The 252231-nt window shown below is 44.0% G+C and overlaps 2 protein-coding genes across 2 annotated transcripts; both read right to left on the bottom strand.

Annotated features, from left to right (window-relative positions):
* Window positions 1-10819: 10819 nt before the first annotated feature.
* LOC122930310 (coagulation factor V-like) lies at window positions 10820-31891 on the bottom strand. Its single transcript, XM_044283580.1, has 5 exons — window positions 31733-31891; window positions 23082-23226; window positions 22802-22953; window positions 12030-12212; window positions 10820-11334 (listed from the first exon to the last, which is right to left on the bottom strand). The coding sequence occupies exons 1-5, from the start codon at window positions 31871-31873 to the stop codon at window positions 11191-11193; spliced, it is 765 nt and encodes a 254-aa protein (XP_044139515.1). The 5' UTR covers window positions 31874-31891; the 3' UTR covers window positions 10820-11190.
* Window positions 31892-34860: 2969 nt separating this feature from the next.
* Window positions 34861-205766, bottom strand: F5 (coagulation factor V). The gene is made up of 26 exons (XM_044283579.1): window positions 205457-205766; window positions 181370-181452; window positions 175053-175175; window positions 173285-173497; window positions 171167-171325; window positions 164332-164553; window positions 162344-162509; window positions 161576-161714; window positions 150159-150255; window positions 148118-148329; window positions 146448-146592; window positions 143322-143531; window positions 133420-134551; window positions 127540-128280; window positions 125302-125476; window positions 102092-102328; window positions 85505-85724; window positions 82770-82949; window positions 77849-77965; window positions 70824-70895; window positions 66091-66185; window positions 61000-61155; window positions 47122-47266; window positions 46842-46993; window positions 36070-36252; window positions 34861-35375 (listed from the first exon to the last, which is right to left on the bottom strand). The coding sequence occupies exons 1-26, from the start codon at window positions 205591-205593 to the stop codon at window positions 35232-35234; spliced, it is 5655 nt and encodes a 1884-aa protein (XP_044139514.1). The 5' UTR covers window positions 205594-205766; the 3' UTR covers window positions 34861-35231.
* Window positions 205767-252231: the final 46465 nt, after the last annotated feature.

Below are 252231 nucleotides of genomic sequence, written 5' to 3' on the forward strand. Positions count from 1 at the left end.
TTGACTACTAACATTTAAAATTCTCAGCTGTCTGTGAGCTTATTATTTTTCTGGTCATTGGTATTACACTGTTGTGTCACATGGGGCTAACTAAGAGGCGCACATTATTTCCTGCCTCATGGGCTCCCCTGCTCTATACAGTTGCTGCCGTTATATACTAGCACTGTTATCTCACAGTGCACTGGAGTTGGAGGATCCCTCTTGTTGAACCTCCCTGTTCTATGCTATCTCTGTCGTAACACTTCTCACAGGCACACACTGTCTAAAAGTCACACTAACAAACTCTGCCCCCCGACATGTTTCACCAAACACTTGGTGTCCTCAGGGGTATCGGGCAGTATGCCGGTGAGAGGGCAAGACCCCGGCTTTTAAAACCTCCCTCTGATGACGTCATCACTCTGTTGACTACTGTGTGTCTATTTTGTTGCTGTGCTAACTTTATAGCCTATCAGAGGTGGTTTCATATTATGTTGGGCGTATAGTCACTCCCCTTCTATTGCTTGTCCAATGGATGGTACTGCTCTTATGACGCATGCGCCAAAACTTAGACACAGATTCCTCTGCATCTTGCTACTGCGCATGTCTATGGACTTATATGTTACGCCGGTCTTGTTTTTCCATTGGGCATGCATTCAGACTTAAAGGGAACCTGTCACCGGGATTTGGGGTATAGAGCTGAGGACATGGGTTGCTAGATGGCCGCTAGCACATCCGCAATACCCAGTCCCCATAGCTCTGTGTGCTTTTATTGTGGAAAAAAACTGATTTGATACATATGTAAATTAACCTGAGATGAGTCAGAGCTTGAAAAAAGATTTGATAAATGTACAAATTAACATAAAAGAGTCATATCTTACTTGTGTGACCAGAGAAGAGTCATATTTTCAAGCTCTGACTCATCTCAGGTTAATTTGCATATGTATCAAATCTGTTTTTTTCCACAATAAAAGCACACAGAGCTATGGGGACTGGGTATGGCGGATGTGCTAGCGGCCATCTAGCAACCCATGTCCTCAGCTTTATACCCAAAATCCAGGTGACAGGTTTCCTTTAATAGATTTTCATGTAGGTTATTCATTGCGCATGCGCTCGAACTTCAACACATACTTTGTTGTCCATTTTCTTTTCTTTTTATTTTTTTTAATAAATATTTTATTTTCTTCAATAATAATTACACAAAAGCTATTAAACAGCTCTAAAAAAGCGGAAATAAGCCAAAAACACAGAAAAGTAAACAAAACTTATAGACATATGCCATAAATAATACTATAATTTCCACATTATCATAGACGATAGCGTTAATCCAATACTGTAGACACAAGCGTAGTACCTTTAAACCCCTCTTACCCTTTGCTGCTGTCGCTGATAGCCCGGACCCCGTACCCCCCCCCCCTCCGTACCCGTCCATCTACTCCACCCCTCAAGCTAAGCTAGTCGATACACCTCACTTCTGCAGAGCAGCATAATAACGCGTACCTCACCTGCTTCGCCTCTCAACCTCCTCATACAGCTTTATTTGGGACATGATCCGTCTCCACTCCTCAATTACTGGGGAAATGGGGGAACCCCATCTCTTGACTATCAGAACCTTTGCTATCAAACAGTCCTTCAACCAGGCTAATCGATGATCAGAAGGATTAGGATTGTCAGGTATATAATAGCCCAAAATTACAGAAATTCTGGTGCGCAACCTTGGGGAAAATCCCCCTGCAATGCTATAAATACCTGCTCCCAAAAGCGCTTTATCACACTGCATTCCCATAAAAGATGGATATAGCCAACATTGGGTCTGCCGCACTTTCAACAGGGAAAATCACGTCCTCGGTTATTAACAAACTTAGCCTGCATTTGCGGTGTATAGTATAGCCTATGTAAAATCTTAAACTGGATCAATCTATAGCTGGCTGCCAATACTACCTTTTTTATATTTTAAAAAATCTGTGGCCAGGGAAGAGGGGAGGTTTTTAGTTCCTGTTCCCATTTAAATGTGCTTTTAAGGGGAAACACCGTGGACAGTGAATCTCGCATTTTCAAGTAAATCTGTGCCATTTTAATCTTTTTCCCTGCGTGAAAAAAACTATAATCAAAGAATGATTGTTGTTCAGTAACCATATATGTTTTACTTAGTGTAGCGTCATAGGCATGTTTTAAACGTGCATACATAAATTGATCTAAAAAAGTGTTTGTAAAATTAAAGTCTCCTAAAACTTTTAAACGATCTGCAACAAACAGATGGGCCACTCTAGTGATGTCCCTAGAACTCCAATAAGTGTAATCAGTTATTTTCAAAAATTCCCCTAAATTCCGATTCTCCCACAGCGGGGTAAAATAAAAGACGTGACGCACCTGCAAAATCGTTTTTAATGTGTCCCAAACCCTCTGTAGCGTTCTCGCAATTAAACATCTAGTATCCAAAGTGAGAAAATATTATCAAGTGACCTACCTGATACCCTATTTAAATACTGCCCTAGTGCATTCTCGCCAGCATTACAGCATCTTTGTATCTGCGCAGAAAAAAAATAACCTTGAAAGAAAGGGAGTGATAATCCCCCATCTGACTCAGCCAGCCACAGATACCTCTGCTTTATGCCGACCCTCTTCCTCCCCCAAATTAGATCATTTATTAAAACTTCCAATCTATAAAAAAAAAGAATCTTCTATCCAGATGGGGGAATCACAGATCGGATACAGAACCAACGGTAATATGATCATTTTTATTAATGCCAGACGATCAGTTTGCGATATTACAAATTTTTGCTAGGCTCTAATTTTCCTCTTTACTTTATCTATTACCGGGGAAAGATTTAACTCATAAAATCTACCTATGGGAACACCTATCCTTATCCTCAGATAATGGATTATTGTCCATTTTCTAATGCGCATGTCTTCATACTTAAATATTGACTCGATCTGTCAATCCACTGCGCATGCATTTGATCTTTGTAAATTACACAGTGGAATTATTTGGCGCATGTGCAATATCTTTACCTACAACTGTGCCTCTGCATCTTGCCACTGCGCATGTCCATAGACTTATATATAACGCCGATCTTGTTTTTCCATTGGGCATGCGTTCAGACTTTCAGTAGATTTTCATGTAGTTTCTCCACTGCGCATGCGCTCAAGCTTCAACACATATTTTATCGTCCACTTTCTACTGCGCATGTCTTCATATTTATATATTGACTCAATCTGTCAGTCCACTGCGCATGCGTTTGGTCTTAGTAGATTACGCGCGTGCTGGAGCTTTATCACGCATTTTATTGTCCACTTTCTAATGCGCATGTCACTATACTTATATATTGGCTCACTCTGTCAAGCTATTGTGCATGCATTTGATCTTTGTAAATTACTGAGTGAATTACATTTCCGCATGCGTCACAGCTTTCCTGCAAATCCTCAGCCCGTTAACATTGAGCAGGTTATCGGACTTATAAAGTACTACCACTCTTTTTACGCCTGCACTTGGACTTAGACAGATTTACTAGGAGTCTTTCAATGTGCATGTCTTTGGACTTATTCTTTGTGCCTAAGACAGAGTTTTCCCTATCTATTTGCACTGCGCATGTTGTTGGACTTACATATTTGACCTTCCCAAAATGTTGTTCGCGCCTATGTTAGAACACTTAGCACCTCACTACTTATTGTGTCGGCATGCGAACTTTGATGTAATTTTATTAGTCCATCTGTACTGCGCATGTCATTGGACTTAGTTTCTTACTGAGCTCATACTCAGTCTTGATGGGTTTACAGGTAAGTTACCCTTGCACTTGCGCCGGTATTATATAGGTTTCGTCTTTAACACTATTGGACTTCGCATATAATTGAGCTTATCTAGTAGCTAACTTTATAATTTTTGCGCATGCGTCCACTCTCGGTGGGTCTCAAGATGGAATTATTTTTGCATGCTAAATGCTGTTATCCCATCTTGTTATTCAGCTATCATTATATTAAGTACATAGAATACTTTATTCCTATATATGTTTCTTTTGTTTAGTAATGTTTATTATTATCTTTTTCTAGGATTCTCTTGGAGGAATGATGCATACGTGAACCCCTCATTCAATCCATGTGGTGCCAAATTCTTAAACTGTAAATCCATCTAGTTTCTCCCTGTTGCAATCTTCTATCCAGGTTGCCCATCCTGGGACCCAGCTTCAGTTTTTGTATACCCCACACTTTTAGGGTCTGAGTATTACCATTGTGTTTTGTTTGTACATGTCTGGGGAGAGGAGTGTCAGAGTCAGTATTAATGGTACTAAAATGTTTTGATATACGTCTTCTGAGTTCCTGTATAGTTTTTCCTATATACAGTTTCTGACATCCACATTGTGGATTTGCAGTTAATGTACTCTTTTATTAGGTATTTTTTGTTATCCACTGAATTTGTAAATTCTTTCTTTGGTGTCATTCTTTCACAGAAGAGGCAATCATCAACATGGATATGATCCTTTTGTACTTAACCATGTGTGTATATCTTGTTTTTCAATGCGTATAAAGTGGCTGCGTACCAATTTTATTTTATATTTTGACCCCTTCTATAAATGATGGCAGGATTAGGTGAAATTATTTCTTTTAACTCTTCAGCTGCCAATAATATATGCCAATGTCGTCTGAGTATATTAATGACCCTCTCATGTTGGCCATCAAAGTTCCCTATGCATCGTACTATTTTATTATTATTATTTTTTTCTTCCGGTTGTTTGTTATTTGAGAGTAAAGTGGTCCTGTTACTGTTTTTAACTCTATTGTATGCTTTATGTAAGACTTTTTTGGGTAGCCCCTGGCCAGAAACCTGCTATACAGTAGTTTACATTCATCCTCAAAGCCTTCATTTGTCGAGCAGTTCCGCTTAGCTCGAAGATATTGTCCTATTGGGATGCCTTTCTTTAGTGTAGTAGGATGGTGGCTCTCCCAATGGAGTAAACTATTTGTTGAGGTGGGTTTCCTATATATTGTTGTTTTTACACTCCCATCAGTTTCCAGGATAATTGTCAGGTCAAGAAAATTCAATCTATTCTTGTCTATCTCAGCTGTAAATTTGAGGCCTAGTACATTATTGTTGAGTTTCTCAACAAACTCAAAAAAGTGTTTTTCAGTGCTTTTCCATAAAATTTGAATATCGTTGATAAATCGACCCCAATATAAAACGTGTTTGGTGAAATTATAGTGCTCTTCTGTAAATATTGTTCTTTCTTCCCACCACCCCAAAAATAAATTTGCAAAACTCTGTGCACAAATCGTCCCCATTGCTGTCCCGGTGGTCTGTAAATAATATTTTCCATCAAAAATAAAATAGTTGTGTGTTAATAAAAATTTAAGAATTGACAAAACAAAATTATTGTGCTCATAGTACTGTGTTCCCTTAGTGTTTAAATAATATTCTATTGCTACTAGGCCTAAATCATGCCTGATGCTAGTGTAGAGTGCCTCTAAATCAAGACTGGCGATCATAGTGGTCCTGTTGACTTGAATTTCCTGGAGTTTGGTCAGTGTTTCTTTGGTGTCTTTAAGATAAGACGAGAGGCTGGGGACAAGTGGAGAGATTATCTGGTCAACATAGCTGCTAATCCCTTCGCTTAGGCTTTGATTGCCTGATACTATAGGCCTTCCCGGTATAGGGTCACGTTTTTTATGCACTTTGGGAATAGCATAAAATGTTGCTATAGTAGGCTTGGGATTATATAGGACCCTAAATTCCTCTTTAGTTATTAGATTTTTTTATTTTGCTGTTTCTAAGATGTTTTTCAATTCAATTTTGAATCGTTCTGTTGGATTTTCCTTAAGTAGTTGGTATGTTTTTGTGTCTCTCAGTAATGTCATTACCATTTCCAGATAGTAACCTTTGTCAAGAAGAACAACATTACCACCCTTATCTGAGGGCTTGATTTCTAGATTTCTTTCTTTTATAAGGTGGTCCAAGGCTACTTTCTCCTGTCTAGTTACCATAAGTTCTTTCCCAAGGATGCTTTTCTGGTTTTGATTTTCTGGAGGTCCCTTGTAACAAGATCTACAAATGACTGTATTTTCGCGTATTTGGTAAATGGTGGAGTAAACGTTCCCTCTGTAGCTCTTTCAGGATCTGTATTTCTGTTTTTTCTTTTGCAGTCTGTTTATGTGGATCCCTCTCTAAATTTAGATGTTCCTTATGTAGAGCCAGTTTCCTTGCAAATAAATTGATGTCTTTAACCCAACTGAAACAGTCATGGTATGGTACTGGTGTAAAGGATAAGACCTTATATAATAGGGTTTTATGTTCTGATGTTAAAATCAGACTAGTTAGATTAATAATCTGCATTCCCTTATTTTGTTGTTGATCAGCAGCTACAGTTGCAAGAAAAAGTATGTGAACCCTTTGGAATAATATGGATTTCTGTACAAATTGGTCATAAAATGTAATCTGATCTTCATCTAAGACACAACAATAGACAAACACAGTCTGCTTAAACTAATAACACACCAAGAAATAAATGTTACCATGTTTTTATTGAATACACCATGTAAACATTCACAGTGTAGGTGGAAAAAGTATGTGAACCCCTAGACTAATGACATTTCCAAGAGCTAATTTGAGTGAGGTGTCAGCCAACTGGAGTCCAATCAATGAGATGAGATTGTAGGTGTTGGTTACAGCTGCCCTGCCCTAAAAAAACACACACACACACACCAGTTCTGGGTTTGCTTTTTTACAACAAGCATTGCCTGAAGGTGAAGAAGAATCCTAGAGTGTCAGATAAAGACTTACATAAGTCTCTGGCATATGCTAACATCCCTGTTAGCGAAACTACGATACGTAAAACACTAAACAAGAATGGATTTCACGGGAGGATACCACAGAAGCCACTGCTGTCCAAAAAAAAATTGCTGCACGTTTACAGTTTGCACAAGAGCACCTGGATGTTCCACAGCAGTACTGGCAAAATATTCTGTGGACAGAAGAAACCAATGTTGAGTTGTTTAGAAGAAACACACAACACTATCTGTGGAGAAAAAGAGGCACAGCACACCAATATCAAAACCTCGTCCCAACTGTGAAGTATGGTGGTGGGGGCATCATGGTTTGGGGCTGCTTTGCTGCATCAGGGCCTGGACGGATTGCTATCATCGAAAGAAAAATTAATTCCCAAGTTTATCAAGACATTTTGCAGGAGAACTTAAGGCCATCTGTCCACCAGCTGAAGCTCAACAGAAGATGGGTGTTGCAACAGGCTAACGACCCAAAGCATAGAAGTAAATCAACAACAGAATGGCTTAAACAGAAGAAAATACGCCTTCTGGAGTGGCCCAGTCAGAGTCCTGACCTCAACCCGATTGAGATGCTGTGGCATGATCTCAAGAAAGCGGTAAAGAGGAATGGTCAAGAATTACTCCTGACCGTTGTGCACGTCTGATCTGAAACTACAGGAAACGTTTGGTTAAAGTTATTGCTGCCAAAGGAGGTTCAGCCAGTTATTAAATCCAAGGGTTCACATACTTTTTCCACCTGCACTGTAAATGTTTACATGGTGTGTTCAATAAAAACATGGTAACATTTAATTCTTTGTATGGTATTAGTTTAAGCAAACTGATTGTCTATTGTTGTGACTTAGATGAAGATCAGATCACATTTTATGACCAATTTGTGCAGAAATCCATATAATTCCATAGGGTTCACATACTTTTTCTTGCAACTGTATGTCCCCTGTCAGTATCCCCATTTGTCCCTGTCCATCAGCTGTATCCCAGGTACTAAAAAATTTGGCATAATTGTTTGAGTTGTAGTTCCAGTTTGTCCCCCGCTTGAAGTTTGAGGTGGCTGTGGCAGGAGGGCAGCAATTGTGATGATAGCGGCCCATCTCCTCCACATTGCGTCCCACCTTGATTTGTAAATGTGGTGTTCGGACATTTTGAATTTACGTTCGGATTGTATCTATTATTCCTCTGTGTGGGATTATATCTATTCTTTCCCCTGCGTCTATTCCCTGGTTTGGAGTTACTCCCCTCCGACTCTGACACTGGCAATCTTCTTAGGGCTCTTTCACACGAGCGGATGCCGTGCGGGTGATCTGCTGCGTGAAAGAGTGCCAAGCGCCGCTCTGGACAGCGGAGACACGGAGCATTAACATGATTGATAATGCTCTTTGCCTCTCTGTGATCTTTTTACTATAAAATCACAGTGAGATAAAGTTGTCACTGTGATTTTGTAGTAAAAAGGTCACAAAGAGGCAAAGAGCATTATCAATCATGTTAATGCTCCGTGTCTCTGCTGTCCGGAACAGGGCTTGGCTCTCTTTCACACAGCGAATTCCACGCATGGCATCTGCTCGTGTGAAAGAGCCCTTATAGCCTCGGCCATCTTTATTTAGAGCAACCATTCTTTTTTCAGATCCTCAGTGAGTTCTTTGCCATGAGGTGCCATGTTAAACTTCCAGTGACCAGTATGAGAGAGTGTGAGAGCAATAACACCAAATTTAACACACCTGCTTCCCATTCACACCTGAGACCTTGTAACACTAATGAGTCACATGACACCGCGGAGGGAAAATGGCTAATTGGGCACAATTTGGCCATTTTCACTTAGGGGTGTACTCACTTTTGTTGCCAGCAGTTTAGACATTAATGGCTGTGTGTTTAGTTATTTTGAAGTCACACCAAACTTACTCTGTTATACAAGCTGCACACTGATTACTTTGCATTTTATCAAAGTATCATATCTTCAGTTTTGTCCCATGAAAATATATAATAAAATATTATTATAATATAATATTATTTACAAAAATGTGAGGGGTGTATTCACTTTTGTTAGATACTGTATATTGTCCCCAGTATTTATAATACCTCTGTAATGCCTCCATTATTTACAATGCCCCTGTAGTGCCCCCATTATTTATAATGCCTCTGTACCGCCTTCATTATTTATAATGCCCTTGTAGTGCCCCCATTATGTATAATGCCCCTGTAGTTCCCCAGTAATACCCCTAGTATTTATAATGACCCCAGCTGTTATAATTCAGCCAGTATTTATAATGCCACTGTAGTGCACCTCTAATTATACTGTCACCAGTAGTACCCCTAGTATTTATGCCTCCAGTAGTTATAATGCTCCCAGTATTTATACTGCCCCATGTAGTGCCCCAAGTATTTATAATGCCCCTGTACTGCCTTCATTATTTATAATGCCCCTGTACTGCCTTCATTATTTATAATGCCCCTGTAGTTCCCCAGTAATACCCTAGTATTTATAATGACCCCAGCTGTTATAATTCACCCAGTATTTATAATGCCGGTGTAGTGCCCCTATAATTATACTGTCACCAGTAGTACCCCTAGTATTTATGCCTCCAGTAGTTATAATGCTGCCAGTATTTATAATGCCCCATGTAGTGCCCCAAGTATTTATAATGCCCCCTCTAGTGCTCCCAGTATTTATAATGACCCCCTGTACACCTGTAGTGCCCCCAGTATTTATAATGCCCCATGTAGTAACACCAGTATTTATAATGACCCTCTTTACTGCCCCCAATAATTATCATGCCCCAGTAGTACTGACAGAAAAAAATATCAAAATACCTGACTCTCGCTCTATGCCTGTGACCTGAGTTGGCTGATTCCTGACGCGGGTGGTTGTGATGATGTTACCCCATGAAGACTGCTGTTCAACTGCTTCATAGGCTTCCGTTCTAGTGGCCTTAGAGTGAACTCTTCAGAAACCTTCTAAGCTCCCCCTAGCAATGGCTGCAGGGAGCCAGAATTTAATCTTTTAGGTCCATGGCGGGGATTTGGAGCTCTGTATCAGCGAGAAGGCTATAAAGATGTGGAATTAAGGTAATATAGGGCTACACGGCAACATGTGTCATGCAACAAAAAAGGCACAACTACACTCCGACGCGTGACATTTTTTGACGTGTTGTACCAATGTTGCACAACATTTTTTATGATTTTCAATGTTGTCGCATTGTGACATGCATCGACTGCAACACGACAGTCGCGCAATAATCCAACTTGGATGGATTTTTTGTGACTGTCATCCTGTAGTCGTAGCAAGTTACATCTCACAGTGTGACACTATCATTATAAAAAGTTATGCGACTTTTGTGTGAAAAGAAGTATTGTCACCATAAAGCCCTAGTCTTAAAAGTGAAGAGAGCCGACTTCTGGTACCCCCACCAATCAGCTGTTTGAATGGGATGCAGATCTCCAGAACAGCATAACACCATACATTCAGTAGTAGCCATGAGTGGTACTGCAGTGGGAGCATCATTGCAGTGCCACTCACGACACAAGCATCTGTAAGACACACAACAAAGTGCAATTTACACATATGACTGACTTGGGCTACATGGCGGCTCTGGTCGCGAGACATGTCAGTGGGGTCATATGACATAATACAAACGCAACATCACCGTTACTGAAAATCCAAACCTGATAGTCCACAATGTAAGTCACTTGCGACTGCGTCCTGTTTGCCAGTTTTTATAGCCAAATCGCATCTTGCGGGATAGCACGTCACAGATAAACCATGTACATTTTTGATGACACAACTTGAGGTTTGTGTAGCGGTAGCCTAAATTGCGGTTTACCATTGTGCAAAATTCACACGTAAAGATCACAATGTGGTTTCTGCTGTGGTTGTTCAGTTTGGAATAAATGACGCTAAATTGCGAGCATACACCCACTGGGGCTCCAAACAGGGCTTCCTTCTTGACTCGGTTGTGGCTTTAATCCATATATAACTGCTGTGTTCCAAACAGAAACCTTGGTTTGCTTATGGGCTGCTGGTAGTCAAGTCTTTTTGACATAGGAGCCCCTGAGAATATAATAAAATGAAACCACAGACATATATATTAACACGTTTTTTTTTATTGGAGAACACTTTTGCGGATAAAAAAATGCTCATGATATAAACTCACAGAAAACCCATGTGAAGGACATTTTTCTGCTGGAGGATACGATGTTTGGTAGATGTAGAGAAATAGGTACACGAATAATAAGCATTCTCAGAAAGAAGCAATGATGTAATAATAACAACACAAAAGATATAAATAATAAACTCAATAATCAAAAAGAAGAAATTGTATGAACGTTCAGAGCCTTCGATTCACTGAAAAGTATGACAAATGCGTAGCTGGTTTTTAGAAATACTGAAAACTACCACCCTTGTAACTATGTAACTGATGGTACCATAAAAATCAGTGCAAAGAGTGCAATGATTTATGTATCACAGCCATACACTTCCAGCCTCATCATAATGCTTTGGTTCCAACTTTTGGGAATAATCCTCAGAAATCGTGAAAATATTGGCGGATTGAATTCATTCTTAGCATATCCAAAGCTGTTGCTATTTCCTTTGAATATCTGAAATAGTAAAAGTAAAGGACATTTTAATTTTCACTTATTCCAATTTAGCGCCCAGAACTAAATTGCAAGTGTCATAGTAAATCTGTTTTCACTTTTTTATCGGGTATTGAGTGCAGAATGATAAGAGAAAACTTTATTTATTTTTTAATTGTAGCTCAAGACTACAACATAATAAAATATGAAAAAAAGGGTCTGAAGACTTTCCAAATGCATTGTATGTGTGGAAAGATTTATGAATGATTTATAAAGCAGTAAGACATGATTAAAGGAGCTATCCAAGAGCTAGACAGACCTCCCAGAGTGGCCTACCCGCGGTGGAGATCGTGCTTATCTGGTCCGTAGATGGGGGAACACGTGGCCGCTGCAGCCAATCACAGGCCTCAGAGGTGACTTGCTCCCCTTCCATTACGACCACTGGTGACATGATGCAAGGGGAGCAACCCAGTGGCGGGTACCAGGTAAGAATGATCTCCACCACAAGTTGGCCCCCTCTGGGAGGTCTAACTTTGAAGCATTTGTCTGATTATGAGCACGATTTTACAGTTTACAGGTGTGTGTTCCTGCTACTGTGATTAGTACCGACGATGTGTAGGGGCACAACTTACAACCGGAATGGTATAGTCCATACACAATGTAACTGTGTAATTATACTGTTTAAAAAAAAAAAAACAGAAATAGTCCTCTGTAGTTACCTTTTCCATTGATGTGGAACTATCCATGTAAGACTTCCAGTTCCTTCCATTGTCACTGTATTGGACAATGTAGGACATCACATACATCTCAACTGTAAGGGATTTGGCACCTTGTGTCATCAGTCCAGTGATTTTCTTGGTCACAAGGAAATCTACTTGCAGCCACTGCTGATTGTTGTTTGACTACATAAGAAATACAAATTAGCATGAATTAGTATACAACCGGTACAGAAAGAGAGAGGATCCTGCCTCGAGAGCTTGCACTCTATGTTGCTGAATATAGTGTTAAGCTGCCATGCAGACATCCATAGACAGGAAATCCTCAGTTCAATCATCTCGGAAATTCATTAAAAAATACTATTTTGATGTGCCTTTGCTAGATTCTGATTGCGGACTTAAAGGGGTTGTCCGGGTTCAGAGGACATACCTCCATTTTCAGCCAGGCAGTCCCCCTGACTTGAGCATCGGAGCAGTTTTTTGGCACTGTTTTTATTTTATTTTTATTAAGGTGTTCATGTGAGGGGTTAGGTATTTTTATAGAGCTAGTTGTTACGAACGCGGCGTTACCTAATATGTATACTTTTTTTAAATTTATTTCACAATAATAGCATTTTTGAAATAAAAAATGATGGTTTAATGTCTCCATGTTCTGAGAGCTATAGTTTTTTATTTTTTGAGCGATTTTCTTATGTAGGGGCTCATTTTTTGCGGGATGAGGTGACGGTTTTATTGGTACCATTTTGTGGGACATACGTGTTTTTGATCATTTGGTGTTGCACTTTTTGTGATGTATGTCTATTTTATAGATTTGTTATTCTATTTTTAACATTTTTTTTTAAATTACCCAAAATTTTTTTTTACATATAAAACCTTTTTTTATTTATTATTTTTCTATTTTACACTTTGCGTCCCCCGTAAGGTCATACAAGACCTCTGGGGGACATTTAACTTCACTTTTTTTTTTTCACTAGTAGCCCCAGTTACAGTGGAAATACACCCCCCAGAGAGGCTTTACAGCATAATACAGCACTGTACAGCCTCAGTGCAGGGCTGATCGAGGTCAGTAGAAGACCCGACAGCTCCTGCACTCTCTTGGCCCCGGTGGTCACATGACTACCGGGCCGGGACAGGAAGGCCATAGCGCTTCCTGATCTGTATACACAGTGCTTACTGAGCGCTGTGTATACATAGATCTAGAAGTCAGGGACACCTGGGAACTGTCCCTGCCTTCTCCCTCACTGACAGCGGGCCCCCCGCTCGGAAGCTGCACGATTAGCGTGCAGCTGCCATCTCTGAATGAACATTTTAGAACATCCAATTAGAGATATAAAACCGCCCATAGGACGTTTATATCCTATGGGCGGTCCTGAAGTGGTTAAGAACAGTAGGCGCTCCAAGCCTGTAAGTTTGGTGCTACATATTAAGGAGAAGGCGGTTGCTGGGCAAGTGATTGTGTAGCACCTCTCATGTGGTCTCATGATCTTCTGCATTTTTTGTCATTGCTTATGTTGGGATAAATACATTGTATTTTAATAAGTCGGGAGGCTAATAAGCAGCAGCAAGAAACAAACCAGCTGCTGTTACAACATGTGATGGCTTTACCGGCGGCAGGAGCATCCCAGAGCGTCGACGATGCCCGGAAAGCTGTCGGTGCGGCGATCCCCAAGATGACCCCCTCGGATGACGTCGAAACCTATCTTGCAGTGTTCGAAAAAGATGGCCATGAGGGAGATCAATGGACTGAGGTCGTCACTTCGTTTCTGGCATCTGGACCCCAGCAGGTGTATTTCGACTTACCTGACGATCAAACGGCCGATTACCCGACAGTAAAGGATGAGATTCTGGCAAGACTGGGGGTGAATGTGTTGGTCCAGTGCATCAGTAGGAGTTTAACATGGCTAAACCCGCGAGACCTCAGTATTATGATCTACACCTGTTGCAAAAATAGCTGCAGCCTGACGTGCTGAGTTCCACTGCTATGCTGAACAGTCTGTTGGTTGATGTATTCTGGAGGGCTTTGCCATACACTCTCCAGCACTGGAGCGGCCAGGTATCTGGTAATGCCCTTGAGATGGTGGACCTGGTGGAACGCTATGAGGCTACCATGAATCTACAGGGGGGTTCTTTTGGAAGGGGGGCAGTCAAACACCGGAAATCTCCATCCCAGCCCCGGCGACTTGTGCCAACAAAACCTGCCCAGGATGTACCCCCTACAGACCCAGCTCCGATAGTCTGCTGGCCACATAAAAGAATGACTGTCCCCGTCGGGCTGAGCCCATGGACACTAACTATGGCTACCGCCACTCATTATATGGCAGGAAGCTGTGTGCCTCCGGTACCCCAGAGACTATAGACAAAAACCACTTGTGCCATGTGGAAGTAGGAAACAACGGTGGTGTTGCTGGACTCAGGGAGTCTGGTGTCCCTGGTAAGGGGTACACTGGTACGGCCCACTGAGTATACTGGCTGAAAAGTCAGGGTAATGTGTATTCATGGAGACTTAAAAGACTACCCCACTGCTATGGTGTCTCTGTCCACGGTTGCCGGCAGGTGGACCCACAAGGTGGCCATCGCCACCTATCTACACTATGAACTTATAATAGGGAGAGACTTCCCAGCACTGTGGCCTGCTACGAGAATTACCGATACCCATGAGACAGGGGTAACCCTAGCAGAGTGGCCCTGTTTAGGGGGAGACCAGAACCCTGGGAACCCGAGACCAAAGAGCCAGCAGTAGGGGTGACTGCTACTTCGGTGGAAGAGGGGGAGACAACCCCGCTAAGCGTGATGGTGGGAGACGTGGAGGACTTGCCGCCGGGTCCTGAATTGGCAGACCTCAATGTCTCCGGGGATAATTTTGGTACTACCCAACGTTGGGACCCAACCCTATCCCGAGCCTGGGGAAATGTGTTAATAGTAGATGGTGAACCACAACAACCTGGGGCAGTGTTTCCCCGTTTTGTGGTTCATCAGGATATGTTGTATTGGGTAAACCAACTATAGCCTATTGAACAGTTGGTGGTCCCCAAGGCATATCGCAAACTCGTGTTAGATCTAGCCCACCAACACGTTCTCGGGGTCACCTGGGGCTGCAGAAAACTCAGGATCGTATTCTACAGTGGTTTTACTGCATATTCAGAAAGGTGGAAGAGCTTTGTAAATCTTACCCGAGCTGTCAGATAACTAGCCCCCAGCCACATTTATGTAGTCCCCTCCCGATTATTGAGGTACCGTTTGACCGAATAGCTATGGATCTCAAAGGCCCAGTACCGAAGAGGGCATCAACACATCTTAGTCATTCTAGACTACGCCACTCGGTATCCGGAGGCGGTGCCACTGCGACATACCTCGGCCAAATTCATGAAGTTAATGGAAATGTTTTCCCGAGTAGGACTACCTAAAGAGGATCTGACCGACCAGGGGACCCATTTTATGTCCTAGGTGATGAGGGAACTGTAAGTTGGTGCACATAAAACAAGTACGGACGTCCGTTTACCATCCGCAAACGGACGGTCTGGTAGAAAGGTTTAACCAAACATTAAAAAATATGTTGAAAAGGGTAGTGTCTAAAGATGGGAAGGACTGGGACCTCCTTCTGCCCTATCTCATGTTCGCAGTGCGAGAGGTACCCCAGGCCTCTACTGGGTTCTCGCCCTTCGAAACTGCTATATGGCAGACACCCATGCGGTCTCTTGGACGTGGCCAAAGAGGCGTGGGAACAACAACCTACTCCACATAAAAGTATCATTGAATACGTTACCCATATGCAAGATCGGATAGAGACGGTGTTGCCTCTTGTTAGGGAGCATATAGAGGCAGCTCAGCTAGCCCAGAGTTGGGTCAGGTCGAGATCTTTAACCCGGCTGATCGGGTTTTGGGTCTGGTGCCGACCGTGGACAGTAAATTCCTGGATAGGTGGCAGGGGCCCTATGAGGTACTCGAGAATATTGAAGATATAAACTACCAGGTACACCAGCCAGGGCGGCGAAAGCTGAAGCAGGTTTACCATGTGAATTTACTTAAACCATGGAAAGATAGGGAAACCTGTACTCAGACAGGTTTTCTAGGAGAAGAGGTTCTGGCCCCTCTGTCTGATGCAAGTTCGACGAGTATCCCATGTCGAGAAGTTAGGACAAGCGCGATACTTTTCTGTTTTGGACCTCACAAGGGTACTGGCAGGCCAAAGAGAAAACTGCCTTCGTCACACCTGAGGGGCTGTATCACTAACTATAAGGTCTTATCCTTTGGTCTGCATGGTGACCCCGCCACTTATGGACATTGTGCTTTGTCCACATCGTTGGTAAGCTTCAGCTTACCTGGACGATATTGTCATCCACAGTACTGACTGGGAAAGTCACCTACCCAAAGTGCAGGCTGTAGTGGACTCCCTTCGAAAGGCTGGACTAATCGCTTAGGCTACTTTCACACTTGCGTTCAGAGCGGATCCGCCAAGACGGATCCGCTCATATAATGCAGACGATGGGATCCGTTCAGAACAGATCCGTCTGCATTATATTGTAGAAAAAATTCTAAGTGTGAAAGTAGCTTCAGACGGATCCGTCCAGACTTTACATTGAAAGTCAATGGGGGACGGATCCGTTTGAAAATTGAGCCATATAGTGTCAAATTCAAACGGATCCGTCCCCATTGACTTACATTGTAAGTCTGGACAGATCCGTTTGCCTCCGCACGGCCAGGCGGACACCCGAACGCTGCAAGCAGCGTTCAGGTGTCCGCCTGCTGAGCGGAGCGGAGGCCAAACGCTGCCAGACTGATGCATTCTGAGCGGATCCGCATCCACTCAGAATGCATTAGGGCATAACGGATGTGTTCGGGGCCGCTTGTGAGAGCCTTTAAACGGAACTCACAAGCGGAGCCCCGAACGCAAGTGTGAAAGTAGCCTAACCCGGAAAAAATGTGCGATATGGTTAGAGGAGACAAAATACCTGGGGTATGTCATTGGGCGCGGAGTCATCAAACCCCTAGTAAACAAAAGAGGCGATAAGAAATCGCCCCCGACCTGTCCCCACTAGGTAAGTAAAGTTATTTCTGGGAATAGTGGGCTATTACATGAGGTTTGTTCCCCACTCTGCTATGGTGACCACGCCATTGACAGGACTCTTAAAGGGACACAAGTCAGTGACCGTTCGCTGGGATAATCGGGCGGAAGAGGCTTTCTCCGCTTTGAAGTCTGCCCTGTGTGGGTCGCCGGTTTTGGTGACGCCCGACTTCAAAAGAAAGTTTATAGTACAGACCGATGCCTCCAAAGTAGGCCTCGGTGCTGTACTGTCTCAGGAAGTCAACGGGGAGGAGCATACCATTGTCTTCCTCAGCCGTAAGAACACCCCAGCCGAGACCAGGTATAGTATAGTGGAGAGAGAGTGCCTGGCCATCAAGTGGGCACTCGAGTCTCTCCGCTATTATTTGTTGGGAAGAAAGTTCTGCCTGGTGACTGACCACTCCCCTCTCAAATGGATTAGCCAGGCCAAGGAAAGAAATGCCCGGGTAACCCGATGGTTTCTGTCCTTACAAAACTTTACGTTTTTGGTGGAACACAGGGCAGGCCGGTTACAGGGAAACGCGGATGCCCTGTCCCGGGTACACTGTCTGGCGTGTGTTTACCCGTTCATACCTGTTTCCGCCAAATACTGATTGAGGGGTGCCATATACCTTCTTCCACTCAGCCTTCCGCTTCTGCACCCTCCTCATGCTCTGTATCTGCAACCTCCTTACTCTCTACTGTGTGCCCCCCCAAAGACACCACCACAACCACTCGAGGAGGTCTGGGAATTCCCATCCATTCCCAGACCTTACTGATGCACAGCCATTCTTGGCATCAGATGAGGAAGAGGAGGTAGCAACGGCCGCCACCCAGCGATCTGACGACAGTACCCAGATCAGCCCAAGGAGGGTGATCCCCGCTATTGCTGCCTACTTCGAGATCTCTAATGTCAGTGGTGGTGAAGGTGACGATGATGACATGCTGATGGACGTCACGTGGGTGCCCACAAGAGAGGAAGAGCAGGGAAGTTCAGAGGGAGAGACGGAGCAGCAGATAGGGAGGAGAAGCAGGCAGAACTCGCAATGCACAGGCAAAAAGCAGACTGCAAATGTATCTTGAGTGAGCCATCCACCATGCACGGTCACATCTTGCGCTCCCAGAATGCCGGCACATGGCTCCGCAGTGTGGGCGTTTTTTAACGTGTCAGCTGCTGATAATAGTGTTACCATCTGCAGCCTGTGCTGTCAACGCATAAGTCGCAGTAAGCCCAACACTCACCTAGGGACGGACCACCTTAAGAAGGCACCTGGCCTTCCATCACCGAGCCCAGTGGGAGCAACGCCGTCAGAACCCACAAAGCCACACTCCCGGCGCTCCACGTCCTACCTCTTCTCCTTCTCCTCTCTCCTCTCATTTGTCCTCCACTCCACCTTCCACCATGCCATCGTCGCGTTCATCTGGCACAAGGCTGGCTTCTGTTGCCCAAATATTTGAGCGTAAAAAAATGATGACGCTCAAACGGCTGACCGCTGGCTTGTCGGAACTGCTAGCCTGCCAACTACTGCCATATAAATTGGTGGACTCGGAGGCCATTTGTGGCCATTGGCACACCGCAATGGAAGGTCCCTGGAAGGAAAAATTTCTCCCAGAAGGGCATCCCTGAACTATATGGCCACGTTCAGCGGCAAGTTAATATATCATGCATCACAGCATGTAACCCATGGCACCCATGTGGATTTGGTGTTACAGCCACGGATTGCATGCAGGCCTGCCTCTTCTTCTCCTCCTCCTACTCCATCCTCTGTCTCCTCCTCAGCTGACTCCTCCTTTTCCACTGCTACCGCCTCTTCCACTGCACCCCCCAAGCTCCCCAGAACCTATTCAACGTGCCAGGTGAGACGTTGCCCAGCTGTGCTGCGGCTGTTGTGCCCGGAAGTCAAGAGCCACACCGGTCCTGAACTCCTTTCAGCTCTGCGGTCACAGGTCGATCAGTGGCTAACTCCACTCAATTTGACAGTTGGTAAAGTGGTGTGTGACAACGGTGCCAATCTGCTGAGCACGATGAAACAGGGCAAAATGATACACGTGCCGTGCATAGCACATGTCCTGAACTTAGTCGTGCAGCGATTCGTTGATAAATACCCCGGGGTCCAGGACATCTTGCGGCAGGCCAGGAAAATCTCTGGCCATTTTAGAAGATCTTACACGGCCATGGCTCGCCTTGCTGACATTTAGCGGTGACACCACTTGCCCGTCAGACGTCTGATTTGTGACAGCCCGACGTGCTGGAACTCCACCTTGTATATGCTTGATAGATATGAACTCTGCGGCAGGACAGGTTCTGGGGAGCTTGTTTTATTTTCACCGCGCCAGTGGCTGCTCGTGTGCGACGCATGCAGACTTCTGCGGCCATTTGATGAGATCACCAAACTGGTCAGTTGCATCAGTGACATCGTACTTTACGCCTTCTTTCTGGAGCGTGCATTGCGTTGTGTCATTGATCAAGCCGTCGAGGAGCAGGGGCTGGAAGATGAGGAAATCACAATGCTAAATGAATTCCCAGGGGGGCTACTCCATCTGAGACAAGTCAGCAGGAGTCTGAAGAGGAGTCAGAGGAGGATGGTGGTTCGGGGGAGTGGAAGGAGGAGCAAGGTTTTAAACTTTTCGGGGATCCCTGGTGTTGTCCGTGGCTGGGGGGAGAAGACCAAGAACGACATTCTCCAAGGCGATGAGCAGGAGCCAGGGTGCTCCACCACTTCCGATTTAGTGCAAATGGGGGCCTTCATGCCCCAGTGTTTGAAGAGGGACACCCGTATAAAAAGCATAAAGGTCAAGGACCTGTACTGGGTGGCAACATACTTAGACTCCTGGTACAAACACAAAATGGCGGACATGTTACCAGAGCATCACAGATGGCTGTCAGAATGCAGCATTTCCAGGCCTTGCTGCGAGAGATTCTGCATTCTGCTGTTGCAGGCACTGGCAGAGGAATTTCCACCCACAGCGAAACAGGTGCGCTTACCAGTCCTACCACGCCTGCAAAAAGAGGGCGGTTTGAAGATGTGTTGGTCACTTCGGATATGAAATCAATCTTACAACCAACCCATCGACAGACGCCCTCCATATCCAGCCTCAGGGAACGCCTAGACCGACAGGTGTCCGACGACATTGGGTTTAACGGCAGATGTGGAAGCTCTGAGAAGCGAGGAACCACTTGACTACTGGGTGTGCAGGCTTGACCTGTGGCCAGAGCTGGCACAATTTGCCATGGAACTCTTGGCTTGCCCCTCATCGAGTGTCCTGTCCGAAAGGACGTTCAGCGTAGCAGGGGGAATCGTGACCGATAAGCGCACTCGCCTAGCTCACGACAGTGGGGACTGGATCTCAGAGGAATTCAACACCTGTGATGACCACTTGTGATTGAATTTCTTAATGCCAGCCCACACATATCCGCCACCACCCAGAACAAAGAATGGTCCTTGCCTTATGTATATACAGAGGCATAAAAGGCCTTTTATGTCGGGTGAATGCCTAATTTTTTAGGCCTGTACTAGCCGACAGTTACATTTTTATCCTGTGACCGCCTAATGTACCTCCAGCCACAGAATCCAAAGTTCTTTGCTGTCAGGTGAATGCCTATTGCCTAATTTTTGGGGCCTATACTGGCCGACATTTATATTTTTATCCTGTTACCGCCTAATGTACCTCCAGCCACAGAATCCAAAGTTCTTTGCTGTCAAGTGAATGCCTATTGCCTAATTTTTGGGGCCTATACTGGCCAACAGTTACATCTTTATCCTGTGACCGCCTAATGTACCTCCAGCCACAGAATCCAAAGTTCTTGGCTGTTAGGTGAATGCCTATTAGCTAATTTTTGGGGCCTATACTGGCCAACAGTTACATTTTTATCCTGTGACCGCCTAATGTACCTCCAGCCACAGAATCCAAAGTTCTTTGCTGTCACAGGGTCATGGTATGGTGGTGTTATCCGGTCACTGTACAAAGGTATTATCCGTTCAATGTATGGCGGTGCTATCCAATAACTGGATGGCCATAACTCTATCCCTTTCCCTGCCCACACCATCCTTTTTTAAGCCAGGCATTAGCGGGAAAAAAATGCAGATTGCAGTGCTAAGGACCTTTGCGCCACAATCTGTGTCAGAAATACGCCTAACATAGATTTAATAAATGACCACCTAATTATATTATTATTTGGGGGGTAGAGCTAATATCTTTAAAGGGAACCTGTCACCAGGATTTTGTGCATAGAGCTGGGGACATGGGCTGCTAGATGGCCGCTAGCACATCTGCAGTACCCAGTCCCCATAGCTATGACCTGATATGAGTCCTGTATCCGGAGATGAGTCAAGCGGAAAGGAGCCCAGAACCGCCGCGCGTCCTCCGAATCTCCTCCTTGCTGGCTGACGTCACAGAGCTGGAGCGCCGAAATCTCGCGATGCGCGAGCTAGCTCATGCGTAGTTTCGTTCCCTGTGCTGATGCCAGTACAGGAAATGAACATGATGCCGACACTGCGCATGCGCTAGCTCGCGCATCGCGAGATTTCGGCGCTCCAGCTCTGTGACGTCAGCCAGCAAGGAGGAGATTCGGAGGACGCGGGGCGGTGCTGGGCTCCTTTCCGCTTGACTCATCTCCGGATACAGGACTCATATCCGGTCATTTGCATATGGATCAAAACTGTTTTTTAACACAATAAAAGCGCAGAGAGCTATTGGGACTGGGTATTGCAGATGTGCTAGTGGCCATCTAGCAGCCCATGTCCCCAGCTCTATGCAAAAAATCCTCGTGACAGGTTCCCTTTAAATTATATAGATTCTAGTGTATTGTTCTGTGCCCTGTATTTCCCAGTAGAAAAATGATCCTTGGGAACCACAGTCCTAATCCCTGACCACCAGGACCAGGTAGCGCTCTGTCAGTACATGGTGCCCTCCCCTCTCTGCTCCGCTGTGTACTGGTGCTTATTCTGACACTAGGGCTGGGTTCACATCCTATTTTTGCCATCCATTTAATGCATACCAAAAATGTATGCGTTAACAGATGCCTCAGACTGATGCCGTACAGTGGCGTCTGTTCACCATACAGTTCCATGGTAGAAAAAAAAATTATGTTAGCATATGCATTTTTTTACTGGACTCAGTAAAAAAAAAATTGTGCTGAACATTTGTATACATCAAACCGATAGGAAATAAAATTCTTCTAGGCTGCAGCAGGGCACATTTTTGAGAGTTTGCCTTTAAGAAGCATAAAAATAGCCCCTGATTAAAATACATATTTTTGGGGGGAATGTTTGCCAATGATCCCCCTCTGGTATGTCACTGTCCATGTTGTGGAACTATTTGTGCACCCATAGTTTGTATTTGGTGGCTGCAAATATGATCTGAAGGTTTTTCAAATTCGCCTGCCATTAAAGTGAATAGGGCCCGTCGCGAACAAAACATTTGATCGCGAAAGCGCGTTCGCAAAACAATCCCGGCCGATGTTCGTCCATCACTACTCTAGACCACCAGAAATATTATTTGAAAAACTTCTAGCCCACCAGGAATACTGTTTATAAATCCTTTGGACCACCAGGAATATTAATTATAAAACCTCTAGGCCACAAGGAATATTATTTATAACTCCTCTGGGCCACCAGGATTATTATTTATAAAACACATATAGCACCAGGAATATAATTTATGAAACCACAGGACTTCACCCATGTTATTTAATAACCCATTAGACTCACAGGACAATTATGTACTTCCATACCTTTGCTTGCCAAGCATTAATACTTCCAGCCTTGTTAAGACGTGCCAATGACGCTAACCATGAACCTGAGTACCAGGAAGACTTGTGTGAAGAAGCTGTTATTTGTGCATCTTTGATGTTATTGTTCTCCATACCAAGTGGTGCAGAACAACCTACAAAGAATACATTTTAGGGAAATGTAGTTAGTAAAGTAGGGTGAAAGTAAAATTTTGTAATTTTCTTCTGTCTCTAATGCCTGAGTTGTCCAAAGAACAAGCATTTCATTTACATTAATTGCTACCTTGTATTTCACACCCAAGTAACTCCATGCGAAGAGCAGGCTGATTGGTGAACCTTGTAGCAATTAACCTGATGTATCGTGCTGCAATTGGTGGGTTAAACTGGTTTTCTTTTGTACTAGATGAGTCAGAATTGCCTTCAAAGATCTGCAAGAGTAATAAAGTGTGTTAGTATTTTGTTATATAATAGTAGGAATACTACTAACGGATTTCATCTTATATATTTAGCTGCAGTAAATTGCCCTATAATGTGTGTATATATACACTGTATTTTCAACTTCATGAAACGCACCTTTTTCCCCTCAAAAGTAGGGGGAAAATGGCAGTGCATCTTATAAAGCGAATAGTGAAATCTTACATGGATAACACTTCGCAGACCGTGCTGTGCTGCATAGGCATAGCGGCCTACGATGTACCAGTTACAGTAAAGCTCTATCTCAGGGGGTGGGAGTAGGGGCTGGAGGCCGGTTGCACTGGCGGCGGGGCCCGATGCAGTCACTATAGTCCATTACATCAGTCATAGCTGTCTTCACATGTAAAGTATATACAGTTCATCTCCTTGTAGTGGTGCTGCTTTGTTAAACGAATCACCTGTGGTAGTACACACTATCAAAGCAGCGGGCAGGCCGGCAGTTACTGAGTGAGTGAGTGACGTGACGCTGCCAGCCTGCCTGCCTGCTGCTTTGACACACAGGGACATGAGGGGACACATTAATGACTGTAATACAGGAGAAAATCATTGGACACTAATGACTGTAACACATTGGGAAATGAGGGGAAACTAACACCAACATAAAGTGCCATATGTGTGTCATCCACAGATCCCTCCATAACAGTGTGTCATCCACAGATCCCTCCATAACAGTGTGTCATCCACAGATCCCTCCATAACAGTGTGTCATCCACAGATCCGTGAAAGAAGAATTGAGTTGTCCTGTGAGGGTGAGAACGGTGCGGGCGCACCTCTCCCCAAGGTACTGCTGTCAAGCGTAAGAGAAAAATCAAAGGGGCAGTAACAATTAAAACGTGATATTTATTGGTATGACTAAAACAAGTAAAGTCCCCTTACAAGACAGACAAACAGACACGGTCGGGTACTGTGTACAGGTGTGCCACTAAAGCAGTGACTCACTGTACCCAGGGTCCCTAGGGCGAGCCCTTTATAAGGCTGTGTGGACCCCAAGGGTCACGAGGTGCCACAAAAAGTGCTAATAGACCCCGGCAAGGGTGTCCTGGATCCCGCTTGGAGAGCAGGAGCAAGCCCAGTCGGGATAGAAAATAAGGATGGATCTTACCGGTACCAGGGCAAGCCGTGCTTGATGACGAACGGGCAATGCAGACGACCAAGGTAAGTTCTTATTCTAGCACATGGATAGGGTGTTCCGATCCGAGGGAAGGGTACTTCGTAGGTAAGGAAATGCCTTATGAAGAAGGGGGCCGCAAGGGGAACATCTGTCCCTGTAGCGCCCTACTTGACCTACTTGTGACCCTGTTGCCCTAACACAGGATCCGTGCCCCGCAAGGGGTGGTCCCGTCCGGAACCTTACCCTGCACTAAGGTCCCTAAGAGACCCTGTCAGGGTGATGGGGAGGGGAACACCTAATCTGGTTAGACTAAAGGTGGTGGTAACACCGTGGGCAAAATGAGATTGTGCTCATATGTCCCTGGATGTAATAAAAGGTACGCTCATATGTCCCTACGCGTTTCGTCAAAAATGGAACATACATAGAAAGAATACTAGTACTAACAACCTCTTGAGTCATCAGGGGACGGGGGTTGGTACTAGTGGCTGTTGTCTAAGTCACCAGGTGTCAGTGTTGTAATACTGGACGCCCGTGGCTTAGGACAGACTAAAGAAGGTCATTAAGTGTACTTAGTCTATTTAGAAGAGACCTCACAGCCACATAAGAAACTAAGCTTATGCTAGGCTATTAGGAGGGAGGTACTGGCTACCTCTAACCACTTAATGGTGAATAACGTGGTTGATTCTGTAGCTAGAGTGCGTATGGCAAATCCAGGTACATCTGAAACACACAAGATAAAAAGCGTACAAATGCCCTATGAGCTACTATGACAAGATTGATCTATTTAGTAGACAGCAACATACATAAGTACAATGACCCCCAAAAACAATATGTGGATAAGTAGTCTCCAAACATAGAGGTGGGGATTCGGGCAATAGAAGATGCTTGTACTTACAGTCAGGCCTTGGTGCATATGGCATCCAACTGGCTAGGCCGGCGTCATTCCGTTTTGTTGAGGCCGGATGTATGGCGTCTGGCAGCGCTGCTATACGCGCCGCTACTGTTTTTAAATGGTAAGGGGACGCTGCGCATGCGTGCGCCACTCTCCGATGGGTGGCGCAGGCTGATGACGCAGGCGCAGTCAAATGACCTGGCGGTCCCAATCTGATGACGCGGCCCACGTACTGGGTCACATGTATACGCGTCATCAGTCCGGAGTGCCGCGGCCGTCCCTCCGCTATGTGCGCCCATCTCCCAGTCCGTCCATCACCAGGCAGGTAAGCGCTGCCGAGTGGGCGGAGCTGGCTGACGCTGGAAGGGCGGAGATCGCGGCATCTCCGGAGAGCTGAGTGGGTGGAGCTGAGTGTATCCTTTGAACTCAGCTGCTACAAGCCACTCGCAAGTAGTGGGTCCATGGAGGGTCATAGTGACAGGTCCTCCATTCTGGACAACATAGTGGATATTTAACGGCAGGGCAGACCACAATGGCTAACGATAGGTAGCCTTATCTTTATTGGTATTACAGAAGCAAGCTACTAAGCAGCAATATGTAAAATAATTGCTGCATACTCTATCAAGATTAAATGTCAGTTGTAGCAGTATAGTTATGAGCCCCTCCAGGGTCCAATCCCCAAGAAACAGGGGGGGGGGGACCCAGATGAGTAGGAGTTGCCTGGAAGGAGGTATATACATAGGGTGGGGGCATATACATATTGTCCTTTCACAGGAAGCAACCGAACTGCAATTGTTCGTTTAAGCCTAGTGGATAAGTAGTTTTTAATTTAAAAATCCACCAACACTCACATTGAAGTATACGTTTGTCCCAATCGCCTCCACGTTGGGGTTTCTGGACATGTTCGATGCCCAGGAAGGACACCGCAGATGCACGGCCCCCATGATGGTTCTGGATGTGCCTTGCCACTGGAGTGTCCCTATCATTCCGTATGTCCCCGAGGTGCTCCCCCATCCTTTTGCGCAGTTCCCTGCGGGTCTTACCAACATATCGCTTGCCGCACTCACAGGTGATAAGATAGATAACACCTGTGGTGCGACAATTGATAAAATCACGTATGTGATAGGCACGACCAACTGGGTCCAACGCGAAGGATTTACTCTGAGTGAGCTGGCCGCAGAAACTGCAGTGTCCGCATCTAAAGCAGCCCTCAACCGGGTTGTCCAGCCACGTTCTAGGTTTCTCAGGTGGACAATAGTGGCTGTTCACCAATTTGTCTCTCAAGTTTGTGCCCCTCCTAAAGGTCACTGAGGGTTGAGGGCTTAGAACCGTGGTCAAGTCTGGGTCCATCAAGAGGGTCCCCCAGTTGCGGCCTATGATCTCTCTAACACCTGTGGTGCGACAATTGATAAAATCACGTATGTGATAGGCACGACCAACTGGGTCCAACGCGAAGGATTTACTCTGAGTGAGCTGGCCGCAGAAACTGCAGTGTCCGCATCTAAAGCAGCCCTTAACCGGGTTGTCCAGCCACGTTCTAGGTTTCTCAGGTGGACAATAGTGGCTGTTCACCAATTTGTCTCTCAAGTTTGTGCCCCTCCTAAAGGTCACTGAGGGTTGAGGGCTTAGAACCGTGGTCAAGTCTGGGTCCATCAAGAGGGTCCCCCAGTTGCGGCCTATGATCTCTCTTACGTTGGTAGATGCCGCATCAAAAGTCCCTATGACCCGTATTAGTCTCCTAGGGTCGCTGACCAGGTTCTTAATGGGGTGTAAAAGAGAGGTGCGTGTTTCAGCGCACGCTCTCTGGTAGGCCCTCTTGAGTGTCCTCTCTGGATACCCGCGTTCACGAAAACGCCTCCTCAGGTCATCGGCCTGGCGCTTAAACTCCCTGGTATCGGAGCAATTGCGTCTGAGTCTTAGGTATTGTCCGACCGGTATGCCCCGTTTAAGTGGGGTCGGGTGGCAACTATCCCACCTGAGAAGGGAATTTGTGGACGTTGTTTTGCGGTAGATGGTTGTTTGTACTCTACCGCCGCCACCCCTAGAGATGGAGATGTCAAGGAACGGAAGGTGATCCTTCACTATAACGGAAGTAAACCTAAGGTTTATGTTATTGACGTTCAGATCCTCAACGAATGCTGTGAACGCGTCCTCTGGCCCGCTCCACAGAACAAAAATATCGTCTATGTAGTGGGACCAGAGGACCACATGTTCCAAATACCTTCTAGGTGTGTCGCCAAAAACCAATGTCTCCTCCCACCAGCCCAGGAGCAGGTTCGCGTAGGAGGGCGCACACGAACTGCCCATGGCGGTGCCCCTGAGCTGATGGAAGATACGACTATCGAAGAGAAAAAAAATTCTATGAAGGATATAGTGTAGAAGTTGTAAAACCAGGTTATTATGTGCAATGTACTGTAGTCCCCTGGCTCTTAGGAAATGGGCCACTGCATCCAGTCCCCTGTCATGCGGTATGGACGAATACAGGGCCTCAACGTCAATAGACGCCAAGAGCCAATGCGGTTCCATCTCTATATTCTCAAGTTTGGTTAAGAGATCCCCGGTATCTTTCACATACGAGGGCAGCGATTGTACAAAAGGACTTAGAATCTGATCTATGTAGATACCTACATTTTGTGAAAGATTCCCTACTCCTGATACAATCGGACGTCCCTTAATAGGTGTTGTCTCTTTGTGAACCTTTGGCAGGCAATAAAAGGTCGCCATTACTGGGTGGGGGGGATAGAGAAATGCGAACTCATCCACACTGATGAGCTTGTCCGACTTAGCTTGAGTGAGGATGTCTAGTAGTTCTTTTTGGAATCTACAGGTGGGGTTGGTGGGCAGAACTTCATATCCCTGGGTGTCTTGGAGAATAGTAAGGCACATATCTTTGTAATCTGAGGTGTTCATAACAACTACATTGCCCCCTTTGTCTGAGGGTTTGATCACTATTTGTCTTTCTTTCTCTAGTGTCTGTAGTGCACCCCTCTCTCCCTTACTACAATTGAACCTCATGGAGGTAGAGTCCATGGTAGAGAGTTCTGTTAGGGTATGCTTGAGGAAGACGTCAATACACGAGATTTCCCCAGTGGGCGGCATTTTAGAGCTCTTATTTCTCAGGTCAGTAAAGGGACCTTTGCCTTCAGGGTTGCTTGGCATGCTATCCAGATTATACAAAAAACGAACATCGCCAAGGATCTCCACCGGTATCCCAAGCTCGCGACTTTCTTTTTTGTCCCTTAGTTGGAAGTGTTTATGCCACCTAAGTTTACGTGCGAACAGGTGGAGATCCTTGGTCCAGCGAAATAGGTCAAATCTGGTGGTCGGTACAAACGATAGGCCCCGTCTCAAGATCTTGACCTCAGTTGGAGTCAGAGGTCGAGATGACAGATTAATCACAAGCCTATCGTCAGTCAACACTGTTGTGTTGCCGGGGGTTGGTTGATGCGATTCCGCAGATGGTAATGCATCCCTTGATCTAAAAAAGTAGATGATGAGGAGGATGGTTGTGAGGTAGGGGAATACATTGCGGTTGATTGCTATAATGGTTTGTATTATAGCGACCTCCCCGACGCCTTCCTTTATACCCTCCCCGGCCCCGGCCCCTAGTTTTGGGTTGTCTCTCTCTTTCGTTATCCGAGATGTCGGTCTCGGTAGAGGATTGATCTGTTTTTTGGGGGTTATCGGGGTTTGTCAGAAAAAGGTATGCTTTGTTTTCTTTAAAGTCCTGTGAATCTCTGGAGAACTGTCTATGTTTGCGTTCTTTGAGGTGATACTGATAACGCTCGATGGTATTCTGCAGTTGTGTTTCCTTATTACTGAACTCGGGGTCTTGATGGAATCTCTTTGTAATGTCGATCTACTCGTTCAAGAACAATCCTTTCCTCATCTAAGAGTATCTGCATGAACCTAAGGGAACTATTGTCGCCTCCTTTTCCCACTTTCTCAGTAGGTCGGGATTTCTAATGCGATTGGCAGGAGTCAGGGATATGCGAAGACCACGTGGTACTATGCCCTGTTTTATGTATTGGTCTAGGCCCTGTACTTCCCACCAGGAGCTAATGTGCTCCTTATATATGCGTGTGAGTTCGGTGAAAGCTCCGTTTAAGGTGGGGGTGTACTTTTTTTGCGTGAAGGCTTGCTCTGAAAAGACTGTTTTGGCCTCGTTAAGCCAAAAGTCCCTATCTAAGCCTGTGGTTAGGAAACCTGCCATATCCACAAGGCACAAGAATAGTGAAAGAAGAATTGAGTTGTCCTGTGAGGGTGAGAACTGTGCGGGCGCACCTCTCCCCAAGGTACTGCTGTCAAGCGTAAGAGAAAAATCAAAGGGGCAGTAACAATTAAAACGTGATATTTATGAAGTACCCTTCCCTCGGATCGGAACACCCTATCCATGTGCTAGAATAAGAACTTACCTTGGTCGTCTGCATTGCCCGTTCGTCATCAAGCTCGGCTTGCCCTGGTACCGGTAAGATCCATCCTTATTTTCTATCCCGACTGGACACCCTCGCCGGGGTCTATTAGCACTTTTTGTGGCACCTCGTGACCCTTGGGGTCCACACAGCCTTATAAAGGGCTCGCCCTAGAGACCCTGGGTACAGTGAGTCACTGCTTTAGTGGCACACCTGTACACAGTACCCGACCGTGTCTGTTTGTCTGTCTTGTAAGGGGACTTTACTTGTTTTAGTCATACCAATAAATATCACGTTTTAATTGTTACTGCCCCTTTGATTTTTCTCATCCACAGATCCCCCATAACAGTGTGTCATCCACAGATCCCGCATAACAGTGTCATCCACAGATCCCCCATAACAGTGTCATCCACAGACCTCCTATAACTGTCATCCACAAATCCCTCCCAAAACAGTGCATCATCTATAGATCCGTACCCATAAGTGTCATCCACAGATCCCCCATAACAGTATCATCTACAGATCCCCCATAACAGTGTGTCATCCACATATCCCCCCATAACAGTGTGCCATCCACATATCCCCCCATAACAGTGCGTCATTCACAGATCCCCCATAACAGTGTCATCTACAGACCCCATTAGTTCAAAACCCACCAAAAGCAAAAACCATTTTTTTCTTATTATTTTCCTCCTCAAAAACCTAGGTGCGTCTCATCATCAGGTGCGTCCTATAAAGTGAAAAATCTTTGCCTGAATGAGCATTTATACAACTTACCAACTGATTTTAAACGAAGACAGTTCCCACTTCATGCCTTCACCTTACTAGAGGGGGCGGGGCCGGAGGGGGCGGGGCCGGGGCGGGGGGGGGGGTTGGGTACGTACCTGTTGTGGAGAGTGGAGGGACTAGGGAGGGTCCTGCCGGCCGCACTGGCGCCAGTCAGATTCGGCGCTATGCGGCTGGCGGCTAATAATAGGCTAATCTGACTGCCCGAATTTCGAAACCAATCTGGCTGGCGCAGCTCTCAGACTGAGGCAGTGTGTTACTAGCTGCAGGACTGCCCTTCCACTGCATGATGGAGCCCGAGGAATCCTTCATAAAAGTGAGTGCAGTGCATATGTGATCTGTAGTATGTGTCTGTATGTAATAACATGCGTACTGGGCAGCCCTTCTCATCTGCCCCATCATAACAGATCATAACATCGGAGGTGATCAGAGAGGTGCAGGCTGCCCAATCAACAAGGTTGGCTCCCCCTGTCAGGTCCTGTTCCTTCTGTGCATGCTGCAAGCTGAGGCATAGAGGGAGAAAAGTCTCCTCAGTGAAGTGAGGAGCAGGAAGTTCTGCTTTAGGTATTGTGTGTCCTCAGGGGGAAGAATAAAGCTGTGGCCAATGATTCTAAAGGAAATGGAGTCGCAAGAAATTCAGGATGGAATTCTGGGTTTGGAGAGTTATGACGATGTTCCAGAAGAAGATGACTTAACTGTATTTGAATAAATGTAGATTGTTGTACCATACTTAATAAAAATAAGACATCCCCTGAAAATAAGCCATAGCGTGTCTTCTTGAGGAAAAATAAATATAAGACAGTTTCTTATTTTCAGGGAAACACGGCACTATACAAATACTTAATATTAGGCCAGTCATATGGCCATTGAAAGTATAAGATCTATGCAGAGTAGGGGCATCCTTTGACTGAGCCAGCACCTCAGTATTTCCACAGGGTCTTATAAACACCTATAGTCAAAAAACTATCCTTGAGTCACTGTATTCTGGCAGGGTTAAACAATTCATGCCATTACTAGCTAATTCATGCCTGACTTTCAGAGCTCTAAACAAAGCAAGGTGATAAAACCATAATGGCAACCATATTGGTATTTTCCCAGAAATCTAAGAAATGATTCAAAAGATTCTCTTCTTTTTGAGAAATGTGGACAAGTAACATGAACATTTCAGGTGGGAATCTGGTGACAAAGTTAAAATATAATGTATTAGGTCATAACTTTTGGATAAAAAGTACCGCAATGAAATAATTCAAAACCTTTACCTTATGTATTGCCGTGCTGTTCCCTTTGAAAACATTCCACTTTCTCCTATCTTTACTGTATGCAATAAAAAACTCCTTGATGTAATACTGTGTAAAATATTTACTTGCTCCTTGCGTTTGTATTCCAGAGATTAAGAACATTTTTTGCAGATCAACCTAGAATATAACAAGGGCATACATTTATTTTTACATTATATTTAGAGACGAACGAATCAAATCCCACGAAGTGGAGTTCGATCTGAATTTCAGGATAAATTTGATTCGCCTCAAAGCCAAATTTCCTCGTGCTTCGTGTCAGCGAATCAATTTAACCTGAAATAGTGTAAAAATCAAAAAAAGTTCAAACTTACCTCCTCAATTTGCTCGCAACGGGCCGCCAGCCTCCATCTTGATTCAACATCTCGGCCGAAATCCTGTGCGTGGTGACGTATGATGTCACCACGCCGGCCTGTGTGATGACGTAATCTCGCGCCACGCAAGATTTCGCTCCAGATCTTCAAGCAAGATGGCAGCAGCGGCCGGCCCATCGCGAGCAAATGGAGGCGGTAAGTTTATTAAAATAAATGTTTGTATTTTACATTCAGATGCTGCAAACATGTATAATGGCGGCATCTGAGGGGCAAAATGACAGGGGTGGCGCTATCGCAGCTCCCTGTCATTTCACCCGCTACTTACAAAGAAATGCGCTTTGTGACGAAGTAATTGATCACGCAGCAAAATTTTGGGTAAAATTCGGCAAATCAGCCAAATCGAACTTTTCAATTATTCGCTCATCTCTAATAATATTATATATACTTAAAGTAAGAAATATGGCAATGGAACTGGTATCTTGAAATAGAAAGACTTTGTAAATCTAAGAGCTCATGCACACGACCGTATGTATTTTGCGGTCCACAAAAACGGATCTGCAAAAAACATGGATGACGTCAGTGTGCATTATGTATTTTGGGAACGGAACAGCTGGACCCTAATAGAACAGTACTATCCTTGTCCGTAAAGCGGACAATAATAGTATATGTTAGATTTTTTTGCGGAACGGAAATACGGACATACGGAAACAGAATGCACACGGAGTAACTTCCACTTTTTTGCGGACCCATTGAAAAGAATGTTTCCGCATACGGTCCGCAAAAAAAACGGAACGGACACGGAAAGAAAATACGTTTGTGTGCATGAGCCCTAAATCAGTTAAAGAGGTTGTCTGGTTGTTTAAAATTGATGGTCCATAGGTTTGGATAAACCATCAATTATAAAGAACTGGATATTTCCTGTAATAAAGATTAAAGGGCTTTTCCTGGTTTTACACATAGAAGGCTTTAAGGAGTATTCCCATCCTAGACATTTATGGCATCTATGGCGGACTGGCCATAGACCTTACAGGGAAATTCTGGCACATGGATGACCTTAATGTGCACCTCTTAATCATTGTGACGCAATTTACATCAGCGCAGGACAAATTAAGACTTTTTATTTTTTCTTCACTATTTTAAAGGGAGTCTGTCACCTACAGATGTAGCCGAGCTAAAGTTGTTTATGATAACCAACATAACACTGTGCCATGTGTTATCTCGTGATAAAAGCCAGTGTAAAACATTGAAAAGTTAGTTATCTTTTTCTTGCCATTCTTTACTTATTGCGTTAACCATCAAGTTTAGCTCTGCTGCATCTGTACTTTACACATGTTGAACTGTCATCATTGCCCTGTAGGTGATAGGAACAGTTAACAGACCTTACCTTTCTTTCTGTTTTCTGTGTATGGCTCCTTGTAGATTAGCGTTCCTCCCACAGCGAGTCCGCATCGCAGCACCCGGCCTGACCTCCCTACATTCCAGAACTGTAAGGGTTACATAGCATCATAAATCAATATAATGCTATGTGACCCCCGGCAGCGATGGGAGGTCAGGCCAGGTGCTGCATTGCAGACTCGCTGCGGGAGGAGCGCTCGTCTGCAAGGGGCCTATCTGATAAAAAAAAGGTTGTATCTGAATTTTTTTTATATATTCGAATGACTTGCAAGTGCCCGGGGGCATTCCCCATTGATGCAGGTGCCCAAGTCCTCCGGAGAATGCCATTGATCTCTCCTCCCATGTTTCACTGTATGACAGCCCAGTGCCACTGACTCTGCTCCTTGAAATCCCACTCCAGCTCGCTTCACTGCCGGGGTCGGGCATGTGCAGTCAGTTCACTGATGCAGCTGCCCACAGTGGGCAGTGTATGGCGCATGCCTGGACCTGGCAGTGAAGTGAGCAGAGTCAATGAGGTAAGGACACTGGGCTTTCTTATAGTGAGACATGGTAGGAGAGATCAACAGCAGTCTTCAGAGGCCATAGGTGCTTCCATTAATGGCGAACGCCCCCATCCACACTTGTTTTCTTCAACATCAGATACACAGAAAACAGAAAGAAAGATACGATCTGTTAACTGTTTATATCACCTTAAGGGCAATGATGACTGTGATTCAGCTGTTTGAATGGGATGCAGAGCTCCAGAACAGCATAACACCATACATTCAGTAGTAGCCATGAGTGGTACTGCAGTGGGAGCATCATTGCAGTGCCACTCACGACACAAGCATCTGTAAGACACACAACAAAGTGCAATTTACACATATGACTGACTTGGGCTACATGGCGGCTCTGGTCGCGAGACATGTCAGTGGGGTCATATGACATAATACAAACGCAACATCACCGTTACTGAAAATCCAAACCTGATAGTCCACAATGTAAGTCACTTGCGACTGCGTCCTGTTTGCCAGTTTTTATAGCCAAATCGCATCTTGCGGGATAGCACGTCACAGATAAACCATGTACATTTTTGATGACACAACTTGAGGTTTGTGTAGCGGTAGCCTAAATTGCGGTTTACCATTGTGCAAAATTCACACGTAAAGATCACAATGTGGTTTCTGCTGTGGTTGTTCAGTTTGGAATAAATGACGCTAAATTGCGAGCATACACCCACTGGGGCTCCAAACAGGGCTTCCTTCTTGACTCGGTTGTGGCTTTAATCCATATATAACTGCTGTGTTCCAAACAGAAACCTTGGTTTGCTTATGGGCTGCTGGTAGTCAAGTCTTTTTGACATAGGAGCCCCTGAGAATATAATAAAATGAAACCACAGACATATATATTAACACGTTTTTTTTTATTGGAGAACACTTTTGCGGATAAAAAAATGCTCATGATATAAACTCACAGAAAACCCATGTGAAGGACATTTTTCTGCTGGAGGATACGATGTTTGGTAGATGTAGAGAAATAGGTACACGAATAATAAGCATTCTCAGAAAGAAGCAATGATGTAATAATAACAACACAAAAGATATAAATAATAAACTCAATAATCAAAAAGAAGAAATTGTATGAACGTTCAGAGCCTTCGATTCACTGAAAAGTATGACAAATGCGTAGCTGGTTTTTAGAAATACTGAAAACTACCACCCTTGTAACTATGTAACTGATGGTACCATAAAAATCAGTGCAAAGAGTGCAATGATTTATGTATCACAGCCATACACTTCCAGCCTCATCATAATGCTTTGGTTCCAACTTTTGGGAATAATCCTCAGAAATCGTGAAAATATTGGCGGATTGAATTCATTCTTAGCATATCCAAAGCTGTTGCTATTTCCTTTGAATATCTGAAATAGTAAAAGTAAAGGACATTTTAATTTTCACTTATTCCAATTTAGCGCCCAGAACTAAATTGCAAGTGTCATAGTAAATCTGTTTTCACTTTTTTATCGGGTATTGAGTGCAGAATGATAAGAGAAAACTTTATTTATTTTTTAATTGTAGCTCAAGACTACAACATAATAAAATATGAAAAAAAGGGTCTGAAGACTTTCCAAATGCATTGTATGTGTGGAAAGATTTATGAATGATTTATAAAGCAGTAAGACATGATTAAAGGAGCTATCCAAGAGCTAGACAGACCTCCCAGAGTGGCCTACCCGCGGTGGAGATCGTGCTTATCTGGTCCGTAGATGGGGGAACACGTGGCCGCTGCAGCCAATCACAGGCCTCAGAGGTGACTTGCTCCCCTTCCATTACGACCACTGGTGACATGATGCAAGGGGAGCAACCCAGTGGCGGGTACCAGGTAAGAATGATCTCCACCACAAGTTGGCCCCCTCTGGGAGGTCTAACTTTGAAGCATTTGTCTGATTATGAGCACGATTTTACAGTTTACAGGTGTGTGTTCCTGCTACTGTGATTAGTACCGACGATGTGTAGGGGCACAACTTACAACCGGAATGGTATAGTCCATACACAATGTAACTGTGTAATTATACTGTTTAAAAAAAAAAAACAGAAATAGTCCTCTGTAGTTACCTTTTCCATTGATGTGGAACTATCCATGTAAGACTTCCAGTTCCTTCCATTGTCACTGTATTGGACAATGTAGGACATCACATACATCTCAACTGTAAGGGATTTGGCACCTTGTGTCATCAGTCCAGTGATTTTCTTGGTCACAAGGAAATCTACTTGCAGCCACTGCTGATTGTTGTTTGACTACATAAGAAATACAAATTAGCATGAATTAGTATACAACCGGTACAGAAAGAGAGAGGATCCTGCCTCGAGAGCTTGCACTCTATGTTGCTGAATATAGTGTTAAGCTGCCATGCAGACATCCATAGACAGGAAATCCTCAGTTCAATCATCTCGGAAATTCATTAAAAAATACTATTTTGATGTGCCTTTGCTAGATTCTGATTGCGGACTTAAAGGGGTTGTCCGGGTTCAGAGGACATACCTCCATTTTCAGCCAGGCAGTCCCCCTGACTTGAGCATCGGAGCAGTTTTTTGGCACTGTTTTTATTTTATTTTTATTAAGGTGTTCATGTGAGGGGTTAGGTATTTTTATAGAGCTAGTTGTTACGAACGCGGCGTTACCTAATATGTATACTTTTTTTAAATTTATTTCACAATAATAGCATTTTTGAAATAAAAAATGATGGTTTAATGTCTCCATGTTCTGAGAGCTATAGTTTTTTATTTTTTGAGCGATTTTCTTATGTAGGGGCTCATTTTTTGCGGGATGAGGTGACGGTTTTATTGGTACCATTTTGTGGGACATACGTGTTTTTGATCATTTGGTGTTGCACTTTTTGTGATGTATGTCTATTTTATAGATTTGTTATTCTATTTTTAACATTTTTTTTTAAATTACCCAAAAATTTTTTTTACATATAAAACCTTTTTTTATTTATTATTTTTCTATTTTACACTTTGCGTCCCCCGTAAGGTCATACAAGACCTCTGGGGGACATTTAACTTCACTTTTTTTTTTTCACTAGTAGCCCCAGTTACAGTGGAAATACACCCCCCAGAGAGGCTTTACAGCATAATACAGCACTGTACAGCCTCAGTGCAGGGCTGATCGAGGTCAGTAGAAGACCCGACAGCTCCTGCACTCTCTTGGCCCCGGTGGTCACATGACTACCGGGCCGGGACAGGAAGGCCATAGCGCTTCCTGATCTGTATACACAGTGCTTACTGAGCGCTGTGTATACATAGATCTAGAAGTCAGGGACACCTGGGAACTGTCCCTGCCTTCTCCCTCACTGACAGCGGGCCCCCCGCTCGGAAGCTGCACGATTAGCGTGCAGCTGCCATCTCTGAATGAACATTTTAGAACATCCAATTAGAGATATAAAACCGCCCATAGGACGTTTATATCCTATGGGCGGTCCTGAAGTGGTTAAGAACAGTAGGCGCTCCAAGCCTGTAAGTTTGGTGCTACATATTAAGGAGAAGGCGGTTGCTGGGCAAGTGATTGTGTAGCACCTCTCATGTGGTCTCATGATCTTCTGCATTTTTTGTCATTGCTTATGTTGGGATAAATACATTGTATTTTAATAAGTCGGGAGGCTAATAAGCAGCAGCAAGAAACAAACCAGCTGCTGTTACAACATGTGATGGCTTTACCGGCGGCAGGAGCATCCCAGAGCGTCGACGATGCCCGGAAAGCTGTCGGTGCGGCGATCCCCAAGATGACCCCCTCGGATGACGTCGAAACCTATCTTGCAGTGTTCGAAAAAGATGGCCATGAGGGAGATCAATGGACTGAGGTCGTCACTTCGTTTCTGGCATCTGGACCCCAGCAGGTGTATTTCGACTTACCTGACGATCAAACGGCCGATTACCCGACAGTAAAGGATGAGATTCTGGCAAGACTGGGGGTGAATGTGTTGGTCCAGTGCATCAGTAGGAGTTTAACATGGCTAAACCCGCGAGACCTCAGTATTATGATCTACACCTGTTGCAAAAATAGCTGCAGCCTGACGTGCTGAGTTCCACTGCTATGCTGAACAGTCTGTTGGTTGATGTATTCTGGAGGGCTTTGCCATACACTCTCCAGCACTGGAGCGGCCAGGTATCTGGTAATGCCCTTGAGATGGTGGACCTGGTGGAACGCTATGAGGCTACCATGAATCTACAGGGGGGTTCTTTTGGAAGGGGGGCAGTCAAACACCGGAAATCTCCATCCCAGCCCCGGCGACTTGTGCCAACAAAACCTGCCCAGGATGTACCCCCTACAGACCCAGCTCCGATAGTCTGCTGGCCACATAAAAGAATGACTGTCCCCGTCGGGCTGAGCCCATGGACACTAACTATGGCTACCGCCACTCATTATATGGCAGGAAGCTGTGTGCCTCCGGTACCCCAGAGACTATAGACAAAAACCACTTGTGCCAGGTGGAAGTAGGAAACAACGGTGGTGTTGCTGGACTCAGGGAGTCTGGTGTCCCTGGTAAGGGGTACACTGGTACGGCCCACTGAGTATACTGGCTGAAAAGTCAGGGTAATGTGTATTCATGGAGACTTAAAAGACTACCCCACTGCTATGGTGTCTCTGTCCACGGTTGCCGGCAGGTGGACCCACAAGGTGGCCATCGCCACCTATCTACACTATGAACTTATAATAGGGAGAGACTTCCCAGCACTGTGGCCTGCTACGAGAATTACCGATACCCATGAGACAGGGGTAACCCTAGCAGAGTGGCCCTGTTTAGGGGGAGACCAGAACCCTGGGAACCCGAGACCAAAGAGCCAGCAGTAGGGGTGACTGCTACTTCGGTGGAAGAGGGGGAGACAACCCCGCTAAGCGTGATGGTGGGAGACGTGGAGGACTTGCCGCCGGGTCCTGAATTGGCAGACCTCAATGTCTCCGGGGATAATTTTGGTACTACCCAACGTTGGGACCCAACCCTATCCCGAGCCTGGGGAAATGTGTTAATAGTAGATGGTGAACCACAACAACCTGGGGCAGTGTTTCCCCGTTTTGTGGTTCATCAGGATATGTTGTATTGGGTAAACCAACTATAGCCTATTGAACAGTTGGTGGTCCCCAAGGCATATCGCAAACTCGTGTTAGATCTAGCCCACCAACACGTTCTCGGGGTCACCTGGGGCTGCAGAAAACTCAGGATCGTATTCTACAGTGGTTTTACTGCATATTCAGAAAGGTGGAAGAGCTTTGTAAATCTTACCCGAGCTGTCAGATAACTAGCCCCCAGCCACATTTATGTAGTCCCCTCCCGATTATTGAGGTACCGTTTGACCGAATAGCTATGGATCTCAAAGGCCCAGTACCGAAGAGGGCATCAACACATCTTAGTCATTCTAGACTACGCCACTCGGTATCCGGAGGCGGTGCCACTGCGACATACCTCGGCCAAATTCATGAAGTTAATGGAAATGTTTTCCCGAGTAGGACTACCTAAAGAGGATCTGACCGACCAGGGGACCCATTTTATGTCCTAGGTGATGAGGGAACTGTAAGTTGGTGCACATAAAACAAGTACGGACGTCCGTTTACCATCCGCAAACGGACGGTCTGGTAGAAAGGTTTAACCAAACATTAAAAAATATGTTGAAAAGGGTAGTGTCTAAAGATGGGAAGGACTGGGACCTCCTTCTGCCCTATCTCATGTTCGCAGTGCGAGAGGTACCCCAGGCCTCTACTGGGTTCTCGCCCTTCGAAACTGCTATATGGCAGACACCCATGCGGTCTCTTGGACGTGGCCAAAGAGGCGTGGGAACAACAACCTACTCCACATAAAAGTATCATTGAATACGTTACCCATATGCAAGATCGGATAGAGACGGTGTTGCCTCTTGTTAGGGAGCATATAGAGGCAGCTCAGCTAGCCCAGAGTTGGGTCAGGTCGAGATCTTTAACCCGGCTGATCGGGTTTTGGGTCTGGTGCCGACCGTGGACAGTAAATTCCTGGATAGGTGGCAGGGGCCCTATGAGGTACTCGAGAATATTGAAGATATAAACTACCAGGTACACCAGCCAGGGCGGCGAAAGCTGAAGCAGGTTTACCATGTGAATTTACTTAAACCATGGAAAGATAGGGAAACCTGTACTCAGACAGGTTTTCTAGGAGAAGAGGTTCTGGCCCCTCTGTCTGATGCAAGTTCGACGAGTATCCCATGTCGAGAAGTTAGGACAAGCGCGATACTTTTCTGTTTTGGACCTCACAAGGGTACTGGCAGGCCAAAGAGAAAACTGCCTTCGTCACACCTGAGGGGCTGTATCACTAACTATAAGGTCTTATCCTTTGGTCTGCATGGTGACCCCGCCACTTATGGACATTGTGCTTTGTCCACATCGTTGGTAAGCTTCAGCTTACCTGGACGATATTGTCATCCACAGTACTGACTGGGAAAGTCACCTACCCAAAGTGCAGGCTGTAGTGGACTCCCTTCGAAAGGCTGGACTAATCGCTTAGGCTACTTTCACACTTGCGTTCAGAGCGGATCCGCCAAGACGGATCCGCTCATATAATGCAGACGATGGGATCCGTTCAGAACAGATCCGTCTGCATTATATTGTAGAAAAAATTCTAAGTGTGAAAGTAGCTTCAGACGGATCCGTCCAGACTTTACATTGAAAGTCAATGGGGGACGGATCCGTTTGAAAATTGAGCCATATAGTGTCAAATTCAAACGGATCCGTCCCCATTGACTTACATTGTAAGTCTGGACAGATCCGTTTGCCTCCGCACGGCCAGGCGGACACCCGAACGCTGCAAGCAGCGTTCAGGTGTCCGCCTGCTGAGCGGAGCGGAGGCCAAACGCTGCCAGACTGATGCATTCTGAGCGGATCCGCATCCACTCAGAATGCATTAGGGCATAACGGATGTGTTCGGGGCCGCTTGTGAGAGCCTTTAAACGGAACTCACAAGCGGAGCCCCGAACGCAAGTGTGAAAGTAGCCTAACCCGGAAAAAATGTGCGATATGGTTAGAGGAGACAAAATACCTGGGGTATGTCATTGGGCGCGGAGTCATCAAACCCCTAGTAAACAAAAGAGGCGATAAGAAATCGCCCCCGACCTGTCCCCACTAGGTAAGTAAAGTTATTTCTGGGAATAGTGGGCTATTACATGAGGTTTGTTCCCCACTCTGCTATGGTGACCACGCCATTGACAGGACTCTTAAAGGGACACAAGTCAGTGACCGTTCGCTGGGATAATCGGGCGGAAGAGGCTTTCTCCGCTTTGAAGTCTGCCCTGTGTGGGTCGCCGGTTTTGGTGACGCCCGACTTCAAAAGAAAGTTTATAGTACAGACCGATGCCTCCAAAGTAGGCCTCGGTGCTGTACTGTCTCAGGAAGTCAACGGGGAGGAGCATACCATTGTCTTCCTCAGCCGTAAGAACACCCCAGCCGAGACCAGGTATAGTATAGTGGAGAGAGAGTGCCTGGCCATCAAGTGGGCACTCGAGTCTCTCCGCTATTATTTGTTGGGAAGAAAGTTCTGCCTGGTGACTGACCACTCCCCTCTCAAATGGATTAGCCAGGCCAAGGAAAGAAATGCCCGGGTAACCCGATGGTTTCTGTCCTTACAAAACTTTACGTTTTTGGTGGAACACAGGGCAGGCCGGTTACAGGGAAACGCGGATGCCCTGTCCCGGGTACACTGTCTGGCGTGTGTTTACCCGTTCATACCTGTTTCCGCCAAATACTGATTGAGGGGTGCCATATACCTTCTTCCACTCAGCCTTCCGCTTCTGCACCCTCCTCATGCTCTGTATCTGCAACCTCCTTACTCTCTACTGTGTGCCCCCCCAAAGACACCACCACAACCACTCGAGGAGGTCTGGGAATTCCCATCCATTCCCAGACCTTACTGATGCACAGCCATTCTTGGCATCAGATGAGGAAGAGGAGGTAGCAACGGCCGCCACCCAGCGATCTGACGACAGTACCCAGATCAGCCCAAGGAGGGTGATCCCCGCTATTGCTGCCTACTTCGAGATCTCTAATGTCAGTGGTGGTGAAGGTGACGATGATGACATGCTGATGGACGTCACGTGGGTGCCCACAAGAGAGGAAGAGCAGGGAAGTTCAGAGGGAGAGACGGAGCAGCAGATAGGGAGGAGAAGCAGGCAGAACTCGCAATGCACAGGCAAAAAGCAGACTGCAAATGTATCTTGAGTGAGCCATCCACCATGCACGGTCACATCTTGCGCTCCCAGAATGCCGGCACATGGCTCCGCAGTGTGGGCGTTTTTTAACGTGTCAGCTGCTGATAATAGTGTTACCATCTGCAGCCTGTGCTGTCAACGCATAAGTCGCAGTAAGCCCAACACTCACCTAGGGACGGACCACCTTAAGAAGGCACCTGGCCTTCCATCACCGAGCCCAGTGGGAGCAACGCCGTCAGAACCCACAAAGCCACACTCCCGGCGCTCCACGTCCTACCTCTTCTCCTTCTCCTCTCTCCTCTCATTTGTCCTCCACTCCACCTTCCACCATGCCATCGTCGCGTTCATCTGGCACAAGGCTGGCTTCTGTTGCCCAAATATTTGAGCGTAAAAAAATGATGACGCTCAAACGGCTGACCGCTGGCTTGTCGGAACTGCTAGCCTGCCAACTACTGCCATATAAATTGGTGGACTCGGAGGCCATTTGTGGCCATTGGCACACCGCAATGGAAGGTCCCTGGAAGGAAAAATTTCTCCCAGAAGGGCATCCCTGAACTATATGGCCACGTTCAGCGGCAAGTTAATATATCATGCATCACAGCATGTAACCCATGGCACCCATGTGGATTTGGTGTTACAGCCACGGATTGCATGCAGGCCTGCCTCTTCTTCTCCTCCTCCTACTCCATCCTCTGTCTCCTCCTCAGCTGACTCCTCCTTTTCCACTGCTACCGCCTCTTCCACTGCACCCCCCAAGCTCCCCAGAACCTATTCAACGTGCCAGGTGAGACGTTGCCCAGCTGTGCTGCGGCTGTTGTGCCCGGAAGTCAAGAGCCACACCGGTCCTGAACTCCTTTCAGCTCTGCGGTCACAGGTCGATCAGTGGCTAACTCCACTCAATTTGACAGTTGGTAAAGTGGTGTGTGACAACGGTGCCAATCTGCTGAGCACGATGAAACAGGGCAAAATGATACACGTGCCGTGCATAGCACATGTCCTGAACTTAGTCGTGCAGCGATTCGTTGATAAATACCCCGGGGTCCAGGACATCTTGCGGCAGGCCAGGAAAATCTCTGGCCATTTTAGAAGATCTTACACGGCCATGGCTCGCCTTGCTGACATTTAGCGGTGACACCACTTGCCCGTCAGACGTCTGATTTGTGACAGCCCGACGTGCTGGAACTCCACCTTGTATATGCTTGATAGATATGAACTCTGCGGCAGGACAGGTTCTGGGGAGCTTGTTTTATTTTCACCGCGCCAGTGGCTGCTCGTGTGCGACGCATGCAGACTTCTGCGGCCATTTGATGAGATCACCAAACTGGTCAGTTGCATCAGTGACATCGTACTTTACGCCTTCTTTCTGGAGCGTGCATTGCGTTGTGTCATTGATCAAGCCGTCGAGGAGCAGGGGCTGGAAGATGAGGAAATCACAATGCTAAATGAATTCCCAGGGGGGCTACTCCATCTGAGACAAGTCAGCAGGAGTCTGAAGAGGAGTCAGAGGAGGATGGTGGTTCGGGGGAGTGGAAGGAGGAGCAAGGTTTTAAACTTTTCGGGGATCCCTGGTGTTGTCCGTGGCTGGGGGGAGAAGACCAAGAACGACATTCTCCAAGGCGATGAGCAGGAGCCAGGGTGCTCCACCACTTCCGATTTAGTGCAAATGGGGGCCTTCATGCCCCAGTGTTTGAAGAGGGACACCCGTATAAAAAGCATAAAGGTCAAGGACCTGTACTGGGTGGCAACATACTTAGACTCCTGGTACAAACACAAAATGGCGGACATGTTACCAGAGCATCACAGATGGCTGTCAGAATGCAGCATTTCCAGGCCTTGCTGCGAGAGATTCTGCATTCTGCTGTTGCAGGCACTGGCAGAGGAATTTCCACCCACAGCGAAACAGGTGCGCTTACCAGTCCTACCACGCCTGCAAAAAGAGGGCGGTTTGAAGATGTGTTGGTCACTTCGGATATGAAATCAATCTTACAACCAACCCATCGACAGACGCCCTCCATATCCAGCCTCAGGGAACGCCTAGACCGACAGGTGTCCGACGACATTGGGTTTAACGGCAGATGTGGAAGCTCTGAGAAGCGAGGAACCACTTGACTACTGGGTGTGCAGGCTTGACCTGTGGCCAGAGCTGGCACAATTTGCCATGGAACTCTTGGCTTGCCCCTCATCGAGTGTCCTGTCCGAAAGGACGTTCAGCGTAGCAGGGGGAATCGTGACCGATAAGCGCACTCGCCTAGCTCACGACAGTGGGGACTGGATCTCAGAGGAATTCAACACCTGTGATGACCACTTGTGATTGAATTTCTTAATGCCAGCCCACACATATCCGCCACCACCCAGAACAAAGAATGGTCCTTGCCTTATGTATATACAGAGGCATAAAAGGCCTTTTATGTCGGGTGAATGCCTAATTTTTTAGGCCTGTACTAGCCGACAGTTACATTTTTATCCTGTGACCGCCTAATGTACCTCCAGCCACAGAATCCAAAGTTCTTTGCTGTCAGGTGAATGCCTATTGCCTAATTTTTGGGGCCTATACTGGCCGACATTTATATTTTTATCCTGTTACCGCCTAATGTACCTCCAGCCACAGAATCCAAAGTTCTTTGCTGTCAAGTGAATGCCTATTGCCTAATTTTTGGGGCCTATACTGGCCAACAGTTACATCTTTATCCTGTGACCGCCTAATGTACCTCCAGCCACAGAATCCAAAGTTCTTGGCTGTTAGGTGAATGCCTATTAGCTAATTTTTGGGGCCTATACTGGCCAACAGTTACATTTTTATCCTGTGACCGCCTAATGTACCTCCAGCCACAGAATCCAAAGTTCTTTGCTGTCACAGGGTCATGGTATGGTGGTGTTATCCGGTCACTGTACAAAGGTATTATCCGTTCAATGTATGGCGGTGCTATCCAATAACTGGATGGCCATAACTCTATCCCTTTCCCTGCCCACACCATCCTTTTTTAAGCCAGGCATTAGCGGGAAAAAAATGCAGATTGCAGTGCTAAGGACCTTTGCGCCACAATCTGTGTCAGAAATACGCCTAACATAGATTTAATAAATGACCACCTAATTATATTATTATTTGGGGGGTAGAGCTAATATCTTTAAAGGGAACCTGTCACCAGGATTTTGTGCATAGAGCTGGGGACATGGGCTGCTAGATGGCCGCTAGCACATCTGCAGTACCCAGTCCCCATAGCTATGACCTGATATGAGTCCTGTATCCGGAGATGAGTCAAGCGGAAAGGAGCCCAGAACCGCCGCGCGTCCTCCGAATCTCCTCCTTGCTGGCTGACGTCACAGAGCTGGAGCGCCGAAATCTCGCGATGCGCGAGCTAGCTCATGCGTAGTTTCGTTCCCTGTGCTGATGCCAGTACAGGAAATGAACATGATGCCGACACTGCGCATGCGCTAGCTCGCGCATCGCGAGATTTCGGCGCTCCAGCTCTGTGACGTCAGCCAGCAAGGAGGAGATTCGGAGGACGCGGGGCGGTGCTGGGCTCCTTTCCGCTTGACTCATCTCCGGATACAGGACTCATATCCGGTCATTTGCATATGGATCAAAACTGTTTTTTAACACAATAAAAGCGCAGAGAGCTATTGGGACTGGGTATTGCAGATGTGCTAGTGGCCATCTAGCAGCCCATGTCCCCAGCTCTATGCAAAAAATCCTCGTGACAGGTTCCCTTTAAATTATATAGATTCTAGTGTATTGTTCTGTGCCCTGTATTTCCCAGTAGAAAAATGATCCTTGGGAACCACAGTCCTAATCCCTGACCACCAGGACCAGGTAGCGCTCTGTCAGTACATGGTGCCCTCCCCTCTCTGCTCCGCTGTGTACTGGTGCTTATTCTGACACTAGGGCTGGGTTCACATCCTATTTTTGCCATCCATTTAATGCATACCAAAAATGTATGCGTTAACAGATGCCTCAGACTGATGCCGTACAGTGGCGTCTGTTCACCATACAGTTCCATGGTAGAAAAAAAAATTATGTTAGCATATGCATTTTTTTACTGGACTCAGTAAAAAAAAAATTGTGCTGAACATTTGTATACATCAAACCGATAGGAAATAAAATTCTTCTAGGCTGCAGCAGGGCACATTTTTGAGAGTTTGCCTTTAAGAAGCATAAAAATAGCCCCTGATTAAAATACATATTTTTGGGGGGAATGTTTGCCAATGATCCCCCTCTGGTATGTCACTGTCCATGTTGTGGAACTATTTGTGCACCCATAGTTTGTATTTGGTGGCTGCAAATATGATCTGAAGGTTTTTCAAATTCGCCTGCCATTAAAGTGAATAGGGCCCGTCGCGAACAAAACATTTGATCGCGAAAGCGCGTTCGCAAAACAATCCCGGCCGATGTTCGTCCATCACTACTCTAGACCACCAGAAATATTATTTGAAAAACTTCTAGCCCACCAGGAATACTGTTTATAAATCCTTTGGACCACCAGGAATATTAATTATAAAACCTCTAGGCCACAAGGAATATTATTTATAACTCCTCTGGGCCACCAGGATTATTATTTATAAAACACATATAGCACCAGGAATATAATTTATGAAACCACAGGACTTCACCCATGTTATTTAATAACCCATTAGACTCACAGGACAATTATGTACTTCCATACCTTTGCTTGCCAAGCATTAATACTTCCAGCCTTGTTAAGACGTGCCAATGACGCTAACCATGAACCTGAGTACCAGGAAGACTTGTGTGAAGAAGCTGTTATTTGTGCATCTTTGATGTTATTGTTCTCCATACCAAGTGGTGCAGAACAACCTACAAAGAATACATTTTAGGGAAATGTAGTTAGTAAAGTAGGGTGAAAGTAAAATTTTGTAATTTTCTTCTGTCTCTAATGCCTGAGTTGTCCAAAGAACAAGCATTTCATTTACATTAATTGCTACCTTGTATTTCACACCCAAGTAACTCCATGCGAAGAGCAGGCTGATTGGTGAACCTTGTAGCAATTAACCTGATGTATCGTGCTGCAATTGGTGGGTTAAACTGGTTTTCTTTTGTACTAGATGAGTCAGAATTGCCTTCAAAGATCTGCAAGAGTAATAAAGTGTGTTAGTATTTTGTTATATAATAGTAGGAATACTACTAACGGATTTCATCTTATATATTTAGCTGCAGTAAATTGCCCTATAATGTGTGTATATATACACTGTATTTTCAACTTCATGAAACGCACCTTTTTCCCCTCAAAAGTAGGGGGAAAATGGCAGTGCATCTTATAAAGCGAATAGTGAAATCTTACATGGATAACACTTCGCAGACCGTGCTGTGCTGCATAGGCATAGCGGCCTACGATGTACCAGTTACAGTAAAGCTCTATCTCAGGGGGTGGGAGTAGGGGCTGGAGGCCGGTTGCACTGGCGGCGGGGCCCGATGCAGTCACTATAGTCCATTACATCAGTCATAGCTGTCTTCACATGTAAAGTATATACAGTTCATCTCCTTGTAGTGGTGCTGCTTTGTTAAACGAATCACCTGTGGTAGTACACACTATCAAAGCAGCGGGCAGGCCGGCAGTTACTGAGTGAGTGAGTGACGTGACGCTGCCAGCCTGCCTGCCTGCTGCTTTGACACACAGGGACATGAGGGGACACATTAATGACTGTAATACAGGAGAAAATCATTGGACACTAATGACTGTAACACATTGGGAAATGAGGGGAAACTAACACCAACATAAAGTGCCATATGTGTGTCATCCACAGATCCCTCCATAACAGTGTGTCATCCACAGATCCCTCCATAACAGTGTGTCATCCACAGATCCCTCCATAACAGTGTGTCATCCACAGATCCGTGAAAGAAGAATTGAGTTGTCCTGTGAGGGTGAGAACGGTGCGGGCGCACCTCTCCCCAAGGTACTGCTGTCAAGCGTAAGAGAAAAATCAAAGGGGCAGTAACAATTAAAACGTGATATTTATTGGTATGACTAAAACAAGTAAAGTCCCCTTACAAGACAGACAAACAGACACGGTCGGGTACTGTGTACAGGTGTGCCACTAAAGCAGTGACTCACTGTACCCAGGGTCCCTAGGGCGAGCCCTTTATAAGGCTGTGTGGACCCCAAGGGTCACGAGGTGCCACAAAAAGTGCTAATAGACCCCGGCAAGGGTGTCCTGGATCCCGCTTGGAGAGCAGGAGCAAGCCCAGTCGGGATAGAAAATAAGGATGGATCTTACCGGTACCAGGGCAAGCCGTGCTTGATGACGAACGGGCAATGCAGACGACCAAGGTAAGTTCTTATTCTAGCACATGGATAGGGTGTTCCGATCCGAGGGAAGGGTACTTCGTAGGTAAGGAAATGCCTTATGAAGAAGGGGGCCGCAAGGGGAACATCTGTCCCTGTAGCGCCCTACTTGACCTACTTGTGACCCTGTTGCCCTAACACAGGATCCGTGCCCCGCAAGGGGTGGTCCCGTCCGGAACCTTACCCTGCACTAAGGTCCCTAAGAGACCCTGTCAGGGTGATGGGGAGGGGAACACCTAATCTGGTTAGACTAAAGGTGGTGGTAACACCGTGGGCAAAATGAGATTGTGCTCATATGTCCCTGGATGTAATAAAAGGTACGCTCATATGTCCCTACGCGTTTCGTCAAAAATGGAACATACATAGAAAGAATACTAGTACTAACAACCTCTTGAGTCATCAGGGGACGGGGGTTGGTACTAGTGGCTGTTGTCTAAGTCACCAGGTGTCAGTGTTGTAATACTGGACGCCCGTGGCTTAGGACAGACTAAAGAAGGTCATTAAGTGTACTTAGTCTATTTAGAAGAGACCTCACAGCCACATAAGAAACTAAGCTTATGCTAGGCTATTAGGAGGGAGGTACTGGCTACCTCTAACCACTTAATGGTGAATAACGTGGTTGATTCTGTAGCTAGAGTGCGTATGGCAAATCCAGGTACATCTGAAACACACAAGATAAAAAGCGTACAAATGCCCTATGAGCTACTATGACAAGATTGATCTATTTAGTAGACAGCAACATACATAAGTACAATGACCCCCAAAAACAATATGTGGATAAGTAGTCTCCAAACATAGAGGTGGGGATTCGGGCAATAGAAGATGCTTGTACTTACAGTCAGGCCTTGGTGCATATGGCATCCAACTGGCTAGGCCGGCGTCATTCCGTTTTGTTGAGGCCGGATGTATGGCGTCTGGCAGCGCTGCTATACGCGCCGCTACTGTTTTTAAATGGTAAGGGGACGCTGCGCATGCGTGCGCCACTCTCCGATGGGTGGCGCAGGCTGATGACGCAGGCGCAGTCAAATGACCTGGCGGTCCCAATCTGATGACGCGGCCCACGTACTGGGTCACATGTATACGCGTCATCAGTCCGGAGTGCCGCGGCCGTCCCTCCGCTATGTGCGCCCATCTCCCAGTCCGTCCATCACCAGGCAGGTAAGCGCTGCCGAGTGGGCGGAGCTGGCTGACGCTGGAAGGGCGGAGATCGCGGCATCTCCGGAGAGCTGAGTGGGTGGAGCTGAGTGTATCCTTTGAACTCAGCTGCTACAAGCCACTCGCAAGTAGTGGGTCCATGGAGGGTCATAGTGACAGGTCCTCCATTCTGGACAACATAGTGGATATTTAACGGCAGGGCAGACCACAATGGCTAACGATAGGTAGCCTTATCTTTATTGGTATTACAGAAGCAAGCTACTAAGCAGCAATATGTAAAATAATTGCTGCATACTCTATCAAGATTAAATGTCAGTTGTAGCAGTATAGTTATGAGCCCCTCCAGGGTCCAATCCCCAAGAAACAGGGGGGGGGGGACCCAGATGAGTAGGAGTTGCCTGGAAGGAGGTATATACATAGGGTGGGGGCATATACATATTGTCCTTTCACAGGAAGCAACCGAACTGCAATTGTTCGTTTAAGCCTAGTGGATAAGTAGTTTTTAATTTAAAAATCCACCAACACTCACATTGAAGTATACGTTTGTCCCAATCGCCTCCACGTTGAGGTTTCTGGACATGTTCGATGCCCAGGAAGGACACCGCAGATGCACGGCCCCCATGATGGTTCTGGATGTGCCTTGCCACTGGAGTGTCCCTATCATTCCGTATGTCCCCGAGGTGCTCCCCCATCCTTTTGCGCAGTTCCCTGCGGGTCTTACCAACATATCGCTTGCCGCACTCACAGGTGATAAGATAGATAACACCTGTGGTGCGACAATTGATAAAATCACGTATGTGATAGGCACGACCAACTGGGTCCAACGCGAAGGATTTACTCTGAGTGAGCTGGCCGCAGAAACTGCAGTGTCCGCATCTAAAGCAGCCCTTAACCGGGTTGTCCAGCCACGTTCTAGGTTTCTCAGGTGGACAATAGTGGCTGTTCACCAATTTGTCTCTCAAGTTTGTGCCCCTCCTAAAGGTCACTGAGGGTTGAGGGCTTAGAACCGTGGTCAAGTCTGGGTCCATCAAGAGGGTCCCCCAGTTGCGGCCTATGATCTCTCTTACGTTGGTAGATGCCGCATCAAAAGTCCCTATGACCCGTATTAGTCTCCTAGGGTCGCTGACCAGGTTCTTAATGGGGTGTAAAAGAGAGGTGCGTGTTTCAGCGCACGCTCTCTGGTAGGCCCTCTTGAGTGTCCTCTCTGGATACCCGCGTTCACGAAAACGCCTCCTCAGGTCATCGGCCTGGCGTTTAAACTCCCTGGTATCGGAGCAATTGCGTCTGAGTCTTAGGTATTGTCCGACCGGTATGCCCCGTTTAAGTGGGGTCGGGTGGCAACTATCCCACCTGAGAAGGGAATTTGTGGACGTTGTTTTGCGGTAGATGGTTGTTTGTACTCTACCGCCGCCACCCCTAGAGATGGAGATGTCAAGGAACGGAAGGTGATCCTTCACTATAACGGAAGTAAACCTAAGGTTTATGTTATTGACGTTCAGATCCTCAACGAATGCTGTGAACGCGTCCTCTGGCCCGCTCCACAGAACAAAAATATCGTCTATGTAGTGGGACCAGAGGACCACATGTTCCAAATACCTTCTAGGTGTGTCGCCAAAAACCAATGTCTCCTCCCACCAGCCCAGGAGCAGGTTCGCGTAGGAGGGCGCACACGAACTGCCCATGGCGGTGCCCCTGAGCTGATGGAAGATACGACTATCGAAGAGAAAAAAAATTCTATGAAGGATATAGTGTAGAAGTTGTAAAACCAGGTTATTATGTGCAATGTACTGTAGTCCCCTGGCTCTTAGGAAATGGGCCACTGCATCCAGTCCCCTGTCATGCGGTATGGACGAATACAGGGCCTCAACGTCAATAGACGCCAAGAGCCAATGCGGTTCCATCTCTATATTCTCAAGTTTGGTTAAGAGATCCCCGGTATCTTTCACATACGAGGGCAGCGATTGTACAAAAGGACTTAGAATCTGATCTATGTAGATACCTACATTTTGTGAAAGATTCCCTACTCCTGATACAATCGGACGTCCCTTAATAGGTGTTGTCTCTTTGTGAACCTTTGGCAGGCAATAAAAGGTCGCCATTACTGGGTGGGGGGGATAGAGAAATGCGAACTCATCCACACTGATGAGCTTGTCCGACTTAGCTTGAGTGAGGATGTCTAGTAGTTCTTTTTGGAATCTACAGGTGGGGTTGGTGGGCAGAACTTCATATCCCTGGGTGTCTTGGAGAATAGTAAGGCACATATCTTTGTAATCTGAGGTGTTCATAACAACTACATTGCCCCCTTTGTCTGAGGGTTTGATCACTATTTGTCTGTCTTTCTCTAGTGTCTGTAGTGCACCCCTCTCTCCCTTACTACAATTGAACCTCATGGAGGTAGAGTCCATGTTAGAGAGTTCTGTTAGGGTATGCTTGAGGAAGACGTCAATACACGAGATTTCCCCAGTGGGCGGCATTTTAGAGCTCTTATTTCTCAGGTCAGTAAAGGGACCTTTGCCTTCAGGGTTGCTTGGCATGCTATCCAGATTATACAAAAAACGAACATCGCCAAGGATCTCCACCGGTATCCCAAGCTCGCGACTTTCTTTTTTGTCCCTTAGTTGGAAGTGTTTATGCCACCTAAGTTTACGTGCGAACAGGTGGAGATCCTTGGTCCAGCGAAATAGGTCAAATCTGGTGGTCGGTACAAACGATAGGCCCCGTCTCAAGATCTTGACCTCAGTTGGAGTCAGAGGTCGAGATGACAGATTAATCACAAGCCTATCGTCAGTCAACACTGTTGTGTTGCCGGGGGTTGGTTGATGCGATTCCGCAGATGGTAATGCATCCCTTGATCTAAAAAAGTAGATGATGAGGAGGATGGTTGTGAGGTAGGGGAATATATTGCGGTTGATTGCTATAATGGTTTGTATTATAGCGACCTCCCCGACGCCTTCCTTTATACCCTCCCCGGCCCCGGCCCCTAGTTTTGGGTTGTCTCTCTCTTTCGTTATCCGAGATGTCGGTCTCGGTAGAGGATTGATCTGTTTTTTGGGGGTTATCGGGGTTTGTCAGAAAAAGGTATGCTTTGTTTTCTTTAAAGTCCTGTGAATCTCTGGAGAACTGTCTATGTTTGCGTTCTTTGAGGTGATACTGATAACGCTCGATGGTATTCTGCAGTTGTGTTTCCTTATTACTGAACTCGGGGTCTTGATGGAATCTCTTTGTAATGTCGATCTGATCCCCCAGGTTTTTTTCTACTCGTTCAAGAACAATCCTTTCCTCATCTAAGAGTATCTGCATGAACCTAAGGGAACTATTGTCGCCTCCTTTTCCCCCTTTCTCAGTAGGTCGGGATTTCTAATGCGATTGGCAGGAGTCAGGGATATGCGAAGACCACGTGGTACTATGCCCTGTTTTATGTATTGGTCTAGGCCCTGTACTTCCCACCAGGAGCTAATGTGCTCCTTATATATGCGTGTGAGTTCGGTGAAAGCTCCGTTTAAGGTGGGGGTGTACTTTTTTTGCGTGAAGGCTTGCTCTGAAAAGACTGTTTTGGCCTCGTTAAGCCAAAAGTCCCTATCTAAGCCTGTGGTTAGGAAACCTGCCATATCCACAAGGCACAAGAATAGTGAAAGAAGAATTGAGTTGTCCTGTGAGGGTGAGAACTGTGCGGGCGCACCTCTCCCCAAGGTACTGCTGTCAAGCGTAAGAGAAAAATCAAAGGGGCAGTAACAATTAAAACGTGATATTTATTGGTATGACTAAAACAAGTAAAGTCCCCTTACAAGACAGACAAACAGACACGGTCGGGTACTGTGTACAGGTGTGCCACTAAAGCAGTGACTCACTGTACCCAGGGTCCCTAGGGCGAGCCCTTTATAAGGCTGTGTGGACCCCAAGGGTCACGAGGTGCCACAAAAAGTGCTAATAGACCCCGGCAAGGGTGTCCTGGATCCCGCTTGGAGAGCAGGAGCAAGCCCAGTCGGGATAGAAAATAAGGATGGATCTTACCGGTACCAGGGCAAGCCGTGCTTGATGACGAACGGGCAATGCAGACGACCAAGGTAAGTTCTTATTCTAGCACATGGATAGGGTGTTCCGATCCGAGGGAAGGGTACTTCGTAGGTAAGGAAATGCCTTATGAAGAAGGGGGCCGCAAGGGGAACATCTGTCCCTGTAGCGCCCTACTTGACCTACTTGTGACCCTGTTGCCCTAACACAGGATCCGTGCCCCGCAAGGGGTGGTCCCGTCCGGAACCTTACCCTGCACTAAGGTCCCTAAGAGACCCTGTCAGGGTGATGGGGAGGGGAACACCTAATCTGGTTAGACTAAAGGTGGTGGTAACACCGTGGGCAAAATGAGATTGTGCTCATATGTCCCTGGATGTAATAAAAGGTACGCTCATATGTCCCTACGCGTTTCGTCAAAAATGGAACATACATAGAAAGAATACTAGTACTAACAACCTCTTGAGTCATCAGGGGACGGGGGTTGGTACTAGTGGCTGTTGTCTAAGTCACCAGGTGTCAGTGTTGTAATACTGGACGCCCGTGGCTTAGGACAGACTAAAGAAGGTCATTAAGTGTACTTAGTCTATTTAGAAGAGACCTCACAGCCACATAAGAAACTAAGCTTATGCTAGGCTATTAGGAGGGAGGTACTGGCTACCTCTAACCACTTAATGGTGAATAACGTGGTTGATTCTGTAGCTAGAGTGCGTATGGCAAATCCAGGTACATCTGAAACACACAAGATAAAAAGTGTACAAATGCCCTATGAGCTACTATGACAAGATTGATCTATTTAGTAGACAGCAACATACATAAGTACAATGACCCCCAAAAACAATATGTGGATAAGTAGTCTCCAAACATAGAGGTGGGGATTCGGGCAATAGAAGATGCTTGTACTTACAGTCAGGCCTTGGTGCATATGGCATCCAACTGGCTAGGCCGGCGTCATTCCGTTTTGTTGAGGCCGGATGTATGGCGTCTGGCAGCGCTGCTATACGCGCCGCTACTGTTTTTAAATGGTAAGGGGACGCTGCGCATGCGTGCGCCACTCTCCGATGGGTGGCGCAGGCTGATGACGCAGGCGCAGTCAAATGACCTGGCGGTCCCAATCTGATGACGCGGCCCACGTACTGGGTCACATGTATACGCGTCATCAGTCCGGAGTGCCGCGGCCGTCCCTCCGCTATGTGCGCCCATCTCCCAGTCCGTCCATCACCAGGCAGGTAAGCGCTGCCGAGTGGGCGGAGCTGGCTGACGCTGGAAGGGCGGAGATCGCGGCATCTCCGGAGAGCTGAGTGGGTGGAGCTGAGTGTATCATTTGAACTCAGCTGCTACAAGCCACTCGCAAGTAGTGGGTCCATGGAGGGTCATAGTGACAGGTCCTCCATTCTGGACAACATAGTGGATATTTAACGGCAGGGCAGACCACAATGGCTAACGATAGGTAGCCTTATCTTTATTGGTATTACAGAAGCAAGCTACTAAGCAGCAATATGTAAAATAATTGCTGCATACTCTATCAAGATTAAATGTCAGTTGTAGCAGTATAGTTATGAGCCCCTCCAGGGTCCAATCCCCAAGAAACAGGGGGGGGGGGCCCAGATGAGTAGGAGTTGCCTGGAAGGAGGTATATACATAGGGTGGGGGCATATACATATTGTCCTTTCACAGGAAGCAACCGAACTGCAATTGTTCGTTTAAGCCTAGTGGATAAGTAGTTTTTAATTTAAAAATCCACCAACACTCACATTGAAGTATACGTTTGTCCCAATCGCCTCCACGTTGGGGTTTCTGGACATGTTCGATGCCCAGGAAGGACACCGCAGATGCACGGCCCCCATGATGGTTCTGGATGTGCCTTGCCACTGGAGTGTCCCTATCATTCCGTATGTCCCCGAGGTGCTCCCCCATCCTTTTGCGCAGTTCCCTGCGGGTCTTACCAACATATCGCTTGCCGCACTCACAGGTGATAAGATAGATAACACCTGTGGTGCGACAATTGATAAAATCACGTATGTGATAGGCACGACCAACTGGGTCCAACGCGAAGGATTTACTCTGAGTGAGCTGGCCGCAGAAACTGCAGTGTCCGCATCTAAAGCAGCCCTCAACCGGGTTGTCCAGCCACGTTCTAGGTTTCTCAGGTGGACAATAGTGGCTGTTCACCAATTTGTCTCTCAAGTTTGTGCCCCTCCTAAAGGTCACTGAGGGTTGAGGGCTTAGAACCGTGGTCAAGTCTGGGTCCATCAAGAGGGTCCCCCAGTTGCGGCCTATGATCTCTCTAACACCTGTGGTGCGACAATTGATAAAATCACGTATGTGATAGGCACGACCAACTGGGTCCAACGCGAAGGATTTACTCTGAGTGAGCTGGCCGCAGAAACTGCAGTGTCCGCATCTAAAGCAGCCCTTAACCGGGTTGTCCAGCCACGTTCTAGGTTTCTCAGGTGGACAATAGTGGCTGTTCACCAATTTGTCTCTCAAGTTTGTGCCCCTCCTAAAGGTCACTGAGGGTTGAGGGCTTAGAACCGTGGTCAAGTCTGGGTCCATCAAGAGGGTCCCCCAGTTGCGGCCTATGATCTCTCTTACGTTGGTAGATGCCGCATCAAAAGTCCCTATGACCCGTATTAGTCTCCTAGGGTCGCTGACCAGGTTCTTAATGGGGTGTAAAAGAGAGGTGCGTGTTTCAGCGCACGCTCTCTGGTAGGCCCTCTTGAGTGTCCTCTCTGGATACCCGCGTTCACGAAAACGCCTCCTCAGGTCATCGGCCTGGCGCTTAAACTCCCTGGTATCGGAGCAATTGCGTCTGAGTCTTAGGTATTGTCCGACCGGTATGCCCCGTTTAAGTGGGGTCGGGTGGCAACTATCCCACCTGAGAAGGGAATTTGTGGACGTTGTTTTGCGGTAGATGGTTGTTTGTACTCTACCGCCGCCACCCCTAGAGATGGAGATGTCAAGGAACGGAAGGTGATCCTTCACTATAACGGAAGTAAACCTAAGGTTTATGTTATTGACGTTCAGATCCTCAACGAATGCTGTGAACGCGTCCTCTGGCCCGCTCCACAGAACAAAAATATCGTCTATGTAGTGGGACCAGAGGACCACATGTTCCAAATACCTTCTAGGTGTGTCGCCAAAAACCAATGTCTCCTCCCACCAGCCCAGGAGCAGGTTCGCGTAGGAGGGCGCACACGAACTGCCCATGGCGGTGCCCCTGAGCTGATGGAAGATACGACTATCGAAGAGAAAAAAAATTCTATGAAGGATATAGTGTAGAAGTTGTAAAACCAGGTTATTATGTGCAATGTACTGTAGTCCCCTGGCTCTTAGGAAATGGGCCACTGCATCCAGTCCCCTGTCATGCGGTATGGACGAATACAGGGCCTCAACGTCAATAGACGCCAAGAGCCAATGCGGTTCCATCTCTATATTCTCAAGTTTGGTTAAGAGATCCCCGGTATCTTTCACATACGAGGGCAGCGATTGTACAAAAGGACTTAGAATCTGATCTATGTAGATACCTACATTTTGTGAAAGATTCCCTACTCCTGATACAATCGGACGTCCCTTAATAGGTGTTGTCTCTTTGTGAACCTTTGGCAGGCAATAAAAGGTCGCCATTACTGGGTGGGGGGGATAGAGAAATGCGAACTCATCCACACTGATGAGCTTGTCCGACTTAGCTTGAGTGAGGATGTCTAGTAGTTCTTTTTGGAATCTACAGGTGGGGTTGGTGGGCAGAACTTCATATCCCTGGGTGTCTTGGAGAATAGTAAGGCACATATCTTTGTAATCTGAGGTGTTCATAACAACTACATTGCCCCCTTTGTCTGAGGGTTTGATCACTATTTGTCTTTCTTTCTCTAGTGTCTGTAGTGCACCCCTCTCTCCCTTACTACAATTGAACCTCATGGAGGTAGAGTCCATGGTAGAGAGTTCTGTTAGGGTATGCTTGAGGAAGACGTCAATACACGAGATTTCCCCAGTGGGCGGCATTTTAGAGCTCTTATTTCTCAGGTCAGTAAAGGGACCTTTGCCTTCAGGGTTGCTTGGCATGCTATCCAGATTATACAAAAAACGAACATCGCCAAGGATCTCCACCGGTATCCCAAGCTCGCGACTTTCTTTTTTGTCCCTTAGTTGGAAGTGTTTATGCCACCTAAGTTTACGTGCGAACAGGTGGAGATCCTTGGTCCAGCGAAATAGGTCAAATCTGGTGGTCGGTACAAACGATAGGCCCCGTCTCAAGATCTTGACCTCAGTTGGAGTCAGAGGTCGAGATGACAGATTAATCACAAGCCTATCGTCAGTCAACACTGTTGTGTTGCCGGGGGTTGGTTGATGCGATTCCGCAGATGGTAATGCATCCCTTGATCTAAAAAAGTAGATGATGAGGAGGATGGTTGTGAGGTAGGGGAATACATTGCGGTTGATTGCTATAATGGTTTGTATTATAGCGACCTCCCCGACGCCTTCCTTTATACCCTCCCCGGCCCCGGCCCCTAGTTTTGGGTTGTCTCTCTCTTTCGTTATCCGAGATGTCGGTCTCGGTAGAGGATTGATCTGTTTTTTGGGGGTTATCGGGGTTTGTCAGAAAAAGGTATGCTTTGTTTTCTTTAAAGTCCTGTGAATCTCTGGAGAACTGTCTATGTTTGCGTTCTTTGAGGTGATACTGATAACGCTCGATGGTATTCTGCAGTTGTGTTTCCTTATTACTGAACTCGGGGTCTTGATGGAATCTCTTTGTAATGTCGATCTGATCCCCCAGGTTTTTTTCTACTCGTTCAAGAACAATCCTTTCCTCATCTAAGAGTATCTGCATGAACCTAAGGGAACTATTGTCGCCTCCTTTTCCCACTTTCTCAGTAGGTCGGGATTTCTAATGCGATTGGCAGGAGTCAGGGATATGCGAAGACCACGTGGTACTATGCCCTGTTTTATGTATTGGTCTAGGCCCTGTACTTCCCACCAGGAGCTAATGTGCTCCTTATATATGCGTGTGAGTTCGGTGAAAGCTCCGTTTAAGGTGGGGGTGTACTTTTTTTGCGTGAAGGCTTGCTCTGAAAAGACTGTTTTGGCCTCGTTAAGCCAAAAGTCCCTATCTAAGCCTGTGGTTAGGAAACCTGCCATATCCACAAGGCACAAGAATAGTGAAAGAAGAATTGAGTTGTCCTGTGAGGGTGAGAACTGTGCGGGCGCACCTCTCCCCAAGGTACTGCTGTCAAGCGTAAGAGAAAAATCAAAGGGGCAGTAACAATTAAAACGTGATATTTATGAAGTACCCTTCCCTCGGATCGGAACACCCTATCCATGTGCTAGAATAAGAACTTACCTTGGTCGTCTGCATTGCCCGTTCGTCATCAAGCTCGGCTTGCCCTGGTACCGGTAAGATCCATCCTTATTTTCTATCCCGACTGGACACCCTCGCCGGGGTCTATTAGCACTTTTTGTGGCACCTCGTGACCCTTGGGGTCCACACAGCCTGGGTACAGTGAGTCACTGCTTTAGTGGCACACCTGTACACAGTACCCGACCGTGTCTGTTTGTCTGTCTTGTAAGGGGACTTTACTTGTTTTAGTCATACCAATAAATATCACGTTTTAATTGTTACTGCCCCTTTGATTTTTCTCATCCACAGATCCCCCATAACAGTGTGTCATCCACAGATCCCGCATAACAGTGTCATCCACAGATCCCCCATAACAGTGTCATCCACAGACCTCCTATAACTGTCATCCACAAATCCCTCCCAAAACAGTGCATCATCTATAGATCCGTACCCATAAGTGTCATCCACAGATCCCCCATAACAGTATCATCTACAGATCCCCCATAACAGTGTGTCATCCACATATCCCCCCATAACAGTGTGCCATCCACATATCCCCCCATAACAGTGCGTCATTCACAGATCCCCCATAACAGTGTCATCTACAGACCCCATTAGTTCAAAACCCACCAAAAGCAAAAACCATTTTTTTCTTATTATTTTCCTCCTCAAAAACCTAGGTGCGTCTCATCATCAGGTGCGTCCTATAAAGTGAAAAATCTTTGCCTGAATGAGCATTTATACAACTTACCAACTGATTTTAAACGAAGACAGTTCCCACTTCATGCCTTCACCTTACTAGAGGGGGCGGGGCCGGAGGGGGCGGGGCCGGGGCGGGGGGGGGGGTTGGGTACGTACCTGTTGTGGAGAGTGGAGGGACTAGGGAGGGTCCTGCCGGCCGCACTGGCGCCAGTCAGATTCGGCGCTATGCGGCTGGCGGCTAATAATAGGCTAATCTGACTGCCCGAATTTCGAAACCAATCTGGCTGGCGCAGCTCTCAGACTGAGGCAGTGTGTTACTAGCTGCAGGACTGCCCTTCCACTGCATGATGGAGCCCGAGGAATCCTTCATAAAAGTGAGTGCAGTGCATATGTGATCTGTAGTATGTGTCTGTATGTAATAACATGCGTACTGGGCAGCCCTTCTCATCTGCCCCATCATAACAGATCATAACATCGGAGGTGATCAGAGAGGTGCAGGCTGCCCAATCAACAAGGTTGGCTCCCCCTGTCAGGTCCTGTTCCTTCTGTGCATGCTGCAAGCTGAGGCATAGAGGGAGAAAAGTCTCCTCAGTGAAGTGAGGAGCAGGAAGTTCTGCTTTAGGTATTGTGTGTCCTCAGGGGGAAGAATAAAGCTGTGGCCAATGATTCTAAAGGAAATGGAGTCGCAAGAAATTCAGGATGGAATTCTGGGTTTGGAGAGTTATGACGATGTTCCAGAAGAAGATGACTTAACTGTATTTGAATAAATGTAGATTGTTGTACCATACTTAATAAAAATAAGACATCCCCTGAAAATAAGCCATAGCGTGTCTTCTTGAGGAAAAATAAATATAAGACAGTTTCTTATTTTCAGGGAAACACGGCACTATACAAATACTTAATATTAGGCCAGTCATATGGCCATTGAAAGTATAAGATCTATGCAGAGTAGGGGCATCCTTTGACTGAGCCAGCACCTCAGTATTTCCACAGGGTCTTATAAACACCTATAGTCAAAAAACTATCCTTGAGTCACTGTATTCTGGCAGGGTTAAACAATTCATGCCATTACTAGCTAATTCATGCCTGACTTTCAGAGCTCTAAACAAAGCAAGGTGATAAAACCATAATGGCAACCATATTGGTATTTTCCCAGAAATCTAAGAAATGATTCAAAAGATTCTCTTCTTTTTGAGAAATGTGGACAAGTAACATGAACATTTCAGGTGGGAATCTGGTGACAAAGTTAAAATATAATGTATTAGGTCATAACTTTTGGATAAAAAGTACCGCAATGAAATAATTCAAAACCTTTACCTTATGTATTGCCGTGCTGTTCCCTTTGAAAACATTCCACTTTCTCCTATCTTTACTGTATGCAATAAAAAACTCCTTGATGTAATACTGTGTAAAATATTTACTTGCTCCTTGCGTTTGTATTCCAGAGATTAAGAACATTTTTTGCAGATCAACCTAGAATATAACAAGGGCATACATTTATTTTTACATTATATTTAGAGACGAACGAATCAAATCCCACGAAGTGGAGTTCGATCTGAATTTCAGGATAAATTTGATTCGCCTCAAAGCCAAATTTCCTCGTGCTTCGTGTCAGCGAATCAATTTAACCTGAAATAGTGTAAAAATCAAAAAAAGTTCAAACTTACCTCCTCAATTTGCTCGCAACGGGCCGCCAGCCTCCATCTTGATTCAACATCTCGGCCGAAATCCTGTGCGTGGTGACGTATGATGTCACCACGCCGGCCTGTGTGATGACGTAATCTCGCGCCACGCAAGATTTCGCTCCAGATCTTCAAGCAAGATGGCAGCAGCGGCCGGCCCATCGCGAGCAAATGGAGGCGGTAAGTTTATTAAAATAAATGTTTGTATTTTACATTCAGATGCTGCAAACATGTATAATGGCGGCATCTGAGGGGCAAAATGACAGGGGTGGCGCTATCGCAGCTCCCTGTCATTTCACCCGCTACTTACAAAGAAATGCGCTTTGTGACGAAGTAATTGATCACGCAGCAAAATTTTGGGTAAAATTCGGCAAATCAGCCAAATCGAACTTTTCAATTATTCGCTCATCTCTAATAATATTATATATACTTAAAGTAAGAAATATGGCAATGGAACTGGTATCTTGAAATAGAAAGACTTTGTAAATCTAAGAGCTCATGCACACGACCGTATGTATTTTGCGGTCCACAAAAACGGATCTGCAAAAAACATGGATGACGTCAGTGTGCATTATGTATTTTGGGAACGGAACAGCTGGACCCTAATAGAACAGTACTATCCTTGTCCGTAAAGCGGACAATAATAGTATATGTTAGATTTTTTTGCGGAACGGAAATACGGACATACGGAAACAGAATGCACACGGAGTAACTTCCACTTTTTTGCGGACCCATTGAAAAGAATGTTTCCGCATACGGTCCGCAAAAAAAACGGAACGGACACGGAAAGAAAATACGTTTGTGTGCATGAGCCCTAAATCAGTTAAAGAGGTTGTCTGGTTGTTTAAAATTGATGGTCCATAGGTTTGGATAAACCATCAATTATAAAGAACTGGATATTTCCTGTAATAAAGATTAAAGGGCTTTTCCTGGTTTTACACATAGAAGGCTTTAAGGAGTATTCCCATCCTAGACATTTATGGCATCTATGGCGGACTGGCCATAGACCTTACAGGGAAATTCTGGCACATGGATGACCTTAATGTGCACCTCTTAATCATTGTGACGCAATTTACATCAGCGCAGGACAAATTAAGACTTTTTATTTTTTCTTCACTATTTTAAAGGGAGTCTGTCACCTACAGATGTAGCCGAGCTAAAGTTGTTTATGATAACCAACATAACACTGTGCCATGTGTTATCTCGTGATAAAAGCCAGTGTAAAACATTGAAAAGTTAGTTATCTTTTTCTTGCCATTCTTTACTTATTGCGTTAACCATCAAGTTTAGCTCTGCTGCATCTGTACTTTACACATGTTGAACTGTCATCATTGCCCTGTAGGTGATAGGAACAGTTAACAGACCTTACCTTTCTTTCTGTTTTCTGTGTATGGCTCCTTGTAGATTAGCGTTCCTCCCACAGCGAGTCCGCATCGCAGCACCCGGCCTGACCTCCCTACATTCCAGAACTGTAAGGGTTACATAGCATCATAAATCAATATAATGCTATGTGACCCCCGGCAGCGATGGGAGGTCAGGCCAGGTGCTGCATTGCAGACTCGCTGCGGGAGGAGCGCTCGTCTGCAAGGGGCCTATCTGATAAAAAAAAGGTTGTATCTGAATTTTTTTTATATATTCGAATGACTTGCAAGTGCCCGGGGGCATTCCCCATTGATGCAGGTGCCCAAGTCCTCCGGAGAATGCCATTGATCTCTCCTCCCATGTTTCACTGTATGACAGCCCAGTGCCACTGACTGTGCTCCTTGAAATCCCACTCCAGCTCGCTTCACTGCCGGGGTCGGGCATGTGCAGTCAGTTCACTGATGCAGCTGCCCACAGTGGGCAGTGTATGGCGCATGCCTGGACCTGGCAGTGAAGTGAGCAGAGTCAATGAGGTAAGGACACTGGGCTTTCTTATAGTGAGACATGGTAGGAGAGATCAACAGCAGTCTTCAGAGGCCATAGGTGCTTCCATTAATGGCGAACGCCCCCATCCACACTTGTTTTCTTCAACATCAGATACACAGAAAACAGAAAGAAAGATACGATCTGTTAACTGTTTATATCACCTTAAGGGCAATGATGACTGTGATAATACAGTCCTAATCAAAAGTTTAAGACCACTCGAAAAATGGTAAAAAATCATATTTAGTATGGCTGGATCTTAACAAGGTTCCAAGTAGAGCTTCAACATGCAACAAGAAGAAATGGGAGTGAGACAAAACATTTTTTGAGCATTCAATTAATTGAAAATAACGATTAAACTGAAACAGGCTGTTTTTCAGCTGATCAAAAGTTTAGGACCACACCTCCCCAAAAAAACTAAACCCCCCCCCCCAAAACAGAAATCCAACTTCCAAATATGAACTCAGTAATGAGTAGCTCCGCCGTTATTGTTGATCACTTAAAAAATTTGTTTCGGCATGCTTGATGCAAGCGTTTCCATGAGGTGAGTGGGAACATTTCTCCAAGTGGTGAAGACGGCCGCACGAAGGCCATCTACTGTCTGGAACTGTTGTCCATTTTTGTAAACTTCCCTTGCCATCCATCCCCAAAGGTTATCAATTGGATTTAGATCAGGGGAAGACGCAGGATGGGCCAAAAGAGTGATGTTATTCTCCTGGAAGAAGTCCCTTGTCCTGCGGGCATTGTGTACTGTAGCGTTGTCCTGTTGAAAAACCCAGTCGTTACCACACAGACGAGGGCCCTCAGTCATGAGGAATGCTCTCTGCAACATCTAGACATAGCCAGCGGCCATTTGACGCCCCTGCACTTCCTGAAGCTCCATTGTTCCACTGAAGGAAAAAGCACCCCAGACCATTATGGTGCCCCCTCCACTGTGGCGCGTAGAAAACATCTCAGGTGGGATCTGCTTGTCATGACAGTAACGTTGGAAACCATCAGGACCATCAAGGTTACATTTGTTCTCATCAGAGAATAAAACTTTCTTCCACCTTTGAATGCCCCATGTTTGGTGCTCTCTTGCAAAGCCCAAACAAGCAGTTATGTGGCGTTCAAGGAGACGAGGTCTTTGAAGACGTTTTTTGTTTTTGAAGCCCTTCAGTCTCAGATGCCGTCTGATGGTTATGGGGCTGCAGTCAGCACCAGTAAGGGCCTTAATTTGGGTCGAGGATCGTCCAGTGTCTTGACGGACAGCCAATTGGCTCCTCCGGCTCAGTGCTGATGAAATTTTTTTGGGTCTTCAACTTGAATTTTTTGTTCCATAACCCTCAGGATCATTTAAGAAATTACAAATGACTGTCTTACTGCGTCCCACCTCAGCAGCGATGGCGTGCTGTGAGAGACCCTGCTTATGCAGTTCAACAACCCAACCACTTTCAAAAAGGGAGAGTTTTTTTGCCTTTGCCATCACAACGTGTGACTACCTGACAGAAAATGACAATGAATCCACATCTTTGTACAGATTTGGCCTTTTAAAGGCATGTGGTCCTAAAATTTGGATCAGCTGAAAAACAGCCTGTTTCAGTTTAATCGTTATTTTCAATTAATTGAAAACTCAAAAAATGTTTTGTCTCACTCTCATTTCTTCTTGTTGCATGTTGAAGCTCTACTTGGAACCTTGTTAAGATCCAACAATGTAAAATAAGATTTTTTGCAATTTTTCAAGTGGTCTTAAACTTTTGATCAGGACTGTAGATGTAAAGTAGGTGACAGACTCCCTTAAAGATTGCTGCTTGCTTTCCTTGAATGCAAACAAAACAACATTATTATATTCAGAGGCTGAAAATTGCTCTCCTTGACCTAGTTCTGCGCACACATCTAAGATAGTGACTACATATTAGTCAAAAAATAAGCTCTTCGTCTAGAGTCCAGGGCAGGTGAGGCTACTTTCACATTAGCATTTTAGGCGGACCAGTCATGGATCTGCAAAAACGCTTCCGTTACCATAATAAAACCGCATGCATCCGTCATGAACGGATCCAGCATTATGTCTTCTATAGCCATGACGGATCTGTCATGAACACCATTGAAAGTCAATGGGGGACGGATCCGTTTTCTATTGTGTACATTGTGTGCCAGGATAGATCCGTCTTGCTCCGCATCACATGCTTGCAGCGTTATTCTGTCCGCGATGGGAGTGCAACCAAACGGAACGGAATGCATTTTGGTGCTCTCTGTTTCATTCAGTTTAGTTCTGTCCCATTGACAATGAATGACAGATCTCAATACCGGAATTGAAACTCAATAGCGGAATTGCTAATGTGAAAGTAGCCTGAGATGTTTGCAGCTTTTATGTATAAGGGTGCATTCACACGATCGTATGTATTTTGTGGTCCGCAAAAAATATGGATGACGTCTGTTTAACATTCGTGTTGCATCAGTTTTTTTTTCGGACCTGTTGTAACAATGCCTATGCTTGTCCGCAAAATGGACAAGAATAGGACATGTTATATCTTTTTTGCCGGACTGCGGAATGGACATATGGATGCAGACAGCACACTGTGTGCTGCCCTTTTTGTTTGAGGACCCATAGCAATGAATGGGTCTGTGTGCAATCCGCAAAGAATGCGGATCAGATGTGGACAACAAAACGGTTGTATGAATGACCTGATGGTCACAGGACACTGTATCAAACCATTGGCTTAGAGAAGGACTAGACAATTCAGATTTTCAGATTCTTAATGCAGGCAAAAATGTTTCCATTCACAAATTTTGATAATGGAGCGTGACTGAACAATAAATGATTTCAGCAATTCAAAAATACCTGGATCCATGGCAGTGAGGATTTATTCAGATGTGCGCTCCATGCGTTGTATGATCCCGCGTTGTTCAATCTGGCTAGCTTAGGCTCCCAGGGATCTATGAAAGATAAATAAAGGAAATATGACTTTGTTTTCATTACTGACATTGTTCTGAACCTTAACAATGCAATTTTTTTTGCAATCACAAGCTTATGACTTTTTTCACCAAAGAGAATCATTGACGTTATAGCAGTTGCAATTTAAATTTTAGAATTGTAATATTTAAGATTATCCTCCTCCTCCTCCTTCCAGACAGGGTCAGGAAGCTTCAAAAGGGGCCCACCTCATTGCCATCCTCAGTGTCTATCTGTCCCTGCCTGGCAGAGGAGCAGGAGGAGTCCCTGTGCCTCAGTTCGGGGGCGATAAGAAGAAGGGACGAATTGGAAAACTGGGGCCGCATTTTCGGGTGCTGGCAGCTTACCTTGGGCAAGTAAGCGCCGTCTCTGTGTGCCTGCCGCGGTTATAATTCCCTGCTTGTGCGCCAGTAAGGGGGCGCGGCCGTGGCATCAGGGCACTCAAGAGGAGTTCCTCCGGATCCTATTGGCCGCGCGCTGCCCGATAATCTCGGCTCCGGTGGGTGACGTTATGCGAGGTCCTGATGGGGCTGTCCACAGCGAATGGCAGGTGGATGACGTCGGGAGTTACCTTACCTTGGGCTTTAAAATCTGGCGCGCTGGTCCAGATGAATGTCATCCTCTGACCAGCAGAATCTACTGCAGTCCTCTGAGCCATCGACTCCTTGCAGCATGGAACAGGAGGAGAGTACTGAGCAACCTGTCAGCTTGACAGTGAGTCTTCAGAATGGTAGAAGTTGTGAGCATTGGACTGCACAGTTTTTTCTTTAATATGCCATTTCTTTCTTTCCCTTGTACTGATAAGAGTGACAAGGATATGTCTGTGAAAGCCAAAATAGTACAAAAATCTAAGACTCTTAGATGTGGTGTGTGTGCAACCAGGCTTCCAGATAATTACTCCAAAAAGCGATGTAAAAAATGTACTGACGCAACATAGTTAGAGAGCAAGTACCTGCTTTAAGAGATGAAATGAAGGGCATGATAAGGCAGGAACTAAGTTCCGCCTTGGTGGATTTTTCTCCAGCTAAGAGTCACCCATCTACCTCTAAGCATAGGTCTAGGAAGATTTTCCTGAACAGGATGAAAAAACTAGTGATTCTGATGCTGATAGCGACTGCAATTTTAAAAAGTATCTATTTTTCTCTGAAGACATTAAGAAATTGTTAAAAGCTGTCAACGTCACAATGGAAATTAAAGAAGAAAAAGTTCAGAGGTCTGCTCTGGACGAAATGTTTTCAGGTTTAGAGGAAAAGAAAAAGAGGGTATTCCTTGTTCATAAAAACCTTCATTCTTTAATTTTAAGAGCATGGAAAACCCGGATAGGAAGGTCTTCTTGCCTAGAACCATTAAAAAGAGACTGCCCTTTGACGATGAGGATTTAAATACATTCTTAAATTGTCCCAAAATCGATGCTTCCTTTTCCAAATTGGCAAAAGGTACATCCTGAGGATACAGGATCTCTACGCAATCCTATGCATAAAAAAGTGGATGCAAAGCTAGGTCCTTGAAAAGCTGGTTAGTTCATTTAGAAGACTTATTAAAATCAAATACACCATATGAACAGTTTGCAGATTCCTTTCCACTACTGTTAAAGGCAGTGGATTTCTTATTTGACACTACGGCGGACTCAGTCAGGCTTACTGCAAGGACAACGGCTCTGGCCAATAGCTCTAGGAGAGCACTATGGTTAAAATCGTGGTCGGGGGATATTAGCTCCAAAGCCAGATTATGTAATTTTCCATTCTATGGAGAGTTTTTTTGGGGGAAAGATTTGGAAAAAATTCTGGAGAAGGCTTCTGATTCAAAGAAAAGTTTCCCAGAAGATAAAAAGAAAAGAAAAGCTCCTTTTTATCGTTTAAAAAGGGAAAACAGACAGTTGGAAATCTACCAAACAAAATAAAGGAAAGGGGTTTTTATTCAACTCTCATGATAACGACTCATCCAAGAAATGATGCCAGAGATCCGGTGGGGGGAATATTGAGAAAGTTTGTAGAATCCTGGAAAAAAAATTCTCCAAACCCTTGGTTGATGGATATTCTTTGCCAGGGTTACCAGATTCCCTTTTTCAAAGTTCCCCCACAACATTTGTGAACACTCCAGTCCAAAACTCAGGGTTTCTTCAACTTTGTCTGGAGCAGGGGATTCTGGAAAATGTGTTTAATCATAAACCTCCAAAAATTAAACAAGTCAAAAAATACGAAAGGTTCAAAATGGAATTGATCAAATTCACGGCCAGTGTTCTACAGGAAGGTGTATTTTTAGCGTCAATAGATCTAAAAGACGCATATTTCCATATACCCATTCACCAAGATTCCCAACAATACTTAAGAATAGCGGTGTGGATTCAGGACCAGCTAAAACTATTCCAATTTCAGGCTCTTCCCTTCGGTATAACGACAATGCCCAGACTTTTCACAAAAATTATGTTGGAAACATTAACGCCTCTGAGAAAAAACGTCTTAATAATACCATATTTAGACAATCTTTTAATAGTGGGCGATACCAAAATAGACCTCGAAAACAATCTTTTGAAAACCAGAGAAAGATTGAGGGACCTGGGATGGATCATAAATTGGGAGAAATCACAGATTCTTCCCACGCAAAAGATAGTGTTCCTGGGCATACTGTTGGATTTAGTCAATCAGATGTGTTTTTTGCCGGAGGACAAGATACAAAAGATTCAATCACAAATAAGAGTTTTCAGGGGCGGATTATCTAAGTCGCAAAAAATTGGATCCAGGGGGAGTGGAGTCTAAAAAAGGAGATATTCGACTCTCTTGTCAATAGATGGGGTACTCCACAAATAGATTTACTGGCAAACAAAAACTAAGTGAAGTTGCCAGTTTACTTCCCACTCTTGTGATCCGGTGGAGTTTTCATTTAGATTATTGCTTCCCACCACTGCCTCTAATTCCGAGAGTCCTGAGGAAGATAAGAGAGGACAGAGCGAAAGTAATCCTGATAGTACCAAACTGGCTGAGGAGATCATGGTATCTACTTCTGTCAAGAATGACCAAAAAGGAACCCTGGGTTCTACCATGGTCCGAGGATCTTCTAACACAAGGCCCGATATTCCATCCCAAAGCAGTAAGTTTACACCTGTCAGCCTGGATCAGTCAATACCATGCTAGCCAGCAAGAAAAGAGTGACTAATAGGATATACCCAAAAATCTGGAAAAAATACATTTCTTGGTGTTCTCAAAATCCTTCAGTTACAGTGGCAACATTTCATCAATTCTAGATTTTTTACAAGAAGGATTTAACAATGGATTAAAACTCAGAACCCTCAGAGTGAAAATTTTGGCCTTGAGTGCTTCTTTAGACGAAAAGTTTGCCTCTTTCCCATGGATCATACGATTCAGGAAAGGTTCTGACAGACTTAGACCCAGAAAAAGACCTCTAGTCGCCCCTTGGGATTTGAACCTAGGTCTTTCAGGGCTTACTAATCCCCCACTTGAACCCTTGGAGATGGTGAACATTAAGCACTTGACCCTCAAGCCGTTATTTCTTGTTGCAATTACCTCAGCTCGCAGGGTTAATGAAATACAATCTTTTTCTGTTAAAGAACCCTTCTTAACTGTTAGAGATGACAGAATTATCTTGCGATTTGATAACTGCTTTTTACCCAAAGTAGTCTCCGACTTTCACAGGACGCAGGAAGTTATTCTTCCTTCATTTTGTGAAAACCCCAAGTCTGAAATGGAAAGAACCTTTCACACTTTGGACGTACAAAGATGTGTTTTGAAATATTTATCTGACACTAAAACTTGGAGGAAATCCAATAACCTCTTCATTCAGTTCCTAGGGGGCACATTGGTTAAAATAGGCCATTTGTGAAGCCTACAGAGTAATGGGAAAGGAATCTCCCCCTGGTTTAAAAGCACATTCTACCAGGGCAGTATCGACATCCTGGGCGGAAAAGGCATCTGCCTCGCAAGATCAAATATGTAAAGCTGCAACCTGGTCCAATCCCCATACTTTTGTCAAACACTACAAGGTGGATATTGATGGACCTCTCATAAGGGAGAAAGGTTCTTCAGGCGGTTGTCCCATCATAAGTTATTATCCGGTAGTTCTCATTGTCAGGTGCCGTCATGGAGGTGAGAGGAAAAAATTAATTTGTCTTACCGGCAATTCCCTTTTTATAAAAACCTCCATGACGGCACCGCTTATATATCCCCCCCCCCCCCCCCAAAAAAAACACATGTGTATATATATACAAGAAGAAAACTTTGCAAATAATACAATAATAAGTTTTGGTAGTTATATATATGAAGTTTAATATATATAGCTAGTTGACTTTTGTTCTAAGTTAAAGAACGGAGGTTGTGTGGTATGAATGTTGAAATTTAGGGCCTGAGGATGACAAGGAGGTGGGCCCTTTTTGAAGATTCCTGTCCCTGCCTGAAAGGAGGAGAAGGATAATCTCATTGTAAGGTGCCGTCATGGAGGTTTCGTAAAAAGGGAATTACTGGTAAGACTAATTCAGTTTTTTAATTTTCATTTTTCTGTGATGTTGTGATCGATGTTGTCATGGAGCTGTAACCTAAGTATTTAATAGTGATAATTTGTGCAATGTAGGTGACGGCTTTTTAGTCCTAATCTTATTTTCCAAGACTTACCTATATAATGTGATGCTGTAATCTGCTCATCGGATATTGTTCTGCTTGCGAGGCCAAGTGGAAAGTTACAACCTGAGCCAAAAAAAAAAAGACACAGTAGTAATACAAAATTTTTAACTCATGGAAGAGATTATGGGAGTCATTTATCAAACTTGTGTAAAGAAGAACTGGTTTAGTTGCCGATAGTAATCAGATTCCACCTTTCATTTTGGACAGCTCCTTTGGAAAGTGAAAAGAGGAATCTGATTGGTTGCGTTGGACAACTAAGCCAGTTCTACTTTACACCAGTTTAATAAATGACTCCCATAATATGATCAAATGCATTCCAACATTCAGAACCAAACTGGTAAGACAAGGTGTACCCCTGGACCCCTGTGTTCACAAGAATAGGGGCTATGTACACCACAGGGCCCCCCAAAATTAACAGAGTGGCAGTTCAAGCTTGCACACTGCCACTCCATTCATTACTATGGGACCTTCCGGATGTAGCCGATCACTGTGCTTGGTATCTCTGGCAGTCCCACATTGATAAATGGAGTTGCAGGGTGCATGCTTGATCTGGCGTTTTTTACTATATTTTCTCCTGGATTTGCAAGGGTTAATACCCTGACTTCACCTTTAGCTTCCCTATCATTAGTGGATCCTGTGACATTTGCACCTGTTGTGAGTGCAGTCTTTTTAAACACAAAAGAGATGCATTTGTTTTATGTCATGAATAAGGACAGGCCGAAACGCATTGACTGGTGTTGGGAGAAGTACTGCTGTGTGCCATTTTGTCCTTTATTTTTAAAGATATTTGAAATAAAAAATCTATGATTTTATCCAAGACCTGAATGCTGGACACGCTACTTTGTTTCTACAGTGGATTTGCTTCTCCTAAGGATCTGTGCACCAATGACTGGCAAAAGCGGTGAACTGATTGCATTTATTTTTTTGTATGCTTAATCTGGTGCTCGATTCATTTCAGGGGTATGGTGGCCCCCAATCCCATGATCGGTGGGGTTCCCGTAGAAGGACCCCGACTAATGTCATCTATCCAGTGGATAGAGGGTAATTTGAAATTACCGGAATACCCCCTTTTAAATGAAATTTCACACAGACAACTGTAAAATATATAAATATTGGTAGATAATAGGTTTATTAGCAGCAACGAGTGGCAGGCAGCTGGTATAAAGGTCACCAAAATCTTGGGATGCGTCAAAGGGGGCTTAGACTTTGTTGGTGTAGTTATAGATTACATACCTACCATGACTGACACTAACATTTTGTTCATATACTGTATTCTCTAAGTTTGTTACCCTTTACTGGTATCACATCAGGTTATGTAGACTACAGTATCACTGGCCTTGATGTTCCACAAACTGTACATTTGGACTTTGACTCACCAGGGATGACTCTGCAGTTTCACTTATTTGCTCTTGAAATGATGCTTTGAAAAAGGACAAAACAGTTGGCTCACTTAGGTTTGACCACGCCTGGTGCTCAGGATCAAAAGAAACACCCCTAGTTCTGAATAAAATTGGCAGAAGATGGAACCGGCACTCAAAACACTTGTAATTCACGTGGAGATAAAATTATTACAATTTATTAAATGCACATATTTATAAAACCGATAAAATTCTATACAGGATCGCAAATTGCTCTATGGTCGCACAAGTATGGGTGTATCAGGTACTGGATCCGCTAGGTCGAGCCCACTGCATCCGTATCTCCCCTGTGGGGGTGATTGTTAGATCGCAGTTGGCTCAGATAGAGCGGTTTCCCCAGCCTGACCTAAACCGTTGTCAGCAACATAGGTTGTATAGTTGCTGCAAATGTCCCTCTGTGCGTCATATGTTAAATCCAAACCGATGGTAGATAAAATGGTGGATTAGATGGTGTACATCTTTTCTTTTATATGCTCTTCCCTAATATAACATTCAAAATGTCCATCCAGTCTGTGATATTCTATTGTACCAAATGCGTCATATACAGTCCCAGCTGTATTTCGGCTGTTTTACCCCTAGGTGAAGGAGGCTTTGTGTCCTTATGCAATATCGATCTATTCGAATAATTTCACTACTCACTGTGTACCCCGATACTTTGTCTCGTTTGGTGTGCGGGAATGTCTTGCTGTGGCGTCCCACAGATCAGCTGTTCTCCGCTCCGGCAATGTTAGTTCCGGTTTGATCGAGATCTCGTCTTGCTTCCTGCGTGAGCTTGGTACAATTGTGAGTAGGATAATGCTTCTTTCGATAGTGCTTTTTTCGATAAAGTCTCAATCGAAAGAAGCATTATCCTACTCACGTTTGTACCAAGCTCACGCAGGAAGCAAGACGAGATCTCGATCAAACCGGAACTAACATTGCCGGAGTGGAGAACAGCTGATCTGTGGGACGCCACAGCAAGACATTCCCGCACACCGAACGAGACAAAGTATCGGGGTACACAGTGAGTAGTGAAATTATTCGAATAGATCGATATTGCATAAGGACACAAAGCCTCCTTCACCTAGGGGTAAAACAGCTGAAATATGGCTGGGACTGTATATGACACATTTGGCACAATAGAATATCACAGACTGGATGGACATTTTGAATGTTATATTAGGGAAGAGCATATAAAAGAAAAGATGTACACCATCTAATCCACCATTTTATCTACCATCGGTTTGGATTTAACATATGACGCACAGAGACATTTGCAGCAACTATACAACCTATGTTGCTGACAACGGTTTAGGTCAGGCTGGGGAAACCGCTCTATCTGAGCCAACTGCGATCTAACAATCACCCCCACAGGGGAGATACGGATGCAGTGGGCTCGACCTAGCGGATCCAGTACCTGATACACCCATACTTGTGCGACCATAGAGCAATTTGCGATCCTGTATAGAATTTTATTGGTTTTATAATTTTGTTATTGTTATTATTTGTTCTATATATGCACATGTGCATTTAATAAATTGTAATAATTTTATCTCCACGTGAATTACAAGTGTTTTGAGTGCCGGTTCCATCTTCTGCTCTTGAAATGAACCTTATTCAGAATTATTGTATCATGCTCATATATGGGGCTTCCGGACAATGTTTCTACCCAGCATCGGACTCGATTTCCTTAGGCCCACCAGAGAAAATTACACCCAGGGCCCAACCCCTATATCATTGATAAAGTCTAATCCTAAGGGATCATTCACACAACCGTGGTTTGGTTCTGCATTCTAGCTGCATTTTTTAAACGCAAAAGAGATGCATTTGTTTTATGTCATGAATAAGGACTGAGTACAGGCTGAAACGCGTTGACTGGTGTTGGGAGAAGTACTGCTGTGTGCCATTTTATATATATTTTTTTTAAAGATATTTGAAATAAAAAATCTATGATTTTATCCAAGACCTGAATGATGAACCGGCTACTTTGTTTCTACAGTGGATTTGCTTCTCCTAAGGATCCGTGCACCAAGGACTGGCAAAGGCGGTGAACTGATTGCATTTTTCTTTTTGTATGCTTAATCTGGTGCTCCTTTACTTTCAGGGGTACGGGGGCCCCCAATCCCATGATCGGTGGGGTTCCAGTAGAAGGACCCCGACTAATGTCATCTATCCAGTGGATAGAGGGTAATTTGAAATTACTGGAATACCCCTTTTAAATGAAATTTCGCACAGACAACTGTAAAAGATATAAATATTGGTAGATAATAGGTTTATTAGCAGCAACGAGTGGCAGGCAGCTGGTATAAAGGTCACCAAAATCTTGGAATGCGTCAAAGGGGGCTTATACTTTGTTGGTGTAACGGGGCGTCGAAGGCGCACTCGGTCTCCCATCAGCCGCAGAACTGCTGCTTAGCTTCGGGAGCGAGGATCTGTGTTCGGCCTCGTTCCCAGGGCGGCTTGGCTAGCTGGAAGGCTCCCTGCTCCTAGGTCTGCCTTGAGCACCGAGCTGATCACTCGGTGCTCGACTTGTCTGTCTGTCGGTCATGTGATGCTGGCCACGTCACATGACCCTCACTCCCCACTATAATTACAGGCAACCTGCTGGCTACAGGTTGCCTGTGATACTGGTCCATTGGTGCTTCCTTGTTCCTTGGTTCTAGTCTGCGGCTGCTTGTTCTGATTGACCTCCTGACCTTGTGACCTCGGCTCATTCTTTGACCTTGACTTCATCTCATCCTTGTACGTATTTGCTCTGGATTGACCTTGGCTCTGACTGTTGACCTTACATTGCCCGCTCCATTTGCACTCCCGCTTCTCCTGGTTCTGACTTGTTGACCTTCCGTATCTTTCCTCTGTGCACTTATGTAAGTAAGGGACCGGAGCCCAGTTATGCACCGTCGCTTAGGGTGGGAAGTGTAAGTAGGAAGGGACAGGGTTTGAGGGTGGAGTCAGAGTGCACCCTCTTTCCTTCCTCTCTGATTCCTGACAGTTGGTGTAGGTATAGATTACATACCATGACTGACACTAACATTTTGTTCATATACTGTATTCTCTAAGTTTGTTACCCTTTACTGGTATCACATCAGGTTATGTAGACTACAGTATTACTGCAAAACCGCAAAACACGGCACGCTCGTGTGAACAAGCCCTAGGACATAGACAGTGGACAGTGATTAGTTCAAAAGGCAGCTCCAAATGCAATTTTCCTCTGGGTCCTTTGGGGCCAATTATGGCTTCATAGACTGTGCCCACCAGAGGATCCTCTGTACCCTGTTTCTACCTCTAGCACAACTTCTTTCCCGCAGTCTTGGAGAACATTTAGGTTATGACTCCACTGGCTTTTTTCTTGACAAAGGTTTACAGGTATTCCTTTTTGGTATCGAAACATATGAAGATATGTTAAATGTTGTAAAGCAGCGGTCATCAAACTCTGGCAGCTTCCAGCATCCTCTATTCACTTCTATACGCGTTTCAAGAACAGCAGAGATTGCTCACTCCTGTTGTAAAGGGACTTGGCAGGGACTTGCTGGCAGTAGTTGCATATAAAGGAAGACTAAACCTATAAATGAATTAAAAAAGTACACAGCAGAGATCCTTGTCCCTGCAGTCTGCAGAATTTTCTGCATGCTCCTGAAACAGTCTTGTAGAAATCCTGCAGGGAACACAGGGGTTAGGGTGCGTTCATACAAGTTATTTCTGCAGTTTTTCTGCATGCTTGTATTTTTAGTTAGAATTTTTTCTGCAGTGTTTTTTGTGGTAAAAACTACAGCTCCATAAATTAGCTGAAGGTCTGTGGGAAATATGAAACGAAGGACACACATGATTTTTTGCTATTGGCATTTTGTTAATTAGGTGGTGTTTTTTGTCTTTCTTTTAAAAAACACAGCATGTTGGAACTCTCTAATTTTTGTAAGGTGTTTTCACATTACCTTTACTATAGGGGAAGCTGTTCGAGCATTGGGAGCGCAGCTCTCCCAGAGAAAGCCGCCTCAGATGCCATTGTCACAATTGACAGTAGAAATCCCGTGGCTATCACACCCACTCTGCTCCTAGACTAGGTGCCAGCTTTAAGGACCCGACATGTACGGTGCTGGTTGGGAAGCGGTTAAAAAAACTAGTGGATAAACACACTGGGGGACATTTATCATACCATCTGCACCAGAAAAGTAGCACAAGAAAGTGGCACACTTTGGCACATGCTGTGGTTTTGCTAAATTTTTTGACTTTTCGGGGGTTTTACTCACGACTCACCAGAAAAGTAGCACCAGAAAGCGGCACATTTTGACAAACTCTATGGTTTTACAAAATGTTGCTACTTTTTTGGAGTTTTACTCACCGCTCACCTCTTTTCAAAGTAGCAAATGGTGATGGTCTGGAGCAGGCAGTCTGTTACATGCATTACAGTCTACGCCAGGAAACTGGCCTATATAATAGGGATGATCTAGGCCAGCTCCCTTGCTGGTCTAGATCTTCATTTTGTCGCACAAACCTGCAAAGATTTTCACAAATATTAAGAGGCATGCACCTTTTAATAACTGCGGTGCAGCTAACGGCACTAGGTGGATTATTAAATGGCACCTGTCAGCAGATTTGTACCTATGACACTGGCGGATCTGTTGCATATGCACTTAGCACCTGAAGACATCTGTGTTGGTCCGATGTTCATATGTGCCCACACTGCTGAAAAAATAAAGTTTTGATATACACAAATGAGCCCTTTAAGAGCAACAGGAGCATTGCTGTTACTCCTACAGGCTCTGATCTCTCTGCAACTGCTGAGGATCCTTTATTTTTTGCATCTATTATGCTCCGTTTTAGCCCTTTCCATCTGAGATCTGTTATTTTAGACAGAGAAACTTTTAGGCCTGTGTAGGACTTATTTCCATCTAAAATAATGGATCTCAGTTGGAAAAATGTGCATAACTGAGCATAACAGGAGCTTAAAATACAGGATCCATTTTTGGTTTATTTTTCTGTTCTCCTGATGGATCAGAAGAAGGGAAAACTAATCAGTGATGTGAACCCGGCCTTACTTGTAGGTTGATACTGAAAGGCATTTAAGGAACTTATGAGCGCATGCACATAAGGTAGAGGACTCCGGGAGAAGTCCTATCAATGCATTTCAGGGCCAGCTGGTGAGCGGGAGGATCAGAGGGGGGAGTATCATCATACAAATAACTCATCAGTTATTATTACTGTACTTTATAAGGGATTGCATTCAATGCAATAAAAAAAAGAGATAAGGAATAGAGAAGCATAAAGAAAGGCACAAATGTACAGCCTAGAACAGGGATTTTTCAGCTCCATTAATAGAGCTATAGCTATAGTGTCCAGAGCACAGAGCCGCTAACGGACAACAGCACTTGTCCAGATGGGCCCCATCCATATACGCTTTACATGGTCAGCCATTTATTTGAACATGTAATTTGTGAGGCAGCTACTTGCATGTCTCTGATAAGTTCCCTTTATTCCTGAAATCTAGTTGCATTCAGTAATCAGTCACATTCCATTTCTCATTTATACAGTTAATGTTTTTGTGACCAGGGGTAAGCCTCAGGTATGTGTGTTTGTTTGCACCATTTTTCATGAGAGTATATCAGTAAACCACATATTTACCTTCTTCTGCAACGTTGAATATTGTTTGCATTCCGGCTTGCTGATATTCTGCCACCTCGGTTTCAAGCAGCCAGATACCTGCCCTTGCTGGCTTCATTTCAACTGTTGCGAAAGTACCTTAGAGAAAACACGAAAATGAATGAACATTAGATTTCAAGGCACAACTACACATCGATGTGATAAATAGAGCAATATATTGTGTGATTGTGTAGATTATATTTCACCATTCTAAAATATTGTTTCCACCTTGCCGCTCAGTCTGGGCCTGTGTGTGCAACTTTGAGGAAATCAGATTGACTGTTAAAAACTGGCCCTTTGCAAGTGGTAATGAAGATGTTTCCTGGAGCCAACAGCATGCACCACCCACAGTAGGGGTCAGAAGCTTTTCAGATGGACTACCAGAAGATGAAGAAAACATATCATAAGCTATAACTTATCTCTGGTACAACTCACCTACTAATAATTGTAATAATTGCATTCTGTGTGGGCATCGCAGAGAGTCCAAACATGCCACCCCTGACAACCAGCATTCCCACATAACGAATATCTCACCTTCTGGGACCCTTACACTGGTCATATTTGGTATTAGAACAATCGGCATGATGAAATATGTGTTAATAAAACATGTTGGGCCTCGGATATCCATTAGTGTGGATGGGAGGACATGTTTTATTGATATTTTATGTTTGTCAGCTGAGTAAGAGAGGTGGAGCCTGCATCGGTAATAAATGCCTGCTTCCCAGAACTCTGGGCCAAGAGTGGGAGGGATACCCCTCTTAGCTTCACCCTCTCCTGAATAGGGATTTGGAACCTTTCATTAACACAATTTGGGGATCCAATCAACATTAGGTTGTGTTCCATGTTCTGTTTTTATCCTTTTATTTGTGCACTTATGTATGTCTCTTATTTCTTTTAATTTTTGTAACTAAGTACTGTATCCTTTTTAGTACATTAAAGCACATCTTTAATGGTTTTGCCTTGTGCCCAGAACAAGCCCAGTAACCTCCATTCTTTAAGTGTATGAGTGCGGTTTGCGTTACCATGCATTTGCTGTAGGTGTGGCTAGTGCTACTGTTTGTCTGCTTGCGAGTGGGGAGCTGTGTGGTGTTCTATGAGCCCCTAATTAATTGGTATATTAATTTAAATGTCATAGATGGTGGCAGAGCGTTGGGGTGATGAAAGGCTGTGTCGGGCTGTGATCTAGGTTCAATCTGAGGCCTGTGTGTAGGGACATGAGAGATTGAGTGCGTGAAATAGATCGACCCTCGGCAGTTGCACCCAGGTCACGTGACAGGGCAGTTCCCGTATATGAGAATTGATATAATCAATAGTTATGGCTGAGCTTAGGTATGGACAGCTTCACATCAGTTATTGCTTTTAAATTGTATTGCATCTATTATGTGATAAGAGTTTTTGCAGAATCCATAACGCCATTCACCTTTTATCATCAAACGACATGTGAACGAATTTCATAAGCGGAAATTCGCTCATCTCTACTGACAGATTTCACACTGTACAGTACTCAGCAGCCTGGATTGTATGTCAATACATGCAGGCTGCAGAAGACTAATGGCTGAGAATTTTTAATAAAAACTGTTACTAAAATTATTTTATCACGTAATAGATGCAAAATAAATTGATGTGTCTGTAAGGAAAGGAGGAAGAAAGAAGGAAGATTTGAAGAGTTAGATTGGTGTGGTGGATATAATACCTGGAAATACCATGAATACCATGAAGAAAGAGTATTAACAAGGGTTCAGATGCATGGTTACCTCACTGTGACACCTTTTTGAATGGAAGTTAGCTCAGTGATTCTCTCAGGGGAAAACTACTATTTGCTACTTACTGTCCCCTGCAGTGGCAGCCACAAAGGTAAGGTAGTATTGCATACTGGAGCCTGAAAAAAATGATTGACCCTGTAATATAGACAGGCCTTGTCTTCTCTGCCTCATAGACAGGTGGGGGAACTCCCTCCATGATGCCTATATTCTTCTGGAACATCTGGAAAGGTGTTGTCTAGATGAGCCCCTTTAATTTAGCACCTTGCTGCACCAAGATATAACTGTATTTTGTGGTGAAAACTAAATTTATGCTGGGTTCCCGCTGCAGGGACTGCGAATGGAGCTAGCTCTGATCCTGACTATTTAACCTGATAGACTTCTGCAGTTGGTGGGGAGATGGCTCCTTCTGCCATTCTATTGGCTCCCTGCAACACAATTGCAAGATGATGATAGTTACTAACAGTGGCCCCATGTCTGCTTATTAGACCCCTTTACGCTGTGTTTATGACTAAATCTAGTTGCAACTGGTGTTCTTACGCTGCCCTTGTCAGTTACATTAGCGGATGGGTATAAAAATGTATTGCTCCTTGTTTTCTTGTTAATAAAGATTATTGCATTGTTGGTAGTGCAAGGCATTCTGGGAAGGAGAAGCCAGTATCCAGTCTACATACAGACTACAGGACATCAGCAGAGCTGTTCCATGCAGTTCTCCTTCTTATACTCTACCATCTTTGTGCAAGTATATCTGGTTAGTGACCTCTACCTTTGTTTCAGGGACAGTATGTTATGCAGAGCTGTTCAAGTAGTTGTAGTGTTACTCAGGGAGTTATTTCTGTTAGCTAGCCATGCAATCTATGCATAGGCAGCCATTTGGGACATATGCTCAGTGTTATGCAAATATTATAATACATGCTGTTCTCTGCTTTCTGCTGATACATGTTATAGAAACATAGAATGTGTTGGCAGATAAGAACCATTTGGCCCATCTAGTCTGCCCAATATACTGAATACTATGGATAGCCCCTGGCCCTATCTTATATAAAGCATGGCATTATGCCTATCCCATGCATGCTTAAACTCCTCCACTGTATTTGCAGCTACCACTTCTGCAGGAAGGCTATTCCATGCATCCACTACTCTCTTAGTAAAGTAATACTTCCTGATATTACTATTAAACCTTTGCCCCTCTAATTTAAAACTATGCCCTCTTGCAGCAGTTTTTCTTCTTTTAAATATTCTCTCCTCTTTTACCTTGTTGATTCCCTTTATGTATTTAAAAGTTTCTATCATATCCCCTCCGTCTGGTCTTTCTTCCAAGCTATACATGTTAAGGTCCTTTAATCTTTCCTGGTAAGTTTTATCCTGCAATCCATGTACCAGTTTAGTAGCTCTTCTCTGAACTCTCTCCAAAGTATCAATATCCTTCTTATACTTATACAAGCCATTTGAATTCTTATAGTTTTACCAATTCACAATCCTGTTGACCAACAAACAAGTTAGACTACAGAAAACAGTCCTCTTATTTGGAAGACAGGAATGGTTTATGCTGAATGTCAGAATGCACACTGTGTGAACGTGTATGAAGACAGAACAATCTCATTGTACTCATTTTGAGCTAAAGCTATTTTTTAAATTGGTCTTTGTTATAAAATATGGTGTCTTTTTTTCTGTACAGAGCTGACATGCTCTAATAGTACCCTTTTCCGTCAGACCAGGAGCAGACAGACTCCTTATTTCTGCTCTATGACCTTATAAGCACTCACTAAAGCTCAATCCTTATCTTACTGATAAGAATGTGGCTTAAATAAGTGTTTAGGACCTTTTAGTAGTTTATAGATAAAAGTGAAAGTACCAGTCACACAGCTAGAAAAACAGCTAACTCTTTGTGACATAACAGCTCAATATTTTTAATAAAGGCCAATTGAAAAAATGATTTTAGCCAAAAATGCAATCATAAACAAAAATTGCCTCTGAATGTGTACATAGTCTTTAATGTATTTAAGTTTAAAAGAGTAAACACCCCAAATTACACTTTTTTCAATAAAAGTAGTCATGAAAAACATAACAAAAACCTTTACCAATTTGGTATCACTGCATCCCCAACTACACATCTTATAAAGTTATTATGTAATTTGACCCACATGGTTAAAAAAAAATATATAAACCTCAAAATTGCTTGGGGGTTTTTGGTAAAAAAGTGGTAAGACATAAGAAAACTGTATCATACTCTTATCAACAGAATAAAGTAATCATGTCATTTATACCTCACAGTGAATGGTGTAAAAAAGAATTGCCTTTTTTTTCACCCCTCCTCCCATAAACAGAATAAAAAGTGATCAAAATAGTACCAATAAAAACTACAGGTTGGTCTACTAAAAACAAGCCCTTACACAACCCTCTTCAGTTGAGGAAAAAATAGAAAAAGGTTATGGCTCTCACAATATAGTGACACAAAAAATGTTTTAAAAACAAATTTTTTGCTCAAAAGTGGTAAAAATTTAATAAAAATAAAATGTAAATTCGGGGTCATATTATATTAATTATATTGTTAATATACAGTATATTGTTAATATAATTATATTGACCTTTGAATACAGTAAACACATCCTAGCTATATGCCACCAATGTTTATATAACCCTTTAAAGGGGTTGACCAACGAAAAATATTCTACAGTTTTCAAACCAGCACCTGGATGTGAATACTTTCGTAATTGCATTGTACCGGTAATTAAAGGTTTTGTATGGCCACTGAGTTATTCAATAAAATGTATCTGTATAGCGTCACTTATTTTCTTATTTTTTTGTCCGTCTCACTGAGAAGGCCGCACATGCTCAGTTTCATCTTTCAACTGCCTCCTGAGATGTGATAGGGATAGAGCTCCAGCAGAATGGACACTCCTGAGTTGAAGCAGAAAAGACACTTGAGCTTGATATAAATCTATCAGAGAAATGATTGTGGATATCTCTAGTTCCATGAGAGGTACAGGGCTGGTTCTAGCTTTGTTAGAAAGAGATTGTCATGTACTATACGATCTCTGATTTTAATGTTTTACATTTATCATGGGATAGCCACTTTAACTAAATACAAGTGATAGAAATAAACTAACATAATAATTCTGCAGATGTGACAAATTACTTACCAGGCATTAGGGGGTACACTGGTTGCTGAAATTCAGCCTTTATTCGTTCCGTGATCGTCTGACCATGGAAATTTACCACATGAATATCTTTAGGTCCTCCCATATTTAACATGTGCCATCTCACTAGTTCATTCTGATACATATTGAAACCTTGAAGGTTGAATGTAATTCCATTTATGGCTAGAAATAAACACAGGATGAAGTAGAAAGATTAAAGGGAACCTGTCATGTGGATATTTGATTATAATCTAACTAATTATATACAATCATTAACTACTAAAAAGTACCTTAGATGTATTTACTTACTGGTGTGACAGATGGTTACCTCATAATATACACACAAAGATGCTGCATGCTAATGAGACGATTCGAGTCCAGCGTGATGTCATTGAGTCCAGCATATATTTAATTCAGATCTATAGCCACTCCCCTGCCCACCTGCTGCTGATTCATATGGAAACAAACTGTCATTCAGCAGCAGGTGGGAGGGGAGAGTCAGGAGCTCATGAATATTCATGATTCATCATTATCAGCTGGAGCTTTTACAAGATGTTGGCAGATTGACTGGGTCAATTAAAGAAAGTGACCCAGCTTTTTGCAAAAAGAATCAGTCACTTATTTATGTTGCCCTTAGTTAGGACACCATAAAACTGGTGACAGGTTCCCTTTAAATGTCACTATAAAATGATCTCCAATCTGCAGGCAGCATGTTATAGAGCAGGAGTAGCTGAGCAGATTGATATATGGGTTTGAGGGAAAAGATCATTGGGGCGCATTTATTAACATAAAAAAAGGCATAGAAAATGGTAAATGAGATGGGCCTGCTGGGCCATCCCTGCCCATGCCCCCCCTTTTTAGACCTGGCGTGAGAGGGGAAAAATAGCAGATTGCGGCGCAAAGGCCCTAATTTAGGCGTATTTCTGTTTCATAAATGACCCCCTGTATACAATATATATCAATCTGATCAGCTCCTCCTGCTCTATATCTGCTGGCAGATCAGACTGAATGTTCAAATGACAGGTTACCTTTAAAGGCTATGTACACTTTTGTGTGCATCTTTTGTTATTATTGCATTGTACTCATTTTGAGCTAAATCATCATATTTTCAATTGGTCTTTACTAAAAATATTTAACCCTTCTCTTTACAGTCTTGAGATTCTCTAGTAGCAGGCTCTGTATTTTTACGGTGTCCTGTCAGCCAGCTCAGCTGACAGCTCCTTATCTCTGATCTTATAAACACTCATTATAGCTTAATTCTTATCTTACTGATAAGACCTTGGCTTAAATAAGTGTTTAGGACCTTTTAGTAATTTAGAGATAAGGTTTATTAGATGACCAGCACAAAGTGAAAGTGAAAGTACCATTCACACAGCTAGACACTTAACCCTTTGTGACAGAAAAGCTGAATATAAATTCTATAAAGACCAAGTGAAAAAATGACTTTTAGCCCAAAATGAGCCAAATAATAAAAAAAAATGCCCCCAAAGGTGCCTATGGCCTTTAATTAATATTATAACTTATCATTTAGGAAAGCTGAAGTAGAAACCTTTAAATAGGACCAGTCACAACAAAATGCATTGCAATCTGCAGGCAGCATGTTATAGAGCAGGAGGAGCTGACTAGATACGGTTTTGTGAGAAAAGATGCAGTAAAACCTGTAATTTATACATTTAATAAATCTCTAATTTTTCTTACTTGTTGTACACATTGGAGGTCTTATTAGTGATTAATAGCATTCTCTGTGTAATGGGTGTATTAGACACCCCTATCACACAGACCATTCTTCGGAGGGAAGCGTTCCCTCTCGGCAATCACTTGTTCGCTTGCTGTGCAGACCACTGCTATTACATACATCGATCTCAGCAACATGGGGAGAATTGATCGCTAAGACATGGCTCATCCCCATGCTCTACAGTGGTTTGCCAGCAGCAGATCGTAACTAGACAGCAGGATCTTCCGCCAGCATGCTGAAAGATCTGGATTGCCTGATGAACGAGTGTTTGCTCATTCATCTTGGAACAGGCGGCAGTATTAGACTGCCAGATGATCGCTAACAAACGTTACTATAAACTCACGTTGGTAATCATCGCGCAGAAAATCTGCCCGTCTAATATACCCTTATGGCCGAATGCACACGTCCGTGGTATCCCGGCCTGGCATCCTGCTGACAGCAGGAGCGCACTGCGTCATTGGTTGCATATACAGAGATAGCTGTCAGTCACTGACAACACCCGCCCTGGGATAATAATAATGAATAATGAAGTCAGGAATTGCAGTGACTTAAATGTGAATTAAGTCCACGTGGTGATAAATATTAGATCGGTTGTGGTCCAACTGATGGGAGCATTCAGCTATTACTATACATCCAATACAGTTGTATTGAGCAACGGCAGTTCCATAGACTCCTCTCCACTGTGGACATAATGCTAGGGAGGGAAAGGGCTCATTCTAGCGATTGGTGGGGGTCTAGCATTCAAAACCCCCAATGATCTAATACTGTCTACCTATCCCATTGGCCATTTTAATGACTGTAATACCCCTTTAATTACAATAGCGGATAGGGTATGAATTAGTAAAGCACATTCAAATATGCATATATCAATAGCAAAGTATATCTATGAAGGCTCTTTATAGACCAAAGTTCCAGAATGCGTCATGATCTTACAATATTGAATGGTAGCATGATGTTTCTATTACAGTATATTCACTATTTGCATTAGTAAGTTCCATCTCACCATGAAAGGTATGACAATTCATTCCATTTGATGATTCTTCAGTCCGGTCTTTACAAGTTTTCTTCAAGTTCTTATCAAAGTACCAGCTTTTTTCTTCTTCAAAGCTCATGAATAGCAAAATGAATTCACGTGCATCCAGTGGATGGTTGGTTAGCTTATCAAGAGTCCCATTTCGGCAGATTATCAGGGGTCCGATAAGGCCTGAATGAATGTCTCTCTCCTATTAAAGACAGCAAATAGGTAAGTATACTACACTGCCTAATGGTCACATGTCATTAAAAAAATAGCTTTGATTTTCAAAAATGGTGGGGTATAAATAAAATTGTCCTAGTTGGAAAATGCTTGCTATTCCTTTGATCCTTAGAATTGCTCACTTGGGTGGTTTTAGTTAACCACTTCATTACTAGAGTGTTTACCCCTCTTCCTTACCGGGCCAATTTTTCAGTTTTTCAGTTCAGACCAATCTAACTTCAAATAACTAGTTTCTGAGTCAAACCTACATTTGATATTATTTTTCTTGGGACATCTTAGACCTTTCTTTTGACACATAAGGTGACAAAATATATTTAAAAAAATTTTTTAAAGGAAAAACTGAAAATTATAAAAAAAGGATATATTTCCTTGATTTCCTTTTATGATTTTTTTTATTACAAAAGATTTCAAAACCAAACATTTCTCAATTTAAATTTGTTTAAGAAAGCAAAAAGGAAAACAAATATTTGTACATTTGTGTTTTACTTTACCATTGCTAAAAGTAATATATATATATATATATATATATATATAACGAAAAAGGGGGACAAGTGTGTATGTAGTCTACTATACTATTGCTAAAACTAGTAACTATAGTCATTTTTTTAATTTCTTTATTTCACTTTCTGTTAATTTTCTATTGATTTTGTTAGTAATTTAATTTAAACACTTTTTAATTATTTTTTTAAATAAAAAAATCATGGTTAATTTTACAGCCAGCAGGGAAGCTTTCACATCAAGAAGTGCGGTCCCTTGCTGGCTTTTACAGTTTACACTGCAATGGATCGTTTTAGCACCCTGCTACAGCAATGCCATGCAGAGAGATCACTTTTGCTGGTCTCAGGGAGAATTACTGTGACCGCAGCTGTCTAATGACAGTGAGATCACAGCGATCTTCAGCACCATGCCGTGGTAGGCAAAAGGTTAACAAAGGCAATATTTCATATATATCGTTAAATGGGTTGGAACTTCATTTTTTTCTGATATGGAGCTCCAAATCCAATTATTAAAGGGTTTTCCCATCACCAATTTACAAAATGAAAATTGGACATCCTATAGTGCATGACAATCTGTTTCTAAGAAATCTAGAACCAGCCCTGTACCTCACATGGATCTAGAGAGCTCATTCATTGCTTCATTAAGGCTACTTTCACACTTACGGTAGCCTTTTCCGGCAGGCTGTTCCCCCACCGTGCTGTAGTTTTATTCCATATTTGCTGTGCTGCAGCCGGACTTCCGTCCTGCCCCCATTATAGTGAATAGGGCCAGAGCGGACTTCGGGTGGCACGGTCGACTTGCGGTAGCACGGATCTGGCAGGGGAACAGCCTGCCGGAAAGGGCTCCTGGAAGTGTGAAAGTAGTCTTACTCTTCTAGCTGGCATCTCAGAGGGTGCCTCGTCTGGCAGCCCCGGCGATCAGCCATTTGAAGAGAAGGCTGTGCTTGTGCAATTACTGCCTTTCCTTCATTGTTTACTTGCTCACCGTTGACAGCGCTGCGGTGAGCAGGTGTAATTACAAGTTGTCCCATTCACTTCAATGGGAAGTCTCATTCCTATACTTGAATAGGAAGGAGCCGTCCCATAGAAATGAATAGGATAGCTTCTTCACCTGCTCACTGCAATGTCGACAGTGAGCAGGTACACAGTGAAGGAAAGGCAGCGCTTGCATGAGCACAGCCTTCTCTTCAAATGGCTGATCGACAGGGGTCCCGGGTGTTGGACTCCCACCAATCTGATATTGACGACCTATCCTGAGCCCAGGTTGCTTTAATAGCAGCTAGAGATGAGCGAATTTCCGGTTGGATCTGGTGTCTCTCATCTTCCTCTTGACAATATGAGGTTTAGGTCAGGTGAGTTTGCTGGCCAATCAAGCACAGTGATACCGTGGTTATCAAACCAGGTATTAGTACTTTTGGCAGTGTGGGCAGGTGCCGAGTCCTGCTGGAAAATGAAATCAGTATTTCCATAGAGCTTGTCAGAAGAGGGAAGCATGAATTGCTCTAACATTTCCTGGTAGATGGCTGCGCTGACTTTGGACTTGATATAACACAGTGGACCAACACCAGTAGATGACATGGCTCCCCAAACCATCACTGACTGTGGAAACTTCATACTGGACTTCAATGTCACGATCAGTCTGGACCTGGAAACTAGGGAAGAAACAGGTCACCTCCTAGACAACCCTAATCCTGTCCCTGACTACCTATCAATAGGCACAGACCTTGAAGGTAGGAATATTCATATGCAGGAAACCTAGGCCCTGATTTCTCTATAAGGCCCTGGAATAAGGTTAGGACCAGAGACAACACATTCCTCCCCAGATGGACGAATGGAAGTCTCTGTCTCAGGCCCAGATATAACAATAGGGAATATAACAAACACGACACTTAACTTCTGTAGAGATGGATGAACAGGAACACCAGAGAAGACCTCACACCAGCTCAGCCAAACCTAAATTAAGCTAACTACTGCATAGTCAGAAGGGTGGGGTTAGACTATAAAGGGTAGAAGTGATGACCACTGAGCAACAGCTGAGAAAAAGGGAAGTGGTCATTAACCCTATCAACACTGAATAAAGAGAAATTAAGGAGCCTGTTAGATTCCTCCATGCTCAGCCAGTCTCCCTGATCTCCTGACATCAGTCATCTGAGGGACCGTGACATTTAAGAAACTTGGATTGTGTGCCTCTCCACTCTTCCTCCAGACTTTGGGACCTTGATTTCCAAATGAAATGCAACATTTAGTTTAATCTAATAACAGGACTTAGGACTGCTGAGGAACAGTCCAGTCCTTTTTCTCCTCAGCCCTGACATTGTCTCTGGGTAATGAGTTGCTTGACACAAGGAATGCGACACTTGTAGTCCATGTAATACTGTACGTCTGTGTGTCTTGAAGCACTGACTCTAGTCGCAGTCTACTCCTTGTGAATCTCCCTCAACTTCTTGAATGGGTTTTTCTTGACAATCCTTTCAAGGCTGTAGTTAACCCTGTAGCTTGTGCACCTTTTTCCTTCCACTCAAATTCCCATTAATATGCTTGGATACAGCACTCTGTGAACAGCCAGCTTCTTACTTAGTGGCTTACTCTCCTTGTGGAGGTTGTTTTCTGGACAACTGTCAAGTCAGCAGTCTTCCTCATTATGTGTAGCTTACTGAACCAGATGGGGGTCCATTTAAAGGCTCAGCCCTTTGCATCTACAATACTGAACTTTTCACAATATTCTAATTTTCTGAGATACTGACTTTCGGGTTTTCATTAGCTGTAAGCCAAAATAAACGAAATAAACAAATAGATAACTCTGTGTATAATGAATCTATATAATATATGACCTTCACTTTTTGAGTTGAAATACTGGGAAATAGTGACCATAAAGTAATAACCTTCCAATTAGAAAAAAATAGAACATGTAAAAAACAAATAAAAGCGGCCAAACTAGAGACCGAGAGATTAATTGGCAAAGAGAGTAAAACTAACCCTAAAATGTTCTTCAAATATATAAATGTTAAAAAGTATAAATCTGAAGGTGTCGGCCCTTTAAAGAGTAATGAGGGGGGAGTCGCAGAGAGTGACGAGGAGAAAGCAAAGCTGTTAAATATTTTTTTCTCCAATGTATTCACTGAGGAAAATAAACTGTCAGATGAAATGCTGAATGTAAAAATAAATTCCCCATTAAAAGTGTCCTGTCTGACCCAGGAAGAAGTAAAACATGAGGGATCGGTCATGCCAAACTAATTTAATCAGTTTCTATGAGGAGGTAAGTTCTAGACTTGACAGCAGCGTATCAATGGGTGTTGTATTTCTGGACTTCTCCAAAGCATTTGACACTGTATAAAACGTTAGTATATAAAAAATTAGAATGTTTGGACTGGGAGAAAATGTCTATGTGGGTAAGTAACTGACTGAGTTATAGAAAACAGAGGGTGGTTATTAACGGTACACACTCAGATTGGGTCACTGTCACTAGTGGGGTACCTCAGGGGTCAGTATTGGGCAGTATTCTCTTCAATATATTTATTAATGATCTTGTAGAAGGCTTGCATATTAAAATATCAATTTTCACAGAGGAAAGTATACTACTACAGAGAGATCTGGATATATTAGAGGCTTGGGCAGATAAGTGGCAGATGAGGTTTAACACTGACAAATGTAAAGTTATGCACATGGGAAGGAATAATGCAAGTCACCCGTACATACTAAATAGTAAAACACTCGGTAACACTGACATGGAAAAGGATCTAGGATACGGATACTGGAAGCCTGCGCTACCATTTCTCCTGCGGTGTTGCTATCAGTGTGTGAAGAGTAGGAGAAGAGGGTTGCATTGACAATCCAACACAATGGGCAGCACATTGAACACATTTATAGATAGTTATAAACTTGTAAATAACTCATGAAAGAATAAAGTTGCGTTAAAACCAAGCACACCATTGTTTTTCTTGTGAAATTCACAATACGTTTGATGTGTCACATGACCCTCTTCCTATAAAAAAAAAAAGTTGGATTCAAAATGGCCGACTTCAAAATGGCCGCCATGGTCACCACCCATCTTGAAATGTTTCCCCCCTCACATATACTAATGTGCCACATACAGGAAGTTAAACTCACCAACCATTCCCATTTTATTAAGGTGTATCCATATAAATGGCCCACCCTGTACATTAAGGGGAACGCTGTCTCCTGAAACTGCCTCACCACTAAAGATAAAGAACTATACTGTTGTTCATACCCCTCCTTAGGTGGAACTGTCACTGGTGACGGCTACAATACTTGATCTGAAGTCTACAGAGTCACCGATTACACCCCCTCCTCTACACCTGCGAACAGCAGAAGCCATTTATAAATCTCACCTATGGGCCGCAAAACCGTGACATCTGCGAGCTCTACACCAGCCAAGGAAGTGGTAGATAATATGAGCCAGACTGAGATGGATTTAACTCCTTAAGGAGCCTTATTTCACCTTAAGGACCAGGCCATTTTTTGCAAATCTGACTAGTGTCACTTTAAGTTATGAATAACTTTAAAACGCTTTGACTTATCCAGGCCATTCTGAGATTGTTTTTTCGTCACATATTGTACTTTATGACAGTAGTAAAATGGAGTAAAAAATAATAATTTTTATTTATAAAAAAATACCAAATTTGCCAAAATTTTGGAAAAATTAGCAAATTTCCAAGTTTACATTTCTCTACTTCTATAATACATAGTAATACCTACAAAAATAGTTATTACTTTACAATCCCCATATGTCTAATTATGTTAGGATCATTTTGGGAATGACATTTTATTTTGGGGGAGGTTACAAGGCTTAGAAGTTTAGAAGTAAATCTTGAAAATTTTTCAGAAATTTTCAAAAACCAACTTTTTAAGGACCAGTTCAGGTCTGAAGTCACTTTGTGAGGCTTACATAATAGAAACTACCCAAAAATGACCCCATTCTAGAAACTACACCCCTCAAGGTATTCAAAACTGATTTTACAAACGTTGTTAACCCTTTAGGTGTTCCACAAGAATTAATGGAAAATAGAGATACAATTTCAAAATTTAACTTTTTGGGCAGATTTTCCATTTTAATATTTTTGTTCCAGTTACAAAGCAAGGGTTAACAGCCAAACAAAACTCAAAATTTATGGCCCTGATTCTGTAGTTTACAGAAACACCCCATATGTGGTTGTAAACTGCTGTACAGGCACACGGCAGGGCGCAGAAGGAAAGGAATGCCATACGGTTTTTGGAAGGCAGATTTTGCTGGACTGTTTTTTTTTTTTACACCATGTCCCATTTGAAGCCCCCCTGATGCACCCCTAGAGAAGAAACTCCATAAAAGTGACCCCATCTAAGAAACTACACCCCTCAAGGTATTCAAAACTGATTTTACAAACGTTGTTAACCCTTTAGGTGTTCCACAAGAATTAATGGAAAATAGAGATACAATTTCAAAATTTAACTTTTTGGGCAGATTTTCCATTTTAATATTTTTGTTCCAGTTACAAAGCAAGGGTTAACAGCCAAACAAAACTCAATATTTATGGCCCTGATTCTGTAGTTTACAGAAACACCCCATATGTGGTCGTAAACTGCTGTACAGGCACACGGCAGGGTGCAGAAGGAAAGGAATGCCATACGGTTTTTGGAAGGCAGATTTTGCTGGACTGTTTTTTTTTTTTACACCATGTCCCATTTGAAGCCCCCCTGATGCACCCCTAGAGAAGAAACTCCATAAAAGTGACCCCATCTAAGAAACAACACCCCTCAAGGTATTCAAAACTGATTTTACAAACATCGTTAACCCTTTAGGTGTTCCACAAGAATTAATGGAAAATAGAGATACAATTTTAAAAAAATCATGTTTTAGTGTCTCCATATTCTGAGAGCCATTGTTTTTTCAGTTTTTGCCCGATTATCTTAGGTAGGGTCTCATTTTTTGCTGGATGAGATGCCGGTTTGATTGGCAGTATTTTGGGGTGCATATGACTTTTTGATCGCTTGCTATTACACTTTTTGTGATGTAAGGTGCCCAGAAAATGGTTTATTTAGCACAGTTTTTATTTTTTATTTTTTACGGTGTTCATCTGAGGGGTTAGGTCATGTGATATTTTTATAGAGCCGGTCGATATGGACGCGGCGATACCTAATATGTATACTTTTTTTATTTATGTAAGTTTTACACAATAATATCATTTTTGAAACAAAAAAAAAATCATGTTTTAGTGTCTCCATATTCTGAGAGCCATAGTTTTTTCAGTTTTTGGGCGATTAGTCTTAGGTATGGGCAATTTTTTTTGCGAGATGAGATTACGGTTTGATTGGCAGTATTTTGGGGTGCATATGACTTTTTAATCGCTTGCTATTACACTTTTTGTGATGTAAGGTGCCCAAAAAATGTTTTTTTAGCACAGTTTTTATTTTTTATTTTTTACGGTGTTCATCTGAGGGGTTAGGTCATGTGATATATTTATAGAGCCGGTTGACATGCACGCAGCGATACCTAATATGTCAATATTTCCCCCCCCCCCCTATTTTTTACCAATTATTTTTACTTTATTTGGGGAAAATGATGTTTTTGTTTATTTTTACTTGAAACTTTAAATTTTGGGGGGAAAACTTATTTTTTCAACTTTTTTCACTTTATTTTTTGTCCCACTTTGGGACTTGAACTTTTGGGGGTCTGATCCTTTACAATGCATTCAAATACTTCTGTATTGGAATGCATTGGCTGTTCGAGTAATACTGTGTGTATTACTCATACAGCTTCTGGCATGTGAGATCCAGGGGGCTGGATCTCACAGGCTCGTCACCAGAAGGCAGCACAGATGCCTCAGGAAGGCATCGCGCGGTCTTCCATGCCATCGGGTCCCCCCTACAGCCCCACAGGGACCCGATGGCACCGCCGCCGACACAATAAAAAGCCGCAAACCGCAGGTCTGAATTGACCTACGGTTTGCAGCGATCGCTGATATATGGGGGTGTCACGGGACCCCCCCCCCCCCCCCGCGCGCGCATTTAGCCGAGGTAAATCTTGAAAAATTTTCAGAAATTTTCAAAAACCAACTTTTTAAGGACCAGTTCAGGTCTGAAGTCACTTTGTGAGGCTTACATAATAGAAACTACCCAAAAATGACCCCATTGTAGAAACTACACCCCTCAAGGTATTCAAAACTAATTTTACAAACGTTGTTAACCCTTTAGGTGTTTCACAAGAATTAATGGAAAATAGAGATACAATTTCAAAATTTAACTTTTTGGGCAGATTTTCCATTTTAATATTTTTTTTCCAATTACAAAGCAAGGGTTAACAGCCAAACAAAACTCAATATTTATGGCCCTGATTCTGTAGTTTACAGAAACACCCCATATGTGGTCGTAAACTGCTGTACAGGCACACGGCAGGGAGCAGAAGGAAAGGAATTCCATATGGTTTTTGGAAGGCAGATTTTGCTGGACTGTTTTTTTTTACACCATGTCCCATTTGAAGCCCCCCTGATGCACTCCTAGAGAAGAAACTCCATAAAAGTGACCCCATCTAAGAAACAACACCCCTCAAGGTATTCAAAACTGATTTTACAAACATCGTTAACCCTTTAGGTGTTCCACAAGAATTAATGGAAAATAGAGATACAGTTGCAAGAAAAAGTTTGTGAACCCTTTGGAATGATATAAATTTCTGCACAAATTGGTCATAAAATGCGATCTGATCTTCATCTAAGTCACAACAATAGACAATCACAGTCTGCTTAATCTAATAACACACAAATAATTAAATGTTACCATGTTTTTAATGAACACACCATGTAAACATTCACAGTGCAGGTGGAAAAAGTATGTGAACCCCTAGACTAATGACATCTCCAAGAGCTAATTGGAGTGAGGTGTCAGCCAACTGGAGTCCAATAAATGAGAGGAGATTTAAGGTGTCAGTTACAGCTGCCCTGCTCTATAAAAAAACACACACCAGTTCTGGGTTTGCTTTTCACAAGAAGCATTGCCTGATGTGAATGATGCCTCGCACAAAAGAGCTCTCAGAAGACCTACGATTAAGAATTGTTGACTTGCATAAAGCTGGAAAGGGTTATAAAAGTATCTCCAAAAGCCTTGCTGTTCATCAGTCCACGGCAAGACAAATTGTCTATAAATGGAGAAAGTTCAGCACTGCTGCTACTCTCCCTAGTAGTGGCCGTCCTGTAAAGATGACTGCAAGAGCACAGCGCAGACTGCTCAATGAGGTAAAGAAGAATCCTAGAGTGTCAGCTAAAGACTTACAAAAGTCTCTGGCATATGCTAACATCCCTGTTAGCGAATCTACGATACGTAAACCACTAAACAAGAATGGATTTCATGGGAGGATACCACAGAGGAAGCCACTGCTGTCCAAAAAAACATTGCTACATGTTTACAGTTTGCAGAAGAGCACCTGGATGTTCCACAGCAGTACTGGCAAAATATTCTGTGGACAGATGAAACCAAAGTTGAGTTGTTTGGAAGAAACAGACAACACTATGTGTGGAGAAAAGAGGCACAGCACACCAACATCAAAACCTCATCCCAACTGTGAAGTATGGTGGTGGGGGCATCATTGTTTGGGGCTGCTTTGCTGCGTCAGGGCCTGGACGGATTGCTATCATCGAAGGTAAAATTAATTCTCACGTTTATCAAGACATTTTGCAGGAGAACTTAAGGCCAACTGTCCACCAGCTGAAGCTCAACAGAAGATGGGTATTGCAACAGGACAACGACCCAAAGTATAAAAGTAAATCAACAACAGAATGGCTTAAACAGAAGAAAATACGCCTTCTGGAGTGGCCCAGTCAGAGTCCTGACCTCAACCTGATTAAAATGCTGTGTCATGACCTCAAGAAAATTATTCACACCAGACATCCCAAGAATATTGCTGAACTAAAACAGTTCTGTAAAGAGGAATGGTCAAGTATTACTTCTGACCATTGTGCACGTCTGATCTGCAACTACAGGAAACGTTTGGTTGAAGTTATTGCTGCCAAAGGAGGTTCAACCAGTTATTAAATCCAAGGGTTTGCATACTTTTTCCACCTGCACTGTGAATGTTTACATGGTGTGTTCAATAAAAACATGGTCACATTTAATTCTTTGTGTTATTAGTTTAAGCAGACTGTGATTGTCTATTGTTGTGACTTAGATGAAGATCAGATAACATTTTATGACCAATTTGTGCAGAAATCCATATCATTCCAAAGGGTTCACATACTTTTTCTTGCAACTGTACAATTTTAAAAAAATCATGTTTTAGTGTCTCCATATTCTGAGAGCCATAGTTTTTTCAGTTTTTGGCCGATTATCTTAGGTAGGGTCTCATTTTTTGCTGGATGAGATGCCGGTTTGATTGGCAGTATTTTGGGGTGCATATGACTTTTTGATCGCTTGCTATTACACTTTTTGTGATGTAAGGTGACAAAAAATGGTTTATTTAGCACAGTTTTTATTTTTTACGGTGTTCATCTGAGGGGTTAAGTCATGTGATATGTTTATAGAGCCGGTTGATATGCACGCGGCGATACCTAATATGTCAATATTTTCCCCCCATATTTTTTACCAATTTTTTTTACTTTATTTGGGGAAAATGACGTTTTTGTTTATTTTTACTTGAAACTTTTAATTTTGGGGGAAAACTTATTTTTCCAACTTTTTTTTCACTTTATTTTTTGTCCCACTTTGGGACTTGAACTTTTGGGGGTCTGATCCTTTACAGTGCATTCAAATACTTCTGTATTGGAATGCATTGGCTGTACTCATACAGCTTCTGGCCTGTGATATCCAGGGGGCTGGATCTCACAGGCACGTCACCAGAAGGTAGCACAGATGCCTCAGGAAGGCATCGCGCGGCCTTCCATGCCATCGGGTCCCCCCTACAGCCCCACAGGGACCCGATGGCACCGCCGCCCGCACAATAAAAAGCCGCAAACCGCAGGTCTGAATTGACCTGCGGTTTGCAGCGATCGCCGATATGGGGGTGTCACGGGACTTTAGTTGAGGTGCCTGCTCAATGATTTGAGCAGGCACCGGCTTCCGATCACCGCCCGCCGCACGGCGGTGATCGGAAATACACAGGGCATACAGGTACGCCCTGTGTCCTTAAGTACCAGGACATAAGGGCGTACCTGTACGCCCTGTGTCCTGAAGAGGTTAAACCAGAGTGGCACTGCTAGTGCTGAGCTCCAAACTGACTAGATAATGACTGCTATTGCTGCATGTCAGGCAGCTCTAACAACAAAGATTGATCACTTACAAAGCGACATTAATTGCCTTTGACATGATATGGATAAAATGAGAGACGCACTAAAGAGGTGGAGCACCGCCTGGGTGATGTGGAGAACTCTGCAAATACCACGTCAGAGACGACCAGAAACCTGCAACAACAGGTGAAAATCTTGCTTGCAAGAGTGGAGGATGCGGAGAACCGCAATAGAAGAAATAATGTCAGAATCCTGGGACTACCCGAAAGGGTGGAAAGTTCCGCTCCAGAGGCATATGCTGAGCAATTGATTCACACTATACTGTGCCCGATTGAGTTGTCATCCAGTTTTGTGGTGGAGAGGGCCCATAGGATCCCTACAAGACCATTACCATCAGGGGCTGCTCCTAGGACTTTCATAATGAAGATATTAAACTACAGGGATTGGGATGCTATTCTGGCGGCCGCCAGACAAAAGAAGGACATTCAAATTGAAAATGCGAAGATATCCTTTTACCCTGATTTTACAGCAGAGGTGCAAAAGCAACAGCGACAGTTTTCAAATGCCAGGACTCGTCTGCGGGAGCTGGGAATTAAATACACAATTATATACCCGACCAAGCTGAGGATCCAAGAGGGAGACAGAGACAGATTCTTCCAGACTCCAGAGGAAGCGGCTGACTGGATTGATCGACAGCGTCCGAGATAAAGCGGTGGACTATGAAATCGCAGTGAACCGCTGCTAATGTTCTGCTCAACTATTGGAGCTCTGTTTATATTAATCTGGTCTCTAGGTGTCACACCTCAGCTGTTGCGAGACAGATAGCAGGATAGTATAGTATTGCCAGGAAGTTTTGATACAGTTTTGATACTGACAGGGGTTAATCTCAGTTCAGAGTTATCACTCTAATTTAAACAGTTTTAAGGGACTTGGGTCTCATACTATGTTTTAAGAGTTTTTTAGGCAGACTGTGTCTTCCTTAGTTTACACTAAAAGGATTGGTAAGTTAGGGATATAGAAGCTTAGATGAGTTGGGGATGTCTGGGCAGGGTGGGTGCAGAGTGGGATGTTCTTTAGATACAAGTTGGAATGTGTGTGTGTGAATGGGGCAGTGACGCTGAAGGATCTGGAGGAGAAGGGGATATATCTCTTAAGCAACAATGGCCATATGTAAGCTAATTTCCTGGAATGTCCTCCGGGGACTCAATGACAAAGTTAAAAGAGCGCTAGTATTTAATTACATTAAGAAGTATAACCCAGATGTTCATATGTTTCAGGAAACTCATCTCCGGGGTCAAAAGTGTTGGCGGTTAAAAGACCATGGGTGGGATCTGTTTATCATGCAACTTATTCTAACTACGCTAGAGGAGTTTCCATACTGGTCAGTAAGACTCTTCCGTTTCAGCTGATGTCCGTGCACATTGATCCGGTAGGGAAATATGTATTGTTGCAGGCTAACATTAGAGGTTGTGATGTCTTAATAGTAGGGATTTTTGTGCCCCCACCATTTGGGAGGGAAGTGGTTGACCAAATCATGGCCAGAGTAGTTGTTTTGCCTGCAGCTCCCTTGTTCATATTGGGCGATTTTAATGCCACGCTAGATAGCAATCTCGATAGACTTAGGCCTTCTCCCAGACACAGCCCCGCTTTACTATATTGGGCGCAAGCACATCACTTGATGGAGATATGGAGGAACTTATATCCTAATACAAAGCAATACTCCTGTCACTCGATCTCTGTTAATGCATTGTCCCGTATAGATCTGGCTTTTACAAACCAGGAGGGGCTTTTGTGGGTGAGGGCTGCAGAGTATCTGCCGAGGGGTATTTCAGATCATGCCCCCTTACAGATAGTCCTTACATTGCCGAGCAGTATGCCGCTTTCTACTTGGCGGTTGAATCCAAAGTGGCTAGACGTCCTTCCTGTGGGAGTGGCGTGCAGGGAAGCTATTTCATTATATTGGGAAGTTAACGAGGGCTCCTCCAATCCACTGGTGGTATGGGACGCAAGCAAGGCTGTCTTGAGAGGGGTATTAATAGCGGCGATAGCAACACCCAGGGCGGAACTGCTCTCTTTGCGGGTGAAATTAGAGGGAAAATAAGATGTTGCAGAAAAAGCATATATAGATGACCCCACACCAGAGCATCATTCACTTTGGTTATTAGCTCAAAGACAATACAACCTATACCTAACTGAATTTACACAGAAGCGCCTCATGGTTCAGAAGCAAAACATTTTTTCTGAAGGGGATAAGAGTGGTATCTGGCTAAAACAGAACTCCCACTTACAATAGTACCAGTTATTAGGGATGGATAGGGTGTACTCTTTACTGCGCCAAAGGAAATATGTGACCAATTTGTATTTCTCTAGAACTACTAAAACCACAGGGGAGATAACACTTTTTCTGGATACTATCCCAGTGATGGAGCTAGCGTATTCAGAGAAGCAATTATTAGATGGCCCCATAGTCCCGCAGGAAATCCAACATTCCATATTATCTATGGCAAAAGGAAAGACTCCTGGTCCGGATGGTTTCCCTGTGGAGTGGTACAATTTCCAGATTGAGGAAGTGAGTCAGAGGCTTAGCAAACTATTTATGTACGCTCTGGAGGGTAGGGCCTTGCCTGCATCGTTTCATGAAGCTACTATAGTGGTCATACACAAAGTGGGGAAGCCTCCGGATCAATGTGGTTCATATAGGCCCATATCATTGATAAATTCAGATGCTAAGCTATTGGCTAAGGTGTTGGCTAGCAGATTGGCGTCAGTCATTTCATCGGTAGTAGGCATGGATCAATATGGTTTCATGCCCGGGAAAACAACAGACATAAACCTCGGACGCCTTTTTACAAACCTACAAATCACACATGATAATGCAGGCAGCAGAGCGATTGCCTCGTTGGATAATGAGAAGGCGTTCGACTCGGTGGAATGGGGATTTAGGTGGGAAGTCCTAAAGAAAATGGGGGTTCCTAAGAATTTCCTCCAGTGGTTGCACTTGCTATATTTGCAACCGACGGCTAAGGTAAGAGTCAATGGATATTTGTCAAAATCATTTGCGCTGAAGAGGGGCACCAGGCAGGGGTGTCCTTTATCACCCCTTCTGTTTGCTTTAGTAATGGAACCGTTATCGGTGTATATAGCAGGCAGTAATAGAATACAAGGATGGAACATTGCAGGTATATCCGAAAAGATCTTGCTTTATGCAGACGATATGCTGATATACTTGGGAGATGTTGGCCATTCTTTGGAAGCTTTACTGGAAATAGTGGATTTATATGGAACTTTTTCAGGGCTACGGGTCAATTGGGCCAAATCGGCATTATATTTGGTGGATGAGTTTTCCCCTCAGAGTGTATCACCCTTGTTGTCACTTCAGGTGGTGAGTAACTTCACATACCTGGGGATAGTCATACATAAAGATGTCACTCAGTTTATAGACTTAAACATAAACCCGGTAGTGAAATACGTTTCTCAGAAACTGAAAGCTTGGATGGCACTACCACTGATAGGACGCATCAATATATTTAAAATGATCCTTCTTCCCAAGCTACTGTACATATATAGAGCAACCCCTTTAACTTTGCAGAAATCTCATTTTCAGGCTCTAGATCACTTACTAACGCCCTTTTTGTGGAATAACTCCCTGCATAGGAGGGATACTTTGAAAGCTAATACTGAGAGAGGTGACCTGGCACTTCTGGATATGTACCTATATTACATTGTGACACAACTAAATTATGCTGCTTGGAGGATTAAGGCAGACCCTTATAACCCGGCTGTGGTATTGGAGGCGGCTCTCATGGGGTTATATGAAGCTATGACTAATTTAGTGTATAGAGCAGGGAAGTACCCGGTAAAACATTTTACTACATTGATGGCGGGGTGATTAATGCGTGGAATACTTTTGGGGGGTGAGGGGGGATGGAGAGGAAAGCAATATATTATCCCCAGTGATGCCCTTGTGGGGAAATCCCAAGCTGGTGGAACTAACTTCTCTGCTTGATTTTGAGTTCTGGCCGCGAAAGGGCATCGAGTACCTGACTCAAGTGTATGAAGATGTTTTTTTTAAGACCTTCTCAACCTTGCAAACGGAATACAACCTGCCACAAGCATCTCTTTTTAGATTTTTTCAACTGAGACATGCTTGCGAATCCCAGTTTGGGGCTGGTCCTTTGAGATTGGAATATAATGCAGTAGAGAAAATTGCCATACGGGCAAACCATACTAAAATGGTGTTGTCTTTTTATGCTTTCCTTCTAGTCTCCCAGCCTTCACCGATGGCAAGGGCTTTTCTTAAGTGGAAGGCTGATATTCCTGCATTGGAGGATTGTCATGAGAAAGAGCTGTAGGCCTCCTGGAGGGGGACGGTGATTTGTGCACGGGATCAGCTGATTCAGATGAAATGGTTACATAGAGTCTACTATACCCCAGTGAGACTGGTACTCATGCAAAAACTTGCTTCAGATACGTGTACAAGGTGTGATAATGGCAGGGGGACCCTAATGCACATGATATGGGAGTGTCAGGTCATTGCTGAATTCTGGACGCAGGTACATAGATATCTTGATACTCGTCTGGGACTCCCAACAGTTATAACACCTGAAGTTAGTCTGCTAGGTCTTGTCAATGATATTATTCCAACTAAACATACCAAAATCCTTTATAGGTTGCTGATGTTTCACCCACTCTGAACTTGTGTTGCAATTTCACTCCTCCAGCACTGGAGGCTGCTGTGTTATCTGAGGATTTGCCCTTAACTAAGATGGCCGTTGTGATACTGATTGGGAGCCATCTTGTTTCCTGTTTGGGCCTACTTATACCCATGAGGCAATGCAAATATTGCTTGAGTATTGTGACTTGTTCCAGTCTCCTGCTCCTCAGAACCGTCCTTTCCAGACCGTTCCGATTCTTCACTGGATTCCCTACCTTGCGATCTACTCCTCAAGTCTGCGCCTCGCTTGTTCCTTCTGGCCACTGGATTCCAGCCGCGTCTACCAGCAGCGTAACAACAGGTCTTAATGGAACAATTCGATTTCATGACAATGCTTCTGCTTTATGACTGATGTGAATTACATTATAACATTTGCATTTGTAGACATGTTTGTCTATATGTAATCCTATTATTTTGCCTGTCAATTGAATGTGATCAAGGTTATACCTTGTTGAGGGGGTTGTTCCCCTATTTAAAGTTTGTTTATTTCTGTGAAAATGGAAAAATAAAGCCTTTAAAAAAAAAAAAGGTCATATCAACCTTCATCAGACAGGAGAGCCCCAGATCCAGAGTGTGCCCTGAAGCGAAGAAATGTGCACCCTTCCACATCACTCCACGAACCCAGGTAGCATTAGAACCGTGAGTAGAACTCCTCCTATCCGGCCACACACTTATGCATGCCCCTGCAGCACGGTCCATGTGCTCTATTCCTGTCCTATGACATACTTTTACATATACCTATGCATATACCCAATACAGACTACATCAGATTAGATAGATGGCACAGAGTGGAGAAAAAAATAATCTATAGCTTTCCATGTTCTGAATTCAATGTTGAAGGTGGTCATGGTGGAGTGTGGTGTCTCTGAACAATCTTCTATATGACACGATATGTTAGTTAATTATATACATTCCTTACCGCATTAACACCTGAGTGATAGGCCCATGTTCTGCATGCAGAGCCTTCTGGCTCAGGTCCTGACTGCTTTGTGGCATACCAAACATAGACATAGGATTTCTGAGGCTGCACAACACCGTCTTTCTTCAGCCAATCTGGAGTTTCATCATCATACTCATAGCCCTCTGATGACTTTTCATAAGACACTCCATGTGCATGAATTGAGTACGGCTTTGATGCCAAATTTTTAAAAGTTACCTACAGACATAAGACAGAATACATAAGTGTGAAGCATTACAATAAGAATATATGTAATCCTATATGTAATTTAACTGTACCTGTCATGAATGACAATATATGACCTGCATTCAGCCTTTACAGTATCACAAGTTTACCCCTTTGAAGTATCCACAGCAAATTGTCTGTTTTTACAGAGTTATGCGGCAGAGCCTGGATGCTATGATATCTTCCATACACAGAACACAAAGAAGAGGAGATGCTGCTCCCTTATCTCTCTGAAGCACACCCTAAGGCTAGGTCTACACGACGACATTTGTTGCGCGACAATTGTTATAATGGCAGTCTATGGTGTCGCACTGCAACATGCGACATGTTGCGACTGCGACGCGACAGTCGCAGAAAAATACATCTCGAATGGATTTTCTGCGACTGTCGCGTCGCAGTCGCAGCATGTCGCATGTTGCAGTGCGACACCATAGACTGCCATTATAAAAATTGTCGCGCGACATTAGTGCAACAAAATGTTGCGCGACAAATGTCGTCGTGTAGACCTAGCCTAAGGCTAGTTTCACACTAGCGGCAGACTTCTCCGGCAGACCCACTGGACCCAAGTGGGTCTGAGTCAAAAAGTGAAAAAATGAAAAAAGCCCAAAAAATCTAACATTTTTCCATATATGCACATTTGTAATTGGGTAAAAATAAAGAAAGTAAAATACCCTAAACATGTTTGGTATCGCCGCATCTGTAACAACCAGCTCTCAGTGCCAAAAAATACTTTTTTTGTCACCTACCATCACAAAAAGTGCAACACCAAGCGATCAAAAGGGCATGTGTCCCCAAAATAGTACCAGTCAAACCGTCACCTCATCCTGCAAAACAATGAGACCCTACCTAAGACAATCGGCCAAAAGGCCAAAAAATAAAAAAAAAGCTATGGCTTTCAGACTATGACACACTAAAACATATTTTTTTTTGTTTAAAATATTCTATTATTGTGTTAAACTTAAAAAAATGAGAAAAACTATACATATTAGGTATTGATACATCTGTAATGACCTTCTCTATAAAAATATCACATGACCTAACCCCTCAGGTGAACACCATAAAAAATAAAAACAGTGACAAAAAATACATTTTTCGTCATCTACCATCACGAAAAAATCCAACAATCCATCAAAAAGGCATATGCCGCCAAAAGTAGTACCAATCAAAAAGTCACCTCATCCCTACCTAAGACAATCGCCCCAAAAATAAAAAAGCTATGGCTCTCAGACTGTGGAGACACTAAAACATTTTTTTTATTTAAAAAAAAAATGCTATGATTGTGCTTAAATAAATAGAAAGTACACATATGAATAGAAATTACACATATTAGGTATTCCCACGTCCATAGCGACTGGCTCTATAAAAATCTCACATGATCTAACCCCTCAGGTGAATGCCGTAAAGATAAATAAATAAAAACTGTGCCAAAATTACCAATTTTTTGGTCACTGTGCCCCAAAAAGTGTAATAATGAATGATCAAAAAATCATATGTACCCAAAAAATGGTACCAACAAAAACATCAACTCTTCCTGCAAAAAACGAGCCCCTGCACAAGACAATCGGCAGAATAATAACAAAAATATGGCGTTCATAAAATGGAGACACAAAAACATAATTTACAGTTGCAAGAAAAAGTATGTGAACCCTTTTGAATTATATGGATTTCTGCACAAATTGGTCATAAAATGTGATCTGATCTTCATCTAAGTCATAACAATAGACAATCACAGTCTGCTTAAACTAATAACACACAAAGAATGAAATGTTACAATGTTTTTATAAAACACACCATGCAAACATTCACAGTGCAGGTGGAAAAAGTATGTGAACCACTAAACTAATGACATCTCCAAGAGCTAATTGGAGTGAGGTGTCAGCCAACTGGAGTCCAAACAATGAGATGAGATTGGAGGTGTTGGTTACAGCTGCCCTGCCTATAAAAAACACACACCAGTTCTGGGTTTGCTTTTCACAAGAAGCATTGCCTGATGTGAACGATGCCTCACACAATAGAGCTCTCAGAAGACCTACGATTAAGAATTGTTGACTTGCATAAAGCTGGAAAGGGTTATAAAAGTATCTCCAAAAGCCTTGCTGTTCATCAGTCCACGGTAAGACAAATTGTCTATAAATGGAGAAAGTTCAGCACTGCTGCTACTCTCCCTAGGAGTGGTCGTCCTGTAAAGATGACTGCAAGAGCACAGCGCAGACTGCTCAATGAGGTGAAGAAGAATCCTAGAGTGTCAGCTAAAGACTTACAAAAGTCTCTGGCATATGCTAACATCCCTGTTAGCAAATTTTTGATACATAGAACACTAAACAAGAATAGATTTCATAGGAGGATACCACAGAGGAAGCCACTGTGGTCCAAAAAAACATTGCCTCACGTTTACAGTTTGCACAAGAGCACCTAGATGTTCCACGGCAGTATTGGCAAAATATTCTGTGGACAGATGAAACCAAAGTTAAGTTGTTTGGAAGAAACACACAACACTATGTGTGGAGAAAAAGAGGTACAGCACACCAACCTCAAAACCTCATCCCAACTGTGAAGTATGGTGGTGGGGGCATCATGGTTTGGGGCTGCTTTGCTGCATCAGGGCCTGTAAGGATTGCTATCATCAAAGGAAAAATGAATTCCCAAGTTTATCAAGACATTTTGCAAAAGAACTTAAGGCCATCTGTCCACCAGCTGAAGCTCAACAAAAGATGGGTGTTGCAACACGGACAACGACCCAAAGCAAAGAAGTAAATCAACAACAGAATGGCTTAAACAGAAGAAAATACACCTTCCGGAGTGGCCCATTCAGAGTCCTGACCTCAACCTGATTGAGATGCTATGGCATGACCTCAAGAAAACGATTCACACCAGACATCCCAAGAATATTGCTGAACTGAAACAGTTCTGTAAAGAGAAATGGTCAAGGTTACTCCTGACCGTTGTGCACGTCTGATCTGCAACTACAGGAAACGTTTGGTTGAAGTTATTGCTGCCAAAGGAGGTTCAACCAGTTATTACATCCAAGGGTTCACATACTTTTTCCACCTGCACTGTGAATGTTTACATTGTGTGTTCAATAAAAACATGGTCACATTTAATTCTTTGTGTGTTATTAGTTTAAGCAGACTGATTGTCTATTGTTGTGACTTAGATGAAGATCAGATCATATTTTATGACCAATTTGTGCAGAAATCCATATAATTCCAATGGGTTCACATACTTTTTCTTGCAACTGTATTTCAAAAATGCTTTATTATGTAAAACGGAAAAAAAACAAAGTAGACATATTTAATATTATAGCGTCCATAACAACCTGCTCTATAAAAATAGCACATGATCTAACCTGTCAGATGAACGTTATAAAAAACAAAAAATAAAAACGGTGCCAAAACATCCATTCTTTGGTTACCTTGCCTCACCAAAAACATAATATAGAGCGATTAAAAATCTTGTGTTTAACCCAACATATGTAACATGTTTTAAATTTTTACCTTGTGCATTTATTATGTTAAACATCCTTTAAAGTGTGCTCATATGTCTATTTATTAATCCAAAATTCTGTGCTCATTTGTTTCATAACATACCTTTATAGTGTTCCAAATCATCTGCTTCAACTCACATAGCAGTGAGAAGAAGTGAGCAATAAAGGGTTACTTTTTTATCTTTAAAAGGGGTTGTCTGTTTTTTTTTCTATTGATGACCAGCACCCCCCAAGATCAGTTGTTTGAAGAGAAAGCAGTGCTAATACAAGCGCTGCTTTTCTTAATTGTTTACCTGCTCGCAGCGACGAGGTCTGATTACAACTAAGCGTCCCATTCACTTTAAAGTAAATGGGACGTCGGAGTCTGAGATGTAATTACACAGTTGCGATGGCGAGCAGGTAAACAGAGCAGAGAAGGCAGCGCTCGTACAATTTCTCTGCAAACAGCTAATTGATCTACTATCCTGATGATAGTTCATCAATATAAAAAAAGCAGACAACCCCTTTAAGTTTAAAGGGGCTTTCTTATCTGAGACAATGGGGCCATATTGCTAGGATATGCCCCAATTGTCTGATAGGTGCGGGTCCCATCGGGTCCTCCTAAACAGAGCCCCGAAAGTGGTGGAGAGTGCACTGCGCATACGCAGCCACCCTCCATTCATTTCTATGTGGCTGCCGAATAGAAGTCAATGGGAGCGGTGACCTGTGCATATGCAGTGCGCTCCCATTCACTTCTATGGGGAGAGCACTTGGGGGTGGCTGGACCGGAGTCCTCCAGCCACCACTTTGTCTGTATATCCTAGCGATATGCCCCCATTGTCTCAGATTAGAACACCTATTTTTAAATAGTAAAACACTCGGTAACACTGACATGGAAAAGGATCTAGGAATTTTAATAAACAGCAAACTAAGCTGCAAAAACCAGTGTCAGGCAGCTGCTGCCAAGGCCAACAAGATAATGGGTTGCATCAGAAGGGGCATAGATTCCCGTGATAAGAACATAGTCCTACCACTTTACAAATCGCTAGTCAGACCACACATGGAGTACTGTGTACAGTTCTGGGCTCATGTAAACAAGGCAGACATAGCAAAGCTGGAGAGGGTCCAGAGGAGGGCAACTAAAGTAATAACTGGAATGGCGCAATTACAGTACCCTGAAAGATTATCAAAATTAGGGTTATTCACTTTCGAAAAAAGATGACTGAGGGGAGATCTAATTAATATGTATAAATATATCAGGGGACAGTACAGAGATCTATCCCATCATCTATTCATTCCCAGGACTGTGACTGTGACGAGGGGACACCCTCTGCGTCTGGAGGAAAGAAGGTTTGTACACAAACATAGAAGAGGATTCTTTACGGTAAGAGCAGTGAGACTATGGAACCCTCTGCCTGAGGAGGTGGTGATGGTGAGTACAATAAAGGAATTCAAGAGGGGCCTGGATGTATTTCTGGAGCGTAATAATATTACAGGCTATAGCTACTAGAGAGGGGTCGTTGATCCAGGGAGTTATTCTGATTGCCTGATTGGAGTCGGGAAGGAATTTTTTATTCCCCTAAAGTGGGGAAAATTGGCTTCTATCTCACAGTTTTTTTTTTTTTCCTTCATCTGGATCAACTTGCAGGATGACAGGCCGAACTGGATGGACAAATGTCTTTTTTCGGCCTTATGTACTATGTTACTATGTTACTAATAGAAGCTGTATGAATCTGTCTTGGTAAGCTCCTACTAGTGTCAGCTTAAGGCTACTTTCACATAAGCGCTTTTCTTTTCCGGTATAGAGTTCCGTCACAGGGGCTCTATACCGGAAAAGAACTGATCAGGCATATCCCTATGCATTCTGAATGGAGAGCAATTCTTTCAGGATGTCTTCAGTTCAGTCATTTTGACTGATCAGGCAAAAGAGAAAACCGTAGCATGCTACGGTTTTATCTCCGGCGAAAAAAACTGAAGACTTGCCTGAATGCCGCATCCGGCATTTTTTTCCATAGGAATGTATTAGTGCCGGATCCGGCATTCAAAATACCAGAATGCCAGATCCGTCCTTCCGTTCTGCGCATGCGCAGACCTTTAAAATAAAAAAAAAAAAAAAAAACGGATCAGTTTTGCCTGATGACACCGGAAAAATGGATCCGGTATTGCAATGCATTTTTCTGATTAATCAGGCATTTTTCAGACTGATCAGGATCCTGATCAGTCTGAAAAATGCCTGATCAGTCAGAAAAAATGACATCCGTTTGCATACAGTTTGCCTGATCAGGCAGTCAGTTCAGGCAACGGAACTGCCTGCCGGAATCAAACAACGCAAGTGTGAAAGTATCCTAAGGCCAAGTTCACACGAACGTATGGCTTTTATAGTTTTTTGCGGTCCGTTTTTCACGGATCCGTTGTTCCGTTTTTTGTTTACGTTGTGTTTCCGTTTCTGTTCCGTTTTTCCATATGGCATATACAGTATACAGTAATTACATAGAAAAAATTGGGCTGGGCATAACATTTTCAATAGATGGTTCAGCAAAACAGATACGGAAGACATACGGATGCATTTCCGTATGTGTTCCGTTTTTTTTTTGCGGACCCATTGACTTTAATGGAGCCAAGGAACGTGATTTGCGGCCAAATATAGGACATGTTCTATCTTTCAACGGAAAGGAAAAACGGAAATACGGAAAGCATACGGAACACATTCCATTTTTTTTGCGGAACCATTGAAATGAATGGTTCCGTATACGGACTGTATACGGAACACAAAACAACGGCCCGTACACTCGCAAAAAGTCGTGTGGACTAGGCCTAAGGGTATATGCACATGGTGCATCATACATGCGGATGTTCATGCAGAAAATGTGCAGGGTACAGAAGTTTTCTGAGCAGAAATTGACCTGCAGTGTGGATTTTGAAATCTGCTGTATTTCAATTGTTTGTGCAAACTTTAAGCGCAGAGTTCATCCTTTGTAATGGAAAGGGTGAGATCTGGGGCAAATCAGCATCAAAATCAATGACAAAAACCACAATGCAAAGAGTGGAATTTGGGGCAAATCTGTGACAAAACCAATGACATAACAGAAACTATTTTTCCCTTGATTGGGTCCTAAGGATATTGTAATATCCAAACACAATGGGCGCTTGACCAATTGAATCCCACTGGGGGCCCACTCTTACATATCACCTGTACAAAGTAACTTGTATTTTTAAAAACTAAACCACAAAACAATAATAATAAACAATAAAGTGACCAAATGAAAAGGAAAAGTTTAAAATTATCAGCTGATTTTTGGGACCCTTAGGCCTCCTGCACACGAACGTAGGTGTCCCGTTGCAATATTGCGGACCGCATATGCGGATCCGCAATACAAGGGCACAGTTCCGTGTGCACTCAGAACTTGATGTATCTTTGCGGAATGGACGGATGCCGACCCATTCAGCCGCACAGAGGTTGCCCGTGCATTGGGGACCGCAAATTGCTGTTTCCAATGAACGGAACAAAACAAATATGTTCGTATGCAGGAGGCCTTATACTGTATTTTGAGCTATTTTCACAGACGGGCTGCGGCTTTGTTTGTGTGCATGATTCAATAAGCTATTTCATATTTATGACTTTAGATTATTATTCTTAATTTTTTTTTGATTTTTATTTATTATGTTGTTTGAACGCATGTGCTTATGACCTTTTTACCACTTTTGGGATCCTCCTTATATCTCAGAGGTATACACCTTAGTGCTAGATAACACTTTTTTTGTATATAAATATTTATACATATATATATATATATATATATATATATATATACAGGAGTCTGGGATTCATTTGGCTATTCTACTCTATGTAGTTCATTTAAGCCTTAGGCCTCATGCACACGACCGTTGTGTGCACCCGTGGCCATTGTTCCGTTTTCCGTGATTTTCTGCAGATCCATTGACTTTCAATGGGTCCATTGAAAACTCAGAAAATGCACCGTTTGTCATCCACGTGCGTGATCCGTGTATCCTGTCCGTCAAAAAAATATGACCTGTCCTATTTTTTTGACGGACAACGGTTCACGGATAGTGTTGAGCGCGAATATTCGAATTGCGAATATTTTTCTCGAATATTGCGATTTCGAGATTTCGCGAATATTTAGAATATAGTGCTATATATTCGCGAAATCGAATATTTTTTTTTTTTTTTTTTTAAATGCTCCATTCAGTGCCTGTTGTCGTGCTCACGGAGCGTCCCCATCACCATGGGGACGCTCCATATACTATAATGTACTGTCGGATTAGAGAATTACGTTGAAATCAACATGCGATTATTTCGTGTTATATTATTCGCATCGCGATGCGAATAATATAACACGAAATAATCGCATGTTGATTTCTACTTTGTACTGCTATAGTTCATATTCGGCGAATATGGAATATAGCAGTACTATACTTCGAGTTATATTCATCGCATGGCAATTTCAACTGATGGACAATAGCAGTACAAAGTAGAAATCAACATGCGATTATTTCGTGTTATATTATTCGCATCGCGATTTCAGCTTAGCACTGCTATGTTCCATATATGTGTATTTTGCGAAAAATCTCGTACTATTGCTCTAACTTCGTCTTTTCGAATATTCGTCATATTCTAAAATACGAAGTTAGAGCAATATTACGAAATTTCGTAAAATACACATATATATTGTAATTTAGCTAATATACTGCTATTTTAATTTTTTTAACAGTGTACATATTTTACAAAACTTAAGTTCAGAAGAGGGAAGAAAAAATGAAAGAAAAAAAAAATTATTATAGCATATATTAGCTAAATTACAATATAAATGTGTATTTTACGAAATTTCGTAATATTGCTCTAACTTCGTCTTTTAGAATATAATGAATATTCGAAAAGACGAAGTTAGAGCAATAGTACGAAATTTCGTAAAATACCATTGACTTATACTGTTATACTAGAAAAAAGATTTTTTTCGCAACATGCAATTAAATTAATCGCATATTATTCGCGAAAATTTTTATAATTACGAATATTCGATTTCGACGAATATGACACGAATATTCACTCGAATATTCGCGAAAAATCGCGAAATCGAATATGGCACCTCCCGCTCATCACTATTCACGGACCCATTCAAGTCAATGGGTCCGTGAAAAAACACGGATGCACACAAGATTGGCATCCGTGTCCTGTGATCTGTGGCCGCAGGTTACTTTCATACAGACGAATCCGAAGATCCGTCTGCATAAAAGCTTTTTCAGATCCGACAGTATATTCTAACACAGAGGCGTTCCCATAGTGATGGGGACGCTTCAGGTTAGAATATACTACGAACTGTGTACATGACTGCCCCCTGCTGCCTGGCAGCACCCGATCTCTTACAGGGGGCTGTGATCCGTACAATTAACCCCTCAGGTGCCGCACCTGAAGGGATTAATTGTGCGTATCATAGCCCCCTGTAAGAGATCTGGGGCTGCCAGGCAGCACACTGTGCCACCAATGATATAAATACAATAGAGGGATGGGGGGCCAGGGGGGGCCGCACTGGCCACCAATGATATTCAAACTGGGGAGGGAGGGGGGTCTGCCCCCTGATGCCTGGCAGCCCCGGATCTCTTACAGGAGGATATGATACGCACAATTAACCCCTTCAGGTGCAGCACCTGAGGGGTTAATTGTGTGGATCACAGCCCCCTGTAAGAGATCGGTTGCTGCCAGGCAGCAGGGGGCAGTCATGTACACAGTTCATAGTATATTCTAACTAGAAGCGTCCCCATCACCATGGGGAACGCCTCTGTGTTAGAATATACTGTCGGATATGAGTTTTCACGATGTAACTCAAATCCGATGGTATATTCTAACATAGAGGCGTTCCCATGGTGATGGTAACGCTTCAAGTTAAAATATACCATCGGATTGGAGAAAACTCCGATCCGATGGTATAAAAGGGACTCCTGACTCTACTTTGAAAGTCAATGGGGACGGATCCGTTTGCAATTGCACCATATTGTGTCAATGTCAAACGGATCCGTCCCCATTGACTTTCATTGTAATTCAGGACGGATCCGTTTGGCTCCGCACGGCCCGGCGGACACCAAAACGACTCTTTTTTTCATGTCCGTGGATCCTCCAAAAATCAAGGAAGACCCACGGAAGGAAAAACAGTCACGGATCACGGACCTACGGACCCCGTTTTTGCGGACCTTAAAAATAAACGGTCGTGTGCATGAGGCCTTACTCACACGTCAGTATTTTGACCAGTGATTTCCATTAGTGATTGTGAGCCAAAACCAGGATTGGAGCCTCCACAGACATAAGATATAAGGGAAAGAACTGCACCTGTTCTGTGTTTAGAGATGCACCTGGTTTTGGCTCAAAATCACAGATGGAAATCACTGACCAAAACACTGGCTTGTGAATAAGGCATTAGCCTGCTCTGTGATCTCTCATGCAGGTTTTGTTCTTTTAATGGTTTGTTGCCAGTTACAAGGAAACAAATCTCTATATACTATCTCTCAGGTTCCATCTATTAGGTATCGTATCACGGGTGGTAACAACAAACAACACTTTGCTACATATGACCACACACAAGCAGTCTGTGGCTGCTGCTTTGCCCTGCCTGCTATTGCTTTCCCAATTACACATTCATTATATTTCATCCCCTTCCGCGATTTGTTTGTAGCCATGTAATATGGTCCCTTCTAGAGTTGAGCGAACACCTGGATGTTCGGGTTCGAGAAGTTCGGCCGAACATCCCGGAAATGTTCGGGTTCGGGATCCGAACCCGATCCGAACTTCGTCCCGAACCCGAACCCCATTGAAGTCAATGGGGACCCGAACTTTTCGGCACTAAAACGGCTGTAAAACAGCCCAGGAAAGGGCTAGAGGGCTGCAAAAGGCAGCAACATGTAGGTAAATCCCCTGCAAACAAATGTGGATAGGGAAATTAATTAAAATAAAAATTAAATAAATAAAAATTAACCAAAATCAATTGGAGAGAGGTTCCATAGCAGAGAATCTGGCTTCCCGTCACCCACCACTGGAACAGTCCATTCTCAGATATTTAGGCCCCAGCACCCAGGCAGAGGAGAGAGGTCCCGTAACAGAGAATCTGTCTTCATGTCAGCAGAGAATTAGTCTGCATGTCATAGCAGAGAATGAGGCTTCACGTCAGCCACCACTGCAACAGTCCATTGGCATATATTTAGGCCTAGCACACAGGCAGAGGAGAGGTTCATTCAACTTTGGGTAGCATCGCAATATAATGGTAAAATGAAAATAAAAATAGGATTGAATGAGGAAGTGCCCTGGAGTCCAATAATATATGGTTATGGGGAGGTAGTTAATGTCTAATCTGGACAAGGGACGGACAGGTCCTGTGGGATCCATGCCTGGTTCATTTTTATGAACGTCAGCTTGTCCACATTGGCTGTAGACAGGCGGCTGCGTTTGTCTGTAATGACGCCCCCTGCCGTGCTGAATACACGTTCAGACAAAACGCTGGCTGCCGGGCAGGCCAGCACCTCCAAGGCATAAAAGGCTAGCTCTGGCCACGTGGACAATTTAGAGACCCAGAAGTTGAATGGGGCCGAACCATCAGTCAGTACGTGGAGGGGTGTGCACACGTACTGTTCCACCATGTTAGTGAAATGTTGCCTCCTGCTAACACGTTGCGTATCAGGTGGTGGTGCAGTTAGCTGTGGCGTGTTGACAAAAGTTTTCCACATCTCTGCCATGCTAACCCTGCCCTCAGAGGAGCTGGCCGTGACACAGCTGCCTTGGCGACCTCTTGCTCCTCCTCTGCCTTGGCCTTGGGCTTCCACTTGTTCCCCTGTGACATTTGGGAATGCTCTCAGTAGCGCGTCTACCAACGTGCGCTTGTACTCGCGCATCTTCCTATCACGCTCCAGTGCAGGAAGTAAGGTGGGCACATTGTCTTTGTAGCGTGGATCCAGCAGGGTGGCAACCCAGTAGTCCGCACAGGTTAAAATGTGGGCAACTCTGCTGTCGTTGCGCAGGCACTGCAGCATGTAGTCGCTCATGTGTGCCAGGCTGCCCAGGGGTAAGGACAAGCTGTCCTCTGTGGGAGGCGTATCGTCATCGTCCTGCCTTTCCCCCCAGCCACGCACCAGTGATGGACCCGAGCTGCGTTGGGTGCCACCCCGCTGTGACCATGCTTCATCCTCATCCTCCTCCACCTCCTCCTCATCCTCGTCCTCCTCGTCCTCCAGTAGTGGGCCCTGGCTGGCCACATTTGTACCTGGCCTCTGCTGTTGCAAAAAACCTCCCTCTGAGTCACTTCGAAGAGACTGGCCTGAAAGTGCTAAAAATGACCCCTCTTCCTCATCCTCCTCCTCCTCCTCCTGGGCCACCTCCTGTTCCATCATCGCCCTAAGTGTTTTCTCAAGGAGACATAGAAGTGGTATTGTAACGCTGATAACGGTGTCATCGCCACTGGCCATGTTGGTGGAGTACTCGAAACAGCGCAACAGGGCACACAGGTCTCGCATGGAGGCCCAGTCATTGGTGGTGAAGTGGTGCTGTTCTGTAGTGCGACTGACCCGTGCGTGCTGCAGCTGAAACTCCACTATGGCCTGCTGCTGCTCGCACAGTCTGTCCAGCATGTGCAAGGTGGAGTTCCACCTGGTGGGCACGTCGCATATGAGGCGGTGAGCGGGAAGGCCGAAGTTACGCTGTAGCGCAGACAGGCGAGCAGCGGCAGGATGTGAACGCCGGAAGCGCGAACAGACGGCCCGCACTTTATGCAGCAGCTCTGACATGTCGGGGTAGTTGTGAATGAACTTCTGCACCACCAAATTCAGCACATGCGCCAAGCAAGGGATGTGCGTCAAATTGGCTAGTCCCAGAGCTGCAACGAGATTTCGCCCATTATCACACACCACCAGGCCGGGCTTGAGGCTCACCGGCAGCAACCACTCGTCGGTCTGTTGTTCAATACCCCGCCACAACTCCTGTGCGGTGTGGGGCCTGTCCCCCAAACATATGAGTTTCAGAATGGCCTGCTGACGTTTACCCCGGGCTGTGCTGAAGTTGGTGGTGAAGGTGTGTGGCTGACTGGATGAGCAGGTGGAAGAAGAGGAGGAGGAAGCCGAGAAGGAGGAGGTGGCAACAGGAGGCAAAGAATGTTGCCCTGCGATCCTTGGCGGCGGCAGGACGTGCGCCAAACAGCTCTCCGCCTGGGGCCCAGCTGCCACTACATTTACCCAGTGTGCAGTTAGGGAGATATAGCGTCCCTGGCCGTGCTTACTGGTCCACGTATCTGTGGTTAGGTGGACCTTGCTACAGATGGCGTTGCGCAGTGCACACTTGATTTTATCGGATACTTGGTTGTGCAGGGAAGGCACGGCTCTCTTGGAGAAGTAGTGCCGGCTGGGAACAACATACTGTGGGACAGCAAGCGACATGAGCTGTTTGAAGCTGTCTGTGTCCACCAGCCTAAATGACAGCATTTCATAGGCCAGTAGTTTAGAAATGCTGGCATTCAGGGCCAGGGATCGAGGGTGGCTAGGTGGGAATTTACGCTTTCTATCAAATGTTTGTGAGATGGAGAGCTGAACGCTGGCGTGTGACATGGTTGAGACGCTTGGTGACGGAGGTGGTGGTGGTGGTGTTGGTGGTACATCCCCTGTTTGCTGGGCGGCAGGTGCCAACGTTCCTCCAGAGGCGGAGGAAGAGGCCGAGGCGGCAGCAGCAGAATAGGCCGAGGCGGCAGCAGCAGAAGAGGTAGCAGGGGGAGCCTGAGTGACTTCCTTGGTTTTAAGGTGTTTACTCCACTGCAGTTCATGCTTTGCATGCAGGTGCCTGGTCATGCAGGTTGTGCTCAGGTTCAGAACGTTAATGCCTCGCTTCAGGCTCTGATGGCACAGCGTGCAAACCACTCGGGTCTTGTCGTCAGCACATTGTTTGAAGAAGTGCCATGCCAGGGAACTCCTTGAAGCTGCCTTTGGGGTGCTCGGTCCCAGATGGCGGCGGTCAGTAGCAGGCGGAGTCTCTTGGCGGCGGGTGTTCTGCTTTTGCCCACTGCTCCCTCTTTTGCTACGCTGTTGGCTCGGTCTCACCACTGCCTCTTCCTCCGAACTGTGAAAGTCAGTGGCACGACCTTCATTCCATGTGGGGTCTAGGACCTCATCGTCCCCTGCATCGTCTTCCACCCAGTCTTGATCCCTGACCTCCTGTTCAGTCTGCACACTGCAGAAAGACGCAGCAGTTGGCACCTGTGTTTCGTCATCATCAGAGACATGCTGAGGTGGTATTCCCATGTCCTCATCATCAGGAAACATAAGTGGTTGTGCGTCAGTGCATTCTATGTCTTTCACCGCTGGGGAAGGGCTAGGTGGATGCCCTTGGGAAACCCTGCCAGCGGAGTCTTCAAACAGCATAAGAGACTGCTGCATAACTTGAGGCTGAGACAGTTTCCCTGGTATGCATGGGGGTGATGTGACAGACTGATGGGGTTGGTTTTCAGGCGCCATCTGTGCGCTTTCTGCAGAAGACTGGGTGGGAGATAATGTGAACGTGCTGGATCCACTGTCGGCCACCCAATTGACTAATGCCTGTACCTGCTCAGGCCTTACCATCCTTAGAACGGCATTGGGCCCCACCATATATCGCTGTAAATTCTGGCGGCTACTGGGACCTGAGGTAGTTGGTACACTAGGACGTGTGGATGTGGCAGAACGGCCACGTCCTCTCCCAGCACCAGAGGGTCCACTAACACCACCACGACCATGTCCACGTCCGCGTCCCTTACTAGATGTTTTTCTCATTGTTATGGTTCACCACAACAACAAATATATTATTTGGCCCAATGTATTGTATTCAAATTCAGCGGGATATAAATTTGAGGCCTAGTATTTAGGCGCTGGGTGACCGGTATGGATTTAGTGACAGAATTAGACTTGGAAATGCACAGAAGCGTGTGTGTGAAGTTATTCTGAATGACCCAATGTGCACCTTGAATATTATATACCCTTTTTGGGATAGATTTCAAATAGCTCTGATATAGCAGGAACCACTAAATTATGAAATTGCTAAATTGGGAATTGTACTTCAACCCAGAACAAAAAATGTGCTTTGACGGACACTAAATATCTTGCCCAGCAACAACAGTACAGCGGTGGGTAACGAGAGATTTAGAGGGATTTAAATTTGAGGCCTAGTATTTAGGCGCTGGGTCACCGGTATGGATTTAGTGACAGAATTAGACTTGGAAATGCACAGAAGCGTGTGTGTGAAGTTATTCTGAATGACCCTATGTGCACCTTCAATATTATATACCCTTTTAGGGATAGATTTCAAATAGCTCTGATATAGCAGAAACCACTAAATTATGAAATTGCTAAATTGGGAATTGTACTTCAACCCAGAACAAAAAATGTGCTTTGACGGACACTAAATATCTTGCCCAGCAACAACAGTACAGCGGTGGGTAACGAGAGATTTAGAGGGATTTAAATTTGAGGCCTAGTATTTAGGCGCTGGGTCACCGGTATGGATTTAGTGACAGAATTAGACTTGGAAATGCACAGAAGCGTGTGTGTGAAGTTATTCTGAATGACCCTATGTGCACCTTCAATATTATATACCCTTTTAGGGATAGATTTCAAATAGCTCTGATATAGCAGAAACCACTAAATTATGAAATTGCTAAATTGGGAATTGTACTTCAACCCAGAACAAAAAATGTGCTTTGACGGACACTAAATATCTTGCCCAGCAACAACAGTACAGCGGTGGGTAACGAGAGATTTAGAGGGATTTAAATTTGAGGCCTAGTATTTAGGCGCTGGGTGACAGGTATGGGTTTAGTGACAGAATTAGACTTGGAAATACACAGTAGCGGGTGTGTGTGAAGTTATTCTGAATGACCCAATGTGCACCTTCAATATTATATACCCTTTTTGGGATAGATTTCAAATAGCTCTGATATAGCAGGAACCACTAAATTATGAAATTGCTAAATTGGGAATTGTACTTCAACCCAGAACAAAAAATGTGCTTTGACGGACACTAAATATCTTGCCCAGCAACAACAGTACAGCGGTGGGTAACGAGAGATTTAGAGGGATTTAAATTTGAGGCCTAGTATTTAGGCGCTGGGTCACCGGTATGGATTTAGTGACAGAATTAGACTTGGAAATGCACAGAAGCGTGTGTGTGAAGTTATTCTGAATGACCCTATGTGCACCTTCAATATTATATACCCTTTTAGGGATAGATTTCAAATAGCTCTGATATAGCAGAAACCACTAAATTATGAAATTGCTAAATTGGGAATTGTACTTCAACCCAGAACAAAAAATGTGCTTTGACGGACACTAAATATCTTGCCCAGCAACAACAGTACAGTGGTGGGTAACGAGAGATTTAGAGGGATTTAAATTTGAGGCCTAGTATTTAGGCGCTGGGTCACCGGTATGGATTTAGTGACAGAATTAGACTTGGAAATGCACAGAAGCGTGTGTGTGAAGTTATTCTGAATGACCCTATGTGCACCTTCAATATTATATACCCTTTTAGGGATAGATTTCAAATAGCTCTGATATAGCAGAAACCACTAAATTATGAAATTGCTAAATTGGGAATTGTACTTCAACCCAGAACAAAAAATGTGCTTTGACGGACACTAAATATCTTGCCCAGCAACAACAGTACAGCGGTGGGTAACGAGAGATTTAGAGGGATTTAAATTTGAGGCCTAGTATTTAGGCGCTGGGTGACAGGTATGGGTTTAGTGACAGAATTAGACTTGGAAATACACAGTAGCGGGTGTGTGTGAAGTTATTCTGAATGACCCAATGTGCACCTTCAATATTATATACCCTTTTTGGGATAGATTTCAAATAGCTCTGATATAGCAGGAACCACTAAATTATGAAATTGCTAAATTGGGAATTGTACTTCAACCCAGAACAAAAAATGTGCTTTGACGGACACTAAATATCTTGCCCAGCAACAACAGTACAGCGGTGGGTAACGAGAGATTTAGAGGGATTTAAATTTGAGGCCTAGTATTTAGGCGCTGGGTCACCGGTATGGATTTAGTGACAGAATTAGACTTGGAAATGCACAGAAGCGTGTGTGTGAAGTTATTCTGAATGACCCTATGTGCACCTTCAATATTATATACCCTTTTAGGGATAGATTTCAAATAGCTCTGATATAGCAGAAACCACTAAATTATGAAATTGCTAAATTGGGAATTGTACTTCAACCCAGAACAAAAAATGTGCTTTGACGGACACTAAATATCTTGCCCAGCAACAACAGTACAGCGGTGGGTAACGAGAGATTTAGAGGGATTTAAATTTGAGGCCTAGTATTTAGGCGCTGGGTCACCGGTATGGATTTAGTGACAGAATTAGACTTGGAAATGCACAGAAGCGTGTGTGTGAAGTTATTCTGAATGACCCTATGTGCACCTTCAATATTATATACCCTTTTAGGGATAGATTTCAAATAGCTCTGATATAGCAGAAACCACTAAATTATGAAATTGCTAAATTGGGAATTGTACTTCAACCCAGAACAAAAAATGTGCTTTGACGGACACTAAATATCTTGCCCAGCAACAACAGTACAGCGGTGGGTAACGAGAGATTTAGAGGGATTTAAATTTGAGGCCTAGTATTTAGGCGCTGGGTGACAGGTATGGGTTTAGTGACAGAATTAGACTTGGAAATACACAGTAGCGGGTGTGTGTGAAGTTATTCTGAATGACCCAATGTGCACCTTCAATATTATATACCCTTTTTGGGATAGATTTCAAATAGCTCTGATATAGCAGGAACCACTAAATTATGAAATTGCTAAATTGGGAATTGTATTTCAACCCAGAACAAGAAATGTGCTTGAACGGACACTAAATAACTCGCCCAGCTACAGCACTAGGGACAGATTTAGCTGGATATAAATTTGAGGCCTAGTATTTAGGCGCTGGGTGACCGGTATGGATTTAGTGACAGAATTAGACTGGGATATGGCCAAAAAATGAACAGACTATTGCTGGTTAAATGCACTTGGTGTGACAGCTTCACCCTGATGTAGGCTTTAGCCAAAAAACAACCACACCATTGAGGGTTAAATGCACTTGGTGACAGGCGCAGCTTGCCCCTGATTTTGTATATGGCCAAAAAATGAACAGACTATTGCTGGTTAAATGCACTTGGTGTGACAGCTTCACCCTGATGTAGGCTTTAGCCAAAAAACAACCACACCATTGAGGGTTAAATGCACTTGGTGACAGGCGCAGCTTGCCCCTGATTTTGTATATGGCCAAAAAATGAACAGACTATTGCTGGTTAAATGCACTTGGTGTGACAGCTTCACCCTGATGTAGGCTTTAGCCAAAAAACAACCACACCATTGAGGGTTAAATGCACTTGGTGACAGGCGCAGCTTGCCCCTGATTTTGTATATGGCCAAAAAATGAACAGACTATTGCTGGTTAAATGCACTTGGTGTGACAGCTTCACCCTGATGTAGGCTTTAGCCAAAAAACAACCACACCATTGAGGGTTAAATGCACTTGGTCGCAGCTTGTGCTGGCGCACCACAAGACACAAAATGGCCGCCGATCACCCCAGAAAAATGAGACTGACAAACGGTCTGTGCAGCCTAAAAACAGTGAGCAATTGAGGATCAGCAGCTCAATGATCCACAGCTGCAGATCGATCAGTTAATCAAGTCCTTTGGAGGAGTTAATCTGCCTAATCTCGCCCTACTGTCGCAGCCGCAACCTCTCCCTACGCTAATCAGAGCAGAGTGACGGGCGGCGCTATGTGACTCCAGCTTAAATAGAGGCTGGGTCACATGGTGCTCTGGCCAATCACAGCCATGCCAATAGTAGGCATGGCTGTGATGGCCTCTTGGGGCAAGTAGTATGACGCTTGTTGATTGGCTGCTTTGCAGCCTTTCAAAAAGCGCCAAGAAAGCGTCACAAAAGCGCGAAGAAAGCGACGAACACCGAACCCGAACCCGGACTTTTACGAAAATGTCCGGGTTCGGGTCCGTGTCACGGACACCCCAAAATTCGGTACGAACCCGAACTATACAGTTCGAGTTCGCTCATCCCTAGTCCCTTCCTATCAGCTGTTTCTTTTTTGAATCAGATAATTTTTTATTATCATTTTTTTTTTCATTTTCATCATCAAATGACAGTCAAATCAAATATCCACTCATCAAAAAGACATCAGGTACAAAGGATAAATGTACAAAATATCACATAAGCACAATGTACATGATATACATCCTAAGACCGTAATATTGTAGGAATTTACACAATGGGTCTAGACTTTTACTTATCTATTCTTTCCCCCTCAACAAACATCCCTATAAACACCCCCCTCCCCTCCCCACCCCAACCTTCCAAGAGCAGGACATCCTTGTAATAGGAGCATAACTACCTCCTAAGCCTTCTTCTCCTCATCATATCGGCACCTGATCCATTAATTTTGATATATATTACAGGCCAAGAGCCCCAATGAACTATGCTCCCATACAGTTATGGCACACATTCCACGGTCACACATCACACATCAGACACCAACAAACGTACACCACACATTTCACATATCACCAGATCATACACAGACACTTTCCCAGATCAGCCTTATCGGGCACCCAGAACACTCCTTGTTAATGCTAGCCAAGAACTACAGCATCCTGATCTATCTATCCAGTTACCCCAAATAGCCTCAAATTTAGTCAAGCATTTTCTTTTCTGGTACACACCCCTCTCAAGACGCACCACCACATTCATTCTAGCAACATATTCCGATACCTCTGGGGGTATCCCCTGTATCCATTTTGCTGCGATAGTCTTCCTCGCCTGATACAGCATCCTTTCTATCCCCGTGACTACTGTAGACTGCAAATTTTCCTCTGGCAACAGTCCCTATCAGCTGTTTCTAAAAACCCCTCCTGACATGTTTCACCGCTGGTGCGGCTTCGTCAGGCGAGCATGGGGTTATGGCGCGTGCATGCAGTCATTCCCTGCTTTATAGATATCACCGTCCCTCCCCTATTACCCAGCCTCTATGTAAAAATAAAAGTTAAGTTTTACAGATCATATGTAAGAGTGGGCCCCAAGCGGGATTAAATTGGTCAAGCGACCATTGAGTTTGGATAAAACCAATTACAGGATCCGCAAGTAACACACCTGGTTTTTGGTGCAGAATCAATGTGGAAATCTAGGGAAAGCCTCATGAAAATCTGGGTGGAATTTCACACTCCATGCTATCAAAGTAAATATATAAAGTTAAATGGTCCCAGACGTTTCAACAAACTTCACTTTAAGTCAATAGTATAGGTGAATATAAGTAACTTTGTAATATATCTAGAAAAATGCCTTGTTTCTCTCTAAAGTGGCTCATTCTTCTTTCCGTTTTTATAGATTTCTATGGGCAACACATGTGTCTGTCTCTTTAAATACCCTCTCTCTCTCTATGTAGCTCACTACTCCTCCTCACCTCACTCCTTTTCATAGATATCTATTGGCAGTATGTAATCTGATCGCTGTCTTGTCAGCATTTAAATAATTGCTTAGAATTGTGTAGATCAGGAATGCTCAACCTGCGGCCTTCCAGCTGTTGCAAAACTACAACTCCCAGCATGCCCAAACAGCCTACAGCTATCAGCCTACAGCAGGGTATTGAGGGAGTTGTAGTTTTACAACAGCTGGAGGGCCGCAGGTTGATCATGCCTGGTGTAGATTTATTACTATTTCTAAATGCTTTAATTCTAAAGATTAGAATAAGAGTTCCTGCTTCGGCGCTCAGAGACCGGGAATAGACAGTCTTGAGAGTTAGCAAATCTTCTTTATTTCAATAAAATGCGTGTAGGCTATAAGAAACAACTTGTTTCAGGGAGTCTTGGGTCCCCTTCATCAGGTTAGGCCTCTTTCACACTTGCGTTGTCCGGATCCGGCGTGTACTCCACTTGCCGGAATTACACGCCAGATCCGGAAAAACGCAAGTGAACTGAAAGCATTTGAAGACGGATCCGTCTTCAAAATGCTTTCAGTGTTACTATGGCAGCTAGGACGCTATTAAAGTCCTGGTTGCCATAGTAGTAGTGGGGAGCGGGGGAGCGGTATACTTACAGTCCGTGCAGCTCCAGAATGACGTCAGAGCGCCCCATGCGCATGGATGACGTGCCATGCGATCACGTGATCCATGCGCTTGGGGCGCCCTGACGTCACTCTGGAGCGCCCCGGGAGCCGCACGGACGGTAAGTATGCTGCTCCCCTGCTCCCCACTACACTTTACTATGGCTGCCAGGACTTTAGCGTCCCGGCAGCCATGGTAACCATTGAGAAAAAGCTAAACGTCGGATCCGGCAATGCGCCGAAACGGCGTTTAGCTTAAGGCCGGATGCGGATTAATGCCTTTCAATGGGCATTAATTCCGGATCCGGCCTTGCGGCAAGTCTTCAGGATTTTTGGCCGGAGCAAAAAGCGCAGCATGCTGCGGTATTTTCTCTGGCCAAAAAACGTTCCGGTCCGGAACTGAAGACATCCTGATGCATCCTGAACGGATTTCTCTCCATTCAGAATGCATTAGGATAAAACTGATCAGGATTCTTCCGGCATAGAGCCCCGACGACGGAACTCTATGCCGGAAGAAAAGAACGCAGGTGTGAAAGAGCCCTTAGAAAAAAATAAGTGCCAAAGCAGGAACTCTTAGGCCTAGTTCACACGACCGTATGGCTTTAATAGTTTTTTGCGGTCCGTTTTTCACGGATCCGTTGTTCCGTTTTTGAGTTCCGTTGTGTTTCCGTTTCCGTTCCGTTGTTCCGTTCCGTTTTTCCGTATGCCATGTACAGTTTACAGTAATTACATAGGAAAAATTGGGCTGGCCATAACATTTTCAATAGATGGTTCAGAAAAAACGGAACGGAAACGGAAGACATACGGATGCATTTCTGTATGTGTTCCGTTTTTTTTGCGGATCCATTGACTTGAATGGAGCCACGACCCGTGATTTACGGCCAAATATAGGACAAGCTCTATCTTTCAGGCCTAGTTCACACGAACGTTTTTTTTGCGGGTGTACGGGCCGTTTTTTTGTGTTCCGTATACGGTCCGTATACGGAACCATTCATTTCAATGGTTCCGCAAAAAAAACGGAATGTGTTCCGTATGCCTTCCGTTTCCGTTTTTTCCGTTCCGTTGAAAGATAGAGCTTGTCCTATATTTGGCCGTAAATCACGGGTCGTGGCTCCATTCAAGTCAATGGATCCGCAAAAAAAACGGAACACATACAGAAATGCATCCGTATGTCTTCCGTTTCCGTTCCGTTTTTTCTGAACCATCTATTGAAAATGTTATGGCCAGCCCAATTTTTCCTATGTAATTACTGTAAACTGTACATGGCATACGGAAAAACGGAACGGAACAACGGAACGGAAACGGAAACACAACGGAACTCAAAAACGGAACAACGGATCCGTGAAAAACGGACCGCAAAAAACTATTAAAGCCATACGGTCGTGTGAACTAGGCCTCAACGGAACGGAAAAACGGAAAAACGGAAACGGAAGGCATACGGAACACATTCCGTTTTTTTTGCGGAACCATTGAAATGAATGGTTCCGTATACGGACCGTATACGGAACACAAAAAAACGGCCCGTACACCCGCAAAAAAAACGTTCGTGTGAACTAGGCCTTATTCTAATCCAAGCATCTCCTTGCGGGACTGGGCATCCCATTTTGAAGGAACTACCACCTACGACAGCACACCCGATGACATCCTATTTTGTATCAAGTCTTCAATAGGGTTGTGCCTATTTTTAGCACAACCCCATAAGGTGAGCCTCCATTTGTACACCTTCTATATTATACACATTGTGTAGAACGTACAACCCTATTGTGCGCTCTTTGTTGTGCCCCAACTATCTAGGCACGCCCGAATATCCAACATTAATTCTAAAGACTACAGGGATGATCTACACTAAATCTACAACAGTAATTCCTAATACTTCAGGGGAACGTTTTAAAATGTTTCCACTCCTGGGGAACCCCAAAGAACTCAAAGAAATCTGACATATAGGAAGGTATACCATGCTATAATTCTTGTCCAGTACGATAACTTGGCTCAGATATGTTTACTGCTTTTAAAAGCATCTTTATACAAACTGAAATCCGTTTACTTTCCTTATGGTAAAAATGACAGGTCTTGTTGCCGTGTTCATGGGAATCACTGGTCAATGGTCTAGAAATCCCAAGGTTCCAGGGATCCCTGGTTGAGAAGCACTGGTCTACAACAATTATAAACTTGGGCCCTGATTTATCAAGACAGGAAAATGCTATGTCTTGATGGGCCCTGCACTGCTGGATACCTTGTCAGGTATAAATATTGATAAATAAGCCAGTGCTGATGGCCCATACCTCACCCTCCCCGTGCCCCCTTTTTTAAATCTGGCATGGCAGGAATGATAAATTCCTCCCTTGGTTTCTTACCTGGATAATATCCTCAACTTCAGCTCTAATGACAGGTCCAAGTAGGCCAAGATGTTCTTCATATTCACCTTCTACATCAGGTTTTGTAAAAGTGCTGTCGAGGTACTTTCGAAATACAACCTTTGTGTACATGGTCTGCCTTGTTTCACCAATATGTTTTTCATTTACTTGGTTCCTGTGGGAAAAAAACAAACTAATTTGCTTAGTTCTCTATATATTGACTTTTGTAGGATGCAACCTGTGAACTGCATTCAGTGCTCAGTTTTTCTTAACTGCAGACCTAAAGTATCCCAACAGGACATGATTTGAGGCTATCCCACCAAATAAACCCACCAATTCCAGCCGACCATCTAATGTGTATGACAACAGCCTTGAAGTATTGGTCTGTTGGATTTCAACTTGACTTATCCCTTGTTCTCCCAACAACAGCTTGTTCCCCTCCCGGCTGAAGGAGCATTCAGGCTACAGCTGTCTAATGTGTCAGTATAAGACACTGAGTATTAAACATTATATTTTAGTATACAGTGATCCCTCAAGATACAATGGTCTCAAGATACAATATTTTCTGGGCCATTGTAAGTTGATGTATGACTCAACATACTGTATAATGCCTCAGATTCAGATCCAACCAATTAACATGGCTATTTCACTGGTAAAACACCTTTATTGGTTTTGTAGTATGTCCTCCGTGGTACTAAATTCTCTGTACTTCCCCCTGTCTGTGTCGGGAGATGCTGCTCCTTTGGACAGCAGTCCATTTGATTTTTTCTGGTACATGTACAGTACAGACCAAAAGTTTGGACACACCTTCTCATTCAAAAGGGTTTTCTTTATTTTCATGACTATGAAAATTGTAGATTCACACTGAAGGCATCAAAACTATGAATTAACACATGTGGAATTATATACATAACAAAAAAGTGTTAAACAACTGAAAATATGTCATATGCTAGGAAACCACTGCTAAGGACAGGCAACAAGCAGAAGAGACTTGTTTGGGCTAAAGAACACAAGGAATGGACATTAGACCAGTGGAAATCTGTGTTTTGGTCTGATGAGTCCAAATTTGAGATCTTTGGTTCCAACCACCATGTCTTTGTGCGACGCAGAAAAGGTGAACGGATTAACTCTACATGCCTGGTTCCCACCGTGAAGCGTGGAGGAGGAGGTGTGATGGTGTGGGGGTGCTTTGCTGGTGACACTGTTGGGGATTTATTCAAAATTGAAGGCATACTGAACCAGCATGGCTACCACAGCATCTTGCAGCGGCATGCTATTCCATCCGGTTTGCGTTTAGTTGGACCATCATTTATTTTTCAACAGGACAATGACCCCAAACACACCTCCAGGCTGTGTAAGGGCTATTTGACCATGAAGGAGAGTGATGGGGTGCTGCGCCAGATGACCTGGCCTCCATAGTCACCGGACCTGAACCCAATCGAGATGGTTTGGGGTGAGCTGGACCTCAGAGTGAAGGCAAAAGAGCCAACAAGTGCTAAGCATCTCTGTGAACTCCTTCAAGACTGTTGGAAGACCATTTCAGGTGACTACCTCTTGAAGCTCATCAAGAGAATGCCAACAGTGTGCAAAGCAGTAATCAAAGCAAAAGGTGGCTACTTTGAAGAACCTAGAATATGACATATTTTCAGTTGTTTCACACTTTTTTGTTATGTATATAATTCCATATGTGTTAATTCATAGTTGTGATGCCTTCAGTGTGAATCTACAATTTTCATAGTCATGAAAATAAAGAAAACTCTTTGAATGAGAAGGTGTGTCCAAATTTTTGGTCTGTACTGTATGTACTATGCAATACCCCAAAGAAGTTCCTGCCCTCACCATAGAAAGTCATTTACAGCTTATATTACTGGCAGTTATATGTAAAGACTTATTTTATCTGTCTTGGTTATCTGCTTATTTTTCTTAAAACGTCAATTTTTCTTATTCTGGGATTAGATTTTGGGGTTTTGGAACCAATTACTAGTTTTCCATAGAGTTATAGACTCAAGTTACAATGGTTTCAACATACAATGGTCGTCCCGGAACCAATTAATATTGTAACTTGAGGGACCACTGTATCTGGTTCTGCCCTTTTAATTAGAGAGGAACAATAGCCACCATGTACTTAAAATTCAATTGTTCATAGCAATGATGCAATACGAGACAATTAACAATATAGCTATGGGCACATTGTAGCAAATAACTATAACTGAGAAGGAACACAACAAAGATCTGTACCTTCTTGAGCCTCCTGTGTAGTCCCACTGCACTTCCTCAGCTGCAATATAGTAATTCCTTTTTGTTCCTTTTGAGGTTCGCATGAAATGTTCTACTATCTTATCTGGGTTAGTGTAGCGGTTTACATCATCCTCTGTCTCTATTTTATATGGTTCTTCATATAAAATATATTGAGGCTTGATTTTCTCTTCATCAGTGAGGAAGCTGGCATCATGGTCATACTCTGCATAATTACCATCCATTCCTCTGGATACTCCAATTACAATTTCAGATTTGTGTTCATGTGGATTGAATCCTCTTGGACTAAACCCTCTTGGAGTAAATGTCCCATTCCTTACATCACTGTGTACAGAATTATTTGGCGCCATGTTTTCATCAAATAAGGTCCCATTTTTCTTATAGCCCTGCTCGCTCTTTTGGCTATTAACAGCGGTTCTTTTTTCTTTCATCTTTACCATATTTTTTTTCCTTCTGAGATACTTAACAACCAATGTCTGATTTGCATTTTGGTCAATTTGAAACATGCCCATCTTTTTGAAATACCGTTTTTTATTTTGTTTAACATCAGTATTATTGACTTTTTCTACTGTCACGTTACTTGTTGGAAGGGATTGATTTTGAAGATCCTCAAAATGATTCTCTACAGTTTCATTAGGGATTGCGTTTTCACTCTCTTTAGCATCTGTTTCACTTTGTTCCTTGAGAACAATATTTTTCATGATATCTTCAAATATATGGGCACTAAAGAAAAACAAGTAATTATGATGAGTTAATGTACAGGACCAGTAAGTATCTTATAGTGGCTCATGTAATAAACCTTCCTAGCTATTTTTCTCCTGTTCCATCCAGTTTTATTCCTCCTCCATAAATGATTAAAGACAATGGTCATTCATTTTAGTTAAAACATTAGGGTCAGTTGACTCTACTAAAGACTCAGAATAAGGCTACATTCACACGACCGTATGCATTTTGCGGCCCGCAAATTGTGGATCCGCGAAAAAAACTGATGACGTCCGTATGTCATTAGTTTTTTTGCGGATCCATCCATTGTAACAATGCCTAACATTGTCCGCAAAACAGACAAGAATAGGACATGCTCTATTTTTTTTTGCGGGGTTACGGAACGGACATACGGATGTGGATAGCACACGGTGTGCTGTCTGCATTTTTTGCGCACCCGCTGAAATAAATGGGTCTGCATCCTGTCTGCAAAAAAAAAGGAACAGACACGGAAAAACAATACGTTCTTGTGAATGTACCCTAAACTGAACTATTTTGTCAGCAGGTTCAACTCTGTTAAACCAGGCATACTGCCTTGTAGGGTAGATCCTGCAGATTAAAACAATACCTTTCTAGCTAAAAAATTTTGCACGATTCATGAGATATGTTAGTTCTAATCCATATGCAGATTAGGTCTTCAATGTACCAAAGGGGTTGTCCCTAGCCCCCAGGTGCTCCTCCACTTTCCTGACTTTGGCATCCCCCTACCCCCGCTTGCCTTGACTGAGAGAGCCAGGCATCCTCATTGTATGTTTCTCTGGTGATGAGATCATCTTAGCAACAGAGAAACTCAAAGGAGATGTACTGGGCATGCCCTGTGGTTTCTACAATTGGTGCATTACTATTAGACCTTTTTGTACAATTTTCAGTTATGTCAGTTATATTTAGCTTATTTTTTGTGAGGGCCAACAATTTTTTTCTTACATTATCCCCATGTTAAGGCTTTTTCAAAGTTTCGCCAAAATGAGGGATGTGAGCAAGTGATTACAATGTTATAAAAACAAACTGACTTACTTAAAGGGGTTTTCTGAGACTTACATAATCCTCTTGATAGGTCATCAGTATCTGATTGGTGGGGGTCCAACAACTGGGGCCCCCACTGATCAGCTGTTTGAAAAGGCAGCAGCACTCACAGTAGTGCAGTGGCCATCTTTCAGCTTTCCCTAGGCCATGTGACGACCTAGGCGTAGCTCAGCCCTATAGAGCTGTGATACCAAGCACAACCGCTGTACAATGTACTGCACTGTGCTTGGTAAGCAGGGAGAAGGCTGCGGCTGCTACCCCCACCGATCAGATACTGATGACCTATCCAGACAGTCGGTGGCTCGTTCAGTGATCTCCTCCACAGTATGAGAAAGAGGGATTCCTATTGTGATCACTCGTTCTCATACAGCTGCACTGTTTCTGGGCAGCAGATCGCTGTTTAGACAGCATGATCTACTGCCCAGAAATGATGATTGATGTGCCTGCACGAACAACAGGATCACCCAATGAACAAGAGTTTTTGCTCGTTCTTTGGGTGATCGTTAGCAATTTACATACGCATTTTGTCAGAAACTGCAAAGATTGCAAATATAGAAGAGCGAATTTCTCAAAAATTTGATTCTGCTGGTTTGCTGAATTTTCCAAAAAGAATCATTTTCAATCCGAATTTATTCACGGCGAATTGCGTTAAAAAACAGCTATTTCTTGGCTGCAGAGAGCATGTACAGTGGATTAAAACACTGTGCCTTGCAGTAACACACATAGGGAGTCTGCTGTGGTAGTGAAACAATACTGTGAGTCAGTATGACACGCACATGGGCCAAAACTGACCAAATAACTCAAGTGTGAATTCAGCCTTACAGGTCGATGGTAGCACCAGGAATAAAGAACTGTGCAGAGGCCCAAGCTCCTACTGTAGCGTGAAAGAGCGCACTCCTTTTACACCGTTGTCAGCTGATTCCACATAGATGTCTACAGAACCTGTTCTATTAAATGCTTATAGAAGTAGAGCCCCCCTGACAGAGTGGAGAGGGTGTCAACAATAATGTTGTGTTGACGTCACTGATTATTTTGCCCTTCCTCTGATCTGTCTGAACAATTACCCCCCAAAAATGGATCCTGTCTGCCTTCACTCAGTCAGCATTTGGTCAGTAAACCATCAGTATTGCTAATGCAAAAAAAAAACAGGAGTGGATCCAAAACAGAAATGACACGTGGATGGAATATTTGCATGTCTTCGGTGTTTTGTACCCACTCCTGCTTTTGGCTACCAAATCATAAGCCAATTCAGATGGGACCATACGGGCCTTACAGCTGCTACACAGACAGGATCCGTTGTTCGTCTCATTTTTCCTTCCTTCTGACAGATCAGAAGTGACAAATAAATGATGTCAATCAGGCCAAAAAGGCAAAATAGTGGCCCAGTCATAGAGTAGGGAGAGTGGGAGAACAGCTTGAGAAGTCCACAGAGTGTCCCAATGACATAGTGTTAAGGTAGAAGCAGCATGAGGAAGCCACAGAGTGGCCCAGTGACATAGTGTTGAGTTAGCAGCAGCATGAGGAGGCCACAGACTGGCAAGGTGACATAGTGTGGAGGTGGCAGCAGCATGAGGAGGCCACAGAGTGGCCCAGTGACATAGTGTTGATTTAGCAGCAGCATGAGGAGACCACAGAGTGACAAGGTGACATAGTGTGGAGGTAGCAGAAGCACGAGGACGCCACAGACGGGCAAGGTGACATAGTGTGAAGGTGGCAGCAGCATGAGGAGGCCACAGACTGGCAAGGTGACATAGTGTGAAGGTGGCAGCAGCAGCAGCATGAGGAGGCCACAGACTGGCAAGGTGACATAATGTGGAGGTGCACACCCAAATCGCAGAGCGAAAACCGCCCGGTATGGAGCTGTCCTTACTAACTACAAGTAAATACCCAAAACTAGACTCAGAACAGCATGTAATATAGAATCACAAATTTTTATTGGACATTCACTTGTATAAAACATAGAAATCCATATATATTAGCGGCATTTAATCACCCAGGATTGATGTCCACAGATCTGTCACATTATAATACATATAATTGGCAGTAAATCTCCCAGGCTGTGAGGGAAAAAAAATCCTGGGAGAGTTACTGCCAATTATATGTATTATAATGTGACAGATCTGTGGACATCAATACTGTGTGATTAAATGCTGCTAATATATATGGATTTCTATGTTTTATACAAGTGTATGTCCAATAAAAATTTGTGAGGAGGTGGCAGCAGCAGCATGAGGAGACCTGAGTGATGAGGTGGCAGCAGCATCAGGAGACCACATAGTGACCCAGTGACAGAGTGGGGAGGTCGGTGGCAATAACAGTACACGCTGACGATGGTGGGTGTAAGAAAAAGCACTTGGCATCAGATGTGTGGAATCAGGCGGGTGGCAGCATCAGAATAGTAGCTGAGGCAGGTAGCCAGAAGAAACCGGTCTCTTTTGTCAAGGATTGGGTGAGGCAGCATGGATGATCTAATCTGATGCATTAGGCATTGGTGGGTGGAAAACCTGGCTGATCCACGCCTGATTCATCTTGACAAAGGTCAGTCTCTCCACATTTCGGATGAATTCTCCTTGGAGTAACTATGGCTCCCACTACACTAAACACCAGCTCTGATGCCACACTACGGCACTAATACATGCCAAAAAGAGCTGTAATTTTTTCACTTGACCACACAACGGCAAATAAGCCCTTTTTTTGCCACTAATACATGCCAAAAAAGGCTTTAAAACATATAACTGCACCACTGAACAGCAAATAATACTTTTTTTTTCCCCCAGTAATACACGCCAAAAAAGCTTTAGAACATATAACTGCACCGCTGAATGGCCAAAAAAGCTTTAGAACATATAACTGCACCGCTGAACGAAAAATAATGCTTTTCTTTTTTTGTCACTAATATACTCCAAAAAGGTCTGTAATTTTCTCACTTCACCACACAATGGCTAATAAGCCCTTTTCCCACTAATACATGCCAAAAAAAGGCTTTAGAACATATAACTGCACCGCTGAACAGCAAATAATAAATTTTTTGTATCGCTAATACACGCCAATAATACTGTGGAATAATTCCTCCCTATCCTTTTCCTACACTTCTAATGATCTTTCCCTGAACTTCTATTCAGCAAAATAAAAGTTTTTAAGTCTTTCCTAGCACTGTCCCTAGTGCCTCCTGACGTCTCTCCCTGCACACTGGAAAATGGCTGAATCCAAGATGGCTGAGGCTATTTATAGGGCTGTGACATCATAGGGCTGACTGGCTGCTCATTGGCTGCATGCATGGCATTGTGGGGGATCCCTCATTCTTTGCTCCATGTCCTAACATGTGCCGCAGCCATTTTAGGAAAAAATGCGATTTGTTACCATGAAGTATCAGGAAATTCGGATTAGGTGCAAATCTAATTTTCCCTTAAATTCGGATCGAATTCCACTTCGTCAACTTCAATATGCTCATCTCTAATTGCAAAGTGTGTTTAGAGTGAGACTCAGGGAGGACTACTACTACAATCATTGCTACTGCCCATACACAACTATTGGGAGAATTCTACACTGTAATATACTCCAGAACTGTGCCTATTGCTGCACAGTATTATGAACTACTATTCCCATTATGTATTCAGTAAAGAGAGACTTTTTCTTATTGCAACCAAACAAGCCCTTTGCATCTGCCCTCCTGCCTTGCAGTGGTGTGTCCCCAAAGGTAAGTAATGGCAAAAATACATTGATAAATCTCCTATTTCCTTCTATTATATAGTGTTGTCTGCAGCCAACACTAGAGGGTCCTCAGTGCACAGGAATTCATACAGTTAGTATTCACTAGAAACTGAAGTAATATCTTTGCACTGAGCTCCTAGTGGCAGATGCATGAAAATGCAGGGCTTTTGCATATCGAAGAGAAAAGAGTTCAGAGTGAGCCCCCTCCTCCCAGGCCCCATAACAGTTGTACTGTCTGTCTCCACTGGAGGTAAACTTCAGGCCTGGTTCCAAATGTGATACAAGTGTCTAAAGCTTAACCTATTTCTAGGTACATTCATTCTTCTGCCGTAATGTGTAGAGAGGAAAACAATCAAATTCACTTACCCAAACATTTCTACAAGTTCTGTGTCACGAAAATCATCAATTATATTTTGAGATGAAGCTGGTGTGGTCATATGGGTTTGGACATGCACACTGTCATGTGTCTTTGCAGGTATTGTGACATTCTGAAGATTGGTGGGCACAACTGGTGGTAATGCTTTGGTTGGTTCCTGAGTTCCTCCATTAGTGTGCTCATCTGAATTCCGGTTATAGATTGATGTTACCTGATTGTTGTCCTTTTGTTCCATTAGGTGTGGTACTTCACTTCTGACATTATCTAATCGTGGTAATTCAGTGATGTTCTCAGGTCTCACCAATGAAAAATCGTTGTCATCTGATTTCTGGATATTACTAGAAGCATTCATCTCATTCTTCTCATCTTCAATTACATTTTTACTGGAGGAGTTTCCATCATCATTCTCTGCATGTCGTTTGGTAACATTTATAGAATGTACAGTGTCTGAGCCATTGCCTTCCATCTGTATTGACTTTCTATCTTTCTCTTCTACAGAGGATTCTTCAAAATATAATGTAGAATTACCATACCTTTCATCATTAAATACAGTACTGTTTGGTCCACTGTCCAAATCTGAGCTATTGCTTAGAATCTGACCATCAAACTCTTCTTCTGTTTGATTCAACTTGTCATGCTGAAGGACATCTTCAAACACATTGGTTCCATTATAGTCTTCACTTCCATTCTTTTTAAGGAGAGCATCGTCTTTTGAGGAGTACTCACCACCACCTTTCATAATAAAATCTTCTTCACTGGACTCAGATGAATACTTTTCAGTCTCCTCTCTTGGCTTAACAGAAACTTCTACAATTTCATCATCACCATCATACATATGCTCTATGGCTAAAGCAGTGAGATTTACACCTTTTTCTATTGCTTCTGAATTGTTTCTAAGTGATCGAATATTAAACAAGTCAGCCAACCCATCATTGTAGTCAACATCATCCTGAGTATTTCCATTTTCTTTAGAGCTTTCTCCTGTATCTGCTCTAATCTCTGGATAGTCAAACATAAATTCTGCATCTGGGAAGTCGTAATAATCTTCTTCATTTACACATTTTGCATTCCGAAATCTCAAAGTTGTGACTTTTGAGTTATAGTTTCCAAATATCCAGACACCTGCAGGAAAAGAAATATGGCACGTGTCATGGGGGAAGCTTTGGTAAGATCATACTCCATGGTAGACAACTCAGTTTAGGGTTAAACAATAATCTCATTCTGCAGAATTAGGGGAGAACGTTGGAGAGATTTATCATTTCCCTGCACAAGGAAACTGTTGTCAACTTTTTGAACACCACAGTGGTATTTCTGGGCTGCCCTTGCCACTTTCTGAAAAATGGGCGTGGCGATGAGTGGGTGGGGCCAGTGAGCACGCCACATTTATCTTCATTTACGTCTGTTTTCAGATGCAAAGAATGACAGAAATCTATGCCAGCTCAGAGCCATAGGGTCTGATCTGAGGTCTGAAACTGGGGTCTGTCATAGAGGTCTAAGGGGGTCTGATCTGAGGTCTGAGATGGGGGGGTCTCATCAGAAGTTTGATATGGGTGTCTGATCTGAGGTCTAAGATGGGGGGGTCATCAGACGTTTCATATGGGGGGCTAATCAGAGGTCTGATATGGGGGTCTGATCTGAAAGGTAAAGGGGGCATTTTTTGTACTGGTTCACAATATAAGGGAGTATACTTTTGTACTGGGGCATATTATAAGGGGATATTTGCACTGATGCACATTATAAGGGGGTAGTTTTTGTACTGGCACACAGGGTATTTTTCTATTTGAAGGTCTAATGGGGGTCTGGTCTGAGGTCTGATATGGTGTCTGAGAGGACTAATGGACAGGTCATCAATAGTAAAAAGAGGACAACCCCTTTAACAGTAGGGCTGGCAGGAAGGGGTTAGGTTGAGAATTTGGCATGGTGGGGCATTTCAGTTTTTACCTCAGGCAGTAGAAAGGCTATGTGTTCCCCTGCCCCTTGCCACAAAGCACTGAGGGAGCTGAACTCTTGCACCAGGGCCCATGAACCTTTAGCTACATCCCTGCTTTAAACAATAGGTAATTTTTGGATTACACATTTCCTTTAATGTTTCTGGCCCCTGATGTATATATATATATATATATATATATATATATATGTACCAGGACCTCACCAACAACTACATAGCGTTGTAGAATATCTATATCTATATATATATATACACTCACCTAAAGAATTATTAGGAACACCATACTAATACGGTGTTGGACCCCCTTTTGCATTCAGAACTGCCTTAATTCTACGTGGCATTGATTTAACAAGGTGCTGATAGCATTCTTTAGAAATGTTGGCCCATATTGATAGGATAGCATCTTGCAGTTCATGGAGATTTGAGGGATGCACATCCAGGGCACAAAGCTCCCGTTCCACCACATCCCAAAGATGCTCTATTGGGTTAAGATCTGGTGACTGTGGGGGCCATTTTAGTCCAGTGAACTCATTGTCATGTTCAAGAAACCAATTTGAAATGATTCGAGCTTTGTGACATGGTGCATTATCCTGCTGGAAGTAGCCATCAGAGGATGGGTACATGGTGGTCATGAAGGGATGACATGGTCAGAAACAATGCTCAGGTAGCCCGTGGCATTTAAACGATGGCCAATTGGCACTAAGGGGCCTAAAGTGTGCCCAGAAAACATCCCCCACACCATTACACCACCACCACCAGCCTGCACAGTGGTAACAAGGCATGATGGATACATGTTCTCATTCTGTTTACGCCAAATTCGGACTCTACCATTTGAATGTGTCAACAGAAATCGAGATCAGACCAGGCAACATTTTTCCAGTCTTCAACAGTCCAATTTTAGTGAGCTCGTGCAAATTGCAGCCTCTTTTTCCTATTTGTAGTGGAGATGAGTGGGGTCTTCTGCTGTTGTAGCCCACCTTTCTTTCCCATTCTGACATTCAATTTGGAGTTCAGGAGATTGTCTTGACCAGGACCACAACCCTACATGCATTGAAGCAACTGCCATGTGATTGGTTGACTAGATAATCGCATTAATGAGAAATAGAACAGGTGTTCCTAATATATTCTTTACCCCTTACAATCTGCCTTTCGCCATCTTCACTCTACAGAAACTGCCCTTACTAAAGTGTCTAACGATCTCCTAACAGCAAAAAGAAATGGTGTCTATTCGCTATCGATTCTGCTGGATCTCTCTGCAGCGTTTGATACTATAGACAATAAACTCCTCCTCACCATGCTCCACTCAATTGGCCTTAAGGACACTGCTCTCTCTTGGTTCTCTTACTATCTCTATGGCCTCTCCGTTAGTGTATCATTCACCGTCTCTTCTTCTTCTCCTCCTCTTCCTCTTGATGTCGGCGTTCCTCAGGGCTCAGTACTAGGTCCTTTACTCTTCTCCCTCTATACAGCCCCCATCGGACAGACTATCAGAAGATTTGGCTTTCGATACCATCTCTATGCTGACGACACCCAACTATACACTTCATCCACTGACATCACCCCTGCTTTACTCTAAAACACCAGTAATTGTCTGGCAGCTGTCTCTAACATCATTTCCTCTCTGTATCTAAAACTGAACCTCTCAAAAACTGAACTTCTTGTCTTTACCCCATCTACTAACTCACCTAAACTTGATATTTCAATTTCGGTCTGCGGCACTATCATAACTCCTGTGCAACATGCCCGCTGTCTTGGGGCCACATTTGACTCTGATATTTCCTTTGTTCCTCATATTCAATCACTTACACGCTCTTGTTGTCTGCACCTCAAGAATATCGCCAGAATCCGCCCTTTTCTTACGGTGGAAACTGCAAAAACTCTTGTTGTTGCCTTCATTCATTCTCGTCTTGACTACTGCAATGCATTACTAATCAGTCTCCCTCTCACTAAACTCTCCCCCTTCAGTCTGTCCTAAATGCTGCATCGAGGCTCATCTATCCATCCAAACGGCTACACTGATGCTACTAGTCTGTGCCAGTCACATCACTGGTTGCCCATCCACCACAGAATACAGTTCAAACTTCTAACCCTCACCCACAAAACTCTCTACTGTGCTGCACCTCCATATATCTGCTCCCTCATCTCAATCTACCACCCTACTTGTGCTCTCCGTTCTGTTAGCGACCTAAGGTTAATAACCTCCATAATTCGTACCTCTCACTCCCATCTTCAAGACTTTTCTCGAGCTGCACCTACTCTCTGAAATACTTTGCCCCGGAATACTAGGTCAATTCACAACTTCTCCACCTTAAAACGTGCCCTAAAAACACATATTTTCAGGCAGGCTTATCAAGCTACCTAAACTGACTATTCCCTGACTAAACCTCTCCCCCCACCAACTCCTCTGGACTAAACTCGATCCTCTAGTAGTTCCAAACCCAAAGCAGATCGGCCAGCACCACTCTTGTCAGTTCAATAATGGCTCAAATCCTACTTATCACAATCAACTACCTTATGTGTCACCCCCAATTCCTCATAGATTGTAAGCTCTTGTGAGCAGGGCCCTGACTCCTAGTGTTTAAGTTGCATATTAGCCCGTTAGTTTTGCTTCGTACATGAACCCTATGAATTTGTAAAGCGCTGCGGAATATGGTGGCGCTATATAAATAAATGTTGTTATTATAATTATATATATACAGTTGGAAGAAAAAGTATGTGAAACCTTTGGAATGATATGGATTTCTGTACAAATTGGTCATAAAATGTGATCTGATCTTCATCCAAGTCACAACAATAGACAATCACAGTCTGCTTAAACTAATAACACACAAAGAATTATATGTTACCATGTTTTTATTGAACACACCATGTAAACATTTACAGTGCAGGTGGAAAAAGTATGTGAACCCTTGGATTAAATAACTGGTTGAACCTTCTTTGGCAGCAATAACTTCAACCAAACGTTTCCTGTAGTTGCAGATCAGACGTGCACAACGGTCAGGAGTAATTCCTGACCATTCCTCTTTACAGAAATGTTTCAGTTCAGCAATATTCTTGGGATGTTCTTGGCAAGTTCTCCTGGAAAATGTCTTGATAAACTTGGGAATTCATTTTTTCTTCGATGAAAGCAATCCATCCAAGCCCTGATGCAGCAAAGCAGCCCCAAACCATGATGCCCCCACCACCATACTTCACAGTTGGGATGAGGTTTTGATGTTGGTGTGCCTCTTTTTCTCCACACATAGTAGTGTGTTTCTTCCAAACAACTCAACTTTGGTTTTATCTGTCCACAGAATATTTTGCCAGTACTGCTGTGAAACATCCAGGTGCTCTTGTGCAAACTGTAAACGTGCAGCAATGTTTTTTTTGGACAGCAGTGGCTTCCTCTTTGGTATCCTCCCATGAAATCCATTCGTGTCTAGTGTTTTACGTATCGTAGATTCGCTAACAGGGATATGCCAGAGACTTTTGTAAGTCTTTAGCTGACACTCTAGGATTCTTCTTCACCTCACTGAGCAGTCTGCGCTGTGCTCTTGCACAATAAAATCTTTACAGGACAGCCACTCACAGGGAGAGTAGCAGCAGTGCTGAACTTTCTCTATTTATAGACAATTTGTCTTACCGTGGACTGATGAACAGCAAGGCTTTTGGAGATACTTTTATGACCCTTTCCAGCTTTATGCAAGTTAACAATTCTTAATCGTAGGTCTTCTGAGAGCTCTTTTGTGCGAGGCATCATTCACATCAGGCAATGCTTCTTGTGAAAAGCAAACCCAGAACTGGTGTGTGTTTCTTATAGGGGAGGGCAGCTGTAACCAACACCTCCAATCTCATCTCATTGATTGGCTCCAGTTGTCTGACACCTCACTCCAATTAGCTCTTGAAGATGTCATTAGTCTAGGGGTTCACATACTTTTTCCACCTGCACTGTGAATGTTTACATGGTGTGTTCAATAAAAACATGGTAACATTTAATTCTTTGTGTGTTATTAGTTTAAGCAGACTGTGATTGTCTATTGTTGTGACTTAGATGAAGATCAGATCACATTTTATGACCAATTTGTGCAGAAATCCATATCATTCCAAAGGGTTCACATACTTTTTCTTGCAACTGTATATATATATATACAGTACAGACCAAAAGTTTGGACACAGCTTCTCATTCAAAGAGTTTTCTTTATTTTCATGACTATGAAAATTGTAGGTTCACACTGAAGGCATCAAAACTATGAATTAACACATGTGGAATTATATACATAACAAAAAAGTGTGAAACAACTGAAAATATGTAATATTCTGGGTTCTTCAAAGTAGCCACCTTTTGATTTGATTACTGCTTTGCACACTCTTGGCATTCTCTTGATGAGCTTCAAGAGGTAGTCACCTGAAATGGTCTTCCAACACTCTTGAAGGAGTTCCCAGACATGCTTAGCACTTGTTGGCCCTTTTGCCTTCACTCTGCGGTCCAGCTCACCCCAAACCATCTCGATTGGGTTAAGGGCCGGTGACTGTGAAGGCCAGGTCATCTGGAGCAGCACCCCATCACTCTCCTTCATGGTCAAATAGCCCTTACACAGCCTGGAGGTGTGTTTGGGGTCATTGTCCTGTTGAAAAATAAATGATGGTCCAACTAAACGCAAACCGGATGGAATAGCATGCCGCTGCAAGATGCTGTGGTAGCCATGCTGGTTCAGTATGCCTTCAATTTTGAATAAATCCCCAACAGTGTCACCAGCAAAGCACCCCCACACCATCACACCTCCTCCTCCATGCTTCACGGTGGGAACCAGGCATGTAGAGTCCATCCGTTCACCTTTTCTGCGTCGCACAAAGACACGGTGGTTGGAACCAAAGATCTCAAATTTGGACTCATCAGACAAAAGCACAGATTTCCACTGGTCTAATGTCAATTCCTTGTGTTCTTTAGCCCAAACAAGTCTCTTCTGCTTGTTGCCTGTCTTTAGCAGTGGTTTCCTAGCAGATATTCTACCATGAAGGCCTGATTCACACAGTCTCCTCTTAACAGTTGTGCTAGAGATGTGTCTTCTGCTAGAACTCTGTGTGGCATTGACCTGGTCTATAATCTGAGCTGCTGTTACCCTGCGATTTCTGAGACTGGTGACTCAGATTAACTTATCCTCCGCAGCAGAAGTGACTCTTGGTCTTCCTTTCCTGGGGCGGTCCACATGTGAGCCAGTTTCTTTGTAGCGCTTAATGGTTTTTGTGACTGCACTTGGGGACACTTTCAAAGTTTTCCCAATTTTTCGGACTGACTGAACTAGTTTTTCTTTACTTAGCTGCTTTTTTCTTGCCATAATACAAATTCTAACAGTCTATTCAGTAGGAATATCAGCTGTGTATCCACCTGACTTCTCCACAACGCAACTGATGGTCCCAACCCCATTTATAATGCAAGAAATACCACTTATTAAACCTGACAGGGCACACCTGTGAAGTGAAAACCATGTCAGGTGACTACCTCTTGAAGCTCATCAAGAGAATGCCAACAGTGTGCAAAGCAGTAATCAAAGCAAAAGGTGGCTACTTTGAAGAACCTAGAATATGACATATTTTCAGTTGTTTCACACTTTTTTGTTATGTATATAATTCCACATGTGTTAATTCATAGTTTTGATGTCTTCAGTGTGAATCTACAATTTTCATAGCCATGAAAATAAAGAAAACTCTTTGAATGAGAAGGTGTGTCCAAACTTTTGGTCTGTACTGTATATATATATATATATATATATATACTCAACAAATGACGAGGCAGCACTTCCAGCTATGCTTGACAAAGGCCTCATTGAGCAGGCCGAAACATTGCTGGGAAAAAAGTTTTGGGGTCGTCACCCTGTCACCAAAAGCTGGAAGTGCTGCCTTGTCATTTGTTGAGTATACAGGTCCTTCTAAAAAAATAGCATATTGTGATCAGGTTCATTATTTTCTGTAATGTACTGATAAACATTAGACTTTCATATATTTTAGATTCATTACACACAACTGAAGTAGTTCAAGCCTTTTATTGTTTTATTATTGATGATTTTGGCATACAGCTCATGAAAACCCAAAATTCCTATCTAAAAAAATTAGCATATCATGAAAAGGTTCTCTAAACGAGCTATTAACCTAATCATCTGAATCAACTAATTAACTCTAAACACCTGCAAAAGATTCCTGAGGCTTTTAAAAACTCCCAGCCTGGTTCATTACTCAAAACCGCAATCATGGGTAAGACTGCCGACCTGACTGCTGTCCAGAAGGCCATCATTGACACCCTCAAGCAAGAGGGTAAGACACAGAAAGAAATTTCTGAATGAATAGGCTGTTCCCAGAGTGCTGTATCAAGGCACCTCAGTGGGAAGTCTGTGGGAAGGAAAAAGTGTGGCAGAAAACGCTGCACAACGAGAAGAGGTGACCGGACCCTGAGGAAGATTGTGGAGAAGGACCGATTCCAGACCTTGGGGGACCTGCGGAAGCAGTGGACTGAGTCTGGAGTAGAAACATCCAGAGCCACCGTGTACAGGCGCGTGCAGGAAATGGGCTACAGGTGCCGCATTTCCCAGGTCAAGCCACTTTTGAACCAGAAACAGTGTCAGAAGCGCCTGACCTGGGCTACAGAGAAGCAGCACTGGACTGTTGCTCAGTGGTCCAAAGTACTTTTTTCGGATGAAAACAAATTTTGCATGTCATTCGGAAATCAAGGCGCCAGAGTCTGGAGGAAGACTGGGGAGAGGGAAATGCCAAAATGCCTGAAGTCCAATGTCAAGTACCCACAGTCAGTGATGGTCTGGGGTGCCATGTCAGCTGCTGGTGTTGGTCCACTGTGTTTTATCAAGGGCAGGGTCAATGCAGCTAGCTATCAGGAGATTTTGGAGCACTTAATGCTTCCATCTGCTGAAAAGCTTTATGGAGATGAAGATTTCATTTTTCAGCACGACCTGGCACCTGCTCACAGTGCCAAAACCACTGGTAAATGGTTTACTGACCATGGTATTACTGTGCTCAATTGGCCTGCCAACTCTCCTGACCTGAACCCCATAGAGAATCTGTGAGATATTAGGAAGAGAAAGTTGAGAGATGCAAGACCCAACACTCTGGATGAGCTTAAGGCTGCTATCGAAGCATCCTGGGCCTCCATAACACCTCAGCAGTGCCACAGGCTGATTGCCTCCATGCCACGCCGCATTGAAGCAGTCATTTCTGCAAAAGGATTCCCGACCAAGTATTGAGTGCATAACTGAACATAATTATTTGAAGGGTGACTTTTTTTGTATTAAAAACACTTTTCTTTTATTGGTTGGATGAAATATGCTAATTTTTTTAGATAGGAATTTTGGGTTTTCATGAGCTGTATGCCAAAATCATCAATATTAAAACAATAAAAGGCTTGAACTACTTCAGTTGGTGTGTAATGAATCTAAAACAGGGATGTCAAACTCGTGGCCCTCCAGCTGTTGCAAAACTACAACTCCCATCATGCCTGGGCATACTACAGCTATCAGGGAATGATGGGAGTTGTAGTTTTGCAACATCTGGAGGGCCATGAGTTTGACATCTATGATCTAAAATATATGAAAGTCTAATGTTTATCAGTACATTACAGAGAATAATGAACTTTATCACAATATGCTAATTTTTTTAGAAGGACCTGTATATCGTGGAGGAGAAGCCTACCTTTGTGAGGAATTGCACCCAGTGCACGTGGTCTGACTGTGCTGCTGCAATATTTGTGGTATTATATATATATATATATATATATATATATATATATTTATTTATAACAAAAGTGCTTATTGGTCTAGTAAGAGAACATTATCTGGTTATTACATTATTGTGCAACTATCACAATGAAGTTCATATGCACTTGAGTTTATGTGCTTCAGTGTATCACAATGTATCAGGCAATTTGCATTTTTGTGTTAACAAGTAGTAAAGATAAATTACCTTGATTACTCATTTCAATAGAAATACTTTCACCAGTCATTGGAAAGAGAGTCACCATATCCTCACTTCTCAGTTTGTATCGGAAAGTATGACCGCTCAGCTGTAATGTAATGGTTTCATCTTGCACCCCAACATTTGAGACATGCCACTGAACAACATGACTATGACAAAAGCCCAGAATTGCATTTTCATAGCTATTTCCATTGATGCCTGTAAAAGACATAAGACCAATAAAATCACGTTTTATTTTATCAGACTATTGAGAAATAAGCCTATCCGGGAATGAGTAATTGGATCAAAGGAACTCGGAATAAACTAGACACGGCTAATATTCATGCTAGACTTGTTGGGAGAAATGTCTGAAATATGGATGCCCTGGTGTCCCAGTTAATATAATTATAGTCATATGATTTCCAGTGAGGAGATTAGGGCTGCTGATTAACAGATCCACTTCAAACAAGCAATTAATAAGTTTGAAAACATTCTCAGGTCCATCAAGTCCAACCATGTCCTTTTTATGTTATGCCCCTGGAGAGTGCTGGACTTCTGTGTCTTTGGTTGCTAATATTGTATTTTATTTTTTTGCTGTATGAAAAAAATCATCACACAATTTAGCATCTATTGATTTTACACTTAACTTTAATTAATGACTATCATTTTGCTAAGCAAATTCCATATACCGTACATTGAATCCATAATATACAATTTAATTAAAATAATTAGGAAGGGGTGAAAATCTCTTATACTCCGTTCTGATTCTGCTTTACATCCCTTCTAGAATTATTACAGGGTTTGTGTAGAAGCAGCAGCGCAGATCATATGTTTAAAAAAATATGTTAATCTTAAAGGGAATCCTACTCCCTGTCGCTCCAGTCTTGCATGCTGGCTCACACGAGCCCATCTTCTAGTCTTCTGCAGTGAACCACAAGAGACACATCACTACTGAAGCCAGTAATTAGCTGCAGTGGAGCGGGTGACCATGCCTATGCCAGGGAGGAAGTAAAAAAGCTGCAAACCAGAAGATGGACACATGGGAGCAGGTAAGTATGATTATTTTCCTAGTGGAGGCAGGCTGCGTGCATCAGGGGAAAATTATTCCTGGACAACCTGTTCCCCACTTATCCGATCCTGAGCACTGGCTCCCATTTGTAAATCTTCTGGTTGGTGGCTTACTTCCTCCATGGCATGGGCATGGTCTCCTACTCTGCCAACCACAAGGGAAACATCACTGCTGAAGGCAGTAATAGGCTGCAGTGGAGCATGCGACCATGCTAGGGAGGAAGTAAACAAGCCGTAGATGGACACATGGGAGCCAGCGAGCAGGACCAGAGTGGCGGGGAGCAGGTAAGTGTGATTCTTTTCCTAAACTTATCAGTTGAAAATGTTATTCCTGAACAACCCATTTAATGGCTATCCCTATGGCTTTATTTTAGAAACATTGCTATATGGTTAAGTGGGACCTTAAAGTCCTCTAATTGTTTCAACCATAAGAAACCTCAATATAAAATATTAATAGCTTGGTGCTGTACCCCAGAATTATTGCATCTCAATGTCTCCTGGTACTTTTTTGAAAGGGGAATAAAGTGGCCTGCATGAATGACATATTCCAAAACAGGGTCATAGAGAATTATATGATCATGGCTGGTTCCTTCAAAAAATATTGATACTTTATTCTATAGGTTGTCTGTGGTATGGCAGCATAGACCCTCCCCTCTCCTACTTGAATGACAGGGCCAGGCTTCTATATCATCATTTCGCCTTGCCCTGAAATATCGCGCCTGCACTGTTTATCACAAGATCAGCGCATGCGCAATTCAACTTACTCTGGTGCATGCATCAGATTGTAGAGCCAGAGAAGATGACAATGCAGGAGGCTGACCCTGGCAATCAAGAAGGAGAACTGCTGCCAGGGGAAAGCAGCAAAGCTAGGGGAACGGAGGGGCTCCTGTATTTAAAGGGGTTATCCAGGAATTGATAAAGATGACCCATCCTCAGGATAGGTCATTATTATCATATTGGTGTCCGAGTCCTGGCACTCCTGACGATCAACTGTTTCAGAGAGCCGCCATGTTCACCGGAGTTCTGGTGAACGCAGCCGTCTCTTGGAAGCTTTCTAAGCACAGCGATATTGATGTATTTTCCTGAGGATAGGTCATTATTACTTAATTCCCTTGAAAACCCCTCGAAGTTAGTATATATCTCAAGTAATCCTGATATATTTCTGTTGTTATCTGATTTGATAACTATTTTTCTTACAGCATAATGCAACAGTTCATAGATGTGCATAATGGTAGTTCATAGATCGGCCCCCCTTAAAGAGGCCCTGTTTGCCCTCCTGATATGTCTATTTTAGTAAGTATATGTATTGCCCATGTAAAAAATATTCCGGGGCACCTTTTCTTATAACTCTGGAGGTAGGATTCCTCTGTTATTCCTTCTAGAAATGTATGAATAAATTGACAACTGGGTGTTGTCATTCCCTTTGTCAAGGGGTATGTCACTTCACAGTCTGGTACTGTCAGTACTTATTGGGTAGTTTTAGAGTGTGCAAAGACACACACCCAAATGGTGGCAACCAGTTGTCAATGTATTCACACATTTCTAAGAGAAATAAAAGAGGAACTGTACAACACGAGTCCTAAGCAAAGATGCTCCAGAATTGTTTTTTATTTTTTTAATTGGAAATTACAAGTATTTACTAAAGGAAACATATCAAGAAGGTTGACATGCAAAACATGAGAAAATACACATACATAAATATGATATCTTTAAATATCTTTTTTTCTATTCTCCCTTAAAGAGTGCAGACTGCTAGCAATTCATTCATAACTTTTAGTAGAAATAACAAAGGAATGGCACAGACTCATAAGAATAGAGGCTCCAGAATTGTAATTACATGGGGAATGCATGAAGCTATTAAAACAGGCATGTCAGGAGTGGTGAAAGGTCCTCTTTAATATCACCATTAGGGACACTTTGGATCTGAACACAAAGGAGAGAAGAATCCTTCCCTTACACTTCCTTAGAGAATGCCTCCCATCACCCTTCAGCATTGTTTGATCCTCGTAAGTTTTGTTTTTAATTTGATTTTATTTGTTAGAGAGAAGAAAAGGAGAGATGGCTTACTGCTGATGACATAGGAGTTGTACAGGCTCTTTGCGTCTTTGTTGAGCACTTTGTTGCATGCCTTTGGTTTGTTATGCTCAAAGTACCAGCTTTTGTTCTCATCAAATACAGTAAACATTGCGATCTGCTCTGTATCAGCTTTTTCCTAAGAAAAAAGCAAAAAAATACATTACTGTTCAATCCGGGCAGAATAACAGTCCTTGCTGGTTAGAGTTTATTATTTAATTTTTTATTTTATTTTATACTAGTCCTTGGACAGTAATGTAATATAGTGAAAACTAACTCTCTGACAGTATTACATAGTAAAATAGTTTGTACAGCTGTAAAAAGGCATACTCTATGTCCATCCAGTTAAGCCTGTTATCCTACAAACTTGATCCAGAGGAAGGCAAAAAAAAAAAACATGAGGTAAAAGCTAATTTTCCAGAAATGTAGCAGCTATAGCTTGTATTATTGTTACGCTTAAGAAATGCATTCAGACCCTTTTTGAACTGACATGGTGAATTAACCATGGCAGAGAGTCTATAGTCTCACTGCTCTTACAGTAAAGAATCCTCTTCTATGTTTGTGTAGAAACCTTCTTTCCTATAGAAGTAGAGGATGTCCCATCGCCCCAGTCTTGTGTATAGATGCATTATGGGAGAGATCTCTTTACTTACCTTTGATATATTTATACAATTTTATTAGGTCACTCCCCAGCCATCACCTTCATTTTGATAATATTTCTGCATACTGGATTTTAGCTAAGGGAAGTGCCTGACAACAAGTATGTTAGAAACCAATAAAACTGTGGATGCAGTTCTGGACTATATTTCAGATTCAGATGTAAAATTAGTAAATACAATGAGGTACATTTATTGAGACTGGTGCCAAGATGCCTCGAAATAAGTCTACGCCAGCTAGGGGCTATTTTGGCGTAAGTTATTGTAAATCTGGTGGGCTATGGGAAGCCTTACCCCTCTCATTAAGCCCTGCCCCATCTTTTGGAAAGTGGCAACAACCTTGAGAGTAACATCAATTTTTTTATTTATTTTCAGTTGTACTGAATTTCAGAACAGAACTTACTTCTCAAAGTTTTTAGAAATGCCCCAACCTTTTCTGTAATATTACAACAAAAAACACTAAACACAGAATGCACAAACAAATTAACATTTATCTATGCTCTTCCTCAATTACTATCTTACTTTCCTTTGAAACCATCTTCTTTATGTTTCTAAATGTTTAGCCATGTCCTCCCTCCTCCTTCTCATTGTCCTGTATCTGAGTATAGGACAATTGGCAGGAGCAGGAACCTTCCTTTTCCCATCTACCCTGTCTTCTGTAAGACAAACCAATTAATATTCCCCATCCCCTTGGCTGCCCCTTCTATCCCCTTCCTCGTGTCTCCAGCCTAAGATGGAACTGATGAGCAAGCGACTGGCCCTGTGTTCTTTGCAGGTTTTTTAAAGGTACAAATAGTGAAAGAAAAGATATAACATTATCCGCTGTTTGCTTATATCATTGATCTCTAGGCTTAGTGTTCCGTTACAGTAATACTTGAATTATTTCCCATTCCGAGGCTTGGCCTTCAACAGTGATGGACACAAATAAATATACTGTCACAATAATTCTATATATTCTACATAATTTTCTTGACCTTTCAAATATGTTTCCTCTCAGGAAGTATTTACCTGTAGTCCCCTAGTATTTAATGCCATTGGCTTGCAGATTAGAATTGTACCGAGGAGTCCAGAGGCCAAATCCTTCACTATGTTAACAGTGCTATGATACATTCTCGTTAAACACTGTGGGTCACTTTTTGTAGGTTCATCAGTTTCCAGTATAGTCCAGTAATAAGTAGCCGTTTCCCCTGGCATCACTGTGCTGTTCTCCATCTCCTCACCTAATACAGAACCATACAGATTACTGCACGCTATTTCTATATAGTGGTAAGAAAAAGTAAGTGTACCCTTTGAAATTTCCTGGATTTCTGCATTAACGATAAATTGTGTTCAGACTGTTATCTAAGTCACAGTTAAAGACAACCCCAAACCATCTGAAGCTGCCAGCAGTACCTGAGAGTAGTGAGCAGTGCGTTTCTGACGATTGTTTTGTTCCTGAAGTCAGATGCGGCAAAAGCTCTAAAGACGTTCCTTTATCCCCTGCCCGGCACGCTTTTTCACACATGCTTGAAGTCCAGGGGGCAGCAGCCTCCTTGCTTCAGGTCAAGGTAACCACGCACCCTTCCCTGCCCCTTCGCTGTGACTGACAGCGCTTATGCAGAGAGTTCGGCAAAGTCAGCCAAACTGCCAGCTGTCAGTCACAGTGAAGGGGCAGGGAAGGGGGCGTGGTTACCTTGACTTGAAGCAAGAAGGCCGCTGCCTCCTTGACCTCAAGCATGTGTGGAGAAGCGCGCCGGCAGGGAATAAAGGAACGTTTTCAGAGCTTTTGCCGCATCTGCCTTCAGGAACAAAACAATCATCAGAAACACACTGGTTGCTTCTCTCATGTACTGCTGGCAGCTTCAGATGGTTTTTTGAGGTGACAGGTTCCCTTTAACACTATATCATGTATGTATATGTCATAAGTATTAAGAGGTTGTATGGAGCAAGCCCACACGCTGAGCTCACTCCATGCATGTCAGGTGCCAGTTGTTTAATACAGCTGACCCCACCGGCAGTGACTGGGATTTGCAACTGATCCTTGTCACTTAACCCATAAGGCCAAGCAATCTGTGAGGTTAGAGAGAGGGACAGGGCTCTCTACATCTGATGATTGGAGTCCTTGCAGCGAAATCGCTGAACTCTGAGCAGTTGCTGTGACAGCCTGGTGCCTTGTGAATGTTCCAGACATGTCATAGCAAACTGCCTACAAAGCTGTGTCTGAGGCACAGCTCAGCAGGCAGTTTGTCGGAATGTCATAGACTGCAATAGTTTTTTATTGCAGTTTATGGTACAAGCAGCCATACTGTACATATAAAAAAAAACAATAAAAAATAAATAGACATAGCAGGCATCACAGCATCTAAAAATGTCTGAACTATTAAAATATAAAGTATTTTTACTGCAGGGTGAACATTGTAACGGAAATAAATAAAAAAAGAGTCATTTATTTTTTAGTCACCTCGTTGTCGTCCCCCCAAAAAATGAACATAAAGTTGTATGTACTCCAAAATGATACCAATAAAAACGTCAGTTTGCCTGCAAAGAAAAAGCCCTTACACAGCTCTTTAAATGGAACAAAAAAAAAAAGTTAGGGGTGTCATAAAATAGCAATGTAAAGAAGTTTTTTTTTTTTTCAAAGGTTTTTATTATTTTAAAACTGGTTTAACCATTATTGTACTGATCCACTGAATAAGGCTGTAACAACTTGTGGCTTTTGGAGGGTAGAAAGGAAAAAACGAAAGCACAAAAACAAAACTCAGCCTGCTCTTTAAAGGGTTAAATAAAGGCACACAAAGCCTGGTTACTGACAAATCTCTTTTCTCAACAAAATTTGGTTAGTGTGAACCATGCCAACTTTCAGAAGACCTCTAGACAATGTGTTATAGAGATGCATGTCCAATGAGGTAAAAACTTTTACAACAAATAATAACCACTTATTAACGGTGACATTTATAGTGCCATTGAGAATATTATAATGTAATTAAGCAACCACTGAGAATATTATACTGTGTGTAACAAAACAACATCATTTGAATGAAACACATAATTAAACTTAAAACAGCCATACCTTTTGGGTCTGGGGCATATCCCTCGAAGAATCTTTGTAATGACACGCCATGTGGATATATGTTGTGGGGCTGGCTAGCCATGTTTTTAAAAACAACCTGAAAATACACACGAAAGCAGATATCACAAAAATCTCTGGGAACATCCGTCCTAAAATTCCTGCTTCAACCATTGGGACACCAACCAATCATAAGCGTAACAGGATCTGGTAATAATATACTTGTAGCTCAGCTTCATTCACTTGTATGTGGCTAAGCTGCAATACTAGACTCTTGTGATCACTGGGGTTCCTGGTGGGAAGAAGCCACCTTGACGTCTGGTAGATCGGCTCGACATATGTTTTATCAATCATATGCGCAAAGAGCTTCTAACTGCACTTGCAGTAAGTATGGCCACCAAGCCGCTATAATTTTTTCAGTGTTTGCTTATATCTTTGTGCAATTGACTAGCAGTGTGCTGTTACCTGTAGTTCTACTAATCCAATTGGGGTTCCTGGTGGTCAGGCCTCCCATGATTGCATACTGTGGCCATAGCCTAGCAATATGACAACTATTATTTGCAGAGATCCACCTTTCATATTAGATCCAGAACTCTTACTGTATTGTGTTGGGCAAAAACTAGGGGGCTCATTTATGACCAAATATACGCCACTTTTTGACATATATTTGGCGCAGATTTTGTCACAAAAGTGATTTTGTGCCAAACCTACAACTTTTTCCCCACCACCTTTGCCAGTTCTAAAAAACAAGGTGTGGCGTGGGCACGGAAGAGGGCGGGCCGGCAGGCCTGTCTCATTTATTATTTTGGTGTACAAAATTATCTAAATCTACGCCAGCAAGGGAGCTGGCGTAGATTTGAGGCTGTTGTACGCTGGCGTTGGATGTGCCTAAGTTATGTAGAGGATCTATTTCCAGCAGAGTCAATAAACATTGATATATGGGGGTAAATGTATTACATATTTTCCAGCATTGTATTAATTAAACCCCTAAAAATTACTTTAATGGTATATGTTAAAAGGATCCCAAGAGGGTCCACTAGAACAAGACTATTAGGTGTACAGACAAAAATTAATAAAGTGACCGATAACCACATCCAGAATGAATTTTAACCTGGGGTATGGGAAAATTTGTCCCTAAATCTACCCCTATTCTAAAAACCTTAGGCCAGGGAGGGCTCCTGATGGTGGAGGCCCCCTGTCCGCGTACCTATACTGCTAGCCCTTCCTGTTCCCTATAGGGGTGCAGCAGAATACGTAGACAGTTATCCCAGGTAAGAGATTTGGATAATAAATTACCAACTATATAAGTAAACTGGATGGGAATTGAAAGAAAAAGAAACACAGAAAATAGTACAGACAAACACAAAAATACACTTAATCAGGGTTGACATTATAGTCATACGCCTAAAGGGTTGACATTATAGTCATACGCCTCAATTACCTCGACGCGTTTCACCCACGTAAATATTGTGGGATCATCAGGAGGTGTAGTTATACAGTTAATCTATACAAGACTTTGTATGTGACTAAAAAGGTGCCGGTACAAGGCCGGGTCACATAAAAGAGGTGCTCAAAGATATGTGCCGGCTGAGAAGCCAGATCGCACAAGTGAGGTAAACACTCTACAAAAGATTGAAACAGGGGGATATATTTATATCAATGATACTTATGCCTGTTTAGGACTCCATCCAGTACAGATAATGTTATCCACATCTACATCCACATCCTATATGGGGCAGGAAACAATTATAAACCACAGTCAATTTCAATGTATGAACATCTAGATGTATATGAAATCACGGTTCAGTAGATATAGTGGACCACGGTTAATTCTTTGTTATTCCCCTGCCATGATTACTTGACAGAGCATACACTGAAAATAAGGTGCATCATCAGTTTTGAGCATTGATACTAGTGCTCAATAGACACAGAGAAATCAAAAGACCTCTGGTTACAAAGATGCCATACTCACATGGTGGAGTCTCCCCTATGTTCTATATCCCCCTGGTAGGCGATTCACTCACTGGTGCGCAGGCTGTATTTAAAAGAACCGCCGCATCACGCCACTAATGATTAATTTAATTCCAGCTTAGCCCCATTTCCTGCTGTTGGAACGCACGTGCGTTCCAACTACCGGAAATACTCATTCCTAGGGGCAGGGCTATACGATCATTGCCAGCGCCGCCCTTCTAAGTGCTGGAACGTTCCAAAGAGCGACTTCCGGTCTTCCGACCTCCCTCCAGTTCCTGTATATGCATTTATGTGAGATGCGGTGCGCTCCATGTGATGATCTCCTCCCTGATAACCGATACCAGGCAGAGCTCAAATCCTGTTCAAACATATAGACCTTTAGTTTAATCAGGGTTATGATATAGTTTGGCAAGCCTGGGATCCTCTATTATGCTGTAATTGACATATAGTTATGGCTATAATTGACATATAGTTATTGCTATAATGCATGATCTTATGATGTACATGCATATATATTTATATACTGGCCATACCATTACCAGCATATAACAGAGGACAGGGTAGGAGCATACATTGGGCACCGGGATCATACAATGCCCTACATTTACTGTAGCGGAGTACATATATATATGATTATAAAGTTCTCATGATGCGGAGGCTTAAAAATACACGTTCCGGTATATAGCACAACTAATTTTGATGTATACATCCTTAAAGAGGGTAACCAAGGTGCATGGTTACCTCAGGACAGTGATCCGATAGTGAGTCACTAGTGTCCAATCTGATATAACATTATATTTTTCATGCTTTACGCATGTGGTCTAATCTTCAGTACATTTCTTAAATCACATGATGCTCGGCTTATAAAAACGGAAATAGGGATATCACGGACAAAGTCGCACTTCATAAGAAACAGGTGAATGTCAGCCTTTCGTTGATACCTGTAGGTGCCTGAGATCGAAATCTGTGTATCCACACACATTCCTTCTGCAGGATTTTATTGTCCCAGTTCCCACCTCTGGGTGAGGGTGGTATGAGCTCCGGAACGGAGAATTTTAAACAAAGAGGGTCCCCTCCATGTACGTCATTGATATGAGAAGCTACTGGAGTGACTTTTTTGTTGATGACATCATTAACATGTTCGCAAACTCTCCTACGTAGCTCCCTTATCGTCTTCCCTATATAATCTTTGGGACAGGGACATTGGCAGATATAGATAGCCCCTTTACTGTGACAACTGCAGAAGTCCCTGATATCAAATACCTGTCCGGTGGCACTGCATGTTATGGTTTTGGCCGTGGATATATATTGGCATGCTTTACAGGTTCCGCATTTAAACATCCCGAGGGGTTTGCGGTCCAACCATGTGCCCTCCCTGGTAGGGGGAGCGTAATGGCTATGCACCAAACGGTCTTTGAGGCTTTTGCCCCGTCTGTAACAGACACATGGTTTTTCAGTTAAAATATCTGATAGATCATGGTCCATCCGTAAAATGGGCCACTATCTATTGAGTACCTTCATCACCTCTTGATTAGGCAGAATCATAGGTAGAAACAATACGAGGTGGTTGCACTGTATCTGCATTTCTCGGTTTCGGGACCAATAGTTTAGGTGCGATCCTGTGCCACTGCATGTTTAAATGCTAGGTTCAGGGGTTTCTGTGGGATAACCTCTTTCTTTGAACCTGGATTGTAATTTCCTTGCTTCGCTAAAGAAAGCTTGATTGTCCGAGCAGTTCCTCCGTGCACGGAGATATTGTCCCCTCGGTATCCCTCGTTTAAGGGGAGCCGGGTGGTGACTATCCCAGTGCAGGAGGGAATTGGTAGCGGTCGTCTTTCTAAACATATTGGCAGTTAGCCTGTCACCATCAATTGTAACACGCACATCCAGGAAGGCAATTGTTTTTGGGTCAATCTCTGATGTGAACCGAAGGCCCACGTTGTTCACATTGATTTCAGTGATGAACCTACTGAACTCGTCCGACCCACCCTTCCAGACCAGAAACACGTCGTCGATGTAGCCGTGTCCAGACCAGTATTTTGTCTGTCCACCACAGTGCTCTGGTCTGGAAAGATATGGGTGTCCTCCCACCAGCCCAGGAAGAGATTAGCATATGAGGGGGCACAAGGGGCTCCCCATTGCTGTCCCCCTGAGCTGGTGGAAGAACCGCCCATTAAATAAAAAATAATTGTGGGTCAAGACGAATTCAAGAAGCCTGAGTACGAAGGCATTGTGTTCCCTGCAGAATATCCCCCTGGTTGCTAAGAAGTATTCAACAGCATGGAGCCCTTTATCATGAGGTATAGAGCTGTAAAGGGACTCCACGTCAATACTGGCAAGGAGGCATCCCTGGTCCAAATTGATGGTGTCAATTTTATTGAGAAAGTCCATTGTGTCCCTAGGTATATGCCGGTAGGGACACGACGAACTGACTTAGGACACGGTCGATATAAATACCACTATTTTGAATAAGCGAGTCGACTCCTGAAATAATTGGTCTACCCTTTAGTGGATTAGTGCCCTTGTGGGCTTTGGGGAGCCCATAGAAGGTCGCTGTACATGGGAACATTGGGAGGAGGAAAGTCATATTCCGAAGGTGATATTACTTTTTTGCAGGATACCCTCATCTAGTATATTTTTTAATTCTGCCTTAAAAGTAGATGATAGGGTTAGATGGTAAAGTTCCATATCCCCCCCTGTCCTTAAGCAAATCCATACACATCTGCACATACAGGGGCTGGTCCAGGATCACCAAGTTTCCCCCTTTATCGGAGGGCTTTATAATGATGGATTTGTCCCGTTCCGGCGACTGCAGTGCAGACATTTCCACCCGTGATAGATTATATTTTCTAGGCCGCATGTTCTCGAGTTTCTCTAGATCCGATATTACCATCTGCAGGAAAATCTCTATACATTCATAATTATGTGGGGGCGGCATCTTTTTGCTTTTTTGCTTGAGGTCCGTATATGGACCATGTCCCGGGTTCCTTCTACTCTCCTCCTCAAGGTCCATCAATGTCCGAAAATCAGCATAGTCGGATACATCAAGACCCAGACTGTCACAGGTTTGTTTATTGGATTGTTTGAAGAACTTCTGCCATTTCAGACGCCTGATGAATAGATGTAAGTCCTTGGTCCAACTGAAGAGGCAGAAGTTCGTGGTTGGAACAAATGACAAACCTTTTTTCAATACCTCAGTTTCAACATCAGTTAATTCACGGGAGGTAAGATTGATAATTTGTAGACCGTCCACTATGTTTTGTCTGTTAGGGTCCGCCCCCGTAAGTGATAGGGAGCCTGGGCCTTCTCTAAAAAAGAGGGTACAGATTGAGAAAGAGATGGCAAACTGGAAGAGGGAGATAAAGGTAGAGGTGGAGGCACGGCTGGGTATTGAGACCCTTGCGGTGCCCCTCGTCTCCCACCCCCTCCACGTGGCCATCTCTTACCGCGTCTCTTATTACCAGAGAATCTTCCTCTACCGTAATTTCGGTATTGAGGTTCAGTGTCTGATGACTCAATGTCAGAGGAAGAAATATCGGAGACTGTAGGGAGATTATTGGAAGTGGGTTGTTTATATGCCCTATTCTCCCTAAACTCTGTGAGGTTACAGACAAATTGTCTATGAAAAATCCTGCAGAAGGAATGTGTGTGGATACACAGATTTCGATCTCAGGCACCTACAGGTATCAACGAAAGGCTGACATTCACCTGTTTCTTATGAAGTGCGACTTTGTCCGTGATATCCCTATTTCCGTTTTTATAAGCCGAGCATCATGTGATTTAAGAAATGTACTGAAGATTAGACCACATGCGTAAAGCATGAAAAATATAATGTTATATCAGATTGGACACTAGTGACTCACTATCGGATCACTGTCCTGAGGTAACCATGCACCTTGGTTACCCTCTTTAAGGATGTATACATCAAAATTAGTTGTGCTATATACCGGAACGTGTATTTTTAAGCCTCCGCATCATGAGAACTTTATAATCATATATATATATATATATATATATATATGTACTCCGCTACAGTAAATGTAGGGCATTGTATGATCCCGGTGCCCAATGTATGCTCCTACCCTGTCCTCTGTTATATGCTGGTAATGGTATGGCCAGTATATAAATATATATGCATGTACATCATAAGATCATGCATTATAGCAATAACTATATGTCAATTATAGCCATAACTATATGTCAATTACAGCATAATAGAGGATCCCAGGCTTGCCAAACTATATCATAACCCTGATTAAACTAAAGGTCTATATGTTTGAACAGGATTTGAGCTCTGCCTGGTATCGGTTATCAGGGAGGAGATCATCACACGGAGCGCACCGCATCTCACATAAATGCATATACAGGAACTGGAGGGAGGCCGGAAGACCGGAAGTCGCTCTTTGGAACGCATATGCGTTCCAGCACTTAGAAGGGCGGCGCTGGCAATGCCCTGCCCCTAGGAATGAGTATTTCCGGTAGTTGGAACGCACGTGCGTTCCAACAGCAGGAAATGGGGCTAAGCTGGAATTGAATTAATCATTAGTGGCGTGATGCGGCGGTTCTTTTAAATACAGCCTGCGCACCAGTGAGTAAATCGCCTACCAGGGGGATATAGAACATAGGGGAGACTCCACCATGTGAGTATGGCATCTTTGTAACCAGAGGTCTTTTGATTTCTCTGTGTCTATTGAGCACTAGTATCAATGCTCAAAACTGATGATGCACCTTATTTTCAGTGTATGCTCTGTCAAGTAATCATGGCAGGGGAATAACAAAGAATTAACCGTGGTCCACTATATCTACTGAACCGTGAGTCTGCACTTACCAGTGATTTCATATACATCTAGATGTTCATACATTGAAATTGACCGTGGTTTATAATTGTTTCCTGCCCCATTTAAACATCCCGAGGGGTTTGCGGTCCAACCATGTGCCCTCCCTGGTAGGGGGAGCGTAATGGCTATGCACCAAACGGTCTTTGAGGCTTTTGCCCCGTCTGTAACAGACACATGGTTTTTCAGTTAAAATATCTGATAGATCATGGTCCATCCGTAAAATGGGCCACTATCTATTGAGTACCTTCATCACCTCTTGATTGGCAGAATCATAGGTAGAAACAATACGAGGTGGTTGCACTGTATCTGCATTTCTCGGTTTCGGGACCAATAGTTTGGTGCGATCCTGTGCCACTGCATGTTTAAATGCTAGGTTCAGGGGTTTCTGTGGGTAACCTCTTTCTTTGAACCTGGATTGTAATTTTCTTGCTTCGCTAAAGAAAGCTTGATTGTCCGAGCAGTTCCTCCGTGCACGGAGATATTGTCCCCTCGGTATCCCTCGTTTAAGGGGAGCCGGGTGGTGACTATCCCAGTGCAGGAGGGAATTGGTAGCGGTCGTCTTTCTAAACATATTGGCAGTTAGCCTGTCACCATCAATTGTAACACGCACATCCAGGAAGGCAATTGTTTTTGGGTCAATCTCTGATGTAAACCGAAGGCCCACGTTGTTCACATTGATTTCAGTGATGAACCTACTGAACTCGTCCGACCCACCCTTCCAGACCAGAAACACGTCGTCGATGTAGCGTGTCCAGACCAGTATTTTGTCTGTCCACCACATGTTCTGGTCTGGAAAGATATGGGTGTCCTCCCACCAGCCCAGGAAGAGATTGGCATATGAGGGGGCACAGGGGCTCCCCATTGCCATCCCCCTGAGCTGGTGGAAGAACCACCCATTAAATAAAAAATAATTGTGGGTCAAGACGAATTCAAGAAGCCTGAGTACAAAGGCATTGTGTTCCCTGCAGAATATCCCCCTGGTTGCTAAGAAGTATTCAACAGCATGGAGCCCTTTATCATGAGGTATAGAGCTGTAAAGGGACTCCACGTCAATACTGGCAAGGAGGCATCCCTGGTCCAAATTGATGGTGTCAATTTTGTTGAGAAAGTCCATCGTGTCCCTAGTATATGCCGGTAGGGACACGACAAACTGACTTAGGACACGGTCGATATAAATACCACTATTTTGAATAAGCGAGTCGACTCCTGAAATAATTGGTCTACCCTTTAGGGGATTAGTGCCCTTGTGGACTTTGGGGGGCCCATAGAAGGTCGCTGTACATGGGAACATTGGGAGGAGGAAGTCATATTCCGAAGGTGATATTACTTTTTTGCAGATACCCTCATCTAGTATATTTTTTAATTCTGCCTTAAAGTAGATGATAGGGTTAGATGGTAAAGTTCCATATCCCCCCCTGTCCTTAAGCAAATCCATACACATCTGCACATACAGGGGCTGGTCCAGGATCACCAAGTTTCCCCCTTTATCGGAGGGCTTTATAATGATGGATTTGTCCCGTTCCGGCGACTGCAGTGCAGACATTTCCACCCGTGATAGATTATATTTTCTAGGCCGCATGTTCTCGAGTTTCTCTAGATCCGATATTACCATCTGCAGGAAAATCTCTATACATTCATAATTATGTGGGGGCGGCATCTTTTTGCTTTTTTGCTTGAGGTCCGTATATGGACCATGTCCCGGGTTCCTTCTACTCTCCTCCTCAAGGTCCATCAATGTCCGAAAATCAGCATAGTCGGATACATCAAGACCCAGACTGTCACAGGTTTGTTTATTGGATTGTTTGAAGAACTTCTGCCATTTCAGACGCCTGATGAATAGATGTAAGTCCTTGGTCCAACTGAAGAGGCAGAAGTTCGTGGTTGGAACAAATGACAAACCTTTTTTCAATACCTCAGTTTCAACATCAGTTAATTCACGGGAGGTAAGATTGATAATTTGTAGACCGTCCACTATGTTTTGTCTGTTAGGGTCCGCCCCCGTAAGTGATAGGGAGCCTGGGCCTTCTCTAAAAAAGAGGGTACAGATTGAGAAAGAGATGGCAAACTGGAAGAGGGAGATAAAGGTAGAGGTGGAGGCACGGCTGGGTATTGAGACCCTTGCGGTGCCCCTCGTCTCCCACCCCCTCCACGTGGCCATCTCTTACCGCGTCTCTTATTACCAGAGAATCTTCCTCTACCGTAATTTCGGTATTGAGGTTCAGTGTCTGATGACTCAATGTCAGAGGAAGAAATATCGGAGACTGTAGGGAGATTATTGGAAGTGGGTTGTTTATATGCCCTATTCTCCCTAAACTCTGTGAGGTTACAGACAAATTGTCTATGAAAAATCCTGCAGAAGGAATGTGTGTGGATACACAGATTTCGATCTCAGGCACCTACAGGTATCAACGAAAGGCTGACATTCACCTGTTTCTTATGAAGTGCGACTTTGTCCGTGATATCCCTATTTCCGTTTTTATAAGCCGAGCATCATGTGATTTAAGAAATGTACTGAAGATTAGACCACATGCGTAAAGCATGAAAAATATAATGTTATATCAGATTGGACACTAGTGACTCACTATCGGATCACTGTCCTGAGGTAACCATGCACCTTGGTTACCCTCTTTAAGGATGTATACATCAAAATTAGTTGTGCTATATACCGGAACGTGTATTTTTAAGCCTCCGCATCATGAGAACTTTATAATCATATATATATATATATATATATATATATATGTACTCCGCTACAGTAAATGTAGGGCATTGTATGATCCCGGTGCCCAATGTATGCTCCTACCCTGTCCTCTGTTATATGCTGGTAATGGTATGGCCAGTATATAAATATATATGCATGTACATCATAAGATCATGCATTATAGCAATAACTATATGTCAATTATAGCCATAACTATATGTCAATTACAGCATAATAGAGGATCCCAGGCTTGCCAAACTATATCATAACCCTGATTAAACTAAAGGTCTATATGTTTGAACAGGATTTGAGCTCTGCCTGGTATCGGTTATCAGGGAGGAGATCATCACACGGAGCGCACCGCATCTCACATAAATGCATATACAGGAACTGGAGGGAGGCCGGAAGACCGGAAGTCGCTCTTTAGAACGCATATGCGTTCCAGCACTTAGAAGGGCGGCGCTGGCAATGCCCTGCCCCTAGGAATGAGTATTTCCGGTAGTTGGAACGCACGTGCGTTCCAACAGCAGGAAATGGGGCTAAGCTGGAATTGAATTAATCATTAGTGGCGTGATGCGGCGGTTCTTTTAAATACAGCCTGCGCACCAGTGAGTAAATCGCCTACCAGGGGGATATAGAACATAGGGGAGACTCCACCATGTGAGTATGGCATCTTTGTAACCAGAGGTCTTTTGATTTCTCTGTGTCTATTGAGCACTAGTATCAATGCTCAAAACTGATGATGCACCTTATTTTCAGTGTATGCTCTGTCAAGTAATCATGGCAGGGGAATAACAAAGAATTAACCGTGGTCCACTATATCTACTGAACCGTGAGTCTGCACTTACCAGTGATTTCATATACATCTAGATGTTCATACATTGAAATTGACCGTGGTTTATAATTGTTTCCTGCCCCATATAGGATGTGGATGTAGATGTGGATAACATTATCTGTACTGGATGGAGTCCTAAACAGGCATAAGTATCATTGATATAAATATATCCCCCTGTTTCAATCTTTTGTAGAACGTTTATCTCACTTGTGCGATCTGGCTTCTCAGCCGGCACATATCTTTGAGCACCTCTTTTATGTGACCCGGCCTTGTACCGGCACCTTTTTAGTCACATACAAAGTCTTGTATAGATTAACTGTATAACTACACCTCCTGATGATCCCACAATATTTACGTGGGTGAAACGCGTCGAGGTAATTGAGGCGTATGACTATAATGTCAACCCTTTAGGCGTATGACTATAATGTCAACCCTGATTAAGTGTATTTTTGTGTTTGTCTGTACTATTTTCTGTGTTTCTTTTTCTTTCAATTCCCATCCAGTTTACTTATATAGTTAGTAATTTATTATCCAAATCTCTTACCTGGGATAACTGTCTTCGTATTCTGCTGCACCCCTATAGGGAACAGGAAGGGCTAGCAGTATAGGTACGCGGACAGGGGGCCTCCACCATCAGGAACCCTCCCTGGGCTAAGGTTTTTAGAATAGGGGTAGATTTAGGGACAAATTTTCCCATACCCCAGGTTAAAATTCATTCTGGATGTGGTTATCGGTCACTTTATTAATTTTTGTCTGTACACCTAATAGTCTTGTTCTAGTGGACACTCTTGGGATCCTTTTAATGTATACCATTAAAGTAATTTTAGGGGTTTAATTATTACAATGCTGGAAAATAAGTTATGTAGAGGCCGGCGCCTCTATATAACTTAGGAGCATTAAGCGCCAGCGCAGGGTTATTAAGTCCGGTGTCTAAAACCTCGGTCTTAATAAATAACGCCATAGGTATTTCTGTCTAGATGCATTTTATTGGTCTGTATCTAATTGCATCCAATAACCCAATTTCCTGAAGCAAAATTTGAATTTTTACATAAATAACAGAAATGTTAATACATACCATAATTGTTTCCTTGACCTGGGCACGGATCACTGGTCCGATCAGTCCGAGTTCTCTGGAGTTTTCCACTGTCTCTGTGAAAGTGCCATCGCGGTATTGCTTATAGATTACTTTCTTAAATGGATGGTGGCAGTACGTTCTATTATTAGTGGTGAGAGAGAGACTTATCATTACCTGTAATACAATACTTAAAATACCACAATTATGCAATTAAATATATATATATATATATATATATATATATATATATAATCTATTTACTCTCAAAGTTGAGGATCTTGTATTTGCAATAGACAATGTCTCACATTTTATTGTTATTTTCTACTGCTTTTGATAATTTGCTATTAACACATCCAACGTCAGACTGGGGTGCCTAGCGCCCGCCGGTAAAATTCATTCTGGGCACCCACTGCACAGATACATGCAAATATTACCTGCTCACACAGCGCAGGCAGTGGGCCAATGCTTTGTCTGCGGCTGTGTACATGTGCGTCCGGCTACTCATTTCAGGGGGGCTGCAGGGGGTACAGGGCCCCTGTTCTTGTAATCGGTGGGGTCCCAGCTGTAGGACCCCCACCAATCTAATACCCCTTTAATTTTTCATTGTCCTCCTCCCTTTTGAGCTCCATTAGCAATGATACTCTTGCAAATGACTGAAAAGCACCAGCAGCAGACAGAGGCCTTCTAGGCATTTGTAGCGAGCATGAAGTCTCTGCTACAAAGCTCCAGCGAGGATTATAGAGGATAGTAGTAGGTTTGGAAGCTTACTTCTCGGAGTTCTCCGACGTCCCAGATGCATAATCCCATTCCACTTCCACTGCAGCTACATAGTAATTCCACGTTTTAATGTATCTTGTTTGAAAAATAGATACTCTGCGTGTACTGCTCTGTTGCTCACCACATGACTGTACCTCCAAATGACCATGCATACCGGCTGATAAAACGAAACAAGAAACAGGAAATCAATGCAGTCACAAGGCTACCTTATCATTCGACTATTTGGAATCTATACATGTGTTAAAAACAACAGAAAATAATAAAAAAATATATATCTATATAGTATTTAAGACAATTTTCACACTTGGTCGTCTGAACAGGTGAAAGAGTAATATCTGCATCCCTAATGGTGTAGTGAAATGGAGGGGTAAATGTCTGCTACCTTGGCAGTCTAAGGTAGTAGAGAGATTAATGTACCGTACATATCCCTGATGATCCGTCTAGGGTGGTCGAAGGGTTACAGGGGTTTTCCAGTATTTGGATACTAATGGCCTGCAGTTCTTCAGTAACCATCTCCGTACACTTTACAATGGATAGAGCTAGTCAGTAACAGTCTTAACTTCCGACACTGGAGCTCCTCCAGAACAGCTGAGCAGTGGGGGTGCAAGGTGTTGGACCTCCACAGATCTGATATTGACGGCCTATCCTGAGGACAGGCTATTAATATCAAAATACTGGAAAATCACTTTAATGTCTGCTTACTCTGAGATCTCAGGTAGTGTAGGCATTAAAGTGGTTTTCTGGGGAAAATGTATTTTATTTTATTTTTTAAATGGGCTACAAAGGGCTAAAGATAAAAATTAAGCCATACTTACCCTTTTTGATCCCCTCCGCCACGGATATAGCATCCACTGCTCTTCAATCCCTGGTACTGGCTTGACAAGCTGGATATTCCAGGAGCAGTCAGGTCAGCCAAGTGACTGAGTGGGTCTTTTCTGGGGTATCTGGTATGTTGAGTTCAGACCAGGAAATGAAGAGAAGTGGAGACCACAGCAGCATCAGATTGGCAGCTGTGGGGTATCGGTGAAGGTGGGTATAGGCTGTTTATTACTTTTATCCCTCTGGGTCTCATTTTTTCTTTTGAGAACTTCAGTGAGGACACTGAGGTTTACTTACCTCCCAGGCTCCAGCGCTGTCTGTCAGGAAACTGAATGAAACATGCTTGGTGCATACAGTTTTTCTTTCCTGCACTGCTTACTGATCTGTGAATAAGCAAGGAGATAGAGGACCATGCACATGTCCAGTACTCTTTATAAGTACAATATCCACTGTATATATCACAAATGCCTTACAGGTTTCAGACCCCCTATATGGAATTCAATGGGGGGAACTTCTGTATACATATCCTTGAAATTCTTTTCTTAAAGGGGTTTTCTGGGAGTTCAATATTGATGACCCATCCTGAGGATAGGACATCAATGTAAGATTGGTGAGGGTTCTACTCCACTCACCCTGACAGATCAGCTTTTCAAAAAGGACACAGCGCTGTAGCCCTCTCACAGCATACTAAGCACAGAGCTGTACGTTGTATAGTGGCTGTGCTTGATATTGCAGTTCAGACTTATTGACTTTAATGGGACTGAGTAGCACCTAGACCAGGGAGGCCCAACCTGCGGCCCTCCAGGTGTTGCAAAACTACAACTCCCAGCATACCCAGACAGCCTACAGATATCAGGGCATGGTGGGACTTGTAGTTTTGAAACAGCTAGAGGGCCGCAGGTTCGGCATCCCTGGCCTAGACCATGTGACTGATGACTGTGAGAGGCCACAAGGCTCACTAGAGCACCATTGATCATCACAGGTGCCAAGAGTCAGATCCTCACTGATCTGATCCTGAGGATAGGCCATCAGTATTAAACTCCCAGAAAACCCCTTTAATAATCTGTGATTCCGCTTGTGTCTTTATCTTATGATAACAGATTAAAGCATTTGATGACAAGAATTGTTTTGATATGTTACTACATTACAGAAGACCCTACCTTTGAGATGCTTTTCAACAAGAGAAGATATCTTCCATCTGCCAGTCTGTGACACAGTCATGTTGGCGGTTGTGGACGCCATGCTGGCAAGACTTATTATAGAGACTTTATTAGGGTTTTGCTCCAGGGAGTGTTCAAAGAAATGAATGGAGAAAAATTCAGGTTTAGAACTCAAACCCAATATATGCCAGCTAATTCTGTTACCAACGCAGGCTGTGAACGCTGAAAGACAAATCCCATTATCCGACAGTTACATAGCCCCAACATAGGACATACAGCAACAATAGTGGATTCATTTATGCATTCCTTTAGGTGTGCTCTTTGAATGCGTTTATAGGATGCATTTTCCAACACATATACCTGTTTTATATTCTACCATTTTTTAATATAGGCTTTCTCTGTGACAACTACAACACCCCTATTGTAATTAGTACAAAGCAAAGCAGGGGCTTTACATTATTCATCCTACTTTGGGGTGCCTCCCACTTGTGTCCAATGAGCAGGAACAGATTTCCATACTATGGCCTCATACACATGACCCTATCCATTTGTGGTCCTCAAATTACAGATCTGCAAAATATGGATGCAGTTCATGTGCCGTGCACATTTTTTGGGGCATTGACTTCAATGGATCCATGGTTTGCATTTTGCAGATATAGTCTATCTTTTTGCAGATGATCTGTGTGCTTTTCGCATCCATATGTCCATTCTGCAAAAACATGTCCTACACCTGGCCTCATAAATGCGGACCACAGACCTATTGAAGTCAATGGGTCTAAAAAAAATGTGGATGCAACACGGACGGTATCGTACTTTGCTGATTTGCAGATTGCAGACTACAAAATGCATATGGTCATGTGCATGAGGCCTAAGAATATTTACATACTAAATGGTAAAATACTCGGTAACACTGACATGGAAAAGGACCTAGGAATTTTAGTGAACAGCAAACTAAGTTGTAGAAACCAGTGTCAGGCAGCTGCTGCCAAGGCCAATAAGATAGTGGGTTGCATCAAAAAGGGGAAAAAATTCCTGTGATGAGAACATAGTCCTACCACTCTACAAATCATTAGTCAGACCACACATGGAGTACTGTGTACAGTTCTGGGCTCCTGTGAACAAGGCAGACATAGCAGAGCTGGAGAGGGTACAGAGGAGGGCAACTAAAGTAATAACTGGAATGGGGCAACTACAGTACCCTGAAAGATTATCAAAATTAGGGTTATTCACTTTAGAAAAAAGACGACTGAGGGGAGATCTAATTACTATGTATAAATATATCAGGGGTCAGTACAGAGATCTATCCCATCGTCTATTTATCCCCAGGACTGTGACTGTGACGAGGGGACATCCTCTGCGTCTGGAGGAAAGAAGGTTTGTACACAAACATAGAAGAGGATTCTTTACGGTAAGAGCAGTGAGAATATGGAACTCTCTGCCTGAGGAGGTGGTGATGGCGAGTACAATAAAGGAATTCAAGAGGGGCCTGGATGTATTTCTGGAGCGTAATAATATTACAGGCTACAGCTACTAGAGAGAGATCGTTGATCCAGGGAGTTATTCTGATTGCCTGATTGGAGACGGGAAGGAATTTTTTATTCCCCTAAAGTGGGGAGAATTGGCTTCTACCTCACAGATTTTTTTTTGCCTTCCTCTGGATCAACTTGCAGGATAACAAGCCGAACTGGATGGACAAATGTATTTTTCGGCCTTATGTACTATGTTACTATGTTACTAAACTTCAGACAGAAAGGCCCACAAACAAACAGCAACTGAAAACCGCTGCAGTAAAGGCCTGGCCGAGCATTAAAAAGGAGGAAACACAGCGTCTGGTGATGTCCATGAGTTCAAGACTTCTGGCAGCAAAGGGTTTTCAACCAAGTATTGGAAATTAACATTTTATTTGCAATAATTTAATTTGTCCAATTACTTTTGAGCCCCTGAAATGAAGGGATTGAGTTTAAAAAATGCTTTAGTTTCCTCACATTTTTTAGCAATCATTTTGTTCAACCCACTGAATTAAAGCTGAAAGTCTAAACTTTAACTGCATCTGAATTGTTTTGTTCAAAATCCATTTTGGTAATGTACAGAACAAAAATGTAGTTTTTTTGTCTCTGTCCAAATATATATGGACCTAACTGTATCTTCCATGTACTTTATAATTTAGTTATAATAGCCTGCCTACATTCAATGCGCTGCCTATGAGTTTTCACTTCGTGATGGGGACGCTTCAAGTTAGAATATACTACGAACTGTGTACATGACTGCCCTCTGCTGGCAGCACCCGATCTCTAACGGGGGGCTGTGATCCGCACAATTAACCCCTCAGGTGCCGCACCGGAAGGGGTTAATTGTGCGTATCATAGCCTCCTGTAAGAGATCAGGGGCTGCCAGGCAGCAGGGGGCAGACCCCCCTCTCTCCCCAGTTTTAATTTAATTGGTGGCCAGTTGGCCCCCCCCCCCGGCCCCCCCTCCCTCCCTTTATTGTATTATCATTGGTGGCCAGTGTGCGGCCCCCCTCCCTCCCTCTATTGTATTATCATTGGTGGCCAGTGTGCGGCCCCCCTCCCTCTATTGTATTATCATTGGTGGCCAGTGTGCGGCCCCCCTCCCTCTATTGTATTAATATCATTGGTGGCCAGTGTGCGGCCTCCCCTCTCCCCCCCCCCCCCCCCCGATCATTGGTGGCAGCAGAGAGTTCCGATCGGAGTCCCAGTTTAATCGCTGGGGCTCCGATCGGTAACCATGGCAACCAGGACGCTACTGCAGTCCTGCTTGCCATGGTTACTTAGCAATATTAGAAGCATCATACTTACCTGCTGCGCTGTCTGTGACTGGCCGGGAGCTCCTCCTACTGGTAAGTGACAGATCATTAAGCAATGAGCCGCACAGACCTGTCACTTACCAGTAGGAGGAGCGCCCGGCCGGTCACAGACAGCGCAGCAGGTAAGTATGATGCTTCTAATATTGCTAAGTAACCATGGCAACCAGGACTGCAGTAGCGTTCTGGTTGCCATGGTTACCGATTGGAGCCCAGCGATTAAACTGGGACTCCGATCGGAACTCTCCGCAGCCACCAATGATGGGGGGGGGAGAGGGGAGGCCGCACACTGGCCACCAATGATATTAATACAATAGAGGGAGGGAGGGAGGGGGGCCCGCACACTGGCCACCAATGATAAAACAATAGAGTGAGGGAGGGGAGGGCCGCACACTGGCCACCAATGATATTCAAACTGGAGAGGGAGGGGGGGTCTGCCCCCTGCTGCCTGGCAGCCCCTGATCTCTTACAGGGGGCTATGATACGCATAATAAACCCCTTTAGGTGCGGCACCTGAGGGGTTAATTGTGCGGATCACAGCCCCCTGTAAGAGATTGGGTGCTGCCAGGCAGCAGGGGGCAGTCATGTATACAGTTCGTAGTATATTCTAACTTGAAGCGTCCCCATCACTATGGGAACGCCTCTGTGTTAGAATATACTGTCGGATATGAGTTTTCACGATGTAACTCAAATCCGATGGTATATTCTAACATAAAGGCATTCCCATGGTGATGGGGACACTTCAAGTTAAAATATACCATCGGATTGGAGAAAACTCCGATCAGATGGTATAATAGGGACTCCTGACCTTACATTGAAAGTCAATGGGGGAAGGATCCGTTTTCAATTTCACCATATTGTGTCAATGTCAAAAGGATCCGTCCCCATTGACTTGCATTGTAAGTCAGGATGGATCTGTTTGGCTCCGCACGGCCAGGTGGACACCAAAACGACTTTTTCCTTCATGTCCGTGGATCCTCCAAAAATCAAGGAAGACCCACGGAAGGAAAAACGGACACGGATCACAGAACTACGGAACCCGTTTTTGCGGACTGCAAAAAAAAACGGTTGTGTGCATGAGGCCTAAGGCCTAAGACTCTTTCATAGACTGCACAGTACTACATAGCTAAGGGTACTTTCACACTAGAGTTTTTCTTTTCCGGCATAGAGTTCCGTCACAGGGGCTCTATACCCGAAAAGAACTGATCAGGCATATCCCCATGCATTCTGAATGGAGAGTAATCTATTCAGGATGCATCAGGACGTCTTCAGTTCAGTCGTTTTGACTGATCAGGCAAAAGATAAAACTGTAGCATGCTACGGTTTTATCTCCGGCGAAAAAAACTGAAAACTTGCCTGAATGCCGGATTTTTCCCCATAGGAATGTATTAGTGCCGGATCCAGCATTCAAGATACCGGAATGCCGGATCCTTCCTTCCGGCCTGTGCATGCGCAGACCGGTAAAAATGTGAAAAAAATACAAGACGGATCCGTCTGTCCGCATGACAAGCGGAGACGGATCCATTCTTGCAATGCATTTGTGAGACGGATCCGCATCCGGATCTGTCTCATAAATGCTTTCAGTCACATCCAAATCGGCGGATCCGGCGGGCAGTTCCGACGACGGAACTGCTAGCCGGATCACACTGCCACAAGTGTAAAAGTAGCCTTAGTGTCAGCTGCAAAAATACACTGAACAAAAATATAAACACAACACTTTCGGTTTTGCTCCCATTTTGCATGAGCTGAGCTCAAAGATCTGAAACATTTTGTACATACTGTGAGACAGTGACAGGTCTCACGCAGGTTGAAGGCAAGGAAGGGGTGGATAGTGCGGTCCACACCCCTGTTCCACCACAGGTGAGACAAGCTGGATGTAATCAGCCTGGTATAAAGCACCTCCCAGGGTGTCAGAACGGGGGAAGCGTGTTACCTGTAGACAGAGACCTGGAGGCTCTCTGTGTGGCCTCAGCTGGGCAAGGCTGAGGGACCACAAGGCTGGGAGATAGCCTGGAGGTGGGGGACAAAGGGCGTACTGTGCTCTGTACAGCCAGGAGGCTGTGGGACATTGGCTGACAAAGCCGCACGAGTTCACAGGGTGTGACTTGTAACTTAGGTGAGTCAGGAAACTCTGTGTTAGTTAGAGCCTAGCCGGGCAAGTGTTTATTATTTTGTCATTTTGTTGTTGCTGGTGTTGCACAATAAATGCACTATAGCCGTATCTGTGAGAATGACCCCCGGAGAAGAGCTAACCCCCACAATACATAAAAGACCCATTAATCTGTGTCAGTGAGCACTTCTCCTTTGCTGAGATAATCTATCCCACCTCAGAGTTGTGGCATATCAAGGTGCTGATCAGACAGCATGAATATTGCACAGGTGTGCCTTAGAGTGCCCACAATAAAAGGACACTCTGAAATGTGCACAGTTTTGCCTTACTGGTGGGGGGGGGGGGCAAAACTCCTCTGCCACCAATGATCGGGGGGGGGGGGAAGGGAAGGCCGCACACTGGGGGGGGGGTCAGAAAACCAGTATCTGGTGTGGCCACAACTTGCCTCACGCAATGAAACACATCTCCATCACATAGCGTTGATCAGGTTGTTGATTGTGGCCTGTGGAATGTTGGTCCACTCCTCTTCAATAGCTGTGCGACGAAGTTGCAGAATATTGACAGGAACTGGAACACGCTGTCGTATACGCCGATCCAGAGCATCCCAAACATGCTCGATAGGTGAAATGTAAGTTGGATGTACTGCCAAATTCTATGAAACGCCTTTGGAGACAGCTTATGGTAGAGAAATGAACATTCATTGCACGGGCAACAACTCTGGTAGACATTCCTGCAGTCAGCATGCCAATTACACGCTCCCTCAAACGTTGCAACATCTGTGGCATTGTGCTCTGTGATAAAACTGCACATTTCAGAGTGGCCTTTTATTGTAGGTAGTCTAAGGCACACCTGTGCAATATTCATGCTGTCAAATCAGCCGAAAAGTGTTGCAACCGAAAGTGTTGCGTTTATATTTTTGTTCAGTGTAGACATGGTGCTATTAATCCCATCCTCAATATTACTAAAATATAAAATAAATAATAGAGGACCAAGCACTGAACCTTGGGGTGAACCACTTATAAACCGGGACCATTCTGAATAGGAATCATTGACCACAACTCTCTGGACACGGTCCTTCAGCCAGTTTTTAGTCCAATTACAAACTATACTTTGAGCCTATAGACCTTACTTTACCTATTAAACATTTATGAGGGACAGTATCAAAAGCCTTTTCAAAATCCAGAAACACTACGTCCATAGCCGCCCCTCTGTCCAGGCTACTACTCAACTCCTCATAAAAACAACTCAGGTTAGTCTGACAACTTCTGTCCTTGGTAAACCCATGTTGGTTATTACTTATGATATTATTTACAGTCACATACTCCTGTATATAGTCCCTTAAGAGCCCTTCAAACATTTTTCCCACAACAGAAGTTAAACTAACTGGTCTATAATTACCTGTAGAGGACCTAGATCCTTTTTTGAATATGGACACATTTGCCTTGCGCCAATCACTAGGCACTGTACCAGTACCTAGAGAATCTTTAAGTCTTTAAAGTGTCCAACCCTTTTAAAGTTTTTGGTAACTGGGTGACAGTTCTCCATAGCCTTCAAAATGTCTACATATACTATAATTCCTCCCCACACTTACAGAAGGGGGCACACACTCCTGTTCTAACAACATGGTATTTTCACACAGCCTATAGTCTAAATTTCCTACCACTGACATGCAGACATCAATACACATGGGAAACTGTCATGACAAGCAGCTAACCCAGTTGGTTTTAGAACATGAGACAGATATAGAAGACAACTTCCAACAGTAGGTTACATAGATGGTATATCTCACAGATATCACTTAAATCCACATGGCAAGCAACACATTTGTTGTAAAGTTTTCAGTTTTTTTTTGTATTAACATGCTCACACTTGTAGTGTACAGAGAAAGCTATAAAAATTCATACCTGGTAGAGCTCCATTCACATATCCATTTACGGTATACATTAAAGGTCTCTCCTTTGTCGATGGAAAGGTTTGCCAACTTTTACTTTCATCAAACACACCGAACATCAGAACATAATCTTTATCGAAGTTCTTTTGTGTTCCGTTTTGATGCAGGCTTCCTAAATATTGATGGAAAAAAGCTTATTAAAAGGGTTGCCTCACGTGAGCAAATTGCATTTATCATGTAGAGAAAGTTAATATAAGGCACTTAATTAATGTATTGTTATAGTCTATATTGCCTCCTTTGGTGACTTTATTCATTTTTCCATCACATTATACACTGCTCGTATCCAGAGGTTACAGCCACCACTGCTGCACAGATGTGAGGCGGCCAGGACAGGAGCTGCTGCGTACGCGAGATGTCCTTTTTCTTATAGTGTGCATAACCCCTCGATACGAGCAGTATATAATGCAATGAAAAAATTTATGAAGCCAACAAAGGAGACAATATGGACAATCACAATACATTAGTAAGTGCCTTTAATTATCTTTCTGTACATGATAAATGCTAATTGCTGAAGTGAAACAGCCCCTTTAAGTAGAATCCAGTTATGACATGCCAGTCCTGCTAGATGCAGAAGGATGCATAAACCTAATTTATGTAATACAGAGTATATCTGGAGTCTCAATTAAGATTGTGTATCTGTAATATCTATATTCCTTGTTCGGGCACATGGATATTATAGAAAGGGGTCTCCTATTTACGACAGAGTGGACAGCTATTGCTCTGGTGGACTCCCATATATTCCCATATAGAACAACCATATACTGCATGGTCACCTCTTCATTTTAATGTTAGCCATTTAATACTACATTAAAGAAGAAATGAGTTGTCTCATTAAATTTTCACCAGTGATATCAGTTTAGTAAAACCAGACCCAAGACGATCAGCTGATCCTTGGATGGATCCAATCTAAGAAGGCATTTTCTTTTAGCTGCAGTGCCCATCATCCTGGCACATAGAATAGCCAGGCACCATCATATTACAGGACTTCCTGTCTGTATTATGAGCAGTCCATTGTGCTACAAAGAATACCAGTGACCACAACTATTGTGTATATTACATGTATGGACATGGTCACCAATACAGGAAGTCCTTGACACCTAGGAGGAAGGAGTCATCAGAACACATAGAGGGGGTGATTTAATAAGCACAGCAGCAGGTGGCAAGGTATTTTATTGTTATTACATTACAAAGTTAGAGTTAGGCTTAAAAACTGGCCATACACATTATATTAATGTCTACTGAGTCACCATGTTGGCGAGGTCAGGCAACCATCTAATGTATATAGGGGCCTCTTGACTGTCTCCTGATGGCAGGTGTCAGGGATGAGAAGTATGGGACTGTTGAATTTCAACATGCCCAATTCCTGTGTTCTAAGGGGAGGTAAGCCACCACTAGACATTCCTGCCAGAGGGTTTCTCCCCATTCAGAACATATGAATGGTTGGCCAAGCCAAGTGTGCATGTGCATGGGAGTGTTGGGAGGGATAGCTGTCCACTTATATGTGTCACCTTCTTAACCTTTATCTTAAGATTAACAGTTTAGGACATGAAAAAGCCTCTTAACTGCACCTATGTTAAAGGGGTTTTCTAGGAGTTTTATACTTATGACCTGTCCTCTGAACAGTGGGGGTCCGACCCATGATCCCTGCTGATCAGCTGTTTGAGAAGGCAGCGGCGCTCCTGTGAATGCCGCAGCTCAACAAGCACAGAACCATATATTGTATAGCGGCTGTGCTTGGTATCGCACTCGGCCCCATTCACTTCTATGTGGTTGAGCTGCGCCTAGGCCATGTAACTTATAAACGTGTCGTCACTGGCCTAGGGAAAGCTGAGAGAAGGCCGCACTCTACAGCGAGGTCCGCTGCCTTCTCAAACAGCTGACCGGCAAGGGTCCCCGGTGTCGGACCACCACTGATAAGATACTGATGAGCTATCCAGAGGATAGGTCATCATTGTAAAACTCTCGTGCAATCCAAGGAATATCCAGATTTTACGTTCTAAATTAATTGTACCGTAATTTTCAAGACATCAAAAACTTTGAAGTGATACTGATGTGACATGTTAGTCATTACCTTTTTTACATATCAGCAATGCACCAATCAATCCAGAATTCACATCTTGTACTGGGTTTTCCGTTGAATAATAACTACTTGTTAAACAGTCAGGATCAGCTTCTTTAGGCCCTACATCTTCTGTAATATCCCAGTTATAGGTGTAGATTTCACCGGGCAGAACAAAATCATCCAGTTTTTCCAGGGAAGATGTACCATCCATATATTTTGTCCCTAAACAAAGTAAAATATGACACTTATGGAATAAGAATCAGGATAAATATTCTGTAGCAGTTATTTCTGCTGGATCCCTACACATTGAGCATAGATCTGTGTTCTTCACATATATATTGTACCCTACGGCCTTGCTCACAAGTTCAGAAATTTGTTAGGAGGTAGGTTGCGATGGAGAGAACGCTGGAAATGCATATGTGAATCGGGGATTTTATACTTCTTTCACATGCTCAGGAAAATAAATCTGTGTGGAATAATGAACACGTTTTGGATTTTCCTACATCTAGAGCTTGTACATTATTGCTTAAGATTCCGCATGGAGAAGTGCATATTAGCTCCATTGGATTACAATACACATGCAGATCCACTGGCCAGTTCATGGCAGAAATGTGAATTTTAGCTTTGGATTTCTAAAAAAAATAGATGTGCAAATCTGTGCTCTGTGAATATGGCCTAAGTGTTACTTTGTTCCTAGTTTTGATCTACGTGTGTAGTGTTCACTGTCCTCAGGGATCCCACTTCTACCCGTGGTTTATTGTTTGGCAATAGATCTGGCCTTGAAAGGCAGAAGAATAAGAACACTGAAACAGAGGGAATGACAATCATATAATACACACTGGCCCAGATTTACTGAGGTATCTGAGCTAAAAATCTGTCCATAAAAGTGGCACAAAATGGAGTAAATTGGCACAATTTTGGCCCATCTAGGGTTTCTACACTTTTTTCTGACATGATGGACAAGGGGTTGGGATTAGCAGAGAGTGGCTGGAGCTTCACAAGAAAGGGGAAGGCTTAAAGGGAACCTGTCATCACCTTTCTGCTGCCCATACTAACGGCAGCATAAAGTAGAGACAGGTGAGTGTATTTCAGTGGTCTGTCATTTAAAAGTAAGTGGTTGCCGAGAATAAACATCACAATCATTGCAAACTGGGCCTGGAAAAGAGTCACGACCACCCGAGAAGAGTCATGCTTATTCAGGAATTCCTGCTGATGATTGACAGCCTTCTACCTAGTTTTCTCCCTTTCTCTCTAGGAGAGAACTGCCAATCATCAGCAGATAGACGGGGAGAGCATGAGATTATGGATAACCAGGACTCTTCTCAAGTAGATTTGACTCTTTTCGAGGCCTGGGCTGCAATGATTATGATGCTGGTTCTCAGCAACCACTTACTTTTAGCTCATGAGTGACACACCTCTGAAATCAGCATTTCTGTCACTATTTTATGCTGCCCTCAGTGAAGTCAGCATATAGTTGATGACAGGTGCCCTTTAAGCCTCTAATTTATAGGAATACACCCATGTACTGCAGTATATGGGTGCATTCCTATGTATGAGGGAGGTTATAGTCACATTTGGTATAAACACTGTCCAGGGATTGTACTGTAATTGGCCTAAGTGTTTATATTAAATGTGACCATAACTCCCTTCATCCATAGGAATACACCCATGTACTACATATTTTTTTCCTTTTCTAAACCCTAGGTGCGTCTTATCATCAGGTGCGTCTTATAAAGCGAAAAATACAGTAGTTGAGTAGAACTAAATTATATGTTACCTTCAGATAGTTTTCCATATGAAATTCCTTGTGGATGAATGGTGAGAGGCTTACTAGCCATATTCTTAAAGTGGACTTTTAAAGTATCTCCAACTTCTGCACGTAACGTCGGTCCCAGGATACCTGAAGAACAAATTAAATCATTCTTCTTACACTTGTCATTTAAAATACATCATACAATGGGTGATTTCATTTAGATCATCTCCAAAAGCAACCATATTGTGAAAATACAATACGGTCTTTTCACATGTTGTCATATTACAGTTTTGTCAATGTTGCAACTGTCATCATTACATCATTTCCCTAACTTCTAAATGTAAAATTTATACCACTGCTAGTACGCACCTTCCCATATTGCAGGTGTCCCAGATATTATAACATTCTGGGTGGATTCTAATTTATCACAAAAAGTGTGATGACTTAGAAATAAGGACCTGTAAGCACCTCTTTACTTCTGATATGAATGGCACAGTCCTGTAGAATATGTTGGAGCTGTATGAGAAACTTGATATAACCAGGCTCAGACTGATCTACCGGGGTCCAGGGTCCTGGAACTAAGTTTGGGTCAGGGAAACGGTGAGCCTGGCTATAATGATTCACTTCTCCTCATTCCCTGTGCCTCCTCAGCTCTAGGTAGTTCCGACCACACACTTGCTCCTGACACCATCCAGCACCAAGACCTAGTGGGTCAGGGTCACAGCAAACACAATGCCCCGAAATGGGCATGTAGTCTGAGATCTAGATGTTTTCTTTAGTCTGATTTATTCTGACATTTTTATTTCATGTAAGATATCGATCTGTGGTCTGTTTCATTCACATCTCATATGAGGTAAGATTGAATTTTGAGGTCTGGATTTGACTCAATTACTTGTTCGAAATATGGTATGATTTAATTTTGAAATTAATTCTAGGATCAGATTAATTTGGGTTCTGGTCCACATACTCAATTAATTTTAGGGCCTGGTGTCTAAATTAATTAGTGGTCCAGTATGGATTTCAGCGCTGTACCACAGCCTTAGATATTCTAGTAAATTTGATGCCTGTAAATTATTGTAGAGGCTGAATAAATACACTTTCCCTCAACATTAGCCTTATTTGGTCAGATGGACAACACCCATACAAACGTATCTACCTTTGACCTGAATAGAAATTTCCAGCTGTCCAAACATCTAATCATAAGCCCTTGTTTCAATATTACAACTTCTATGCTCCAGCACATTACACATAAAAGCCCATAATTAAAGGATGCCTATTATCTTCTAGAGTCTAAGGCTATCGCTGGGAGAAAATACAGCAGCAGGGGGTGCTGAGCACGAATGATCCCAGGATTTCAACAGCAGGAAATGCAATTTTAAGAAGATTAGGTGCCGGCTTTTAGAAAACAACCTTAAGCAAAGTAACAGTAAAGTTTCTGTATAAACAATCTATTGTACTCTTTCCCCTACTGTTCATAAAAGCACATAATAATTAGTTTACCAGAAGAATATACTGCATGTTACTGTGTAAATGGTAACATAGTGGTGTGCACAATGAATTCAAGTCCAGCAATCATTTTAAAATCCACACAGAAACATTGTAAACTTAATGTTGAATTAGATTTTGAAGTAAAGGTAGGGACTTGTTTGGAATCATCTGCTCTACAGGTGTATTTTATGACGCAGGAGCCATATACAATATTTAATGCCAAGTTAGGCTTCGTTCACATCACCGTTCAGCCTTTCCGTTCTTCTGCCCCGTTCTCCTTAGGGGCAGAAGAACAGAAAGGACGGATAAGCACATAACTGATGCCAAACTGAGTCAAACTGAGCCTGAGGACCCCATAGACTATAATGGGGTCCGTTATGTTTCCGCCCCCCTTGCTTGGCTGCTCTCAGAACTCTGTAGAAATAAATGGAGCATGTTGGGAGTCGTAGTTTCACCACAGCTGGAGTGCCAAGGTTAGCCATCACTGGTCTATGGGGTCCTAACGGCTCCGTTTGACTCAGTTTGGCGTCAGTTATGTGCTTATCCGTCCTTTCCGTTCTCCTGCCCCTAAACGGAGCAGGAGAACGGAAAGGCTGAACGGTGATGTGAACAAAGCCTAAAGGAGTCAGATTTGTTCCTGATAAATCAAGAAAGCTTTTACCAAACTTTTCTTTGGAAAATGTTTTTGTGATCCCACAATAACGATATCAAGAAGTTTATCGTAATAACGATATATATACAGTACAGACCAAAAGTTTGGACACACCTTCTCATTCAAAGAATTTTCTTTATTTTCATGACTATAAAAATTGTAGATTCACACTGAAGGCATCAAAGCTATGAATTAACACATGTGGAATTATATACATAACAAAAAAGTGTGAAACAATTGAAAATATGTCATATTCTAGGTTCTTCAAAGTAGCCACCTTTTGCTTTGATTACTGCTTTGCACACTCTTGGCATTCTCTTGATGAGCTTCAAGAGGTAGTCACCTGAAATGGTTTTCACTTCACAGGTGTGCCCTGTCAGGTTTAATAAGTGGGATTTCTTGCCTTATAAATGGGGTTGGGACCATCAGTTGCATTGTGGAGAAGTCAGGTGGATACACAGCTGATAGTCCTACTGAATAGACTGTTAGAATTTGTATTATGGCAAGAAAAAAGCAGCTAAGTAAAGAAAAACGAGTGGCCATCATTACTTTAAGAAATGAAGGTCAGTCAGTCCGAAAAATTGGGAAAACTTTGAAAGTTTCCCCCAAGTGCAGTCACAAAAACCATCAAGCGCTACAAAGAAACTGTCTCACATGCGGACCGCCCCAGGAAAGGAAGACCAAGAGTCACCTCTGCTGCGGAGGATAAGTTCATCCGAGTCACCAGCCTCCGAAATTGCAGGTTAACAGCAGCTCTGATTAGAGCCAGGTCAATACAACACAGAGTTCTAGCAGGAGACACATCTCTAGAACAACTGTTAAGAGGAGACTGTGTGAATCAGGTCTTCATGGTAGAATATCTGCTAGGAAACCACTGCTTAGGACAGGCAACAAGCAGAAGAGACTTGTTTGGGCTAAAGAACACAAGGAATGGACATTAGACCAGTGGAAATCTGTGCTTTGGTCTGAGTCCAAATTTGAGATCTTTGGTTCCAACCACCGTGTCTTTGTGCGACGCAGAAAAGGTCAACGGATGGACTCTACATGCCTGGTTCCCACCGTGAAGCATGGAGGAGGAGGTGTGATGGTGTCTCCTTGATGACCCCATACAGTAATATCTCTTAGGGCTCTTTCACACTTGCGTTGTCCGGATCCGGATTAATGCCTTTCAATGGGCATTAATTCCGGATCCGGCCTTGCGGCAAGTCTTCAGGATTTTTGGCCGGAGCAAAAAGCGCAGCATGCTGCCGTATTTTCTCCGGCCAAAAAACGTTCCGGTCCGGAACTGAAGACATCCTGATGCATCCTGAACGGATTTCACACATTGGCATCATAAACATGCCTTTTAGTCAAATAAAGCATTGGGGGTCATTTACTAAAGACCGTCACTACACGCTACAGCCATATAATCTCAGTCCTGTTCCTTCTGTGTAGCAGCCACTGGAACATAGCGACTGTTATCCGGTGCCGAGTCTCCTGGCTCCGGGAGTTTACAGCCAGTATTGCGATACTCGATACCATTCAATACCACGTGAAAGAAAAAGAAAAACACCAAATAGGCCGTGTGCATTCCGCATTTTAGAAAAGTCCTTTCCTATTTTTTGGGGGGACAGGGTGTCTAAAAAATGGCAAATGGCGTGTTTTGTATTTTTTTCTTTTTGTTACAGCATTCTCCGCATAGAAGATATTTTTTAATATTTTAAGAGTTCTGACTTTTTCAGGCGTGGTGATACCTAATATGTTATTTTATTGTTTATATATTCTCAATGTAAATTTGGAAAGGGGGTGATTTAAACTTTTAATATTTTGGTGTTTTTTCACTTTTTATTTAATAACTATTAGCTCCTTTAGGGGGCGAGAACCCTTGTCCTATTCATCCTAATAGTGCTCTAATGCAAATACTGAGGAGGAGGGGAGGGCACCCTGTGGCCACTGCCACCAATGTATATAATACTTAAGGGGGGGGGGGGCTGTGTGTCACCAATGAAGATAATAGTGGGGAAGGGGGAATTGCTGCACCACCAATGAAAATAATTAACCCCTTAATTCAAATGTATCACACAGCTGACACCTGGCCTCAATGACAGGGATCCCACCGAACCGCGTCAATGAACCCCTCATGTGGACATTTAGAAGCAGTCAGCACTGTGACGTGTGACTGCCCTTATGACATCACTAAAATACAGCGGTAATTAAGTAAGGGAGATATCGCCATACCACCTGCAGTGGGCGTGTGCTGGGGAAGATTAGCAGTGGGCTGATTGCTCAGCTGCTCTATTACTATTATTTTTTTTGCTTTAATGGTTAGTTTGTTACCAACTCCTATATTTCTCAATAACCTTACAACTGTTGATTTGCTAAACAATTTGGCAATCTCCTTAATATTATGAAATCTGTACCAGGTTCTGATTCATCCATGCAAAAGAATGAATAACAAACACATTTTACAGTTATCAGTGAAAATCACTGTATCTGTGGATATTACATTGCCTCAAAAATGCAAAAACATATTTTTGTATACGTATATGTATGTATATAATATGTATATTACCGTTTATGGTCCAAGGGAATACAATATTGCTGATTATACTGCAATGGTCTTTGACCTAATGCTATTAAAAATAAGTTCTCCCTCCTTTTCCTATTGGGTTGCAAAAAGTCAGCAGTTTTTTATTAAATCTATTAGGAAAACCGTCTGACAACTAATATGGCTACCGTTATAGGTTGTCACTCATCTTTCTGGGGCTATTAAACTGCAAACGTGCCTAGTTAGTCTTGATTTAAAGGGCATCTATCAGCAGATTTGTACCTATGAAACTGTCCTACCTGCTGCATGTACGCTTTGCAGCTGAAGGCAGAGAAAGCAGAGCCTCTAGGTGTAATGGTAACGTCCCCGTTGCTCCTAGAGGCTCATTTGCATATATTAAAACTTCATTTTTCTCAGAAATGCGGTCACATACAAACATAGGACCAACACAGTTGCCTTCAGCTGCCAAGCGCACATGCAACAGGTCAGCCAGTTTCAGAGGTACAAATCTGCTGACAGATGCCCTTTTAATACACAACTCCCAATCTAGACCAGCCAGAAATTTAGTCAATGTTGATCTTAAATGCATCTTTGACCCCATCAAAAAGGTAACACTTCCAGAGTTGGACTGGCTCACCAGAGGATTCCCCAGGGAGCCGAAAAACATACCTGCCAAAAGTACCATTTTCCATGGGACACACAGCGTACCAGATTCCAAAAAGAGAGATGATTGAACACTAATTTGTGTAAAAGGGATATCTCTATGTAGTTTAACTTTTATGGCTTTTTTTTACATAGATATATTTGCAGCTAAGGGTAATTTTACACTAGCGGCAGGACGGATCCGACAGGTAGTGCGCTGTCAGAGGCCGCCGGACTAAAAAGTCGGACATGCAGTACTTTTAGTCCAGCGGTCTCTCGCTGCGCACTGCGCCGGAGCTCCGCCCCCCTTTCCCATTATAGTCAATGGGGACGGAGCGGTGGTCCGGCAGCACGGCGAAATAGTGGCAGGACGGATCCAACAGGGTGAACAGCCTGTCGGATCCGTCCTGCCGCTAGTGTGAAAGTAGCCTAACATCTACTCCATATATTTTATTTTGCTGGATAATGAAACAAAATTCAACATCTGTTCATAAAATAACATAAAATATAGACCATAAATACAGGAATATAAAAATACTATACATTGGTACAAGTATATAATGATTTCACAGCAGTAAGTAGACGACATGAGACATTCCTAAGCTGACCATAGACATTACATTTATCTTGGTGCATCCTGTCTATAGACACTCACTGTGGTGCCGAAAGATCCCATAGGTTCAGTTTCAACCTGTCCAATCCTATTGTTTTCCTCAAGATAAGTAGCACCAGAGGCTTCCGACATGTGCTTTGATTGCTTTCCTTACTGGAATATCAGACACAGTAATGGTGAAACCAAATAGTGTGGCTGGCCATGCCCATTGGAAACAGCCAATGGTTGGTCAGATTTGTGCCACAATTAGTAGGCATGACTTTCCATGTGCGGCTATCCGCACCATATGGTTTCACCCGTAGGCGACACACTCACATGCAACTAATACCAATTAGTCAAATGATCATTTGCTCAACAGTGATCACATTTCTACGGCAGGTAAATCTCATTAACTGCTATGCTAGCATGCCTGATCTCACCTGACAGCTTGGATGCAGGCTTTGCTTTCTGAAAACCGTCTTCATATTCCCTGAAAATGATCTTCTTATAGACATATTCAGAGCTGTGTAACAAAAAAGAAAATGTTACATTAAAGGTCTAAATCAGGACTAACAGTCTAAATCTTGATGGACAAGGAAAACAGCAATGCTCAAGAATATTTGTGAAAATACAATTCTATGTGTATAATATATTAGGTATAGTGGATCGAGACAGAACACTTTAAATGTCAGCATTAGATTCTCTAATCATACACTAATTAGTCTAAGGCTATGGACTCATTTGGGTGCATTTTATTATAAAGACCTGATCCAGAGAGATGCATCCCTGAACCCCTGACAAACTGATAGAAATTTAGCTAGAATGAATACCGATAAGGGCTACAGATCAGAGCAGCTCTCTTACAGGTTCACTGTGAAGCAGAAAGTACAGGCACTGAAAGTGGAAGCTGTACAGGTAAACTGTTGAAAATGTTTAATAAAACTATTGAAATAAGTGATTTTTTTTTTCCAAAATGAGTAGAATGCAATAATAAAAAATGACCCCAACGGTGTCCACAGACTTTAAAACGACAGGTGACGTGAATAACACTGATTATCTTGACAATGGGGCATGACAAGGGGTGGGATAGTGAACAGTCAGTTCTTGAAGTTGATTGTGCTGTAAGTACGAAAAGTAGGTAAGCATAAGGATCTAAGTGAGACTGACAAGGGCCAAATTGTGATGGCTAAATGTCTAGGTCAGAGCATCTCCAAGACAGCAGGTTTTCTCATGTGTTTCGGGTGTGTAGTGGTTAGTACCTACCAAAAGTGGTCAAAGGAAGGACAATCTGTGAATCAGCAACAGAGTGATGGGCTTACTGATGTGTATGGGGAGCAAAGACAAGCCTGTCTTGTCTGTTCCCACAGAAGAGCTCAAGTCTCTTACCCTTCCTTCCCTACTCTCTCTAGTAACGTGTTTATTGCTGACCTCTGTCCACCATCTAAAGTGTCTACAGTAGGCACATAACCATCAGAAATGGACCATGGAGCAATGGAAGAAGGTGGTCTGGGCTGATGAATCACATATTATTTTACATGCTTTGTACAGCCAGGCATATGTGCAACCTGGAAAAGGCAGCGTGATATTCTGACCAATGTTCTGCTGGGAAACTTTGGGTTGTGGCATTTATGTGGATGTTATTTTTTGACATCCCACCTACTTAGAGATCAAGTAACAGTTTCATGACAAAGGTATTTTCTAATAGCAGTGGCTACTGTTCCCTGCCACACTACAAAAATGTTCAGCAGTGGTATGAGGAACATAACAAAGAATTTAAAGTGTTGACATTACTCCAAATTCCCCAGTAGGATGTGCTAGAAAAACATGTCAGATCCATGGAGGCCACGTCTCACAAGACAAAGGATCTGCTGCTAACATCTTAGTGCACAATACCACAAGACACCTTCAGAAGTCTTATGGAGTCCGTGCCTTAACAAGTCTGAGCTGTTTTGGTGGCACAAGGTGGAGCTACACAACATTAGGAATGTGATTTTGATATTATGGCTGGCCAGTGCACGTTGCTTATGAATTCTACTGTAACAACTATACAGACCACAGGCTGTCCATGTATATACAGAGGAATGAAAATGGCCTTTTATTACAGATATAACACCAGAGATGTGAGCATGTATCCATAACTATAACATAACCACAAGAACTTCAATGTCACCATTCAAATGGGAAATAGATATACTGAGGTAGTAAAGCTGAGTTTGTTGTTTAGTAGAACTCATTGTGATAACATCATGTGCTGTCTAGGGTTTTTGACTGTGTAAAGTTCACAGAGGGTTGCTGCAGCGTCCCACTAGCTTATGTGGGCACTGCAAAAGCTTGTTTCTGTCATCTGTAATATCATGCTGTATTGTATTATGAGAAATCCCTTTTACCAGGCTGTCAGGTGCACTACATGCATTCCACCACTAGATGGGGGTAGCACCACAGTATACACAGTCAGGTCCATAAATATTGGGACATGAACACAATTCTAACATTTTTGGTTCTATACACCACCACAATGGATTTGAAATGAAACGAACAAGATGTGCTTTAACTGCAAACTGTCAGAGTTATTTGAGGGTATGTACAGTCGTGGCCAAAAGTTTTGAGAATTACATAAATATTGGAAATTGGAAAAGTTTCTGCTTAAGTTTTATAATAGCAATTTGCATATACTCCAGAATGCTATGAAAAATGATCTGATGAATTGCATGGTCCTTCTTTGCCATGAAAATTAACTTAATCCCAAAAAAACCTTTCCACTGAATTTCATTACTGTCATTAAAGGACCTGCTGAGATCATTTCAGTAATCGTCTTGTTAACTCAGATGAGAATGTTGACGAGCACAAGGCTGGAGGATTGGGTTAAAATGGCAGACTTGACCTGTTAAAAGGAGGGTGATGCTTGAAATCATTGTTCTTCCATTGTTAACCATGGTGACCTGCAAAGAAACACGTGCAGCCATCATTGCATTGCATAAAAATGGCTTCACAGGCAAGGATATTGTGGCTACTAAGATTGCACCTCAATCAACAATTTATAGGATCATCAAGAACTTCAAGGAAAGAGGTTCAATTCTTGTTAAGAAAACTTCAGGGCATCCAAAAAAGTCCAGCAAGCGCTAGGATCGTCTCCTAAAGAGGATTCAGCTGCGGGATTGGAGTGCCACCAGTGCAGAGCTTGCTCAGGAATGGCAGCAGGTAGGTGTGAGTGCATCTGCACGCACAGTGAGGCGAAGACTTTTGGAAGAAGGACAGCAAAGAAGCCACTTCTCTCCCAAAAAAACATCAGGGACAGATTGATCTTCTGCAGAAAATATGGTGAATGGACTGCTGAGAACTGGGGCAAAGTCATATTCTCTGATGAAGTCTCTTTCCGATTGTTTAGGGCATCAGGAAAAAGGCTTGTCCGGAGAAGAAAAGGTGAGCGCTACCATCACTCCTGTGTCATGCCAACAGTAAAGCATCCTGAGACCATTCATGTGTGGGGTTGCTTCTTATCCAAGGGAGTGGGCTCACTCACAATTTTGCCCAAAAACACAGCCATGAATAAAGAATGGTACCAAAACACCATCCAACAGCAACTTCTTCTAACTATCCAACAACAGTTTGGTGAAGAACAATGCATTTTCCAGCACGATGGAGCACCGTGCCATAAAGCAAAAGTGATAACTAAGTGGCTCAGGGACCAAAACATTGACATTTTGGGTCCATGGCCTGGAAACTCCCCAGATCTTAATCCCATTGAGAACTTGTGATCAATCCTCAAGAGGCAGGTGGACAAACAAAAACCCACTAATTCTGACAAACTCCAAGAAGTGATTATGAAAGAATGGTTGCTATCAGTCAGGAATTGGCCCAGAAGTTGATTGAGAGTATGCCCAGTCGAATTGCAGAGGTCCTGAAAAAGAAGGGCCAACACTGCAAATACTGACTCTTTGCATAAATGTCATGTAATTGTCGATAAAAGCCTTTGAAACGTATGAAGTGCATGTAATTATATTTTACTACATCACAGAAACTGAAACAAAGATCTAAAAGCAGTTTAGCAGCAAACTTTGTGAAAACTAATATTTGTGTCATTCTCAAAACTTTTGGCCACGACTGTACATTCAAATCAGGTGAACGGTGTAGGAATTACAACAGTTTGCATATGTTCCTGCCACTTGTTAAGGGACCAAAAGTAATGGAACAGAATAATAATCATAAATCAAACTTTCACTTTTTAATACTTGGTTGCAAATCCTTTGCAGCAAATTACAGCCTGACGTCTAGGACGCATAGACAGCACAAGATGCTGGGTTTCATCCCTGGTGATGCTCTGCCAGGCCTCTACTGCAACTGTCTTCAGTTCCTGCTGGTTCTTGGGGCATTTTCCCTTCAGTTTTGTCTTCAGCAAGTGAAATGAATGCTCAATCTGATAAGGTCAGGGGATTGACTTGGCCAATGCATTACATTCCACTTCTTTCCCTTAAAGAACTCTTTGGTTGCTTTTGCAGTATGCTTTGGGTCATTGTCCATCTGCACTGTGAAGCGCCGGCCAATGAGTTCTGAAGCATTTGGTTCAATATGAGCAGATAATATTGCCCGAAACACTTCAGAATTCACATCATCAATAAATACAAGAGAACCAGTTCAATTGGCAGCCATACATGCCCACGCCATGACACTACCACCACCATGCTTCACTGATGAGGTGGTATGCTTAGGATCATGAGCAGTTCCTTTCCTTCTCCATATTCTTCTCTTCCCATCACTCTGGTACAAGTTGATCTTGGTCTCATCTGTCCATAGGATGTTGTTCCAGAACTGTGAAGGCTTTTTTAGATGTTGTTTGGCAAACTAATCTGGCCTTCCTGTTTTTGAGGCTCACCAATGGTTTACATCTTGTGGTGAACCCTCTGTAATCACTCTGGTGAATTCTTCTCTTGATTGTTGACTTTGACACACATACACCTACCTCCTGGAGAGTGTTCTTAATCTGGCCAACTATTGTGAAGGGTGTTTTCTTCACCAGGGAAAGAATTCTTCAGTTATCCACCCCAGTTGTTTTCCGTAGTCTTTCGGGTTTTTTGGTGTTGCTGAGCTCACCGGTGTGTTCCTTCTTTTTAACAATGTTCCAAACAGTTGTTTTGGCCACGCCTAATGTTTTTGCTATCTCTCTGATGAGTTTGTTTTGTTTTTTCAGCCTAATGATGGCTAGCTTCACTGATAGTGACAGCTCTTTGGATCTCATCTTGAGAGTTGACAGCAACAGATTCCAAATGCAAATAGCACACTTGAAATGAACTCTGGACCTTTTATATGCTCATTGTAATTGGGATAATGAGGGAATAACACACACCTTGCCATGGAACAGTTGAGAAGCTAATTGTACCCTTACTTTTGGGCCCTTATCAAGTGGGAGGCACATATGCAATTTTTATGTAAATACCCTCACATTAAAGCTGACAGTCTGCAGTTAAAGCACATATTGTTTGATTCATTTCAAATCCATTGTGGTCCATTTATGGACCTGACTGTATACTGTAGTTCAGGCCTAGTTAGGGAGTTGGGAGTTGGTGAGAGAAGCAAAAGGAGATAGAGTGAGGAGCTAGGGGGAAGGAGAGGTCCCCTCTCCTCTCAGCTCTCTCTCTTGGGCTCCACGGCCCAGAGGAGCCATCGTGGATCTCAGTATCAAGCCAGGAAGATAGGCAGAAGGAAAGTCTATATTCTACCATTCACTTTTCCGGAGTAGCAAGTGAATTTTGGTCAAGTTTATTGTTGGATAAAGACAAAGGAAGGACAAAGCCATTATTCTAGGCTCTAGGCTCCTTTGTATCTAGGTGAAGGACTTATTAGCTTCTGGCAGCCTCACCGTTATTCAGATAAGATTTCAGTTGCATCACTTGTGTGTAGAAGATAAAGACTTGAACTACCTCAACTGAGACTGAAGCAAGGCAAGGAGCTGAATATCATTGAGTATCTAACTAACTACCCTAGACTGACACATTACTACCAGCACACCCTGTTACTGGGACTCATCACATCCAACATGCATGTGTATCAGAGACAGTTTTTTATTACTGGATGTAAACTGTTATCAAATACCTGGTTAAAGTAAAGTTCTCAGTTGGATTCAAACCTGCCTCATTCTTCTAACCTCATACTACTACTACTCTCTTAACATTTTGCACCATCAAGGTGCTGGCGTCATGACACTACCTAAGTCAGGAGCCCAGCCGCACAAGCACTCAGAAACCCAATCACCATCAAGGGCACCTCAATCACCACCTGGCCGGTGTCCCCTGTAATAGAGTGTGCCCCGGAGAATCCAGTCCTGTTCTCCCCTTCACTGCACTGCTGGCCCAGAGAGGCGTCTGCTAAACCGTGAGTAACTGATGAACTGTTTGTGCACTTCAGCCCGCCGTGAACCTCACGTGTTCTACCCCTGCAGACTAGCACGTTGCATTGCCTAAACTGATACATTGGAGCAGAATATACTGCATGCACTGTAATTTAAAGGGGTTTTCCGGCACCTAAACACCGATGACCGATTCATTAATATCAGATGAAATGGGGGTCTGCCTCAAGCAGTTGCTGATGCCAGAAACCACAAAGCGAAAGGGGGACTCTCTCCGTTGTGTAGTTTCCAGCACCAGAGTACTGCAGCTCAGCTCTCACTCATTTGAATGGGATCTGAACTGCAGGACCCCGGCACGGCACCACGGTGGATAGAACCTTGGCTTTCCAGCTCCATCCACTCTATAATTTCCAGCCCTGAGACAGCTGACTAGCGGGGGGTGCCAGGTGTCAGAGCCCCACCGATCTGACACCGATAACCTATCCTATTCAAGTGTCACAAAATTCCTTAAAAAATATCTCCTCCTGTGAATTTCTGTCTATTGGATGTCCTCATCCATTTAAAGAGATTGTGCCACCATTAAATGTTATATTTTAAAGGGAACCTGTCACCCCAATCCCAGACCACCATCCACAGTTACACATGAGCAGCCCTGTAGACAAGGAGCCCAGACCACTACTCCGAGCATAAAACTAATTACTTAATATACTATTTAAGCCCCCAAGATGATTCTTGAGAACCTTACTAAGACCTGTATTGCACCAACTGATTAACTGACAGATTTTTTGACCAATGAATGGTCAGATGGCTGTCTACACACACAAATCTTTTTCCTAAAATGGCTGCTGCACGTGGTAGGACATGGAGCAAGGAACTCTGGGAACGAGGGATCACCCACAATGCCATGCATGCAGCCAATCAGCAGCCAGCCAGCCGTGTGATGTCACAGCCCTATAAATAGCCTCAGCCATTTTCCACTGTACTTAGTGCAGGGAGAGACGTCAGCAGGCGCTAGGGACAGTGCTAGGAAAGACTTTAAAACTTTTATTTTGCTGTATAGAAGTTCAGGGAAAGGATATGGAGGAATCATTCCACAGTATTGAAGCAAAACATGGTTCAGTAGAGTTTACAGCCTGGGTAATAAGAACAATCCTATTACACCTTGCTGCACTGACTGCGGATCCAAATTGCCATCATACAGCTCTGCAATTCCAGCAAACCGTTCTTGTTATTGGCGTGCAAGTGCTGCTTGATACAGCCATTAACAGGGTTTATTTCTATGTCTTATTTGCCCTTGTGCGGTGAAGTTATATGTTGTAAAGCATTTTTTGGCTTGTATTAGTGGGAAAAAAGGGCTTATTAGCCGTTGTGTGGTGAAGTGAGAAAAGTACAGCCCTTTTTGGTGTGTATTAGTGGCAAAAATATATATATTTGCCGTTCAGCAGTGCAGTTAAGCCCTTTTTGGAGTGTATTAGTGGCAAAAAATATATATTATTTGCCGTTCAGCGGTGCAGTTATATGCTCTAAAGCCTTTTATGGTGTATAAGTGGAAAAAAAATAAGGGCCTATTTACCATTCAGCAGTGCAGGTATATATTCTAAATCCCTTTTTGGTGTGTATTAGTGGCAAAAAAATATACCGTATTTTTCGCCCCATAAGATGCACTCCCCCCCCAAAAAAATAGGGGGAAAATGCCCCTGCATCTTATGGGGGAAATGCTGCCATTTTGACATCGCTGGCTGCGATGTATGCGAGAGCGGGGAGGGACTGGGAGGAGGAGCTGGGGGCTGGCAATTGCGGCGGGGAGGTGCAGTCCCTGTAGTCCGGCCCCGCCGCTCCAGTGCTGCACTATACAAATATAAAATGTCTCATTCAATTAATAGTTATTAAACATGCCCCCACACTCCTAATATTACCGTACATCCTAACTGCTTCTGTAGAATGCAGGCAGGCCGGGCGGCAGCGTAACTCCCTGATATCACGTGCCTGCGCCGCCTACTTTATGAATGAAGCAGGCGGCACAGGCAAGTGACGTCAGTGAGTGACACGCCGGCCGGCCGCCCGGCCTGCCTGCGTTGTACAGAAGCTGTTAGGATGTACGGTAATATTAGGAGTGAGGGGGCATGTGTAATCACTTTTAATTGAATGAGACATTTTATATTTGTATACTACAGCACTGGAGCGGCGGGGGATTCTGTGGATGACAGTTTTATGGGGAACATCTGTGGATGGCACTGTTAAAGGGAACCTGTCACCTGGATTTTGTATATAGAGCTGAGGACACAGGTTGCTAGATGGCCACTAGCACATCCGCAATACCCAGTCCCCATAGCTCTGTGTGCTTTTATTGTGTAAAAAAAACGATTTGATACATATGCAAATTAACCTGAGATGAGTCAGAGCTTGAAAATATGACTTCTCTGGTCACACAAGTAAGATATGACTCTTTTATGTTAATTTGCATAAAAGGCGGGAAGTACAAAAATGCTTAATACTTATTGAATTTGTCTGCAAATGAAATTAAAAGTGTAATTTATATGTTTAGGGTAACACAATGAACATTTCGAAGCGATCAGTGAGGGTAGCATAGTAGAGATGACAGGTTCCCTTTAAGGGGTTGGGGGGTCTGTGGATGGCATTGTTATGGGCTGGGGGGGTCTGTGGATGGCACATATATAACAGTGCCACCCAGAGATCCCCCATAACAGTGCCACCCAGAGATCCCCCTGTAACAGTGCCACCCACAGATCCCCCCTGTAACAGTGCCACCCACAGATCCCCCCTGTAACAGTACCATCCACAGATCCCCCCTGCAACAGTGCCAGCCACAGATCCCCCCTGTAACAGTGCCAGCCACAGATCCCCCCCCCCATAACAGTGTCTGTCACAGATCGCCCCATAACAGTGCGTCATCTACAGATCCCCCCATAACAGTGCGTCCTCCACAGATCCCCCATAATAGTGCATCATCCACAAATCCCCCATAGCAGTGCCATCCCCAGATCCCCCCATAACAGTGTCCTTCACAGATCCCCCCATAACAGTGCCATCCACAGATCCCCAGTAATAGTGCCATCCACAGACCACCATTAGTTCCAAACCCACCAAAAGCACACCTTTTGGTAAAAAAAAAAATTTTTTTCTTATTTTCCTCCCCAAAAACCTAGGTGATTCTTATGGGCCGGTGCGTCTTATAGGGCGAAAAATGCGGTATATTATTTGCCTTTCAGCAGTGCAGTTATATGTTCTAAAGCCCTTTTTGGCATGTATTAGTGGCACAAAACAAATTAGCTGTTGTGTGGTGAAGTGAGAAAATAACAGCTCTTTTTGGTGTGTATTATTGGCAAAAAAATATATATTTGCCGTTCAACGGTGCAGTTATATGTTCTTAAGCCTTTTGTGGCGTGTATAAGTGGAAAAACAATAAGGGCCTATTTGCCCTTCAGTGGTGCAGTTATATATTCTAAAGCCCTTTTTGGCGTGTTTTAGTGGCAAAAAAAATATATATTTGCCGTTCAGAGGTGCAGTTATATGTTCTAAAGCCTTTTGTGGCGTGTATAAGTGGAAAAACAATAAGGGCCTATTTGCCGTTCAGTGGTGCAGTTATATATTCTAAAGCCCTTTTTGGTGTGTATTAGTGGGAAAAAAATAAAAGGGCTTATTACCTGTTGTGTGGTGAAGTGAGAAAATAACAGACTTTTTGGGGGTGTTTTAATTTCCTTTTTATTTATTTATTTGATCTAACAGTATGTCACACAGAGAAATTCCAGGCCCTGCACAGGGGAGTGGCAGAGGCCTAAAAGTTTCTGGCGCAGGCACAGGTCGCAGCAGAGTAACAGGGCGTGGCAGCAGGAGTCAAAGCGAGAGGCCTGAGCTCCCGGTGTCATCTAGCGGTCGTCTCTTGACCAGCAACCCAGCGGTTCTTGAATGGTTGACTCGGTCATCCACTTCGTCCCAAGTGACATCAGACACCCCCAGTTAAGAGTCGGTGGGTTCGTCAGAAACAACCCTTAGTTGGCAGGGCCCGGGAGCAGGCCCTGTGCTCAACCTGCCACTGTCCTTTTCTGTTCCCTTAGCCAGAGAAGTATTATATGCTACTCAGCTCCACTATACAGCGAGGATAAGTTACTAGAGGACAGTCAGCAGTTACTGGACAGCCAAGATGTGGAGGAGACGCCCGCCACTTCCTCCTGTAGGCAGGCAAGTAGTGATGAGGAGAGTGGCGTGGGAGCTGGTGTCGCGAGTGGTCAGGCTCCTGACCCAGAGACCGTTGAGGAGGACATCAGTGATGTGCAGACAGTACTCGATGATGATGATGTAGCTGATCGCACTTGGGGGCCGGGTGAATTAGGGGCATCATCATCAACGGGAGAAGAGGGTGTCAGCTTGCCCGTGAGGCAGCGGCGAAGCCAGCAAGTCACTAGCATGGCCGGGAGTCAGCAGGGTGGCAGCAGTGGGAGGTTTGGAGCCAAACATGCCCGGGGTAGACCACCTGCTTCGCAGGAGCCTACCTGCCTGGAAAGTAGTGGTGCAGGGGTTCACAGAAGCAGTGGCGGTAGCAGTCAGTCAGTGCGGAGTGTTGGGGGTAAAATCACCTACTCGGCGGTGTGGCATTTTTTTGTTAAGCCGCCGGAGGAGGTGAACATGGCCATTTGTAGAATGTGTGGGCAGAAGGTGAAGTGTGGCCAGGTGCCAATGTTGGCACCATGGCCCTGCATCAACATATTCCGCGTCACCATAAAGTGGCCTGGGAGAACTGTGGCTCCGATGTGGTGCCGCAGCAACCACTATATCACCCGATTTCAGGCAGTCAAAGCTCCACCACCTCAGCCGAAGGGAGCTGTCTGTCCTTCCCATCATCTGCTAGTCCTGATGCTCCTGCTCCTCCTCCTACCCAGTCATTCTGTCAGCAATCTATCACTGAAGCGGTTGCCAAAAGACAACAGTATGCGTGCACTCATCCAACGGTACAGAAGCTGAATGTGCTCCAGGCCAAGTTGCTGGTGCTGCAGTCCCTCCCTTTCCAAGTGGTAGACTCTGCACCTTTCAGAGAACCGATGGCTTGTGCCGAGCCAAGGTGGAGAGTCCCAAGCCATCATTTCTTTGCCAAAAAGGCAGTACCAGCCCTGCACAGGTATGTAGTACAGAAGGTGGGCCAGTCCTTGAGCCTGTCGGTGTCTGCCAAAGTGCATGGCAGAGCCGACGTGTGGAGCTGTAACTACGGTCAGGGACAATAAATGTCTTTTATGGCCCACTGGGTGAATGTGGTTCCTGTATAGGCACACCAGCAACTAGGCCAGGTGACGCAGCTTCTGTCTCCACGTTCTCACGCTGTTGGTCCTGCGACAATGTCCACCTCTGCCTCCTCATCCTCCACCATGTCCTCAGCCTCCACTGCAGGGACAATTCACAGTGCCCCTCCAGCATACCACATGTGCAGGGCATGGCGGTGTCACGCTGTTCTGCACCTCATTTGCCTGGGCGAAGTGAGTCACACAGGGGAGGAACTGCTCTGTGTTATTCATCAAGAAATCGAATCCTGGCTTTCTTCATGACAACTCAAAATTCGAACCATGGTGACCAACAACGGGATGAATGTGGTGTCAGTGTTGCGTCAAGGAGGGCTAAGCCATGAGCCCTGCATGGCACACGTGTTCAATCTGGTTGTTAAGCGGTTAATGAAGTCCTCCACCCATCTGCAAGACATCCTAAAAATGGCCAGGAAACTTTGAATGCACTTCAACCACTTGTACACAGCGAAGCACACCCTCCTTGAGCTGCAGCGGCAGAACAGCAACCCCCAACATAGGTTGATATGCAACGATTCCACCCGTTGGAATTCAACCCTCCATATGTTGGACAGACTATACGAACAGAGAAAGGCCATAAACGATTTCTTGATGATCCAAGCGGACAGGAGTACTCCCCTGTGTAACTTCGATGTCAGCCAGTGGCAGTTCATGCGTGACACCTGCCGTTTGCTCAGGCCCTTTGAGGAGGCCACGTTATTTGTCAGTCGACAGGACTAGGGGATGAACAACGTAATTCCACTGCTTCATGTCCTGGAACAGATGCTGGTAAATCTGGCTGGTCAGGGGACTTTAGACGTGGCGCCTAGATCTCACAGCCACATGAGCCCTGTGGGGGCTGAACTGGAGGAGGAGGAGGACATTGGAGCACAAGCAATGTGTAGCGAAATGGGTGTTTTTTCTACACATGTGACAGGAGAGGAGGAGCAGGAGCAGCCAGAGGAGATACAGGGCGATGGGGAAGACGAGGCAGAGGACCCAGACACACCGTGGCAGTATGCAGTGGAGATGGAGGCAGGGAGTCCCTCCGAGTCACTTGTAGAAATGGCCCGATGCATGCTCACCCGCTTGCGTAGTGACAGCCGAATTGTCGCAATTCGGCAGTGGGATGACTTCTGGCTCGCCACCTTGTTGGACCCTCGCTACCGGTCCAAAATGGGGGCCGTTTTTACACCCGCTGAGAGGGAGGACAAACTGAACCACTATAGAGACATCCTATGTAGTAAGTTGGCCGCTGTCTATCTGTGCCATCATCCATCCTCTCGCAGGTCTGATCGGGGGGCCCTCTGTGCTCACGTTCCTCTGCCATGGCTACTGTGGAGCTCCAGCTCCATCAGCAGAAACTTGAGTCTAGAGTGGCTTATGAGCTGTTTTATTCACCCACCTAGTGAAGAAACTACTCACTAGCAGCAGCTAGACCTGGAGCAGGACCTGAACCAGCAGGTGGTGGCATACTTGGACAGCACCCTGCCACCCCACATTGAAGATCTGCTGTACTGCTGGGCAGCCAAACTTGATTTGTGGCTGCAACTGGCAGAGTTTGCCTTGGAAAAGCTGTCCTGCTTGGCCAGTAGTGCGGCATCATAGAGGGTGTTTAGTGCGGCAGGGGCCATAGTTACCCCAAGAACTCGCCCGTCCACGGAAAATGTGGAGAGAGTGGCCTTTGTCATGATGTATCAGGCGTGGATCAGCCAGGATTTCCACCGAGCATCAGATTAGATCATTCATGGTGCCACACCAACACTTTGACAAAAGACACCGATTTCTTTTGGCTACCTGCCTCAGCTACTATTCTGATGCTGCCACCCGCCTGAGGCCACATATCTGATGCCAAGTGCTCCTTCTTTCACCCACCATCTTCAGCTGGTACTGTTATTGCCACCCACCTCCCTACTCTGTCAACGGGTCACTCTGTGGTCTCCTGATGCTGCTACCACCTCCACACTATGTCACCTTGCCATTCTGTGGTCTCCTGATGCTACTGCCACCTCCAAACTATGTCACCTTGACACTCTGTGGTCTCCTGATGCTGCTGCCACCTCCACACTATGTCACCTTGCCACTCTGTGGTCTCCTGATGCTGCTGTCACCTCAACACTATGTCACCTTGCCACTCTGTGGTCTCCTGATGCTGCTGCAACCTCCACACTATGTCACCTTGCCACTCTGTGGCCTTGTGATGCTGCTGCTGCCACATTCACACTCTCATTGTGCCACCCTGTGGCCTCCTCCTGATGCTGCTGCCGCCACCTCCACACTCTGTCATTGTGCCACTCTGTGGTCTCCTCATGCTGCTGCTACTGCTGCCACCTCCACACTGTCATTGTGTCACACTGCGGCCTCCTCCTGATGCTGCCGCCACCTCCACACTGTCATTGTGCCACTCTGTGGCCTCCTGATGCTGCCACCACCTCCACACTGTCATTGTGCCACCCTGTGGCCTCCTCCTGATGCTGCTGCCACCTCCAGACTCTGTCATTGGGCCACTCTGTGGTCTCCTCATGCTGCTTCCACCTCACCATAGGTCCAATCGGACTTCTCATGCTGTTCCCACCCTCCCCACTTCATGACTGGGCCACTATTTTACCTTTAAGCCTGGCTGACATCATCATTTATTTGACCCTTCTGATCTGCCAGAAGGAAGGAAAAATTATACGCACAATGAATCCAATCTATGTAACATCTGTAAGGCCTGCATAACATAGTCCCTATTTTGCTTCGGAATTGGCTTGCGATTTGGTAGCCAAAAGCAAGATTGGGTAAAAAACACAGAAGAAATGCAAATATTCCATTCACGTGTCATGTCTGTTTTGGATCCACTACTGTGTTTTTTGCCTTTAGCAATACTGATGGATTACTGACCAAATGCTGACCGAGTGAAGGCGAATGCTTCATAGACAGGATCCGTTTTTTGGGGGTTATTGTTCTGACGGATCAGAGGAAGGGCAAAATATCCAGTAACGTCAACACAAACTTACTGCTGACACCCTCTCCACTCTGTCGGGGGGCTCTACTTGTATAAACGTTTATTAGAACAGGTTCTGTAGACATCTATGTGGAATCAGCTGCCGACGGCGTTAAAGGAGTGCGCTTCTTCTTGACGCTAACATTGACCGGTAAGACTGAGTTCACACTTGAGTTATTTGGTCAGTTTTGCCCCATAACTGCTCAAATAAGTGAAGTCTGCAGTAATTATAAGAGCGATGCCTGTCATCTGCATGTCATACGGACTCGCAGTATTATTTCACTACCACAGCAGACTCCCTATGTGTGTTACTGCAAGGTACAGTATTCTACACCACTATAAAGGCTCTCTGCAGCCAGGAAATAGCCTTTTTTAATGCGATTCGCCATGAATAAATTTGGATCAAAACACTAGCGGTAAAATCTTCCGGCAGGCTGTTCTGGCAGAGGAACTGCCTGCAGGCAGACATTGTATCTGGTATAGCGCCGGATTCAGCCAGAGAAAAAACACCACTTGCACTCATCCCTAAAACAGGCTGGATACCCACGAGTCCCACGATAGTCAATGAGCCTAATAGTGCTCCGGCCTTTTCCAGCCATGCCGGATATGATGTCTTCCGACAGGCTGTTCCTCTGTCAGAGGAGCCTGGTAGAAGAATTTACCACTAGTGTAAAACTAGCTTAAATTGTATAGTAAAAGCCCCATCTTGTGATTCTGAAGTGAAGACATGCTAAATCAGCGCTGTATGTCTGTTATCTTTATTTGCTTTGGTCTGTCTACCCTGATCACATCCTGATCATATCTCACACAGAATCCAAGGTCAAGCAATGAACAGAGAAGAAGACAAGCTGAAAAAGAAACGGATCAGGAAACAGGAAGGTGGAAGCGGCAAGAGCTGGATAAGCACCATAAAGATTCAGTCACATCCTCTTATGTCAGACACTGCCAGCTTCATGCTGATGGCAGAAGTTACCAAGAAACTTTGAGTTTTGAACTTAAAGGGAACCTGTCACCGGGATTTTGTTTATAGAGCTGAGGGCATGGGCTGATAGATGGCCGCTAGCACATCTGCAATACCCAGTCCCCATAGCTCTGTGTGCTTTTATTGTGTATAAAAACTGATTTGATACATGTGCAAATTAACCTGAGATGAGTCCTGTATGTGACTTATCTCAGGGACAGGACTCATCTCAGGTTAATTTGCATATGTATCAAATTGGTTATTTTTACACAATAAAAGCACACAGAGCTATGGGGACTGGGTATTGCGGATGTGCTAGTGGCCATCTAGCAACCTATGTCCTCTATACACAAATCCCGGTGACAGGTTCCCTTTAAAGTAATTGACTTTTCCATCAAACTACAATTACACAACCTGCTTGAAATGACTGATTTACGTGTATAACGCCCAAGCTCCATTTACCGGCTATGACTAAAGTTCAGTCCTGGGTCATGAAACTGACAAAACCAAACCACCTTCTGAAGAAACCCATCATCACATTACTGCTGCTTTCAGAGTGTCAGGAACAGAAGTTTTCATACCTCAGTGTCATCTACTAACCAGTACAGGAGAGGTCTGGGGCATTTAGCAATGACAGTCATGGGCACCACCACTGGCCATAGGCCTCTCACCAACCACCACAGTTAATTAAGGCTGGGTTGCATTGAAATATCCTTTCACCGGTCCTGACATTATCATATAACTGGCTGGTTGTGTGGGGCATACTGAAGGTATGTTATAGCGCTTACTATGCTTCCTATGCGCTGCTTCGTTCACCCGCTGTGCCCCCCCTCCCCCCAGTTCTGATTTCCCGCCTAGTATGTAAATTCATACCATCGGTACAGGGAGGAGGAGATGGCGCTGTTTCTCAATGGGCGTCTCCTTCTCCCTGGTTGTGAGCTGTCCAATCGTAACGGAGAGCGTCACAGCCAGGGAGACGGAAAAGCTAACCTCCTCCCTGATCTCGTGACAAAAACCATTGAAATCCATGGAAAAGTTAGTTATCTTTATCTTGTCATTTTTTATTTAATGCATTAACAATCAAGATTAGCTCAGCTGCATCTGTAGACAAAGTTAATACAAGGCACTTACTAATGTAGTGATTGTCCATATTGCCTCCTTTGCTGGATTCATTTTACCATCACACAAACTGCTTGTATCCAGGGGTTACGACCACCCTATATTGTGCTATTGTGTGTGTTTCATATATATTGTGCTATTATATATACCTGTAATTATTGCTACCAATGCTGCCAGGGGCGTAGCTAGAACTGACTGGGCCCCACAGCAAATTTTTGTACTGGGCCCCTCCCAAACTTAATGGACGCACTCATACACACACTCGCCACATACATGGACGCACTCACCACATACATGGACGCACTCATACACGCATTCACCACATACATGGACGCACTCATACACGCACTCACTACATACATGGACGCACTCATACACGCATTCACAACATACATGGACGCACTCACCACATACATGGACGCACTCATACACGCACTCACTACATACATGGACGCACTCATGCACGCATTCAGCACATACATGGACGCACTCATACAGGCACTCACCATATACATGGACGCACTCATACAGGCACTCACCATATACATGGACGCACTCATACACGCACTCACTACATACATGGACGCACTCATGCACGCATTCACCACATACATGGACCGATCATACAGGCACTCACCACATACATGGACTCACTCATACAGGCACTCACCACATACATGGATGCACTCATACACTCACCACATACATGGACTCACTCATACAGGCACTCACCACATACATGGATGCACTCATACATGCATTCACCACATACATGGACGCACTCATACACGTACTCACCATATACATGGACGCACTCATACAGGCACTCACCATATACATGGACGCACTCATACAGGCACTCACCACATACATGGATGCACTCATACACTCACCACATACATGGACTCACTCATACAGGCACTCACCACATACATGGATGCACTCATACAGGCACTCACCACATATATGGACGCACTTATACAGGCACTCACCACATACATGGACGCACTCATACAGGCACTCACCATATACATGGACGCACTCATACACGCATTCACCACATACATGGACGCACTCATACAGGCACTCACCACATGAATGGACGCACTCATAAAGGCACTCACAACATACATGGACTCACTCATACAGGCACTCACCACATACATGGATGCACTCATACACTCACCACATACATGGACGCACTCATACACGCACTCACCACATAAATGGACGCACTCATACAGGAACTCACTACATACATGGACGCACGTATACAGGCACTCACCACATACATGGAGGCACTCATACACTCACCACATACATGGACGCTCTAATACAGGCACTCACTACATACATGGACGCACTCATACAGGCACTCACTACATACATGGACGCACTCATACAGGCACTTACCACATACATGGACAGACTCACATACGCACTCACCACATATATGGACATATATACTGTGTATATATATATATATATACACACACACACACACATTACATACACATGAACTTTCAAGTAGTTATACACCTATTTCTACAGACAGACACTATTTCTACAGACAGACACTTACCTTTCCTGTAGACAGCTGATGTCTGGTCCTCACAGGCAGCCTGGAGAAGTAGGTGCCATCACCCCTCTGTGCCATCCAGTGACAGCAGTAGTAGCAGGGGTGGGATTCAAATTTTTAACAACAGGTTCCCTACTCAGCGGTGGATACGCAGCGCGTCACGAGTCATGACACATACATACACCATATATATGCAACACAGTCACAACATATTTACATACACCATATATACACTACACACAAATACACTATATATACACTACACACATACCACTCAACTTTTAAAAAGCCTTAGGCCCCCTCTTTGTTATTACTGTAATGGCCCCCTCTTTATTATTATTATAATGGCCCACTCTTTATTATTAATATAATGACCCCCTCTTTTTTATTAATATAATGGCCCCCTCTTTATTTTTAATGTAATGGCCCCCACTTTATTATTAATATAATGACCCCCTCTTTTTTATTAATATAATGGCCCCCTCTTTATTGATAATATAATGGCCCCCTCTTTATTATTAATATAATGGCCCCCTCTTTATTATTAATATAACGGCCCCCTCTTTGTTATTACTGTAACGGCCCCCTCTTTGTTATTACTGTAACGGCCCCCTCTTTGTTATTACTGTAACGGCCCCCTCTTTGTTATTATTATAATGGCCCACTCTTTATTTTTAATGTAATGGCCCCCACTTTATTATTAATATAATGGCCCCCACTTTATTATTAATATAATGGCCCCCTCTTTATTATTAATATAATGGCCCCCACTTTATTATTAATATAATGGCCCCCTCTTTATTATTATTATAATGGCCCACTCTTTATTTTTAATGTAATGGCCCCCACTTTATTATTAATATAATGACCACCTCTTTTTTATTAATATAATGGCCCCCTCTTTATTATTAATATAATGGCCCCCACTTTAATAACAAAGAGGGGGCCATTACATTAATAACAAAGAGGGAGCCATTACATTAATAATAAAGAGGGGGCCATTATATTAATAATAAAGAGGGGGCCATTACATTAATAACAAAGAGGGGGCCATTACATTAATAATAAAGAGGGGGCCATTATATTAATAATAAAGAGGGGGCCATTACATAGTGGAGTACCGCTTAAAAAAGCTGCTCTTACTCTGTGGGCAAAATAGATGTGTTTCCCTGTGTGTGGCCACCTTAAATATTGTCATCAACCCCATCCATAACTCTTGTTTGGCTAAAAGAATCTAAACATTGGGTCAGGATGAGGGGAAGGTGGAGTAGGCACCTGCTTAGGAGAAATAATTAATACTTACCTCTCTCTCCTTCACAGCTTGTGGCATCCTGGTACAGGCGGTCACCAATGCCTCGCTCACTGTGCCTTCCCGCGCCGCGTCATCGCGTCATCTCGCGAGATCCGCCGCAGGAGGTCACAGTGAGGTACGTGACTAAGTCCTGCGTCGCACCTCAACTGAAGCCGCTCCCCCGGCCCCTCCTCACTTCGCCTGCCCAGCTGCCCTGCACAGTGCGCGTCACACAGGGCCTCTCCTCTCGGCTTCCGCTCCGCCCCCACCCCTATAGCTACGCCACTGGTGCAGGCGCAGCTGCAGGACCGGGTCGGGATCCCTGCTTCTCACCGGTCCTGCGAACCGCCTGTAATTTTAACAAACGGTTCGGCAGAACCGGAGAGAACCGGCTGGATCCCATGCCTGAGTAGTAGGTTTTAGGCGGGACCAGTCTCCCTCCATAGTCCCACTCCCAGTCCCTCCTCCCCACAGCAGGACAGGTAACAACCCCCCCCCCCCCCGGCCTGGCCCAGCCCCCTCCACCGCCTGAGTCCGCCTCCTACTAACTAGAGGGACTGGGTGGGAGGACTCAGGAGGCGGACTCAGGCGGTGGAGGGGGCGGGGAAATTCATTCCTTTCCTGCACTGCGGTCTGCGGGCGGCGCTGGTGCCAGCCTGGCTCCGCCTCCGCTACGCCCCCGTTCCGGCCCCCTCCACCGCATCCGCCGGCCTACCTCATGTTGGACCGCCCGCGCCCCGCCCACTACACTGGGCGGGCGGTCGGCCCTGGCTGCCTGTGAGTGCTGTGATGTATAAAAAATAAAATAAAAATGATGCGGTCCGGACGGGCGGGCCCCCAGTGGCGTAGGGCCCCATAGCCACTGCTATGGTTGCTATGGCGATCCCTACGCCACTGAATGCTGCTGTTTTCATTTTATTACACTAGGTGGTGGGGCCCATCTAAGGCTACTTTCACACTTGGGCAAGGAACTCCGGCGGGTGAACAGCCTGTCGGATCCGTGCTGCTGCTAGTGCACGCGTGCCCCCGGACTATCGCTCCGGCCCCATTGACTATAATGAGGGCGGGCCGGAGTTCTGGCAGCAGCACGGCAAACATGCAGCGGCACGGATCCAGCAGGCTGTTCACCCGCCGAAGTTCCTTGCCGCTAGTGTGAAAGTAGCCCTAATTTGCTGTTTTGCTCTATTAATTATAGTTACACCCCTTCTATCTATTTATCAATCATCTATCTATCTATTATCCATCTGTCATCAATCTAATATCTATCTATCTTTATCTATCTTTATCTATCTCCTATTTTTTCCTATCTTTTTCTATTTATCTATCTATCTACCTATTTATCTGTCTTCATCTATTATCCATCTATCGATCATCAATCTAATATCTATCTATCTTTATCTATCTCCTATTTTTTCTATCTTTATCTATCTTTCTATCTATCCCTACTTGTGACACATTTTGACCTAAATAATCAAGTTCTGAAAAAAGTGGATGCTGAAAGCAGGCAGAGAAAAAAGATAAATCAGACCCACTGCTTCCCTTCTGCATCTCCAGGATTTTCCATCCAGTTGGTATAGCCAATGTCATCAAAGCATAAAGGATGACATGGGTTCTCCAGGATTTACATACTGATGAGCTATCCTCAGAATAGGTCATCGATATGAGATTGGCAGGGGTCTGGCTCCCGTCACCCCCGGCGATCAGCTATTTGAGGATGCCTCCTCGCAGCTTACCAACCACAGCGCCGTACAACGGCTGAACATGGCATCACATGACCTAAGAAGAGCTGAGGATAGTCCGTCCATTGATATGTAAATCCTGGAAAACCTCATTAACGATAGATGACAACTACTTCTTGAAATGAAACTGGCCAGGTATCTGCAAATCACTGCAGAGCGGGCTACTGACTCTCCCTCCGGTTATCACTGGGGTAAGGGGCAGCCATGTGACTTGTGATTGGGCAGCTCTCTGCTCTGGCTTAGAGCTCCCCTCTATAATGTATGTATATATATATATATATATATATATATATAGTATATAAATAGGGGATGTCTTAGTGGTCGGTCCTAATAATTTAACCCCTTAGTGACCAAGCCTGTTTGGGCCTTAAAGAGGACCTTTCACTAGAATAAAATATCTAAACTAACTATACAGACATGTAGAGCGGCGCCCAGGGATCCCCCTGCACTTACTGTTATACCTGGGCACCGCTGCGTTCTCCCGGTATAGCCTCCGGTATCTTCATATGTTAGGCTCCACCCAGTGGAACCTGCCGGCGTCTCAGGCTATGAGCTGAGCGCTGCGATTGGCCAGCGCTACAGCATGGGAGAAGGAGACGCCGGCAGGTTCCCCTGGGTGGAGGCTAACATATAAAGATACCGGAGGCTATACCGGGAGAACGGAGCAGCACCCAGGTATAACAGTAAGTGCAGGGGGATCCCTGGGCGCAGCTCTACATGTCTGTATAGTTAGTTTAGATGTTTTATTCTAGTGAAAGGTCCTCTTTAATCACTAATGAATCTACAAGAGTTATCAGATTCAATGAAGTGTTGTATCCATTGTATCTACTGTGTCCAAAATTGTTACAATGAAAACGTTTGTTTTTGAGACAAAGTATTGAGTGCTGATAAAGTTGTACTGATTTGATAAAGTGTTACGGTACTTCTTCAGCTTGGTCTCATTTCCTTTTTAAATTACGTGTCTCCTGGCGAAGCTTATGTCTGCAGTTCTTCCTACTGACTCAAGTGCAACCTGTTGACTCAGAAAGGCACAATGTACGAAGGGTGCGGCTCATCTCACACATTGATGGCATATCACTAGGATATGCCATGTGCAGGTCCCACCTCTGGGACCCCCTCCTATCTCCAGAACAGGGCCCCTGAAGTGAATGGGGAGCACACTAAGGAAACCATCTTGCCTCAACAGTTCGGAAAGCCCAGAGAACGCCTTTAAAGAACTTCTCTGCTTTCGAAAATGTCTACTTATTAAAAAGGTCTCTTAAAAATAAGCTGCTCACAGGATGTCTCTTTGCTGGAGTCCTCAGCGATCAGCTGTCACATGTGGGATATCCTCCACTGTCCTGCAGCTTCACCACAGAGGAAGAGAAGTACCAGGTCCCTCAGAGCCAGAGATGTTCTCTCCACTGCTCTCCACTCTGGTCTGGACAACCCATTCAAGGGACAATCCATACAATTATTTCTCTGAAAACTATGCAAGTAAATCTGCTTAGGGTACTTTCACACTTGCGTTTTTCTCTTCCGGTATAGCGTTCCGTCCTAGGGGCTCTATACCGGAAAAGATCTGATCAGTTTCATCCCCATGCATTCTGAATGGAGAGCAAACCGTTCAGGATGCATCAGGATGTCTTCAGTTTAGTCTTTTTGACTGATCAGGATGGAGATAATACCGCAGCATGCTACGGTTTTTTCCCTGGCCCAAAAAGAACAGAACACTTGCCTGAATGCCGAATCCGGCATTTTTTTCCATAGGAATGTATTAGTGCCGGAATGCCAGATCCGGGTAGAAATGGATCCGTTTGTCCGTATGACAAACGGATCCGTTCTTGCAATGCATTTGTAAGACGGATCTGCATCCGGATCCGTCTATAAATGCTTTCCGTTTGCATGCAGATTGCCGGATCACAAGTGTGAAAGTACCCTTATCAATTCAGGGACCAAATTCACCCCACGTTAGGGTTCCTGGACCATTGGGGTTCCCTGGAATTTCCTAGACTGCAGGGAATCTAGACCCATCTTCAGTCTGTACCAATGTGCAGATAGACACTGAAGTCTCAGCTGGCCGCACACTGGATCTCTGAGGGGACTGAGATTGCTACCAGGCGTTACATTGTGGTGAGTATGTCCCAATGTTATATAACGGTATACAGTACGATGGAGGAGTGATACAGTAATGGGCTTGGTTTATGGCAACAGTTGATAAATGTATGATTGCTGGGACCTGGGTCTCTGAGTCCGCTGTGTGAATGTGTGACCACTGCTCCATCCCCTTCTATGGGACTGATGAGTACAAGGCTCGGCTATCTCCTGCGGTAATCATACACTAGTGATGAGCACTAACTCATCAGTCACACAGGGGCTGGGAGACCCCCGTTCTCAGATTGCTGGGGTGTATATATATAGAGAGAGAGAGGGAGAGAATATGTGAACAATACAATATTAAGGATTTTATTCTTCATATCATTATCTATCTATCTATCTGTCTGTCTATCTATCTGTCTGTCTATCCATATCTATTATCTATCTATCTATCTGTCTGTCTGTCTATCTATCTGTCTGTCTATCCATATCTATTATCTATCTATCCATATCTATCTATCTGTCCATATCTATCTATCTATCTATCTATCTGTCTATCTATATCTATCTATTCTATCTATCTATCTATTATCTATCCATATCTATCTATCTTTTATATCTGTCTATCTATTATCTATCTATCTATTATCTATCTATCTAATCTATCATCTACCCATTATCTGTCTGATATCTATTTCATATAAATCTAATATCTATAATGTCATGTCTGTCTTATATCGATCATCTATAATCATGTCTATCTTTTATCTATTTCTTATCTATTATCTATCTCTCTATATATCATCTATCATTTCATCATTCTATCTCTCTATCTCTCTATATCTATCTATCTATCTATCTATCTATCTATCTATCTATCTATGTATGTATATCTATTATCTATCTATCTATCTATCTATCTATCTATCTATCTATCTATCTATCTATCATCTATCTACAGTATCTATCTATCTATCTATCTATCTATCTATCATCTATCATCTATCTACAGTATCTATCTATCTATGTATATCTATTATCTATCTATCTATCTATCTATCTATCTATATCTATTATCTATCTATAAATCACTCAATCATCTATGTGTCTATCATACATACAGAATTGATCAGTCTGGGGGTCATTACCTGTCAGCCCGTCCATTGCTGTAGTCCCAGTCAGCGGTGACAGCCGCCACATAGTAGTCTCTGTCCAGGGCAGTTACCCGGGGGGTGATATGGGCCAGTGCCCCCAGCAGCAGCAGCAGGACCCCCGGGTGATGCATGTCTGGCTCCCTGGTGCCTCTCAGTCCTCACAGGCTGCTGCCTCCTCACAGTCCCCAAACTTCTCTGTCAACAGCGCGCTGAGTACACGGATCAATAACGGCGACCTCTGGTCCCGGGCACTGATGAAGACAGGACTGCAGCCCAGGAAGCTGTATCCTGCGGCGCTCTTACTCACTGCTCCACGCATAGTGCTGACAGAGGGGAGGGCTAGACACAATCCCACCCTCACCCACAGTGTTCTGCACGATCCAGCTGGCCCATAGCCCTGCCACAGGGAAACCTAGGACTTCTATCTACCGGTACCAGAGAAGCCAACGTTCCAGCAACCCCAGGACAAACCTTTTTCCAGTCTCCATAAAAATAAGACTGGACATGTCTGTCATTTTTTTAAATCATCTTTTTATGGTCCATTCATGTGGAGTTTTAAAAAAAACCTAATTGGAAGCGATTTTCTGGGCTGAAAACTGTCGCTTACAGGTGACAGTGACCGCAGTGATGTCTTCAGTATCCTGGACTGTAGCCATTTATCACCATTTCTATCATTTCTTACAATCTGTCCATAAAAAATAATAGCTGCCTACGATTTTTAGATAAGTGGCTGGTATCAATCAAATCCGTTTAGATGAAACTAATGATCAAGAAAACTTTGGGGGTCATCTATAAAAACTGGCGTTTTAGATGCCGGTCTCAATAACCCTGCTAAATGGAACTGCCGAACGCTACGTAACTTCAGGGTATCCAGCGCCAATATAAATCCAAGACAGCTACCTAGCTGTCTTACATTTAGACCATTTTCTATGCCTGAAAAAAACGGGGTAGAAAATGATAAATTTTGTAGACCTGGTATGAGCGGGGCAAATAACCTTTGCACCACAATCTGCGCCAGAAATACGCCTATAATATAGGCGTATTTCTGGATGATAAATTACCCCCTTTGATTCATAAGGAGAAAAATTTATCAAGACTGGTGCTTTCTGTGCTGCTGGAAGATGCGCCTAATTTATGACAAGGTGCATGCCTCGTCATAGATTAGGCGCATTCTCCTGCAGTCCCTGCGCCTAACCAGAAACCAACAACAGCTCAGAGGTGCCGTAGATTTTGGCTTTCTTTGTCCGAAAACTGAAGTACTTGAAGATAAATTTGTTGCAGGCCATGCCCCCTTCACCAGCCTTGTCACACCCCCTTTCAGAAAAGTGGGGAGAACGGTGAAAAGTGGCAGATGCGTACATTTTAACGCCACCCAGGAGTGATAAATCTACCCCATAGTCATTTCATCTTACCTTTGGGAATTGGATAGGGTAGGTCACTACGGGCCACAGGGACTAGCTGTATGTAGCCAGTGTCATATTTCTTCTTGTTCACGGAGAGAGGGGGTCCATGCCTTGATGGGACAGACTTGTTTTGGTGGCACAAGTGGAACCTACACAATATTAGACCATATAGCAGAAAACTTCACTGTGGTTCTGGCCGCAGTTCCACAGCAAACAATCGGAGTGTATTACCTGCATTTTTGCCGTAGGAATGACGGTGATTTTACCATCTCCATTGCAAACGGTGAAATCCGCAGCATATACTGGCAGGCTGCACATTTCAAATCCGCATTGTAGGTCAGTTTAGGCTGCAGTCTCCTCCCACAGCGCGTGGATGAGATTTCTTAATATCTCGCCTGTTTTGCTGCTACTGTAAACAGATTTGCTGCACAAAAATCAGCCACGGAAAATCTGCAGCATTTCAGTCACGTGTGGACATAGCCCTTATGTTTTTGTGCTGCCAAAAAAGCTCTGACCAATCGAGTCATAGGGGACAATTTATCATAGATCAGCAGGGTCGGACTGGGAACTTAAAGTGGCCCTGGAAAAAAACTAAAAGTGGCCCCGTTTTGTAGTTGGGTCCAAATTGGTGGAAGGCAGGGCCAGCAATACCATATTGCGGCACACTATACCACCCTAACAGAGCCAAATACCACAGTCCATCACAAAATACTGCTTCCCAGCAGCACAAGATACTGCTCCAAAACTTCCACTGGCCGGCCATAAGGAAGGTTCAGGCGGCCCCCTGGGCATCGGCCCACCGGGAAATTTCCCTGTAAGGTCTATGGCCAGTCCGCCCCTGTAGATTGGTGTGTTAAGCCAGTAGAGTTCTGTCTTCATTTACATGAGAAAGCTGGGGTAAATTATAATAAATGTACTGCCGCTACTCCTCCTGACCCCCGACCCCCCCCCCCCCCCCACCCACTATACCAAAACCATCTGCAACAAAATTTTGTTGCAGGGACATTTAAAAGTCGCAAAGACAAACTAGTAAGGGGGAATTATTAATTTCTCCCATAGACTCCACAAGAACTCTAAAGGTGTCTTATGGGATCTGGCACCAAGACGTTAGTAGCAGATCTGTTAAGTTCTGTCATTTGTGCAGTGTGGCCTGCATGAATTGGACGGTTCCGTCCATTGGCGTTGGAGCCTTCCAGCTAAATGCTGGAATTTTTCTATTCCACTGACTGTTTAGGTAGATGGCATATGTCATAGTAACATCCACATGAATGTCAGGAACCAAGGTTTCTCAGCAGAACATTGCCCAAACATCATGCTGAATCCTCCTGCTTGTCCTAATTCCATAGTGCATCCTGGTGCCATCTCTTCTCCAGGTAAGAGACCTACACGTACCAGGCCATCCACATGATGTTCAAGAAAATGATTCATGAGACCAGGACACCTTCCATTGTTCCATGTCTAGTTTAAATGTCACCATGCTCAATGTAGTAAGCTCTGAATAGTGGACATGGGTCAACATGGCCATTCTAACTGGTGTAGGAGTACACGGCAAGCTGTAATGTACTGTGTGCTCCGACACCTTTCTATCATAGTCAGCAATTTGTTCTTCAGTAGCTCTTCTGTGGGATTGGACCCGACAGGATAACCTTCACTTCCCACATACATCAATAAGGCTGGGGCATCCTTGACCCTGTGGGTGGTTCACCAGTTGTTCGTCCTGTAAACCAGTTTCGGTAGGCACTAACCACTGCATAGTGCGGACACTGCACAAGACCTGCTGTTTTGGAGATGCGCTGATATGCTGCGTATTTAGAAATCCACAGCATGTCAATTGCTTCTGCTGATTTTTTTATAGCGGATTTCACCGTTTGCAAGTCACACATCCGGATTTTGGTGTGGAAATGCGGAGAAACCAATACTAAATCCGGGCCTTAAATGGGTCAATATTGCTAATGAGGGCACTCAGGAAGAGAATTACTTCTATTGGTGGGACTTCTGGGTGGATTATTATTATTATTATAGGGGCACCCTGGCACAGTATCAGCTTAGCACAATTATGTTTGGAGGACACTATGAGGCATTATTACTGTAGGGACTCTATTTGCTTGGAACAATTATTTTTCAGAGGACTGTGTGGCAATAATTATTGAAGAGGCACTAGTATTTTCAGGGGGATTTTCTGTTGGTAGAATTGGGGAGGAGAGCGACACAGTATTGAGGGTAGCAATGGGATGAGACTGTGGGGGCACCAGGATGGGGAGTTTGTGTTGAGAAGGTGGGTAAGATGATAGAAAAGTGAGCATCCTAAGAAGTTTGTATGGCAAACTCAGCAGAGATGATACGCTGCTGGAAAAAGTGTTTTTTATTTTGCGGTCTGGGCAAAATCGAGAAGATGATGAAAGAGAATGTCCACATCAGAGGAGATGTCATTAGATGTAGTGCTGTATTCTTCTGTTTGGTTGGTAGCACTAAATGTAATTTAAAAAGTAATAGTCATCCATGATGGGTCCAAAAGTGGCAAGTCCTGCATGCTGGAAGGAATCTCGGAAGGATCTGCAGAAGGAGTCTCCAAACAGAGCCTGATAGCAGAGTGACAATAGCCTTATTTTGTTAACTTGTATCACTGATCGCTTCCTTGGGGGTACTTGGTTGTAACTTTTTGTCACAGTTCTTGATGTGAAAAAGTTGAGAAATGCTGCCGTAGGGGACTTAAACAGCGATCTTTAGTTTTTTTTATACTATAGACTTCAATCAGTATATGGTGATGGTGATTTCTTCCTGTTCAAGGGATTCTGTCACCTCTTTTTACCCTATAGAGATGCGGACATGCACGGCTAGATCGCCGCTAGCATGTCCGCAATATACTGGTCCCATATCTCTAAGTGGTTTTATTGAGTGTAAAAAATGATTTTATATATGCAAATCAGCCTGGTATGGAGCCCAAGGGTCTGCACTAACCGTTCTGGAGCTCATCCACGCCCCCTGTGAAGGAGCCCAGCACCGCCTGTGACCAGTAATCTCCTCCTTGCTCACAAAGTCAGATCGCCATAATCTCGCGATGCGCGAGCTTGCGCATGCGCAGTTCCTTCCCTGAGGCTGATGCCAGCACAGGGAAGGAACACTATGCCGGCAGTGCGCATGCGCGAGCTCCCGCATCGCAAGATTGCGGCGATCTGACTTTGTGTGCAAGGAGGAGATTCGTGGATACAGGCGGTGCTGGGCTCCTTCACAGGGGGCCTGGCTGGGCTCCAGAAACGTTAGTGCAGCCCCTTGGGCTCCTTACCAGGATGATTTACATATATATATAAAATCATTTTTTACACTCAATAAAACCACTCAGAGATATGGGACCGGTATATTGCGGACATGCTAGCGGCGATCTAGCCGTGCATGTCCGCAACTCTATAGGGTAAAAAGAGGTGACAGAATCCCTTTAAGCCCTGCTGTAGACTGCCATGACAACCCATCAGTACCCCATGATTTCACCAAAGAGGGGCTGATTGGAGGTCAGATGAAGCCCCCTTCTCCCTTGATTAACCGCTCAGATGCTGTGGTCGCTATTGACGTTAACGCTATTGGGTTAAATGGATGAGTTTTATCTTCAATCCCTGTCACTGTGGATGAGTGTCCGCTGTACTATACAACCGCAACAAACTATGTATGGAGCGAGCTCAGCTCAGCCCCTGGTCGCTATTGACCACAGCATCTGAGGGGTTAAAATCCCAGTCACCGTGGACGGGTGTCAGCTATATTATACAACTGCCACACACCACGTATAGAGCAGATTCAGCTCCTCAGCCCATTGTAAATTTCACTTCCAGCATTCTGCTGTAAATGTTTGCAAATATCACCAAAGGGTTAAAAGGTATCATTGTGGTGTAAGCATCTTCTTACATTTCTATAAATTGAAAACCTAAATCGACGTGCCCACCCTTACCTTAGTTCCAATCTGTTTAAAGGAATTATTTCAGGAGAAGTATTACTATGCAATAAGGAGGGTATTTCAGGGCATTTTTGTTATGCACCACCTGGTAGCACCACCTGCTGTTTACCCTTCTGGGTACCACCATCTCCTGCATTCAGAGGTGGACCGACATGTTCAGTAGCTTCCTTTCCCCTCCCCTCCCTTCAGTGCTGGTGTAGTGATCTCATAAGCAATGACAAGCATGCTAGACACCTTTACATTTTAAAATACAACAGACACAATCCAAAATCTTGCAGAAAGCCTTCACAGAAGAGCACAATATGTTTTAGTTACAAAGGGGTTACCAAGACCATTTTAATGCATAAGGATTTAGAATGGGATGTCATAAACTGTCCCAATACTTTTGCCTTTGTACACTAATTGACAACAAAAATAATGCACCCAGATAGAAATGTTGGATTGCTGCTGAACTTAGCATACATTTATGTCTCAGACAGGGTGTAAATGATTAGAGGTGTGGTCTGATTAGACAATGGGTCTTGCCACAAGAGGGTGTAAAAGTGCTTCCTCTGCTGCCCTTTGAAAAGGCTCTCAGAGGCTACTTTTGGGTAGTGCACTTCTTGATGAGAGATTGTTGACTGCTAGACAGGCATCTACGATGATATTTTGCCCAGTTGACAGACTTTTAGAGGGGGGGGGGGGCCTTACTGGAATGAGAGAAGTAGAATGGTAGTTTCAGAGAATTGCCCACCATGTAGGCTGTTCAGACCTAGCTGTTAGGTATTGGGGCCAGTGGAATACATGGCGAACGGGCCCTGGAAGGTTCAAGCAGACCACCAGTAGAGAGCATTGTTTGATCCACCAACAAGCTCCCATCGTTGTCCATCATGTGTACATATATATATATATATATACAGGGAGTGCAGAATTATTAGGCAAATGAGTATTTTGACCACATCATCCTCTTTATGCATGTTGTCTTACTCCAAGCTGTATAGGCTCGAAAGCCTACTACCAATTAAGCATATTAGGTGATGTGCATCTCTGTAATGAGAAGGGGTGTGGTCTAATGACATCAACACCCTATATCAGGTGTGCATAATTATTAGGCGACTTCCTTTCCTTTGGCAAAATGGGTCAAAAGAAGGACTTGACAGGCTCAGAAAAGTCAAAAATAGTGAGATATCTTGCAGAGGGATGCAGCACTCTTAAAATTGCAAAGCTTCTGAAGCGTGATCATCGAACAATCAAGCGTTTCATTCAAAATAGTCAACAGGGTCGCAAGAAGCGTGTGGAAAAACCAAGGCGCAAAATAACTGCCCATGAACTAAGAAAAGTCAAGCGTGCAGCTGCCAAGATGCCACTTGCCACCAGTTTGGCCATATTTCAGAGCTGCAACATCACTGGAGTGCCCAAAAGCACAAGGTGTGCAATACTCAGAGACATGGCCAAGGTAAGAAAGGCTGAAAGACGACCACCACTGAACAAGACACACAAGCTGAAACGTCAAGACTGGGCCAAGAAATATCTCAAGACTGATTTTTCTAAGGTTTTATGGACTGATGAAATGAGAGTGAGTCTTGATGGGCCAGATGGATGGGCCCATGGCTGGATTGGTAAAGGGCTGAGAGCTCCAGTCTGACTCAGACGCCAGCAAGGTGGAGGTGGAGTACTGGTTTGGGCTGGTATCATCAAAGATGAGCTTGTGGGGCCTTTTCGGGTTGAGGATGGAGTCAAGCTCAACTCCCAGTCCTACTGCCAGTTTCTGGAAGACACCTTCTTCAAGCAGTGGTACAGGAAGAAATCTGCATCCTTCAAGAAAAACATGATTTTCATGCAGGACAATGCTCCATCACACGCGTCCAAGTACTCCACAGCGTGGCTGGCAAGAAAGGGTATAAAAGAAGAAAATCTAATGACATGGCCTCCTTGTTCACCTGATCTGAACCCCATTGAGAACCTGTGGTCCATCATCAAATGTGAGATTTACAAGGAGGGAAAACAGTACACCTCTCTGAACAGTGTCTGGGAGGCTGTGGTTGCTGCTGCACGCAATGTTGATGGTGAACAGATCAAAACACTGACAGAATCCATGGATGGCAGGCTTTTGAGTGTCCTTGCAAAGAAAGGTGCCTATATTGGTCACTGATTTGTTTTTGTTTTGTTTTTGAATGTCAGAAATTTATATTTGTGAATGTTGAGATGTTATATTGGTTTCACTGGTAAAAATAAATAATTGAAATGGGTATATATTTGTTTTTTGTTAGGTTGCCTAATAATTATGCACAGTAATAGTCACCTGCACACACAGATATCCCCCTAAAATAGCTCAAACTAAAAACAAACTAAAAACTACTTCCAAAAATATTCAGCTTTGATATTAATGAGTTTTTTGGGTTCATTGAGAACATGGTTGTTGTTCAATAATAAAATTAATCCTCAAAAATACAACTTGCCTAATAATTCTGCACTCCCTGTATATATATATATATATATATATACACACACATATATGTACACAGTGGCATGCAAAAGTTTGGGCACTCCTGGTCAAAATTACTGTTAGGCTCCATTCACATGTCTGCCAAATAGGTCCGCATCCGTTCCGCAATTTTGCGGAACGGGTGCGGACCCATTCATTCTCTATGGGAACGGAATGGATGCGGACAGCACACAGTGTGCTGTCTGCATCCACAATTGCGGAGCGCGGCCCCGATCTTCGGGTCTGCAGCTCCGCAAAAGATAGAACATGTCCTATACTTGTCCGCAGCTGCGGACAAGAATAGGCATTTCTATAGGGGTGCCGGGTGGGTGTGTTGTGGATCCGCAATTTGCGGGTCCGCAACACACTACGGACATGTGAATGGAGCCTTACTGTGAACAGTTAAGCAAGTTGAAGATGAAATGCTCTCCAAAAGGTGTACCGGTAAAGATGACACTTTCCCTTTGTATTTTAAGCAAAAACTATTTTTATTTTCATCTTTTACATTAACAAAAAAAATAAAAGGGCCCAGAGCAAAACTTTGAGCGCCCTTCATGCTTAGTAACTTTTTTGTAGCCAGCCAAGAGTCTATCAATTCTTGTTTGAGAGATTTTCATCCATTCTTCCTTGCAAAAGCATTCTAGTTCTGTGAGATTCCTGGGACGTCTTGCATGCACTGCTCTTTTGAGGTCTATTTACAGATTTTCAATGATGTTGAGATCAGGGGACTGGATAGCCATGGTAAAACCTTCAGCTTGCGCCTTTTGAGGTAGTCTATTGTGGATTTTGAGGTGTTTAGGATCATTATCCATTTGTTGAAGCCATCCTTTTTTTCAACTTCAGCTTTTTTACAGTTGGCGCCATGTTTGCCTCCAGATTTGCTGGAATTTAAATCCATTCTTCCCTCTACCCATGAAATGTTTCCTGTGCCATTGCCCGCAACACAACCCCAAAGCGCGATTGATCCTCCCCCATGTTTAATGGTTGGAAGGGTGCTTTTTTCATGAAATTCTGTTTCTTTTTTTTCTCCAAACATATCATTGTGGCCAGAGAGTTCGATTTTACCCTCATTGGTCCACAGGCTTTAGATTTTAGATGATGATTAGCCTGATGACGATGCTGAATTTTGTGGTGAGGACGCAGGAGAGATTTTCTTCTGATGACTCTTCCATGAAGGCCATATTTGTGCTGGTGGCGCCGAACAGTAGAACAATGCACCACAACTCCACAGACTGCCAACTCTTCCTGAAGATCTTTTTTTGGGTCTTTCAGACATTTTTTTGACCGCCGCTGTTTCTGATAACTGCCATTTCTTAATTATATTTCGAACTGAATAAATGGCAACCTGAAAACGCTTTGCTATCTTCTTATAGCCTTCTCCTGCTTTATGGACCTAAAACATTTTCAGAGTGTTCAGCTGCTCAGAAGAACCCATGGCTGCTGTTTTTTTGGGACAAGGTTAGGGAAGTCTGGGTATTTGTAAAGCTCTGAAATTTTTATCACCTGGACTTTATTAATGATGATTGTCAACAAGCCTTAACTGTAACAGGCAAAAAAAAACTGATAAATCTTCACTTTATTACCATAAACAGAATACAGGCAGATTTGACGCGTTTTGGCTAAACAGCCTTTTTCAAACAAGCCTTTCTGGTGTCCGAGATAACAGGAGTGTGCAAGCACGGTCACCGTTGAAACAAGAAGTGTATAATGTGATGCAAAAATTTATCTACCTAGCAAAGGAAGCAATATGAACAATCATAATACATTAGTAAGTGCCTTGTATTACGTTTATCTACATGATAAATGTCACTTGCTGAAGTGAGAAAACCCCTTTAACTGTTCACGGTAACAGTAATTATATCCAGGAGTGCCCAAACTTTTGCATGAAACTATATACACTCACCTAAAGAATTATTAGGAACACCTGTTCTATTTCTCATTAATGCGATTATCTAGTCAACCAATCACATGGCAGTTGCTTCAATGCATGTAGGGTTGTGGTCCTGGTCAAGACAATCTCCTGAACTCCAAACTGAATGTCAGAATGAGAAAGAAAGGTGATTTAAGCAATTTTGAGCGTGGCATGGTTGTTGGTGCCAGACGGGCCGGTCTGAGTATTTCACAATCTGCTCAGTTACTGGGATTTTCACGCACAACCATTTCTAGGGTTTACAAAGAATGGTGTAAAAAGGGAAAAACATCCAGTATGCGGCAGTCCTGTGGGCGAAAATGTCTTGTTGATGCTAGAGGTCAGAGGAGAATGGGCCGACTGATTCAAGCTGATAGAAGAGCAACGTTGACTGAAATAACCACTCGTTACAACCGAGGTATGCAAAGCATTTGTGAAGCCACAACACGCACAACCTTGAGGCGGATGGGCTACAACAGCAGAAGACCCCACCTGGTACCATTCATCTCCACTACAAATAGGAAAAAGAGGCTACAATTTGCACGAGCTCACCAAAATTGGACTGTTGAAGACTGGAAAAATTGTTTCTTGAACATGACAATGAGTTCACTGTACTAAAATGGCCCCCACAGTCACCAGATCTCAACCCAATAGAGCATCTTTGGGATGTGGTGGAACGGGAGCTTCGTGCCCTGGATGTGCATCCCTCAAATCTCCATCAACTGCAAGATGCTATCCTATCAATATGGGCCAACATTTCTAAAGAATGCTATCAGCACCTTGTTGAATCAATGCCACGTAGAATTAAGGCAGTTCTGAAGGCAAAAGGGGGTCCAACACCGTATTAGTATGGTGTTCCTAATAATTCTTTAGGTGAGTGTATATATATATATATATATATATATATATATATCATACTAATGAAAAAAGAGCATTTTCTCCTGTCCCTCAGAGCAGAGGGGAGGGACTAAGAAGCATTCACTGCAGATTGCCCAGGGCACTGAACATGAAGGGACCACCTACTGGTTACTTGCAGTCATGTTATTAGGGGGAATAGAACTTGGATTTCGGTGTCATGAAATATGCATGCCCATCACTCAAACTACATCTGCACTGCTCTCTCCGTCACCTATATTGTATTGTTAGCAGTGTTGAGAGGTCAACACTGCTGACAGACCCACTTTAAGTATTAGCATTGGCACTGCAATGTATAATAAATTTGTATAGGACAACACTCATTGTCATGTGCCGGAGGCCCAAGGCAGACCTCCGGGACGTCTTGCAAACAGGACAGAGGCAGAAACAGACCAGGGACCAACAGAGTACTTTATTACATATGCAGGTAAGGCAATAGTGGTAGACCTACCATAGAATCAAGTGCACCGGCAGAACAGAGGCAAAACCAAGAGAGTGGAGAGCCAGTGAGCCTCCTTCACAGAGCCCCTGGTGGTGGGGATGAACTGGGCCGAGGGCTCACTGGTTGCACCTCTAGAAAGTTACCGGTACACTTGGCTCCTACCTGCAGAAAACCACACTGGTGCAAGCAAAGCGGAACAGACAACAGAACTGGAATCCAAGCAAACACAGGACATGGAACAGACAACAAGACAAACGGGAACCAGCACACAAGGAGATGCCTGGACCCCATGCGGAATGGAAAGATGGCAGTCTCAGGCAGAGCTGCACACAGACTAGAGATCCTCCCTCCAGAGAACCCAGGGGCCCTCTCACAAAGGCAAGACAAACACAGGTACAGAAGCAGTAAGGTACTGCAGGACAGACATGGATCAGACTAGATCAGAAGCAGTAGGCACTGCCAGGCTGGACATAGGACAGGATCAGAAGCAGTTTAGCACTTCCAGGTTATCACACGAGGTTAGAGCACTGCTAAGCTAAACATAGGACAGGGTAGATCCGGAGAACAGGTACAGAATAACAGGCAAGGCATGGACATGGGCAACAATATCACAGAACAGGTTAGGGAATAACATGAATGCTTTACCAGGCGACACCACACTAAAGGGCAGATGGCAAAAAAAAAAACGGTCAGCAGCAAGGTGCAACACCCAGTAAGGCACAGGACAGACTGAACTCTTGGGTGAGCAGCAAGGTGCAACACCCAGCAAGGCAGAAAAAAGACTGACCACAAGCCCCCCAGCTCACAGATAGATAGAGCTGGATATGGAGGGCACCTGATAAGCCACACCCAGGAACAGATCAGAGGAAGTTAACCCCATCAGAACCATGAGTACCAGAACCATAGAACAAGCGATACAGGCCACAGTTCACACACAAGGCCGCAGCCAGCACGCATCACAGAGCCAGCATACATGGGAACACCCACAGCCAGTACACAAAGCGCATGCAGCCAGCCTGCACGGCACCGGAGACATGAATCAGAGATGCAGACACGGGAAGCCACAAACATAGGCCACAGTTCACACACTACACCACAGCCAGCACGCGGTCCCCAGCAACCAGCATACACAGGTGTCAGCCTGCAGCCAGTATGCAAGGGAGCCTGCAGCCAGCCTACATGGCAACAGTGATAGGAATTGCACAGAGATGCAGACACAGGGAGTACACACAAACACAGGCAGAGTTCACACAAGACACCGCAGCCAGCACGCAGCCACAGGCAACCAGCATACACAGGTTTCGGCATGCAGCCAGCCTACACAGCCACTGTCACAGTGAAATGCACCGTGACACTCATGTGCAGACATGTGATGATACACATGCCTAGAATATACAGAAACAGTGTATGGGGCAATGTTTGGCAAACGCATTGGATACCCGATCAGGTGACTAACTATATGTTATGTCCTTAGCAAAATACTTTTTATCTTGGGAACTTTGTCCAAAGTTAAAAAGCCTGTTGAAATCTCACTATGCACATATTGTGTATGTGTTACACAGAAATGTAACGCGTTTTTGGTATATATATATATATATATATATATATATATATATATATAGAGAAGGAAAGTCCGCAGCACTCCTTTAAGTAAAAAAGTGAATTTTATTCACACATGTCAGACAACGTTTCGGTCCTCTCACAGGACCATTTTCAAGTCAAGTGAACAAAAAAGTGCATAGTGCAAAAATAAATACAGCTCTACAGCATGACACCATCCATTATCAGCCAATAGAGTACTAGTGCACTCCCATTCATGGGTGGACTACAATTCATATAATTAACTCCATATATTGCCGTGCATATCAACTTCAGTAGCAGTACATCAGTGTTACATTCAATAGTAATTCATCATAATATGTGTACATAAAGTGTATATAATAAAGTGAACCGTGCAGTTTTTAAAAAAATTCTTGACTGTATTACCTTGCCTTAAGCCTGCTGGAGAGCCGAGAGAGTTTGTGGAGAAGGTTTGTGGAGAAGGCGTCTCTACATGTGTCTGAACACGCCACTCATCCGCGTCCTCTACTCCTTACTGCGCATGTACTCAGCCCTGTTCCGTTCACGCAGCTTCTAATGCTCCTACGTCACCTCTATGGTGGAAACCAACGCGATGACGTACGGTCGATCACGTCCAGGCGCCGCACACAGACAAGTCTGCGTCAGCGTATGGACAGATCGTTCACGCCCCATCACGAGTACCTATCCACCATCTTTTTTTAGGTAATATTTTCGGGCAAAAGTATCATGCCTCCATAACTCACATATTTATCTCGTCTCCATCTATATACGGCCCGGCACTGGCAAAAAAAAGTCAGCTTCCATTTATATCATCAGGCAAATCATTGTAGTTTTCCATTTAAATTCACTGCATATAGAGAGCCGACAACATCAGGGTATAGGCTATGTAAGCTGGGTATCTAGCTAACCATTCCTCCTGTCACCCTAAATTCTACATTTAACCCTTTGGGTTTTAGGGTATCGAGCCGAAAAATCCACCTAAGTTCAGTTTTTTTTAATTTACTTAATCGATCACCTCCTCTTTCCAATGGTTTAACATGATCTATAATCATAAATTTCAAGTCACTTTCTTTATGATTTTTTTCGGCAAAATGCTTTGATACGGGCAGATCTCTTCTTTTATTCCTAATAGACTGCCTATGGTTATTTAACCTGGTCTTTAGATCGCAAGTGGTTTCACCAACATATAATTTTTTACAAGGGCACCATAGTACATATATCACCCATGACGAATCACAGGTGAGATAATGCACTATATCGAAGGTCTCGCCCGTGTCTGGATGTGCGAACGTCGATCCCTTGACCATCAGTTTACAGTTCACACATCCCAGACACGGGAAAGAGCCCGTGCGCCTTGTTTTGAGGAATGTCTGTCTGGATTGTCCTTTATCTGGTACTTTGGAGTGTACTACCTTATCCCTGATGTTGCCTGCTCTTCTATATGCCATCATCGGCACACTTCTAAATGCAGCAACATTTGGGTGTCCACTACTCAGTAAACTCCAATGTCGCCTTATTATTTTTTCAATTTCAGGACTCAACTCGTTATATGATGATACAAACGGCATTCTGTCATTAGTTCTCCTAGTTTTCGGGGTCAATAACTCATCTCTGGGGATTTTTTTAGCCCTTTCTGCATGTCTTTTCACTAACTTTCTAGGGTATCCCCTGTCTATAAAAGATTGTTCCATATTTTTCATTGCTGTACACATATTCTCATCCTTATCAACAATTCTCCGCACCCGAAGCATTTGGCTAAACGGCAGAGAATCTACCATCCTTCTTGGGTGCCCACTGGTAAAATGCAATAATGTATTCTTATCTGTGGCCTTAATGTTTAAATCCATATGCACCTGTTCATCCTCAATGTATACTTGTGTGTCCAAGTATTGCACCCGGTCAGTCGATGCCGTTAACGTAAACTGGATCTCCCGATCAAGGGAGTTCAAGAATACGTGAAAATCCATCAACTGTTCCATGGTGCCATCCCAAATGAGGAAAATGTCATCTATGTATCTCCACCACGACAACACTTGATTGAAGTGGGGAGATACATAGACGAGACGCTCCTCAAATGACCGCACAAAAATATTTGCATAAGTGGGCGCGGCATTAGAGCCCATCGCCGCGCCCATCTTTTGCAAGAAAAATTGTCCCTGGAACACAAAATAATTGTTCCTCAAGGACAATTCCAACAATGTCAATATAAATTGTCGAACTGGGGCGGGATGCTCCGAATGTGCCAACATCTCCGCCACAGCCGACAAGCCTTTGTTGTGGTCAATCGAGGTGTACAACGACACTATGTCAAAGGAGGCTATAATGGCCCCCCTTGGTACCTGCATCCCTTTAATCTTGGTGATGAAGTCTCCGGTATCCCTAACGTACGATCTAGCACCCATAGCATATTCTCTCAGTATCTTATCCAGAAATACATTAATATTGGATAGTATAGAGCCCCTACCCGAAATTATCGGCCGACCCGGAGGGTCAACCAACCTTTTATGTATCTTTGGTAATGCATATATCGTGGGTGTAACCGGGGACTTCACCACCAAAAAATCCTTAAGTTGTCCATCAATAATGCCACTCTGCATCGCCTCAGTCAGATGTGCATCAATTTTCCTTGCAATGTCGAACCTGGGGTCCCTGGCCGATGGCTCGTAGACGCCAGGCTCGCTCAATTGTCTTCTTATCTCCTTAACATACTGAATGGTGTCCATCACCACGATCCCACCACCCTTATCTGCGGGTTTGATGGTGAGATCGGGGTTACTGGACAATCCCTCCAGTGCAGACATTTCCTGTGTCGAAATGTTTGGCCTCATATACATACTGGGATGAGTATTTTTTCTCAACATAGCTACATCTCTTTTGACCGCTTCAGAGAAGCATTCTAAAGCATGTGAATTGACAAGGGGAACAAAATCACTTTTTAAATACAAATCAAACTGTTTCAAAGTAAGTTGACCATCAGCATTACCAGATTCATTAGCATTTACCTTCATGGCATCAGTGGAACCGGAGTCGAACCACACCCTCAGTTTAAGATTCCTGAGGAGGCGGTTCAAGTCCAGTTCCAACTGAAACCAATCCGGCCTAGCCTGTGGGCAAAAGGACAATCCCTTATTTAGGGCTTTCAATTCATGCTCAGTCAATGTATAGGATGAAATGTTGACCACCACATTCGATTCTATTTTTTCTTGTTTGTATTCAGCTGTTTGGAGTTGTTGGTCCTCATTAATCTCTGCGCTCTGGTTTTTCCAGGCTCTTCTATGTCTGAGCCCTCCCCGTCTCGTGGGGCGTCTCGCATAGCAGCTCGTGAGCCTAAAAAAGTTCCAGATTGGCTAGAGTTAAGGTCATCATTGGCATCTTTGTTTCTCACCCATTTGTTAGTTTCTTTATTACGTTTAGGTGTTTTCTTTGATAAAGGACCCCTGTCCATACGCCAGGGTTGCTCCCAGACATAAACATGGCCAGACGTATAGTCACTCTGATCTCTATGCCATTTTGATCTTTTGACCTCCTCCAGATCTTTCCGCATTTTATCCAAAAATAATCGTTGTTTCTCAAGGAATGTATCAGCCTCATTAGTGGACACAGTTGCCTTCAACTGTTGTTCAGTGTCCTGCAATTTGCTTTTCAGCACGGCCATTTCCTTCTGAGAAAACTCAATATTGAGCAGCATAATGTCCATCGCATATTTATTCGATATAGCTTCAAAACGTGCTCTAAAATCACCATCTTGTGAAAGCATATTCGGCTTTAGGCGGGATCGCATGCCCCTTGGTATGCGTTTACTTTTGTAGTACTGAGCCAACGTCAGTGTGTGTAGCTCAGTGGATAATAATTTTTTCGACGTGCCTTCATAATCCCTCTTAATATTAATCGCGGAGGGTACATCAAGGAAGGCAGCATTACCCTCTACATTTCCCATAATCCTCTGTATGTCCACATCACTATAGGCAAAGACATGTATGCCACTGTCCCCATATTGGGACATACTACCTTGAATGTTGGTAGGGTCGGGTGCAGCGCCTTCGGTCGACAATAGATCCATAAAAAGATTCAGGCAGCACTCCCTTTAGTGCAGAAATAATGCAGGTGCCCGCGGTGGTCCCTCGATATGGGACAAATTCAGTAGAGAAGGAAAGTCTACGAGCCATCGGCCAGGGACCCCAGGTTCGACATTGCAAGGAAAATTGATGCACATCTGACTGAGGCGATGCAGAGTGGCATTATTGATGGACAACTTAAGGATTTTTTGGTGGTGAAGTCCCCGGTTACACCCACGATATATGCATTACCAAAGATACATAAAAGGTTGGTTGACCCTCCGGGTCGGCCGATAATTTCGGGTAGGGGCTCTATACTATCCAATATTAATGTATTTCTGGATAAGATACTGAGAGAATATGCTATGGGTGCTAGATCGTACGTTAGGGATACCGGAGACTTCATCACCAAGATTAAAGGGATGCAGGTACCAAGGGGGGCCATTATAGCCTCCTTTGACATAGTGTCGTTGTACACCTCGATTGACCACAACAAAGGCTTGTCGGCTGTGGCGGAGATGTTGGCACATTCGGAGCATCCCGCCCCAGTTCGACAATTTATATTGACATTGTTGGAATTGTCCTTGAGGAACAATTATTTTGTGTTCCAGGGACAATTTTTCTTGCAAAAGATGGGCGCGGCGATGGGCTCTAATGCCGCGCCCACTTATGCAAATATTTTTGTGCGGTCATTTGAGGAGCGTCTCGTCTATGTATCTCCCCACTTCAATCAAGTGTTGTCGTGGTGGAGATACATAGATGACATTTTCCTCATTTGGGATGGCACCATGGAACAGTTGATGGATTTTCACGTATTCTTGAACTCCCTTGATCGGGAGATCCAGTTTACGTTAACGGCATCGACTGACCGGGTGCAATACTTGGACACACAAGTATACATTGAGGATGAACAGGTGCATATGGATTTAAACATTAAGGCCACAGATAAGAATACATTATTGCATTTTACCAGTGGGCACCCAAGAAGGATGGTAGATTCTCTGCCGTTTAGCCAAATGCTTCGGGTGCGGAGAATTGTTGATAAGGATGAGAATATGTGTACAGCAATGAAAAATATGGAACAATCTTTTATAGACAGGGGATACCCTAGAAAGTTAGTGAAAAGACATGCAGAAAGGGCTAAAAAAATCCCCAGAGATGAGTTATTGACCCCGAAAACTAGGAGAACTAATGACAGAATGCCGTTTGTATCATCATATAACGAGTTGAGTCCTGAAATTGAAAAAATAATAAGGCGACATTGGAGTTTACTGAGTAGTGGACACCCAAATGTTGCTGCATTTAGAAGTGTGCCGATGATGGCATATAGAAGAGCAGGCAACATCAGGGATAAGGTAGTACACTCCAAAGTACCAGATAAAGGACAATCCAGACAGACATTCCTCAAAACAAGGCGCACGGGCTCTTTCCCGTGTCTGGGATGTGTGAACTGTAAACTGATGGTCAAGGGATCGACGTTCGCACATCCAGACACGGGTGAGACCTTTGATATAGTGCATTATCTCACCTGTGATTCGTCATGGGTGATATATGTACTATGGTGCCCTTGTAAAAAATTATATGTTGGTGAAACCACTTGCGATCTAAAGACCAGGTTAAATAACCATAGGCAGTCTATTAGGAATAAAAGAAGAGATCTGCCCGTATCAAAGCATTTTGCCGAAAAAAATCATAAAGAAAGTGACTTGAAATTTATGATTATAGATCATGTTAAACCATTGGAAAGAGGAGGTGATCGATTAAGTAAATTAAAAAAAACTGAACTTAGGTGGATTTTTCGGCTCGATACCCTAAAACCCAAAAGGGTTAAATGTAGAATTTAGGGTGACAGGAGGAATGGTTAGCTAGATACCCAGCTTACATAGCCTATACCCTGATGTTGTCGGCTCTCTACATGCAGTGAATTTAAATGGAAAACTACAATGATTTGCCTGATGATATAAATGGAAGCTGACTTTTTTTGCCAGTGCCGGGCCGTATATAGATGGAGACGAGATAAATATGTGAGTTATGGAGGCATGATACTTTTGCCCGAAAATATTACCTAAAAAAAGATGGTGGATAGGTACTCGTGATGGGGCGTGAACGATCTGTCCATACGCTGACGCAGACTTGTCTGTGTGCGGCGCCTGGACGTGATCGACCGTACGTCATCGCGTTGGTTTCCACCATAGAGGTGACGTAGGAGCATTAGAAGCTGCGTGAACGGAACAGGGCTGAGTACATGCGCAGTAAGGAGTAGAGGACGCGGATGAGTGGCGTGTTCAGACACATGTAGAGACGCCTTCTCCACAAACCTTCTCCACAAACTCTCTCGGCTCTCCAGCAGGCTTAAGGCAAGGTAATACAGTCAAGAATTTTTTTAAAAACTGCACGGTTCACTTTATTATATACACTTTATGTACACATATTATGATGAATTACTATTGAATGTAACACTGATGTACTGCTACTGAAGTTGATATGCACGGCAATATATGGAGTTAATTATATGAATTGTAGTCCACCCATGAATGGGAGTGCACTAGTACTCTATTGGCTGATAATGGATGGTGTCATGCTGTAGAGCTGTATTTATTTTTGCACTATGCACTTTTTTGTTCACTTGACTTGAAAATGGTCCTGTGAGAGGACCGAAACGTTGTCTGACATGTGTGAATAAAATTCACTTTTTTACTTAAAGGAGTGCTGCGGACTTTCCTTCTCTACTGAATTTGTCCCATATCGAGGGACCACCGCGGGCACCTGCATTATTTCTGCACTAAAGGGAGTGCTGCCTGAATCTTTTTATGGATATATATATATATATATATATATATATATATATATATTCACAGTATTGATTACAGTATATTGATGAGCAAAACGATCCCTACAAATCTGTCGTGTCCATACATACTATAGTTGGCATCTGTGTTACTCAGAAAGCAGAGTCTCTGACCTTGCACTGCTGCTCAGAGCAATGCTGCAGGCACAAGATTGACACAGCCCGGCAAGACATCTGGCCCCATAAATCAAAGGGGAGGGAGAAGTCTCTTGAACAGCAGAGCCAGTCCCTCGCTGCTCAATGAGGCTGATTTGTGAATCAATTTGATTTGTGTGAATCAATTCTCTCATCTCAAGTGCAGTACTATTGTCTGTTAAAGGGATTACATAATAAAAGTTTCATATATTGCACAGTATATACTGTATTTAAAAGGATTTCTCCATACACCCCCCATATATTCTGTACTGTATAGTAAAGGCATAGGCTACCTGTGCATAAACATAGCCACAAACCTCTTGCTTCTTCTTCTTTAGCATTCTGCTTCTCGATTGTTAAATGTAGTAGACTTTGGTTTGATGAGCAAACTAAAGTTTAAAATATAAGTGCCATGTTGGATTATTATTAGTATTGTGTAGGGACAGGGATGTTAATTATTTTTGTAATATATTTTATTAGGCAAAGATATTTCTTTACCACAAAGCAGGATGTAAAATCTAACAATCTGATCGTTTTCACCCTATAACCCATATACAGGGATCTGGCCTTTGCGGCAGGGGACCCACCAGGCTGCTAACTCTTGGAAAAGTCCTGGTGTAGTTGGCAGCTGACCCACAGGGATCAGAGACACTGGTGAAAAGCACAAAGGAGTCAGGCAATACGCGTAGTTGGTAAACAGGCTAAAGTCAGGACAGACAGATTTCGTGCAATCCCAGAGAAACGAGTCAAAGGTCAGAGCAGGCAGCAAATCTCAGGGCAGGTGGTGAAGTAACGGAATCTGTTAACAGGCAGACGTTCAGCACATGGGCAAACATTCTGAATTGCACATATTCACTGGCTAACTAGAAACCTAAAGCTCAGACACCTTTCTCCAGGGAAAGGTGCCTTAAATACCTCCATGGAGCCGGGAGATGTATGTGAGCACTAATGCAGACAGGAAGGGGCCATGCAGTGTGCTAGCTGCTCCCTCCAAAGCTGGATGCAATAGTACATCGGCTGTCCCAGTTACAAGGTAGAGAAGAGCTAACAGGGACCGTCCACCAAGCTAGTTGAGCGATGTGGCACCCATGCCCGCCCCAGACAGTGGGACGGTGGCAGGCATGAAGCACCACAGTGACAGTACTCCCTTCTTATGTCCTCTCTTCCTTGAATCGGATCTCTTTAAAAACATCTTAAGGAGAGTTGGTGCATGAATGTTCTTCAAGGGTTCCCTGGATCTCTCCTCAGGGCCAAAATATTTCCAACTAACTAAAGGTGGCCATACACATAAGATTAAAGTCAGGTGGAATGGCAGATTTCGGCCATTCCGGCCAACTGTTTGAAAAACTAGCATGAACGAGCATTCACAATGGCCGAGGGCAGACCTGTATTACACTGTCAGATACGAGGTGAGCAGGCAACCCACGGGCCATACTCGAAAACTGATCCACTGTTACCCAGACTACAGTGAACCCTGAGGAGGGAGACAAGTCTGTTATTAACCCCTTAAGGACACAGGGCGTACCGGTACGCCCTATTTCCCGAGTCCTTAAGGACCAAGGGCGTACCGGTACGTCCTGACTTAAAATCGGCATTCCGGCGCCGCGGGGGTTAATCGGAACGGGATTTCGGCTGAAATCATTCAGCCGGCATCCCGTAACAACGCAGGGGGGGGTCATTTGACCCCCCCGTATCGGCGATCGCAGAAAACCGCAGGTCAATTCAGACCTGCGGTTTTCTGCGTTTCCGGTCCATTCGGGTGTCCGGTGACCCGATGAACCGGAAAAAGACTGCGATCGGTGGCGTAATTATACACCACCAATCGCAGTCCGAGGATTTGAGGAGGCGGTGCTGGCCCTGGTGCTGAACACTGCTGTCCAGGGTGCTGATTGGTGCAGGGGAGAGAGGCGCGAGATTCAAACTTCCTGCGCTCCTCTCTCCCCTCCTCTTCCTGTTCTGCACGAGCACCCGGCAGCATCGTCCAGCACCAGCTCCTGTGTCCCCCTAATCGCCATCCATCACCCTCCTGCACCCATCGCCACCCAGGTAGGTTAGGGTCAGTGAGGGAGAGGCATCGTTAGGCAGGGAAAGAAGGGAAAAGTTAGTTAGGAAAAAAAAAAAAAAAAAAAAAATTTTTAACTTTTACACAAAACTTTTTTTGATCCATCTAACAGACCCCAGACCCCCCCCTGCCACTTGCCCCCCCCTACCAGCCCCCCACCACCACCAGCCCCCCCACCCCCTCCACCCATCCCCCCACCACTCCCCCCAACCCCCCCCCCCCCCACCACCACCACTAGCCCCCTCACCACCACTTTTTTTCTGCGTTCGCTGACTGGTCGGCACTTTTTAGCGTCCGTCCACTGTTAGCGCATCGCCTGCCCCACCGCTGATCAGCGTTGTACCGCTAATCAGCAACTTTTTTTTTTTCCTAACACTTGCCCTTTTTTCCTTTTTTTAGTACGCGAACACCCGTTGCCCCCACACACACGCACATATAATAAAGTTTTACACACACGCACACCTACACGCACACACACCCATGGCCCGCCGGGTGTTCTCGGCCGAGGAGGCATATGCCCAGATTGCCTCCGACTCCGAGAGCCCCAGTGAGGATGAGGATGACCCCACATTCCTCTTATCATCAGCATCCTCCTCATCATCATCGGATGACGATGAGCCACCAAGGCGGCGGAGACGCCGCCAGGCGGAGCCAGGGGCCGCACATGCTAGGGATCCTGTGGCCCACCCTAGTACGAGCCGCCCTGGGGTTCGTACTGGTTTCCCGGCCCACCAAATAAGTTCACCGGAGACCCCTGCCGATGAACTTAGCTGGTGTCCCCCAGTGGACTTTGAGCCTGAGATTCCGGATTTCGCTGGCAATCCTGGAATCCAGATTCCCACAGTGGGGTTTACTGAAATTGACTATTTTAGTTTTTTTTTCAGTAACCCACTGGTGAATTTGATGGTGGAGCAGACGAATCTGTACGCCCAACAGTTCGTCGCTCAAAACCCAGGCTCAGTTTTGGCTAGACCCGGTGGCTGGACGCCGGTCAGTGCAGCCGAAATGAGGACATTTTGGGGCCTCGTGCTGCATATGGGTCTAGTCCAAAAACCCAGTGTCAGGCAATACTGGAGTGGGGACGTCCTGTACCAGACCCCACTGTACAGTATGGTCATGACACGCTCCCGTTTTGAGGCCATCCGGAAATGTCTGCATTATTCCGATAATGCAGCATGTCCACCCCGAGGTGATCCTGCCTATGACCGGCTGTATAAGATACGGCCTGTCATCGATCACTTTGGGGCCACATTTCAGCAGGCCTACGTACCTGGAAGGGAGGTCGCGGTTGATGAGTCGCTCATTGCGTTCAAGGGGAGACTCAGTTTCCGCCAATATATTCCCACAAAGCGAGCGAGGTATGGCGTGAAGCTATACAAAATTTGTGAGAGTACCTCAGGGTACACTTACAAATTTCGTGTGTACGAGGGGCGAGATTCCCGTATTCAACCCCCAGAATGTCCCCCCACTCTGGGTGTTAGCGGGAAACTCGTGTGGGACCTTATGTACCCACTGCTGGATAATGGTTACCACTTGTACGTGGATAACTTTTATACCAGCATTCCCTTGTTCAGGTCCCTTGCCGCCAGATCTACGTTCGCTTGTGGGACCGTGCGGAAAAATCAGCGCGGCCTCCCTGCCTACCCCCTCCAGGTACCTATCCCCAGGGGTGAGACCCGTGCACTTACCAGTGGAAACCTGTTGCTGGTCAGGTATAAGGACAAGAGGGATGTCCTTATGCTGTCCACAATCCACGGTAACGGCACCACCCCAGTCCCTGTGCGAGGTACCGCGGCAACGGTCCTCAAGCCCGATTGTATCGTCGACTACAATCGGTATATGGGAGGAGTTGATCTCTCGGATCAAGTCCTCACGCCATATAACGCCATGCGCAAAACCCGGGCATGGTACAAAAAAGTTGCGGTCTACTTGGTGCAGGTTGCCATGTACAACTCTTTTGTACTATCCCGAAGCGCTGGCAGCACATGGACATTCCTCCAATTCTATGAGGCAGTCCTCAAGGACCTGATCTTTTCGGACCGGGAAAGAGCAGGCCGGAGTACCTCGGGAACTGGAGGCGCCCGGATCGTCCCTGGCCAACACTTTCCAGGTGTGGTCCCCCATACTGGAAAGAAGGGACGAACCCAAAAAAAGTGCAGAGTGTGTCGCAGGAGGGGGATACGGAAGGACACCACCACTCAGTGCGACACGTGCCCCGATCATCCGGGCCTCTGCGTTATCGATTGCTTCAGGGAGTATCACACTTCCATGGAGTACTAAATTTTTATAATCCCCAACAGTTCACTAGAGAACATAAAACACTATGGCTCTCAGACTTTGGAGACACGAAAACTATTTTTCTTTCCCCCAAAAATATTAGTTTTAGTGCAGGCATCCTCAAACTGCGGCCCTCCAGATGTTGTAAAACTATAACTCCCAGCATGCCCAGACAACCTACAGCCATCAGCAGGGCATGGTGGGAATTGTAGTTTTACAACATCTGGAGGGCCGCAGTTTTAGGATGCCTGCTTAGTGTCTCCAAAGTCTGAGAGCCATACATATTGGGCATCGTCGCGTGCGTAAAAGTCGTCGCTATAAAAATAACTTTTGACCAAACGCCTCGGATGAACGGTGTTAAAAATATAAAATAAAAACGGTGCCAAAACACCTATTTTTGGGCAAAATTTCAATTTAAATCCATTTTGCCGGTAATAAAGCAAGGGTTAACAGCCAAACAAAACTAAATATTTATTGCCCCGATTCTGTCGTTTGCAGAAACACCCCATATGTGGTCGTAAATGGCTATATAGCCGCACGGCAGGGCATAGAACGAAGGGAACGCCATACGGTTTCTGGAAGGCAGATTTTGATGGACAGTTTTTTTTTTGACACCATGTCCCATTAGAAGCCCCCCCTGATGTAGCCCAGACTAGAAACTCCAAAAAAGTGACCCCATCTAAGAAACTACACCCCTCAAGGTATTCAAAAGTTACTTTACAAACTATGTTAACCCTTTAGGTGTTCCACAAAACTAAATAGCGAATGTAGAAACAATTTTAGATTTTAATTTTTTTGTTACATTGCCTCAAAAAAGAGTAATATAGAGCAACCAAATATCAAATTTACCCCAAAAATAGTCCCAAAACAACAACCACCTTATCCCGTAGTTTCCTAGATGGGGTCACTTTTATGGAGTTTCTACTCTAGGGGTGCATCAGGGGGCTTGAAAGGGTACATGGTGTAAATAAACCAGTCCAGCAAAATCTGCCTTCCAAAAACCATATGGCGTTCCCCTTCTTCTATGTCCTGCCGTTTAGCCAAATAGTAGTTTACCACCACATATGGGGTGTTTCTGCAAACTACAGAATCAGGGCAACCCATTTTGAGTGTTGTTTGGCAGTTAACCCTTGTTTTACTCCTAGAAAAAATTGATTATATTGGAAAATTTTCCAAAAAATTGAAATTTCATAATTGTTTCTCCATCTGCCATTAACTCTTGTGGAACACCTAAAGGGTTAACAAAGTTTGTAAACCCAGTTTTGAATACCTTGAGGGGTGTACTTTCTTAGATGGAGTCACTTTTTTGAAATTTCTATTCTAGGGGTGCAACAGGGGGCTTCAAATGGGACATGGTATAAACAAAACCAGTCCTGCAAAATCTGCCTTCCAAAACCCATATGGTGTTCCCCTCCTTCTATGTGCTACCGTTCGGCCAAACAGTAGTTTACGACCACATATGGGGTGTTTTTGCAAACTACAGAATCAGGGCAACCCATTTTGAGTGTTGTTTGGCAGTTAACCCTTGTTTTACTCCTAGAAAAAATTGATTATATTGGAAAATTTTCCAAAAAATTGAAATTTCATAATTGTTTCTCCATCTGCCATTAACTCTTGTGGAACACCTAAAGGGTTAACAAAGTTTGTAAACCCAGTTTTGAATACCTTGAGGGGTGTACTTTCTTAGATGGAGTCACTTTTTTGAAATTTCTATTCTAGGGGTGCAACAGGGGGCTTCAAATGGGACATGGTATAAACAAAACCAGTCCTGCAAAATCTGCCTTCCAAAACCCATATGGTGTTCCCCTCCTTCTATGTGCTACCGTTCGGCCAAACAGTAGTTTACGACCACATATGGGGTGTTTTTGCAAACTACAGAATCAGGGCAACCCATTTTGAGTGTTGTTTGGCAGTTAACCCTTATTTTACTCCTGGAAAAAATTTATTATATTGGAAAATTTTCCAAAAAATAGAAATTTCAAAATTGTTTCTCCATCTGCCATTAACTCTTGTGGAACACCTAAAGGGTTAATAAAGTTTGAAAAAACAGTTTTGAATACCTTGAGGGGTGTAGTTTCTAGAATGGGGTCATTTTTGGGAGGTTTCTATTATCTAAGCCTCACAATATGACTTCAAACCTGAACTGGTCCATAAAAAGTGGGATTTTGAAGATTTCTCAAAAATTTCAAAATTTGCTTCTAAACTTCTAAGCCTTGTAACATCCCCAAAAAATAAAATATCATTCCCAAAATGCTACAAACATGAAGTAGACATATGGGGAATGTAAAGTCATCACAATTTTTGGGGGTATTACTATGTATTACAGAAGTAGAGAAACTGAAACTTTGAAATTTGCTAATTTTTCAAAATTTTTGGTAAAAAATTTATTTTTTTATGCAAAAAAAATAACTTTTTTGACCCAATTTTAGCAGTGTCATGAAGTACAATATGTGACGAAAAAACAATCTCAGAACGGCCTGGGTAAGTCAAAGCGTTTGAAAGTTATGAGCACTTAAAGTGACACTGGTCAGATTTGCAAAAAATGGCCCGGTCCTTAAGGTGAAAATGAGCCCGGTCCTTAAGGGGTTAAATCCATGGCAATGTGTTGCCATGGTACTTCCAGCACCGGCAGAGGAAGGAGGAGACCAGAAGTCTTTTGTCTAGTAACCTTATTTTGAGCGCAGGTAGGGCATGCAGCAACAATGTCCCAAAAGACTTGAGAAATAGCCACCAATAATGTAAAGAAATCATTTCAGCAGTTTTGAGCAAGTAAGGATGCCTAGAGAGTTTGGATCGATGACCCCAAAATAGAAACGTATTTTTCTTTGCCAAAGGTATGTCTTATCAGGTGGAATATTTTTCAGCTGGACAAGAAACTATATTGGCAGGGAGAATCAATGACATGGTGCGGTACCTACTCCTGGTCAGCTGAATCAAAGGATCTGAACAGAGCATCTGCCTTAACATTCTTGTCAGCTGAACGGAAATGTAAAATAAATATTAAAACTTGGGAAAAGAACAAGGACCATTGGGCCTGATGAGGATTGAGTTTCTGGTCAGGTTGGAGATTTTTCTTTGATATACTCGGCCATGGCTTGGGTCTCAGGTACAGATAGAGAGCTCCCTGCCTCCATTTTATCAACGACGTCTGAGTAGCTGGGGTAGGTGGTTGGTAACCCATGCAGTTTTGTTGGAATTAGTGGAGTCCGAACAGGCATCAGATGCAGAACCCCAGTACAGAATCTGTCCAGAGTTCCAATTCAGGACAGGACAATACAGTCAGAGCCAAAGAAGCCCCAGAAGAAACAGTGGAGACTGATAGAATGTAAAGGGTTATTTTCTCATAGTGGAGTGTATCCAAACAAAAGACCATGGGCACTGTGGCATGTTGTATAGTTTCATTAAGAGACCTCCCATCAACAGAAGTCACCAGCAAGGGGTTCTTTAAATGCTGAACTGGTATCTGATACTAACATACTAATTCATCAAGGTTTGATGATGGACGTTATCTGCCGGACCGGAATTTATGAGGGCCTGCACAGTGAACCAAGTGCCTTGGACAGGGACATAGCTAAAGGATCATGGGCCCTGGTGCAAATGTGTACATTATTTCACCTCCAAGAGTGAAGGGTTCATCTCAGTGTATTTGGTCGCCCGGGGCAGTGAATAGGTTAATGTCAGTATTCTGATGGTCTAGAGCAGGCATGCTCAACCTGCGGCCCTCCAGCTGTTGTGAAACTACATCTCCCACAATGTCCTGCTGTAGGCTGATAGCTGTAGCCTGTTCGGGCATGCTGGGAGTTGTAGTTTTGCAACAGCTGGAGGACCGCAGGTTGGGCATGCCTGGCCTAGAGTAGAGAGGGAATAAAGGTCAGTATTTCTTGTGGTCTAGGGCAGTGAAGGAGTTAATGAATCATTGGTGGTCTAAGGCAATGAGGGGTTTAATGTAAGGATCCTTTTTAGAGGCCAGTGAAGGGGGGGGGGGGTGTAATGGCAGTATACCTGGTGGTCTAGGTCAGTGGAAGTTAACGTTGCATACTTGGAGTCCAGTTGTTACTCACCTCTCAATGCACCAACCCCTTCAATTGTTAGGGCTAGTCAGTGTGTGATGAGGGGACCTGGTCACATGTGCGACCCCTATAGGTATGACACTGGTATTGGGTCTTTTATTATTTAATGTCTTTCCCCCTTACCTTGGTCAATTTTTTTTATACTCAAAATTCCCTAAGTAGCATACCGCCTATTTCAGTTTGATTCTCCTAGTGTTAGCGCCCTGGGAGTTTTTTTTGCTTGGAGCTCCGACCTCTACTACCATGTAGTACTAAATTTATCATAAATACATGAGGGATTCATGTATGAAAAAAAGTCTAATGATAGATACTCTGTAATGAACCTGCAGACAGCTATTACTATGGAGCAAACACACCAGTCAGCTGGCTGGTGGCATGCACTTCCCATCGTTATTTATGAGGGCACAGTGCTGTACGTTTGGTAGTGAATGTGCCTGGTATTGCAGCTTACTGCAGCTTGGTTCCTTTCAAGTGAATAAAACTGAGCTGCACCAGGCACAGCCATTACCAAAACTATGGAGCAGTACACAATGAAACAGATGCTGCGGCCCATTCTGTCAGCTGGAGATGCCAGGAGTTGGATCCCCACTGGTCTAATATTGATGTCCTAACTTTAGGATAGCCCTTCAATATTGTAGTTCTGGAAAATTCCTTTAACCATTTGCAGACAATCCTTTGACTATAGACATGTGGGCAGCCAACATTTAACTCTGCAAGAATATTTCCGAATGTTAGCAGCTGCACAGTAGCAGGCAACGAGCGGTCAGTGACAGTCAGGCTCCCATTTAGCAGGCAGAGATGTCTTCTTACCTTCCCTGTTTTCTCCATTATTGTATACACAGTACTTATTCTGCTCTGTGTATACAGATCAGGAAGCAGCAGGTAAAAGAAATAAACTACTAAAATAAAATACTAAAGCCCAATGTAACATTTTTTAAAATAAATGAATAAATAAATATATATTTTAATACACGAACATGAAAAAATTAGGGATTTTGTAGATTCAAATACTAAAAACGTAAAATGCGTCTGGTTATGTATATGAGGTCTTGAGTTGGTTAGACACTATTTCAATATGTTTTAGACATTATATTTTTCCATTTATTGTTCTTCATCTTACCTATGCATATTTCGTAGCTCCTTACAATTGTATCATAATGAAGGGCTTTACATGGATTTTCATTGATCAGTAAAGAAGCAGCCGTTCACAAAAATCTTTATTCTCTAGCCTATTACAAAGGTACATGATGTAAACTTTAGTGAAGGAAATCTTCTTACTAGTGACTGTACTTGTAATTTATAACCTCCCTTGTGATCCTCAGCTATGTCATGTGACCAACTCTCTGATCTCCAGCTGACCCAGGACAGGAAGTCAATTACTTGTCTATTTATTCCTATGAGACTGACATTGGGGCTCCCATAGGAATACACAGAGAAACTGGCTTTCTGTCCACACATAAGATGCTGTGTTATTTGGAAAGTCTGATTGCTGGTCACATGACACAGTCGAGGGTCAGAAGGGAGGGGAAAACTCATAAATTAAGACACTGGTAAGAAGACTACCTTTACTACAGGTTACATTATGTACCTTTCTAAGAGGTCAGCTTATAACGCATCCGTGCATCCCGCATCCGTGCTTTCTTTAACTTTGAATTTGTGAAAATGCTTGTACATGCCCTCATTATCTCCCGCCTAGGCTACTGCAACAACCTCCTCTGTGGCCTTCCATCTAGCGCACTCACACCCCTCCAATCTATCCTCAACTCTGCTGCCTGACTAATCCACCTCTCATCCTATTACTCCTCTGCCTCTCCTCTCTGCCAATCCCTTCACTGGCTCCCCATTGCCCAGCGAATTCACTTCAAAGTACTAACAAGTACATACAAGGCCGTCCATAACCTGTCCCCTCCCTACATCTCTGAGCTACTTTCCCGATACACCCCCACACGCACTCTCCAATCCTCACAAGACTTCCTTCTCTCCTCTCCTCTTATCGCCTCTTCCCACAATCGACTCCAAGATTTCTCCCGTGCATCCCCCATACTCTGGAACTCGCTACCCCAACATATCAGACTCTCACCTACAGTGGAATCCTTCAAAAGAAACCTGAAAACCCACCTCTTCAGACAAGCCTACAACCAGTGACCCTGCTGCCTCTATACCACCATGACCAACTTAACCCGCACCTACTGTGTCCTTCTCCCATACCATGTAGATTGTAAGCCCTCACGGGCAGGGCCCTCTCTCCTTCTGTACCAGTTTGTAACTCGTCTTGTTTATGATTAGTGCAATTGTCTGTATTATGTATGTATACCTCATCTCATATGTACAGCGCTATGGAATGAATGGCGCTTTAATAATGAATAATAATAATATTAATAACATTTTTTGCGGGAGTGCCTCTTTAAGGAAATGCACTTGCCACATATAAGCATAAAGCCCTGTATACCAACTTACTCAAATAAACTGCTGCCAATGTGGAACTTCTACATATACTTTACAACGTTCCTCCTAAAGTGTTGTTCTCACCCTGAAGTTTTCGTAATTCATATTCATTTCAATGAAGATTGATGGACTGTTGTCAGAATAGTTTAATGCACGTTGTAGAACCTCAACACATCATAAATGTCTATAGAGAAAGTTCAGTTTTCACAATGTACATAATATTTATACACAAAACGTATACTTTCCTGGCCCTTCATTTCATTGCTGTAACTGACTTTTTAGATGGAAGTGTTAAGAAATAATAGATTATTACGGTAGGTGTTGATGGTACAAGAATGCTTCCTTATCTGTGACCCTGGGCATTTGATCACAGACTAGTCTTCTGGAAACAGTGAATTCCAAGACTTATTATCATAGCACGATACCGCTCGTTAAAATTCCAGTACACTGATTTCTCAGTGGCACATAAGCCTTGGATAATAGGTCAGATCCATAAACCTGCTAGCCTGAACTTGAGCTACCTGACATTATAATCCCACCACACTATTCTGCTTTTTTGAGAAGTCCTATGTATGTTTAGGTTAGTTGGGCTGGAATGCTCTCCAAAGTCTTTAAAGTCTTCTACAAAACATTACTGTTGCTTGAATAAATTAGGGTTATTTATTTCAAATTATAATACCTTCGATTCTAAGAACCACCTGACCCTACAGTACATTACCAAATCCCTATAGTAATGAACCTGAGCTACCTGCCTATACTCCTTTCCCTACTGGACCTCTGAAATATCCTGAAGATGACATGTAATAACAAACAAATGTTTGAAATCCAACGCTAAAAAGTTTGTCTACACCAAAAATGGAAATGTTCAACCTAAAACTGTAGACCAACATCTATTTCATCATATTGCGGAGGCACTTGCACAATCAAAACCTTAAGAAAGTTGTGTCACTTGTGTGAATGATGACACAGTGGCTTACCTATCCCAGGGTTCTGGATTAAGGTGCACTGTCCACGGCGTACCCTCCACCGACTAATAATCTCAATTGGTATATAATATTATGGAAGGCACTCTGTTCTCTGGTGTGGCATGAATACATAGATGTACATGATCAGTATAAACTGTATTTATTAAAAATCCTATATATCCTAAAATCCTATAATATAAGTCCCTTAATATGTCATGATTCGTATACACCTTGATATAACACGATTATGTCACCAGCAATTCATTAATGTTGTACCTTATATACCGTGTACATGATATTAACCTCCTCAGGACCGCCGTACGCAGGATTGCGTCTTTGCGGCGGCCGTTATTCCGAGTGGACACACCGGAGACGCGGGATTTCGGGCAAAGCCGGCCCGCGCATGCGCATCGCGGGCCGGCAAAAGTTAAAAGACAATTTGGTCATCAGCCTGCAAGCCAATGATCGTCGCTGGCAGGCTGATGATTTTCAAAAAATCTAATCAGAAGCCAGTTAACACATTATATTTATAAATATAATGTGTTAAATGGCTTCTCTGCTCCTCTGCTGGTCCTTTTCGTCGGTTGGTTCCAGCAGAGGAGCACAGTTCACAGTGAGTACACCCAACACTACACTTAGCCCCCAGATCACCCTCCATCACCCCAATTAACCCCTTGATCACCCCTGTCAATCACCTAGTGAAAGGGAAAAAAGTGATCAGTGTAAACTGTCACATTTTTTCCCCACTGGTATTGACTGATAGTTTATCAGTCAATAGCGTATCGCTAATCAGCATTTGTACTTTTATAGTATCTGTAAGTGATCAAAACTGATCACAGTCAGATCTATAATAGTATTAGTGTCACCTTAGTTCGCCCTCCACCCAAAACGCAGTGTTTGTCCAATCAGGCCTGATCGGTCGCCCACACATGCGTTCACCCATGCCCGCCCCGCCGCAGTGACAAAAATATATATATATTTTTTTATCACTGCACAATCACTTTACAAGCGCTGCGGCGATAAAAAAAAATCAGTTTTGATATTTTTTTATCGATCGCAGCAGCCTCCAGTACTTCACTAGCCTCCCATTTGTAAGACAGGCTTGCTTTTTTTCTTGGGTAGTCTCAGGTAATACCACCTAAATTTAGTTGACCAAATGGCAAACAAGGGGTATTCTTCTGAAGAGGCCTACAGGCTTCTGACCCAGTCGGATGAGGAATGGGAACACTCATCTGACGTCCAGCGGGTCAGAATATGAACCTGTAGAAAGCAGTGGCAGTCTGATCCAAAGTTCGGACGAGGAGGTTGAGGTCCCTGATACCACCAGGCGTACCCGGCCCGTGTTGCTAGACCACAGGTTGCGCAGGATCCGCTTCAAGGGCAGCAGAGTGGGGCTGGCGCTCGCGGATTACGTGGTGAGGCATACACCAGCAGCGCAGCCCATCCTGGACCTAGTACCAGCACTGCCGTACAACATGGTGAAGTGGCGAGCACCAGAAGGGCAGTTGAAGCTGGTATGGTGGCACCTGCATTAGTTCCCCCGTCGCAGCCACCGCACAGACAGGGCCGTAGAGCCCCTAGAGTCCCTGAGGTGCTGGCAAACCCTGATTGGCAGCCCCCAACTTCAGCCGCACCTGTAGTTTTCCCTTTCACTGCCCAGTCTAGAGTTCGGGTTGAGACAGCTCAGATCGGATCGGCACTGGGGTTTTTTGAGCTGTTCTTGACTGCGGAGCTCTTGGACTTATTTGTGGCAGAAACAAACCGATATGCCACTGAATTTATAGCCGTCAACCCGGGAAGCTATTATGCCCAGTCTTTCCGGTGGAAACCCGTCCAAGTTTTCGAATGTAAAATTTGGGCTTAACCAAAAAGCATGAATTGCGGTCATATTGGTCCACGAACCCAATTCATCACATGCCCATGTTCTCTGCTGCCATGTCCAGGACACGATTTGAGACCATCCTGCGTTTCCTGCACTTTAGCGACAAGAGCACCTCTCGTCCCAGAGGCCACCCAGCTTTTGACCGGCTCCACAAAATTCGGCCCCCTCATAGACCATTTCAACAGCAAATTTGCAGATTTGTATACCCCTGAGCAAAACATCTGCGTAGACGAGTTCCTTATACATTTTACCAGATGCCTTGGCTTCAAACAATACATCCCAAGCAAGCGCGCCCGGTATGGGGTCAAATTGTATAAGCTCTGTGAAAGGGCCACAGGCTATACCCACAAATTTCGGATCTATGAGGGTAAAAATCAGACCCTGGAGCCAGTCGGTTGCCCTGACTACCTGGGGAGCAGTGGGAAGACAGTCTGGGACTTGGTGTCACCCTTATTTGGCAAGGGGTACCATCTTTATGTGGACAATTTCTACACAAGTGTGCCCCTCTTCAGGAATTTGTTCCTAGAACAGATTGGCTGCTGTGGCACCGCGCGACCTATTCGCCGGGGCTTCCCCCAACGGCTCGTTACCACCCGTCTTGCAAGGGGGGGAGAGGGCTGCCTTGTGTAACCAAGAACTGCTTGCGGTGAAATGGAGAGACAAGCGTGACGTTGACATGCTCTCCTCCATTCACGCAGACATGACAATCCAAATTGAACGAGCAACCAGTGTCATTGAAAAGCCCCTCTGTGTCCACGACTATAATTCGCTCATGGGAGGGGTGGACTTCAATGACCAGATGTTGGCTCCTTATCTACTCTCGCGCAGGACCAGATGCTGGTATAAGAAGGTGTTTGTATATTTAATTCAATTGGCTGTATATAATAGTTTTGTTCTCTACAGTAAGGCTGGGAGAACAGGATCCTTCCTCAAATTTCAGGAAGAGATCATCGAGAACCTCCTGTATCCAGGAGGTTCCATTGCCCCATCCACCAGTGTAGTGAGCCGTCTACACGAGCGACATTTTCCCAGTGTCGTTGCTGGTACCTCAAACCGACCGCCACCCCGAAATTTTTTTTGTGTCTGTAGCAGGAGTGGAATAATCGCAGCCATTACAGCGCCGATTTGATTGCACACTAGCACGCTACGCCTCAACCTAGAGGTGTGTAGCTTTAGGCAGGACAGTGGTCTGTTAGTGAAAACACCGTACCTCACACCAGAGGAACTCGGTGTCAGGCAGTTTACTCTACTGTTCTATGTTATCTACCGCCTCTGTTTAACATCATTGCAGAGGCTGTGGGCTTTGCTTAAGTATGGTGCACACAGCTCCTGATGAAGTGCAGTGTTGATGCATGGAAACGCGTTGAGCTGATACCATAAAGGAGTGAGTCAGGGCAATCCTTGCTCCATATACCACAATTGGAGCAATGGCTAATGCTCTGCCATAGTCCTGCACCGTCACTATCTTGGTGCAGTGAGTGTATGCGCGCTTACACTCGCTGTTAGGAGTGTTACTTGGTGGTTTTCATAGCACCAGGAATCCTCCTAGATAGTATTTTCACCCGGGTTGCTCACCTTGGACCCTGTGGTGAATTGAGCCCCCTGATGTGTTGGTGGGTCTAGTTTGTGAGTCCTACGCATCTTCCGGGTGGTGTCCTGGGTTCAGATGTAGGTTGGTCTCTACAATCAAGTATTAGTCAGTTGCTGATCGTGGCACTGATAGGTGGACACCCTTTATTTTAAACAGAATACATATTAAAAGTGATTGTTATTTTGTTTTAGCGCCTATTCTCATATTATTTGGTTCAATGTGTTTTGGGGTGTCATTTTACATATACCCATGCTGGGTGAGATAAATATCTTGGTCAAATGCCAACTTTGTATAAAAAAAAAATGGGAAAAGTTGTCTTTTGCTGAGATATTTCTCTCACCCAGCATGGGTATATGTAAAATGACACCCCAAAACACATTGCCCAACTTCTCCTGAGTACGGCGATACCATAGTTTGTAAACGCTATAACTTTTACCCAAACCATTTTTCTTTACCCAAACATTTTTTTTTTTATCAAAGACATGTAGAACAATAAATTTAGAAAAAAAATAAAATTACAGCTGAAAGTGAAAAATTTCATTTTTTTTTTTACACAAATTTCGGTAAATTTCGATTAATAACAAAAAAAGTTAAAATGTCAGCAGCAATGAAATACCACCAAATGAAAGCTCTATTAGTGAGAAGAAAAGGAGGTAAAATTCATTTGGGTGGTAAGTTGCATGACCGAGCAATAAACCGTGAAAGTAGTGTAGTGCAGAATTGTAAAAAGTGGTCTGGTCATTAAGGGTGTTTAAGCTAGGGGGGCTGAGGTGGTTAATAAATAAAAATATAAATAAAAATGCAAATAAAAAAATAATTCCAAAACCATATAACTTCCTCATAAATGGTTATAGCTGCATAGTAATATATTAAGTCCCGTCCTTTTGATGTATTCAATGACTAGATATAAAAACGCCCACCTTATAGGGGATTATAGCAACCTATCAAGTTCCATATTTAGTAGTTTAAATGATATTATGTCCATTGGTAAAAGTCTTCTATAAAGAATTATACAGTTCCAAGGTATACCAACATATAACTGATAATGACCAGTATCGAAATTGGAATGGAGATACAGTATTAGTATTGCGGATATACAGACGTGGACAAAATTGTTGGTACCCTTTGGTCAATGAAAGAAAAAGTCACAATGGTCACAGAAATAACTTTAATCTGACAAAAGTAATAATAAATTAAAATTCTATAAATGTTAACCAATGAAAGTCAGACATTGTTTTTCAACCATGCTTCAACAGAATTATGTAAAAAAATAAACTCATGAAACAGGCATGGACAAAAATGATGGTACCCCTAGAAAACACAGAACATAATGTGACCAAAGGGACATGTTAATTCAAGGTGTGTCCACTAATTAGCATCACAGGTGTCTACAACCTTGTAATCAGCCATTGGGCCTATATATATGGCTCCAGGTAATCACTGTGTTGTTTGGTGATATGGTGTGTACCACACTCGACATGGACCAGAGGAAGCAAAGGAAAGAGCTGTCTCAAGAGATCAGAAAGAAAATTATAGACAAGCATGTTAAAGGTAAAGGCTATAAGACCATCTCCAAGCAACTAGATGTTCCTGTGAGTACAGTTGCACATATTATTCATAAGTTTAAGATCCATGGGACTGTAGCCAACCTCCCTGGACGTGGCCGCAGGAGGAAAATTGATGACAAATCTAAGAGACGGATAATCCGAATGGTAACAAAAGAGCCTAGAAAGACTTCTAAAGAGATTCAAGGTGAACTTCATGCTCAAGGAACATCAGTGTCAGATCGCACCATCCGTCGTTGTTTGAGCCAAAGTGGACTACATGGGAGACGACCAAGGAGGACACCATTGTTGAAAACGAATCATAAAAAAGCAAGACTGGAATATGCCAAACTACATGTTGACAAGCCACAAAGCTTCTGGGAGAATGTCCTGTGGACAGATGAGACAAAAATCGAAGTTTTTGCCAAGGCACATCAGCTGTATGTTCACAGACGAAAAAATGAAGCATATCAAGAAAAGAACACTGTCCCTACTGTGAAACATGGAGGAGGCTCTGTTATGTTCTGGGGCTGCTTTGCTGCGTCTGGCACAGGGTGTCTTGAATCTGTGCAGGGTACAATGAAATCTCAAGACTATCAAGGAATTCTAGAGAGAAATGTACTAGCCAGTGTCAGAAAGCTTGGTCTCAGTCGCAGGTCATGGGTCTTGCAACAGGACAATGACCCAAAACACACCGCTAAAAACACCCAAGAATGGCTAAGAGGAAAAAATTGGACTATTCTAAAGTGGCCTTCTATGAGCCCTGACCTCAATCCTATTGAGCATCTTTGGAAGGAGCTGAAACATGCAGTCTGGAAAAGGCACCCTTCAAACCGGACACAACTGGAGCAGTTTGCTCATGAGGAGTGGGCCAAAATACCTGCTGAGAGGTGCAGATGTCTCATTGACAGTTACAGGAAGCGTTTGATTGCAGTGATTGCCTCAAAAGGTTGCGCAACAAAATATTAAGTTAGGGGTACCATCATTTTTGTCCATGCCTGTTTCATGAGTTTATTTTTTTACATAATTCTGTTGAAGCATGGTTGAAAAACAATGTCTGACTTTCATTGGTTAACATTTATAGAATTTTAATTTATTATTACTTTTGTCAGATTAAAGTTATTTCTGTGACCATTGTGACTTTTTCTTTCATTGACCAAAGGGTACCAACAATTTTGTCCACGTCTGTATTATATTGGTGTTAGTTAATATTGTTTAATGATATGGTTGTACATTACCACTCCGTATTATTGTGTCGGTTTGAAGTTACCTCCAATGTTTCCCTTGCTTCTGCTGATGCGGGCTTGCTGTGTTCGGGCCGCTGGATTGCTCAAACACTACTCTCCCGGCGTCCCATGTGGTGGCCCACGTGGTAGGGGGCAGTGTCCTCAGTCAGCCTCTATCTCCTTATTGAACGAGGGGTCTGCTCTGTTGCATGTTCCACTGATAATTGATCGGCGTACTTCTAAGTGATATGTTGAGTAGATGAATGGCTATAAAAGGAAGCGATAATTGTTGGTAACCACACAGCCGCAAATAGCCGCAGTTGTATTCACCAGACGCGTTTCAAAGCTGACATGTTCCTTCTTCAGTGGTCATAACCAAGTGCATGCTCCATTAGATTTTTATAGGGTCATTCCTTAATTGAGAGGGCGGAATTTGCCAATATGGATATTCTTCTCTAATATCTGGACCGGAGTTAGGCAAACTTGGACTTCTTCTTAAAGTATAACATAAATGCCATTAAGAAAACGAATAATAGCAATAAAGTACATTGCAATGATATATCAAGACTAAAAAATAAAAACATAAGTTCATATTACAATAAACGCAGGTGCGTTTTTAATGCGGCTTCCATGAGTTTTTTGTAAATATGTCTTCTGCTTATCTTTACCTATGTATGAAAGATTCCTTTCGCATATAATGCATCATTTTATTTCTATTTCTCATTCTTAACTATAGCTTTTTTTTCTCCTTTTTATTTCTTTTTGTACAGATGAGAATTTCAAGAGGATCAATATCAAGAAGTTCCTTTAACCAGCACTGGGCAGGTGAGGTGCAAAGATTTTACAGCCGCTAAGTGCCACATGTGCCAGGGGAAAAACGGGTTTCGGCACATGTGGCACCTGGAGTGTGTAAACCCGGCCTAAGGGTGTTATCAGACAGAGGCCGAAGCTCAACTGTGTGTGGCTACCATTTATGACAGTACCTTTAGGCCTCTTTCAGACGAGGGTGTCCTGTACGGAGTGAGTGTGTGATTTCCTGTTACAGACATTTTGCAGGAGATCATGGCATTATACTGATTTATAATGTTGTGTGTCACATGATCTTACTTCTACAGAATTATACTGACATAATAACCAACCTGTGAAATGCAGCAATTTCAGGTTTGTGAGCATATTAAACTAAGGGAATTCACCAAACGTGTCACCATCAAGCTCCACAATGGGAATCTTAACGCATTTTAGTCTCATATTTTAATGAACTAGTGGGAATTCGATGTTGCCCTGTGTTTGGATCCATCATTTTATTCATTTATGATACAATGTTTTGCCCAATCTTAGAGCTATGAAAGAATATCTTGTTTTTCTTTATCTGGTGCTAGGAACGGTATGTCATAACAAAGATTCATTTTTGCCTAAAATGAATCACTATAATCAGCAAACTGCCAAAAGTACATATTGTGATGAGTTTGTCCGGAAGCCTGCTCTCTGATTAACTATTAACCTCCTGTTTAAAAGAGTAAACATTGTGCTGCTTACTTAGTGCAACCTGTCTACTAGATAAACAGAATATGTACTGGACCTGTAGAATTTTAGGTGCTCTGACTAAAGTTACTACACATAAGCACTATACCTTTTAATACAAACATCCCTGTAACATTACTGACAAGTTCACGCATTACTGTACTCATCACTATATACAAAAGGTGCAATGCGAAATACGTAACCGCTAAGCAAGCTAAAAACAGCGTCACTTTCATCTAGTACAGTTCACATGATGGAGGATGAGCTGCAATGCCCGACACAGCCCCTGGAGTATTGTGGTGCAGCATGTGTAAAAAGTGCTAAATTATTAGCAGATGTTCCACTGCACACTGATGCAATAACCTGATGACCTAGATACTAGGCCTTGAGTGTAATATACTAGTGCATCTCAATAAAGTAGATTATCAAAAACGAGATTTTTGTGAACTCACCTGTAAAATCTCTTTCTCGTTGTATTCATTGGGGGACACAGGACCGTGGGTATAGCTTGCTGCTGCCACCAGGAGGCGACACTAGGCTGAAAGCTGTTATGCTCTCTCCAGGGTGGAGGGGGTACAGCCTGCAGGGGAGGAGCTATCAGTTTGTGCTTCAGCAGTAGGAGAAACAGTACCGAAACAAAAACACAACCAGTAAGGACCACTGCCCAACAAAAACCGAACCGGACACCAGCCCCAACCGGCAACTCGGACCCACAGGCCTGATAACAATATAAAAAAAATGGGTGGGTGCTGTGTCCCCCAATGAATACAGCGAGAAAGAGATTTTACAGGAGAGTTCACAAAAATCTCGTTTTCTCGCTCATATCATTGGGGGACACAGGACCGCGGGACGTCCTAAAGCAGTCCCCGGGAAGGGAAAAAAAACAACCCTGGCCCCCAACTCCCTCATGTAAGACACTACACTGCGGCCTGTAAAACTCTGCGGCCGAGAGCAGCATCCGCCGAGGCGAAAGAATGCACCTGGTAAAATTTCGTGAAGGTGTGTAAAGAGGACCAAGTCGCTGCCTTACACAATTGAGACGCCAAAGCGTGGTGAAGGTGAGCCCAAGAAGCCCCGACCGCCCTGGTAGAGTGAGCCGTGATACAGGGAGGAGGAACCCTGCCCTTGGAACGGTAGGCCTCGGCAATGGCCGATCTAATCCACCGAGCAATCGTCACCTTAGAGGCTGGCAAACCTTTACGAGGACCTTCCGAGATCACGAACAGGGAGTCCGTGCGTCTAAAGGGGGCCACCACTGACATGTAGATCCGCAAGGCCCGTACCACATCCAGACGGTGGAGAGCCACCTCCCTAGGATGAGAAGGCTCAGGGCAAAAAGAGGGCAGAACAATGTCCTCATTAACATGAAACGCCGACACCACCTTCGGAAGGAACGACGGCACTGTCCGGAGTACCACCTTGTCTTGATGGAACACCAAGAAGGGTTCTTTGCAAGAGAGCCGCCAGTTCCGACACCCGACGGATGGAGGTAATGGCAACCAGAAACGCGACCTTCTATGAAAGCATGCGGAGGGAGGCTTCTCGCAGAGGTTCAAATTCAGCACCAAATTCAGGTCCCAGGAATGCAACGGTGGCCGATAAGGGGCCGCGGTGTGAGCCACTCCCTGTATGAAGGTCTTGACCAGACCCAATACCGCCAGCGTACGCTGGAAAAAAAATGGAAAGAGCAGAAACCTGTCCTTTCAGCGAACTCAGAGCTAGTCCCAGCTCTAAACCCGCCTGAAGAAAGGCCAGCACCGTAGGGAGGGAAAACTTCCTGGAAGGAAGATCTCTGTCCTCACAGAATTTAAGGAAAGACTTCCACGTCCGATAATAGATTTTGGCGGAGGAGGGCTTCCTAGCCCTAATCATGACCACATCAGAGAAACCCCTTTGCTTCAACAGGAAGGTTTCAATAGCCACGCCGTTAAACGCAGCGTATGTAAACCCTGGTGGAAGACTGGGCCCTGAGAGAGCAGGTCGGGTCTGAGTGGAAGGGGCCACGGCACGTCTCCCAGAAGAAAAACGGAGCTCCGAGTACCAAGCTCGACGAGGCTAGTCTGGGGCGATCAGAAGCGTCTGAATACCCTCCATCCTGATTCTGCGAATGATCCGAGGCAGGAGCGGTAACGGAGGGAACACGTACAGAAACGCGAAGTTGTCCCACGGTGCCACAAGGGCGTCTACGTCGTACGCCATCGGATCTCTTGCGCGAGACAGAAAGCACAGGAGTTTGTGATTTCACCTGGATGCCATCAGATCCACTTCCGGGCGTCCCCACTGGAGACAAACGTCCTCGAACATCTCCGGATGGAGAGACCACTCCCCCGAGTCCACCGTCGTTCTGCTGAGGAAATCCGCTGTCCAATTGTCCACACCCGGGATGAATATTGCCGAGATCACCGGGACATGGGCTTCCGCCCACTGCAGAATCCGTGCGGCCTCGTTCATCACCGTCCCGCTGCGAGTCCCCCCTTGGTGGTTGATATAGGCAACCGCTGTGGCGTTGTCCAACTGTATCCTGACCAGACGGCCCTGCAAATAGGGGGTCCAATGGCAGAGGGAGAGGTAGATGGCCCGGAGCTCCAGTATATCGATAGGTAGTTTGGACTCCGACAGAGACCAAACGCCTTGGGCTGTCCGGGTACCGAAGACCCCTCCCCAGCCGCGGAGGCTGGCGTCGGTCGTAACCACCGTCCATGACACTGGGAGGAAAGACTTCCCCGAGGACAGGTGGACCGGCCCTATCCACCAGCCAAGAGCCGCATGCACGGGCTGAGACAGTGAGATCCTGAGGTCCAGAGAATCCCGGGACTTGTCCCAGGAGGACAAAATGAGCTGCTAAAAATCCCTGGTGTGGAATTGGGCGAATGGTATCGCCTCGAAGGAGGCCACCATCAGACCCAGTACTCGCATGCAGCTGCGAATAGACACCCTGCGCCGCTGGATGAGCAGACGCACCGCATTCTGAATGCCCGATCTCTTGTCTAGTGGTAGACGTACCACGGCAGCCTCGGAGTCCAGTGTCATGCCCAAGAACCTGATCTGAGTGGTGGGAGACAGGCATGACTTTCTCAGGTTGACTATCCAGCCGAAGTGAGTGAGGGTGCTCATCGTGATCCGAAGACTCTTCGCATTGAGATGCTGTAGGCGCCTTGATCAAGATGTCGTCCAGATACGGGAGAAGAGTAATGCCTCTGGACCGCAGGATCCCCAGAAGGGGGGCAAGAACCTTCGTAAATACCCGCAGGGCCGGCGCCAGACCAAACGGCAGAGCGACCACAAACAGGTTGGAATAAAAACCTGTAAACCGCTCCTCCGAGGGAACAGGTGAAATCACCCCCAGTGAGAGAAGTGACTGGACTGCGTGCAAAAAAACGCGGCCCGGACGGGATCCCTGGAGGGCTGGGAGAGGAAGAAACGGTTAGGGGGAAAAGACCTGAACTCTATTTTGTAGCCTGAGGAGACGACCTCGAGCGCCCATGCGTCCGGAATATGGGCGTGCCAAAGCTCCTGAAACAGGAGGAGACGCTCCCCCACCTGTGAGGGTGGGGACAAACCTTCATGCTGAAGGCTGTTTACCTGGGGCTGTACGAGGCTGCTGAGCACGCTGACGCCAGGCCTGTTGGGGCTTAAAGGATGGTCCTTTCCGCCGATCCTGATTGGGTGGCCCCGCCGCCGAGTTGGGTGCTGAACGGGTGCCCGAAAAACGGCGAAAGGACTGGAAGTGAGAGGATGCAGTTCTGGACTGAAAGGGCCGCTTTGCCTTGGGCTGGGGCAGATGGGTGCTTTTCCCACCCGTAGCCTCTGAAATAATCTCATCTAGTTTGGACCCAAATAGCCGAGACCCAGAAAACGGAAGCCTCAGCAGGGAGCGCTTAGATGAAGAATCAGCTTTCCAGGCCTTGAGCCACAACTCCCGGCGGACCGAAGTGGCAAGAGCCGAGGAACGGGCGACCATCGATCCAGCATCCAGTGCCGCTTCACAGAGATATTCCCCTGCCTGAGAAATTTGGAGCGCCGATGATTGAAGTTCAGCAGGAGGGAGGTCGGACACTATGTCCTGGCTCAAACGGATGGACCACTCCGAAACCGCTTTGGCTACCCAGGCAGAGGCGAAAATCGGACGCAATGCCGAACCGCTCGCCGTAAAGATCGACTTAGAGAGTGACTCTACGCGATCATGACTAAGAACAACACTGTTCGAAACGCGTAGATCGTGGGGATAAGTGGGTTCCAGTGTCACTGTTGCTGGTTGTACCTATATTGTGGTGACAAAAATAAAGACCGGGATTTTTCACTACGTCCTTCTGGTGCCGGAGCCTTTTTCTACTTTGTGTATCTACCTTCGGACTGGCTTGAGTCCGCCCCGTGCACCGTCACACAGGATCGGAAGGTGAGCTGGCTACAATCTTTTCTACTCTACGAGACGGTCCACTGGATCCTGGAGGGAAGAGCCATCCGCCACCGGGATGGTAGTGACTTTTGCCAAGTGAGCAACCGGTGGGTCCAGGGAGGACCATTTGTCCATGGACTCGCGTGGAAAAGGGTAGAGTAGGTCTAGGCGTTTCGGAATAACAAAACACAAACCTGGCTGGTCCCAAGCCTTGGTGACAACGATAGAAAAATCTTTGTTTAATGGGAACGCCTTGGGGGTCTGTTTCGCACGCAGAAACGACACCCCTTGTTGGCTAGTGGACGGAAGTTCCTCCTGAACCTGGAAGGTGTCCCTTATTGCCGATATCAGGCTATCCACCATGGATGCAATCTGAGAAGAATGCTCCAGATCCATATCTGCATCCGAATCCCCAAGCTCTCCCTCTGACAGTGTGTCGCCTAAAAGGGAGGACGCCTGTGAATGGGAGCCAGGAGCAGGGGGGGATGCTGAGGCATCAGAGGAGGAACGGGTGCCTGCTCTGGGGCGCTTACTAGGTCTGCCTCTGGTTTGTGCGCCATGCGACTGTGCGGATTGCACCGGTGGTGATTTCTCCACTAAACGACCCAGCAATGAAAGGGTTGAATGGGAGATCTCAGAGAGGTCTTCCACTGCCCGTGACAGGGACCTTGCCCAGTCTGGTTCCCCCTGGACAGGACGATCCAGGGCTTCTGTGTGCTGTTGTGCCCTAGGGGGGTGGCTCTGTGCAGGTTTCTGACATGCATAGCACAGTGATAGTGACTGACCACGAGGGAATTTTGCCGAGCACAAAGAGCAGGCATAGTAAGTGGTCCTACAGGGTGCCTGGGGGGGGGGGGGGACATGGTCAAATCTCCTGCTGGATGGGGGTATCGATCGCCTACCAGTATGGAGGTCCCAGGTCCTGTGTCCTACCCACGCAGCGCCGGGGGAAGAAGCAGGAAGTTTAACTAGGGCGGGAGAATAAGCCACGCCCCCTTCCAGCCCGGGTGCGGCAGCCTAATGCTGAAGTGGGGAGGCCGCGCCTCCCGCTCTGTGCACGTGAGCGCTGATGCTGCGGCCAGAGTGCCCTAATGCTCCCCCATGATCCGTCCTTTCCCTGCCTGACCGCAGCGGTATGCGTTCCCCTTCCCCGGCGCTTAAGCGCGGCCTGGGGCTATGCTGCCGTCTAATAAATGATCCCTGTTAATCGGGGTCCGGGTGATGGGGAAGAACATGGAGGAGACCCTCTTCCCTTGCTGATGTCTCCTCCAGGAGTGTGGGAGGGAGAGCCCATTGGGGAAGCCACTGCAGCTGAGGATGAAGCAGGTCTACTTACCTGTCTTCATCTGTGTTCTTCACCCTATGATGCATCACCAGCAGGGCCACCCTATGACCGCTGGCACCAGGCGACAGGGGTCCGGGCAGAGAAGGGCTGAAGAGAGGGTGACCCTTTTGCTGGGGGGAAGCAGGGGAGCGAGGCTGCCCTGGTCCACTTTTGCTTCTTGGGGGAGGCAAGGCGGTGAATCAGGTACACCGGCCAGCCTCCCGGGGATACAGGGACGCAGGCGACCCTGTGCCCCCTTCCAGTAGTCTGAATAAAAATAAAAGAAAAATGAAATCAAATAAAAATACCAATGCCACCCTGCAAAGCAGGGAGGTCTGCCTCCTACGACACTAAGCTAAAAACTGATATGCTCTCTCCAGGCTGGAGGGGGTATAGCCTGCAGGGGAGGAGCTAACAGCTTTTAGCCTAGTGTCTCCTCCTAGTGGCAGCAGCAAGCTATACCCACGGTCCTGTGTCCCCCAATGATATGAGCGAGAAAAGTTTCTTTCACTTTTTGAATTGAATTACTGAAACATTCTATAGATACACAGTGATCTATTTCAAGCGTTTATTTTAATGTTGGCGATTATGGCTTACAGCTAATGAAAATCGTAAGTTAGAGGAAGCCAAAAAAAAATAAAGATTTTTTAATACAGAAATGTTGACCTACTGAAAAAGTATGTCCAGCATATGCACTCATTACTTGGTTGGGGCTCCTTCTCCATGACTTACTGCATCAATGAGGCATGGCGGCGATCAGCCTGTGGCACTGCTGAGGTGTTATGGAAGCCCAGGGTGCTTTGGTCTTTAGCTCATCTCCATTGTTGGGTCTGGTATCTTTCTCTTCATATTACCACCTATGGGGTTTCGGTCAAGGGAGTTTGAAAACAAGACTTGGACCACCTAGTAATAGTCCAGTCCTTTTTCTCTGGGTTACGAGTGGTGTGTCACAAGGAATGTGACAGTTGTAGCTCATGTCCAAGATACGTCTGTGTGTGGTGGCTAATAAAGCACTGACTCCAGCCGAGTGGAGAGAGAGGCATTTTTCTCTGCTAAGTTATATTACAAAGTTTCTCATATTCACCTGTACTATTGATGGTTGCACGTACAATGATCAATTAAAGTGTACCTTCAATTATGTATTGAAGATTATAAAAACATTCCATAGCGGCTTCTAAATAGCAACATGTAGTGGCCCCAGCCCATGCTGTCCTCCTCTGCCTCCTAGGCTTCCCTATCCTGTCACAGAATCAGCGCTACATTCCTGGGTCCCCTACTGTTTATGGCAGACTAAGGCTCCATGCACACATCCGCAAATAGGTCCGCATCTGTTCCGCAATTCACACTACGGATGTGTGAATGGACCCTTGGAGACAGAAGGTTGTGTTCAGTATATGCTGCTATCTAGAAGCAAAATCTGCTACACAAGTTATTTAGAAATAAAACCAAAAAATGATTTTTAAAGTACATTCCCACACCGACATTGTGACATGTACAGGGACGTGCTGGTGTACAGCATATGATGACAGCAGCCAATCACTGTCCACAGTGCTAGACTGCTGAGTACAGCGACCGACTGCAGCAGTCACATGCAGTATACTGGCAGTTTGCAGCATCAGGAGGACCGGACCAGCTCTACAGCGTTAGATGAACATCAGCTGCAGCTGTCAACTTTTGTTGCACTGGCCAGCTAACTAATATGTACATGCATTGCACCCGCGCGATAAAAACTGAACATAGGAACGCAATCAAAACTGACTGCAATTGCGTA

Source organism: Bufo gargarizans, chromosome 3 (genome assembly GCF_014858855.1).
Source record: "Bufo gargarizans isolate SCDJY-AF-19 chromosome 3, ASM1485885v1, whole genome shotgun sequence".
In the NCBI taxonomy this organism is placed as follows: Eukaryota; Metazoa; Chordata; class Amphibia; order Anura; family Bufonidae; genus Bufo; species Bufo gargarizans.

Bases quoted from the DNA above. Each gene is read 5' to 3' on its own strand.
- F5 (XM_044283579.1), bottom strand. From the start codon at position 205,593: ATGCATCACCCGGGGGTCCTGCTGCTGCTGCTGGGGGCACTGGCCCAT. The intron at 146,593-148,117 runs GTAAATACTTCC...CTTTTTTCTTAG, and splicing joins TAAATACTAGGGGACTACAG to GAAAAAGCTGATACAGAGCA. The intron at 70,896-77,848 runs GTAAATATGTGG...TTTTTGGCTCAG, and splicing joins ATTCAACGTTGCAGAAGAAG to GTTGTAACTTTCCACTTGGC.
- LOC122930310 (XM_044283580.1), bottom strand. From the start codon at position 31,873: ATGTTCTTAATCTCTGGAATACAAACGCAAGGAGCAAGTAAATATTTT. The intron at 22,954-23,081 runs GTAGCAATTAAT...TATTCTTTGTAG, and splicing joins ACTTGGGTGTGAAATACAAG to GTTGTTCTGCACCACTTGGT. The intron at 11,335-12,029 runs GTAACTACAGAG...TTACTATTTCAG, and splicing joins GTTCCACATCAATGGAAAAG to ATATTCAAAGGAAATAGCAA.